At 43.6% G+C, this 288,358-nt stretch overlaps 2 protein-coding genes, 1 long non-coding RNA gene and 1 pseudogene across 5 annotated transcripts in view; all 4 read right to left on the bottom strand.

Moving 5' to 3' along the window:
- Positions 1-75,471, bottom strand: part of eys (EGF-like photoreceptor maintenance factor) — a 193,233-nt gene extending 117,762 nt beyond the window's left edge. The window contains exons 1-3 of the mRNA XM_090181729.1: positions 74,501-75,471; positions 45,830-46,006; positions 26,681-26,831 (exon numbers count right to left, since the gene is read on the bottom strand). Of these exons, the coding sequence (XP_090037855.1) occupies positions 26,681-26,831; positions 45,830-46,006; positions 74,501-74,642 (470 nt within the window). The 5' untranslated portion in view covers positions 74,643-75,471. The remainder of the gene's footprint in view (positions 1-26,680; positions 26,832-45,829; positions 46,007-74,500) is intronic.
- Positions 75,472-81,509: 6,038 nt separating this feature from the next.
- LOC149985680 (protein eyes shut homolog) lies at positions 81,510-116,488 on the bottom strand. Its single transcript, XM_090184781.1, has 5 exons — positions 116,473-116,488; positions 102,656-102,846; positions 96,020-96,111; positions 83,888-84,038; positions 81,510-81,732 (listed from the first exon to the last, which is right to left on the bottom strand). The coding sequence occupies exons 1-5, from the start codon at positions 116,486-116,488 to the stop codon at positions 81,616-81,618; spliced, it is 567 nt and encodes a 188-aa protein (XP_090040907.1). The 3' UTR covers positions 81,510-81,615.
- Positions 116,489-140,460: 23,972 nt separating this feature from the next.
- LOC110532959 (protein eyes shut homolog) lies at positions 140,461-261,672 on the bottom strand (annotated as a pseudogene). The gene is made up of 15 exons (XR_016483354.1): positions 261,666-261,672; positions 261,250-261,447; positions 248,060-248,181; positions 240,359-240,538; positions 239,688-240,044; positions 224,326-224,585; positions 177,927-178,023; positions 176,540-176,647; positions 172,450-172,595; positions 153,612-153,783; positions 153,058-153,136; positions 151,877-152,076; positions 147,248-147,372; positions 141,494-141,618; positions 140,461-140,763 (listed from the first exon to the last, which is right to left on the bottom strand). The product of XR_016483354.1 is annotated as a protein eyes shut homolog (transcript).
- Positions 261,673-270,607: 8,935 nt separating this feature from the next.
- Positions 270,608-279,807, bottom strand: LOC118966727 (uncharacterized). 2 transcript variants are annotated; one of them, XR_016482387.1, is made up of 4 exons: positions 279,685-279,807; positions 276,611-276,724; positions 271,604-271,717; positions 270,608-270,721 (listed from the first exon to the last, which is right to left on the bottom strand). It is a non-coding gene; the product is annotated as an uncharacterized LOC118966727 (long non-coding RNA). The 2 variants fall into 2 exon arrangements; XR_016482386.1 differs by lacking the exon at positions 270,608-270,721 and having other exon boundaries at positions 270,937-271,717.
- Positions 279,808-288,358: the final 8,551 nt, after the last annotated feature.

Raw genomic sequence — 288,358 nt, 5'->3', positions numbered from 1 at the left:
TGTCAACATGGACATCATCATAAATATTCAACTGTCAACATGGACATCATCATAAATATTCAAACTGTCAACATGGAGATCATTATAAATATTCAAACTGTCAACATGGACATCATCATAAATATTCAACTGTCAACATGGACATCATCATAAATATTCAACTGTCAACATGGACATCATCATAAATATTCAAACTGTCAACATGGACATCATCATAAATACTAAAACTGTCAACATGGAGATCATCAAAAATATTAAACTGTCAACGTGGACATCATCATAAATATTAAACTGTCAACATGGACATCATCATAAATATTAAACTGTCAACATGGACATCATCATAAATATTCAACTGTCGACACGGACATCATCATAAATACTAAAACTGTCAACATGGACATCATCATAAATATTAAAACTGTCAACATGGAGATCATTATAAACATTCAAACTGTCAACATGGACATCATCATAAATATTAAACTGTCAACACGGACATCATCATAAATATTCAACTGTCAACATGGACATCATCATAAATATTAAACTGTCACCACGGACATCATCATAAATATTAAACTGTCAACACGGACATCATCATAAATATTCAACTGTCAACACGGACATCATCATAAATATTAAACTGTCAACATGGACATCATCATAAATATTAAACTGTCAACATGGACATCATCATAAATATTCAACTGTCAACATGGACATCATCATAAATATTCAAACTGTCAACATGGACATCATCATAAATATTAAACTGTCAACATGGACATCATCATAAATATTAAACTGTCAACATGGACATCATCATAAATATTCAACTGTCAACATGGACATCATCATAAATATTCAAACTGTCAACATGGACATCATCATAAATATTAAACTGTCAACATGGACATCATCATAAATATTAAACTGTCAACATGGACATCATCATAAATATTCAACTGTCAACATGGACATCATCATAAATATTCAAACTGTGGGGGAAAAAAGTATCCATGAAAAAAATAAAAAAAATAAAAAACGAAATTATCTGCAGAAAAAAACACAAAAAACACTTGAGTATTATTTTCTCTCCCACTTTACTTTGAATAAAACACCCACAAAGCACCACCAGCAGCAGCTGTAGCAGGGAGCATACATTTAAATAATCCTATCGAGCAGGGAGAAGACAGTTGATGTGTAATAAAGGACTGAAAGGGATGCTGTGGAAAGCAATGTCCCACGCTTGTTGACCTTTACTCTCTTACGATGTGTCTCAAATGACTCCCTATTCTCTTTATAGTGCCTTCTTTTTGACCAGGGCCTATATAGGGAATAGGGTGCCATTTAGGATGCATCCTTAGATAATGTAAATGACTCACTCTGAGCTATAACCAAATGGCACCCTATTCCATATGTAGTGCACTACTTTTGATCAGAGCCCCATTATGAGCCCTGGTCAAAAGTAGTGAATGACACAGGGAATATGGTGCCATTTGGGACGTAGCATTTTGTCTGGTAGTGAATGGGAATGACTCATTCTAACCTAAACCACTGTGGAAACATCTGGCAGTGCAGAGTAGAAGAGAGTAGCGTAGAGTAGAGTCTAATGTCAACACGGATGAAACATTCTAAAATTAAAAAAATATATATGAAAAATAAAACACTAATATACACTAAACAAGTATGTGGACACACCTTCAAATTAGTGGATTCGGCTATTTCAGCCACACCCGTTGCTGACAGGTTTATAAAACCAAGCACACAGCCATGCAATCTCCATAGACAAACATTGGCAGTGGAATGGTATTCCTGAAGAGCTCAGTGACTTTCAACGTGGAACTGTCATAGGATGCCACCTTTCCAACAAGTCAGTTCATAAAATGTCCTGCTAGAACTGCCCTGGTCAACTTGCTTCCATTCAGCCACAAGAGCATTAGTGAGGTCGGGCACTGATGTTGGACAATTAGGCCTGGCTCACAGTTGGAGTTACAATTCATCCCAAAGGTGTTTGATGGGGTTGAGGTCAGGGCTCTGTGCAGGCCAGTCAAGTTCTTCCACACCAATCTCAACAAACCATTTTTGTGAAGTGGAAACGTCTAGAAGCAACAACGGCTCAGTCGCAATGTGGTAGGCCACACAGAACAGGGCCACCGAGTGCTGAATCGTTTGGATAAATTGTCTGTCCTTGGTTCCAACATTCACTACCGAGTTCCAAACTTCCTCTGGAAGTAATGCCAGTACAAGAACTGTTCGTCGGGAGCTTCATGAAATGGGTTTCCATGGCCGAGCAGCCGCACACAAACCTAAGATCACCATGAGCAATGCCAAGCGTCAGCTGGAGTGGTGTAATGCTTGCCGCCATTGGACTCTGGAGCAGTGGAATCCTATTCTCTGGAGTGATGAATCACACTTCACCATCTGGCAGTCTGAAGGAAGAATCTGGATTTGGCAGATGCCAGGTGAACACTACCTGCCCAAATGGATAAAGTCTAGTAGAGGAGGAATATTGGTGTGGGGCTGTTATTCTTAACACTACAGCATACAATGATATTCTAGACGATTCTGTGCTTCCAACTTTGTGGCAACAGTTTGGGAAGGCCCTTTCCTGTTTCAGCATGACAATGCCCCCGTGCACAAAGCAAGATCCACACAAAAACACCTTTGGGATGAATTGGAACACCGACTGTGAGCCAGGCCTAATCGTCCAACATCAGTGCCCGACCTCACTAATGCTCTTGTTCCAACATCTAGTGGAAAGCCTTGCCAGAAGATTGAAGGCTGTTTTCGCAGCAAAGGGGGGGACCAGTTCCATATTTATGCCCATGATTTTGGAATGAGATGTTTGACGAAGAGGTGTCCACATACTTATGGTCATGTAGTGTATCTTGATTAGATAAGTATTCAACCCCATGAGTCAATACATATTAGAATCGCCTTTGGCAGTGATTACAGCTGTGAGTCTTTCTGGGTAAGTCTCTAAGAGCGTTCCACAGCCAATAAACTCTGTAACTGTTCTAAAGTCACCATCGGCCTCATGGTGAAATCCCTGAGTGGTTTCCATCCTCTCTGGCAACTGAGTTAGGAAGGACGCCTGTATCTGTGTAGTGACTGGGTGTATTGATACACCACCCAACATGTAATTAATAACTGCACTATGCTAAAGGATATTCAATGTCTGCTTTTTATTTTTTTTACCCATCTACCAATAGGTGCCCTTCTTTGTGAGGCACTGGAAAACCTCCCTGATAATAGATAATTGTATGTGTGGGGTACAGAGATGAGGAAGTAATTCAAAAATCTTGTTAAACACTATTATTGCACACATAGAGTCCATGCAACTTATGTGACTTGTTTAGGCTTGCCATAAAACAGGTGTTGAATTATTTAGACTCAAGACTTCTCAGCTTTTCATTTTGTAAATATTTTGAAAAACACAATTCCACTGTGACATTATGGGGTATTGTGTGTAGGCCAGTGACACAAAATGAAGGCTGTGACAACGAAATGTGGAAAATGTCAAGGGGTGTGAATACTTTCTGAAGGCCCTGTAGCTGTGTGTGTTTGTGCAATACACAAACACTCCAGGCCTTTAACAGACCAGGACAGGACAGGACAGGACAGACAGACAGACACACTGACATTCAGCTAATTACAACATGAAAGTGAATAATACAGCAACAGTATATTCTGTTTCGTTTACAGTTTACATCTAAATACAATTTAGCTGTCATCTTGTATTGTATCATTCATATTTATCCATCCTTCATTTAACCAGAGAAGTCCCACTGATGTTTACATTTTTTTCCCCAATTGAGCCCTGGCCATGAGCTGCATCCATATAGTTACAATGAGACACACAACACAGCATACTGTATAACACCCAGGTACAAACAGTGCAAAGGCAATACGAGATGCTTAGAGAAGCACCGCTGCAAATATTGCAAATATTTAGTGGAGCCAACATGGAGCCAACATGGCCCCCCAGTGGCATTTATCTTTATGTCTTCATCTATACCAACATGGAGCCAACATGGCCCCCCAGTGGCATTTATCTTTATGTCTTCATCTATACCAACATGGAGCCAACATGGCCCCCCAGTGGCATTTATCTTTATGTCTTCATCTATACCAACATGGAGCCAACATGGCCCCCCAGTGGCATTTATCTTTATGTCTTCATCTATACCAACATGGAGCCAACATGGCCCCCCAGTGGCATTTATCTTTATGTCTTCATCTATACCAACATGGAGCCAACATGGCCCCCCAGTGGCATTTATCTTTATGTCTTCATCTATACCAACATGGAGCCAACATGGCCCCCCAGTGGCATTTATCTTTATGTCTTCATCTATACCAACATGGAGCCAACATGGCCCCCCAGTGGCATTTATCTTTATGTCTTCATCTATACCAACATGGAGCCAACATGGCCCCCCAGTGGCATTTATCTTTATGTCTTCATCTATACCAACATGGATCCAACATGGCCCCCCAGTGGCATTTATCTTTATGTCTTCATCTATACCACATATGTCAGAGTCAAGGCCCGCGGGCCACATCCGGCCCGCAAGAAGGTTTTTTACGGCCCCTGGGATGATCTTGATTTATTATTAGAACCGGCCCGCAGCAAGCCGGCAGCCCGCAGATCTTTTACACGCACCAATACTACATTTCCCACAATGCAAAGGTGACGCACCGAGCAGTAGGCTGCTTCATTTCAATATTTATTGGCACAGCAGTCGTCAGCATCACAGTAAAATTAACTTTCAGATACCCATCAAAAATGGCAAAACGGAAGGTGGATACTGAGAACCGGGGGTTTCAAACAAGGTGGGAGTCGGAGTATATGTTCACGAAGGTAGCTGGAAAACCTGTGTGTCTTCTGTGTGGAGAAAGTGTGGCGGTACTGAAAGAGTATAATCTGAGACGACATTATGAAACGAAACACGCGGACAAAAACAAGAATATGGACATGGAACAAAGGCTACAAAAGGCAGAGGAATTAAAACGAGGCCTCAAATCTCGACAGGCTCTGTTCAAAAAAGCCAAATCACAAGGCCAGGCTGCTGTCAAGGCCAGTTTTATTTTGGCAGAAGAGATCGCTAAATCAGCCCGGCCATTTACGGAGGGGGATTTCATCAAAAACTGCATGATTAAAGTTTGTGACGAAGTTTGCCCAGAAAAAAGGCAACTCTTTTTAAATGTGAGTCTGAGCAGAAACACCATTGCCGAGAGAGTAGACCAGTTGTCCATCAATCTAAAAGAGCAGCTTGTGAAAAAGGGAAAAGATTTTATTGCATATTCCTTGGCTGTGGATGAGAGCACCGACATTTCTGACATTGCCCAGTTGTCAATTTTCATCCGCGGAGTGGACTCCAACCTAAGCGTGACAGAGGAGTTTTTGGCTTTACGTCCTATGCATGGCACAACTACGGGGCATGATTTGTATGAAGAGGTGTCAAGATGTGTAAATGAGATGGAGCTGCCTTGGGAAAAACTCGTGGGTTTGACAACCGACGGAGCACCTGCGATGTGTGGACACAGGAGCGGACTGGTGGCGAAGATACGGGAAAAGATGCAAGAGGAAAACGCGACAGGTGAGCTGACAGCTTATCATTGTATCATACACCAGGAAGCGTTGTGCGGTAAAGCCTTGAAAATGGAGCATGTAATGAGCATCATCACGCGCACAGTTAACTTTATCAGAGCCAAAGGTTTGAATCACCGCCAGTTCAAGGCATTTCTGACGGAGTTAGAAACGGAGCATGGTGATTTGCCTTATCACACAGAGGTGCGATGGCTAAGCCAGGGAAAGGTGCTTCAAAGATGTTTCGAGCTTCGTGAGGAGATTTGTCTGTTCTTGGACAGCAAAGGGAAAGACACAACACAACTCCGAGACGAAATGTTTCTGTGTGAAATGGCTTTTCTGTGTGACATTACGAGTCATCTGAATGCAATAAACTTGCAGCTGCAGGGTCGGGATCGTGTCATCTCTGATATGTACAGTACAGTGAAGGCATTTAAAACCAAACTGACTCTGTGGGAGACGCAGATGCGGAAAGAAAATTTGAGCCACTTTCCCAGCTGCCAGACCATGAAAGAGAAGCTCTCTACCAGTGCGTTCCCGAGCACACAGTTGGCTGATAAAATAGGTATGCTTGCCGCTGACTTTCGACGCCGATTTGCTGACTTTGAAGCACAAAAAAGCAGGTTGGAACTGCTCGGTAACCCATTTGCTGTTGACGTGGAAAGCTCACCACCAAACCTCCAAATGGAGTTGATTGACCTCCAATGCAATGATGCACTGAGGGCAAAATATGCGGCAGTGGGTGCTGCGGAGTTCGCCCGTTTCCTCCCCGGCACAATGCCCCAGCTGCGCATCCAGGCTGCTCAAACGTTGTCTATGTTTGGCAGCACATACCTGTGTGAACAACTGTTTTCTTTGATGAACCTGAACAAAACATCACACAGAAGTCGACTTACTGCTGAACACCTCCACTCAATTCTGAGGATTTCTTCAGCTCAGAGCCTTACCCCGAACATTGATGAACTTGTGGAAAAGATGGGACACCACCAAGTATCACCCTCAACCTCAAACAAGTGAACATTACTGTGCAATCACATATTTAGAGTTTTTACTCAGTTCAAGTTTAAAAGTTAAAATTTAATATTTGTTTTCACTGCATGTTACTTCTCCTTAAACAAAGTGTTGTTTTTGATTAATAGATTTTTGCACTTTATTTTTTTGTATTTCAATCCAATTATATTTTAAAAATATTTCAGTTGAGTGGATGATAGAAAATTGCTATTATTGTTTTTTCTTTGAAGTAAATTTAGCCCACTTTTGCTAAAATAGAAAATATAGTCTACTGATGGTGCCTTGAATACCGGTTTCTTTCATTTAATGTTCATGTTATGGGGATATTTATATAAAGGAAATTTGTCTTTTGTGTCTGTTGAAAATTAAAGATTACTGACAGAGCCATAAGAAAATATTGCTTTATTTATCTGATCATATTGTAATATATTTGTTAGGTTTTCAGTAGGTTCAATTAGGTTCACTAGACTATATGCGTCATTTAAAAATTTTTCAATGAACATTCGAACAGTCCGGCCCTCGTCTTGTAGCTGATTTTTTTATTTGGCCCTCCGTCCATTTGACTTTGACACCCCTGATCTATACCAACATGGAGCCAACATGGCCCCCCAGTGGCATTTATCTTTATGTCTTCATCTATACCAACATGGAGCCAACATGGCCCCCCAGTGGCATTTATCTTTATGTCTTCATCTATACCAACATGGAGCCAACATGGCCCCCCAGTGGCATCTATCTTTATGTCTTCATCTATACCAACATGGAGCCAACATGGCCCCCCAGTGGCATTTATCTTTATGTCTTCATCTATACCAACATGGAGCCAACATGGCCCTCCTGTGGCATCTATCTTTATGTCTTCATCTATACCAACTTTGAGCCAACATGGCCCCCCAGTAGCATCTATCTTTATGTCTTCATCTATGGGTGTGTTTGTAAATTCACTCTGACTATCTCCACTGATTTCAGAGCACTCTCGTCTGTGTGTCAAAGCGCAGAATCACTGGCGAATTTATGAACGCTCAACACCCGTTGAATATGACCGGTGCCAGTAAACGTTGGCAAAAAATAGTAATTAAATTGTTCCCACCAGCACAGTCACAGTCACCAACGCTCTGGATAACATAAAAACTGCCTAACCAGCTCTGCTAGGGCAGGTAAAATTGTCAGAGTGAGCTGGTCTCTCATTTGTGTCTGGAAGTAGCTAGCAAGCTAGCCAACGTTAGCCAGTTAGCTTGGGTGCTTGACTGCTGTTGTGTGGTCAGAACGCTCAGATCAACCCTACTCCTTGGCCAGAGCATCCAGTGTGCGCTCTGAATGCTACGAGAGCGATTTTTACAAACTAAAAATCTGGCAACGCTCTTAATTTACGAACGCCCCGAGCACACTCTGCGCGCACTCTGGCACTCCAGATTGAATTTACGAACAAACCCTATATCAACATGGAGCCAACATGGCCCCCAGTAGCTTCTATCTTTACGTCTTCATCTATATCAACATGGAGCCAACATGGCCCCCAGAAGCTTCTGTCTTTATGTCTTCATCTATATCAAGCTACCCCCAGTAGCTTCAAATTTGATTTGTCACATACACATGGTTAGCAGATGTTAATGCGAGTGTAGCAAAATGCTTGTGCTTCTAGTTCCGACAATGCAGTAATATCTAACAAGTAATATATCCTAACAATTTCACAACAACTACCAAGTATAAAGGAATGAATAAGAATATGTACATAAAAATATATGAATGAGTGATGGCCGAACAGCATAGGCAAGATGCAGTAGATGGTATAGAGTACAGTATATTCATATGAGATGAGTAATGTAGGGTATGTAAACATGATATAAAGTGGCATTGTTTAAAGTTGCTAGTGATACATTTATTACATACATTTTTCCATTATTAAAGTGGTTAGAGTTGAGTCAGTATGTTGGCAGCAGCCACTCAATGTTAGTGATGGCTGTTTAACAGTCTGATGACCTTGAGATAGAAGCTGTTTGTCTGTCTCTCGGTCCCAGCTTTGATGCACCTGTACTGACCTCACCTTCTGGATGATAGCGGGGTGAACAGGCAGTGGCTCGGGTGGTTGTTGTCCTTGATGATCTTTTCGGCCTTCCTGTGACATCGGGTGGTGTAGGTGTCCTGGAGGGCAGGTAGTTTGCCCCTCGGTGATGCGTTGTGCAGACCTCACTACCCTCTGGAGAGCCTTGCGGTTTTGGGGCCGGAGCAGTTGCCGTATCAGGCGGTGATACAGCCTGACAGGATGTTCTCGATTGTGCATCTGTAAAAGTTTGTGAGGGTTTTTGGTGACAAGCCAAAATTCTTCAGCCTCCTGAGGTTGAAGAGGCGCTGCTGCGCCTTCTTCATCACGCTGTCTGTGTGGGTGGACCAATTCAGTTGGTCCGTGGTGTGTACACTGAGGATCTTAAAACTTCCCACCTTCTCCACTACTGTCCCGTTGATGTGGATAGGGGGGTGCTACCTCTGCTGTTTCCTGAAGTCCACAATCATCTCCTTTGTTTTGTTGACATTGAGTGTGAGGTTATTTTCCTGACCCCACACTCCGAGGGCCCTCACCTCCTCCCTGTAGGCCGTCTTGTCATTGTTGGTAATCAAGCCTATCACTGTAGTGTCATCTGTAAACTTGATGATTGAGTTGGAGGCGTGCATGGCCACGCAGTCATGGGTGAACAGGGAGTACAGGAGAGGGCTGAGAACGCACCCTTGTGGGGCCCGTGTGTTGAGGATCAGCGGGGTGGAGATGTTGTAACCTACACTCACCACCAGGGGGCGGCACGTCAGGAAGTTCAGGACCCAGTTGCACAGGGCGGGGTCGAGACCCAGGGTCTCGAGCTTAATAACGAGTTTGGAGGGTACTATGGTGTTAAATGCTGAGCTGTAGTCGATGAACAGCATTCTTACATAGGTATTCCTCTTGTCCAGATGGGTTAGGGCAGTGTGCAGTGTGATTGCGATTGCTTTGTCTGTGGACCTATTGGGGCGGTAAGCAAATTGGAGTGGGTCTAAGGTGTCAGGTAGGGTGGAGGTGATATGGTCCTTGACTAGTCTCTCAAAGCCCTTCATGATGACGGAAGTGAGTGCTACGGGGCGGTGGTCATTAAGCTCTATTTGTCTTCATCCATGTCAAAATGGAGCCAACATGGCCCCCAGTATCTTCTATATTTATGTCTTCATCCATATCAAAATGGAGTCAACATGGCCCCCAGTATCTTCTATATTTATGTCTTCATCCATATCAAAATGGAGCCAACATGGCCCCCAGTATCTTCTATATTTATGTCTTCATCCATATCAAAATGGAGCCAACATGGCCCCCAGTATCTTCTATATTTATGTCTTCATCCATATCCAAATGGAGCCAACATGGCCCCCAGTATCTTCTATATTTATGTCTTCATCCATATCCAAATGGAGTCAACATGGCCCCCAGTATCTTCTATATTTATGTCTTCATCCATATCAAAATGGAGTCAACATGGCCCCCAGTATCTTCTATATTTATGTCTTCATCCATATCCAAATGGAGTCAACATGGCCCCCAGTATCTTCTATATTTATGTCTTCATCCATATCCAAATGGAGTCAACATGGCCCCCAGTATCTTCTATATTTATGTCTTCATCCATGTCAAAATGGAGTCAACATGGCCCCCAGTATCTTCTATATTTATGTCTTCATCCATATCAAAATGGAGTCAACATGGCCCCCAGTATCTTCTATATTTATGTCTTCATCCATATCAAAATGGAGCCAACATGGCCCCCAGTATCTTCTATATTTATGTCTTCATCCATATCCAAATGGAGTCAACATGGCCCCCAGTATCTTCTATATTTATGTCTTCATCCATATCCAAATGGAGTCAACATGGCCCCCAGTATCTTCTATATTTATGTCTTCATCCATGTCAAAATGGAGTCAACATGGCCCCCAGTATCTTCTATATTTATGTCTTCATCCATATCCAAATGGAGTCAACATGGCCCCCAGTATCTTCTATATTTATGTCTTCATCCATATCCAAATGGAGCCAACATGGCCCCCAGTATCTTTGTCTTCAGCTATTTCAACAGCAGCGGAGTACCTCTCCTTCTACCCCTTTACAAGATTCAATGAAGATAATTAACTAGCTAGCTTCCTCTCCTCTCCTCTCCCCTCCTGTCAGTCAGAATGTGCAGTCTCTAGTGTCCCAAATGGCACCCTATTCCCTATATAGTACACTACTTTTGACCAGCAGGGATCTTTTGTTTCTTGGCGAATGGAAATGACTCAGTCAGAGCTATAACCTATGGGCCCTGGTCAAAAGCAGTCCACTTTATAGGGAGTAGACAGGGTGTCATTTGGGATGCAGCCTGTAAATCTGTCTCTGACCCCTATAACATTGACATGTTCCTTTGCCTTTTAATCTCTCTATCCTGTCTGGTTGAAGGGATAAATAAACCCTGCATTGTAGTGGAAACATATCAATAATTCTGCCAGTTGATTTCATAGGGAGAGTGGAGACGTCACCTCCCTGTGTCTATTGAGCAGTGTGTGTGTGTGTGTGTGTGTGTGTGCATATGTGTTTGGTGTGTGTGTGTATGTGTTTGGTGTGTGTGTGTGTGTTTGGTGTGTGTGTTTGGTGTGTGTTTTTATGGGCATCACAGTGTGTTGGAACTCAAGGTCAGACAGGAGAGACAGGAGACACTTTAGTGGAATCCTAATGCAGTGGGAAAGGTTCTACAGGTCTTCATCTTAAAGAGAAGAATCTGGAATCTTTCTGATAAGAAATCAACTCCAACAAATCAGCTCATTTGGCAACAGATTTTCATGTGAATATTCTAAAATCTGCATTATAAAATATGTGTATTTTCCCACCAGTTGTGTTTGATGCGTAGTGCACACAAAATGTACTTTCTCGCTTAGGTTTTCATGTAACGAATAAAAAAATATAATATTCAATGTGTTTCCATCGTATTTTCAACTCCGCAGAATGTTTTGTAACAAAAACTACTGCATTGAATAGCAAATGTGTCTAATCTGGTCTTGGCACCTGTGCTCTCGCCAACAGCTCACAGATACAGTGTGAGTAGGCTGTGTGAGTAGGCTGTGTGGGTAGGCTGTGTGAGTAGGCTGTGTGGGTAGGCTGTGTGAGTAGGCTGTGTGGGTAGGCTGTGTGAGTAGGCTGTGTGGGTAGGCGGTGTGGGTAGGCTGTGTGAGTAGGCTGTGTGGGTAGGCGGTGTGGGTAGGCGGTGTGGGTAGGCTGTGTGAGTAGGCTGTGTGGGTAGGCTGTGTGGGTAGGCTGTGTGGGTAGGCTGTGTGGGTAGGCTGTATGAGTAGGCTGTGTGGGTAGGCTGTGTGGGTAGGCTGTGTGAGTAGGCTGTGTGAGTAGGCTGTGTGATTAGGCTGTGTGAGTAGGCTGTATGAGTAGGCTGTGTGGGTAGGCTGTGTGGATAGGCTGTGTGGGTAGGCTGTGTGAGTAGGCTGTGTGAGTAGGCTGTGTGAGTAGGCTAGTCTACATGATGAGATTATTATGGATGTGTGTCTTTCTATGTGTGTGTGTGTGTGTGTGTGTGTGTGTGTGTGTGTGTGTGTGTGTGTGTGTTTCTCATTATAGCCCACCTCTCAGTTGGCCAATAGAGTATGACCGAAGACCCCATATTTTTCCATTGACCAATGACTGTTTTACCAAGTGTTTCATCCATATTTTATTCTGCTTGCTTTTCAAAAGTAAATGTTGAAATTGTATCTGAATTACCCACACACTTCATTCAGACCTTGGATCAAAAGTAAACATGTATTTACTTCCTACAATACACACTCTACAACATAACACTTACCGAACGCTTAATAAAGGAGTAAAAAAAGACTTCCTACATCTTTTCACCACTAGGACTCCTGGCCTAATGTAAGTAGAGTAGATTAGAGTAGAATAGAGCAGAGTAGAATAGAGCAGAGCAGAATAGAGCAGAGTAGAATAGAGCAGAGTATATTAGAGCAGAGTAGAATAGAGCAGAGTAGATTAGAGCAGAGTAGAATAGAGCAGAGTAGAATAGAGCAGAGTATATTAGAGCAGAGTAGAATAGAGCAGAGTAGATTAGAGCAGAGTATATTAGAGCAGAGTAGATTAGAGCAGAGTAGAATAGAGCAGAGTAGAATAGAGCAGAGTAGAATAGAGCAGAGTAGATTAGAGCAGAGTAGAATAGAGCAGAGTAGAATAGAGCAGAATAGAGCAGAGCAGAATAGAGCAGAGTAGATTAGAGCAGAGTAGAATAGAGCAGAGTAGAATAGAGCAGAGCAGAGCAGAATAGAGCAGAGTAGAATACAGCATAGTAGAATAGAGCAGAGCAGAATAGAGCAGAGCAGAATAGAGCAGAGCAGAATACAGCATAGTAGAATAGAGCAGAGTAGAATACAGCATAGTAGAATAGAGCAGAGTAGAATAGAGCAGAGCAGAATAGAGCAGAGTAGAATACAGCATAGTAGAATAGAGCAGAGTAGAATAGAGCAGAGCAGAATAGAGCAGAGTAGAATACAGCATAGTAGAATAGAGCAGAGCAGAATAGAGCAGAGTAGAATACAGCATAGTAGAATAGAGCAGAGTAGAATAGAGCAGAGCAGAATAGAGCAGAGCAGAATAGAGCAGAGTAGATTAGAGCAGAGTAGAGCAGAGTAGAGCAGCGCAGACTAGAGCAGATTAGAGCAGAGTAAAGCAGATTAGAGTAGAGTAGAGGAGAGCAGCCACTGAAACATATCATGACCCAGCGGCCGCTCATCTCAACCCCCACAGAGAAAACAGGAAATGGCCGAGAGTCCAAATGGAATCCGTAAATGACACGAAGGAAAGAGCCCAGCTCTTTAGAACTCTGAGGGTTCTAAAAACACAGAGAGAAGAGTCCAGCATTCCATTCCACATGAACTGTTACTGTTCCGTCTGCCAGCCAGGAGAAACAGCGCTCTATGAAACAGCCGTTTGGTCCAACTTGGGCAATTCCACAGTAACAGAGCGACACTGAGACTCAGAATTTTCACTTTAAAATGTATGTCAAACAAAAACCAATGATTGCAAAGTTAAATCTAATCAAAGTATATTTTTCACATTCACCTTACAGTGAAATGCTTACTTACAAGTCCTTAACCAGTTTTTAAGTAAAAAAAATTGGTATTAGGTAAACAATGGATAAGTAAAGAAATAAAAGAAAGAGTAGAAAATAACGGTAGCAAGGCTATATAGAGGATGTACCGGTACAGAGTCAATGTGCGGGTGCACCGGTTAGTTGGGCTATTTGAGGTAATATGTACATGTAGGATTAGTTAAAGTGACTATGCATAGATGATAAACAGAGAGTAGCAGCAGAGTAAAATGATGGTGTTGGAGTCATGCCTGGCCATGCAGTCGTGGGTGAACAGGGAGTACAGGAGGGGGCTGAGCACACACATCTGAGGGGCTCCAGTGTTGAGGATCAGCGTGGCAGATGTGTTGTTACCTGCCCTTACCACCTGGGGGCGACCCGTCAGGAAGTCCAGGATCCAGTTGCAGAGGGAGGTGTTTAGTCCTAGAGTCCTTAGCTTAGTGATGAGCTTTGTGGGCACTATGGTGTTGAACGTTGAGCTGTAGTCAATGAACAGCATTCTCACGTAGGTGTTCCTTTTATCCAGTTGAGAAAGGGCTGTGTGAAGCGCAATAGAGATTGCATCATCACCGTTATGCACAAGGACTACTTTTAACAATTTCCACTGAAAGTTTTACAAAAACACATTTATTTGAAGAGCAGTGCAGATACAAAGTTTGGTAACAGAATGATGGAAAAAACAGCACAAACCGTCATACCGTGGAATAGACATCCAACACCTACTGATGAGTCAGAGTTTAGACATCCAACACCTACTGATGAGTCAGAGTTTAGACATCCAACACCTACTGGTGAGAGTCAGAGTTTAGACATCCAACACCTACTGATGAGAGTCAGTCTAGACATCCAACACCTACTGATGAGAGTCAGAGTCGAGACATCCAACACCTACTGATGAGAGTCAGAGTCTAGACATCCAACACCTAACGATGAGTCAGAGTTTAGACATCCAACACCTACTGATGAGAGTCAGAGTCTAGACATCCAACACCTACTGATGAGTCAGAGTTTAGACATCCAACACCTACTGATGAGTCAGAGTCTAGACATCCAACACCTACTGATGAGTCAGAGTTTAGACATCCAACACCTACTGATGAGTCAGAGTTTAGACATCCAACACCTACTGATAAGAGTCAGAGTCTAGACATCCAACACCCACTGATGAGTCAGAGTCTAGACATCCAACACCTAACGATGAGAGTCAGTCTAGACATCCAACACCTAACGATGAGTCAGAGTTTAGTTCTCCAACATCTAACAATGAGTCAGAACTCAAACGATGAGAGTCAGTCTAGAACTCAAACACATCATGATGAGTCAGAGTTTAGAACTCAAACACATGATGATGAGTCAGAGTTTGGATAATACTAATGAGACATCAGAGTTGAAAGAAAATGGTGATCTGGGTTGCGTCCCAAACAACACACTATTTCCTATATTTCCTATGGGCCAGAAGTAGTGCACTGCATAGGGTGGCATTTGGGACACAGCCCTGGTGGTTTCTATCTCGCTGTGTTCCTGTGGAACAGCTTTAAAGAGAAGTGATGTTCACAGGTCTCTGTCTCTCTCCTTTAATCTACCATTGCACATCGCAAAATTATACTTTAGAATCTCAAACGTATTTTCTATCAGATGACCTCTAGTCTATATTATTAACCATTAGACATCGTTTTTGATATCCTCCATGTTTCACACCACTACAAGCACTGTTTAACATACAAATATAATCCACTGTGTCTTAACTATCAAGAGACGTCAGCTAAAGTATATTCTTGATTAAATATTCACAATGCTCCATGTTCCCTCGATTTGTGTGTGATCAGCAAGGTTGAGGAGTGGAATCAGATGAGACAGATGACTTGTCACTACTGAGCTGGGCCCCAATTTATCAAGCATCTCAGAGTAGGAGTGCTGATCTAGGATCAGGTCCTCCCTGTCCATAATAATCACTATGATTCATTATGATCTAAAATACAAAACTGATTCTAAATCAGCACTACAGTACTACATTCAGATACATTAGCTCCTCTGTAGATGGCAGTGTCATGTTGAAGACAGTTGAGTTCATATACTGTACATTAGCTCCTCTGTAGATGGCAGTGTCATGTTGAAGACAGTTGATTTCATATACTGTACATTAGCTCCTCTGTAGCTGGCATCCTCATGTTGAAGACAGTTGATTTCATATACTGTACATTAGCTCCTCTGTAGATGGCAGCCTCATGTTGAAGACAGTTGATTTCATATACTGTACATTAGCTCCTCTGTAGATGGCAGCCTCATGTTGTAGACAGTTGATTTCATATACTGTACATTAGCTCCTCTGTAGATGGCAGTGTCATGTTGAAGACAGTTGATTTCATATACTGTACATTAGGTCCTCTGTAGATGGCAGCCTCATGTTGAAGACAGTTGAGTTCATATAGTGTACATTAGCTCCTCTGTAGATGGCAGTGTCATGTTGAAGACAGTTGATTTCATATACTGTACATTAGGTCCTCTGTAGATGGCAGCCTCATGTTGAAGACAGTTGAGTTCATATAGTGTACATTAGCTCCTCTGTAGATGGCAGTGTCATGTTGAAGACAGTTGATTTCATATACTGTACATTAGGTCCTCTGTAGATGGCAGCCTCATGTTGAAGACAGTTGAGTTCATATAGTGTACATTAGCTCCTCTGTAGATGGCAGACTCATGTTGAAGACAGTTGATTTCATATACTGTACAGTAGCTCCTCTGTAGCTGGCAGCCTCATGTTGAAGACAGTTGATTTCATATACTGTACATTAGCTCCTCTGTAGCTGGCATCCTCATGTTGAAGACAGTTGATTTCATATACTGTACAGTAGCTCCTCTGTAGCTGGCAGCCTCATGTTTAAGTAAAACACCGTATGGCAGCACTACTGTATGAAATGTGCAGTAAAGCGATGCCATAGTCTAAATATGTAACCAACATGGCACTATGTCACAATGATTCTCAGTTAATCATCTTCAATGTCAAATATCCAGGTTATTAAGGAAGTAATCATTAACATTGCAACTGTACAAAATTAATGTGTGGGGGTCTGGTCTTCAATAATGTACATGGGCATTGCCGTGGTAAAGGGAAAGGGGGATACCTAGTTAGTTGTACAACTGAATGTATTCAACTTCGGCGCCCAGGGATCGGTAGGTTAACTGTCTTGTTCAGGGGCAGAATGAGAGATGTTTCCCTTTTTACCTCATCTCGGGGATTTGATCGAGCAACCTTTCGGTTATTGGCCCAACGCTCTAACCACTAGAAGTAGGGGTGCTGAGGGTACTGCAGAACCCCCTGAAAAATCTGAATAAAAAAATATACTAATACAAAAGATATATACAGTTGAAGTCGGAGGTTTACATACTTAGGTTGGAGTCATTAGAACTCGTTTCTCAACCACTCCACACATTTCTTGTTAACAAACTATAGTTTTGGCAAGTTGGTTAGGACATCTACTTTGTGTATGACACCAAGTCATTTTTACAACAATTGTTTACAGACAGATTATTTCACTGTATCCCAATTCCACTGGGTCAGAAGTGTACAAAAAATAAGTTGACTGTGCCTTTAAACAGCTTGGAAAATTCCAGAAAATGATGTCATGGCTTTACAAGCTTCTGATAGGCTAATTGACATCATTTGAGCCAATTGGAGGTGTACATGTGGATGTATTTCAAGGCCGACCTTCAAACTCAGTGCCTGAGTAAAAGCTGAAATAAATAATTCTCTCTACTATTACTCTGACATTTCACATTCTTCAAATAAAGTGGCCACTAAAATAACAATGTACATCATGCGATTTTTCTGATATAATTAAATTCTTACTTTCAGTCCACGAGAATCCAATTTTATATTTTCAATAGTAAACTGACAGTGCATCACAAATGGTACCCTGTTCCTTAGAAATTACCATATGATGTACTTTCATAATTTATATAATTTATATGTTTTATTTAAATTTGAGTGAGAGAGATGGGAGTGAGAGAGAAATAGAGAGTACATTTTATGAGTGTAATACTTACTGTTTATTTCACTTTTGTTTATTGTCTATTTCACTTGTTATGGCAATATAAACATATGTTTCCCATGCCAATAAAGCCCTTCAATTCAAATGTAGGCAACGTGAATAGGAAGAGTAGGTCAACTCAGACAAAAGACTGAACAGATGTCCGTTTGATATCCCTCCCTCCCTCCCTCCCTCCCTCCCTCCCTCCCTCCCTCCCTCCCTCCCTCCCTCCCCTCCTCCCCTCCCCTCCCCTCCCTCCCTCCCTCAGCATGCCAGTCAGAAGAGTCAAGGCTTTCAAATGCACAGATTTCCCAGCACTTAGGTGTGTTTTATAGGCATAGGGGACAATGGCATATCAAGCATGTTTGATCATATATTTGGAGTGTGCACCTTCAACAATGTTCAAATGGTGTTCCATGAAAGCCGTTTGAGGTCAGCCACTTAGTGCAATGTTCAACAGTGTCATCTTTTTAAAAAACACACTTGAATCAATTGCCATGAGCAAAACATTAACAGCAAAGCTTAAAAACAATATTTTTCATAACTAAAGCACTGATAAGTCATTTTAAAGAGCCAAATCACTTTGGCTCTACACCTCCTCCTCTACCCATTTATGTCCAGGTAATAATATTATTGTCCAACAAAGCAGAAGTATTATTATTATAAAAAAAGTAATTTGATCCGAGATCGGCAAGGTCACCCCAGGGGAAAAAAATGAAATTGTTCAATGTAAAAATGAAGAAAAAAAAAAAGCTACACAACAGGCAATTGTGGCGATGAATCACACAGATACAGAGCTTTTATGTACAAAGCAGTCTTGGATGCACATGCAATATGCCACTGTAGACTAGGCAGACCACATGCAATATGCCACTGTAGACTAGGCAGACCACATGCAATATGCCACTGTAGACTAGGCAGACCACATGCAATATGCCACTGTAGACTAGGCAGACCACATGCAATATGCCACTGTAGACTAGGCAGACCACATGCAATATGCCACTGTAGACTAGGCAGACCACATGCAATATGCCACTGTAGACTAGGCAGACCACATGCAATATGCCACTGTAGACTAGGCAGACCACATGCAATATGCTAGCTCAAAGTGACTGCTACTGTAGACTAGGTAGACCACATGCAATATGCTAGCTCAAAGTGACTGCCGCTGTAGACTAGGCAGACCACATGCAATATGCTAGCTCAGAGTGACTGCCACTGTAGACTAGGCAGACCACATGCAATATGCTAGCTCAAAGTGACTGCCACTGTAGACTAGGCAGACCACATGCAATATGCTAGCTCAAAGTGACTGCCACTGTAGACTAGGCAGACCACATGCAATATGCCACTGTAGACTAGGCAGACCACATGCAATATGCCACTGTAGACTAGGCAGACCACATGCAATATGCTAGCTCAAAGTGACTGCCACTGTAGACTAGGCAGACCACATGCAATATGCTAGCTCAAAGTGACTGCCACTGTAGACTAGGCAGACCACATGCAATATGCTAGCTCAAAGTGACTGCCGCTGTAGACTAGGCAGACCACATGCAATATGCTAGCTCAAAGTGACTGCCACTGTAGACTAGGCAGACCACATGCAATATGCTAGCTCAAAGTGACTGCCACTGTAGACTAGGCAGACCACATGCAATATGCTAGCTCAAAGTGACTGCCACTGTAGACTAGGCAGACCACATGCAATATGCTAGCTCAGAGTGACTGCTACTGTAGACTAGGCAGACCACATGCAATATGCTAGCTCAGAGTGACTGCTACTGTAGACTAGGCAGACCACATGCAATATGCTAGCTCAAAGTGACTGCCACTGTAGACTAGGCAGACCACATGCAATATGCTAGCTCAGAGTGACTGCTACTGTAGACTAGGCAGACCACATGCAATATGCTAGCTCAGAGTGACTGCTACTGTAGACTAGGCAGACCACATGCAATATGCTAGCTCAATGTGACTGCCACTGTAGACTAGGCAGACCACATGCAATATGCTAGCTCAGAGTGACTGCTACTGTAGACTAGGCAGACCACATGCAATATGCTAGCTCAGAGTGACTGCCACTGTAGACTAGGCAGACCACATGCAATATGCTAGCTCAATGTGACTGCCACTGTAGACTAGGCAGACCACATGTTTTTTTAACCCTCCTTGTTATTTTGTTGTAAAATGGTGCAAAAACTCTTTTGAAGTAATTTATGAAAGGCTTGAGAGAGAGATGGCGAGAGAGATAGGTAGAGAGAGAGGAAGATAGAAGGAGAGGAGGGGAAGAGAAAACAGTGCTGACTCAAACTTGAATAAAATAAAATGACAATATGTTTCACTCCCGTGGTGCTTTCACTGCTGTAGATTCCCAGATGATCTGAGATCAGTGATCATGACTGATGTTATTGTTGCTGGTATCATTACATCTTTTCACGACTGAAATTTCTCAACACAACCATGCTGACTCATATTCTGCTACTGATCAGCTACTGTACACTAACACACACACACACACACACACACACACACACACACACACACACACACACACACACACACACACACACACACACACCGTTTTGAAGCCATGTTTTTGGTCTTGTCTTTTCTTTGTAATTACGGTACATAAATGAAAAATGACATGAAGGAGAAAAATATAACAAATCAAAGCTAAGTGAAGATATGATGCTATCCCCAACATGCCAGTTTGCCCCTTCATCATCTCTAAGGGAACACCTCAGGTTATCATCTCTCTAAAGGAACACCTCAGGTTGTATCATCTCTCTAAGGGAACACCTCAGGTTTTATCATCTCTCTAAGGGAACACCTCAGGTTGTATCATCTCTCTAAGGGAACATCTCAGGTTATCATCTCTCTAAGGGAACACCTCAGGTTTTATCATCTCTCTAAGGGAACATCTCAGGTTTTATCATCTCTCTAAGGGAACACCTCAGGTTTTATCATCTCTCTAAAGGAACACCTCAGGTTTTATAATCTCTCTAAGGGAACACCTCAGGTTATCATCTCTAAGAGAACATCTCAGGTTTTATCATCTCTCTAAGGGAACACCTCAGGTTGTATCATCTCTCTAAGGGAACACCTCAGGTTTTATCATCTCTCTAAGGGAACACCTCAGGTTTTATCATCTCTCTAAGGGAACATCTCAGGTTTTATCATCTCTCTAAGGGAACACCTAAGGTTTTATCATCTCTCTAAGGGAACATCTCAGGTTTTATCATCTCTCTAAGGGAACACCTAAGGTTTTATCATCTCTCTAAGGGAACACCTCAGGTTTTATCATCTCTCTAAGGGAACATCTCAGGTTTTATCATCTCTCTAAGGGAACATCTCAGGTTTTATCATCTCTCTAAGGGAACATCTCAGGTTTTATCATCTCTCTAAGGGAACATCTCAGGTTTTATCATCTCTCTAAGGGAACATCTCAGGTTTTATCATCTCTCTAAGGGAACATCTCAGGTTTTATCATCTCTCTAAGGGAACATCTCAGGTTTTATCATCATCTCTAAGGGAACACCTCAGGTTATCATCTCTCTAAGGGAACACCTCAGGTTATCATCTCTAAGGGAACACCTCAGGTTATCATCTCTAAGGGAACACCTCAGGTTATAATCTCTCTAAGAGAACACCTCAGGATGAATCATCTCTCTAAGAGAACACCTCAGGATGAATCATCATCTCTAAGGGAACACCTCAGGTTTTATCATCTCTCTAAAGGAACACCTCAGGTTTTATCATCTCTCTAAAGGAACACCTCAGGTTGTATCATCTCTCTAAGGGAACACCTCAGGTTTTATCATCTCTCTAAAGGAACACCTCAGGTTTTATCATCTCTCTAAGGGAACACCTCAGGTTTTATCATCTCTCTAAGAGAACACCTCAGGTTTTATCATCTCTCTAAGGGAACACCTCAGGTTTTATCATCTCTCTAAAGGAACACCTCAGGTTTTATCATCTCTCTAAAGGAACACCTCAGGTTTTATCATCTCTCTAAGAGAACACCTCAGGTTTTATCATCTCTCTAAGGGAACATCTCAGGTTTTATCATCATCTCTAAGGGAACACCTCAGGTTATCATCTCTCTAAGGGAACACCTCAGGTTATCATCTCTAAGGGAACACCTCAGGTTATCATCTCTAAGGGAACACCTCAGGTTATAATCTCTCTAAGAGAACACCTCAGGATGAATCATCTCTCTAAGAGAACACCTCAGGATGAATCATCATCTCTAAGGGAACACCTCAGGTTTTATCATCTCTCTAAAGGAACACCTCAGGTTTTATCATCTCTCTAAAGGAACACCTCAGGTTGTATCATCTCTCTAAGGGAACACCTCAGGTTTTATCATCTCTCTAAAGGAACACCTCAGGTTTTATCATCTCTCTAAGGGAACACCTCAGGTTTTATCATCTCTCTAAGAGAACACCTCAGGTTTTATCATCTCTCTAAGGGAACACCTCAGGTTTTATCATCTCTCTAAAGGAACACCTCAGGTTTTATCATCTCTCTAAAGGAACACCTCAGGTTTTATCATCTCTCTAAGAGAACACCTCAGGTTTTATCATCTCTCTAAGGGAACACCTCAGGTTTTATCATCTCTCTAAAGGAACACCTCAGGTTTTATCATCTCTCTAAGGGAACACCTCAGGTTTTATCATCTCTCTAAAGGAACACCTCAGGTTGTATCATCTCTCTAAGGGAACACCTAAGGTTTTATCATCTCTCTAAGGGAACACCTCAGGTTTTATCATCTCTCTAAGGGAACATCTCAGGTTGTATCATCTCTCTAAGGGAACACCTAAGGTTTTATCATCTCTCTAAGGGAACACCTCAGGATGAATCATCTCTCTATGGGAACACCTCAGGTTTTATCATCTCTCTAAGGGAACACCTCAGGTTGTATCATCTCTCTAAGGGAACATCTCAGGTTATCATCTCTCTAAGGGAACACCTCAGGTTTTATCATCTCTCTAAGGGAACATCTCAGGTTTTATCATCTCTCTAAGGGAACACCTCAGGTTTTATCATCTCTCTAAAGGAACACCTCAGGTTTTATAATCTCTCTAAGGGAACACCTCAGGTTATCATCTCTAAGAGAACATCTCAGGTTTTATCATCTCTCTAAGGGAACACCTCAGGTTGTATCATCTCTCTAAGGGAACACCTCAGGTTTTATCATCTCTCTAAGGGAACACCTCAGGTTTTATCATCTCTCTAAGGGAACATCTCAGGTTTTATCATCTCTCTAAGGGAACACCTAAGGTTTTATCATCTCTCTAAGGGAACATCTCAGGTTTTATCATCTCTCTAAGGGAACACCTAAGGTTTTATCATCTCTCTAAGGGAACACCTCAGGTTTTATCATCTCTCTAAGGGAACATCTCAGGTTTTATCATCTCTCTAAGGGAACATCTCAGGTTTTATCATCTCTCTAAGGGAACATCTCAGGTTTTATCATCTCTCTAAGGGAACATCTCAGGTTTTATCATCTCTCTAAGGGAACATCTCAGGTTTTATCATCTCTCTAAGGGAACATCTCAGGTTTTATCATCATCTCTAAGGGAACACCTCAGGTTATCATCTCTCTAAGGGAACACCTCAGGTTATCATCTCTAAGGGAACACCTCAGGTTATCATCTCTAAGGGAACACCTCAGGTTATAATCTCTCTAAGAGAACACCTCAGGATGAATCATCTCTCTAAGAGAACACCTCAGGATGAATCATCATCTCTAAGGGAACACCTCAGGTTTTATCATCTCTCTAAAGGAACACCTCAGGTTTTATCATCTCTCTAAAGGAACACCTCAGGTTGTATCATCTCTCTAAGGGAACACCTCAGGTTTTATCATCTCTCTAAAGGAACACCTCAGGTTTTATCATCTCTCTAAGGGAACACCTCAGGTTTTATCATCTCTCTAAGAGAACACCTCAGGTTTTATCATCTCTCTAAGGGAACACCTCAGGTTTTATCATCTCTCTAAAGGAACACCTCAGGTTTTATCATCTCTCTAAAGGAACACCTCAGGTTTTATCATCTCTCTAAGAGAACACCTCAGGTTTTATCATCTCTCTAAGGGAACACCTCAGGTTTTATCATCTCTCTAAAGGAACACCTCAGGTTTTATCATCTCTCTAAGGGAACACCTCAGGTTTTATCATCTCTCTAAAGGAACACCTCAGGTTGTATCATCTCTCTAAGGGAACACCTAAGGTTTTATCATCTCTCTAAGGGAACACCTCAGGTTTTATCATCTCTCTAAGGGAACATCTCAGGTTGTATCATCTCTCTAAGGGAACACCTAAGGTTTTATCATCTCTCTAAGGGAACACCTCAGGATGAATCATCTCTCTATGGGAACACCTCAGGTTTTATCATCTCTCTAAGGGAACACCTCAGGTTTTATCATCTCTCTAAAGGAACACCTCAGGTTTTATCATCTCTCTAAGGGAACACCTCAGGTTTTATCATCTCTCTAAAGGAACACCTCAGGTTTTATCATCTCTCTAAGGGAACACCTCAGGTTTTATCATCTCTCTAAGAGAACACCTCAGGTTTTATCATCTCTCTAAGGGAACACCTCAGGTTTTATCATCTCTCTAAAGGAACACCTCAGGTTTTATCATCTCTCTAAGGGAACACCTCAGGTTTTATCATCTCTCTAAAGGAACACCTCAGGTTGTATCATCTCTCTAAGGGAACACCTCAGGTTGTATCATCTCTCTAAGGGAACATCTCAGGTTTTATCATCTCTCTAAGGGAACACCTCAGGTTTTATAATCTCTCTCTAAGGGAACACCTCAGGTTTTATCATCTCTCTCTAAGGGAACACCTCAGGTTTTATCATCTCTCTAAGGGAACACCTCAGGTTTTATAATCTCTCTAAGAGAACACCTCAGGATGAATCATCTCTCTAAGAGAACACCTCAGGATGAATCATCTCTCTATGGGAACACCTCAGTTTTTATCATCTCTCTAAGGGAACACCTCAGGTTTTATCATCTCTCTAAGGGAACACCTCAGGTTTTATCATCTCTCTAAGGGAACACCTCAGGTTTTATCATCTCTCTAAGGGAACACCTCAGGTTTTATCATCTCTCTAAAGGAACACCTCAGGTTTTATCATCTCTCTAAGGGAACACCTCAGGTTTTATCATCTCTCTAAAGGAACACCTCAGGTTTTATCATCTCTCTAAAGGAACACCTCAGGTTTTATCATCTCTCTAAGGGAACACCTCAGGTTTTATCATCTCTCTAAAGGAACATCTCAGGTTTTATCATCTCTCTAAGGGAACACCTCAGGTTTTATCATCTCTCTAAGGGAACACCTCAGGTTTTATCATCTCTCTAATGGAATGATATAAGTGCTGGTCTAGGATCAGGTTCCTCCTGTCCATGTAATCTTATTCATTGTGATCTAAAAGGCTAAACTGGTCCTAGATCAGCAGTCTTACTATGAGAAGCTTAGTGAATACGGACTCTCCGATCCCCTTTCCATTGGAGTGATTTCACGGTTGAACATAGGGTATATCATGAAATGATCTCAAGATAATGGTGAATTGGCAGGCAGTGGGGAATAGGATGAGGGGTAACACTCTACTTGACACCCAGCGTCATAACACGTTATGACACAGTCATAACCATGTCGTAATATGTCATAACAGCTGACATAATGTGTCATTACTTGTCATAATATGGTCCTAACACTGTCATGACCCATATAGTTACATCTGTTGTGACATATTGTGTTATTTTAAAGGCTGGCTATGACACCTACATAAGAGTGTCAAAATCCAAATTTCTTCAAATAATTTTTTTCCCCAGCAAAAAAAGGTTTCCTTTCGTTTTGAAAGTTTGTAATGAATTCTTTACAGTCATGTTAATTTTTCATTACATTTTAAATAACTTGCAGAAAATACACTTTATGACACTGTCACGTTCAAAATGTCATGTCAAAATGTCATGTAACATAAACATGCTATTGACAAGTAGGCTATGGAATGTTTTGCCTTGTGTGGTTGGTTTTGTGGCTTTTGACATGCCTATGTAGGTGTCACAATCAGAGATAAAATAACACAATATATGTCACAACAGCTGTAAATACATGGGTCACGACAGTGTTATGACCATGTTACGTCAGCTTTTATGACATATTATGACATCGTTAGGATGAGGTAAGATACAGTGGGGAATAGGATGAGGTAAGATACAGTGGGGAATAGGATGAGGTAAGTTACAGTGGGGAATAGGATGAGGTAAGTTACAGTGGGGAATAGGATGAGGTAAGATACAGTGGGGAATAGGATGAGGTAAGATACAGTGGGGAATAGGATGAGGTACAATACAGTGGGGAATAGGATGAGGTACGATACAGTGGGGAATAGGATGAGGTAAGATACAGTGGGGAATAGGATGAGGTAAGATACAGTGGGGAATAGGATGAGGTAAGATACAGTGGGGAATAGGATGAGGTAAGATACAGTGGGGAATAGGATGAGGTACGATACAGTGGGGAATAGGATGAGGTAAGATACAGTGGGGAATAGGATGAGGTAAGATACAGTGGGGAATAGTTAGAGATTGTGACTCTAGCTGCACCAAGGTCATCGGTTCAATTCCCGCAGGGATCATCACATACTGTACGAAAAATGTATGACTTACTGTCCTGTAAGTAGCTTTGGTAAAATAGTCTGCTAAGTGGCATAGGTATATGAAGTAAAAGAGTCCGGTCAGTGAAAGGCCTGCTAACTGGACCACACATGGCCTCTCTGGTCATGGGTTCTAAAACCGCCCTGCGACCTTCCATTCTTCCCACATTTGTCTTCCTTCTTCAACTGACCTCTGTATTTATCCAAAAAAGAAATAAAATAAGCACTTCTTACCGTATTCTGATGGATGTCTGCCTGTTAGTGTTGATGGTTTGGCCTGCGTCTGCATTCAACACCTGGACACCACTACATCCCAGTTTTACCACAGGGATCCCATCCTGGAGCAACACGTGGAGAAACCGATCACCTAAATTCTCTTCCCGAGCTGAAAAGAGCAGAGATAATACGATCAGTTCAAAATAATTTCAAAAGTGGCCTATTTTGGTTTGGATTTAGTGGCCTATATTTGGGTAGTCTATTCAGGCTATTCTTTAACAATTCTGATCTTCTCAAAGAAATCTCCGACTTCAACTACCAATTTGACGGAGATACAATATGTGAATAGGAATCGTTTGGAATTTAATTTAAAACCAATTTCCATCCTTTCAGCACCCACAATGCATTTCTATTAACAGAAAACTTATGTTGGATTGAATGAAAATAACAAAACAATTTTCCAGTAAGTTAAAATCGGAATTTCTTTCACAGCAGTACCTGACATGCAAGCTATTGAAAAGAGATGCATTATTTGTATCTTAAAAGAATGAGTCAATATTTCTGAATATTGTACTAATATCCAGACACACTCTCTTTTGGGTCTTTTTATCACCAGAGACCAACTGGGCTTCAAACCAACCTCAAGGGACCAACTGGGCTTCAAACCAACCTCAAGGGACCAACTGGGCTTCAAACCAACCTCAACGGACCAACTGGGCTTCAAACCAATCTCAAGGGACCAACTGGCTTAATCTGACTCTGGGAAACCAACCCAGAGGGACCAACTGGGCTTCATCTGCCTTTGGGAAACCAACCAGAGGGAAGGGTTCCCCAGTTGGTGGCTCGTGGGCTATTTTTTTTCAGCCCCTCAAAATTGTTAGGGACATACAAGACTGTAAAAACAAGAGCAAATCAGCTCCAAGTTATTTTAATTTTGGAAACCTGTTACAAAGTATTCCGGGTTGGATGGCGCTGTGTTAAGAAGCAGTGCGGCTTGGTTGGGTTGTGTATTGGAGGACGCATGACTTTCAACCTTCGTTGTTTTGTAGGTAGTATTTAATGAAGCTGCCAGTTGAGGACTTGTGAGGCGTCTGTTTCTCAAACTAGACACTATAATGCACTTGTCCTCTTGCTCAGTTGTGCACCGAAGCCTCCCACTCCTCTTTCTATTCTGGTTAGCGACAGTTTGTGCTGTTCTGCAAAGGGAGTAGTCAACAGCAATGTACGAGATTTCAGTTTATTGGCAATTTCTCGCATGGAATAGCCTTCATTTCTCAGAACAAGAATAGACTGACGAGTTTCAGAAGAAAGTTATTTTCAGCTGCGCTAACATAATTGCAAAAGGGTTTCTAATGATCAATTAGTCTTTTAAAATGATAAACTTGGATTAGCTAACACAACGTGCCATTGGAACACAGGAGTGATGGTTGCTGATAAATGTAGATATTCCACAAAAAATCTGCCGTTTCCAGCTACAATGGTAATTTACAACATTAACAATGTCTACACTATATTTCTGATCAATTTGATGTTATTTTAAATGGACCAAAAATTTGTTTTTCTTTCAAAAACAAGGACATTTCTAAATGACCCCAAACTTTTGAACGGTAGTGTATATCACCTTACCCAATCGAGATGCTAAAAACATCTTTGGAGCGCCAAACAAAGATGTCATGTAGAAATACACAAGACATGTAGTTTTAAGCTGTGTGGCTGTGCCCTCCCAAGCATGTGGCTGATTAGCCATCACTGTGTGACAGTACACACGGTGTCTTAACTAATGGCTGTCTATGTACTCTCCCCATTAGAATGACCCATGAATACATTGAATAAATTGGTATACGCATGAGAGGTCTTCGGGAGCATAATAGCTCACTTAATTGCCTATTATTTTCAATACTATCGTACTGAAACACCAAGTACGATAACGTATAAGTCTGCATATGCACCATATATAAATGAGGTATACTCCACAGTATGTGCAGATCAGATAAAGGATCAAATGATCTAGGGTTCATTAATGTATATGAATAAAAGATAATGAAAAGTACTCTGATGAGGAAAACCATGAGGACATGTTGAAAGGGAGGCTGAGACATGATGTCTATGAGGTCAGGGAGCTATGTGCATGCCTAAGCCTGCATTTAGACAGGTAGCAGCACAATTCAGATATTTTTCCCACACTAATTTGTCTTTTGACTCATCAGATCAGATCTTTTCACACCAGATCCTTTTCAGAGCTGATCTGATTGGTCAAAAGATCAACTAGTGAAAAAAATAGCTGCCTGTCTAAACACAGACAAGTAGTCTGGCCCGTGTATGTCGTTAAGATCAATTACGTCTGACAGATACAAGTCCACACATGATACAGAGGGGGGAATCTACTGTCAGCATGTTGAACACAACAGCCGCTATGACTGACTGATCAGACGTTACGAACCATGGTCATCTGGAAACTTGTGACTGAGTGGATAATGCATGTTTCAACTGGAGGATGTTTCAGCTGGAGGATGTTTCAGCTGGGGGATGTTTCAACTGGAGCATGTTTCAGCTGGACGATGTTTCAGCTGGATGATGTTTCAACTGGAGGATGTTTCAGCTGGAGGATGTTTCAACTGTAGCATGTTTCAACTGTAGCATGTTTCAACTGGATGATGTTTCAACTGTAGAATGTTTCAACTGGATGATGTTTCAACCGTAGCATGGTTCAACTTGTGACAGACAACTTGTGACCACAGTGAAACTAACAACAGGAAAGATGTCTCGCCCCCACCCAAGGAGGGGAGAAACCGTTGGACTTGCAGTAGATTGTGTAACATGTTGTAGCATATGATAAGCAATATATGTGTTGGAATAAAATTGAAAAGCAGCATTGTCATTGTCTGAGAGGAGGGACATTTTTGACGAAATGAAAGGTATATAAACCACTGTACATGACATGATTGGCAGAGCTCGAGAATAAATGTTTCTGACTATTGTAGACTGGCCTCTGTCTATTTCATTTCAACCAGAACCTTACAATCTCTGGGTTACAGACCGAGAATATTTAATTGAAGTTCAGTTCATGAACCTTGAGAACAGAATTCTCTTAACAATGTTTTAACTGGAGGCTGTTTCAACTGGAAGCTGTTTCAACTGGAAGCGGTTTCAACTGGAAGCTGTTTCAACTGGAGGATGTTTCAACTGGAGGATGTTTCAACTGGAAGCTATTTCAACTGGAAGCTATTTCAACTGGAAGCTGTTTCAACTGGAGGATGTTTCAACTGGAGGATGTTTCAACTGGAGGATGTTTCGACTGGAAGCTGTTTTGACTGGAAGCTGTTTTGACTGGAAGCTGTTTTGACTGGAAGCTGTTTCAACTGGAAGCTGTTTTGACTGGAAGCTGTTTAAACTGGAAGCTGTTTCAACTGGAAGCTGTTTTGACTTGAGTGGTGCAAGTGGTTGTGCTTTTCTTGTAAGGGATGTTAATTGGGTGGCAGTTTATTTACATGAATGAGCATATCTTCATTTAATCTGAGAAAAAAAGTAAGTTATGTCGATGTTATGATTCTGCTATGACGTATGTTCAGTTCACGTAAAGTGCTGCCAAACTTGGGAGGATTGCAAGGGAACTTCAAGGGAACTTCAAGGGAACTTCAAGGGAACTTCAAGGGAAGTGCAGGGGAACTTCAAGGGAACTTCAAGGGAAGTGCAGGGGAACTTCAAGGGAACTTCAAGGGAAATTCAAGGGAACTTCAAGGGAACTTCAAGGGAAGTGCAGGGGAACTTCAAGGGAACTTCAAGGGAACTTCAAGGGAAGTTAAATGATCTGAATCATTCTATCAAACGTTACAATAGGGAGAATAAGACACTTCATTTATTCATTTTCCTTTCAGTCCACAGAAATGTGTCTTCTGCTTTGATTCCAACCCACCCGAAATAAGCACAAACACTCACAGACTTGAGTGGTTGGAGCAGGAGGGTTATATTCAGCCCTGGACTAAAAATATATGATATATTTCAGTAGAGATTCCAGTTAAAGCTTCTTAGTTCAGGCCTCGTCTTAATCTGTGTCCAGGAAATCAACCACCGGCCTAGAGTATATTCTTGTGTGTAAAACATTTACACCAATTGAATTCTGTGGCCCCACTAAGAATACGCTTCACATCTTCTATAACAGCATAAGTAACAGCTGTCTCATTTAGCCTAGTGCCAGAATGAAACTGTATCCTGGCCAGTTCAATGATAGAGCCCCTCTCTCAGTACTGAAACCAAATTAATGCCAGTACTTTAGAGGAGCATTGTGTTCATTTGTTCTGCTGTGGGTTCCCTTTCTATTAAACAACAAAAGAGAGAGAGAGAGAGGGGGAGAACGCACCATCACACAGACTAAAACTGGCTCAGCTATTTAAAACTCCCTTCCTTTCTAATTCCAGAGACAACTGTCTTCTATTGTGCTGTGATATATGTGGGGAAGAATTACGCTGCTTGACGCTCCTATGATAGATGTTTATGTTGGGTCTTCAGCCTTTCTATAGTATAGATGTTTATGTTGACCCCTTCAGCCTTTCTATAGTATAGATGTTTATGTTGACCCCTTCAGTCTTTCTATAGTATAGATGTTTATGTTGGGCCTTCAGCCTTTCTATAGTATAGATGTTTATGTTGACCCCTTCAGCCTTTCTGTAGTATAGATGTTTATGTTGGGCCTTCAGCCTTTCTGTAGTATAGATGTTTATGTTGGGCCTTCAGCCTTTCTAAAGTATAGATGTTTATGTTGACCCCTTCAGCCTTTCTGTAGTATAGATGTTTATGTTGACCCCTTCAGCCTTTCTGTAGTATAGATGTTTATGTTGACCCCTTCAGCCTTTCTGTAGTATAGATGTTTATGTTGGGCCTTCAGCCTTTCTATAGTATAGATGTTTATGTTGACCCCTTCAGCCTTTCTGTAGTATAGATGTTTATGTTGACCCCTTCAGTCTTTCTATAGTATAGATGTTTATGTTGGGCCTTCAGCCTTTCTATAGTATAGATGTTTATGTTGACCCCTTCAGCCTTTCTATAGGATAGATGTTTATGTTGACCCCTTCAGTCTTTCTATAGGATAGATGTTTATGTTCACTATTCGAGTCTTACATTTTCCCTTCTGTAGTTTTTATTTTCTTCTATTGGCGAGGACATGACAAATGACTGTTCTACTGTCCCCATGGCCCTGTTACTCTGTGCTAGGCGGAACAGAGCGTTTGTCCTTTAGTCAACACTTGCCTGTCACCTGTTCGCTGTCTCTCTCTCCCTCCCTTCTATAACTCCCCCCCCCCTTCTCTCTATCCCCCTCCCCTCTCTCTTTCTCCTGCTGGCTGACAAGTTAAGCCCAAAGGGAGTCTCACTCGGCGCTTCAGGGAGGGAGGGAGGCACGTGGAGGAGAGGAGAGGAGAGGGGGATGAGTGAAAGGATAGAAGCGGGTTTGGGCTAAGAAATATTATCTGCATCTTGATGTAGCATGCTGCTACGTCTTCCTGGTTCTTCTCCTCTGATTAACGGTTTGATCTCAGGAGTTTTCTCTTTCAGTTCCTGTCCTCTAATGTATGTGAGAAGGGCTGCCTCCTCTCTCTCTGTGGGCTGCAGAAACCCAGACAGATGAAAGGGGATGCTGTGTTCTTCCCTGTGCTTCATGAACATTCAGTCTTTTTAACCCCCGGTTTGCACCCTGCACTGCATTCTGGTTATTGCATTTTCGATTGCTGCAAGAGCATATTTGATAATGACCAGATCAGAGTGAACGTACGCACAGACATGAACTCTGTGTATTGACATTGTGATAAATATATTAGGACACAAATCTGTGTTTAATTCCTCTAAACAGCGGAGTCCATCGGCACTTCCTTATCTTTGTTCAATCTCTATCGCAGTCCTCACTGCCCTTTCCCACCTGGATAACAGGAACACCTATGTGAGAATGCTGTTCATAGACTACAGCTCAGCGTTCAACACCTTAGTGCCCTCCAAGCTCATCACTAAACTCAGGACCCTGGGACTGAACACCTCCCTATGCAACTGGATTCTGGACTTCCTGACGGGCCGACTCCAGGTGGTGAGGGTAGGCAACAACCCCTCCACACACTGGAGGCTGAAAAGATTTGGCATAGGCCCTAGGATCTACAAAAAGTTCTACAGCTGCCCCATTAAGAGCATATTGACTGGCTCCATCACCGCTTGGTATGGCAACTGATTGGCAAGGCAATACAGGGCGTAGTGCGTTTTATTTTAATTTTTTATTTCACCTTTATTTAACCAGGTAGGCTAGTTGAGAACACCTTTATTTAACCAGGTAGGCTAGTTGAGAACACCTTTATTTAACCAGGTAGGCTAGTTGAGAACACCTTTATTTAACCAGGTAGGCTAGTTGAGAACAAGTTCTCATTTACAACTGCGACCTGGCCAAGATAAAGCATAGCAGTGTGAACAGACAACACAGAGTTACACATGGAGTAAACAATTAACAAGTCAATAATACAGTAGAAAAAAGGAGAGTCTATATACATTGTGTGCAAAAGGCATGAGGAGGTAGGCGAATAATTACAATTATGCAGATTAACACTGGAGTGATAAATGATCAGATGGTTATGTACAGGTAGAGATATTGGTGTGCAAAAGAGCAGAAAATAAAATAAATAAAAACAGTATGGGGATGAGGTAGGTAAAAATGGGTGGGCTATTTACCGATAGACTATGTACAGCTGCAGCGATCGGTTAGCTGCTCAGATAGCAGATGTTTGAAGTTGGTGAGGGAGATAAAAGTCTCCAACTTCAGCGATTTTTGCAATTCGTTCCAGTCACAGGCAGCAGAGAACTGGAACGAAAGGCGGCCGCGGCCAAATGAGGTGTTGGCTTTAGGGATGATCAGTGAGATACACTTTCTATAGGATAGATGTTTATGTTGGGCCTTCAGCCTTTCTATAGGAGAGATGTTTATGTTGACCCCTTCAGCCTTTCTATAGGATAGATGTTTATGTTGACCCCTTCAGCCTTTCTATAGGATAGATGTTTATGTTGACCCCTACAGCCTTTCTATAGGATAGATGTTTATGTTGACCCCTTCAGCCTTTCTATAGTATAGATGTTTATGTTGACCCCTTCAGCCTTTCTATAGTATAGATGTTTATGTTGACCCCTTCAGCCTTTCTGTACATCACTGAGGCCGAGCTCCCTGCCATCCAGGACCTCTGTACCAGACGGTGTCAGAGGAAGGCCCTAAAAATAGTTAAAGACTCCAGCCACCCTAGTTCTTTCTGCTACCTCACAGCCAGCGGTACCGGAGCACCAAGTCTAGAACCAACAGGACCATGAACAGCTTCTACCTCCAAACCATAATACTGCTAAATAGTTAGTTAAATAGTTACCTACTGGAGTGAGCCATGTTGCACAAACTTTTTTTTATTTAAACATTTTTTTACCCCCTTTTTTCACCCCAATTTCGTAGTATCCAATTGTTTTTAGTAGTTACTATCTTATCTCATCGCTACAACTCCCGTACAGGCTCAGGAGAGACAAAGGTCTTGAGTCATGAGTCCTCAACGCAAACAAGCCGCACTGCTTCTTAACACAGCATGCATCCAACCCGGAATCCAGCCGCACCAATGTGTCGGAGGAAACACCGTGCCCCTAGCAACCTGGTCAGCGTGCACTGCGCCCGGCCTGCCACAGGAGTCGCTAGTGCGTGATGAGACAAGGATATCCCTACCTGCCAAACCCTCCCTAACCCGGGCGACGCTAGGCCAATTGTGCGTCGCCCCATGGACATCCCAGTCGCGGCCGGCTGCAACAGAGCCTGGGCTCGAACCCAGAGTCTCTGGTGGCACAGCTAGCACTGCGATGCAGTGCCTTAAACCACTGCACCACCCAGGAGGCCCAGCACAAACTTGTTTTTGCCTCATCAGACACGCTGCTGCTACTGTTGACCATCTGTCACTTTATTCCTAGTTATATGTACATATCTACCTCAATGACCTTGTACCCCTGCACATCCACTCAGTACTGGTATATAACCAAGTTATCATTACTCAGTACTGGTACCCCTTGTATATAACCAAGTTATCATGACTCAGTACTGGTACCCCTTGTATATAACCAAGTTATCATGACTCAGTACTGGTACCCCTTGTATATAGCCAATTTATCATGACTCAGTACTGGTACCCCTTGCAGACAGTATAGACACGTTATCATGACTCAGTACTAGTACCCCTTGCAGACAGTATAGACATGTTATCATGACTCAGTACTGGTACCCCTTGCAGACAGTATAGACACGTTATCATTACTAATTCTTTATCTATTATTACTTCTATTATTACGTGTTTTACTTTTCTGTTATTTCTCTATTGTCTTTATCTCTGTATTGCTGGGAAGGGCCTGGAAGTATTTTACTGTTGGTCTACACCTGTTGTTTACAAAGCATGTGACAAATAACTTGTAATTAAATGTGTTCATTAACTTGTTCCTTCTTCTTGGTATAGACTTAACAGTGAACACAACCTGTTTAATGTACATTCCTCATTATTAAAATTGTGGTGGGTTGTGTGTATCTGTGTCTCTCTCTCTGTGTGTGTGTGTGTGTGTGTGTGTAAAGAGAAGAGAAAGGAGACGATGACAGGGAAAACCTGATGTTGTCAGAGTGAGCATGTTGTCATCCTGTTCTAATCTATAGAGGGAATTTATGAGGCGTTTGATGGGAAGCAACACAAGATAAACGCTGTCAGATAGCCGGTGGCAGGTGAACCATACATAAGCAGATAATGTGACAGGGAAGGGTGTGTGTGTGTGTGTGTGTGTGTGTGGGTGTGTGTATGTGTGTGTGTGACAAGGTTAGAAGTAAAAAGGCTTTGCTAACTTGACATCAAGAGCAATCCCATCAACTTTTCACCTCTGATAACTTCCTGTCCTTGTGGCATCCCTCCAATATGTGTATGAAGATGAACATATATATATAATTTATCCCAAAATATTTATATCATTTATCCTCCAACATATATAATTTATCCTCCAAAATATTTATATAATTTATCCTCCAATACATATATAATTTATCCTCCAATATATATAATTTATCCACCAATATTTATAGAATTTATCCTCAAAAGGGTGATTTTGTCTTGCTCAGTGAGTTAGAAATGATCAATGGTATTAGTGATTAAAGTTCCTCATTCATGGAACAAATTTAACAACAAAATGCATTATTTAGTCTGGTTGTTTTCTCTTACGTATTTTTCCTAAAATATAACTTAGAAAAGAGAATGAACCTGCAGTAAAAATACAAGAAATGTAATGTATTTCAGGTTTATAAATCTACTAAAGGGAGATTGTTATTCTCAATACCTAAAGGATGTGTAGGATTTATAAACCCTGTCTCCTTAGTGCTATTCTACACAATGTGTACAATTGGGAAGGAAAAAGCCAATCTAACAACAAATAATGAGGTTGGAAAACACATCACTACTGAGCACAGAATGGTTTAGGTTTATTTTGTGTGTGAATTGTAGAGGCAGGAGACTCTGAGACGATATCGCACAGCTCCTACAGGGACAAAGGAACCATTAATGAAAGTCAGGCCTCGATATCCTGCAGTGTTTCTCTCCCAACTCCAACTCTACTGCTGGAACCATTAGTGAGAGTCAGGCCTCGATATCCTGCAGTGTTTCTCTCCCAACTCCAACTGTACTGTTGGAACCATTAATGAAAGTCAGGCCTCGATATCCTGCAGTGTTTCTCTCCCAACTCCAACTCTACTGTTGGAACCATTAATGAAAGTCAGGCCTCGATATCCTGCAGTGTTTCTCTCCCAACTCCAACTCTACTGTTGGAACCATTAATGAAAGTCAGGCCTCGATATCCTGCAGTGTTTCTCTCACAACTCCAACTCCACTGTTGGAACCATTAATGAAAGTCAGGCCTCGATATCCTGCAGTGTTTCTCTCACAACTCCAACTCCACTGTTGGAACCATTAATGAAAGTCAGGCCTCGATATCCTGCAGTGTTTCTCTCACAACTCCAACTCCACTGTTGGAACTTTTCAAAGGACTGTTTGTTGATAAACTCCCAGCTTACATTGTGAACCATGCAGTGATGACGGTATATTACAAACCACCCAGTTGGTAAAGTGGCTGATCACATGATGTATTGTGGATATATATATAGTTAATGGATATATATTATCACTGACTATAGTCATTTAAGACTCACCTAAAACACTGTCAGAACAGCATTGGTTAAGATATAAAGTGAGAAATCCGTCTTTTGAAAAATCTGTCATTTTGTCCCTCGCTAAACAAAGTGCGTCCAAATGGCATCCCCACTTCCTTTCTAGTGCACTACTTTGCTTTGTTTTACCAGGGCCCATACTGCATGTCTCTGGTTAAACGTAATGCCCTATAGGGAATAGGGTGCCATTTGGGACACAGTCAATGCATGAAGATATATGGGATGGGGATAATTAAAACAATCTACCCATCCAATAACAGCAGCAGCAATTTAATTAGACCTTTATTTAACTAGGCAAGTCAGTTAAGAACAAATTCTTATTTTCAATGACGGCCTAGGAACAGTGGGTTAACTGTTCCTAGGAGGAATATGATGTATTCTCATTGCTGCTGAGTTAAGACACTTCTTTGTACTTTAACAAATGACTGAAATATTCCTAAAAGTTTTGAAAGGTACAATATCTTGTTTCTTAAGACTTAACAACTCATAAGGATAAAAGAGTTAAAAATAAATACAAATGGACGTATCATTAAAAGGTCCTGGGAAACCATGGCGACCAACAGGATATACCAAGTATGACTTTATATCAGGGACGGACGTGGTTAGTGAATGGCATATCTCTAACGTGTTAACCTTAACAAGAGGACATTTTTAAACACAACCTCATTGGTTTCCATGGAAAAGACGGAATAGATTTGTGACCAACTGAAAGCTGACTCACAGCAACAGGTGTCTTTTTCTGTGTCACAAATGGCACCCTATTCCCTACATAGTGCACTATGGGGCCCGGTCAAGAGTGGTGGACTATATAGGGAATAGGGTGTTATATTTGGGACTCATCCAATCTCTCTGAGAAGTCATGACTGGAATGGATGCGTTGTGCAGCTTCAAAGGGATTCATCTGCAGCTGAGAATAGCTGTTCCATTAACTCCAGTGTGGCTCAGCTGGTAAGAGCGTGAAGCTTGAAACGCCAGGGTGCTGGCGGTCATAAAGGCTACACTCAAATGTATGCACTCACTGTACTGTGAGACACTTTGTATAAAAGCATCTGATAAAATTTACAGCAAGTATACAAAACATTAAGAACATCTGCTCTTTCCATGACAGACTGACCATATGAAATCGGAAGTTTACATACACTTAGGCTAGAGTCATTAAAACTAATTTTTCAACCACTCCAAAATTATTTTTAACAAACTATAGTTTTGGCAAGTCGGTTAGGACATCTACTTCGTGTTTGACACAAGTAATTTTCCAACAATTGTTTACAGACAGATTATTTCACTGTATCCCTATTCCAGTGGGTCAGAAGTATATATACACTAAGTTGCCTGTGCCTTTAAACAGCTTGGAAAATTCCAGAAAATGATGTCATGGCTTTAGAAGCTTCTGATAGGCTAATTGACACAATTTGAGTCAATTGGAGGTGTACCTGTGGATGTTTTTCAAGGCCTACCTTCAAACTCGGTGCCTCTTTGCTTGACATCATGGGAAAATCAGCCAAGACCTCAGAAAAAGATTTGTAAACCTCCACAAGTCTGGTTCATCCTTGGGAGCAATTTGCAAACACCTGAAGGTACCACCTTCATCTGTACAAACAATAGTACGCAAGTATAAACACCATGGGACCACGCAGCCGTCATACCTCTCAGGAAGGAGGCGCTTTCTGTCTCCTAGAGATGAACGTACTTTGGTGCGAAAAGTGCAAATCAATCCCAGAACAACAGCAAAGGACCCTGTGAAGATGCTGGAGTAAACAGGTACAAAAGTATCTATATCCCCAGTAAAACGAGTCCTATATCGACATAACCTGAAAGGCCGCTCAGCAAGGAAGTAGCAACTGTTCCAAAACCTTCATAAAAAAGCCAGACTACGGTTTGCAACTGCACATGGGGACAAAGATCTGTCACGTTCATCATAATGAGGAGACCAAGGCGCAGCGTGGTTGGAATTACATTCTCCCTTTTATTTAACGAAGGACACTTAAACAAAACGTGCCGCTATAAACAACTAGTGCTGACATGCAACTACACACAGACAACAACCCACAAAACCAAAATGGCAACCTAAATAGGATCCCCAATCAGAGACAACGATAAACATCTGTCTCTGATTGGGAACCAATTCAGGCCACCATAGACCTACATATACCTAGACAAACCAAAACCCCATAGATATACGAAAAAAAACCCTAGACAAGTCAAAAACACACATACCACCCTCGTCACACCCTGACCTAACCAAAATAATAAAGAAAACAAAGATAACTAAGGTCATGACAAAGATGACAAGATCATACTTTTTGGAGAAATGTTCTCTGGTCTGATGAAACAAAAATAGAACTGTTTGGCCATAATGACCATCATTATGTTTGGAGGAAAAAGGGGTGGTGCACTTCACAAAATAGATTGCTTCATGAGGGAGGAAAATGATGTGGATATATTGAAGCGATATCTCAAGACATCAGTCAGGAGGTTAAAGCTTGGTCACAAATGGGTCTTCCAAATGAACAATGACCCCAAGCATACTTCCAAAGTTGTGACAAAATGGCTTATATTGTAGTGGCCATCACAAAGCGAGCAAGGAAGCCTACAAACCTGACTCAGTTACACCAGCTCTGTCAGGAGGAATGGGCCACAATTCACCCAACTTATTGTGGGATGCTTGTTGGAGGCTACCCGAAACGTTTGACCCAAGTTAAACAATTTAAAGGCAATGCTACCAAATACCAATTGAGTGTATGTAAACTTCTGACCCACTGGGAATGTGATGACAGAAATAAAAGCTGAAATAAATAATTCGCTCTACTATTATTCTGACATTTCACATTCTTAGAATAAAGTGGTGATCCTAAAACAGGGAATTTTTACTAGGATTAAATGTCAGGAATTGTGAAAAACTGAGTTTAAATGTATTTGGCTAAGGTGTATGCAAACTTCCGACTTCAACTGTATGATCACTTGTTAAATCCACTTCAATCAGTGTAGATGAAGGGGAGGAGACAGGATAAAGTAACACACTGCTTGGAGTAACCCTGGACTGTAAACTGTCATGGTCAAAACAGTTTGATACAACAGTATCTAGGATGGAGAGAAGTCTGTCCATAATAAAGCGCTGCTCTGCCTTCTTAACAACACTATCAACAAGGCAGGTCCTACAGGCCCTAGTTTCTACCTTCTTAACAACACTATCAACAGGCAGGTCCTACAGGCCCTAGTTTCTACCTTCTTAACAACACTATCAACAAGGCAGGTCCTACAGGCCCTAGTTTCTACCTTCTTAACAACACTATCAACAAGGCAGGTCCTACAGGCCCTAGTTTCTACCTTCTTAACAACACTATCAACAAGGCAGGTCCTACAGGCCCTAGTTTCTACCTTCTTAACAACACTATCAACAAGGCAGGTCCTACAGGCCCTAGTTTCTACCTTCTTAACAACACTATCAACAAGGCAGGTCCTACAGGCCCTAGTTTCTACCTTCTTAACAACACTATCAACAAGGCAGGTCCTACAGGCCCTAGTTTCTACCTTCTTAACAACACTATCAACAAGGCAGGTCCTACAGGCCCTAGTTTCTGCCTTCTTAACAACACTATCAACAAGGCAGGTCCTACAGGCCCTAGTTTCTGCCTTCTTAACAACACTATCAACAAGGCAGGTCCTACAGGCCCTAGTTTCTACCTTCTTAACAACACTATCAACAAGGCAGGTCCTACAGGCTCTAGTTTCTACCTTCTTAACAGCACTATCAACAAGGCAGGTCCTACAGGCCCTAGTTTCTACCTTCTTAACAGCACTATCAACAAGGCAGGTCCTACAGGCCCTAGTTTCTACCTTCTTAACAACACTATCAACAAGGCAGGCCCTGCAGGCCCTAGTTTCTACCTTCTTAACAACACTATCAACAAGGCAGGCCCTGCAGGCCCTAGTTTCTACCTTCTTAACAACACTATCAACAAGGCAGGCCCTGCAGGCCCTAGATTTGTCACACCTTGACTACTGTTCAGTCGTGTGCTCAGGTGCCCCAAAAAAGGACTTTGCAATTGTCTCAGAACAGGGCAGCAGAGAGATTGACTTCATCACTACTTGTATTTATGAGAGGTGTTGAATGCACACAGCTGTCTGTTTGAACTACTGGCACACAGCTCAGACACCCATACATACCCCACAAGATATGCCATAAGAGGTCTCTTCACAGTCCCCAAGTGCAGAACAGACTATGGGAGGCGTTCAGTACTACATAGAGCCATGACTACATCAAGTAACTGATGCAAGCAGTAAAATTAGATTTAAAAAACAGATAAAAACAGATAAAAACCACCATACGGAACAGCGTGGACTGTGAAGCAACACAAACATTGGCACAGACATACGCATACACAATAATGCACTATACACACACACATGGATTTAGTACTGTAGATATGTAGTAGTGGTGGAGTAGGGGCCTGAGGACACACAGTGTGTTGTGAAATCTGTGAATGTATTGTAATGTTTTTAAAATGGTATAACCTGCTATAATTTTGGTGGACCCCAGGAAGAGTATCTGCTGCATGGGGATCCATAATAAACCCCAGGAAGAGTATCTGCTGCATGGGGATCCATAATAAACCCCAGGAAGAGTATCTGCTGCTTGGGGATCCATAATAAACCCCAGGAAGAGTATCTGCTGCTTGGGGATCCATAATAAACCCCAGGAAGAGTATCTGCTGCTTGGGGATCCATAATAAACCCCAGGAAGAGTATCTGCTGCATGGGGATCCATAATAAACCCCAGGAAGAGTATCTGCTGCTTGGGGATCCATAATAAACCCCAGGAAGAGTATCTGCTGCTTGGGGATCCATAATAAACCCCAGGAAGAGTATCTGCTGCATGGGGATCCATAATAAACCACAGGAAGAGTATCTGCTGCTTGGGGATCCATAATAAACCCCAGGAAGAGTATCTGCTGCATGGGGATCCATAATAAACCCCAGGAAGAGTATCTGCTGCTTGGGGATCCATAATAAACCCCAGGAAGAGTATCTGCTGCATGGGGATCCATAATAAACCCCAGGAAGAGTATCTGCTGCTTGGGGATCCATAATAAACCCCAGGAAGAGTATCTGCTGCATGGGGATCCATAATAAACCCCAGGAAGAGTATCTGCTGCATGGGGATCCATAATAAACCACAGGAAGAGTAGCTGCTGCATGGGGATCCATAATAAACCCCAGGAAGAGTATCTGCTGCATGGGGATCCATAATAAACCCCAGGAAGAGTATCTGCTGCTTGGGGATCCATAATAAATTAAAATACAAAGAATGATTTTTAAGCCTTGAGACAATTGAGAAACGGATTGTATATGTGTGCCATTCAGACGGTGAATGGGCAAGACAACAGATTTAAGTGCCTTTGAAAGGGGTATGGTAGTAGGTGCCAAGCACAACGGTTTGTGTCAAGAAATGCAACGCAGCTATGTTTTTCATGCTCAATAGTTTCTTGTATGTATCAAGAACAAAGGACATCCATTCAACTTAACACAACTGTGGGAAGCATTGGAGTCAACATGGGCCAGCATCCCTGTGGAATGATTTCGACACCTTGTAGGGTCCATGCCCTGACGAATTGAGGGCAAAAGGGGGGGGTGCAACTCAATATTAGGAAGGTGTTCCTAATGTTTGATATGCTCAGGACTACAACTCAGTATATATTAAAAAGTTGCTACAACTTCACTGAGGGGTAACTCTACTTTACATCTTTCCAACCAATACAATTCCTGAATACAATCACTATAATAATATAACAAACGCCATTTAGCATTTTTATCCAAAGCGACCAGGAGTTCCATGCTTTTCTTAACTCTTGTTCTGAGCACCTGAGATTCACGATGCAATCTGACACACGTCAAATCAGCTTCCTTGATCTTTTGATATTTGCGAGGACTATGACCTATGCACAGATCTTTACAGGAAACCAACTGATCGCAATAGTTTGTTGAGGGCTGATAGCTGTCACACGCCTCCCTTGAAACACTGTTAGAATCAATGCTGTTGAATCAAAACACAATCACACATTGACTTTGATCTGAAACCATTCCTGTGATTATTGTGTTTTTGTAAATAATATTGTGTTTAATTATGATGAAATTGTCTCTATGATCGTCTGATATCCATTCATGCTTTTTTTTATATGTATTATGGATAGTTCTAAATTGACCAATGATATCATGCCACAGTCAGTCATGTTTACAAACACCTGCACAAGTCCAATGAAATCCTGAAGACAGCTTGCTGTTGAAACGTTGGTGAATAATACATGATTGCGTCAGAGCTCTTGGAGTCGGCAGCTTCTCCTTGTCTTCTGAAGTTTCCATAGCGACTCACAGTAAAGTGAGTGCATACATCTTTGTGAACATGGTATATAGTGCATCGTGCATGAATACATCTTTGTGAACATGGTATATAGTGCATCGTGCATGAATACATCTTTGTGAACATGGTATATAGTGCATCGTGCATGAATACATCTTTGTGAACATGGTATATAGTGCATCGTGCATGAATACATCTTTGTGAACATGGTATATAGTGCATCGTGCATGAATACATCTTTGTGAACATGGTATATAGTGCATCGTGCATGAATACATTTTTGTGAACATGGTATATAGTGCATCGTGCATGAATACATTTTTGTGAACATGGTATATAGTGCATCGTGCATGAATACATCTTTGTGAACATGGTATATAGTGCATCGTGCATGAATACATCTTTGTGAACATGGTATATAGTGCATCGTGCATGAATAAATCTTTGTGAACATGGTATATAGTGCATTGTGCATGAATACATCTTTGTGAACATGGTATATAGTGCATCGTGCATGAATACATTTTTGTGAACATGGTATATAGTGCATCGTGCATGAATACATCTTTGTGAACATAGTGCATCGTGCATGAATACATTTTTGTGAACATGGTATATAGTGCATCGTGCATGAATACATCTTTGTGAACATAGTGCATCGTGCATGAATACATTTTTGTGAACATGGTATATAGTGCATCGTGCATGAATACATTCTACAAAGGGGTGGTCACGGGAATCAAACCCACTATGCTGCATCTACGGTCCACCTAAAAATACTTTGTCCACATACAACAATCACGTTTAAACACATTTTTGCTTTGATGAATTGGTAACGCTTCATTTGACCTGATTAAATATAGGATGTTCATTCCAAACAAAGTGTTTTCCAGAAAAATAAATACATTGAAAGCTACATCTCAGAGTAATAATGGGTGTTAACTGTTTACTGTAAACAGAATGACCTTAGTTTGATACTTAGAAAGAGCTAAGACTTTACTTGACAGCCAGCATCATAACTTGTCATAACAGCTGACATAACATGTCATAACAGCTGACATAACATGTCATAACAGCTGACATAACATGTTATAACAGCTGACATAACATGTCATAACAGCTGACATAACATGTCATAACAGCTGACATAACATGTCATAACAGCTGACATAACATGTCATAACAGCTGACATAACTGGTAGTAACGCTGTCATGACACATATTTTTAGATCTGTTATGACATGTATTGAGTTATTGTATGGCTGGTTATGACACCTACATAAGAGTGTTAAAACCCACAAAGAAAAACATTCCATTACACCATAGCCTACAGGATGTTTATATTATATATTTAATTGCCCATATTACATTTCAATTGTACTGTAATTACGTACAGATTGATGTCGGCCATGCACCTACCCCAGTTCTCTGTTTCTGGTGACTGGGATGAATGCAGGAGCACATTTCAGGAGCAGGACAAGCCACCCTCTTTTAGACTGATGACTGACATAAGGGCATGTATGTGACAGGCCTATCTGGATTATATGATTATGATGGTCATAATGCTTCTTGACAGTGTCAAAGTGTATTTTCTTCATGTTATTTAAAATATGTTGGAAAAAAAATGTCTGTAAAAAATTATTTACAGCATCAACAAAGGACTTAAGAAACTTTCGAACGAAAGAGAACTTCTTGGCAGGGAAAAATACGTGTGGGTTTTGACACTCTTATATAGGTGTCATTAACCAGCCATAAAATAACGCAATATGTCACAACAGATGTAAGTATATGGGTCATGACAGTGTTATGACCATATTATGACAGGTTATGTCAGCTGTTATGACATATTATGACATGGTTAGGACCGTGTCATAACATGTTATGATGCTGGGTGTCAAGTAAAGTGCTACCAAGAAGGATCATTCTGGTCTTTCCTCCAGTACTTTGCTGCAAACGATTCATCTTTTATTTATATTCCTTGTGTCATTCTAATTCTTCTCATTGCCTCATTGTTTAATAATTAATATAGTTTAACCGTATTCTCACAACAATGTTATCTGATAATGGAACTCATGAACATAGCTTATTTAACATTATGAATGTTCATAACAGATTTGCAGCTTCATTTAGAGAAAACGATAAGACAAATGAACCATTCAAAATCATATACACTGAGAGACTAAAGGCTTCATCACCTTCCTACTTTATTGCACCTTAATCTCCTCTAGTAGCTCCAGAAAACATCTCCTCTAGTAGCTCCAGAAAACATCTCCTCTAGTGCCTCCAGAAAACATCTCCTCTAGTAGCTCCAGAAAACATCTCCTCTAGTAGCTCCAGAAAACATCTCCTCTAGTAGCTCCAGAAAACATCTCCTCTAGTAGCTCCAGAAATCATCTCCTCTAGTAGCTCCAGAAAACATCGATCCGAAGCTCTTGTCACTATTGTACTGCATTGGTGCATTGTGTTTCTGGGATTTGCTCATATCATGTTGTTCTCAGTTCTCCTTTGTAAAAGGACGTAATCTCCTGATTAAACAAAGGAAACAAAAGTGGAATGCCATGCTTGTACTTACTGTAGAGGATGGTGCCCTGTGTAGCTCTGGTTTTGACAGTCAGATACAGGGTAACAGTGGTGTCTTTGGCAGGGTGAGAGGGATCTGCGCTGGCACCAGGAGACTGCAGCAGAGAGCCAAGGGGAGGCAGCTCCAAGTACGATGTGCCGTTGAACGAGGGAATGAATATTGTGGTATCTGAAAAGAAAAACATTCATTATAAAATGATTCTTAAACATCCCCGTGACATCACATACAGCAGGACTAAAACTAACAGGTCAATATTAAACATCCCCATGACATCACATACAGCAGGACTAAAACTAATAGGTCAATATTCTAAATTAAACATCCCCATGACATCACACACAGCAGGACTAAAACTAACAGGTCAATATTCTATATTAAACATCCCCGTGACATCACATACAGCAGGACTAAAACTAACAGGTCAATATTCTAAATTAAACATCCCCATGACATCACACACAGCAGGACTAAAACTAATAGGTCAATATTCTATATTAAACATCCCCGTGACATCACATACAGCAGGACTAAAACTAACAGGTCAATATTCTATATTAAACATCCCCATGACATCACATACAGCAGGACTAAAACTAATAGGTCAATATTCTATATTAAACATCCCCATGACATCACATACAGCAGGTGTAACGATCGTCGTATGAAGGAGTGGACCAAAAGTGCTCATGATACATTTAATACTCAAAACACTCAAACAAAATAACAAAGAGGGAAAAACGAAATAGTCCTGTCAGGTAACAATAAACAGAAACAGGCTCCGGACTGTTGACCGTCGTTGGAGGTTCCGGTCAGTGGCCCGTCATTGGAGGTTCCGGACAGTGGCCCGTCGTTGGAGGTTCCGTACAGTGGCCCGTCGTTGGAGGTTCCGGACAGTGGCCCGTCGTTGGAGGTTCCGGACAGTGGCCCGTCGTTGGAGGTTCCGGACAGTGGCCCGTCGTTGGAGGTTCCGGACAGTGGCCCGTCGTTGGAGGTTCCGTACAGTGGCCCGTCATTGGAGGTTCCGGACAGTGGCCCGTCGTTGGAGGTTCCGGACAGTGGCCCGTCGTTGGAGGTACCGGACAGTGGCCCGTCATTGGAGGTTCCGGACAGTGGCCCGTCGTTGGAGGTTCCGGACAGTGGCCCGTCGTTGGAGGTTCCGGACAGTGGCCCGTCGTTGGAGGTTCCGGACAGTGGCCCATCGTTGGAGGTTCCGGTCAGTGGCCCATCGCTGGAGGTTCCGGACTGTTGACCGTCGTTGGAGGTTCCGGTCAGTGGCCCATCGTTGGAGGTTCCGGACTGTGAAACGTCGCCGGAAGCTCTGGACTGGGAATTGTCGCCGGAAGCTCTGGCCTGTGGAGGCGCACTGGAGGCCTGATGCGCGGGACCGGTACAGGTAGCACCGGGCTGAAGACACGCACCACAGGGCGAGTGCGGGGAGGAGGCACAGGACTGTGGAGGCGCACTGGAGGCCTGATGCGTGGGACCGGTACAGGTAGCACCGGGCTGAAGACACGCACCTCAGGGCGAGTGTGGGGATGAGGCACAGGACGTACTGGACTGTGGAGGCGCACTAGAGGTCTGGAGCGTAGAGCTGGCACAACCCGTCCTGGCTGGATGTTTATTTTCTCCCTGCAAATGCAGGGCGCTGGCACAGGACGCACTGGGCTGTGCAGACGCACCGGAGACACAGTGCGCAGAGCTGGCGCAGGATATCCTGCTCCAAGGAGGTGTACCATCCGTCTTGGCTGGATGCCCATTCTAGCCCGGCCAATGCAGGGAACCAGGCTATGAATGCGCACTGGAGACACTCCCCACGGTAAGCACAACGAGTTGGCTCAGGTCTGAACCCTGACTCTGCCACTCTCCTCATGTACCCCCCCCCCCCCCCCCCCCCCCCCCCAAAAAAAATCCTCTTTCACTGCCTCCGCCTGTTTCCATGGCAGGGTCTTGTCCCCTGCCATTACCTCCTCCCAGGTCCAGGATGTCCTCCACTCTCTTTTCTCCCGGGCCCAGGATCCCTGCTCCTCTTGAACATGCTGCTTGGTCCTTTTTAGGTGGGTAGTTCTGTAACGATAATCGTATGAAGGAGTGGACCAAAACTGAGCGTGGTAAGTGTTCATTATAAATGTAATACTCAAAACACTCGAACAAAATAACAAAGAGTGAAAACCGAAACAGTCCTGTCAGGTGCAGACAATAAACAGAAAACAACTACCCACAAAACCCAAACGAAAAATAACAACTTATATATGATCCCGAATCAGAGACAACGATAGACAGCTGCCTCTGATTGGGAACCACACCAACATAGAAATAAAGAAACTAGAATGCCCACCCTATTCACACCCTGGCCTAACCAAAATAGACAATAGAGAATCTATGGCCAGGGCGTGACAGCAGGACTAAAACTAATAGGTCAATATTCTATATTAAAACATTCTGTTGTGTGTATTTACTGTCATGTGTCCATCGTTTTTTACTATATGCTGCTAAATGAATTGCCCTTGTGGGATAATAAAGCCTGTACTCTACTCTAGATATGTGGGATAATAAAGCCTGTACTCTACTCTAGATATGTGGGATAATAAAGACTCTACTCTAGATATGTGGGATAATAAAGACTCTACTCTAGATATGTGGGATAATAAAGACTCTACTCTAGATATGTGGGATAATAAAGACTCTACTCTACTCTAGATATGTGGGATAATAAAGACTCTACTCTACTCTAGATATGTGGGATAATAAAGACTCTACTCTACTCTAGATATGTGGGATAATAAAGACTCTACTCTAGATATGTGGGATAATAAAGACTCTATTCTACTCTAGATATGTGGGATAATAAAGACTCTACTCTAGATATGTGGGATAATAAAGACTCTACTCTAGATATGTGGTATAATAAAGACTCTACTCTACTATAGATATGTGGGATAATAAAGACTCTACTCTACTCTAGGTATGTGGGATAATAAAGACTACTCTACTCTAGATATGTGGGATAATAAAGACTCTACTCTACTCTAGATATGTGGGATAATAAAGACTCTACTCTACTATAGATATGTGGGATAATAAAGACTCTACTCTACTATAGATATGTGGGATAATAAAGACTCTACTCTACTATAGATATGTGGGATAATAAAGACTCTACTCTACTCTAGATATGTGGGATAATAAAGACTCTACTCTACTCTAGATATGTGGGATAATAAAGACTCTACTCTAGATATGTGGGATAATAAAGACTACTCTAGATATGTGGGATAAAAAAATACAACTCTACTCTAGATATGTGGGATAATAAAGACTACTCTAGATATGAGGGATAATAAAGACTCTACTCTAGATATGAGGGATAATGAAAATTCCACTCTACTCTAGATTTGTAGGATAATAAAGACTCTAATCTAGACATGCCACTCACCCATTAGATAACACTATCATCAAGCTGAGCTCAGAAGACCATTGTATCTATAGCTTTAACTGTTTTCATTCACACATATTTACAACCTAGTTTTATGACATTTCTGTCTCTTACCCTAAACATGCTGTGTGACATAACGAATATGTCAGATCAGGTAACATACTGTATAACTAACTACACTGGGAGACAACTAGCTAGCTTAGCTTAAATTTGTGGCTCTCAGTTTAGCAACATACCTCATAGTTGTGAGCACCAGGAGCGTCCGTATAGCTTCTCCCAACTACATTGGTTAAATGACACTATTTTGCCATATTCTAATAAGAGCATGTTGTATTTAGTTCATAGTGAGTGATGAGTCCAGAGACGAGACGAGGACAATTACCATCTGGTTAGCACTCTATTTCTCTGACCATTAAGCTTTTCTTCAGCTCATTTAATCAGCTCATCAGATAACATGGAAAGTTATCAATCATACAAGTATAATAAAGCAGTTTGGAAATACTCCTAGTATATTACAGTGAACATACTCCTAGTATAGTACAGTGAACATACTCCTAGTATAGTACAGTGAACATACTCCTAGTATAGTACAGTGAACATACTCCTAGTATATTACAGTGAACATACTCCTAGTATAGTACAGTGAACATACTCCTAGTATAGTACAGTGAACATACTCCTAGTATATTACAGTGAACACACTCCTAGTATAGTACAGTGAACATACTCCTAGTATAGTACAGTGAACATACTCCTAGTATAGTACAGTGAACATACTCCTAGTATATTACAGTGAACATACTCCTAGTATAGTACAGTGAACATACTCCTAGTATAGTACAGTGAACATACTCCTAGTATATTACAGTGAACACACTCCTAGTATAGTACAGTGAACATACTCCTAGTATAGTACAGTGAACATACTCCTAGTATATTACAGTGAACATACTCCTAGTATAGTACAGTGAACATACTCCTAGTATAGTACAGTGAACATACTCCTAGTATAGTACAGTGAACATACTCCTAGTATATTACAGTGAACATACTCCTAGTATAGTACAGTGAACATACTCCTAGTATAGTACAGTGAACATACTCCTAGTATATTACAGTGAACATACTCCTAGTATAGTACAGTGAACATACTCCTAGTATATTACAGTGAACATACTCCTAGTATAGTACAGTGAACATACTCCTAGTATAGTACAGTGAACATACTCCTAGTATAGTACAGTGAACATACTCCTAGTATATTACAGTGAACATACTCCTAGTATAGTACAGTGAACATACTCCTAGTATAGTACAGTGAACATACTCCTAGTATATTACAGTGAACATACTCCTAGTATATTACAGTGAACATACTCCTAGTATAGTACAGTGAACATACTCCTAGTATAGTACAGTGAACATACTCCTAGTATAGTACAGTGAACATACTCCTAGTATATTACAGTGAACACACTCCTAGTATAGTACAGTGAACATACTCCTAGTATATTACAGTGAACATACTCCTAGTATAGTACAGTGAACATACTCCTAGTATATTACAGTGAACACACTCCTAGTATAGTACAGTGAACATACTCCTAGTATATTACAGTGAACACACTCCTAGTATAGTACAGTGAACATACTCCTAGTATATTACAGTGAACATACTCCTAGTATAGTACAGTGAACATACTCCTAGTATATTACAGTGAACACACTCCTAGTATAGTACAGTGAACATACTCCTAGTATAGTACAGTGAACATACTCCTAGTATAGTACAGTGAACATACTCCTAGTATAGTACAGTGAACATACTCCTAGTATATTACAGTGAACATACTCCTAGTATAGTACAGTGAACATACTCCTAGTATATTACAGTGAACACACTCCTAGTATAGTACAGTGAACATACTCCCAGTATATTACAGTGAACATACTCCTAGTATAGTACAGTGAACATACTCCTAGTATATTACAGTGAACATACTCCTAGTATATTACAGTGAACATACTCCTAGTATAGTACAGTGAACATGCTCCTAGTATATTACAGTGAACATACTCCTAGTATAGTACAGTGAACATACTCCTAGTATATTACAGTGAACATACTCCTAGTATAGTACAGTGAACATACTCCTAGTATAGTACAGTGAACATACTCCTAGTATAGTACAGTGAACATACTCCTAGTATATTACAGTGAACATACTCCTAGTATATTACAGTGAACATACTCCTAGTATATTACAGTGAACATACTCCTAGTATATTACAGTGAACATACTTCTGTTTTTTTATTATGAACACATTCCTCTGACTTTTTTCCATCACCACAAAAATATAACTGCAATAATCTATAATCTAAGCAATTGGAAATACTACTGGCTAAAAGAAATAAAGATAAAATGTTCAGAAAAAGCTATCCTTCCCTCTCCCTGTCCCCTCTTCCCACCCTGACAGTTAGGCTATGAGCAGGCAGAAGGGCCCAGTCAGGTCTGCCTGGCCGCTGTGTTATCTCCCCAGAGGATGACAGAGGGTGATGACTTTAACAGGGTCTGGATGGAGGGGTCTGGACGAGAGGGTGATGACTTTAACAGGGTCTGGATGGAGGGGGCTGGATGAGAGGGTGATGACTTTAACAGGGGCAGGATTGAGGGGGGGCAGAGTAGAGGGGGATGACTAACAGGGATGGAGGGGGCTGTATTCCTGTCAATGCTAATGATTTGGACTGTTCAGTCTTCCTGTCAATGCTAATGATTTGGACTGTTCAGTCTTCCTGTCAATGCTAATGACTTGGACTGTTCAGTCCCATACCCCACCATTCCCCATTATTAAGCATTTATTTTGTAATAATGTAACCATACCATCAACATAATGTTCCTATAACATTGCCATAACATCCCCATAACATTGCCATAACATCCCCATACTATCCAGAAATGCACCTTTGCTTGTTTGCGTTTGTTTTTAAAGCGGTGGGATTAGGGACAATATTAGGGACAATCTGAGTTTGTTAGTAGTAATCAAGCCCTTTTTGTTAATTTCAACAATGGGCCAATATCCTCCAAATGCAAAACAAACCTATGAAGAGATAGGACTTGGGGAAATGAGGCGTGTTGAGGGTCATGATGGATCCAGAAACTAGTGTGAATAATTAGCTGCTTCGCTGCTCATGACTTCTTTTCTAGCCCCCATCCTCATTTTACTCTGCTACTCATTTTGGCGATCACTTAGCTTTCAATTTAAGGCTTACAGACCTGACAGACTCTTTTGTCAGGGTCTACGACCCACTGTGTCTTGCCTGATAAAGATCATTTATCAGAGATTAATGGTTTGCACACACAGCTGACCTGGCTCTGACTGAATAGTACCTGTGTGACCAGGCTGCTTGAGAAAGAAGGGTCTGGCCTAGTCACCAGGATGAAGCATATGATAGGCCAGGTTCCAATGTCCATACTTGCTTAATAACTAGTGAAGCGATGTATTGGTCATGCTATGTAAATGGTATGCCAGTGTGCCCCAACAAGGCTTGTAAATGGAAAGTATTATTACTGTAGTTGTTAGCCTACACATGAACATAATAAACAAGTCATTAGATGATACTGTACAGTATGTCATTATAACTAGCAGGGAGCAGAGAGAGAGAGAGAGTTGACTGGTCAAGTTATCAATCATGTGACAGGCAGGTGGGCAGGCAGACAGGTAGGGGGCAGGCAGTCAGACAGGGGACAGTGGGCTGGGGGGAGACGGGGCAGACAGGGGACAGTGGGCTGGAGGGATACGGGGCAGACAGGCAGACAGGGGACAGTGGGCTGGGGGGAGACGGGGCAGACAAGCAGGGGTTAGGCAGGCAGACAGTGGACAGACAAGCAGGGTGTTAGGCAGGCAGACGGGACAGTGGGCTGGGGGGAGACGGGGCAGACAGGCAGGGGTTAGGCAGGCAGACAGCGGACAGATAAGCAGGGGGTTAGGCAGGCAGACAGGGGACAGTGGGCTGGGGGGAGACGGGGCAGACAGGCAGGGGTTAGGCAGGCAGAGACGGGACAGTGGGCTGGGGGGAGACGGGGCAGACAGGCAGGGGTTAGGCAGGCAGAGACGGGACAGTGGGCTGGGGGGAGACGGGGCAGACAGGCAGGGGTTAGGCAGGCAGAGACGGGACAGTGGGCTGGGGGAGACGGGGCAGACAGGCAGGGGTTAGGCAGGCAGACAGCGGACAGACAAGCAGGGGGTTAGGCAGGCAGACAGGGGACAGTGGGCTGGGGGGACAGGTGTCTGTGACTTAATCTAATATGTGAGAGGATGCAGCAGTGTTGTTGTCACCCCGTAAAGTTGCTGTGGTACAGACATATTACTGTGGTACAATAATATACTAAGTTGCTGTGGTACAGACATATGACTGTGGTACAATAATATACTAAGTTGCTGTGGTACAGGCATATTACTGTGGTACAATAAGTTGCTGTGGTACAGACATATTACTGTGGTACAATAATATACTAAGTTGCTGTGGTACAGGCATATTACTGTGGTACAATAAGTTGCTGTGGTACAGACATATTACTGTGGTACAATAATATACTAAGTTGCTGTGGTACAGGCATATTACTGTGGTACAATAATATACTAAGTTGCTGTGGTACAGGCATATTACTGTGGTACAATAAGTTGCTGTGGTACAGACATACTACTGTTGTACAATAATCTACTTCAAACTTCAGGCTGTCAGTGTGTGTGAGTGTGAGTGTGTCAAACAGTGTCTGTGTGTGTGTGTGTGTGTGTGTGTGTGTGTGTGTGTGTGTGTGTGTGTGTGTGTGTGTGTGTGTGTGTGTGTGTGTGTGTGTGTGTGTGTGTGTGCGTGTGTGCGTGTGTGTGTACATGTGTGAGCGCGAGTGTATGAGGGACGAAGGGGGACTGACTAGCGAAACCCATCACTAGCAGAGTGCTCAGTGCGTCACATGAGATTGCACCGTGGTTAATACGCTGGGACTGGGATGCCTTTCAACTCTATACCAATCTGTTTAACTCAGCATAAAATTGTGCAGCATGCCAGCGCTGGGATGCGTCCCAAATGGCAACCCATTACCTACATAGTGCACTACTTTGGACTGAAGCCCTATGGGATAGCCCATAGGCTCTGGTCAAAAGTAGTGCACTATATAGGGAATGGGGCGCTGGTGTTTAGGGGAGGGCGGCGTTACGAGTGTGATGAACCACGGTATAGGCTATAGAGCGTCATTAATGGACGTCTGGGAAAACAAACTCCAGGAGAACAAGTGAATGGATCTCATAGTTGTTTAGTTGATTATTATTCTTTCATTACAAATTGTTTCAGAACAGCCTTAATTCATTGGGGTATGGACTGCAAGGTGTCAAAATCTTTCCACAGGGATGCTGGTCCATGTTGACTCCAGTGCTTCCCGCTCATAGCGTTCACCTGGATTCACCTGGTCAGGCTGCATACTAACATTAAACACTCAAAGAAATTCCTTAAAGGTTCTGGGTGATAATTTGGTATTTCTTTCCCATGGGACAGATGGGGCTGTAATGTAGGCTATAAATGAGCTAGCCCATTGCAGCCCTGGAGATAATATAGGAGACTCTGTTGCTTTGCTGAGGCAGATAGAGAGACTAACAACATCTGAGAACGCACAGCGAAGGTGTCAAAAGAGGGTGGAAGGGTACACAAACAGACCTAGTACAGGGTTTTTAGTTGAGACAGAGAGGGACTACAGGTTGTGTCACTACTTTGAACAGTGTTTAGCGACACATTCAATGTGATTTCAGGTGTCAACGTAGAAGGCTTATCCACTGCATGAATAGTTCATTCCTGGCTGGTTTGGAGAAAAGGTCACAGTGTCATCACATCACTTAATGATTCCCCACCAGTCTTATGCAATGTAGGCTATTCCCTTGCTGTTTATCCCAGTATTTTGCGCTGAGAGGATGTAAAGTTTAGCACCACTATAAGCTATATTTTTAGAGATCAGTTTAAATTAAAGTGAAATGAAGGAAGTGTAAAAGGAACATGTTGCTAGGCAGTTATCTAACACAGTGACAACAGTGAACTGAAATGACTGTATCCAGTAGTGCCACTGTTTAAACTGCCACATCTAAATTCTGACTAAAACATTTAAACAAAGTTGGGATCCTTAATGTTAAGAAAAATCCCTAAATGAGAAACATTGTTTTTCCCCCCACAAAATTTTAATCACAGTGCAGTTATCATAAAACATATTATTTTCCTTGTTATAGCCTAACTCAGGGATGGCAACTGGTGGCCCGCGGGAAGCCCCCCCTTTTGAAAGCCCTCGGCTCAGTCACTAATAGTCAGTCAATTAGCCCAGGTTCAGATAACATTCTTTAGATTGCTAAGTTAGCGGCCAGCTATCTAAACTTGTTGTTATCATGGTATCATGAATTACGGGCCGGGGGTCCCCTATTGATTTTGTTTGTTAGTCTCACTCAGATGTCATATTAAAAACTGCAAACATTTCTCTACACCCTGTAAAACAGCAAAACATTTTGATGGGGGGGGGTGTGGATTTGGGTATGCAGCCTCGCGAGCAGATTGTTTGTGGCCCCTACCCCCATCAAAGTTGCTAACTAGATGGTAGGCTATAAAGGCCCGGGCGGTCACCACAAGACTTATAAAATAGTAAAACTGCTAAGCCTCTCACATTAAATGACCGTCTTTCCAGGAGTTTGTTGTCTTGCCAACGTCGTGGTGCGCAGAAGAAACAATGTGGCACAGACAAGATTCTTCACTTGGTCTTGAGGATTCTCCATACCACGCTGTCTCACTAAAACAATGATGTGATGATGCGATTAGATTTAACGTAGCTACGACAAGCTGTGGCTCAAACCAGCCTCAAAAATGTTTTCAGTCCGACATTCATTCTTGCTTGAAGTATCTAGCCAATACATTTTGAGTTGAATAACATTGTGTGTAAAGAGCTTGTCAGAGCTGTAACAATTTAACACTTTGGCAAGTACAAAAGCATCCTAGTAGTAGTCATCGATACTACTCGAGATCTCATTGGCTATTGCTGATCACCGTTCTGAAATCTTGTAGTTGCACATCTCACACTACAAGATCATTGCAGATTTTGTGCTGATGAAATCATAATTGTTTGAAAATATTGGGCCGTCTGGGCCTGCTTAAGGACGGGATAGGTAGCACACAGATCAGTTGACATTAAACGTCGGTGAGTAGCCAATGACTTGGGGATTTTGTCTCTGATCTCAACATCTCATAGTGTACACCCGACTTTAGGCTACTTTGGGGAACTTGCGAGGCATGCAAGAAAAGAAATTGCGTCCCTCTCGCTGGCCTGCCTGCCCCCTCTTCTCTCTCCCTCTCGCTGGCCTGCCTGCCCCCTCTTCTCTCTCCCTCTCGCTGGCCTGCCTGCCCCCTCTTCTCTCTCCCTTGTTCTGGCCTGCCTGCCTGCCCCCTCTTCTCTCTCCCTTGAGCTGGCCTGCCTGCACCTCTTCTCTCTCCCTTGAGCTGGCCTGCCTGCACCTCTTCTCTCTCCCTCTTGCTGGCCTGCCTGCCCCCTCTTCTCTCTCCCTTGTGCTGGCCTGCCTGCCTGCACCTCTTCTCTCTCCCTTGTGCTGGCCTGCCCGCCTGCACCTCTTCTCTCTCCCTTGTGCTGGCCTGCCTGCCTGCCCCCTCTTCTCTCTCCCTCTTGCTGGCCTGCCTGCCCCCTCTTCTCTCTCCCTTGTGCCGGCCTGCCTGCCTGCCCCCTCTTCTCTCTTCCTTGTGCTGGCCTGCCTGCCTGCCCCGTCTTCTCTCTCCCTTGTGCTGGCCTGCCTGCCTGCCCCCTCTTCACTCTTCCTTGTGCTGGCATGCCTGCCCCCTCTTCTCTCTTCCTTGTGCTGGCTTGCTTGCCTGCCCCGTCTTCTCTCTTCCTTGTGCTGGCCTGCCTGCCCACTCTTCTCTCTCCCTTGTGCTGGCCTGCCTGCCTGCCCCCTCTTCTCTCTTCCTTGTGCTGGCCTGCCTGCCTGCCCCGTCTTCTCTCTCCCTTGTGCTGGCCTGCCTGCCTGCCCCCTCTTCTCTCTTCCTTGTGCTTGCCTGCCTGCCCCCTCTTCTCTCTTCCTTGTGCTGGCCTGCCTGCCCCCTCTTCTCTCTCCCTTGTGCTTGCCTGCCTGCCCCCTCTTCTCTCTTCCTTGTGCTTGCCTGCCTGCACCTCTTCTCTCTCCCTTGTGCTGGCCTGCCCGCCTGCACCTCTTCTCTCTCCCTTGTGCTGGCCTGCCTGCCTGCCCCCTCTTCTCTCTCCCTCTTGCTGGCCTGCCTGCCCCCTCTTCTCTCTCCCTTGTGCCGGCCTGCCTGCCTGCCCCCTCTTCTCTCTTCCTTGTGCTGGCCTGCCTGCCTGCCCCGTCTTCTCTCTCCCTTGTGCTGGCCTGCCTGCCTGCCCCCTCTTCACTCTTCCTTGTGCTGGCATGCCTGCCCCCTCTTCTCTCTTCCTTGTGCTGGCTTGCTTGCCTGCCCCGTCTTCTCTCTTCCTTGTGCTGGCCTGCCTGCCCCCTCTTCTCTCTCCCTTGTGCTGGCCTGCCTGCCTGCCCCCTCTTCTCTCTTCCTTGTGCTGGCCTGCCTGCCTGCCCCGTCTTCTCTCTCCCTTGTGCTGGCCTGCCTGCCTGCCCCCTCTTCTCTCTTCCTTGTGCTTGCCTGCCTGCCCCCTCTTCTCTCTTCCTTGTGCTGGCCTGCCTGCCCCCTCTTCTCTCTCCCTTGTGCTTGCCTGCCTGCCCCCTCTTCTCTCTTCCTTGTGCTTGCCTGCCTGCACCTCTTCTCTCTCCCTGTGCTGGCCTGCCTGCCTGCCCCTCTTCTCTCTCCCTTGTGCTGGCCTGCCTGCCTGCACCTCTTCTGTCTCCCTCGTGCTGGCCTGCCTGCCTGCCCCCTCTTCTCTCTCCCTCGTGCTGGCCTGCCTGCCTGCACCTCTTCTCTCTTCCTTGTGCTTGCCTGCCTGCCCCCTCTTCTCTCTTCCTTGTGCTGGCCTGCCTGCCCCCTCTTCTCTCTCCCTTGTGCTTGCCTGCCTGCCCCCTCTTATCTCTTCCTTGTGCTTGCCTGCCTGCCTGCCCCCTCTTATCTCTCCCTCGTGCTGGCCTGCCTGCCTGCACCTCTTCTGTCTCCCTCGTGCTGGCCTGCCTGCCTGCCCCCTCTTCTCTCTCCCTCGTGCTGGCCTGCCTGCCTGCACCTCTTCTCTCTCCCTCGTGCTGGCATGCCTGCCCCCTCTTCTCTCTCCCTCGTGCTGGCCTGCCTGCCTGCACCTCTTCTCTCTTCCTTGTGCTTGCCTGCCTGCCCCCTCTTCTCTCTTCCTTGTGCTGGCCTGCCTGCCCCCTCTTCTCTCTCCCTTGTGCTTGCCTGCCTGCCCCCTCTTCTCTCTTCCTTGTGCTTGCCTGCCTGCCTGCCCCCTCTTATCTCTCCCCCGTGCTGGCCTGCCTGCCTGCACCTCTTCTGTCTCCCTCGTGCTGGCCTGCCTGCCTGCCCCCTCTTCTCTCTCCCTCGTGCTGGCCTGCCTGCCTGCACCTCTTCTCTCTCCCTCGTGCTGGCATGCCTGCCCCCTCTTCTCTCTCCCTCGTGCTGGCCTGCCTGCCTGCACCTCTTCTCTCTCCCTCGTGCTGGCATGCCTGCCCCCTCTTCTCTCTTCCTCGTGCTGTCTAGCCTGCTCATGCTCTTCGACAAAGATTTGTATATAATGAAAAGATGCACCAGTGGTGGAAAAAGTAGCCAATTGTCATACTTGCTTAAAGGTAAAGATATCTTAATAGAACATGACTAAAGTAAAAGTGAAAGTCACCCAGTAAAATACTACTTGAGTAAAAGTCTAAAACTATTAGTTTTTTAAATATACTTTGTAATTGCTGAAATATATTTAAGTATCAAAAGTAAAAGTATAAATCATTTCAAACAATTAAGCAAACCAGACACCATTTTCATTTTATTTTAAATGTATTTACGGATAGCCAGGGGCACACTCCAACACTCAGACATCATTCACAGACAAAGCATTTGTGTTTAGTGAGTCCACCAGATCAGAGGCAGTAGGGATGACCACGGCTGTTCTCTTGATAAGTGCATGAATTTGACATGTCCTGCTAAGCATAAAAAATGTAACGAGTACTTTTGGGTGACATGGAAAATATATGGAGTAAAAAAGTACATTATTTTCTTTAGGAATGTAGTGAAGTAAAAGTAAAAAAAATGGAAATAGTAAAGTACAGATACCCCCCAAAACGACTTAAATAGTACCTTCAAGTAGTTTTACTTCAGTACTATACACCCCTGGTCTTCGCCCTAACAATGGGAGTCGTTGTCCCAGAGGTGGGAAGGCAGACAAGCTTAGGTCTTAAAGGCTGATTTTGGACATCATTTGACGAGAGTAAAACCTCTAACTATGCCTTTTACTCCCTGTCTACACTAATGAAGCGAGTGTGTGTTCAGTCTTCGGTCGGTTGCTTGTAGAATGTCCTAGCCTATTCATTGATGATAGGCCCTGCTTTACCCGAAGTCGCGAGACATTGCAAGCCAAGAAATTTCAAGATACAGAATTGCATTGTGAGATACCGTTTTTGATTGCCGATAGATAGGATGTCTGGTGGATGACCTATACTGATAGATAGGCCTAGTGCACGGTTCTGATTGTTTGCCTGGTGGCTGACCTGCCTATACTGATAGATAGGCCTAGTGCACAGTTCTGACTGTCTGTCTGGTGTCTGACCTGCCTATACTGATAGATAGGCCCAGTGCATGGTTCTGACTGTCTGTCTGGTGTCTGACCTGCCTATACTGATAGATAGGCCTAGTGCATGGTTCTGACTGTCTGTCTGGTGTCTGACCTGCCTATACTGATAGATAGGCCCAGTGCATGGTTCTGACTGTCTGTCTGGTGTCTGACCTGCCTATACTGATAGATAGGCCTAGTGCATGGTTCTGACTGTCTGCCTGGTGGCTGACCTGCCTATACTGATAGATAGGCCTAGTGCACAGTTCTGACTGTCTGTCTGGTGTCTGACCTGCCTATACTGATAGATAGGCCCAGTGCATGGTTCTGACTGTCTGTCTGGTAGCTGACCTGCCTATACTGATATATAGGCCTAGTGCATGGTTCTGACTGTCTGTCTGGTAGCTGACCTGCCTATACTGATAGATAGGCCTAGTGCACGGTTCTGACTGTCTGCTCCTACAACTGACTCATATGACTGGTTTGAACAGCCACATCCCACATAACTACTGTCACCTTGTGTGTGTGTGTGTGTGTGTGTGTGTGTGTGTGTGTGTGTGTGTGTGTGTGTGTGTGTGTGTGTGTGTGTGTGTGTGTGTGTGTGTGTGTTATGAGTGAGTCTGATGAGTGTGAGATAGAAGTCACCCAGTCAATTACTGTCGCCCGTATTCATAAAGTGTTTCAGAGAAGGAGTGCTGATCTAGGATCAGGTCCCCCCTGTCCATGTAATCTTACTTATTATTATCTAAAAGGCAGAACTGATCCTAGATCAGCACTCCTACTCAGAGATGCTTTATGAATATGGGCCCTGCACTCTAGCAGATAACCTGCACCTCAAATCTCCCAGATAACCTGCACCTCATATGTCTCCCTGATAACACAGAAACCTAATCAGTTTGTCACCTGAAGACAGTTATTGATCTCTGCAAAATGAACATTCTGACCTTTCTGTCACTCTTTTTTATTATTTATACCTTTAATCTAACATCCATTACTCTACTATATAACATCCATTACCATCTAACATCCATTACCATCTAACATCCTTTACTATATAACATCCTTTACCATCTAACATCCTTTACTATATAACATCCTTTACTATATAACATCCTTTACCATCTAACATCCATTACCATCTAACATCCATTACCATCTAACATCCTTTACTATATAACATCCTTTACTATATAACATCCTTTACCATCTAACATCCATTACCATCTAACATCCATTACCATCTAACATCCTTTACCATCTAACATCCTTTACTATATAACATGCATTACCATCTAACATCCATTACCATCTAACATCCTTTACTATATAACATCCATTACCATCTAACATCCATTACCATCTAACATCCTTTACTTTATAACATCCTTTACTATATAACATCCTTTACCATCTAACATCCTTTACCATCTAACATCCTTTACTATATAACATCCATTACCATCTAACATCCATTACCATCTAACATCCTTTACTATATAACATCCATTACCATCTAACATCCATTACCATCTAACATCCTTTACTTTATAACATCCTTTACTATATAACATCCTTTACCATCTAACATCCATTACCATCTAACATCCTTTACTATATAACATCCTTTACTATATAACATCCTTTACCATCTAACATCCATTACCATCTAACATCCATTACCATCTAACATCCATTACCATCTAACATCCTTTACCATCTAACATCCTTTACTATATAACATCCATTACCATCTAACATCCATTACCATCTAACATCCTTTACTATATAACATCCTTTACTATATAACATCCTTTACCATCTAACATCCATTACCATCTAACATCCTTTACTATATAACATCCTTTACTATATAACATCATTTACCATCTAACATCCATTACCATCTAACATCCATTACCATCTAACATCCATTACCATCTAACATCCTTTACTATATAACATCCTTTACTATATAACATCCTTTACCATCTAACATCCATTACCATCTAACATCCATTACCATCTAACATCCATTCCTTTACCATCTAACATCCATTACATCTAACAGCCTTTACCATATAACATCCATTACCATCTAACATCCATGCCTTTACCATCTAACATCCATTACCATCTAACATCCATTACCATCTAACATCCATTACCATCTAACATCCATTCCTTTACCATCTAACATCCATTACATCTAACATCCTTTACCATATAACATCCATTACCATCTAACATCCTTTGCCATCTAACATCCATTACCATCTAACATCCTTTACCATCTAACATCCATTCCTTTACCATCTAACATCCATTACCATCTAACATCCATTCCATTACCATCTAACATCCTTTACCATCTAACATCCTTTACCATCTAACATCCATTACCATCTAACATCCATTCCTTTACCATCTAACATCCATTACCATCTAACATCCATTCTATTACCATCTAACATCCTTTACCATCTAACATCCATTCCTTTACCATCTAACATCCATTCCATTACCATCTAACATACATTACATCTAACATCCTTTACCATCTAACATCCATTACCATCTAACATCCTTTACTATATAACATCCATTACCATCTAACATCCATTACCATCTAACATCCTTTACCATCTAACATCCTTTACCATCTAACATCCCTTACCATCTAACATCCATTACCATCTAACATCCTTTACCATCTAACATCCCTTACCATCTAACATCCATTACCATCTAACATCCTTTACCATCTAACATCCTTTACCATCTAACATCCTTTACTATATAACATCCATTACCATCTAACATCCATTACCATCTAACATCCTTTACCATCTAACATTCATTACCATCTAACATCCATTACCATCTAACATCCTTTACCATCTAACATTCATTACCATCTAACATCCATTACCATCTAACATCCTTTACCATCTAACATCCTTTACTATGTAACATCCATTACCATCTAACATCCTTTACTATATAACATCCATTACCATCTAACATCCATTACCATCTAACATCCATTAATAATTTTTTTACATCCATTCTATAAAGTTGCAAAAAGAACATGACAACTTCACTCGGCTTCACTCATGTATAAAATTCATGTTTTCAATTTTAATACAAAAATAGGAACAAAAATAAAAAAATTATGAAATCTCTGTTTTTGAAAAGATGTGGTTAGATATTTAGAATAATTTATATTCATAAAATGATAAACTGGTGTGGTCTTGAGAGAACAATAATTAATTCCAAATACTCTTGCTCAAAGTGCAATGATACTCAGTTTTATTTGGTACCAAAGGAATGAGAAAAATATCTAGGATGATTAATGAATTCAACTCAGTGCATGACTGTGTCTGAAATGGCACCCTATTCCCTATATAGTGCGCTATTTCTGACCAGAGCCCTATGCGCCCTGGTCAAAAGTAGTGCACTGTATAGAGTGCATAGGGTGCTATTTCAGACACAGGCCATATGCGCCAAAATGTCTGATCTCGCATCGATAGAGGTACATTAACTTATGACTCAGCAAATTAGCTCAGCAGCTGAACATTGACTTATTGACACCAGTAGGACAACGTGTTCAACCAGCTGATGTAGAAGATAGGAATACAATGAAAAGGCTGTTAGCACAATACAGGATAACATCAGGATGAACATCAGGAATATCACAGCCCTTAATCTGGATACAACGGTCTTGCAGTAAAGCATATATTTTATTTGTCCTTTATTTAACCAGAAAAGACACATTGAGATGAACATCTCTTTTTCAAGTGATCCCTGGCCATCTAACACACAGAGACACATTGAGATTAACATCTCTTTTTCAAGTGATCCCTGGCCATCTAACACACAGAGACACATTGAGATTAACATCTCTTTTTCAAGTGATCCCTGGCCATCTAACAACACACAGAGACACATTGAGATTAACATCTCTTTTTCAAGTGATCCCTGGCCATCTAACACACAGAGACACATTGAGATTAACATCTCTTTTTCAAGTGATCCCTGGCCATCTAACAACACACAGAGACACATTGAGATTAACATCTCTTTTTCAAGTGATCCCTGGCCATCTAACAACACACAGAGACACATTGAGATGAACATCTCTTTTTCAAGTGATCCCTGGCCATCTAACACACAGAGACACATTGAGATGAACATCCCTTTTTCAAGTGATCCCTGGCCATCTAACACACAGAGACACATTGAGATTAACATCCCTTTTTCAAGTGATCCCTGGCCATCTAACACACAGAGACACATTGAGATTAACATCCCTTTTTCAAGTGATCCCTGGCCATCTAACAACACATTGTGGCAACACTTTGCCAACAGGTATAACACGTTATTACATTTACAATATCTTATGATACAGATTATAACATTATATTAGACATATTTAATTATGTATCTCTAATGTAGCACATGTTTAACTGATTCAAAATGTATTTAGTCGAGATCCGTATTTAGTCGTGATCAGTATTTAGTTGTGATCAGTATTTAGTCGTGATCAGTATTTAGTCGTGATCAGTATTTAGTCGTGATCAGTATTTCGTCGTGATCAGTATATAGTTGTGATCAGTATTTAGTCGTAATCAGTATTTAGTCGTGATCAGTATTTAGTCGTGATCAGTATTTAGTCGTGATCAGTATTTAGTTGTGATCAGTATTTAGTCGTGATCAGTATTTAGTTGTGATCAGTATTTAGTCGTGATCAGTATTTAGTCGTGATCAGTATTTAGTCGTGATCAGTATTTAGTCGTGATCAGTATTTAGTCGTGATCAGTATTTAGTTGTGATCAGTATTTAGTTGTGATCAGTATTTAGTTGTGATCAGTATTTAGTCGTGATCAGTATTTAGTTGTGATCAGTATTTAGTTGTGATCCGTATTTAGTCCACAGGAACAGTGGGAGCCCCAGTCAACCCCAGCATGTGTTTTATACCTACTAACCACAGGGTCAGTGGGAGCCCCAGTCAACCCCAGCATGTGTTTTATACCTACTAACCACAGGGTCAGTGGGAGCCCCAGTCAACCCCAGCATGTGTTTTATACCTACTAACCACAGGGTCAGTGGGAGCCCCAGTCAACCCCAGCATGTGTTTAATACCTACTAACCACAGGGTCAGTGGGAGCCCCAGTCAACCCCAGCATGTGTTTTATACCTACTAACCACAGGGTCAGTGGGAGCCCCAGTCAACCCCAGCATGTGTTTTATACCTACTAACCACAGGGTCAGTGGGAACCCCAGTCAACCCCAGCATGTGTTTTATACCTACTAACCACAGGGTCAGTGGGAGCCCCAGTCAACCCCAGCATGTGCTTTATACCTACTAACCACAGGGTCAGTGGGAGCCCCAGTCAACCCCAGCATGTGTTTTATACCTACTAACCACAGGGTCAGTGGGAGCCCCAGTCAACCCCAGCATGTGTTTAATACCTACTAACCACAGGGTCAGTGGGAACCCCAGTCAACCCCAGCATGTGCTTTAAACCTACTAACCACAGGGTCAGTGGGAGCCCCAGTCAACCCCAGCATGTGTTTTATACCTACTAACCACAGGGTCAGTGGGAGCCCCAGTCAACCCCAGCATGTGCTTTATACCTACTAACCACAGGGTCAGTGGGAGCCCCAGTCAACCCCAGCATGTGTTTTATACCTACTAACCACAGGGTCAGTGGGAGCCCCAGTCAACCCCAGCATGTGTTTAATACCTACTAACCACAGGGTCAGTGGGAGCCCCAGTCAACCCCAGCATGTGTTTAATACCTACTAACCACAGGGTCAGTGGGAGCCCCAGTCAACCCCAGCATGTGTTTAATACCTACTAACCACAGGGTCAGTGGGAGCCCCAGTCAACCCCAGCATGTGTTTAATACCTACTAACCACAGGGTCAGTGGGAGCCCCAGTCAACCCCAGCATGTGTTGTATACCTACTAACCACAGGGTCAGTGGGAGCCCCAGTCAACCCCAGCATGTGTTTAATACCTACTAACCACAGGGTCAGTGGGAGCCCCAGTCAACCCCAGCATGTGTTTTATACCTACTAACCACAGGGTCAGTGGGAGCCCCAGTCAACCCCAGCATGTGTTTTATACCTACTAACCACAGGGTCAGTGGGAGCCCCAGTCAACCCCAGCATGTGTTTAATACCTACTAACCACAGGGTCAGTGGGAGCCCCAGTCAACCCCAGCATGTGTTTTATACCTACTAACCACAGGGTCAGTGGGAACCCCAGTCAACCCCAGCATGTGTTTAATACCTACTAACCACAGGGTCAGTGGGAGCCCCAGTCAACCCCAGCATGTGTTTTATACCTACTAACCACAGGGTCAGTGGGAGCCCCAGTCAACCCCAGCATGTGTTTAATACCTACTAACCACAGGGTCAGTGGGAGCCCCAGTCAACCCCAGCATGTGTTTTATACCTACTAACCACAGGGTCAGTGGGAGCCCCAGTCAACCCCAGCATGTGTTTAATACCTACTAACCACAGGGTCAGTGGGAGTCCCAGTCAACCCCAGCATGTGTTTAATACCTACTAACCACAGGGTCAGTGGGAGCCCCAGTCAACCCCAGCATGTGTTTAATACCTACTAACCACAGGGTCAGTGGGAGCCCCAGTCAACCCCAGCATGTGTGTGAGGCTGTGAGCCTCAGAAGCCATAGAAATATAATTATTACTAGAATGGATAAGGGTAATTCCACGGTAACAAATCGGATATGCAAAGTTTGGTAATAGAATGAGGGCACCAACAACACAAACCGTCATTCTGTTACCAAACTTTTCATCTGCACTGTTCTTCAAGTAGATTTTCAGAGGAAATTGTTAAAAGTGGGTCTTGTGCATAGAGTTGTATGGTTTGTTTAACAGTGCAATCATTTGTTTTTGTTTGAAAGACATTTGAAAGTGAAAAATCGGAGTCTCGGCGTATCTCTATTACCTTGGGATTACCCATAAGCCCCCTCATGGGTATAGTCAATACGGCTGCCGGTCCACAAGTGACAGAAATGTTGACTTGAATGTGGCGTACCGTTCTAGTAATTACATTTCTATAGTACTAACCCTACTCAATACCTTAGCATGTGTACATGTTGACTTGAATGTGACGTACTGTTCTAGTAATTATATTTCTATAGTACTAACCATACTCAATACCCTAGCATGTGTACATGTTGACTTGAATGTGGCGTACCGTTCTAGTAATTACATTTCTATAGTACTAACCCTTCTCAGTACCCTAGCATGTGCACATGTTGACTTGAATGTGGCGTACCGTTCTAGTAATTACATTTCTATAGTACTAACCATACTCAGTACCCTAGCATGTGCACATGTTGACTTGAATGTGGCGTACTGTTCTAGTAATTACATTTCTATAGTACTAACCCTACTCAGTACCCTAGCATGTGTACATGTTGACTTGAATGTGGCGTACTGTTCTAGTAATTACATTTCTATAGTACTAACCCTACTCAGTACCCTAGCATGTGTATATGCCTCGGAAGCAGCATTCGGGTCAATTCCATTTCAATTCGAGTCAATACAGAAAGTAAACCAAATTCCAATTCCAATTTTTCCTCATGGAAAAGCATTAAAGAGAACTGGAATGTGAGGGAACTTTTTGAATTGACTGAAATGTAAATGGTATTGACCCAACCCTGCTCATAGGACAGTGGCTCTAGTCAGTAGCCAGTATGTGTAGTAAGACAGTAGACAGCTCTAGTCAGTAGCCAGTATGTGTAGTAAGACAGTAGACAGCTCTAGTCAGTAGCCAGTATGTGTAGTAAGACAGTAGACAGCTCTAGTCAGTAGCCAGTATGTGTAGTAAGACAGTAGACAGCTCTAGTCAGTAGCCAGTATGTGTAGTAAGACAGTAGACAGCTCTAGTCAGTAGCCAGTATGTGTAGTAAGACAGTAGACAGCTCTAGTCAGTAACCAGTATGTGTAGTAAGACAGTAGACAGCTCTAGTCAGTAGCCAGTATGTGTAGTAAGACAGTAGACAGCTCTAGTCAGTAGCCAGTATGTGTAGTAAGACAGTAGACAGCTCTAGTCAGTAGCCAGTATGTGTAGTAAGACAGTAGACAGCTCTAGTCAGTAACCAGTATGTGTAGTAAGACAGTAGACAGCTCTAGTCAGTAACCAGTATGTGTAGTAAGACAGTAGACAGCTCTAGTCAGTAGCCAGTATGTGTAGTAAGACAGTAGACAGCTCTAGTCAGTAACCAGTATGTGTAGTAAGACAGTAGACAGCTCTAGTCAGTAGCCAGTATGTGTAGTAAGACAGTAGACAGCTCTAGTCAGTAGCCAGTATGTGTAGTAAGACAGTAGACAGCTCTAGTCAGTAGCCAGTATGTGTAGTAAGACAGTAGACAGCTCTAGTCAGTAGCCAGTATGTGTAGTAAGACAGTAGACAGCTCTAGTCAGTAGCCAGTATGTGTAGTAAGACAGTAGACAGCTCTAGTCAGTAGCCAGTATGTGTAGTAAGACAGTAGACAGCTCTAGTCAGTAACCAGTATGTGTAGTAAGACAGTAGACAGCTCTAGTCAGTAGCCAGTATGTGTAGTAAGACAGTAGACAGCTCTAGTCAGTAGCCAGTATGTGTAGTAAGACAGTAGACAGCTCTAGTCAGTAGCCAGTATGTGTAGTAAGACAGTAGACAGCTCTAGTCAGTAACCAGTATGTGTAGTAAGACAGTAGACAGCTCTAGTCAGTAACCAGTATGTGTAGTAAGACAGTAGACAGCTCTAGTCAGTAGCCAGTATGTGTAGTAAGACAGTAGACAGCTCTAGTCAGTAGCCAGTATGTGTAGTAAGACAGTAGACAGCTCTAGTCAGTAACCAGTATGTGTAGTAAGACAGTAGACAGCTCTAGTCAGTAACCAGTATGTGTAGTAAGACAGTAGACAGCTCTAGTCAGTAACCAGTATGTGTAGTAAGACAGTAGACAGCTCTAGTCAGTAGCCATTATGTGTAGTAAGACAGTAGACAGCTCTAGTCAGTATGTGTAGTAAGACAGTAGACAGCTCTAGTCAGTAGCCAGTATGTGTAGTAAGACAGTAGACAGCTCTAGTCAGTAGCCAGTATGTGTAGTAAGACAGTAGACAGCTCTAGTCAGTAGCCAGTATGTGTAGTAAGACAGTAGACAGCTCTAGTCAGTATGTGTAGTAAGACAGTAGACAGCTCTAGTCAGTATGTGTAGTAAGACAGTAGACAGCTCTAGTCAGTAGCCAGTATGTGTAGTAAGACAGTAGACAGCTCTAGTCAGTATGTGTAGTAAGACAGTAGACAGCTCTAGTCAGTAGCCAGTATGTGTAGTAAGACAGTAGACAGCTCTAGTCAGTATGTGTAGTAAGACAGTAGACAGCTCTAGTCAGTATGTGTAGTAAGACAGTAGACAGCTATAGTCAGTATGTGTAGTAAGACAGTAGACAGCTCTAGTCAGTATGTGTAGTAAGACAGTAGACAGCTCTAGTCAGTATGTGTAGTAAGACAGTAGACAGCTCTAGTCAGTAGTCAGTATGTGTAGTAAGACAGTAGACAGCTCTAGTCAGTATGTGTAGTAAGACAGTAGACAGCTATAGTCAGTATGTGTAGTAAGACAGTAGACAGCTCTAGTCAGTATGTGTAGTAAGACAGTAGACAGCTCTAGTCAGTAGTCAGTATGTGTAGTAAGACAGTAGACAGCTCTAGTCAGTAGTCAGTATGTGTAGTAAGACAGTAGACAGCTCTAGTCAGTTACCAGTATGTGTAGTGAGACAGTAGACAGCTCTAGTCAGTATATGTAGTAAGACAGTAGACAGCTCTAGTCAGTATGTGTAGTAAGACAGTAGACAGCTCTAGTCAGTAGCCAGTATGTGTAGTAAGACAGTAGACAGCTCTAGTCAGTAGCCAGTATGTGTAGTAAGACAGTAGACAGCTCTAGTCAGTAGCCAGTATGTGTAGTAAGACAGTAGACAGCTCTAGTCAGTAGCCAGTATGTGTAGTAAGACAGTAGACAGCTCTAGTCAGTAGCCAGTATGTGTAGTAAGACAGTAGACAGCTCTAGTCAGTATGTGTAGTAAGACAGTAGACAGCTCTAGTCAGTAGCCAGTATGTGTAGTAAGACAGTAGACAGCTCTAGTCAGTATGTGTAGTAAGACAGTAGACAGCTCTAGTCAGTAGTCAGTATGTGTAGTAAGACAGTAGACAGCTCTAGTCAGTAGCCAGTATGTGTAGTAAGACAGTAGACAGCTCTAGTCAGTTACCAGTATGTGTAGTAAGACAGTAGACAGCTCTAGTCAGTAGCCAGTATGTGTAGTAAGACAGTAGACAGCTCTAGTCAGTAGCCAGTATGTGTAGTAAGACAGTAGACAGCTCTAGTCAGTAGCCAGTATGTGTAGTAAGACAGTAGACATCTCTAGTCAGTTACCAGTATGTGTAGTAAGACAGTAGACAGCTCTAGTCAGTAGCCAGTATGTGTAGTAAGACAGTAGACAGCTCTAGTCAGTAGCCAGTATGTGTAGTAAGACAGTAGACAGCTCTAGTCAGTAACCAGTATGTGTAGTAAGACAGTAGACAGCTCTAGTCAGTAGTCAGTATGTGTAGTAAGACAGTAGACAGCTCTAGTCAGTAACCAGTATGTGTAGTAAGACAGTAGACAGCTCTAGTCAGTAGCCAGTATGTGTAGTAAGACAGTAGACAGCTCTAGTCAGTAACCAGTATGTGTCGTAAGACAGTAGACAGCTCTAGTCAGTAGCCAGTATGTGTAGTAAGACAGTAGACAGCTCTAGTCAGTAGCCAGTATGTGTAGTAAGACAGTAGACAGCTCTAGTCAGTATGTGTAGTAAGACAGTAGACAGCTCTAGTCAGTAGCCAGTATGTGTAGTAAGACAGTAGACCGCTCTAGTCAGTTACCAGTATGTGTAGTAAGACAGTAGACAGCTCTAGTCAGTAGCCAGTATGTGTAGTAAGACAGTAGACAGCTCTAGTCAGTAACCAGTATGTGTAGTAAGACAGTAGACAGCTCTAGTCAGTAGCCAGTATGTGTAGTAAGACAGTAGACAGCTCTAGTCAGTAGCCAGTATGTGTAGTAAGACAGTAGACAGCTCTAGTCAGTAGCCAGTATGTGTAGTAAGACAGTAGACAGCTCTAGTCAGTAACCAGTATGTGTAGTAAGACAGTAGACAGCTCTAGCCAGTAGCCAGTATGTGTAGTAAGACAGTAGACAGCTCTAGTCAGTAGCCAGTATGTGTAGTAAGACAGTAGACAGCTCTAGTCAGTAGCCAGTATGTGTGCTAGCCAGGGAAGACCAGAGAGACCTGTTCACTCTTACAAAAAAGGCTTCCAAAAGGGTTCTGTGGCTGTAGCCCATAAGCTAACACTTTTTGGTTCCCGATAGTACTCTTTTGGGTTCCATGTAAAACCCTCTGTGGAAAGGGCTCTACATGGAACCCAAAGGGTTCAACCTGGAACCAAAATGGGTTCGTCAAAGGGTTCTCCTATGGGAACAACCGAATAACCATTTTTGGTTCTAGATAGCACCTACAGCCAGGGAGATGTCAGGTATCATTAGAATTCTGATTTCTCTCTCTCTAGCTGAGAGGGGGAAACTCTGCCCTTCCCCTCCACCCTCTCTCATATCTCCAGGGTATCAATTTCTCTATTGCTGTCAAATGATAAAGGTTTGCAGTAGCAAGGTGGTAGTGGTGGTGTGTTGAGGGGTCAGACACAGAATCCAAAGAGTTCAGAGTAGCAGGGTGGTAGTAGGTGGGAGGTGGGGATGGAGGGGGTCAGACACAGAATCCAAAGAGTTCAGAGTAGCAGGGTGGTAGTAGGTGGGAGGTGGGGATGGAGGGGGTCAGACACAGAATCCAAAGAGTGCAGATTGGCAGGGTGGTAGTAGGTGGGAGTTGGGGATGGAGGGGGTTAGACACAGAATCCAAAGAGTTCAGAGTAGCAGGGTGGTAGTAGGTGGGAGGTGGGGATGGAGGGGGTCAGACACAGAATCCAAAGAGTTCAGAGTGGCAGGGTGGTAGTAGGTGGGAGGTGGGGATGGAGGGGGTCAGACACAGAATCCAAAGAGTTCAGAGTGGCAGGGTGGTAGTAGGTGGGAGGTGAGGGGGTCAGACATAGAATCCAAAGAGTTCAGAGTGGCAGGGTGGTAGTAGGTGGGAGGTGAGGGGGTCAGACATAGAATCCAAAGAGTTCAGAGTGGCAGGGTGGTAGTAGGTGGGGATGGAGGGGGTTAGACACAGAATCCAAAGAGTTCAGAGTAGCAGGGTGGTAGTAGGGTGGTGTGGGGGGGTGGAGGAATTCGATAGAATCCAAAGAGTTCAGAGTAGCAGGGTGGTAGAAGGGTGGTGTGGGGGGATGGAGGAATTCGATAGAATCCAAAGAGTTCAGAGTAGCAGGGTGGTAGTAGGTGGGGGTGGAGGGGTCAGACAGAGAATCCAAAGAGTTCAGAGTGGCAATAGGGTGGTGTGGGGTGATGGAGGGGGTTAGACACAGAATCTGGCATCTGCGATGTGAGTAGCAAGGTCATCCTGTTATTTGCAGCGAGGGTTAAAGGTGATCATGGGCGAGCTTTGGGATGATCAACGCCAAGCTGCTCGTATGGATCCTTTCATTAGACGCACTATGAATAATTGACATCCTTTATAATACCAAACCTGTCTGTCTGTCTGTGTTTGTCTCTCTCTCTCTGTTTCTCTCACTCACTCAACTGGTGTTGTGGGGCTACGTCCCAAATTGAACCCTATTCCATATGAAGTGTACTACTCTTGACCAGGGCCCACAATGTAGGGAATAGGGTTCCATTTGGGACAGTCATGGTGTCAGTCACTCAGCGTGGATTACTATTTTTAATCCTAATTCCCAATTTGTATTAAATCTTTATTCCTCTGAGGCCTTTGGTTGAAAAGAGGAAGTGATCCCAAGAGGGGCTGTAGGCTACAGAGGGAACTACTGAGACAGTGTGGAGGTCTGGGAGAGTTACAGTATATCCTCTTCACATGAATGAGCTGAGCCTAACCGAGCCAGGCTGTACTGTGCTGGTTTGGTTACGGATCCACCACCTTAGTTGTTGGAAACGTGCAGGAATGGACAATGTGAAAGGAAGATATTAGAGTAAACACAGAAGGCCTACGGTTTGAGTGGCATGATAGTGTGAAAAGGGTATTAGAAGCCTACCTTTCTCACAGAGGAACCCAGATAAATGTCCATACTAGTACAGTAGCATACCACATAGAAAGCATGCCCAATACAAAGGGCTCGGAATTATCACGTTTCATTGGTAGCACTGGTTCTCCTATCTTCAAAAAGTTAGGAGCAACACGTCATTTTTAATTTGTAGGACTGGTTCTCCTATCTTAAAAATGTAGGAGCACCACATAATTTTTAATTGATTGAGACATAGTCTACATTGGGCCTATGTGAATCCTAATTCATTTTTAAGCACATCTCATGAAGAAAAAAAAATATTTTCCTTTCAGGAAGAAAATATCACTTGTTCTTTCTTTCTGTCCCACCAAACGTTTGCATTTACTGGTACCATTTAAGCTACCAGGTTGTTAGGGCGACATGGGCAAACAAATCTAATTGTGATTTGACTTGCGATATAGATCAAAACACTGGGGTAAACAGTTTGAATCCTCTTAATATAATGAACATTGTAATTCTATGGTTGGTGTTATTTGGCATGAAAACACATGAAAAAGCCAGGTAGGAGTTATGACAGGGTAGGAACCAAAGTGTTTGTCAGTGTTTCCCAGGGGACCCTAATCACATTTTAATAGAGATGTTATATTTTGACAAATATTTTAAATAATAGGCTACCTGATTCAGAACATGCCATAGCACAAACAATATGCTGATCACTACTGGTACCAGCCTGTATTAGATCTAACGTTTGCTTTGCCCCAGCTAGAGCATTTATTTAGCTAGTTTGCGATTAGCTTTATGCTAGGCACACGCTAGCTACCGTAACTAACGAATTAGCATTTTGCACAGAGCAAGATACACAAAATAATAGTATAACATAGAAAACATCTGGATTCACATGTAGAAGTAATGTGGAAAGCAGCATCATTCTTGTTTTGGTAGAGTGGATAAATTGACAGCATGCTGAGAGAATAAACAGCATGGAGGAGCTGTGTACTGCCTGCTTGAGTGACAGGAGGCGGGGCTTGGTGTGTGTGGTCAGAGAACAGGAAGCAAGCAGCCGCAGAGGGAGAGAGAGGACTCTGTGGCACTCGGAGGCCGCGGTAAAGCGAAGCTTAATCATTACAACAATTATTATCTGGGTGATTTGAATTCTAGGCGCACTGGTGTTCCCAAATTAAAATTCCAGGTCGCACAGAAAATTATTTATTTAGGAGCATATGCCACCAAAGTGGTTGCACTTTTAGTGCCAATACACTGCTTTATTCTATGTGTATACTACCTAGTGTAAATAGTATGTAACAGAATCATAGACCTACCTTTCTCACAGAAACGTCCAGTGAAGTGTAGGGGGCAGTCGCAGTAGAAGGACAAAGCTCCACTGGGCCTCTGCAGCTCATGGCAGGTCCCACCGTTAAGACAGAGGGCAGCATGGCAGACTGGTGGTGGTGGTGGCTGCATGGGAGCTGTTGGTGGCTGGGTAGGGGCTGGTGGTGGGGAATGGGTAGGAGCTGGTTGCCAGGGACGAGTAAGAGCTGGCAGTGGTGGCCGAGGGCGGGTAGTGGCTGTTTGCCAGGGCCGGGTAGGAATTGGCAGTAGTGGCCGGGTAGGCGCTGGTTGCCAGGGACGGGTGGGAGCTGGTTGCCAGGGACGGGTAGGCTCTGGACTTGGTTGCCAAGGACTGGTAGGAACTGGACTTGGTTGCCAGGGACGGGTAGGAACTGGACTTGGTTGCCTGGGACTGGTAGGAACGGGACTTGGTTGCCTGGGACGGGTAGGAACTGGTCTTGGTTGCCTGGGACTGGTAGGAACTGGTCTTGGTTGCCTGGGACTGGTAGGAACTGGACTTGGTTGCCTGGGACGGGTAGGAACTGGACTTGGTTGCCTGGGACGGGTAGGAACTGGACTTGGTTGCCAGGGACTGGTAGGAACTTGTTTTGGTTGCCAGGGACGGGGAGGAACTGGACTTGGTTGCCTGGGACGGGTAGGAACTGGTCTTGGTTGCCAGGGACTGGTAGGAACTGGTCTTGGTTGCCAGGGACTGAAGGGAGCCAGTTGCCAGGGACTGGAGGGAGCCGGTTGCCAGGGACTGGAGGGAGCCGGTTGCCAGGGACTGGTAGGAGCCAGTTGCCAGGGGCGGGTAGGAACTGGTGGTGGTCGGGAGGATGGTGGCTGGGTCCATACAGATGTGTTGACTCCTGCTGAACCTTGACCTCTCAGAGTGGTGGATATGGTGGTCCAATCATATGGACTTCCAGTAAAGGCATCTGGGGTACCTGGTGGGGCCCATCGGGACCTGGAATAGTATTCATAGAATACAATAACTCACCAAAAGAAAGGAAGACTTTACATGAAGTATACATTATAAAGGACTGTAACTCTATAAGTAGGTTAGAAACGGTTCATTATTTGTTTCTAGTTTATATATCTACAATAAACAGTTGAAATGGTGTGCTTGTCACAGCCTCTTGCCAAGGAATACTGAGCTTAAGGCTGCACTGGCAGTATTAACAGTACTACTCAAAAGCTGTACATATCTTCATGTAAAACGTTACCAGAAAATCAATTGGCATTGACCAGTAGAGTGAAAAACAGTTTTGTAAGGGCTCACACGGTAGCACTCTGTTGAATCCAAATATAGATTTAACACAGCAAATACATAATGCAGTGATATCAATAAAAACAACCACGACCACTGTCCTGAAAATAGGCTTTGTGATAAACAACTCCTAACTGTCTGTATACAGGCCCTCCATGATACACGTGTTAATCATGTGATGAAGGTCAGTGTTTTCTGCCTCCTAGTAACAGGCATCATAATACATTCATGGTTTAACTGCAGCGATCCCACAGGAACCACAATCAATTCATTACTTACACAATGGGCAGATATTTAGGAATCTCAACATATAGGATGAGTCACAAAAGGCAGCCTATTCCCTATATAGTGCACAATGGCATAACCCTATGAGCTCTGGTCAAAAGTAGGCTAGTGCACTAAATAGGGAACATAGTATCATTTGGGACAAGCCCTAATTTAATCCACACACAGGGATCAGCAAGGGTTTTTTACACAGTGTGTTGATTTTAGATTCCCATTAGGTAAGGCAAAGGCAAAGGGGGATACCTACTCAGTTGTTCAACTGAATGCATTCAACTGAAATGTGTCTTCGCATTTAACCCAACCCCTCTGAATCAGAGAGGTGCAGGAGTCATTTAACCCAACCCCTCTGAATCAGAGAGGTGCAGGAGTCATTTAACCCAACCCCTCTGAATCAGAGAGGTGCAGGAGTCATTTAACCCAATCCCTCTGAATCAGAGGTGAAGGAGTCATTTAACCCAACCCCTCTGAATCAGAGGTGAAGGAGTCATTTAACCCAACCCCTCTGAATCAGAGAGGTGCAGGAGTCATTTAACCCAATCCCTCTGAATCAGAGGTGAAGGAGTCATTTAACCCAACCCCTCTGAATCAGAGGTGAAGGAGTCATTTAACCCAACCCCTCTGAGTCAGAGGTGAAGGAGTCATTTAACGCAACCCCTCTGAGTCAGAGGTGAAGGAGTCATTTAACCCAACCCCTCTGAGTCAGAGGTGAAGGAGTCATTTAACCCAACCCCTCTGAGTCAGAGGTGAAGGAGTCATTTAACCCAACCCCTCTGAGTCAGAGGTGAAGGAGTCATTTAACCCAACCCCTCTGAGTCAGAGGTGAAGGAGTCATTTAACCCAACCCCTCTGAGTCAGAGGTGAAGGAGTCATTTAACCCAACCCCTCTGAGTCAGAGGTGAAGGAGTCATTTAACCCAATCCCTCTGAGTCAGAGGTGAAGGAGTCATTTAACCCAACCCCTCTGAATCAGAGGTGAAGGAGTCATTTAACCCAACCCCTCTGAGTCAGAGGTGAAGGAGTCATTTAACGCAACCCCTCTGAGTCAGAGGTGAAGGAGTCATTTAACCCAACCCCTCTGAGTCAGAGGTGAAGGAGTCATTTAACCCAACCCCTCTGAGTCAGAGGTGAAGGAGTCATTTAACCCAACCCCTCTGAGTCAGAGGTGAAGGAGTCATTTAACCCAACCCCTCTGAGTCAGAGGTGAAGGAGTCATTTAACCCAACCCCTCTGAGTCAGAGGTGAAGGAGTCATTTAACCCAACCCCTCTGAGTCAGAGGTGAAGGAGTCATTTAACCCAACCCCTCTGAGTCAGAGGTGAAGGAGTCATTTAACCCAATCCCTCTGAATCAGAGGTGAAGGAGTCATTTAACCCAACCCCTCTGAGTCAGAGGTGAAGGAGTCATTTAACCCAACCCCTCTGAGTCAGAGGTGAAGGAGTCATTTAACCCAACCCCTCTGAGTCAGAGGTGAAGGAGTCATTTAACCCAACCCCTCTGAGTCAGAGGTGAAGGAGTCATTTAACCCAACCCCTCTGAGTCAGAGGTGAAGGAGTCATTTAACCCAACCCCTCTGAGTCAGAGGTGAAGGAGTCATTTAACCCAACCCCTCTGAGTCAGAGGTGAAGGAGTCATTTAACCCAACCCCTCTGAGTCAGAGGTGAAGGAGTCATTTAACCCAACCCCTCTGAGTCAGAGGTGAAGGAGTCATTTAACCCAACCCCTCTGAGTCAGAGGTGAAGGAGTCATTTAACCCAACCCCTCTGAGTCAGAGGTGAAGGAGTCATTTAACCCAACCCCTCTGAGTCAGAGGTGAAGGAGTCATTTAACCCAACCCCTCTGAGTCAGAGGTGAAGGAGTCATTTAACCCAACCCCTCTGAGTCAGAGGTGAAGGAGTCATTTAACCCAATCCCTCTGAGTCAGAGGTGAAGGAGTCATTTAACCCAACCCCTCTGAGTCAGAGGTGAAGGAGTCATTTAACCCAACCCCTCTGAGTCAGAGGTGAAGGAGTCATTTAACCCAACCCCTCTGAGTCAGAGGTGAAGGAGTCATTTAACCCAACCCCTCTGAGTCAGAGGTGAAGGAGTCATTTAACCCAATCCCTCTGAGTCAGAGGTGAAGGAGTCATTTAACCCAACCCCTCTGAGTCAGAGGTGAAGGAGTCATTTAAAACAATCCCTCTGAATCAGAGGTGAAGGAGTCATTTAACCCAACCCCTCTGAGTCAGAGGTGAAGGAGTCATTTAACCCAATCCCTCTGAATCAGAGGTGAAGGAGTCATTTAACCCAACCCCTCTGAATCAGAGGTGAAGGAGTCATTTAACCCAACCCCTCTGAATCAGAGGTGAAGGAGTCATTTAACCCAACCCCTCTGAGTCAGAGGTGAAGGAGTCATTTAACGCAACCCCTCTGAGTCAGAGGTGAAGGAGTCATTTAACCCAACCCCTCTGAGTCAGAGGTGAAGGAGTCATTTAACCCAACCCCTCTGAGTCAGAGGTGAAGGAGTCATTTAACCCAACCCCTCTGAGTCAGAGGTGAAGGAGTCATTTAACCCAACCCCTCTGAGTCAGAGGTGAAGGAGTCATTTAACCCAACCCCTCTGAGTCAGAGGTGAAGGAGTCATTTAACCCAACCCCTCTGAGTCAGAGGTGAAGGAGTCATTTAACCCAATCCCTCTGAGTCAGAGGTGAAGGAGTCATTTGTGATTGGAACGAATTGCAAAAATCGCTGAAGTTGGAGACTTTTATCTCCCTCACCAACTTCAAACATCTGCTATCTGAGCAGCTAACCGATCGCTGCAGCTGTACATAGTCTATTGGTAAATAGCCCACCCATTTTCACCTACCTCATCCCCATACTGTTTTTATTTATTTATTTTTCTGCTATTTTGCACACCAATATCTCTACCTTTACATAACCATCTGATCATTTATCACTCCAGTGTTAATCTGCATAATTGTAATTATTTGCCTACCTTCTCATGCCTTTTGCACACAATGTATATATAGACTCCCCTTTTTTCTACTGTGTTATTGACTTGTTAATTGTTTACTCCATGTGTAACTCTGTGTTGTCTGTTCACACTGCTATGCCTTATCTTGGCCAGGTCGCAGTTGCAAATGAGAACTTGTTCTCAACTAGCCTTCCTGGTTAAATAAAGGTGAAATAAATAAAATAAATAAAATAAAATTTAACCCAACCCCTCTGAGTCAGAGGTGAAGGAGTCATTTAACCCAACCCATCTGAATCAGAGAGGTGCAGGAGTCATTTAACCCAACCCCTCTGAATCAGAGAGGTGCAGGAGTAATTTAACCCAACCCCTCTGAATCAGAGGTGAAGGAGTCATTTAACCCAACCCCTCTGAGTCAGAGGTGAAGGAGTCATTTAACCCAACCCCTCTGAGTCAGAGGTGAAGGAGTCATTTAACCCAACCCCTCTGAGTCAGAGGTGAAGGAGTCATTTAACCCAACCCCTCTGAGTCAGAGGTGAAGGAGTCATTTAACCCAACCCCTCTGAGTCAGAGGTGAAGGAGTCATTTAACCCAACCCCTCTGAGTCAGAGGTGAAGGAGTCATTTAACCCAACCCCTCTGAGTCAGAGGTGAAGGAGTCATTTAACCCAACCCCTCTGAGTCAGAGGTGAAGGAGTCATTTAACCCAACCCCTCTGAGTCAGAGGTGAAGGAGTCATTTAACCCAACCCCTCTGAGTCAGAGGTGAAGGAGTCATTTAACCCAATCCCTCTGAGTCAGAGGTGAAGGAGTCATTTAACCCAACCCCTCTGAGTCAGAGGTGAAGGAGTCATTTAACCCAACCCCTCTGAGTCAGAGGTGAAGGAGTCATTTAACCCAACCCCTCTGAGTCAGAGGTGAAGGAGTCATTTAACCCAACCCCTCTGAGTCAGAGGTGAAGGAGTCATTTAACCCAATCCCTCTGAGTCAGAGGTGAAGGAGTCATTTAACCCAACCCCTCTGAGTCAGAGGTGAAGGAGTCATTTAACCCAACCCCTCTGAATCAGATGCCCGAAGCATCACGGAAAATACATTACAGACAAAAGTCTTTACAACGTGTGTGTGTGTGTGTGTGTGTGTGTGTGTGTGCATCTATTAGTTCCACATACATGTCAGTACATACACACAACAAGTAGGTCACATGGGGGAGAGGCGTTGAAACAAGGTTTGGCTGTTCACTATATAAGATGGAAGGGAGTTCCATGCACTCTGTAATGGCTCTGTAGAATACTGTACGTTTTCTTGAATTTGTTCTGGACCTGGGGACTGTGAAAAGACCCCTGGTGGCATGTCTGGTGGGGTAAGTGTGTGTCAGAGCTGTGTGTAAGTTGACTATGCAAACAATTAGGAATTTACAACACATTAATGTTTCTTATTAACAAAAGAAGCAATGCAGTCAGTCTCTCCTCAACTCTTAGCCAAGACAGACTGGCATAGTATTTATATCAGCCCTCTGATTAAACTGAAGAGCAAGACGTGCTGCTCTGTTCTGGGCCAGCTGCAGCTTAACTAGGTCTTTCTTTGCAGCACTTGACCACATCACTGGATAATAATCAAGATAAGATCAAACTAGAGCCTGCAGGACTTGCTTTGTGGAGTGTGGTGTCAAAAAAGCAGAGCATCTCTTTGTGTGTGTGTGTGTGTCACAGTGAGTGCAGCAGCCCATCCAATCAACACGCTCCAATTAAGAACACTAAGAACAAGCCTTCAACCAATGGAACACCATTGTGCTACACCATCGTGTTCCAGTCCATGGCTGTGGTGTTCAGACAATGGTCACATCATATATTGACTGTGTAGGAGCTGTTTTGGCTTGTTTATGTGTTGTGTATGAGTTGTCTGTCAAGGGTTATTTTTACTTGTTTTGTGCACTAGAGGGCACTATATTTTGGGGTCATAGGTCACTGGTCACGTGTGTGTGTGTGTATATATAGGTAGCACAGGTGACCAGGAAGGGTTATCACAGGTGAGGAGAGCACATGCAGTTGTTACCGTATCACAGCTTATAGAATGCATCTCTCTGCACCTTTTATATAGGAATATGTGTTTTGGAGCAATTTATATTTTATATGCCAATAAATGAGAAATTCACCCCAAAAAGAGTTTAAAAAAGTTTAGAAAGCTGATGTTTGTGGACATGTTATGGACAGCTCTCTCCTGTGCCAGTGGAAGATCATAGGGAATCGCCACTACAGACTGTATCTACTGTTGGTGAACTATAACGTTAAACCATTTTATATGAGGCTGTGCCCCCACCCACACCTTGCATGTAAACATGCTTTGAGATTGATGTCTGTATGCGCTTGTGTGCCTGTGTGTGTGAGAGCATGTGAGTGTGCCAGTGTTTGAGTGTGTGTGTGAGAGCATGTGAGTGTGCCAGTGTGTGAGTGTGTATGTGCGTGATACTTGCATGCATGTGCACGTATCCCAAGAGAAAAAAAAACAGTTCTTTATTTCTTTCAAACAGGAACACTGGAGGACAAATGGGCCCCAAAAGAGGGAAACAAATATTATTAAGTCCAGTGACTCTTTGAAAATCTAATTATTTTACCTGCAGTCGTCTACGTTGCTGCCGGCAACGGCACTGGATGTGTAGAATCCCCGCAGCTTATTCATTTCAATTATTTCTACGCAGCCGGTGTAGTTGGAGAAGGGTTGGGCTCCCTTAGGAAGACAGAAACAATACTTTATTAGACTGTTGCTTTCAATAAGGTAGGCTACCAGGACACACATCACTGAAAAGTAATATACTGTAGAACTGACTGATGTTGTCAACATATTGGAAGGAACCTAATAACCAAGCCATCATGTTGTAGGAGTGTCACATTTTAGGCACAAGGATCCTTGTATAACGTATCGCTATAGTAGTACAAGACCATCTTTAGAACCTTGTCCATTGCATACGTTACATTATCCCTGACATACATTACATTATACCTGACATACATTACATTATACCTGACATACATTACATTATACCTGACATACATTACATTATACCTGACATACATTACATTATCCCTGACATATGTTACATTACCACATGACATTTGTTACATTATCCATGACATACGTAACATTACCCCTGACATACATTACATTATCCCTGACATACATTACATTATCCCTAACATACGTTATATTATCCCTGACATACAGTACATTATCCCTGACATACGTTACATTATCCCTGACATACAGTACATTATCCCTGACATACGTTACATTATCCATGGCATACGTTATATTATCCATGACATGCATTACATTATCCCTGACATACGTTATATTATCCCTGACATACATTACATTATCCCTAACATACGTTATATTATCCCTGACATACATTACATTATCCCTAACATACGTTATATTATCCCTGATATACATTACATTATCCCTAACATACGTTATATTATCCCTGACATACATTACATTATCCCTAACATACGTTATATTATCCCTGACATACATTACATTATCCCTAACATATGTTATATTATCCCTGACATACATTACATTATCCCTAACATACGTTATATTATCCCTGACATACATTACATTATCCCTGACATACATTACATTATCCCTGACATACGTTATATTATCCCTGACATACATTACATTATCCCTGACATACGTTATATTATCCCTGACATACATTATATTATCCCTTACATGCATTACATTATCCTTGACATGCATTACATGATCCTTGACATACATTACATTATTCCTGACTCGGCTAAATCAGTAACAGACACTCAGGGTTGTATGATGTCATACTGCAGCTATAGGGTGTGCCCCTCATTACCCCATACTCACTACATAGTGTACTACTTACTTTTGTCAAGGACCCATTGGGCTGTATTCAAAAGTGGTGCACTATATAGGGAATAGGGTGTTTTATACTATGCCTATGAAGAGTACTGGAGCAAATGGTATACAACAGGATTCTATGTAATACAATAGAAGTACCAGAAACTGTGTATTATGTTAAACACTTGGGTATTATGTATGTAGTAAACTGTGTACTATGTTAAACACTTGGGTATTATGTATGTAGTAAACTGTGTACTATGTTAAACACTTGGGTATTATGTATGTAGTAAACTGTGTACTATGTTAAACACTTGGGTATTATGTATGTAGTAAACTGTGTACTATGTTAAACACTTGGGTATTATGTATGTAGTAAACTGTGTACTATGTTAAACACTTGGGTATTATGTATGTAGTAAACTGTGTACTATGTTAAACACTTGGGTATTATGTACGTAGTAAACTGTGTACTATGTTTAACACTTGGGTATTATGTATGTAGTAAACTGTGTACTATGTTAAACACTTGGGTATTATGTACGTAGTAAACTGTGTACTATGTTTAACACTTGGGTATTATGTATGTAGTAAACTGTGTACTATGTTAAACACTTGGGTATTATGTATGTAGTAAACTGTGTACTATGTTAAACACTTGGGTATTATGTATGTAGTAAACTGTGTATTATGTTAAACACTTGGGTATTATGTATGTAGTAAACTGTGTACTATGTTTAACACTTGGGTATTATGTATGTAGTAAATTGCACTTCAATTACACCCCAAGGAGAGGAGGTTGTGTCAGCGACAAAAGAAAGAGCATGCACAATGCCTACCAAAATTATTAAAATAAACACATTTACTGTTACAAAGTGGGATAAAATGAGATTTTATTTGGATTTTATAGGGATTAAATTATATAGTATATATAACATCACATATTACTACCGATATGTATTGTCAATAGGTATAGACCTCAGAAACCACACTAACTCACCTGATATGGCAGGTATCGACGAGGCAAGCCCCCTATAAACAGATGGCTCGTTCTCTGTATGGTGAGTCCTGACCAGTAGTTGCTGGGCTGGCTTCTGACTCTCTCATACCCAGACACGACCACCTCCGCTTCGCATGGCGCCAGTTGTTGTCTGTAACAAATGTCCACAAGAAATATGTTCACAAGAAAAATGTTAACAATAAATATGTTCACAGGAAATATGTTCACAGGAAATATGTTCACAGGAAATACAGAGGTTCTCAATATACATTTCCAAATTAAAAAAACTAAACTAAATGTCATATTGGAATAGTTTCTGTATTATTAGAAAACCAACATTTTTAAAGGGTTGTAATATGTTTGCTTAATGAACGTAAATATTCAAAACTAATGATGGTGTTTTACATAAATATCACCAATGGACATTATAAGACTAAACTGCCTTATTGTAATAGGTTTCTATTAGGCTTGCCTGAGGAGTACACAATTACTTTAACAGCTTTCCTAATGCTTATTTCATGACTGTTTTGCCTTCTTAATATCTTCACACAGAAAACAGGTTGAACTGAGTGAGAAGGGCACTAATGAATAAGACCAGTGTTTCCAAGGATACCAGGTATACACTATATATACCAGGTATACACTATATATACCAGGTATACACTATATATACCAGGTATACACTATATATACCAGTTATACACTATATATACCAGGTATACACTATATATACCAGGTATACACTATATATACCAGGTATACACTATATATACCAGGTATACACTATATATACCAGGTATACACTATATATACCAGGTATACACTATATATACACCAGGTATACACTATATATACCAGGTATACACTATATATACAAAAGTATGTGGCAACCCCTTCAAATTTGTGGATTTGGCTATTTCAGCCACATCCATTGTTGACAGGTGTATACAATTGAGCACACAGCCATGCAATCTCCATTGACAAACATTTGGCAGTAGATTGGCCTCTGCCCTGCTAGAGCTGCCCCAGTCAACTGTAAGTGCTGTTGTTGTAAAGTGGAAATGTCTAGGAGCAAACAACGGCTCAGCTATGAATTGGTAGGACACACAAGCTCACAGAAAGGGACCACTGAAAAGCGTAGCCTGTCCTTGGTTACAACACTCACTACCGAGATCTAAACTGCCTCTGGAAGCTACGTCACAATAACCGTTCGTCAGGAGCTTCATGAAATGGGTTTTCATGGACCCAGCAGCCGCACACAAGCCTTGCATCACCATGCTCAATGCCAAGAGTCGGCTGGAGTGGTGTAAAGCTCGCCACCATTGGACTCTGGAGCAGTGGAAACACGTTCTCTGGAGTGATGATTCAGTCAGTCTGATGGAACGAATGCTACCTGCCCACGTGTATAGTGTTTTGGTGGAGGAGGAATAATGGTCTGGGGCTGTTTTCCATGGTTCGGGCTAGGCCCCTTAGTTCCAGTGAAGGCAAATCTTAAAGCTACAGCACACAATGACATTCTAGACTATTCTATGCTTCCAACTTTGTGGCAAAAGTTAGGGGAAAGCCCTTTCCAGTATCAGCATGAAAATGCCCCCGTGCACAAAGTGAGGTCCATACAGAAAAGGTTTGTCAAGATAGTTGTGGAAGAACTTGACTGGTCTGCACAGAGCCCTGACCGTAACCCCATCGAACACCATTGTGATTAATTGGAATGTCGATTGCGAGCCAGGCCTAATCGCCCAACATCAGTGCCCGACCTCACTAATGCTTGTGGCTGAATTTAAGCACGTCCCTGCAGCAATGTTCCAACATCTAGTGGAAAGCCTTCCCAGAAGAGTGGAGGCTGTTAGAGCAGCAAAGAGGGGACCAACTCCATATTAATGCCTATGATTTTGGAATGAGATGTTCGACGAGATGGTATCCACATACGTTTGGTCCTGTCGTGTATATTGTATACTGCATTGAGTTGAATCTAGGATATTACCCCTCTGGACTAACGTTGTAGCTACGTGACACATGCTGCAATACAGCAACTTTCATTTCAACTTCTGGCTTGTACAACCTAAATGATGTTGAAACTCCAGCACTTTGGTAATGTTGAACATCGTCCCACAACGTAATGGATATCTTATAAGTCATGTTTTGGGTGGAAAGAGCTTCATCAGGGTTGCAACAAGCACCAACATGGCCTGTTGACTTAAGAGTCACGACGTGAGATTGCAGTGGTTAGGTTGAAGCTGTGTTATAATTACCAGATGTTTTTATGTGGATGTGTTCCAAATGCCACCCTATTCCCTGTATAGGGCACTACTTTTGACCAGGGCATATAGGGAATAGGGTGTCATTTGGGACTCGATAGTTTAGTTCCTATAGTGTCTTTTCTCTTCCACTTGATTACAAATACGTCTCTGTTGATTGGATGCTCAACCGTGACAGAGTCACCAACAACATCCTCTCGTCTCCCTCCATCTTCAGCCAGCTATCCTCATTCATTTCAAAATGACACAGTTGGAGTGACATGTGAGAGGATATTGTAAGGCAAGCTTCGTCCGTCCACTCCGTCTGTCCGCCCCCCCCCTTCTCTCTCTCACTCTCACACTCACTCACTCACTCACTCCCCCTCTCTTTCCATCCATCCCCCCACCCAGCCCCCTCCCCCTCTTTCACGTTCTCTCTCTTCAACTACAGGTGGCCATGCCTGCTGAGAGCAGCAAGGCTGACAGCATGGCTTGGAGGCTCATCATAACATTAAAGCACAAACACACAGGAGCAGCACCATGATGTCTCAGACCTAGCTAATGTAATGTACTTGCACATCGAACACAAACTGAACCATATCATTATATCTATTCCCCATCAATGCTCCCAATCTAACACATTATACCATAAATTAGGCCATTATAAAATGTTTATATATTCCCTATGTATAACAGAAATAGTACTGGTGATCGTTTATTTGGCAACCACTGACAAGGAGTTACCCTCCTGAGACACTCTGGCACCTTCTACCCATATGTCATCTAACCACATCCTCTCTACCCATATGTCATCTAACCACATCCTCTCTACCCATATGTCATCTAACCACATCCTCAATACCCATATGTCATCTAACCACATCCTCTCTAACCATATGTCATCTAACCACATCCTCAATACCCATATGTCATCTAACCACATCCTCTCTACCCATATGTCATCTAACCACATCCTCTCTAACCATATGTCATCTAACCACATCCTCTCTAACCATATGTCATCTAACCACATCCTCAATACCCATATGTCATCTAACCACATCCTCTCTAACCATATGTCATCTAACCACATCCTCTCTAACCATATGTCATCTAACCACATCCTCTCTACCCATATGTCATCTAACCACATCCTCTCTAACCATATGTCATCTAACCACATCCTCTCTACCCATATGTCATCTAACCACATCCTCTCTACCCATATGTCATCTAACCACATCCTCTCTACCCATATGTCATCTAACCACATCCTCTCTACCCATATGTCATCTAACCACATCCTCTCTACCCATATGTCATCTAACCACATCCTCTCTACCCATATGTCATCTAACAACATCCTCTCTACCCATATGTCATCTAACCACATCCTCTCTACCCATATGTCATCTAACCACATCCTCTCTACCCATATGTCATCTAACCACATCGTCAATACCCATATGTCATCTAACCACATCCTCTCTAACCATATGTCATCCGACTACATTCTCTCTAGCCATATGTCATCTAACCACATCCTCTCTACCCATATGTCATCTAACCACATCGTCAATACCCATATGTCATCTAACCACATCCTCTCTAACCATATGTCACCCGACTACATTCTCTCTAGCCATATGTCATCTGACTACATTCTGTCTACTAATCAGTCATCCGACCACATCCAAACATCATTCTCACATGATTCAGCAGGCATTAAGGCATGAATTGCCTTGCTAGAGCATAAACAGTAGCAGGGCATGGCATTCACAATCTTATTTATATTATAGACATGTTAGTTGTGTTCCAATATCCACACTAATATACCACATAGAATTCATGTCAGTATATTGCCTCATACTAAGTAGTATGCTAGTGAACATGTTGAAGAGAAATGGATCTTAAGCACGTACAAAATCCTAACATATTGTACAAATGCACATAATCATTTGTAACGTATCATACGAATTGGGTATCACTGTACACAATAGTGCACAACTTTATGGGACCCGTATTGACTCGTGAGTGCATCTTACCCCCGTATATATCCTCGTTATTGTTATGTCATTTTCTTGTGTTACTTTTCTGTATTTTTTTGTATATATTTTTTTTAACTTTAGTTTATTTTGTAAATATTTTCGTAACTATTTCTTGAACTATATTGTTGGTTAAGGGATTGTAAGTAACCATTTCACGGTAAGGTCTACTACACCTGTTGTATTTGGCGCATGTGACAAATAAAATTAGATTTTGATTTGATTTGATAATGAAATATTGAACTAAAGTTAAGACGTAAGGATAGTGAATCAATGTGTTTTTAACATGGCACAGTTACTCAGGGATCATTTCATGTCTCAATCAAGGCTCAGAGTAATGAAACACTAGATGCTATCATGTCATGATATGTAAGGGTGTACTTCAGATACAGCAGGTATCATGTCATGTATGTAAGGGTGGACTTCAGATACAGCAGGTATCATGTCATGCAGACTGATATGTTAATGAAAAGTGTATCTGATCATTTTGACTCTGGTGGTATGGAGATATTCGATGTCTTTCAAATGCAGTACATAATCTACATGATTCTATATGTAGATTTATCTCTGTCCCAACAGTCCTTTACAATAAGCTATTTCAACTATTTAGGGTGCCATGAGAATAAACCAATCATAAACAGCAGCTCCATAAACAGCAGCAACCACAACCAAAGGCCGGCCGATGAGACAGGGAAGCAGAGTCACATTTAACCTCAAGGTATTTTTATTCCACTTTCCTCTGGGCACTTATACCCTTTTATTTTATTATACCCTTCCATTTCCCCTCTTCCTTCCCCACTTACCTCCCCACTTACCTCCCCTCATCCCTCCCCTCCCCACTTCCTTCCCCTCTTACCTCCCCACTTCCTTCCCCTCTTACCTCCCCACTTACCTCCCCTCTCCCCTCCCCACTTACCTCCTTTCCCCACTTACCTCCCCTCTTCCCTCGCCTCCCCACTTTCCTCCCCTCTCCCCTCCCCACTTACCTCCCCTGTTCCCTCCCCTCCCCACTTATCTCCCCTCTCCACTTCCCTCCCCACTTCCCTCCCCTCTCCACTTACCTCCCCTCCCCACTTACCTCCCCCCTCCCCTCCCCACCCTCTTCACTCCCCTCCTCCATTTCCTCTTCCCTCCCTCCCTTATTCCCTCCCCTCCCTCCCTCCTCCCCTCCTCCATCCCCTCTTCCATCCCCTCTTCCTTCCCCTCCCCTCTTCCCTCCTCTCCTCCCTCCCCTCTTCCTGCCCCTCTTCCCTCCCCTCTTCCTGCCCCTCTTCCCTCCCCTCTTCCTGCCCCTCTTCCCTCCCCTCTTCCTGCCCCTCTTCCCTCCCCTCTTCCTGCCCCTCTTCCCTCCCCTCTTCCTTCCCCTCTTCCCTCCCCTCTTCCCTCCCCTCTTCCTGCCCCTCTTCCCTCCCCTCTTCCTGCCCCTCTTCCCTCCCCTCTTCCTGCCCCTCTTCCCTCCCCTCTTCCCTCCCCTCTTCCTGCCCCTCTTCCTTCCCCTCTTCGCTCCCCTCTTCCCTCCCCACTTCCTTCCCCTCTTCCCTCCCCTTTTCCTTCTCCTCTCCCCTACCCTCTTCAGACACCTTGTGCGTATTGGAGTCGGACAGCCAGCCTGCTCTGGACTGGAGCCTGAGCCATCACTGAGCCATCCGTGAGGATCCACTGGGAGATTTCCAAAGCTAATTCAGCCCCTTTTCCAAACAACAGGGGAGAGGAGATAATTACCTGATTCTGGGATAACTATGTGCAGCTGGAGGGTACTCTGTCCACAGATGTGCTTCCCCTTCCTCCCTCTTTCATTACATCCCTCTATCCCTCCCTCCCTGGTGCCTACTGATACCCCCTCGTCGAGGGGAGGGATGGAAGGATGGAGAGAGGGAGGGAGGTCTAGGAAGCAATCAACCCTGATTTGTTAAACCTGTCATTTGCAGGCTGGCTGTGTGGTGTTTGGTGGCTGTGGCACAACTATCGGGGTGAGAGAGAAGAGAGAGAGACCCGGGGCTACCTAAGTCCTTCCTCCAGAGCCGGCGCGGAAAGAGAGAGATGGAGGATGTGGAGGAGGGAAGGAGGGAGGATGTGGAGGAGGGAGGGAGGTGGTTAATTTAGGATCGCTCTGCCAGAGAAAAAGGACTGCCTGGCCTCTAGCCAGAGGGCACCAGGCCCCTCAGACAGACAGAGTCCTTGAGAAGCATTACAAATGGCATCCTATTCCCAATTTAGTGCACTACTTTTGTCAAAAGTACTGGACTATGTAGGGAATAGAGTTCCATTTGGGACACCACCCTTCAGAAGCCATGCAGCCCCAGCCTCTGGGGATTTCTATTAAACATATTGAAATTCGTCTTGGACGGGAAGATCTATTAAAAGGTTCAAACGTTATAATGAAGCAGGCTGGTGGACAGGTGGGTGAAGCAGTGATGTTGGGGATGGATAGAGGGAAGGAGGGAGGGATGGAGGCCCATCCTTGTCCCAGTGGTGGCTCTATCTCTGGATCAGACAGAGATGGAGGCTGTGGTCATCAGCCCATCACTAAAGATTTGCTTTAGTCGAGGTGAAGCTTGGAGACCTGTTTTCTCCTCTCCCTCCCTGTGTCTCTACACTGGTTATGCCAGCTCTCCCTCTTCCCTCCCTCTTGCTCTACACTGGTTATGCCAGCTCTCCCTCATTTCCTCCCTCTTTCTCTACACTGGTTATGCCAGCTCTCCCTCTTTCTCTACACTGGTTATGCCAGCTCTCCCTCATTCCCTCCCTCTTTCTCTACACTGGTTATGCCAGTTTTCCCTCTCCCTCCCTCCCTCTGTGTCTATACTGGTTATGCCAGTTCTCCCTCTCCCTCCCTCCCTCTGTGTCTACACTGGTTATGCCAGCTCTCCCTCTCCCTCCCTCTGTCTCTAATCAGAAACTGTGGATTGATGGCAGCATTCACACAAAACTGAAACCGCGAACCACTGCATTTAATCATGGCAAGGCTCCTGGAAACATGACTGAATACAAACAGTGTAGTTATTCCTTTCTCAAGGCAATCAAACAAGCAAAGCGTCAGTATAGAGACAAAGTGGAGTCGCAATTCAACGGATTCAGACACGAGACATATGTGGCAGGGTCTACAGTCAATCACGGACTACAAAAAGAAAACCAGCCCCGTCGCGGACATGGACGTCTTGCTCCCAGACAAACTAAACAACTTCTCTGTGCGCTTTGAGGACAACACAGTGCCACTGACACGGCCCGCTACCATAGACTGTGGGCTTTCCTTCTCCATGGCCGACATGAGTAAAACATTTAAACGTGTTAACCCTCGCAAGGCTGCCGGCCCAGACGGCATCCCTAGCCGCGTCCTCAGAGCATGTGCAGACCAGCTGGCTGGTGTGTTTACGGACATATTCAATCAATCCCTATCCCAGTCTGTTGCCCCCACATGCTTCAAGATGGCCAGCATTGTTCCTGTTCACAAGAAATCTAAGGTAACTTAAATAAATGACTATTGCCCCGTTGCACTCACTTCTGTCATCATGAAGTGCTTTGAGAGACTAGTCAAGGATCAGATCACCTCCACCCTACCTGACACCCTAGACCCGCTCCAATTTGCTTACCGCCCCAATAGGTCCGCAGACGACGCAATCACACTGCACTAACCCATCTGGACAAGAGGAATACCTATGTAAGAATGTTGTTCATCGACTACAGCTCAGCATTTAACACCACAGTACCCTCCAAACTCGTCATTAAGCTCTAGACCCTGGGTCTCAACCCCACCCTGTGCAACTGGGTCCTGGACTTCCTGATGGGCCGCCCCCAGGTGGTGAAGGTAGGAAACAACATCTCCACCCCACTGATCCTCAACACTGGGGCCCCACAATAGTGCGTTCTCAGCCCTCTCCTGTACTCCCTGTTCACCAATGACTGCGTGGCCACGCACACTTCCAACTCAATAATCAAGTTTGCAGACGATACTACAGTGGTAGGCCTGATTACCAACAACAATGAGACAGCCAACAGGGAGGAGGTGAGGGCCCTCGGAGTGTGGCGTCAGGAAAATGACCTCACACTCAACGTCAACAAAACAAAGGAGATGATTGTGGACTTCAGGAAACAGCAGATGGAGCACCCCCCTATCCACGTCAACGGGACAGTAGTGGAGAAGGTGGAAAGTTTTAAGTTCCTCAGTGTACACATCACGGACAAACTGAAATGGTCCACCCACACAGACAGCGTGGTGAAGAAGGTGCAACAGCACCTCTTCAACCCCAGGAGGCTGAAGAAATTTGTCTTGTCACCTAAATTCCTCACAAACTTTTACAGATGCACAATCGAGAGCATCCTGTCGGGCTGTATCACCGCCTGGTATGGCAACTGAACTGCTCTCAACCGCAATGCTCTCCAGAGGGTGGTGTGGTCTGCACAACGCATCACCGGGGGCAAACTACCTGCCCTCCAGGACACCTACAGCACCCGTTGTTGCAGGAAGGCCAAAAAGATAATCAAGGACAACAACCACCCGAGCCACTGCCTGTTAACCTCGCTTTCATCCAGAAGGCGAGGTCAGTACAGGAGCATCAAAGTTGGGACCGAGAGACTGAAAAACAGCTTCTATCTCAAGGCCTGTTCAGACTGTTAAACAGCCACCACTAACATAAAGAGGCTGCTGCCAACATACTGACTCAAACCACTGGCCACTTTAATTAATAAATGGATTTAATAAAGGTATCACTAGTCACTTTAAATAATTCCACTTTAATAATGTTTACATATCCTACATTACTCATCTCATATGTATGCAGGTATGTATGTATGTATGTATGTATGTATGTATGTATGTATGTATGTGTGTATACAGTATTTTATACCATCTATTGTATCTTGTCTATGCCGCACGGCCATCTCAAATTCATATATTTTTATTTACATATTCTTATTCCATCCCCTTACATTGTGTGTGTATAACGTAATCATTGTGAATTTGTTAAATTCCTTGTTAGATATCACTGCATTGTCAGAACTAGAATCACAAACATTTCGCACCAGTCGCAATAACATCCGCTAACAATGTGTATGTGACCAATACAATTTGATTTGATTATGCCAGCTCTCCCTCTTCCCTCCTTCTCTCTATACCCTGATTATTCCAGCCCTCCCTCCCTCTGTCTCTACACTGGTTATGCCAGCTCTCTCTCTCTCTGTCTCTACACTGGTTATGCCAGCTCTCCCTCCCTCTGTCTCTACACTGGTTATGCCAGCTCTCCCTCTCTCTATCTCTACACTCGTTATGCCAGCTCTCCCTCTCCCCTCTCTCCCTCTCTACACTCGTTATGCCAGCTCTCTCTCTCTCTCTATCTCTATACTGGTTATGCCAGCTCTCCCTCTCTCTATCTCTAAACTGGTTATGCCAGCTCTCTCTCTCTCTGTCTCTACACTGGTTATGCCAGCTCTCTCTCTCTCTGTCTCTACACTGGTTATGCCAGCTCTCTCTCTCTCTATCTCTAAACTGGTTATGCCAGCTCTCTCTCTCTCTGTCTCTACACTGGTTATGCCAGCTCTCTCTCTCTCTGTCTCTACACTGGTTATGCCAGCTCTCCCTCTCTACACTCGTTATGCCAGCTCTCTCTCTCTCTCTATCTCTATACTGGTTATGCCAGCTCTCCCTCTCTCTGTCTCTACACTGGTTATACCAGCTCTCCCTCTCCCCTCTCTCTATCTCTACACTGGTTATGCCAGCTCTCCCTCTCTGTCTCTATACTGGTTATGCCAGCTCTCCCTCTCTCTATCTCTACACTGGTTATGCCAGCTCTCCCTCTCTGTCTCTACACTGGTTATGCCAGCTCTCCCTCTCTCTATCTCTATACTCGTTATGCCAGCTCTCCCTCCCTCTATCTCTACACTGGTTATGCCAGCTCTCCCTCTCTCTATCTCTACACTCGTTATGCCAGCTCTCTCTCTCTCTATCTCTAAACTGGTTATGCCAGCTCTCTCTCTCTCTGTCTCTACACTGGTTATGCCAGCTCTCCCTCTCTACACTCGTTATGCCAGCTCTCCCTCTCTCTATCTCTATACTGGTTATGCCAGCTCTCTCTCTCTCTCTGTCTCTATACTGGTTATGCCAGCTCTCCCTCTCTCTATCTCTACACTCGTTATGCCAGCTCTCTCTCTCTCTATCTCTATACTGGTTATGCCAGCTCTCTCTCTCTCTATCTCTATACTCGTTATGCCAGCTCTCTCTCTCTCTATCTCTATACTGGTTATGCCAGCTCTCTCTCTCTCTATCTCTATACTCGTTATGCCAGCTCTCTCTCTCTCTATCTCTATACTGGTTATGCCAGCTCTCTCTCTCTCTCTGTCTCTATACTGGTTATGCCAGCTCTCCCTCTCTCTATCTCTACACTCGTTATGCCAGCTCTCTCTCTCTCTATCTCTAAACTGGTTATGCCAGCTCTCTCTCTCTCTGTCTCTACACTCGTTATGCCAGCTCTCCCTCTCTACACTCGTTATGCCAGCTCTCCCTCTCTCTATCTCTACACTGGTTATGCCAGCTCTCCCTCCCTCTGTCTCTACACTGGTTATGCCAGCTCTCCCTCTCTCTGTCTCTACACTGGTTATGCCAGCTCTCCCTCTCTCTGTCTCTATACTGGTTATGCCAGCTCTCCCTCTCCCCTCTCTCTGTCTCTACACTGGTTATGCCAGCTCTCCCTCTCCCTCTATCTCTACACTGGTTATGCCAGCTCACCCTCTCTCTGTCTCTATACTGGTTATGCCAGCTCTCCCTCTCTCTGTCTCTATACTGGTTATGCCAGCTCTCCCTCTCTCTGTCTCTACACTGGCTGCTGCCAGGGCGTAATGATGGATTTGTGCTGCTGTTGCATTTTCAAGTGATGCTGGTTTTTATTCAATTGAAAAACAGACATGACAGACTAATACACTTAAAATGAGGAATTGGCATCAAGTCACAGCCAGCAGCCCTTAGCCTTAAATGAGAAACATTTTGAAGCTGCAGGGCCACTTTTATTACTTTAGAGCGCTGATCAGTTTATCATTTTGAAACTGCCTAACTCTTGTCATTCACTGGAGATATTGTATTTTGACACCCCAAAACAACTTAGGAACATATTGGGCATGTCAATCGGTACAAATTCATATCTCAAGCTAATTCTATGAGGCTTATGATGTTGTATTTACCATGTCATTACAGGTTTGTAAACCATTCTGATGATTCTTTAGGCCTACAGGTATAATGCTTCGTTACAACTTGTTTTAACCATGTACCAGCCTCTATGCAGTAGGCTTATGTTTTCATTAAAGGCCCAGTGCAGTCAAAAACTGAATTTGTCTGTGTTTTATATACATTTCCACACTATGAGGCTGGAATAATACTGTGGAATTGTGAAAATGATGATAATGCCCTTTTAGTGTATGAGTTGTTTGAAAAGACTGCCTGAAATTTCAGCCTGTTTTGTTTGGTGGGATGGAGTTTTGGCCTGCCTGGTGACATCACCAAACGTAAATTAGTTATTAGACCAACAAGAAAGAGAGTTCCAAACCTCTCTGCCTATAACAGCTGGTTTTCAGTGTCCCCTCCCCACTCAGACCACTCCCAGGCAGTCCTAGCAAAATTATTGCTTGAGAAATTGCTCTTTGCTAAGAATTTGAATTGAAAACAAATCACAGTAAGGTACTTAATTGTTACCAAGAAATGATTTGATATTTAGATTGAAACAGCTTCATTGGATCTTTAGGAGGTGGTTTCCCAGACATAGATTAAACCCTGTCCTGATTCTCCATTCAAAGCACTTTTTTGTCCAGGACTAGGATTATTCTGTATAGGGGAAAGCGGCCCAAAATCCCTAAGAAAGTAAACCCACCTGACGTAGACGATGTATGGATTGCCGTCGTCAACACGGATGAATGTATTGATCCTTCTGATCCCTTCCTCTCGGTTACAGGAGAAGACATACTGAAACACAGTACAGAGAATAAACAGTCTACATGGTGCATCAGAACAGGGTGATGATAATAGTCTGCTACATGGTACATCAGAACAGGGTGATGATAATAATCTGCTACATGGTACATCAGAACAGGGTGATGATAATAGTCTGCTACATGGTGCATCAGAACAGGGTGATGATAATAGTCTGCTACATGGTGCATCAAAACAGGGTGATGATAATAGTCTGCTACATCAGAACAGGGTGATGATAATAATCTGATACATGATGCATCAGAACAGGGTGATGATAATAGTCTGATACATACTACATCCGAACAGGGTGATGATAATAGTCTGCTACATCAGAACAGGGTGATGATAATAGTCTCCTACATGTGGCATCAGAACAAGGTGATGATGATAGTCGGATACATGGTGCATCAGAACAGGGTGGTGATAAAAGTCTGCTACATCAGAACAGGGTGATGATAATAGTCTGCTACATGGTACATCAGAACAGGGTGATGATAATAATCTGCTACATGGTACATCAGAACAGGGTGATGATAATAGTCTGCTACATGGTGCATCAGAACAGGGTGATGATAATAGTCTGCTACATCAGAACAGGGTGATGATAATAGTCTGATACATGGTGAATCAGAACAGGGTGATGATAATAGTCTGGTACATCAGAACAGGGCGATGATAATAGTCTGCTACATGGTGCATCAGAACAGGGTGATGATAATAGTCTGCTACATGGTGCATCAGAACAGGGTGATGATAATAGTCTGATACATCAGAACAGGATGATGATAATAGTCTGCTACATCAGAACAGGGTGATGATAATAGTCTGCTACATGTGGCACCAGAACAGGGTGATGATAATAGTCTGATACATCAGAACAGGGTGATGATAATAGTCTGCTACATCAGAACAGGGTGATGATAATAGTCTGCTACATGTGGCATCAGAACAGGGTGATGATAATAGTCTGCTACATGGTGCATCAAAACAGGGTGAGGATAATAGTCTGCTACATCAGAACAGGGTGATGATAATAATCTGATACATACTACATCCAAACAGGGTGATGATAATAGTATGCTACATGGTGAATCAGAACAGGGTGATGATAATAGTCTGCTACATAAGAACAGGGTGATGATAATAGTGTTATACATCAGAACAGGGTGATGATAATAGTCTGCTACATAAGAACAGGGTGATGATAATAATCTGCTACATGTGGCATCAGAACAGGGTGATGATAATAGTCTGCTACATGGTGCATCAAAACAGGGTGATGATAATAGTCTGCTACATCAGAACAGGGTGATGATAATAATCTGATACATGATATATCAGAACAGGGTGATGATAATAGTCTGATACATACTACATCCGAACAGGGTGATGATAATAGTCTGCTACATCAGAACAGGGTGATGATAATAGTCTGCTACATGTGGCATCAGAACAAGGTGATGATGATAGTCGGATACATGGTACATCAGAACAGGGTGATGATAATAATCTGCTACATGTGGCATCAGAACAGGGTGATGATAATAGTATGCTACATGGTGCATCAGAACAGGGTGATGATAATAGTCTGCTACATGGTGCATCAAAACAGGGTGATGATAATAGTCTGCTACATGGTACATCAGAACAGGGTGATGATAATAGTCTGCTACATGGTGCATCAGAACAGGGTGATGATAATAGTCTGCTACATAAGAACAGGGTGATGGTAATAATCTGCTACATGGTGCATCAGAACAGGGTGATGATAATAGTCTGCTACATGGTGCATCAAAACAGGGTGATGATAATAGTCTGCTACATCAGAACAGGGTGATGATAATAATCTGATACATGATGCATCAGAACAGGGTGATGATAATAGTCTGATACATACTACATCCGAACAGGGCGATGATAATAGTCTGCTACATCAGAACAGGGTGATGATAATAGTCTCCTACATGTGGCATCAGAACAGGGTGATGATGATAGTCGGATACATGGTGCATCAGAACAGGGTGGTGATAAAAGTCTGCTACATCAGAACAGGGTGATGATAATAGTCTGCTACATGGTACTTCAGAGGAGGGTGATGCAAATAGTCTGCTACATGGTACATAAGAACAGGGTGATGATAATAGTCTGCTACATGGTACATCAGAACAGGGTGATGATAATAATCTGCTACATGGTACATCAGAACAGGGTGATGATAATAGTCTGCTACATGGTGCATCAGAACAGGGTGATGATAATAGTCTGCTACATGGTGCATCAAAACAGGGTGATGATAATAGTCTGCTACATAAGAACAGGATGATGATAATAGTCTGCTACATCAGAACAGGGTGATGATAATAGTCTGCTACATGTGGCACCAGAACAGGGTGATGATAATAGTCTGATACATCAGAACAGGGTGATGATAATAGTCTGCTACATCAGAACAGGGTGATGATAATAGTCTGCTACATGTGGCATCAGAACAGGGTGATGATAATAGTCTGCTACATGGTGCATCAAAACAGGGTGAGGATAATAGTCTGCTACATCAGAACAGGGTGATGATAATAATCTGATACATACTACATCCAAACAGGGTGATGATAATAGTATGCTACATGGTGAATCAGAACAGGGTGATGATAATAGTCTGCTACATAAGAACAGGGTGATGATAATAGTGTTATACATCAGAACAGGGTGATGATAATAGTCTGCTACATAAGAACAGGGTGATGATAATAATCTGCTACATGTGGCATCAGAACAGGGTGATGATAATAGTCTGCTACATGGTGCATCAAAACAGGGTGATGATAATAGTCTGCTACATCAGAACAGGGTGATGATAATAATCTGATACATGATATATCAGAACAGGGTGATGATAATAGTCTGATACATACTACATCCGAACAGGGTGATGATAATAGTCTGCTACATCAGAACAGGGTGATGATAATAGTCTGCTACATGTGGCATCAGAACAAGGTGATGATGATAGTCGGATACATGGTACATCAGAACAGGGTGATGATAATAATCTGCTACATGTGGCATCAGAACAGGGTGATGATAATAGTATGCTACATGGTGCATCAGAACAGGGTGATGATAATAGTCTGCTACATGGTGCATCAAAACAGGGTGATGATAATAGTCTGCTACATGGTACATCAGAACAGGGTGATGATAATAGTCTGCTACATGGTGCATCAGAACAGGGTGATGATAATAGTCTGCTACATAAGAACAGGGTGATGATAATAATCTGCTACATGGTGCATCAGAACAGGGTGATGATAATAGTCTGCTACATGGTGCATCAAAACAGGGTGATGATAATAGTCTGCTACATCAGAACAGGGTGATGATAATAATCTGATACATGATGCATCAGAACAGGGTGATGATAATAGTCTGATACATACTACATCCGAACAGGGCGATGATAATAGTCTGCTACATCAGAACAGGGTGATGATAATAGTCTCCTACATGTGGCATCAGAACAGGGTGATGATGATAGTCGGATACATGGTGCATCAGAACAGGGTGGTGATAAAAGTCTGCTACATCAGAACAGGGTGATGATAATAGTCTGCTACATGGTACTTCAGAGGAGGGTGATGCAAATAGTCTGCTACATGGTACATAAGAACAGGGTGATGATAATAGTCTGCTACATGGTACATCAGAACAGGGTGATGATAATAATCTGCTACATGGTACATCAGAACAGGGTGATGATAATAGTCTGCTACATGGTGCATCAGAACAGGGTGATGATAATAGTCTGCTACATGGTGCATCAAAACAGGGTGATGATAATAGTCTGCTACATCAGAACAGGGTGATGATAATAATCTGATACATGATGCATCAGAACAGGGTGATGATAATAGTCTGATACATACTACATCCGAACAGGGTGATGATAATAGTCTGCTACATCAGAACAGGGTGATGATAATAGTCTGCTACATGGTACATCAGAACAGGGTGATGATAATAATCTGCTACATGGTACATCAGAACAGGGTGATGATAATAGTCTGATACATACTACATCCGAACAGGGTGATGATAATAGTCTGCGACATGGTGCATCAAAACAGGGTGATGATAATAGTCTGCTACATCAGAACAGGGTGATGATAATAATCTGATACATGATGCATCAGAACAGGGTGATGATAATAGTCTGATACATACTACATCCGAACAGGGTGGTGATAAAAGTCTGCTACATCAGAACAGGGTGATGATAATAATCTGCTACATGGTACATCAGAACAGGGTGATGATAATAATCTGCTACATGGTACATCAGAACAGGGTGATGATAATAGTCTGATACACCAGAACAGGGTGATGATAAGAATCTGCTACATGGTACATCAGAGGAGGGTGATGCAAATAGTCTGCTACATGGTACATAAGAACAGGGTGATGATAATAGTCTGCTACATGGTACATCAGAACAGGGTGATGATAATAATCTGCTTCATGGTGCATCAGAACAGGGTGATGATAATAGTCTGCTACATGGTGCATCAGAACAGGGTGATGATAATAGTCTGATACACCAGAACAGGGTGATGATAATAGTCTGCTACATGGTACATCAGAACAGGGTGATGATAATAGTCTGCTACATGGTGCATCAGAACAGGGTGATGATAAGAGTCTGATACATGGTACATCAGAACAGGGTGATGATAATAGTCTGCTACATGGTACATCAGAACAGGGTGATGATAATAGTCTGATACATGGTGCATCAGAACAGGGTCATGATAATAGTATGCTACATCAGAACAGGGTGATGATAAGAGTCTGATAAATGGTACATCAGAACAGGGTGATGATAATAGTCTGATAAATGGTACATCAGAACAGGGTGATGATAATAGTCTGCTACATGGTGCATCATAACAGGGTGATGATAATAGTATGCTATATCAGAACAGGGTGATGATAATAGTCTGCTACATGGTGCATCATAACAGGGTGATGATAATAGTATGCTATATCAGAACAGGGTGATGATAATAGTCTGATACATGGTACATCAGAACAGGGTGATGCTAATAGTCTGCTACATCAGAACAGGGTGATGATAATAGTCTGCTACATGATGCATCAGAACAGGGTGATGATAATAGTCTGATACACCAGAACAGGGTGATGATAAGAGTCTGCTACATGGTACATCAGAGGAGGGTGATGCAAATAGTCTGCTACATGGTACATAAGAACAGGGTGATGATAATAGTCTGCTACATGGTACATCAGAACAGGGTGATGATAATAATCTGCTACATGGTACATCAGAACAGGGTGATGATAATAGTCTGCTACATGGTGCATCAGAACAGGGTGATGATAATAGTCTGATACACCAGAACAGGGTGATGATAATAGTCTGCTACATGGTACATCAGAACAGGGTGATGATAATAGTATGCTACATGGTACATCAGAACAGGGTGATGATAATAGTCTGCTACATGGTGCATCAGAACAGGGTGATGATAAGAGTCTGATACATGGTACATCAGAACAGGGTGATGATAATAGTCTGCTACATGGTACATCAGAACAGGGTGATGATAATAGTCTGATACATGGTGCATCAGAACAGGGTCATGATAATAGTATGCTACATCAGAACAGGGTGATGATAAGAGTCTGATAAATGGTACATCAGAACAGGGTGATGATAATAGTCTGATAAATGGTACATCAGAACAGGGTGATGATAATAGTCTGCTACATGGTGCATCATAACAGGGTGATGATAATAGTATGCTATATCAGAACAGGGTGATGATAATAGTCTGCTACATGGTGCATCATAACAGGGTGATGATAATAGTATGCTACATCAGAACAGGGTGATGATAATAGTCTGATACATGGTACATCAGAACAGGGTGATGCTAATAGTCTGCTACATCAGAACAGGGTGATGATAATAGTCTGCTACATGATGCATCAGAACAGGGTGATGATAATAGTCTGCTACATGGTGCATCAGAACAGGGTGATGATAATAGTCTGCTACATGATGCATCAGAACAGGGTGATGATAACAGTCTGCTACATCAGAACAGGGTGATGATAATAGTCTGCTACATCAGAACAGGGTGATGATAATAGTCTGCTACATAGTGCATCAATTGTTTGGTAAAAAACATACCACAAAGCACTATAGTCCACAAAACATGCACAATTCTAGGCTGCATCAGCCGATATAGGCAGTAAAGTACTGTAAACAACAATGAAACAGAAAATAATCAAAGACTTCATAGAGACTAGAAACATAGAGGCTGTGTCCCAAACATAACCCTATGTAGTCTGTTGACCAGAGCCCATAGGGCCTCCCATAGCAGATAGAGAGAATAGGGTGCCATTTGGGACAAAACCTTTATCTTTCAAGTTATTGAGTCTCATGAGCCCTGGTCAAAAGAAGTGCACTATATAGGGAATAGGGTGCCATTTGGTACTCAGGAAAAAGCCTCACCTGTAGCATTCCCTCCTGGATGAAGAGTTTCATGAAAAAGAAGCCCCTGGTCACTGCTCCTTGGTCAACGTACAGGATGGTCCCCTGGGCCTCCTGGGTCTGAAACCTCACAGTGATGTTGTTGTTGGCACCAAGGTCTATGCCCTCAAACTCCAAGTAGGAATTACCAGAGTACTGGACGTAGCTGGAGTCTGGAGATGGGAAAAGGGGGTGGGAGAGAGACGGGGAGATGACGAGCAACTTAGAAAAGTGTAATATTTCACAAAACACCCTCACAGTACAGAGCACTGAGAAATTGGCTATTGTGTCGAATGTATAGAAGTGATGATTTTGTCTCCTATATATTGTCTGTATCTTATGGGGAGGCAAGTAGCCTAGTGGTTAGAGCGTTGGGCCAGTAACTGAAAGGTTGCTAGATCGAATCCCCGAGCTGACAAGGTAAAAATATGCAGTTCTGCCCCTGAACAAGGCAGGCTGGCATTGCAAATACGAATTTGTTCTTAACTGACTTCATGAGTTAATATAAATAAATACCTTGTTGGAACTGTTGAAGTTGAAAGTTTACATACACCTTAGCCAAATACATTTAAACTCACTTTTTCACAATTTCTGACATTTAATCCTAGTAAAAATTCCCTGTTTTAGGCCAGTTAGGATCACCACTTTATTTTAAGAGTGTGAAATGTCAGAATAATAGTAGAGCGAATGATTTATTTCAGCTTTTATTTCTTTCATCACATTCAGAAGTGGGTCAGAAGTTTACATACACTCAATTAGTATTTGGTAGCATTACATTTAAATTGTTTAACTTGGGTCAAACGTTTCGGGTAGCCTCCAACAAGCTTCCCACAATAAGTTGGGTGAATTTTGCCCATTCCTCCTGACAGAGCTGGTGTAACTGAGTCAGGTTTGTAGGCCTCCTTGCTCACACATGCTTTTTCAGTTCTGAAAAACAAATAGAACAAATGTTCTATAAGATTGAGGTCAGGGCTTTGTGATGGCCACTCCAATACCTTGACTTTGTTGTCCTTAAGCCATTTTGCCACAACTTTGGAAGCATGCTTGGGGTCATTGTCCATTTGGAAGACCCATTTGCAACCAAGCATTAACTTCCTGACTGATGTCTTGAGATGTTGCTTCAATATATGCACAACATTTTTCCTCACTCATCATGCCATCTATTTCGTAAAGTGCACCAGTCCCTCCTGCAGCAAAGCTACCCCACAACATGATGCTGCCACCCCTGTGCTTCACAGCTTGCAAGCCTTCCCATTTTTCCTCCAAACATCAGACCAGAGGACAGTTCTCCAAATAGTACAATATTTGTCCCCATGTGCAGTTGCAAACGATAGTCTGGCTTTTTCATGGCGGTTGTGGAGCAGTGGCTTCTTCCATGATGAGCGGCCTTTCAGGTTGTGTCGATATAGGACTCGTTTTACTGTGGATATAGATACTTTGTACCTGTTTCCTCCAGCATCTTCACAAGGTCCTTTGCTGTTGTTCTGGGATTGATTTGCACTTTTCGCACCAAAGTACGTTCATCTCTAGGAGACAGAACACGTCTCCTTCCTGAGCGGTATGACGGCTGCGTGGTATCATGGTGTTTATACTTGCGTACTATTGTTTGTACAGAGGAACGCAGTACCTTTAGGCGTTTGGAAATTGCTCCCAAGGATGAACAAGATTTGTGGAGGTCTACAATTCTTTTCTGAGGTCTTGGCTGATTTCTTTAGATTTTTCCATGATGTCAAGCAAAGAGGCATTGAGTTTGAAGGTAGGCCTTGAAATGCATACACAGGTACACCTCCAATTGACTCAAATGATGTCAATTAGCCTATCGGAAGCTTCTAAAGCCATGACATAATTTTCTGGAATTTTCCAAGCTGTTTAAAGGCACAGTCAATTTACTGAACTTCTGACCCACTGGAATTGTGATACAGTGAATTATAAGTGAAATAATCTGTCTGTAAACAATTGTTGGAAAAATTACTTGTGTCATGCACAAAGTAGATGTCCTAACCGACTTGCCAAAACTACATTTGTGGAGTGGTTGAAAAACGAGTTTTAATGACTCAAACCTAAGTGTATATGTAAACTTTTGACTTCTACTTATATGAAAACTGTCTGATTGGTATGCCACTATTCAGCTGCAATGCAACACGTCATCCCTACTGAGTTTGTCAGTCTAGGAAGCAGCGCCAGGGGTCTGGGGCAAAATGATAAAAAAAAAGAACCCTTCAACTGAGTGTGTGATAAGTTACAACGCCAGCCTTGAAATGTAATTACGCTCCATAGAGAGTTCTAGGATGCCTCCCAAATGACTCGGTCTTCTGTAGACAGTGCACTACATTTGATCAAAAGTAGTGCACTATATAGGGAATAGGGTACCATTTGGGACGGAGGCTTAGCGTTCTTCATAGAAAAATGAAATATGGATCTGAACAGAAATAATGTATCAAAGGCTTCTGATTGTGATTGCCCCTCCTACAGAGTGTCAGGGGAGGCAGGGAGCTGTGTTTCTTTGGTTTTCTTGAGAGTTCATCACTGGTATACCATGAATAACAAAATATATAGGCCCCCTACAAATCTCCTTTACATGAGTCGGTTGTGTGTTATCTTGTTGGTGCCAATACATAGACGGTATGGCACCTGTTACTGAATGCATATTTTTGGAGGCTCATTATTAAGTCTTTATCTCACTTGTAAACCCACTCAGACTCAATGCATAACACAGTAATGGTGATGGGAGTTTTAACTGTACAGTAGTTACGTCAACATTGGCTGCCACTGCCTACTGTGAAAACATCACATGGAATGGATTTCTTAGTCCCAGAATGCAGAGCAATTCATTAACATTTGTATTTATTGTCCAGGGTAAAGATCTTTTCCTCAAAGCTAAGACGTAAAATGTCTGCAGGAGTCACGGATCAATTCAAGCCCTCTCGCTGTTTAATGCTGTCAGACATCCCAGCCTACCCTCTTTCAAAGCCATGTCTCTCTCTAACCGAAGGTTCTTTATGAATATTAGGGCCTGTAATTGTCCAGCACTGAACACTGATTAAAAGGAAAGAGGAAAGATTCACAGCTGGAAACACAAGCCATAACAATTCTAGATCAACTAGGACTACGTCCCAAATGTCACCCTACTGCCTATATAGTGCACTACTTTTGACCAAGGCCCCATTGGAATATAGGGAATAGGGTGCCATTTGGGATGCACATTAGGAGTTCTGAAATGTGGCCCTACCCTGCCTATAATGAGGTAAAGACGAGGGTGGACCGTAGCCTTGGCGTGTCTTGTATTTGTCTCTAATTGGCAGGGTATATGGAAATATTAGCTTTATTCATCGCAGGTGACAAAGTGATCATCCTTTTTGTTATGCTTTTCTCAGTGGAGGTGTGGAGTGGAGATGGGCTTTTACTATCTAAACATGAGCACACTACAAGAAACCTTACGGTAATCAAACTGGGGTAGAAAATGATTCACAACAAGTGCAAACATGGACATGGTTATTGTCTAAATATTTACTAAAGCAGATAGATGCAAGCAAGAACACTCAACACAAAGCATATGTAGCTCTTCTAGTTCACTTAGGAGACTGACGATCAACAAGCCACACTGTACAGTACAGTACGAAGACAATGGCTAAGGACATGCAGATGGTAACTGAGAGAGATTGATTAGTCTGCATTCACCAGAGCGGAATTAAAGCCAGGGTGTAGTTACTGGTAAGAAAATGATGATGTGAAAAACAACTGTGCTGGAGCTCTCCGATGGGTAAACACTATAGGGCCACGGAGACTTGGTAGAAGCTGCTCGTAGAAAAATGTTTTCTGTTGACTGGCAGAAAAACTTAAAGCATGATGGGAATTCATTTTTCCATCAATGCACTCTTGAAGAATTATGATATGTTTGCAAACGTATTTATGAGGAAGGAATGTTGACAGATTTCATAAGAGGGAAAACATTTCTGCTGCAGGACCCCAAATACTGTAGTCTTTACAAACATATAAACTGATAATAAAATCACACATTAACAGCATAGACCCTTTTAGCTCTGTGAATGAAAAAATATATTGTCCTGCGATTGTTAAAAGCCCTCACACCTCTTCCATTTATGGGTTGTAAAGGGGTAAATAGGATTGCTTTGCTACAAGCCGTGAAGCATGTAAATGACATAATATACTGAAGGTAGAGAGGCGGAGGAAAGAGAAGAAGCCTGGCTGAAAGGAATTTAATCATACAACTTTATTACATGGCTCATTGTATACCATGATATTCTGCTTCATATCATCCGTGTCAGTAAGGCAATTATGGGACATTTCAGGAAGGCTTGTTCTAATGCCTGGAAGTTTATTGAGGGTAGTGACGCAGACCGTTTTAAGAGACTGACTCAGACTCCAGTAATTTGGGGCAGAGAGAGCATTAGAGAATCTCATCATACTTTATGTACTGTATTCCTCGTTTGCGACAAACGTTGCTATTTGTTGACAAAAAAATAGCCCCAACCCGTCTGAAAAACCCTGTTATAATCATAAGCGCTCCCTAATACACCTGTATTGTAGTTCTTCTTCTATTTCTTCTTTTCACTGTTAAAAGGCTACACCTCAGAAATAAGCCAGATCACTATTACATGGCTACACCTCAGAAATCAGCCAGATCACTGTTAAATGGCTACACCTCAGAAATCAGCCAGATCACTGTTAAATGGCTACACCTCAGAAATAAGCCAGATCACTGTTAAATGGCTACACTTCAGAAATAAGCCAGATCACTGTTAAATGGCTACACCTCAGAAATAAGCCAGATCACTGTTAAATGGCTACACCTCAGAAATCAGCCAGATCACTGTTAAATGGCTACACCTCAGAAATAAGCCAGATCACTGTTAAATGGCTACACCTCAGAAATAAGCCAGATCACTGTTAAATGGCTACACCTCAGAAATCAGCCAGATCACTGTTAAATGGCTACACCTCAGAAATAAGCCAGATCACTGTTAAATGGCTACACCTCAGAAATAAGCCAGATCACTGTTAAATGGCTACACCTCAGAAATCAGCCAGATCACTGTTAAATGGCTACACATCAGAAATCAGACAGATCGCTGTTAAATGGCGACACCTCAGAAATCAGCCAGCCAGATCACTGTTAAATGGCTACACATCAGAAATCAGACAGATCACTGTTAAATGGCTACACCTCAGACATCAGACAGATCACTGTTAAATGGCTACACCCCAGACATCAGACAGACAGATCACTGTTAAATGGCTACACCTCAGAACTCAGCCTCTTTTAGGTTGTTGTCGTGATTTATCGAGCTGCTAGAAGCGAGACCTCTATCAATATCAGTTAGACTTTGAGTCCCAATAGACCAGCCTGTTTGATCTGACGCAGGGTGGCCTCCAGGGTAGATGGGCTAACCTTAACACCCCCCCCCCCCCCCCCCCCTCCGTCTGACCCTCCTTCTCTCTGGACAGGAATAGGACCAATACCCTGAGGAGAAAGAAAAGACAGAGAATTATCAGGGAGAGAGAGATAATTATCAGGAAGAGAGAGATAATGATCAGGAAGAGAGAGATAATTATCAGGAAGCGAGAGAAAGGGAGAATTATCAGGGAGAGAGAGATAATTATCAGGAAGAGAGAGATAATGATCAGGAAGAGAGAGATAATTATCAGGAAGCGAGAGAAAGGGAGAATTTTCAGGGAGAGAGAGAGATAATTATCAGGAAGAGAAAGAGAATATTCAGGGAGAGAGAGAGAGAATTATCAGGAAGAGAAAGAGAATTATCAGGAAGCGAGAGAGAGATTTTTCAGGGAGAGAGAGAGAGATCATTTTCAGGGAGAGAGAGAGAGAGAGAATTAATCAGGGAGAGAGAGAGAAAAAGAGAGAATTATCAGGGAGAGAGAAAGAGAATTGACTGTGATCTGAGAATTAATGAGGATAAATGCAAGCTAACAACGGTGTGCTCTCTCCCTCTTGCTCTCCCTCTCCCCGCTCTCCCTCCCTCCCTATTCAGTCCCTGACAATAGGGTTTGCCAATGCTGATGATGGAAAATTACCCCTCAGAGACAAAGCCATTCATTAATTTTAAAGCCCTTGTTTGGTCTGATGTAGGCTTTGATGCAGTCTGAGGCTGGTGTGTGCGCGCACGTGTTTGTGTGTGTGTGTTCGTGAGTGGCTGCTAACTGCTGCCACGAGGCAGGGGTATGCCTCATTAACAGTTAGCTCCAGTGTCTCTCCCAGGTCTCTCCTTTTCCACTAGCTACCTTAAATTATCAGGTTTTACTGTAGTTACCATCCTGGCTATCATCCTCCAGTATAACTGGCCTTTAATGTAGTTACCATCCTGGCTATCATCCTCCAGTAGCTATCATCCTCCAGTAGCTATCATCCTCCAGTATAACTGGCCTTTAATGTAGTTACCATCCTGGCTATCATCATCCAGTAGCTATCATCCTCCAGTAGCTATCATCCTCCAGTATAACTGGCCTTTAATGTAGTTACCATCCTGGCTATCATCCTCCAGTAGCTATCATCCTCCAGTAGCTATCATCCTCCAGTATAACTAGCCTTTAATGTAGTTACCATCCTGGCTATCATCCTCCAGTAGCTATCATCCTCTAATAGCTATCATCCTCCAGTATAACTAGCCTTTAATGTAGTTACCATCCTGGCTATCATCCTCCGGTAGCTATCATCCTCCAGTATAACTAGCCTTTAATGTAGTTACCATCCTGGCTATCATCCTCCAGTAGCTATCATCCTCCAGTAGCTATCATCCTCCAGTATAACTAGCCTTTAATGTAGTTACCATCCTGGCTATCATCCTCCAGTAGCTATCATCCTCTAATAGCTATCATCCTCCAGTATAACTAGCCTTTAATGTAGTTACCATCCTGGCTATCATCCTCCGGTAGCTATCATCCTCCAGTATAACTAGCCTTTAATGTAGTTACCATCCTGGCTATCATCCTCCAGTAGCTATCATGCTCCAGTAGCTATCATGCTCCAGTAGCTATCATCCTCCAGTAGCTATCATCCTCCAGTAGCTATCATGCTCCAGTAGCTATCATCCTCCAGTAGCTATCATCCTCCAGTAGCTATCATCCTCCAGTAGCTATCATCCTCCAGTATAACTGGCCTTTAATGTAGTTACCATCCTGGCTACAACATTAACAATGTCTGCACTGTATTTCTGATCAATGTTATGTTATTTTTATTTATTTAACTAGGCAAGTCAGTTAAGAACAAATTCTTATTTTCAATGACGGCCTAGAAACAGTGGATTTAACTGCCAAAATAAAAAGCTTTTCTTTCAAAAACAAGGACATTTCTAAGTGACCCCAACCTTTTGAACGGTAGTATATATATATATATATATAGTGTATATATATATATATATAATGTATAGGGAATCAAAAGTAGATACAGTATGCTATGTTCGTTAAAGAGCCAATCTGTGATTGACACATCCGTTAGGCAGAGTGACCACTTTATAGATGTTTGAATCTCAGCTTGCCCCTTTAAGATTGTCAACATCATGTAGAAACATTCAAATAAATTATTTTTTTCCCATTCAAGTTGAGTACAGGATTGCACAAGCATTGTCTGTTTCCATCCATTTAGCTAATAAAACATGCCCCCCCCCCCCCACCCCACCCCCCCCAGGGGAAAGATTACAAGAGGCCAGGGAGAGGTTCATGACCTTATCTTATCTCAGTCCGATGACACCTTCAATCGGTCAGTTCATTATGCTGCCTGACAAATCAACCACAGAAGAAGACTCACGTCCTGCTATTATGTTATATCGGAGACATTAAGTCCATATCAATTACATCCCGCTGTCTATAGTTGGCTTCATTAATTGATTTTAAGTTCCCATTCTTCCTAAGTTTTTTTTAATGAAAATATTTGTCCTTTGTGTGTCTTACTTAACCCCTCTCAATGTAATTTACTACCTTGGTGTACAGTGTATTATCAACTATGTGAACGGCTGGCTCATGCCTACTTTACATTAGTGTTTGGAAGCAGCTAAATTAAAATGATTTGGTGCTTGACAGCACATGAAGGATTACTTGTTGTTTACTGTTCAAATGTATTATGAAGTTATGAGTAATGGTAAAAAAAACACCACAAAATTGCAGAATTTCTGTACTACTCCTTACATAAATATCACTGTGTCGTTAGCCACCTCTGTCAGACTGAGACAAACGATATGAATTTCACTGTGTCGTTAGCCACCTCTGTCAGACTGAGACAAACGATATGAATTTCACTGTGTCGTTAGCCACCTCTGTCAGACTGAGACAAACGATATGAATTTCACTGTGTCGTTAGCCACCTCTGTCAGACTGAGACAAACGATATGAATTTCACTGTGTCGTTAGCCACCTCTGTCAGACTGAGACAAACAATATGAATTTCACTGTGTCGTTAGCCACCTCTGTCAGACTGAGACAAACAATATGAATTTCACTGTGTCGTTAGCCACCTCTGTCAGACTGAGACAAACAATATGAATTTCACTGTGTCGTTAGCCCCCTCTGTCAGACTGGGACAAACAATATGAATTTCACTGTGTCGTTAGCCACCTCTGTCAGACTGAGACAAACAATATGAATTTCACTGTGTCGTTAGCCACCTCTGTCAGACTGAGACAAACGATATGAATTTCACTGTGTCGTTAGCCACCTCTGTCAGACTGAGACAAACGATATGAATTTCACTGTGTCGTTAGCCACCTCTGTCAGACTGGGACAAACGATATGAATTTCACTGTGTCGTTAGCCACCTCTGTCAGACTGAGACAAACGATATGATTTCACTGTGTCGTTAGCCACCTCTGTCAGACTGAGACAAACAATATGAATTTCACTGTGTCGTTAGCCACCTCTGTCAGACTGAGACAAACAATATGAATTTCACTGTGTCGTTAGCCACCTCTGTCAGACTGAGACAAACAATATGAATTTCACTGTGTCGTTAGCCACCTCTGTCAGACTGAGACAAACGATATGAATTTCACTGTGTCGTTAGCCCCCTCTGTCAGACTGGGACAAACAATATGAATTTCACTGTGTCGTTAGCCACCTCTGTCAGACTGAGACAAACAATATGAATTTCACTGTGTCGTTAGCCACCTCTGTCAGACTGAGACAAACGATATGAATTTCACTGTGTCGTTAGCCACCTCTGTCAGACTGAGACAAACAATATGAATTTCACTGTGTCGTTAGCCACCTCTGTCAGACTGAGACAAACGATATGAATTTCACTGTGTCGTTAGCCACCTCTGTCAGACTGAGACAAACGATATGAATTTCACTGTGTCGTTAGCCACCTCTGTCAGACTGAGACAAACAATATGAATTTCACTGTGTCGTTAGCCACCTCTGTCAGACTGAGACAAACAATATGAATTTCACTGTGTCGTTAGACACCTCTGTCAGACTGAGACAAACAATATGAATATCACTGTGTCGTTAGCCACCTCTGTCAGACTGAGACAAACAATATGAATTTCACTGTGTCGTTAGCCACCTCTGTCAGACTGAGACAAACGATATGAATTTCACTGTTGTTATTCACCTCTGTCAGACTGGGACAAACAATATGAATTTCACTGTGTCGTTAGCTACCGCTGTCAGACTGAGACAAACAATATGAATTTCACTGTGTCGTTGATTGATTGAAAGTGTTCTTGTATTTCTGATGTGATGTGCTACTGTGATGTAAATGTGGTATTTTTAATCCCCTGCACAAGACGAAGAAGTTGGTACCAAATGTGGAAGTAATATGGAAGTCCGTGTATGTCTGTTTAATACTCATGAGGCAATGAAAATGTTGCATGGACAGTTAGGTAAAGTTACACTCATTGGAAGCACAGGACATAGGCCTATCAAAATAAACCTTATTTGATACAGTCAGATGTACATTGAGAGGTAAAGTTACACTCATTGGAAGCACAGGACATAGGCCTATCGGAATATAAACCTTATTTGATACAGTCAGATGTATAGTGTTTGTTTTAATTGATAAAAACTACAATAAAAACCATTCAAAGACAAGTATTAGAATCATGTATTTGAGCCCGTGCTGTGCCAACTGAGTCTCATACAAATATGGATCAGTATTCTACCCTTATGGAAAAAACACTGGAATTTCATGTGATCTTATGTGAAGTTCATGTGATAATAGGTAACAACACGTAAAGCAACATGTGATAACATTAAACTACACATGTGAAAACATTAAACTACACATGTGATAACATTAAACTACACATGTGAAAACGTGTGAAGTGTTCCAAAAACACATGTTGTCCCAATAATTTAACAATTCAAATTTGATGTGAAATCATGTGGTTTTTCTGTTAAGGGTAGAGCCTTCTGTGGATATAAGAGTTTACTAGTCTATTCTTCATGGCCCTCTCTATATTGACTTTTATCTGGGAATAGCAAATATAGGTGGAAAACCGCTTCAAGGTGATCAGCTGAAGAGAATCTATATCTCCGTGATGGGCTGAGCTTTTTGTACGTGTGCTGGCTGACAACATTCTAGGGATTCTATGATCTTTCAACAAATGTCTCACATCAGGAGCACCTCTACATGAGCCTGTAAGCTACAATGAATTCCCTACAACTACACTACAGCCACTGCTGTACTGGTTATGAACTGAATGTCGGGAAAGTGGCATTGATAAGCCAAGGTCACTAGATGATGATTCATTAATACACATAGTCAATTACAGAGCATGGAGATCTTATTAGTAGGATTAAAACGACATCCCTCACTATCTAATGAGTGATTTTAAAGGGTGATCCAGTACAATCACAGGACAAAAGCTTATTTTACATCTTGACAACACGGTAGTTTAAAATGTGTATTTGATGTATAGTGTACATACACAACTATTCAGGATTTCAGCATGACCAGTCAATTGAACAAGAAACCAAATTAATTCAGGATGCACTTTGTAATTTCTTGAGGTGGAAAGACATTTTCATTGTTATTATATACAGTTGAAGTCGGAAGTTGACATACACTTAGGTTGGAGTCATTAAAACTAGTTTACATACACTTAGGTTGGAGTCATTAAAACTAGTTTACATACACTTAGGTTGGAGTCATTAAAACTAGTTTACATACACTTAGGTTGGAGTCATTAAAACTCGTTTACATACACTTAGGTTGGAGTCATTAAAACTAGTTTACATACACTTAGGTTGGAGTCATTAAAACTCGTTTACATACACTTAGGTTGGAGTCATTAAAACTTGTTTACATACACTTAGGTTGGAGTCATTAAAACTCGTTTACATACACTTAGGTTGGAGTCATTAAAACTCGTTTACATACACTTAGGTTGGAGTCATTAAAACTAGTTGACATACACTTAGGTTGGAGTCATTAAAACTTGTTTACATACACTTAGGTTGGAGTCATTAAAACTCGTTTACATACACTTAGGTTGGAGTCATTAAAACTAGTTTACATACACTTAGGTTGGAGTCATTAAAACTCGTTTACATACACTTAGGTTGGAGTCATTAAAACTCGTTTACATACACTTAGGTTGGAGTCATTAAAACTCGTTTACATACACTTAGGTTGGAGTCATTAAAACTCGTTTACATACACTTAGGTTGGAGTCATTAAAACTCGTTTACATACACTTAGGTTGGAGTCATTAAAACTCGTTTACATACACTTAGGTTGGAGTCATTAAAACTTGTTTACATACACTTAGGTTGGAGTCATTAAAACTCGTTTACATACACTTAGGTTGGAGTCATTAAAACTCGTTTACATACACTTAGGTTGGAGTCATTAAAACTCGTTTACATACACTTAGGTTGGAGTCATTAAAACTTGTTTACATACACTTAGGTTGGAGTCATTAAAACTCGTTTACATACACTTAGGTTGGAGTCATTAAAACTCGTTTACATACACTTAGGTTGGAGTCATTAAAACTCGTTTACATACACTTAGGTTGGAGTCATTAAAACTCGTTTACATACACTTAGGTTGGAGTCATTAAAACTCGTTTACATACACTTAGGTTGGAGTCATTAAAACTCGTTTACATACACTTAGGTTGGAGTCATTAAAACTCGTTTACATACACTTAGGTTGGAGTCATTAAAACTCGTTTACATACACTTAGGTTGGAGTCATTAAAACTTGTTTACATACACTTAGGTTGGAGTCATTAAAACTCGTTTTTCAACCACTCCACACATTTTTTGTTAACAAACTATAGTTTTGGCAAGACGGTTAGGACATCTACTTTGTGCATGACAAGTAATTTTTCCAACAATTGTTTACAGACAGATTATTTCACTTATCATTCAGCGTATCACAATTCCACTGGGTCAGAAGTTTACATACACTAAGTTGACTGTGCCTTTAAACAGCTTGGAAAATTCCAGAAAATGATCACATAGCTTTTGATAGGCTAATTGACATCATTTGAGTCAATTGGAGGTGTACCTGTGGACGTATTTCAAGGCCTACCTTCAAACTCAGTGCCCCCAAGCATACTTCCAAAGTTGTGGCAAAATGGCTTAAGGACAACAAAGTCAAGGTATTGGAGTGGCCATCACAAAGCCCTGACCTCAATCCTATAGAAAATGTGTGGGCAGAACTGAAAAAGCGTGTGTGAGCAAGGAGGCCTACCAACCTGACTCAGTTACACCAGCTCTGTCAGGAGGAATGGTCCAAAATGCACCCAACTTATTGTGGGAAGCTCGTGGAAGGCTACCTGAAACGTTTGACCCAAGTCAAACAATTTAAAGGCAATGCTACCAAATACTAATTGAGTGTATGTAAACTTCTGACCCACTGGGAATGTGATGAAAGAAATAAAAGCTTAAATAAATCAGTCTCTCTAGTATTATTCTGACATTTCACATTCTTAAAATAAAGTGGTGATCCTAAATGACCTAAGACAGGGAATTTTTACTAGGATTCAATGTCGGGAATTGTGAAAAACTGAGTTTAAATGTATTTGGCTAAGGTGTATGTAAACTTCCGACTTCAACTGTATTGACGCGTACATTAAAGCCATAAGGATAAACCACGAATCAACTGACCACCGGATTCAAGACTAAGGAGATGATTGTGGACTACAGGAAAAGGAGGACCGAGCACGACCCCATTCTCATCGACGGGGCTGTAGTGGAGCAGGTTGAGAGCTTCAAGTTCCTTGTTGTCCACCTCACCAACAAACTAACATGGTCCAAACACACCAAGACAGTCGTGTTGAGGGCACAAAACCTATTCCCCCTCAGGAGACTGAAAAGATTTGGCATGGGTCCTCAGATCCTCAAAAGGTTCTATAGCTGCAACATAGAGAGCATCCTGACAGGTTGCATCACTGCCTGGTATGACAACTGCTTGGCTTTCGACCGCAAGGCACTACAGAGGGTAGTGGGTAAGGCCCAGTACATCACTGGGGCTAAGCAGCTTGCCATCCAGGACCTCTACACCAGGCGGTGTCAGAGGAAGGCCCTAAAAATTGTCAAAGACCCCAGCCACCCCAGTCATAGACTGTTCTCTCTACTACCGCATGGCAAGCGGTTCCAGAGCGCCAAGTCTAGGATCAAAAGGCTTCTCAACAGCTTTTACCTCCAAGCCATAAGACTCCTGAACAGGTAACCAAATGGCTACCCGGACTATTTGCATTATGTCCTGCCACCCCCCAACTCCTCTTTTACGCTGCTGCTACTCTCTGTTTATCATCTATGCATAGTCACTTTAACTACACATTCATGTACATATTACCTCAATTAACCCGACTAACCTGTGGCCCCGCACATTGACTCTGTACCGGTACCACCTGTATAGAGCCTCGCTACTGTTAATTTCACTGTCATTTTACTGTTTTTTAAATGTCTTTACTTATCTATTGTTTACCTAATCCCTATTTTTTACTTACAAAATGCACTATTGGTTAGGGCTTGTAAGTAAGCATTTCACTGTAAGGTCTACACTGTTGGTTAGGGCCTGTAAGTAAGCATTTCACTGTAAGGTCTACACTGTTGGTTAGGGCTTGTAAGTAAGCATTTCACTGTAAGGTCTACACTGTTGGTTAGGGCTTGGAAGTAAGCATTTCACTGTAAGGTCTACACTGTTGGTTAGGGCTTGGAAGTAAGCATTTCACTGTAAGGTCTACACTGTTGGTTAGGGCCTGTAAGTAAGCATTTCACTGTAAGGTCTACACTGTTGGTTAGGGCTTGGAAGTAAGCATTTCACTGTAAGGTCTACACTGTTGGTTAGGGCCTGTAAGTAAGCATTTCACTGTAAGGTCTACACTGTTGGTTAGGGCTTGGAAGTAAGCATTTCACTGTAAGGTCTACACTGTTGGTTAGGGCCTGTAAGTAAGCATTTCACTGTAAGGTCTACACTGTTGGTTAGGGCTTGGAAGTAAGCATTTCACTGTAAGGTGTAACCTGTTGTACTTGGCGCACGTGACAAATAAACGTTGATTTGATTCCTATATATTAACACACAAAATAAGTTGTAAAATGCAGTTAGCATTACAAAAATTAACTAAAAAAATCTCAAAGCATTGCAAGACAAATCTCCAAACCACAGAGAAGCAATTAATAGTTCTATGTGAATATGTTTCTTTTCATCTAGAAATCTGCCCTTGGCGTGGCTGACAATATCCTAATGATCTGTGCTACACTGTCAACACACCTCAGTAGTCAGTTGTAATTTCAGGAGGAATCATTAAAACCCCAGTTTGGGTTCCTCTTGTTGTGAGGATTTGTAGTGTGTCTGTTTGAAACCAGTTATGTGGATGTTTATGACTAGAGTCTCTCTCTCTCTCTATATATATATATATATATATATATATACACTGAGTGTACAAAACATTAGGAACACCTTCCTGTTATTGTGTTTCACCCCCTTTTCCCCGCAGAACAGCCTCAATTCGCCGGGGCATGGATTCTATAAGGTGGCAAAAGCATTCCGCAAGGATGTTGGACCATGTTGACTCCAATGCTTCCCACAGTTGTGCCAAGTTGGCTGGATGTCCTTCTTGATACAAACAGGAAATTGTTGAATGTGAAAAACCCAGCTGTGTTGCAGTTCTTGACACACTCAAACCGGTGTGCCTGGCATCTACCACCATACCCCGCTCAAAGGCACTTAAATCTTTTGTCTTGCCCATTCACCCTCTGAATAGCACACATACACAATCCATGTCTGAAGGCTTAAAAATCTCTCTTTAACCTGTCTCCTCCCCTTCCTCTACAATTATTTAAAGTGGATTTAACAAGTGACATCAATAAGGGATCATAGCTTTCAGATCAAATCAAATCTTATTGGTCACATACACATGGCTAGTAGATGTTAATGCGAGTGTAGCGAAATGCTTGTGCTTCTAGTTCTGACCGTGCAGTAATTTCTAACAAGTAATCCAGCAATTTCACAACAACTACCTTATGCACACAAGTGGAAGGAATTAATAAGAATATGTACATAGAAATATATGGAAGAGCGATGGCCGAACGGCGTAGGCAATATGCAGTAGATGGTATAGAGTACAGTATATACATATGAGATGAGTAATGTAGGGTGTGTATACATTATATCGAGTGGAATTGTTTAAAGTGACTAGTGATACATTTATTACATCCAATTTATAATTATTAACGTGGCTAGAGATTTGAGTCAGTATGTTGGCAGCAGCCACTCAATGTTAGTGATGGCTGTTTAACAGTCTGATGGCCTTGAGATTGTTAGCTGTTTTTCAGTCTCTCGGTCCCAGCTTTGATGCACCTGTACTGACCTCGCCTTCTGGATGATAACGGGGTGAACAGGCAGTGGCTCGGGTGGTTGTTGTCCTTGATGATCTTTTTGGCCTTCCTGTGACACTGGGTGGTGTAGGTGTCCTGGAGGGCAGGTAGTTTGCCCCCGGCGATGCGTTGTGCAGACCTCACTACCCTCTGGAGAGCCTTGCGGTTGTGGGCGCTGTTGTGCCTTCTTCACCACACTGTCTGTGTGGGTGGACCATTTCAGTTTGTCTGTGATGTGTACGCCGATGAACTTAAAACTTTCCACCTTCTCCACTACGGTCCCGTCAATGTGGATAGGGGGAGTGCTCCCTCTGCTGTTTCCTGAAGTCCACAATCATCTCCTTTGTTTTGCTGACGTTGAGTGAGAGGTTATTTTCCTGACACCACACACCCAAGGGCCCTCACCTCCTCCCTGTAGGCCGTCTTGGTAATCAAGCCTACCACTGTAGTCTGCAAATTTGATGTTTAGCTCAGTTACCTTAGCTTTCTTGGGAATAGGAACAATGGTGGCCCTCTTGAAGCATGTGGGAACAGCAGACTGGGATAGGGATTGATTGAATATGTCCGTAAACACACCAGCCAGCTGGTCTGTGCATGCTCTGAGGACGCGGCTAGGGATGCTGTCTGGGCCGGCAGCCTTGCGAGGGTAAACACGTTTAAATGTTTTACTCATGTTGGCTGAGGTGAAGGAGAGCCCGCAGGTTTTGGTGGCGGGCCGTGTCAGTGGCACTGTATTGTCCTCAAAGCGAGCAAAGAAGTGGTTTAGCTTGTCTGGGAGCAAGACATCGATGTCTGCGACGGGGCTGGTTTTCTTTTTGTAGTCCGTGATTGACTGTAGACCCTGCCACATACCTCTCGTGCCTGAGCCATTGAATTGTGACTCTATTTTGTCTCTATACTGACGCTTAGCTTGTTTGATTGCCTTGCGGAGTGAATAGCTACACTGTTTGTATTCGGTCATGTTTCCAGTCGCTTTGCCATGATTAAAAGCAGTGGATCGCTGCGCCAGTTTTGTGCGGTTTCTGGTTGGGGAAGGTTTTAATAGTTGCAGTGGGAACAACATCACCGATGCACTTGCTAATAGACTCACTCACCGAATTAGCATATACATTAATGTTGTTGTCTGACGCTATCCGGAACATATCCCAGTCCACGTGATCAAAGCAATCTTGAAGCATGGAATCAGATCGGTCGCATCAGGTTTGAATACACCTGAGCATGGGTATTTCCTGTTTTAGTTTCTGCCTATAGACTGGGAGCAACAAAATGTAGTCGTGGTCTGATGTGCCGAAAGGAGGGCGAGGGAGGGCTTTGTATGTGTCGCGGAAGTTAGAGTAACAATGGTCCAGAATTTTGCCAGCCCGGGTCACGCATTCGATATGCTGATGAAATTTAGCGAGCCGTGTATTCAGATTAGCCTTGTTAAAATCCCCAGCTACAATAAATACAGCCTCAGGATAAGTGGTTTCCAGTTTACATAGAGTCCAATAAAGTTTTTTCAGGGCCGTCGAGGTATCTGCTTGGGGTGATATACACGACTGTGATTATAATGGAAGATAATTCTCTTGGTAGATAATGCAGTCAGCATTTGATTGTAAGGAATTCTAGGTCAGGTGAACAAAAGGACTTGAGTTCCTGTATGTTGTTATGATCACACCACGACTCGTTAATCATAAGACATACACCCGCGCCCTCCTTCTTACCAGAGATATGTTTGTTTCTGTCGGCGCGATGCGTGAAGAAACCAGGTGGCTGAACCGACTCTGATAACGTATCCCGAGTGAGCCATGTTTCCTGTTCAGTCTATGTTATGGAAAGAGCAGGTGTTCATAATGTTACTGTAATGAACACAATGGGAGACAGAGCTGGTTTCAAGCGCAGGGTGCAGCAGGTGTCCAAAAGGGCAACAGTAGGGGCAGGGAAAAAGCTAGCAACGTTGTCCGAGAGATCAGGCAATAGGTTGATAACAGAAAATCCGATAGGCTAAAGTACAAGCAGGGAATAGGCAAAATGCGTCGTCAGTGAGGCAGGCCAAAACTATCATACAAACCCTTTATAGACGGACAGCTATTCCGAGACAGCTCCATAACACCATGGCTGTACTAAATTCTACAGGGACTTCAGGTTCCGAAAAAAAAGAAGGTATGGGTACTGTAAAAATAACTGAACATTATGAAGTGGATATGAACATACACGTACTCAATTACATGCTAGCTTACACAGAGACTTATACATAAACACACACCTGATATCGCTCTCTTCTCACTCTCGTTTCTCTTCTCTTCTCTCCCTCTCTCTCTATTGTCTCTCTAATGCATAGCAACCCAGGTGTAAAATAGTAAATAACGGCTACTTCTCAGAGAGTTTTGAATTGTCAAGAGGAGTTAAACAAGGGTGTCTGCTGTCACCACATCTATTCGTTATGGTCATCGAAATGCTAGCTATTAAAATCAGATCCAATAACAACATGAGAGGATTAGACATCCAAGGCTTAAAAACAAAGGTGTCCATGTATACCGATGACTCAAGTTTTATATTAAGTCCATAAGCTAGATCCCTGCAATGTCTCATTGAAGCTCTAGATAACTTTTCTGTACTCTCTGGATTAAAACCTAATCTTGATAAGTGTACAATATTACGTATTGGATCTTTTAAAAAATACAACTTTTACATTACCCTGCAGTTTACCTATAAAATGGGCTGATGGTGAAGTTGACATACTCGGTATTCATATCACAAAATATATACAGTGCCTTGCGAAAGTATTCGGCCCCCTTGAACTTTGCGACCTTTTGCCACATTTCAGGCTTCAAACATAAAGATATAAAACTGTATTTTTTTTGTGAAGAATCAACAACAAGTGGGACACAATCATGAAGTGGAACAACATTTATTGGATATTTCAAACTTTTTTAACAAATCAAAAACTGAAAAATTGGGCGTGCAAAATTATTCAGCCCCTTTACTTTCAGTGCAGCAAACTCTCTCCAGAAGTTCAGTGAGGATCTCTGAATGATCCAATGTTGACCTAAATGACTAATGATGATAAATACAATCCACCTGTGTGTAATCAAGTCTCCGTATAAATGCACCTGCACTGTGATAGTCTCAGAGGTCCGTTAAAAGCGCAGAGAGCATCATGAAGAACAAGGAACACACCAGGCAGGTCCGAGATACTGTTGTGAAGTAGTTTAAAGCCGGATTTGGATACAAAAAGATTTCCCAAGCTTTAAACATCCCAAGGAGCACTGTGCAAGCGATAATATTGAAATGGAAGGAGTATCAGACCACTGCAAATCTACCAAGACCTGGCCGTCCCTCTAAACTTTCAGCTCATACAAGGAGAAGACTGATCAGAGATGCAGCCAAGAGGCCCATGATCACTCTGGATGAACTGCAGAGATCTACAGCTGAGGTGGGAGACTCTGTCCATAGGACAACAATCAGTCGTATATTGCACAAATCTGGCCTTTATGGAAGAGTGGCAAGAAGAAAGCCATTTCTTAAAGATATCCATAAAAAGTGTTGTTTAAAGTTTGCCACAAGTCACCTGGGAGACACACCAAACATGTGGAAGAAGGTGCTCTGGTCAGATGAAACCAAAATTGAACTTTTTGGCAACAATGCAAAACGTTATGTTTGGCGTAAAAGCAACACAGCTGAACACACCATCCCCACTGTCAAACATGGTGGTGGCAGCATCATGGTTTGGGCCTGCTTTTCTTCAGCAGGGACAGGGAAGATGGTTAAAATTGATGGGAAGATGGATGGAGCCAAATACAGGACCATTCTGGAAGAAAACCTGATGGAGTCTGCAAAAGACCTGAGACTGGGACGGAGATTTGTCTTCCAACAAGACAATGATCCAAAACATAAAGCAAAATCTACAATGGAATGGTTCAAAAATAAACATATCCAGGTGTTAGAATGGCCAAGTCAAAGTCCAGACCTGAATCCAATCGAGAATCTGTGGAAAGAACTGAAAACTGCTGTTCACAAATGCTCTCCATCCAACCTCACTGAGCTCGAGCTGTTTTGCAAGGAGGAATGGGAAAAAATGTCAGTCTCTCGATGTGCAAAACTGATAGAGACGTACCCCAAGCGACTTACAGCTGTAATCGCAGCAAAAGGTGGCGCTACAAATTATTAACTTAAGGGGGCTGAATAATTTTGCACGACCAATTTTTCAGTTTTTGATTTGTTAAAAAAGTTTGAAATATCCAATAAATGTTGTTCCACTTCATGATTGTGTCCCACTTGTTGTTGATTCTTCACAAAAAAATACACTTTTATATCTTTATGTTTGAAGCCTGAAATGTGTCAAAAGGTCGCAAAGTTCAAGGGGGCCAAATACTTTCGCAAGGCACTGTAAATAAGCTCTCCACAATGAATTTCAATAGAAAACTTAAAATAGACAAGATCCTACAATCATGGAGAGGTAAATACCTGTCTATTTATTAAAAAATTGCCCTGATTAACTCCTTAGTCATATCTCTGTTCACTCAGTTACTTATGGCTCTGTCTGATCCTGATGATTTGCTTTTCAAATCATTTGAGCAAAAAATATTCCGCTTTATCTGGGACGCTAAACCAGACAAAAATAAGACGTGCCTATCTATATAATTAATATGTATTGGGTGGGTTGAGATCATCAAATATAAAAGCACTAAACCTCTCTCTAAAAGCTTCACTCATTCAAAAGTTTTATTTGAACCCTAAATGGTTCTCAAGTAGATTACTAAGAAAAGCTCATCCATTGTTTAAAAATTGCCTTTTTGCCTTTGTGCAGATTGCCCTGTCTCATTTTCGATTAATTGAAAATTATACTTTTTTCCAAAGTATCTCTCTTTTTCAAACAAGCATTGCAGAACTAGCTACAATTTAAATTTCATCCCCCTGAAAAGGTACAACAAATATTATGGCTGAACTCAAATGTGCTGGTTGATAAAATACCTGTATTTATGGGAAAGGGTATTTTGTTCTTAAATTATATTGTAAATTGGAATGGTAGAGTTATGTCCTTCATGGAGTTATCAGAATTGTACGGGAAGGTCTGCTCAATCCAAGAGTACAACCAATTGATTACAGCATTACCACAAAAATGGAGGAGGCAGGTGGCAGCGGGAGAAGGTAGGGACCTGGTCTGTCTGCCCAATATAAAGGATCAAAACTGTCGGAGGAATAAAAATAGCATACATAGGAAAGTATACCCATTTCATTTGAGGACCAGGATGTTGACAACTGTGCCATACAGATTGCAAAATAGTTGGGAAGAGATTTTTGATGTACCGATTCCATGGTACAGGATGTATGAGTTGATATATACAGTGTGGCAAAAAAGTAATTAGTCAGCCACCAATTGTGCAAGTTCTCCCACTTAAAAAGATTAGAGAGGCCTGTAATTTGCATCATAGGTACACTTCAACTATGACAGACAAAATTAGAAAAAAAATCCAGAAGATCACATTGTAGGATTTTTTATTTATTTATTTGCAAATGATGGTGGAAAATAAGTATTTGGTCAATAACAAAAGTTTATCTCAATACTTTGTTATATACCCTTTGTTGGCAATGACAGAGGTCAAACGTTTTCTGTAAGTCTTCACAAGGTTTTCACACACTGTTGCTGGTATTTAGGTCCATTCCTCCATGCAGATCTTCTCTAGAGCAGTGATGTTTTGGGGCTGTTGCTGGGCAACACGGACTTTCAACTCCCTCCAAAGATTTTCTATGGGGTTGAGATCTGGAGACTGGCTAGGCCACTCCAGGACCTTGAAATGCTTCTTACGAAGCCACTCCTTCGTTGCCCGGGCGGTGTGTTTGGGATCATTGTCATGCTGCACAGCATAGTTGAAAGATATGTGTTGCGTAGAAACCCGAAGTGGGTGGCCAGCAGAGATAGATGGGATGAGCTGAGGGAAGCTGAGGGTTGGGATGTGGAATTGGAGACAAGTGAGAGTGGAGTTTCTGTGTGGGAGATAGAATGATGGTCAAAGATAAAAGTATAAAAAATAAAAAATAACATTATAAAAAGTCAGTTTGCATGACACTGAGGGGCATTGTTTTTACAACTAATGCCGGTTTGCCTGAGGCTGATGCTGTGCAGGTGTTTGTACACATGCATATACACACTCTCATTCAAATAAACACATACAAGAACACACACATATAAAGTAGGCATTGCTGTTAGGATTTCAGTTGTTCTTGATGTCCTTTGTTTTAAATGTATTCTTTTTTTTGCATGTTTTCTTCTGTCTTTTCCTTTTTTCTCTTTAGTTCATTCTCTTGGCTGTTGGTGCATTGGGGGGGGGGTTCTTGGGGGTGGGGAACGGAATTCATTTGATTATTTTTTTTTCTTCTTGGGGGGGGGGGGACTGTTGGATGACTGGTATGATGCAGTTGTTGAGCGGCTTCACTGCAAGTATATTGTATGTTTCAGATATTCAATAAATCACGTAGTTTTTAAATTTATCATACACAGGAGGATCAAATTACAGGGAAAATAGAGGTCCGAATAGAAGTGTGTCAAAAATAATAACAATACCTCGCAATGATGGGGTGCAAAGAAATAAACTAAATAGTGTGTGATAATGACATACAGGTGTGTGAACAGGTGATCAGAATTCAGGTGATTGGGATCTGGAGAGTGAGCTGCGTTCGGGGGATCTATGTGTTTGAGAATGTGAGCTGGAAAGTGGGCTGGAAAGTGAGCTGTCAGTGCAGGTTGTCAGGCCAGTTCAAGTGTTCAGCAGTCTGATGGCTTGTAGATAGAAAATGTCTCTGATCCTGTTGGTATCAGACCTCATGCTCCGATACTGTCTGCCTGGCGGTAAGGGAGAGAACAGTTTGTGGCTGGAGTGTGTTGGGTCCTTGATGATGCTGCAGGACTTCCTCACCAAGTAGATGTCCTAGATGGGTGGGAGCACGGTCCCAGTGATGTACTGGGCCATCTTCCCCACCCGCCGGAGGGCCACGGTCCCAGTGATGTACTGGGCCGTCTTCACCACCCGCCGGAGGGCCACGGTCCCAGTGAGGTACTAGGCCGTCTTCCCCACCCGCGGGAGGGCCACGGTCCCAGTGATGTACTGGGCCGTCTTCACCACCCGCCGGAGGGCCACGGTCCCAGTGATGTACTGGGCCGTCTTCACCACCCGCCGGAGGGCCACGGTCCCAGTGAGGTACTAGGCCGTCTTCCCCACCCGCTGGAGGGCTACGGTCCCAGTGATGTACTAGGCCGTCTTCCCCACCCGCCGGAGGGCCACGGTCCCAGTGATGTACTGGGCCGTCTTCAACACCCGCCGGAGGGCCAAGGTCCCAGTGATGTACTGGGCCGTCTTCCCCACCCGCCGAAGGGCCCCGGTCCCAGTGATGTACTGGGCCGTCTTCCCCACCCGCCGGAGGGCCACGGTCCCAGTGATGTACTGGGCCATCTTCACCACCCGCTGGATGGCCTTGCGGTTGTAGATGGAGCAATTCCCATACCAGGCCATGATGCAACCGGTCAGGACACTCTCAATGGTGCAGCGGCAGTATTTGGAGAGGACCTGGGGTGGCAAGCCAAATTTCTTCAGCCGCCTTGTCAAGAGTGCACATCAGCGTCTCTGCTAAGAGTGGTGGTGGTTTTGGTTCACGTCAGGACTAGGGAGTACAACAGTGGGCCGAGGAAACACCCCTGGGGTGGCCTCTGTGTTAAGAGTCAGTGTGGTGGAGGTGTTGTTGCCCATCCTCACAGCCTGTGGTCTGCCCATCAGGATCCAGTTGCAGAGGGTGGTGTCTAGACCCAGGGCTCTGAGCTTGGTGTCGAGCCTGGAGGGAACAGCAGTGTTGAATGCTGAACTGTAGTCTATGAGCAGCATTCTCACATAGGTGTTCCTGTTGTCCAGATGTGTTAGAGCAAATTGGATGGGTCCAGTGTGCCTGGCATGCTGGCCTTGATGTGGGCCATGACCAACCTCTCAAAGCACTTTATGATGACTGGGTTGAGTGCAATGGGCGATAGTCATTTGGGCATTTCACTTTATTTTTCTTGGGCACAGGGACGATGGTGGTCTCCTTGAAGCAGGGGGGGCCTACAGCCTGGGATAGGGACATGTTGAACATTTCCGAGAAGACGCCTGCCAGCACACACTCTGAGGACACAGCCAGGGATGCCATCTGGGCCTGCCGCTTTGTGAGTATTCACTCTTTTGAGAGTTTTCCTCACAACTCTCTCTCCCTCTCCTTCTCTTTCTCTCTCCTTCTCTCTCATTACCAGAGAATCATCTCTCTCTCTCTGTAAACCATATACATATGGTCTAATATGACATTACCAGAGAGTCATCTTTCTCTCTGTAAACCATGTACACACAGTCTAATATGACATTACCAGAGAATCATCTCTCTCTCTGTAAACCATGTACATGCAGTCTAATATGACATTACCAGAGAATCATCTCTCTCTGTAAACCATGTACACACAGTCTAATATGACATTACCAGAGAATCATCTCTCTCTCTCTGTAAACCATGTACATGCAGTCTAATATGACATTACCAGAGAATCATCTCTCTCTCTGTAAACCATATACATATGGTCTATCACGCCCTGGCCATAGAGACACTTTAATTCTCTATTTTGGTTAGACCAGGGTGAGACTAGGGTGGGCATTCTAGTTTCTTTATTTCTATGTTTTCTATTTCTTTGTGTTTGGCCGAGTGTGGTTCTCAATCAGAGGCAGCTGTCTATCGTTGTCTCTGATTGAGAATCATACTTAGGTAGCCTTTGTAACGGTTTTCTTGTGGTGAAGGAGAGTCGGACCAAAATGCAGCGTGGTATTCTTGATACATGTTTAATAAAGAATAAAAACGAACAATACAAAAACAACAAACGTAACGTGAAAACCTATACAGCCTATCTGGTGACAACAAACACAGAGACAGGAACAATCACCCACAAAACCCAACACCAAACAGGCTACCTAAATATGGTTCCCAATCAGAGACAATAACTAACACCTGCCTCTGATTGAGAACCATATCAGGCCAAACATAGAAATAGACAAACCAGACACACAACATAGAATGCCCACCCAGCTCACGTCCTGACCAACACTAAAACAAGGAAAACACACACGAACGATGGTCAGAACGTGACACCCTTTTTCCCACCTGGGTTTGTGGGTAGTTGTTTTCTGTATAGTTTTAGTTACCTTACAGAACTGTTAGTTTCTCACTTTGTTATTTTTGTTCTATTGTTCTTGTTCTAAATAAATATCATGAACACGTACCACGCTGCGCTTTGGTCCACTCCTTCTTCATCAGACGAGTGTTACACAGTCAAATATGACATTACCAGAGAGTCATCTTTCTCTCTGTAAACCATGTACATACAGTCTAATATGACATTACCAGAGAGTCATCTCTCTCTCTGTAAACCATGTACATACAGTCTAATATGACATTACCAGAGAGTCATCTCTCTCTCTGTAAACCATGTACATACAGTCTAATATGACATTACCAGAGAGTCATCTCTCTCTCTGTAAACCATGTACATACAGTCTAATATGACATTACCAGAGAGTCATCTTTCTCTCTGTAAACCATGTACATACAGTCTAATATGACATTACCAGAGAGTCATCTTTCTCTCTGTAAACCATGTACATACAGTCTAATATGACATTACCAGAGAGTCATCTTTCTCTCTGTAAACCATGTACATACAGTCTAATATGACATTACCAGAGAGTCATCTTTCTCTCTGTAAACCATGTACATACAGTCTAATATGACATTACCAGAGAGTCATCTTTCTCTCTGTAAACCATGTACATACAGTCTAATATGACATTACCAGAGAGTCATCTCTCTCTCTGTAAACCATGTACATACAGTCTAATATGACATTACCAGAGAATCATCTCTCTCTCTCTGTAAACCATGTACATACAGTCTAATATGACATTACCAGAGAATCATCTTTCTCTCTGTAAACCATGTACATACAGTCTAATATGACATTACCAGAGAGTCATCTCTCTCTCTGTAAACCATGTACATACAGTCTAATATGACATTACCAGAGAGTCATCTCTCTCTCTGTAAACCATGTACATACAGTCTAATATGACATTACCAGAGAGTCATCTTTCTCTCTGTAAACCATGTACATACAGTCTAATATGACATTACCAGAGAGTCATCTTTCTCTCTGTAAACCATGTACATACAGTCTAATATGACATTACCAGAGAGTCATCTTTCTCTCTGTAAACCATGTACATACAGTCTAATATGACATTACCAGAGAGTCATCTTTCTCTCTGTAAACCATGTACATACAGTCTAATATGACATTACCAGAGAATCATCTTTCTCTCTGTAAACCATGTACATACAGTCTAATATGACATTACCAGAGAGTCATCTTTCTCTCTGTAAACCATGTACATACAGTCTAATATGACATTACCAGAGAGTCATCTTTCTCTCTGTAAACCATGTACATACAGTCTAATATGACATTACCAGAGAGTCATCTCTCTCTCTGTAAACCATGTACATACAGTCTAATATGACATTACCAGAGAGTCATCTCTCTCTCTGTAAACCACGTACATACAGTCTAATATGACATTACCAGAGAGTCATCTCTCTCTCTCTGTAAACCATGTACACACAGTCTAATATGACATTACCAGAGAGTCATCTCTCTCTCTGTAAACCATGTACATACAGTCTAATATGACATTACCAGAGAGTCATCTTTCTCTCTGTAAACCATGTACATACAGTCTAATATGACATTACCAGAGAGTCATCTCTCTCTCTCTGTAAACCATGTACATACAGTCTAATATGACATTACCAGAGAGTCATCTTTCTCTCTGTAAACCATGTACACACAGTCTAATATGACATTACCAGAGAGTCATCTCTCTCTCTGTAAACCATGTACATACAGTCTAATATGACATTACCAGAGAGTCATCTCTCTCTCTGTAAACCATGTACATACAGTCTAATATGACATTACCAGAGAGTCATCTCTCTCTCTGTAAACCATGTACACACAGTCTAATATGACATTACCAGAGAGTCATCTCTCTCTCTGTAAACCATGTACATACAGTCTAATATGACATTACCAGAGAGTCATCTCTCTCTCTGTAAACCATGTACACACAGTCTAATATGACATTACCAGAGAATCATCTCTCTCTCTGTAAACCATGTACACACAGTCTAATATGACATTACCAGAGAGTCATCTCTCTCTCTCTGTAAACCATGTACATACAGTCTAATATGACATTACCAGAGAGTCATCTCTCTCTCTGTAAACCATGTACATACAGTCTAATATGACATTACCAGAGAGTCATCTCTCTCTCTGTAAACCATGTACATACAGTCTAATATGACATTACCAGAGAGTCATCTCTCTCTCTCTGTAAACCATGTACATACAGTCTAATATGACATTACCAGAGAATCATCTCTCTCTCTGTAAACCATGTACATACAGTCTAATATGACATTACCAGAGAATCATCTTTCTCTCTGTAAACCATGTACATACAGTCTAATATGACATTACCAGAGAGTCATCTTTCTCTCTGTAAACCATGTACACACAGTCTAATATGACATTACCAGAGAGTAATCTTTCTCTCTGTAAACCATGTACATACAGTCTAATATGACATTACCAGAGAATCATCTTTCTCTCTGTAAACCATGTACATACAGTCTAATATGACATTACCAGAGAATCATCTTTCTCTCTGTAAACCATGTACATACAGTCTAATATGACATTACCAGAGAATTAACAACATTAGAGAGTTATTGTTCCAAGCGTTCAAAGTAACTGATGTGCATCGGTCCCATTTGGCCAGATCTGTAGTAGAGCATTAGTTTGTGTGTTTGAGTGTGTGTGTGTGTGTTTGAGTGTGTGTTTGTGTTTGAGTGTGTGTGTGTTTGTGTTTGAGTGTGTGTGTGTTTGTGTTTGAGTGTGTGTTTGTGTTTGAGTGTGTGTGTGTTTGTGTTTGAGTGTGTGTTTGTGTTTGAGTGTGTGTGTGTTTGTGTTTGAGTGTGTGTGTGTGTGTGTGTGTTTGAGTGTGTTGTGTTTGAGTGTGTGTGTGTGTGTGTGTGTTTGAGTGTGTGTGTGTGTGTGTGTGTGTGTGTGTGTGTGTGTGTGTGTGTGTGTGTGTGTGTGTGTGTGTGTGTGTGTGTGTGTGTGTGTGTGTGTGTGTATCAAATCAAACTGTATTTGTCACATGCGCCGAATACAACAAGTTTAGACCTTACCGTGAAATGCTGAATACAACAAGTGTAGACCTTACCATGAAATGCTTTACTTACAAGCCCTTAACCAACAGTGCAGTTCAAGAAGAGTTAAGAAAATATTTAACAATTAAGAAATATGCATTTGTGTGTATGTGTGTGTGTGTGTGTGTGCATGCACGTGTGCATTTGTGTATGTGTGTGTGCTTGCAAATGTATGCATTTGTGTGTGTGTGCTTGCAAATGTATGCATTTGTGTGTGTGTTTGTGTGTGTTTGCACGTGTGTCTGTTTGCCAGTTACATAAACACAGAGAACATGAACCAACTGCTGGGATGACAAATAGAGACAGGGATATTTGTATGCAGCCAGGCCCCAACTCATGAATATTCATGAACTGCCGATGACACATACACGACTCCGTGTCTTGCCAGTAAGGTTACGCAACAGCCAACAGACTATATAAAATGGTCAAAAACATACCCAATTAGCAGAACTGTCAAAACAACACATTAAAACACAAACTCATTTAGTTAACCCTGAACAGGAACAACCTGATGGCATTTACAGAACAGTAAGCAACTAAGCTGTCGAGGTGAAAAAATAAAACAAGTATACCAAATTATATACTGTTTCCATGGGTTGTCCGATTGTCCTCACACAGGGAAACACACAACCCATAGATAACCAAGACGAAGGAACATTTTACATTCTAGTCATTTAGCAGACTCTCTTATCCAGAGCGACTGCATACTTTTTCCATACTTGTCCAACACAGGAATTGAACCCACATCCCTGGCGTTGCAAGCACCATGCTCTAACAACTGAGCTGCAACCAAGGAACCAAGGAAGTGTGTTCTATGAATCACCTGTCTCTCTTTGACTGAAGTCTGAAGGGTTTTATACAGCTGCTATTACATCAGTACCTCCAGGATTGTAAGATTCTGTAATCACAATTTTTTTTTTTTTTTTTACAAAAATCAACATTTCTCTTCATATTACGCAAGCCTTTGCAAAATTGACCAATCACCTTACGCGTACCACATAACACAGTCAAATCACTGCACTTGAAAAATAGGGATCCCAATTTTAACCAATTACCACACTTTTACCCCATAAAATGGTTCAATCAAGGCACACGCAACAAACGTTTTTCCCCGCCAGCGCATTGTCATGACAACTTGGACCAAAATCATGGACGTAGAAACAGAGCACAATAAACAGAGTAGGCTAGCTCTCCCTGTTACTGTAAATCGGTTCATAGAACACAGCTTACAGTATGTCATTTCATCCCTGTTACTGTAAACCAGTTCATAGAACATAGTTTACAGTATGTCATTTCATCCCTGTTACTGTAAACCAGTTCATAGAACACAGCTCACAGTATGTAATTTCATCCCTGTTACTGTAAACCAGTTCATAGAACACAGCTCACAGTATGTCAATTCATCCCTGTTACTGTAAATCAGTTCATAGAACACAGCTTACAGTATGTAATTTCATCCATGTTACTGTAAACCAGTTCATAGAACACAGCTTACAGTATGTCATTGTATCCCTGTCAAACGTGGCGGCCATTGATAACAGTTCTGGGCTGTGACGATCATTATTGAGGTGTATCTGCTGTAAGCTTTCCTTCTCCTCCAAGAGTGGTGTGCGGATTTTAAGGTGCCCATCATCTTCCACTATATTGAGTTCAACACTCTCTATCTCACATACTGTAGAGACCATAAAGAAAGCCATTGGCTGCATCCCAATGAAATTGTTGCCAGCAGAGCTGGCTAGGCTGTTTTCATGTTATCCAATCATCGGCCAGAGCGTCAGGTGTGCGCTCCGAGAGTGAAACGAGATGGGTGTGGCTAAAGCTTAAGAGGGTGTGAACGATGCTGAATGGGTGTAGACAAAGAAGAGCTCTTCACTAGATACCAAAACATTTAAAGGCCATTTTCTCAAAAGTGAGTTTACAAGTTGATCAACTTCAAAAGGAGAATGCCTTTCCCATTGTTCCTCAAATGTAATGTATGATATACCATTTTGTAGCTCTGAGTCTCTACTTTTATCCAATGTAAAAAACACAATTTCAAATGTTGCTACATTAAGACTGAATCCAGGTGGTGGGTGACATATTGTGCACTACTCCATATAATAACCGGGTTATTTACTATATTCAATATAATAACCAGGTTATTTACTATATTCCATATAATAACCGGGTTATTTACTATGTTCCATATAATAACCGGGTAATTTACTATATTCCATATAATAACTGGGTTATTTACTATATTCCATATAATAACTGGGTTATTTACTATGTTCCATAAAATAACCAGGTTATTTGCTATATTCCATACAACAACCGGGCTATTTACTATGTACCGTGTAATGACCGGGTTATTTACTATATTCCATATAATAACTGGGTTATTTACTATGTTCCATAAAATAACCAGGTTATTTGCTATATTCCATACAACAACCGGGGTATTTACTATGTACCATGTAATAACCAGGTTATTTACTATATTCCATATAATAACTGGGTTATTTACTATGTTCCATAAAATAACCAGGTTATTTGCTATATTCCATACAACAACCGGGCTATTTACTATGTACCATGTAATAACCGGGTTATTTACTATATTCCATATAATAACTGGGTTATTTACTATGTTCCATACAATAACCGGGTTATTTACTATGTTCCATATAATAACCGGGTTATTTACTATATTCCACATAATAACCGGGTTATTTACTATATACCATATAATAACCGGGTTATTTACTATATTCCATATAATAACCGGGTTATTTACTATATTCCATATATGGGGCGTTCCACGAAATTAGTTCCTTTTAAGAAGAAATTGTTTACAAATAGTGACAAAGTTCAGCATTTCCTGTGCATCCTTTGTCACTTCTAGGAAGATTTTAACCCACTTAACCCCAGCATTTCTCCAAGTTTCACCATCATTGTAAAGCCCTAATTATGTTGTTGTTTTGACAGTCATTTCTGAAGATGATTATTTATTTATTGTTATTAGTGATTCATTTTCAGGTCAGCCCTGTTACCTGAACTGAACTCTTGTTTTAATACAGTGAAAATATTCCTTTTTAAATATATTTTATAAAAGCAGGTGAGTTGATTCTACAGTTGTTTTTTTTCTGGTGTTTTGTGGTGGAAAACTGAGTAGATTGATCATAACATGTCAGCCATGTTACCCACAGATAGACAGGCCAGAAACGGGCTCCGGAGTGGAGCAGTGGTCTAAGACACTGTTTCTCAGTGCAAGAGACATCACTGCAGTACCTGGTTCTTGGCTGCATCGCATCCGGACCTTATTGGGAGTCTCATCGGGCGGCGCACAATTGGCCCTGCGTTGTCTGGGTTTGGCTGGGGTATACCATCATTATAAATAATACGGGTATATACGGGGTATACCATCATTGTAAATAATACATTGTTCTTAACTGACTTGCGTAGCTAAATAAAACATTTAAATGTTTGAACAATTTACTTTATTTTTTTGTGAAGCTTGAATTCAATTGCCTTTCTCTGTTACACACAACAAGCTTCCATTTCAAGGGGATTCATGGCTGATTTAATGTGAACTCGTCAACACTGTTATGGGCAACCATTCTGTACAGCATGAGAACAAGTGAATTAAGTTTCGACGTCAAGCTGACATCTTCCTCAAGTGGTTTTTATTAAGTTGAACTTGTGCTCTTTATGACAGAATTGTCAACAAGTTTTACTACTCAAAAGGCACCTAATTGGTCCATATAGTACACTTTGTAGAGGATAGGGTATGATTTGGGAGGCAGCCATAGAGTCCCTTTAGACAACTCTGTTTGCTATACAGGATCCTCATTGATCCTCATCCTACAACGCTACAGTACATCAGGTTTGTATACACTATTGTCCAGGGACAGAAAGTACAGTCGACCTTGACCAGGCAGGAGATTCAACTATTGTTAACTTTCCTTGCTTCCAATGTCTCATATATGGTGATAAGAGAATACATTATAATTATTTTCCTCAATGTTTCAAATCCAAATAAAACGGAGTATACACTATAGACTATATACAAAAGTATGTGGACACCCCTTCAAATTAGTGGATTCGGCTATTTCAGCCACACCCGTTGCTGACAGGTGTATAAAATCGTGCACACAGCCATGCAATCTCTATAAACAAACATTAGCAGTATAATGGCCTTACTGAAGAGCTGCGTGACCTTCAACGTGGCACCATCATTGGATGCCCCCTTTCCAACAAGTCCATTTGTCAAAATTTTGCCCTGCTATAGCTGCTCCAGTCAACTGTAAGTGCTGTTTTTGTGAAGTGGAAATGTCTAGGAGCAACAACGGCTCAGCCGCGAAGTGGTAGGCCACAAAAGCTCACAGAACGGGACCGCCAAGTGCTGAAGTGTGTGGCGGGTAAAAATGGTCTGTCCTTGGTTGCAACAAATCAAAATCAAATCAAATGTATTTATATAGCCCTTCGTACATCAGCTGATATCTCAAAGTGCTGTACAGAAACCCAGCCTAAAACCCCAAACAGCAAGCAATGCAGGTGTTGCAACACTCACTACCGTGTTCCAAACTCCCTCTGGAAGCATGTCAGCACAAGAACTGTTCGTCGGGAGCTTCATGAAATGGGTTTCCATGACCGAGCAGCCGCTCACAAGCCTAAGATCACCATGTGCAATGCCAAGCGTAGCCTGGAGTGGTGTAAAGCTCGCCACCATTGGACTGTGGAGCAGTGGAAAAGCGTTATCTGGAGTGATGATTCACGCTTCACCATCTGGCAGTCCGACGGAACGAATCTGGGTTTGGCGGATTGCAGGAGAATGCTACGTGCCAGAATGCATAGTACCAACTGTAAAGTTTGGCGGAGGAGGAATAATGGTCTGGGGCTGGTTTTCATGGTTCGGGCTAAGCCCCTTAGTTCCAGTGAAGGGAAATCTTAACGCGACAGCATACAATGACATTCTAGATGATTCTGTGCTTCCAACTTTGAGCCAACAGTTTGGGGAAGGCCCTTTTCTGTTTCAGCTTGACAATGCCCTCGTGCACAAAGCGAGGTCCATACAGAAATGGTTTGTCAAGATAGTTGTGGAAGAACTTGACTGGTCTGCACAGAGCCCTGACCGTAAGCCCATTGAACACCATTGAGATTAATTGGAACGCCGACTGCGAGCCAGGCCTAATCGCCCAACATCAGTGCCCAACCTCACTAATGCTCGTGGCTGAATGGAAGCAAGTCCCGGCAGTAATGTTCCAGCATCTAGTGGAAAGCCTTCCCAGAAGAGTGAAGGCTGTTATAGCAGCAAAGGGGGGACCAATTCCATATTAATGACCAGAATTTTGGAATGAGATGTTGGACGAGCAGGTGTCCACATAATATGGAGTTGGTCATGTAGCGTATGTGTGATATGAACATGTAACGAAAACACATTTATTTCCTCACTGTTTAAAATTCACATGCTTGCTTCCAATGTATGTCATGGAGGTATACGAGACAAATAAAAGTGTCAATTTTTCTTCCTCTGTTTGGTAAATGTTTGATAGAACTGAGTCGACCTATGTGGTTAACTAGTCAGTAGCTGAGTATTCTAAGGTTCCATTCGGAGGTGCCAAGGATTGCTGCAGACTGCAGAAGGACTCTGAGTCTATTTGCAGCAGCACCAAGGGCACTGGGGCTGTTTAGATAGTGACCTAGTTTAGATATATTCATGAGTTTCTCAAACCTCTAACACAACTTATTTATTTTGATTCTATCTCGGTGAGGAAGCGCATTACTGTCTAATATCATCATTCTTGTAATATGGAGTTGAGTTTGTTTGGCGTATTATTTTTTGTTGTCAGTATTACATTTTTAATGAATTGATTTGCAGATTATAGCTTATTTGTGCTTGCTTTCTTTTTGATTAAACCAGAGTGTGCTACATGTGCTGGTGTTAGCACATTATGACACTGGTGTTATGGTATTATGACACTGGAGTTATGGTATTATGACACTGGTGTTATGACCTTCTGAGACTGGTGTTATGGCCTTCTGAGACTGGTGTTACAACACTGGTGTTATGACATTATGCCACTGGTGTTATGGTATTATGACACTGGAGTTATGGTATTATGACACTGGTGTTATGACCTTCTGAGACTGGTGTTACAACACTGGTGTTATGACATTATGACACTGGTGTTACGACATTATGACACTGGTGTTAAGACATTATAAAACTGGTGTTATGACATTATGGCATTGGTGTTACGACATTATGACACTGGTGTTATGACCTTCTGAGACTGGTGTTACGACATTATAAAACTGGTGTTACGACATTTTGACACTGGTGTTATGACATTATGGCATTGGTGTTACGACATTATGACACTGGTGTTGTGACATTATGACACTGGTGTTATGACATTATGACACTGGTGTTATGACATTATGACATTGGTGTTACGACATTATGATACTGGTGGTATAACCTCATGACACTGGTGTTATGACATTATGACACTGGTGTTACGACATTATAAAAGTGGTGTTTTGACATTGGCGTAATAAAATAACCCATTTTGACCCAACTGGTATTCATATGACTGCGATCTTATGGTTGACCTACTGTTAATAAGACATGGAGAGGTCGTTTAGTGTTAGCAACACACTCTACCAGGATACACTTCCACACTCCATCCCCCAGGTGGCAGCACCAACCAAGTCAAGGGCTGGTTGGTGCCAGGAGGCCTTGATAAGCACGTCATCAGGTGACGGGTCAGTCAGTGTACCAGCTGGCAAGAGGTGAAGCTGCTGGTTTATTTGGTGACCATGAGGCCACGAGGTTGAGATGTGAATCTTTAGTTCAGGCATGCCTCTTGTTTCCTTTTGTGTACGTGTTTATTTTGGTAATCTTTAGAACAAATAAACAAATCTGCTTGGAATGGCCGATCAAGAGGTCATAACAGAGTTGACCCTGGACCAGGTTGCTGCCCCCTGGTTACATACATACCATAACAGAGTTGACCCTGGACCAGGTTGCTGTCCCCTGGTTACATACATACCATAACAGATTTGACCCTGGACCAGGGTAAGGTTGCTGTCCCCTGGATACATACATACCATAACAGAGTTGACCCTGGACCAGGTTGCTGTCCCCTGGATACATACATACCATAACAGAGTTGACCCTGGACCAGGGTATGGTTGCTGTCCCCTGGATACACACATACCATAACAGAGTTGACCCTGGACCCAGGTAAGGTTGCTGTCCCCTGGTTACATACATACCATAACAGAGTTGACCCTGGACCAGGTTGCTGTCCCCTGGATACATACATACCATAACAGAGTTGACCCTGGACCAGGGTAAGGTTGCTGTCCCCTGGTTACATACATACCATAACAGAGTTGACCCTGGACCAGGTTGCTGTCCCCTGGATACATACATACCATAACAGAGTTGACCCTGGACCAGGGTAAGGTTGCTGTCCCCTGGATACATACATACCATAACAGAGTTGACCCTGGACCAGGGTAAGGTTGCTGTCCCCTGGTTACATACATACCATAACAGAGTTGACCCTGGACCAGGTTGCTGTCCCCTGGTTACATACATACCATAACAGAGTTGACCCTGGACCAGGGTAAGGTTGCTGTCCCCTGGTTACACACATTTAACACCTGGTTGCATACGCTTACTTGTCACATTACTGCACACATCCAATCAGGTTACAGAACCATTATGAAGCCCTAGACTTAGCCGAGTACAGTGTTAACAATAGGCCATCTAGTTGCTTCCGTAACACTATCAACACAAAATATTACCTTTGCAGTACGCTGGTGACAGTGGTGTGGTGAGCATGGAAACATATGTCCTTATATCATATCCCTATAACAGCACATACGATCACATACAGGCTGTGCTGAACCAACTATAACAGAAGTTCAAAGATTGATCTATATACAGTGCCTTGCGAAAGTATTCGGCCCCCTTGAACTTTGCGACCTTTTGCCACATTTCAGGCTTCAAACATAAAGATATAAAACTGTATTTTTTTTGTGAAGAATCAACAACAAGTGGGACACAATCATGAAGTGGAACGACATTTATTGGATATTTCAAACTCTTTTAACAAATCAAAAACTGAAAAATTGGGCGTGCAAAATTATTCAGCCCCTTTACTTTCAGTGCAGCAAACTCTTTCCAGAAGTTCAGTGAGGATATCTGAATGATCCAATGTTGACCTAAATGACTAATGATGATAAATACAATCCACCTGTGTGTAATCAAGTCTCCGTATAAATGCACCTGCACTGTGATAGTCTCAGAGGTCCGTTAAAAGCGCAGAGAGCATCATGAAGAACAAGGAACACACCAGGCAGGTCCGAGATACTGTTGTGAAGAAGTTTAAAGCCTGATTTGGATACAAAAAGATTTCCCAAGCTTTAAACATCCCAAGGAGCACTGTGCAAGCGATAATATTGAAATGGAAGGAGTATCAGACCACTGCAAATCTACCAAGACCTGGCCGTCCCTCTAAACTTTCAGCTCATACAAGGAGAAGACTGATCAGAGATGCAGCCAAGAGGCCCATGATCACTCTGGATGAACTGCAGAGATCTACAGCTGAGGTGGGAGACTCTGTCCATAGGACAACAATCAGTCGTATATTGCACAAATGTGGCCTTTATGGAAGAGTGGCAAGAAGAAAGCCATTTCTTAAAGATATCCATAAAAAGCGTTGTTTAAAGTTTGCCACAAGCCACCTGGGAGACACACCAAACATGTGGAAGAAGGTGCTCTGGTCAGATGAAACCAAAATTGAACTTTTTGGCAACAATGCAAAACGTTATGTTTGGCGTAAAAGCAACACAGCTCATCACCCGGAACACACCATCCCCACTGTCAAACATGGTGGTGGCAGCATCATGGTTTGGGGTGCTTTTCTTCAGCAGGGACAGGGAAGATGGTTAAAATTGATGGGAAGATGGATGGAGCCAAATACAGGACCATTCTGGAAGAAAACCTGATGGAGTCTGCAAAAGACCTGAGACTGGGACGGAGATTTGTCTTCCAACAAGACAATGATCCAAAACATAAAGCAAAATCTACAATGGAATGGTTCAAAAATAAACATATCCAGGTGTTAGAATGGCCAAGTCAAAGTCCAGACCTGAATACAATCGAGAATCTGTGGAAAGAACTGAAAACTGCTGTTCACAAATGCTCTCCATCCAACCTCACTGAGCTCGAGCTGTTTTGCAAGGAGGAATGGGAAAAAAAATCAGTCTCTCGATGTGCAAAACTGATAGAGACATACCCCAAGCAACTTACAGCTGTAATCGCAGCAAAAGGTGACGCTACAAAGTATTCACTTAAGGGGGCTGAATAATTTTGCACGCCCAATTATTCAGTTTTTGATTTGTTAAAAAAGTTTGAAATATCCAATAAATGTCGTTCCACTTCATGATTGTGTCCCACTTGTTGTTGATTCTTCACAAAAAAATACAGTTTTATATCTTTATGTTTGAAGCCTGAAATGTGGCAAAAGGTCGCAAAGTTCAAGGGGGCCGAATACTTTCGCAAGGCACTGTACCTGTTGGTTTTTCAGCCTCCACTGGATTCACACTTCACGGCGACACTGGTGTTATGTCATTGGTGTTATAAAATAACCAGGTTATGGTTGTGTGATCTAACGGCTGATCTTACGGTTGACCTGACCACAAAGTACTGACCCAACTGTTATATGACTGTGGTCTTTACGATTGACCTCCATACCTGTTGGTTGTTCACTGTACGGTGACACTGGTGACATTGGTGACGTGGTGAGCAGGGATCCCCGAGGGGTTTGTGTCATAGAAGGCTCCCAGGGCACAGAGGACATGTCTCCCTCGACTGGCTGACAGCTGACCTCGTTGATACCATCAACACAGGAGGATCCTCCCGGACACGGCTGGAGCAGGCAGTCATCGTAATTGTGCTCACAGTTCCTCCCCTGTACATGTAAAACAGAGATAGACGTTAGACTATAGAAACAGAAATATAGATAAACATTAGTTGACCATAGAAATAGTAAAATATATAGACATTATACCATAGCTATATAATCTAATCTAACATAAATATTTGTTTATTTTATTAGCCATTAGCATAATTCCATCTATGATGTGAGGTCATGGACAAAAGTAGGGCACTACACAGGGAATAGGGTTCAATTTGAGACACACATGGGCTTGGTAAGGAAGACAGGATTCAGGCCACCTTAATAAGGGTGTAAATGATGTGTAGTAGCAGGAGAGATGATCACAAATGCCTGCGGATGACATCTACAGTGGTGGAGACTGAACTAAATAACCTCTCTCTGAACATGGCCCAAATGGCACCCTATTGTCAATTGACACCCTGCGTAGTGCACTTCTGTTGACTAGGGCTCATAGGGCTCGGGTCAAAGGTAGTGTACTGTATAGGGAATAGGGTGCCAGATGGAACTGCCTTATCCTGCCATGACTAGGATGGTAAATATAATACCATCACATTCTGGGAGAAGAAAGAAGATGAAGAACATATTGAAAGAAATGCTAACATTTCAGACGTGGAAAAGAGCAAAGGAAAGAAGGGCGAGAGAGAGATTCACACAGAGATAGAGAAAGAGGGGGAGGCAACAGGGATGAAGGAGGATAGAGGGAAGGATTAAATAAGGGAAGAGTGTGCTGGGTAAGCCTCACCACAAATCCAGGACGACAGAAACAGGTGTAGCCGTAGCCAGGCTCGTTCTGGATGCACATCCCTTGGTTGCAGGGCTGCGGAAGGCACTCATTAATGTCCAACTCACAGTGAAGGCCTGTCCAACCTGCCAAGGAACAAAGCCCACAGACTGAGCACCGCAGTGTGGAGGGAGGTGGGATGTGTGTGTGTACTTGCAGTGCGGTGAGCCCTAGCTTCACTCACATCCACCACCCTCTTAAGAGAATATCAATCAGATTCCTTCGATTTGCTGCTTGGCTTCTTTTTTTGGGGAGCACACACACACACATACACACACACACAACACACACAAAGGTTCATGGAGAGACATAGATTTTGATGAGGCTATAGGCTAGGTGTTTTGATGAGGCTATAGGCTAGGTGTTTTAATGAGGCTATAGGCTAGATGTTTTGATGAGGCTATAGGCTAGGTGTGTTGATGAGGCTATAGGCTAGGTGTTTTGATGAGGCTATAGGCTAGGTGTTTTAATGAGGCTATAGGCTAGGTGCTTTAATGAGGCTATAGGCTAGATGTTTTGATGAGGCTATAGGCTAGGTGTGTTGATGAGGCTAGGTGTGTTGATGAGGCTATAGGTGTGTTGATGAGGCTATAGGTGTTTTGTTGAGGCTATAGGCTAGGTGTTTTGATGAGGCTATAGGCTTGGTGTTTTGATGAGGCTATAGGCTAGGTGTATTATTGAGGCTTTAGGCTAGGTGCTTTAATGACGCTATAGGCAAGGTGTTTTGATGAGGCTATAGACTAGGTGGTTTGATGAGGCTATAGGCTAGGTGTTTTGATGAGGCTATAGGCTAGGTGTTTTAATGAGGCTATAGGCTAGATGTTTTGATGAGGCTATAGGCTAGGTGTTTTGATGAGGCTATAGGCTAGGTGTTTTAATGACGCTATAGGCTAGGTGTTTTAATGACGCTATAGGCTAGGTGTTTTGATGAGGCTATAGGCTAGGTGTTTTGATGAGGCTATAGACTAGGTGTTTTGATGAGGCTATAGGCTAGGTGTTTTGATGAGGCTATAGACTAGGTGTTTTGATGAGGCTATAGGTTAGGGGGTTTGATGAGGCTATAGGCTAGGTGTTTTGATGAGGCTATAGGCTAGGTGTTTTGATGAGGCTATAGGCTAGGTGTTTTGATGAGGCTATAGGCTAGGTGTTTTGATGAGGCTATAGGCTAGGTGTTTTGATGAGGTTATAGACTAGGTGTTTTGATGAGGCTATAGGCTAGGTGTTTAGAAGGACATCAGCTATTACAAAAGCAGCAAGTCTTTTTTTTTATCCAATAAGTAGATGCTGGTATTGTCTTGTAGGGCAATTGCATTTACGTGTTGTGTTTTACATATTAGTCTACTTAATCATTGCTGTTTGAACTGTCTGACTGCTCTGTACTTGTGACTGTCATTGTGGACTTGTGGATTAGTTTCAGGCCTATTTGTGTAACAGTCTTGCTAATTTGTGGGAGTGGTGTATTGTAGGGTACGTTTTCTTCACCTTTGCCAGGCAATCAGCAATCAGTGCTGGGAGGTGTGTCTTTCACCTCTGCTACGCAATTATTACTAGTACTTCTGTGTTTTTTCAGAGGCAGCTGTTGTAGGCTCGGCCCTAATTTATGTGCTCTCTGACACCTGGAGTTGGAAGACAGAGGACAATGCCAAATGACTAGTCAACCCTTCCCCCTTTGAGGGGCCAAAATATTCCTCCCTGTTACAGTATTCAGAGGACTGACTATCGAATGCTATAGAATAATACTATCATGACTGTCCTGACCAGGTTACAGGAGACCACAACCCTACAGATTATCTCTCAACCCCAACAGAGGAGGAGAGATCTAGGGGTCTGAAGATGTGTTTTTTTTTATGACCCCTCACGCCCCTGGTAAATCTCAGGCCACAGACACATTCCTTTGTCCTGTTACTGTGGAGAACCAGCCTCAGAACATTAAACATGAAATAAAGGGACTTTGGAACAATGCTTTCCGTCAGTCACAATGGTGGTCATGACGATAGATGGAATATGATAATGTATATAATTTTTGTTTTGTTATTAAAGGTTAATAGATTACGTTATTACGAAAACATTGTAATGTGAAGAGTTTTCCTAGTATATGTTTGATGTTTATACATTGTACGGAAAATATCCAAATCAAAGAGAATGTTTTGGGGAAGATGAAATGTTAAGTTAATTGTCTAAAATTGGATTTGAATAAAATCTAGACCATGCCTCATTAACTTGGTACGCCCAGAGAATTGCCCTAAAGGCAGTTACGCCCATTTCTGACCCAAGGGTATAAAACCTGTGAGTATATAATTTACAGGAAGACTACGTGACCCAAGCTGCAGCCAAGGTCTAGAAGGTCAGTTTGAAGACAAAGAAATATTTTTCTTCCCAAGCTACGGATGAGTAGCTGTGTCTAAGTGGGTGAATTCAAGTCGAACCACCTAGCCTCCATCTCCCATCGAATTGTGGTATCTAAAAGGTTTCATTCCTATGCTGTGAGCTCTGAGCTACAGAGCTGTCTGTCCTCAGAAGACCCCTTCCAGAGAAAGGGGTGAGGGAACAGACTCCTAAGCCAAAAGGACACCGACATGGGGAGCACTGTAAACCTGACCAACAAGTATCGTTAGTATCGTTTGATTGGTCAAAAGTGGTTGGTTTTGGGTTGAAAGGTTGCACCTTCATATGTTATAAATGGAATTAAATGCATTTGTTATTTCTGTCTCTTATCCTGTATCCAGTCCATGGAGGAAGGTTGCATGATCAATTCTCATTTCTTAGGCTTCTAGGCCTCTGATCTAATAAGCATCGCGTTGTTCATGCCTTATCCTGTACGTTAACCTTAGTGTCTATAGGCTTGGAATAATGCTTTATAATGCTTGTTAATGCTTGTAACTGAATTGTAATGCCTTGTATGTGAATCCATACATTGAACAATGTTAATTAAATATATACCTTTGATATCGAACATTCTCAGACCAATTCTTGCTCATCTACATCAACTCATTGCCTAATGCTGACGTGTATATTTATCTTTTGGAGTCAGATAAACATTTGAACAGGCTAATTGTTTAGACTTATTACAAATCACATGAGGTATTTATAATATCACATGCACTGTATATACACATACAGTTGAAGTCGGAAGTTGACATACACATAGGTTGGAGTCATTAAAACTCGTTTTTTCAACCACTCCACACATTTCATGTTTACAAACTATAGTTTTGGCAAGTCAGTTAGGACATCTACTTTGTCCATGACACATGTAATTTTTCCAACAATTGTTTACAGACAGATTATTTCACTTAAATTTCACTGTATTACAATTCAGTGGGTCAGAAGTTTACATACACTAAGTTATCTGTAGCTTTAAACAGCTTGGAAAATTCCAGAAAATGACATCATGGCTTTAGAAGCTTCTGATAGGCTGATTGACATCATTTGAGTCAATTGGAGGTGTACCTCTGGATGTATTTCAAGGTCTACCTTCAAACTCAGTGCCTCTTTGCTTGACATTATGAGAAAATCAAAAGAAATCAGCCAAGACCTCAGAAAAAAATGTAGACCTCCACAAGTCTGGTTCATCCTTGGGAGCAATTTCCAAACGCCTAAAGGTACTGCGTTCATCTGTACAAACAATAGTACGCAAGTATAACCACCATGATACCACGCAGCCGTCATACCACTCAGGAAGGAGACGCGTTCTGTCTCCTAGAGATGAACATACTTAGGTGCGAAAAGTGCAAATCAATCCCAGAACAACAGCAAAGGACCTTGTGAAGATGCTGGAGGAAACGGGTACAAAAGTATCTATATCCACAGGAAAACGAGTCCTATATCGACACAACCTGAAAGGCCGCTCAGCAAGGAAGAAGCCACTGCTCCAAAACCGCCATAAAAAAGCCAGACTACGGTTTGCAACTGCACATGGGGACAAAGATCGTATTTCTTTTGAGAAATGTCCTCTGGTCTGATGAAACAAAAATAGAACTGTTTGGCTCTAATGACCATCGTTATGTTTTGAGGAAAAAGGGGGAGGCTTGCAAGCCCGAAGAACACCATCCCAACCGTGAAGCACAGGGGTGGCAGCATCATGTTGTGGGGGTGCTTTACTGCAGGAGGGACTGGTGGACTTCACAAAATAGATGGCATCATGAGGAGGTAAAATGATGTGGATATATTGAAGCAACATCTCAAGACATCAGTCAGGAAGTTAAAGCTTGTTTGCAAATGGGTCTTCCAAATGGACAATGACCCCAAGCAAACTTCCAAAGTTGTGGAAAAACGGCTTAAGGACAACAAAGTCAAGGTATTGGAGTGGCCATCACAAAGCCCTGACCTCAATCCTATAGAAAATTTGTGGGCAGAACTGAAAAAGTGTGTACGAGCAAGAAGGCCTACAAACCTGACTCAGTTACACCAGCTCTGTCAGGAGGAATGGGCCAAAATTCACCCAACTTATTGTAGGAAGCTTGTGGAAGGCTAATGCTGCCAAATACTAATTGAATGTATGTAAACTTCTGACCCAATGGGAATGTGATGAAAGAAATAAAAGCTAAAATAAATAATTATCTCTTCTACTATTCTGACATTTCACATTCTTAAAATAAAGTGGTGATCCTAACTGACCTAAGACAGGGCATTTTTACTAAGATTAAATGTCAGAAATTGTGAAAAATGTAGTTTGAATATATTTGGCTATGGTGTATGTAAACTTCTGACTTCAACTGTATTACTGCCCACTACACTGTAAGCAGGGGTACTGTCAAGCGGCGGTGATCTGAGCCCTGGTGGACACCAGTAGTGAGAGCACATAGGGCAGACACAGATCTGTCTGCTAAATTACTAAAGTGTCAAATTAATGCTTTAGCTGTAAGCAAAATACAAGTATTGATCCACCCACACCTGAAGAGATGCTGTGCTAGCTTTTCACCATAAATAATTAAAGTGGTAAGAAAATGATTTATAATCTATTGCAACGTGTTTTGCAAGAGATCTAGGCCTGTTATCTGATTTTACTGTGAGATGAAAAATAGATTGATTTGCTTTGAATCATAAAAAAATGATTGATAATGTCAATCATCATTGTACAACATCAGTATTCTGCAACACATAGGCCTGCTAGAATAGCGATAAAGCCGATCTGAGTCCATGTCCAGTGACTTATTGTAACCAATCTACATTCCAGTAACTTACCTACTCTGCATTTAGAGCGTCAGCGTTAACCAGGTATATATTTCATATAACATTAATATATACACTGAGTGTACAAAACATTAGGAGCACCTTCCTACTATTGAGTTGCACCCCCGATCTTAGTTGTTGTCCAGTGACTTACCTGCCCTGAAGTGGCAGAGGTAGCCATGAACCAGGTCATAGAATGCATTATAAACTGGGTAGTTAGAGCTCTGAATGCTGATTGGCTGAATGCTGTGGTATATCAGAAAATCTGCCATGAGTATGAAGCAAACATACTTTGTTATATTGGTAACCAGTTTATAATAGCAACAAGGCACATGGGGGGTTTGTGGTACAGTACAGTATATGGCCAATATACTGTACCGCGGCTAAGGGCTGTATCCAGGCACTCCACGTTGCGTCGCACTTAAGAACAGCCCTTAGCCGTGGTGGAGTGGCCATATACCACACCTCCTTTGGCCTTATTGCTTCATTATAACCGCCTTGTCATGCATTATAACTGTTACCAATCTTAGTTAATGTACTCACCTGCCCTGCAGTGACAGAGGTATCCGTTAAGCAGGTCTCGGCAGATAGCCCCGTGGAGACATGGATCTGAACAGCATTCATTAACGTCCATCTCACAGAAGTCCCCTATGAAACCTGCTGGACAACTGGGAGAAGACAAGGATATTGCATAGATGTCATTTAACATATCATACATATCAAATCAAATCAAACTTTACTTGTCACATGCGCCGAATACAATGCTTACTTACAAGCCCTTAACCAGATCAATAAGAAGAAAATATTTACCAACTGGACTAAAATAAAAAGTAATAATAAAAAGTAACACAATAAAAATAACAATAATGAGGCAATATACAGGGGGCACTGGTACTGAGTCAGTGTGGAGGCTATATACAGGGGGTACCAGTACTGAGTCAGTGTGAAGGCTATATACAGGGGGCACCGGTACTGAGTCAGTGTGAAGGCTATATACAGGGGGCACTGGTACTGAGTCAGTGTGGAGGCTATATACAGGGGGCACCGGTACTGAGTCAGTGTGAAGGCTATATACAGGGGGTACCGGTACTGAGTCAGTGTGAAGGCTATATACAGGGGGTACCGGTACTGAGTCAGTGTGAAGGCTATATACAGAGGGTACCGGTACTGAGTCAGTGTGAAGGCTATATACAGAGGGTACCGGTACTGAGTCAGTGTGCGTGGGTACAGGTTAGTTGAGGTCATCTGTACATGTAGGGGTACAGGCTAGTGGGGGTAATCTGTACATGTAGGTGGGGGCGAAGTGACTATGCATAGATAACAAACAAACAGTGAGTAGCAGCAGTGTACAAAAGGGAGGGGGGGTCAATGTAAATTGTCCAGTGGCGATTTTATGAATTCTTCAACAGTCTTATGGCTTGGGGTTAGAAGCTGTTGAGGAGCCTTTTGGTCCTAGACTTGGCGCTCCGGTACCGCTTGCCGTGCGGTAGCAGAGAAAACAGTCTATAACTTGGGTGACCAGAGTCTCTGACAATTTTATGGGCTTTCCTCTGACACTGCCAATTATATAGGTCTTGGATGGCAGGAAGCTTATGGTCAGATGCTGAGCAGTTGCCATACCAGGCGGTGATGCAACCGGTCAGGATGCTCTCATATAACACATATAACATACAGGGCTATTGGATCAAGAAAGAGAATGATGGAGTGCTGCATCAGATGATGAGTTGGACCGCAGAATGAAGGAAAAGCAGATAACAAGTGCTCAGCATATGTGGGAACTCCTTTAAGACTGTTGGAAAAGCATTCCAGGTGAAGCTGGTTGAGAAAATGCCAAGAGTGTGCAAAGCAGGCATCGAGACATCCAGTTTCTGTTCGAGTGATCGTGGGCATGGGCAAAATGAGTGACCAAAGCGACTTTGAGCTTGGTATGATCGTCGATGCCAGGCATACCAGTTCCAGGCATACCAGTTCCAGGCATACCAATTCCAGGCATACCAGTGCCAGGCATACCAGTTCCAGGCATACCAGTTCCAGTATCTCAGAAACGGCCGGCCTCCTGGGCTTTTCATGCACGACAGTGTCTAGGGTTTACTGAGAATGGTGCGACAAACAAAAACCTTCCAGTCAGCGGCAGTCCTGTGGGCAAATAAAACAGCTTGTTGATGAGAGGTCAAAGGAGAATAGCAAGAATGGTGCAAGCTAATAGGCGGGCCACATGCAGGCAAATAAAGGCACAGTACAACAGTGGTGTGCAGAAAGACATCTCGGAATGCACAGCTCCTCAGTCTTTGTCACTGATGGGCTTTTGCAGCAGACGAACACACCGGCTTCCACTCCTATCAGCTAAAAACAAGAAGTATACAGAGCCAGATGCTGCATCATATTTTAAATCATTTGTAGAAAATACACTTTATTTCCCTGTCATGTAGCATTATGAACATCCTGTGTCACTTTATTTGGACTAAGAAAACAGACTTTATGACACTGTCATGTAGCATTATGAACATCCTGTGTCACTTTACTTGGACTAAGAAAACAGACTTTATGACACTGTCATGTAGCATTATGAACATCCTGTGTCACTTTACTTGGACTAAGAAAACAGACTTTATGACACTGTCATGTAGCATTATGAACATCCTGTGTCACTTTACTTGGACTAAGAAAACAGACTTTATGACACTGTCATGTAGCATTATGAACATCCTGTGTCACTTTACTTGGACTAAGAAAACAGACTTTATGACACTGTCAAGAAGCATTATGACCATCATAATCATATAATCCAGATAGGCCTGTCACGCCTGCCCTTATGTCAGTCATCAGTCTAAAAGAGGGTGTCTTGTCCCGCTCCTGAAATCTGCTCCTACATTCATCCCAGTCACCAGAAACAGAGAACTGGGGTAGGTGCATGGCCGACATCAATGTTTGCACAATTACAATGATACTTTAAATATGGTCCACTAAAAATAAAATATATAACGTAAACATCCTGTTGACACGTAGGCTATGGTGTAGTGGAATGTTTTGCTTTGTGGGTTTTAACACTCTTATGTAGGTGTCATAACCAGCCATAAAATAACTCAATTATATGTCATAACAGGTCTAAATATATGTGTCATGACAGTGTTATGACCATATTATAACAGGTTATGACACGTTGTGTCAGCTGTTATGGCACGTTATGACATAGTTATGACGCTGGGTGTCAAGTAAAGTGTTACCATATTAAGTATAGCAGTGGCACATAAGTAGCATAAAACCGGTCTAGACTACTCTGCAGTATTGACAGTGATAGCTTGGGGGGGAAAAGCACTTTTTACTACACACAACATAAAGTAACAATCTCTAGAATGCATTCTCACCATCCAAGTCCTATTCATGTCCATGGGTATTATAATAATGTGGCTGAAATGCATTCGCATAGGACTCCTCAAATCTCTGGAGACACCAGCAGATTGAGAACGGACGTCTTACTTCAAAGAGACACTACCTGCGTCCCAAATGGAACCCTATCACCTACCTGTAAACAGTGCACTACTTTCGACCAGAACTTTGGTCAAATAAAGGGCACTATAAAGGGAATAGGGTGCCGTTTGGAACAGAACCAACATCCAACCATTACCTAGCTAGGAAATGGAACTGCGATTTAAACTGTCTCCATGCTGCTTGTCCCCGAGGCTGGTCGAATTGCCATCAAATCCAGACATCACATTCAACCATCCAATCTGTTGCAATCCTGACACCACACATAATATTGGATGGATCTCTATATACCAAATGGACTGAACTGCATGCAGACTGTCGCTGGTTGCAACCTATAACATCCATGCTTGTATCCATTATCCTAATGAGAAAGAGTGTTATATTCCCTCACGTACAGTTTATGATTACAATACATTGTGTCATTTCGTGTTAAAGACACATTAGATTGACATGTGACTCGTCACCAAGGAAATGGAGACAACAGAACACGCCTTCTTTTCTAAATCACTTCAACATATGGCAGATACTGCATACCCATAAAAATGCAGCATTTGTAAAACCAAAAAGAAAACCCAGCATACGGAAAGTAAAGCATATGCACACAACTTCAGCATTCATTTCACAAAAAATAAACATTGAATTATAATTGAGTATACAGAGCCAGATGCTGCAGCATGACACCCAACTGTCCTCCAACTGTTGATAACAGACTAAACATTCCTGCAGCAGGCAGGCAGCCCTTCTCTGTCTGCGTCCCAAATGACTGTTCCCTTTTACAGTGGACTCATAGGGCTCTGGTCAGAAGATGTAGGGACTAGGGTACTGTTTGGGATGCGACCCTCTGTCTTTACACTAGACCACAGTGACTTACGGCCCTGAACCTGAGCATATGTGCTACAGCTAAGACAACGTAATTAACAGCAAGACGTCGAGGGGACCCACGCTGTGGCAAATCTACACCCTATTACTGCAGTGCAGTGTCTGGCTATATTCACAATGTGAAGGGAGGGAGGACGGCTCATTGTAATGGCTGGACTGGAATCAATGGAACGGTAACAAACACATGGAAACCATTGTGTTTGATGTGTTTAGTTTCATTCATTCCAGTCCAGTCATTACTATGAACAGTCCTCTGATTTAAAGTGAGACCAGACTCCACTGATTGAGCTAGACTTCATACATCACACAGGGGAGGGAGAGCGTGTTAATAGGAAATGACATGACACGGTTCTGTTGCTGTGGCAACCTGACATTAAACCAATCAGATGCATGTCAATCTGAGAGATGAGGGGGCAGCGTGACTTCAGTCTGATGGGAGGCGGTGGTTTAATTCAACTCATAATACAGAGACTGTGTCAAAACATGCAGATCATAACACTGGATAATGTTGTATTACTTCACTTACAGCCAACAGTTATCAGGCTTTGTAACTTGTTATACACATGTATATATATATACAGTATGTCTTTATTATCAATGATTAAAATGAGTCCTTGGAGCAAAAATCTGTGTATCCAAACAGGTAAATGTTTGAGGTGCTATAATACTGTAATATATTGGATTATTTGAAAAATACATATAAAAGAATCCAAGTTTCTACATGTAGATATTATATACAGATTTGTATATATTGATATGTATTGTATTATACATACACATGACTACATGATGAATAGATTCACTGACCTGCAGGTGAAATTGGAGCCTTGGCCATCGAGACAAGTCCCTCCATTTAAACACAGGGTGACATTGGTGGGGGTTTCGAGACAGACGTCTATGTCAATGTCACAGTTCTTTCCAGTGTATCCATCCAGGCAGAAACACGCATATTTATCAATCAAGTCCACACAGGAGCCACCATTCAGACACGGACTGGAAGAACACTCCTATAGATGGGGAAATAGCATCATGTAAAACACGAGACCTAGGGCCTGTATTTATAGTGTCTCAGAGTAGAAGTGCTGATATAGGACCAGTTTACTTGCGCCTTTTAAGATCATAATATTGATATTACATGATCCTAGATTAGCACTCCTACTCTGAACGAAAACACTAACTATAAATATCCACAACTGCATGGTGGTTCTAACACAGCTATAGAGATAAACAGAATATCGTAGAGAATGACTTGAATATGAATACATAGGCCTGTATGAAAACATGACTGTTAAAATGCGTAATTGACTATGTTGGATGATGAGTTAAAAGAGTATGTGCAGAATTGTAGATTAGAATGGGGTCTTTAAACCGAGACAATAAGAGCCTCTGATTGCGCATTCCAGAGCGGAACCTCAGAGAGACATTCCGGCTGCCTTAGCATTCTATTCTATCAGTGCAGTGCTCTCTCTGGAGACCTACTGAAGCTGGGCTGGGTATTAAAATCAATTAGGGATTAGGGTGAGGCGATTCCTTTTAATCAGGTATTTATACAATGCTTACATGATCATGTAGCTCAATTGACTTATGCTGTAGGAGAATCGATGTGGCTTGTGGATGGGGAAAGGAGATGAGACGGTACACTGGAGCAGCTCTGGTCTGATTAGAATAGAGACTAATCATCTGGATCTTCCTGGTTTGCATGTTTTGGAATGTTGTACAATAATGAGATGTGATGCACAGTCACTATTACAAAATATAAAAAGTCCATAGTGAAATGACACTATTTTATGTCACTATAGTGAAATATAAGTCATAGGTCACTGTTAATTACAAATAACTAATTTGTCAGTTTGGCTGAAATATAACTACAATGTTTAGCAAAATGACACTATTTTAACATATTCTAATGAGACCATGTTATGTAATGATGATGAGTCCCGTGCAGGATGGTCTTACCAGATACCCAACTATCACTCAGCTCAACTCACATCAATGTTCATTTCACATCTGGCACCAGTCCATCCCAATTCACACTGACAGTAATACACATCCACTCCATCAATGCACCTGGGAAGATAAGAGAGAAACATAACATAACAAAACAGGCCTATATAGCGTTGCCAAGTCCCAGGGCCCACTCTGGTCTAGGCCTCTAGTATATTAAAAAGACTAAACACTGAGAGAAGGCAAATATCTGAAATCACTATTTGCTTATCATGGGAATGTAAACTGAGGTAATTGAGGTCAAATGGACATATAGTAGGTACAAAGTGTGTACAGTACACAAGCCCTATTTCCCACTCTTATACATTACACATGATTACACACCATTACACACCATTACACACCATTTCACACCATTTCAGAACCATTTCTATCCTCCATTTCCGCAACCATTTTCTTTTTTTTCCCCTTAAAAAAACCAAACACTTTATTTGCAATTTTTCTAAACAACACACATCTCCTTCCCTGGACTGGCGTTTTATATTCAGCAGGAGAAGCACCAACAGTTTTACTGGTAATGAACGCTTCCGTTGTTTACCTCCCGTGAAGACAGGGGCCCGACATGCATTCATCAAAGTTGGTCTCGCAATGGAAACCCATGAAGCCTCCAGCACATAAGCATTGGTATCGATTGGGACCATCCACGCAGCTCCCGCCGTTTTGGCACGGGTTCGACACACACTCGTCTATGCTCAGTTCACACCACGTCCCTGGGAATAAATGACATATATTAACATAGAAAACACATTATATATATTATACCACACAGCACATAGAATATGAACATGTACCAACACAATACATGTTTACTGTGAGTTCTCGATCATGGAAAGAGGTGAAATTGCTGGTTAAATAATTGATTTGAGTTTAGATGCACCTCAATACATTGAATCAATACAGGGTGAACACTCTCTCGCTTCAATGACTGTACTTGTAGCAGAAACAGTCAAGGTTTTTCAATAATGGCAGTAAGACAGAGACGCAAGTGTAGGTGAAGAGAGATGACTGCTTCCATAAAGTTGTGTATGTTTGCATTGTGCAGTACGGCATACATTACATTATGTACGTTATGTTTGTTGCATTAGGTTGCAGCATATACAATGGACAGACTGTGCAATATCTAATCCTGTGTTACATATTGTTGTTCAGCTCACAGTAAAGGTGGCACCAGACACTGTATAACCACAGGTCTATAGGTGTCTTCACCCCTGCAATAATACATCTTCCTCAACACTGTTACCATCACCTGATTAGACAGTCAGAGGAACAGTCCTCACGACCTGTCTTCACTTGGGTGAATCTAATTGTGAAAACACATTATCACTGTCTAATACAGTTGCTGTCACGTGGAAATCCCATTAACAACTGCACACAGCCATTCAGTACCACACCTGGGATCAAATACTATTTGAAATATTATTATATACATTATCTGTGCAGGATTGTTATTTATTATTATGTGTTTAACTTTCTGTTATTTCTCTCCTGTCTTTCCTCTGTATTGCTGGGAAGGACCTGTATGTATTTTACTGTTAGTCCACCTGTTGTTAACAAAGCATGTGACAAATACGTTTTGTTTTGATTGAGCTTGCCTGGCGCAACGAAACTAATATCATAACCGCAAAACTGCAAACCCTGCCCATCTGGCACTCCCAAACCCCGCCCATCTGGCACTCCCAAACCCTGCCCATCTGGCACTCCCAAATCCCGCCCATCTGGCTCTCCCAAACCCCGCCCATCTGGCTCTCCCAAACCCCGCCCATCTGGCACGCCCAAACCCGCCCATCTGGCACTCCCAAACCCCGCCCATCTGGCACTCCCAAACCCCGCCCATCTGGCACTCCCAAACCTGCCCATCTGGCTCTCCCAAACCCCGCCCATCTGGCTCTCCCAAACCCCGCCCATCTGGCACTCCCAAACCCCGCCCATCTGGCTCTCCCAAACCCCGCCCATCTGGCTCTCCCAAACCCCGCTCATCTGGCACTCCCAAACCTGCCCATCTGGCTCTCCCAAACCCCGCCCATCTGGCACTCCCAAACCCCGCCCATCTGGCTCTCCCAAACCCCGCCCATCTGGCTCTCCCCAACCCCGCCCATCTGGCACTCCCAAACCTGCCCATCTGACTCTCCCAAACCCCACCCATCTGGCTCTCCCAAACCCCACCCATCTGGCTCTCCCAAACCCCGCCCATCTGGCACTCCCAAACCCCGCCCATCTGGCACTCCCGGAACACTATAAGTATTTTAAAGACTTCAAGTAGTATTTGAACCCAGGTATGTCCAGTATATAAGGAAAACTTATAGCCCTGCTTTACTCTAGCAAGAGATGCAGAATATAGATCACCATTCAACAATGTGCTGCTGATTAGGGAATCTATACTGTAGCATTGTGCTGATGTCATCTATATTATCACTCAGGCAGCATGCTACTAATGATGGGTGAATAAACGGTATGTTGACCCAAATAACAACAGTCTCTATAGATGGATTATCAAGGGGGTCCCTGGTCTGTAGTAAATAACAATGGTATCTAATAGATGGATTATCAAGTGTTTTAGATTATTTTCCTACTGAAAAGTGAATTCATCTCCCAGTGTTTGGTGGATAGCAGACTGAAACAGGTTTTACTCTAGGATTTTGCCTGTGCTTAGCTCCATTCCATTTATATTTTATCCTGAACAACTCCCCAGTCCTTAACGATTACAAGCATACCCATAACATGATGCAGCCACCAGTATGCTTGAACATATGGAGAGTGGTACTCAGTAATGGGTTGTATTGATTTGACCCAAACATAACTTCGTATTTAGGACAAAATGTAAATTGCTTTGTCATATTTCTTGCAGTATTACTTTAGTGCCTTGTTGCAAACAGGATGCATGTTTTGGAATATTTTTAATCTGTACAGGCTTCCTTCTTTCCACTCTGTCAATTAGGTTAGTACTGTGGAGTAATTACAATGTTGTTGATCCACCCACAGTTTTCTCCTGTCACAGCCATTAAATGCTGTAACTGTTTTCAAAAGTTACTATTGACTTCATGGTGAAATCCCTGAGGGGATTCCTTCCTGTCCTGCAACTGAGTTAGGAAGGACTGTATCTTTGTAGTGACTGGGTGTATTCATACAGCATCAAGTGTAATTAATAACTTCACCATGTTCAAAGGGATATTCAATCTCTGCTTTTATTTACACATCTACCAATAGGTACCCACCCTTCTTTGTGAGGCATTGGAAACCTCCCTGGTTTTTGTGGTTGAATCTGTGTTTGAAATTCACTGCTCGACTGAGGGACCTTACAGATAATTAATTGTAAGTGTGGGGTACAGAGATGAGGTAGTCACTCAAAACTCATTGTGAGTCCAAGCAACTTATTATGTGACTTGTTAAGCAAATATTTACTCCTGAAAACATATTGACTCAAGAGATTTCATTTTTAATTAAATTGTTAAAAAATAAAAATCAAACATAATTCCACTTTGACATTTCCGGGTATTATTATTTAGGCTAGTGACAAGAAATCTCAATAATCAATTTTAAGTTCAGGCTGTAACACTACAAAATGTGGAACAAGTCAGTCAAGGGGTGTGAATACTTTCTGAAGGCACTGTAGTATGATTGGGTGATATTACGATACTATAGCATCATATATTGACGATTATTGACAGGCATCGTCGACGGTGACGACATCATGATGTGACAAACAATGGTTTAGTCTATTTGAACTTGACTGGCGCCACAAAGTAAAGTCTCACAACGCACAGCAGGACAGCACACAACAGGACAGCACACAGCAGGACAGCACACAACATGACAGCACACAACACAGCAGAACAGCACACAACAGGACAGTACACAACACGGCAGGACAGCACACAGCAGGACAGTACACAACACAGCAGAACAGCACACAACAGGACAGTACACAACACAGCAGAACAGCACACAGCAGGACAGTACGCAACACAGCAGGACAGCACACAACAGGACAGCACACAGCAGGACAGTACACAACATGACAGCACACAACACAGCAGAACAGCACACAACAAGACAGTACACAACACGGCAGGACAGCAAACAGCAGGACAGCACACAGCAAGACTAAGTTCAGGCTGTAACACTACAAAATGTGGAACAAGTCAGTCAAGAGGTGTGCATACTTTCTGAAGGCACTGTAGTATGATTGGGTGATATTACGATACTATAGCATCATATATTGACGATTATTGACAGGCATCGTCGACGGTGACGACATCGTGATGTGACACGATTTGAACTTGACTGGCGCCACAAAGTAAAGTCTCACAACGCACAGCAGGACAGCATACAACAGGACAGCACACAGCAGGACAGCACACAACATGACAGCACACAACACAGCAGAACAGCACACAACAAGACAGTACACAACACGGCAGGACAGCACACAGCAGGACAGTACACAACACACAGCAGGACAGCACACAGCAGGACAGTACACAGCAGGACAGCACACAGCAGGACAGTACACAACACAGCAGGACAGCACACAACAGGACAGCACACAGCAGGACAGTACACAACACAGCAGGACAGCACACAACACAGCAGGACAGCACACAGCAGGACAGTACACAGCATTACAGTACACAGCATTAGAGTACACAGCAGGACAGTACACAGCAGGACAGTACACAGCACAGCAGGACAGTACACAGCAGGACAGTACACAGCACAGCAGGACAGTACAGAGCAGGACAGCACACAGCAGGACAGCACACAGCAGGACAGCACACAGCAGGACAGTACACAGCACAGCAGGACAGTACACAGCACAGCATGACAGTACAAAACAGGACAGTACACAGAAGGACAGTACACAGCAGGACAGTACACAGCACAGCAAGACAGAAGGACAGTACACAGCAGGACAGTACACAGCAGGACAGTACACAGCAGGACAGCACACAGCAGGACAGCACACAGCAGGACAGTACACAGCACAGCAGGACAGTACACAGCAGGACAGTACACAGCACAGCAGGACAGTACAGAGCAGGACAGCACACAGCAGGACAGCACACAGCAGGACAGCACACAGCAGGACAGCACACAGCAGGACAGTACACAGCACAGCATGACAGTACAAAACAGGACAGTACACAGAAGGACAGTACACAGCAGGACAGTACACAGCACAGCAAGACAGAAGGACAGTACACAGCAGGACAGTACACAGCAGGACAGTACACAGCAGGACAGCACACAGCAGGACAGCACACAGCAAGACTAAGTTCAGGCTGTAACACTACAAAATGTGGAACAAGTCAGTCAAGAGGTGTGCATACTTTCTGAAGGCACTGTAGTATGATTGGGTGATATTACGATACTATAGCATCATATATTGACGATTATTGACAGGCATCGTCGACGGTGACGACATCGTGATGTGACACGATTTGAACTTGACTGGCGCCACAAAGTAAAGTCTCACAACGCACAGCAGGACAGCATACAACAGGACAGCACACAGCAGGACAGCACACAACATGACAGCACACAACACAGCAGAACAGCACACAACACGGCAGGACAGCACACAGCAGGACAGTACACAACACAGCAGAACAGCACACAACAGGACAGTACACAACACAGCAGAACAGCACACAGCAGGACAGTACGCAACACAGCAGGACAGCACACAACAGGACAGCACACAGCAGGACAGTACACAGCAGGACAGCACACAGCAGGACAGTACACAGCAGGACAGTACACAGCAGGACAGCACACAGCAGGACAGCACACAGCAGGACAGTACACAGCAGGACAGCACACAGCAGGACAGTACACAACACAGCAGGACAGAACACAACAGGACAGCACACAGCAGGACAGCACACAGCAGGACAGAACACAGCACACAGCAGGACAGTACACAACACAGCAGGACAGCACACAGCAGGACAGTACACAACACAGCAGAACAGCACACAGCAGAGCGCAAGGCAGCACACAGCAGGACAGCACACAGCAGGACAGCACACAGCAGGACAGCACACAGCAGGACAGCACACAGCAGGACAGAACACAGCACACAGCAGGACAGTACACATCAGGACAGAACACATTAGGACAGAAAACCTCACAGAGCAGAACAGCACACAGCAGGACAGCACACAGCAGGACAGTATACAGCAGGACAGCACACAACAGGACAGAACACATCAGGACAGAACACATCAGGAAAGCACACAGCAGGACAGCACACAACAGGACGGTACACGACAGGACGGTACACCGCAGGACGGTACACAGCAGGACGGCACACAGCAGGACAGCACACAGCAGGACAGTACACAGCAGGACAGTACACAGCAGGATGGCACACAGCAGGACGGTACACAGCAAGACGGTACACAGCAGGACAGTACACAACACAGCAGGACAGCACACAACAGGACAGCACACAGCAGGACAGTACACAACAGGACAGTATACAGCAGGACAGCACACAACAGGACAGAACACATCAGGACAGAACACATCAGGAAAGCACACAGCAGGACAGCACACAACAGGACAGTACACAGCAGGACAGTACACAGCAGGACAGCACACAGCAGGACAGCACACAGCGGGACAGTACACAGCGGGAGAGAACACAGCAGGACAGTACACAGCAGGACAGCACACAGCAGGACAGCACACATCAGGACAGTACACAGCAGGACAGTACACAGCAGGACAGCACACAGCAGGACAGTACACAGCACAGCAACACAGCAGGACAGTACACAGCAGGACAGTACACAGCAGGACAGTACACAGCAGGACAGCACACAGATGGAGAGAACACAGCAGGACAGCACACAGCAGGACAGTACACAGCAGGACAGCAGGACAGTACACAGCACAGCAAAACAGCAGGACAGTACACAGCAGGACAGCAGGACAGTACACAGCACAGCAAAACAGCAGGACAGTAGGACAGTACACAGCACAGCAAAACAGCAGGACAGTACACAGCAGGACAGCAGGACAGTACACAGCACAGCAAAACAGCAGGACAGTACACAGCACAATTTGCAATTTTTAACAGTAAAAGTTTTTTTTTTTAATCGCTGGAGGATGGAGTATACATTATAAAAATATGAATAACAATGTTTTAGGCTGTAGCCTAATGCCCAATGTTTTAGGCTACAGCCTAATGCCCAATGTTTTAGGCTACAGCCTAATGCCCAATGTTTTAGGATGTAGCCTAATGCCCAATGTTTTAGGCTACAGCCTAATGCCCAATGTTTTAGGATGTAGCCTAATGCCCAATGTTTTAGGACGTAGCCTAATGCCCAATGTTTTAGGATGTAGCCTACTGCCCAATGTTTTAGGCTGTAGCCTAATGCCCAATGTGTTAGGCTGTAGCCTAAAACATTGTTATTTATATTTTTCTAACGTACACTCCATCCTCCAGCAATTTTTTAAACTTTTACTGTTAAAAATTGCAAGTATAAATACAGTAAAGTACACACACTAAAGGGTAAAAAAAAATATGTTTTGAGTAAAAAACTGCTAGCTTCAAGGAGTAGGTCTGATGGAAATCCGTGATGCCATCGCCCCCCCCCCCCCCCCCCCCCTGCTTGAAGAACAACTGAGGAGCAATAGTACTATGTCATGACATACCTGGACCACCTATTGAGATGTGTCTTTTGTTATGTAAATCAGCTGTTACATGAGGTAAAACATAGATTGGAGTGTCACTTTAACTATCATAACAGATGGTCAATAACCTATCCTTCTACTAGGTCTATCATAGCAGATGGTCAATAACCTATCCTTCTACTAGGTCTATCATAGCAGATGGTCAATAACCTATCCTTCTACTAGGTCTATCATAACAGATGGTCAATAACCTATCCTTCTACTAGGTCTATCATAACAGATGGTCAATAACCTATCCTTCTACTAGGTCTATCATAACAGATGGTCAATAACCTATCCTTCTACTAGGTCTATCATAACAGATGGTCAATAACCTATCCTTCTACTAGGTCTATCATAACAGATGGTCAATAACCTATCCTTCTACTAGGTCTATCATAGCAGATGGCCAATAACCTATCCTTCTACTAGGTCTATCATAACAGATGGTCAATAACCTATCCTTCTACTAGGTCTATCATAACAGATGGTCAATAACCTATCCTTCTACTAGGTCTATCATAAAAGCTTTAACACATGTTCAAGTTATGAGCAGCAGCTAATTTCCCAAATATTCTAGTTCACGAAGGTGTTGTCCTAAAGATGTTGGGGCTTCAAAAATAACCTGAATGAAAGTGTATATCCTAAGCCAGCGACTGAATCTAGTTACCTACCCCAGCCCTAAGCCTAGGCATAAGATATTCTCCATCACAGTTTCATAAGAGATAGAACAAACAATAGTACAAACAACAGTAGCTTACTACGTTAAGACAGCCTGTTCCTCATCATGATGTAGCCCTATAACCTAGCTCACTACGTTAAGAGAGCCTGTTCCTCATCATGATGTAGTCCTATAACCTAGCTCACTACGTTAAGACAGCCTGTTCCTCATCATGATGTAGTCCTATAACCTAGCTCACTACGTTAAGACAGCCTGTTCCTCATCATGATGTAGCCCTATAACCTAGCTCACTACGTTAAGACAGCCTGTTCCTCATCATGATGTAGTCCTATAACCTAGCTCACTACGTCAAGACAGCCTCTTCCTCATCATGATGAAGTTCTATAACCTAGCTCACTATAGTAAGACAGCCTGTGCCTGGTCAGACAGTCACTGCTGTTGACATGGCCCAACCCTACTAAATAGGGAATAGAGTGTCATCTGGCTCTGGTCAAATTTCAATTAGTCCACGCTTAAAGGGCCAATCCGCAGTTGAAACAATAACAAAACGTCTCCTTGCCCCAGTTTCGGTTAAAAGCTGAAGGATGGGGCTGGAGAAATGCTCCCTATTACCTCCTGTTATAAAACTGTTCTTATGAATAACCTTACAGCTCTGTCTTGCTGCCTAAATCTATTTTGTTTGTCTTTTGCAGATGGCCTACATAAATTAATGAATGTGAATAATGTAGATAATTAACATGTTTTAATTAAACAGTCTCAATATGCTCATTCAGAGCAGCCAGTGACAATTCCCTCCATATTGACCTGCTAGTTCAGTCTTAATGACTTCGATTGCGTCCCAAAATGGCACACTATTCCCTATATAGTGCACTTCTTAAAAAGTAGTGTACTATATAGGGAATAACATGACATTTTTGGACGAGTCCTTTATTTCTGCTTCAGCAAGCCTTCTATAAACACAACGAGACATTCCTGCTACTTTACTGACCACGCATTCAACTCGTGTTTTAAATCAAATTACAGCTGAAAATATGTTATTGTAAATTAAAAACAAGCTTTACAGTAAATGAGCTGATTCAGTAAATAAAAGTCAGAGGGTATTTGTAGGTTCACCCTTGTTTTGTTAGATGTAAATGACATGTTAATGACTGGGTGATTGTGTATAGAACAAATCCATGAACAACAATTTCCTCCTTAAATTCCATTTAAGAATCAATCCAAACATGGTGGTCTTGTAATTATAGTCAACCACACAATGAAAGCAATACATACACTGATTAAAAATATAAATGCAACATGCAACAATTTCAAAGATTTGACTGAGTCACAGTTCATATAAGGAAATCAGTCAATGTATTACAGTTAGGCTATTTCCATACTCAAATAAATTAAATAAATGTAGGCTCTAATCTAGGCATTTCACATGATTGGGAATACAGATATGCATATGCTGGTCACATATACTTTACCTTTAAAAAAATTAGGGGTGTGGATCAGAAAACCAGTCAGTATCTGGTGTGACCACCACTTGCCTCATTCACCATGACATATCTCTTTCACATAGAGTTGATCAGGCTGTTGGTTGTGGCCTGTGGAATGTTGTCCCACTCCTCTTTAATGACTGTGAAAAGTTGCAGGATATTGGTGGGAACTGGAACACCCTGTCGTACACGTAAATCCAGAGCATTCCAAACATGCTCAATGGGTGACATGTCTGGTGAGTATGGACGCCATGGAACAACTGGGACATGTTCAGTTCCAGGAATTGTGTACAGATCCTTGCAACATGGGGCCATATATTATTATTATGGGGCCATCATGCTGAAACATGAGGTGATGGCAGCGGATTAATGGCATGACAATGGGCATTAGGAGGTGAGCATTTGCCCACTCAAGTCAGTCACGACACCGAACTGCAGTCAGGTCAAGACCTTGGTGAGTATGACGAGCATGCAGATGAGCTTCCCTGAGACTTTTTTCTAACAGTTTGTGCAGAAATTCTTTGGTTGTGCAAACCCACAGTTTCATCAGCTTTCCAGGGGGCTGGTCTCAGATGATCCCGCAGGTGGGGAAGCCAGATGTGGAGGTCCTGGGCTGGCGTGGTTACACGTGGTCTGTGGTTGTGAGGCCGGTTGGACATACCGCCAAATTCTCTTAAATGACTTTTATAAGCCGCCTCGGCTTATGGTAGAGAAATCAACATTCAAATCTCTAGAAACATCTCTGGTGGACATTGCTGCAGTCAGCATGCCAATAGTACGCTCCCTCAAAACTTGAGTCATTTGTGGCATTGTGTCGTGTGCAAAACTGCACATTTTAGAGTGGCCCTTTATTGTCTCAAGCACAAGGGATGTGCAATGATCATGGTGTTTAATCAGCTTCTTGATATGCCACACCTATCAGGTGGATGGATTATCTTGGCAAAGAGTAAATACTCCCTAACAGGGATGTAAACAAATTTGTGCACAAAATTTGAGAGACATAAGCTTTTTGTGCGTATGGAATATTTCTGGAATCTTTTATTTCAACATGTGGAAAATGTCAGGGATCTTTTATTTCATCTCATGAAACATGGGACAAACACTTTACATGTTGCATTAATATTTTTGTTCAGTATACTGTTACAGGTTTTGGTTTTTCCATTTATGTTTTGTGGTTGGACTTTAGCACGTATACTTCGTTAGCACATAGGGCGCACCGATTGGCCCAGGTGCTATTTAAGAGTGTCTGGCCCAGTGCTCCAGTTGTCTTAATAGATGCAGATGGTTAACACCTTTTGTTGGCTCTCCCTAGTCTGTCTGATTTCCCTGATTTTGTTTCGCGCCACCTTTTTGGTTTGCTTCCCGTCTTTAAGTTTGGTGTGGGTTTTTCTTTTGTTTGCCTCTTCTTAGGCAAATGTAGTGGGCACTCATGGTGGCTGTCTTTTACGGTCCAGTTGTTGTTGCTAGTCAACTTTCAGTGGAGTTCCCCATTGAGTGTCTTTCAGAACCCCTCCTAAAACCCCACCTGTTTCCTTTTGGTTGTTGTCAGTGACTTTGTTAGTTATGCCTTCTGTTTGAGTGACATTATTTAGTTTTCTTGCTGGGGAATGTGACAATACGTTTAATTTCAGTTTTATCAGCAGGTCTAACAATAAGGACAGTTCTACTACACAATAGACCCGTCTGTAGTTATGTTATTTTACAATTTGAGGAAGTACCTTTTCTCCTGTAGGTATGTATTAATTTGAGAAAGTACTTTTTCTCCTGTAGGTATGTATTATTTGAGGAAGTACATTTTCTCCTGTAGGTATGTATTATTTGAGGAAGTACATTTTCTCCTGTAGGTATGTATTAACTTGAGGAAGTATATTTGTAGGTATGCATCATTTGAGGAAGTACATTTTCTCCTGTAGGTATGTATTATTTGAGGAAGTACATTTTCTCCTGTAGGTATGTATTATTTGAGGAAGTACATTTTCTCCTGTAGGTATGTATTATTTGAGGAAGTACATTTTCTCCTGTAGGTATGTATTATTTGAGGAAGTACATTTTCTCCTGTAGGTATGTATTATTTGAGGAAGTACCTTTTCTCCTGTAGGTATGTATTATTTGAGGAAGTACCTTTTCTCCTGTAGGTATGTATTATTTGAGGAAGTACATTTTCTCCTGTAGGTATGTATTAATTTGCACACTACTGTACATGTAATCCTCCATTCTCCTGTTCTCAGCAGGCATTCACAACCTATTTTCTTCTCTCTCTGAATAGAACAATTATGTGGATTTGAAAAGTTCCAGCTGCGAGAGGTAATTGAGGATAGAAGCTGGACGATTATTATTTAATGTCTCTCTTTTGTTTCTCTCAGATGGATTCTCCTGTATGAGCCTTTAAGAAGGTTAAGATTGGGATGAATCCTAACAGCTTTTAAATCCGTCTCCTGTATTGCTCTTCATTTTTCACAAAGCCAGGTGTCAAGATGTATTAATCATCTTCTCCCTAGACCCCTGTTAAGGAAGTACAGGTTGAGGCTCTTTATATAATATGATTACAAATGTATAGTTAATATACGTTGGGAACAATTCCATACATGTTGACATAATCAGGCTGTGTTTTATGGTAGTGTGCATGTGTGCATCATAGTTTTGATGTCTTCACTATTGTTCTACAATGTAGAAAATAGTACAAATAAAAACCCTGGATTGAGTAGGTGTGTCAACTTTTGACTGGTACTGTATATACTAAACAAAAATATAAACGCAACATGTAGGTCCCATGTTTCATGAGATGAAATGAAAGATCCCAGAAATGTTCCATACACTAAGTTGTTGACATTTGTCTACGGGAAATCCCTGTCAGTGAGATTTTTATTTTATTTGCCAAGACAATCAAGAAGCTGAGTAAACAGCATGATCATTGCATCTTGCGCTAAGGACAATAAAAGGCCACTCCTAAATGTGAAGTTTTGTCACAACACAGTGCCACAGATGCCTCAATTTTGAGGGAGTGCGCAATTGGCATGCTGTTGCCAGAGAATTTAATGTTAATTTCTCTACCACAAGCTGCCTCCAACTTCATTTTAGAGAATATGGTAGTATGTCCAACTGACCTCACAACCACAGACCACAAGTAATCACACCAGCCCAGGACCTCCACATCCGGCATCATCTGAGACCAGCCACCTGGCCAAACTGTGGTTGGCACAACCAAATAACAATTTCATCAGTGCTGGTGGTAAAATATTCCATGCAGGAATGTTTTGGGGATTGCATGGGGCCATAATTACCAACCAGACCTTGAATAGTGTTTTAAATCAGACTTCTGTATTAGTTTTATGTGACAGAAATTCACTTTTTACCTTTTGACAAAATAAAACAAATAGCATACCAAATCTAAGATCCCTTGTTGCATATTTCTCACACTGTAGATGATTCACCTAAATAAGATTCCAAATGTGTTTTAGTTTGAGCATGATATTGCTCATATGTGCAATTTCCTACTGATAACAAAATTCATTACATCAACACATTTCTGACGCTTGCATGTATTCTGAAAACTCCACCATTTATTCTCCCATAAATCTGTATTCAAATGAATGTAAAAGCCCCTCGCTATAACACCTGATGACTATATTTTCATGTCAACCATTGAAACGAGTTGGAATGAATGTTGACATCCCATTTGGAGAGGGGCTTTGCCTTCCCTGATGGATGAAGCGAAGCAATATGAGAATAAATTTGATAATAGCATCAAAGTGACACAATGAGTTACAGTATTTCATTGGCGGGAGCAGATGACACACTATAGCAGCTGCATAAAAACACATTTTCAATTTACAAATCATTATGTGCCTAGATCAAGCCCCCGAGCAGCCAATTCAACCACTAGACCGAAGCCATATTAACGTTTTGCCAAATCCTTCTCGTTTTCCTTCCACTCTTTCATCTCCTATTTTTCTTCCATTCTTTCCTCTTTTCTCTCTTTTTTTTACACACACACTTTTTTTGTTCCCTCTCTTCTCTTGAAAAAGTTATGTTACATGTCTTATTAGAGCAAATATTTCTTTGGAAGCTGAAGTCGGTTGGTTGAACCAATCCAAAATATATCCTCTGGCCCTGCTCCCTGGGGCAGACACTATCTGCTTCCTCAGACCAGCTTAGAGGGAAGGGGAGAAAGTAATGACTTGTACAATGGTTGCATCCAAAATGGCACCCTATTCCCTATATAGTGTGATACTTTGGACCAAGGCCCTGGTCAAAAGTAGTGCACCGTACAGGGAATACAGTGTTATTTGGGAAGCAGCCGAGGCTGAGCGCATAGGGGTCTAAGAATAAAAAAAGCATCTTCAGTTGGGAATTGGGCCATGCGTGTCAGGCTCTTCTGTTGCTCTCCAGAGTGGCAATACCTCCGAGAGTTCCCCCCTCCACCCTCCCCTGTTTCCACTGGAAAAGGATAAATTGATGATACAGTGAAGAAGACAGATGAAATTAATATTCCAACCAGCTGACAGGAAGCAGGATTAGATTGGTCCTCTAACAACAACAAAAAAAGCTCAATATAGGTGTCTTGTGTGTAAAACATGTCCTAAATGGATGGTAGCAGAGTAAAACAACAATAGTGTGGTGAAATTAAAGAGCCCTAATGAAATAACAGACCAACAGAATGTAGTGGTGAAACTAAAGAGCCTAATGAAATAACAGAATGTAGTGGTGAAACTAAAGAGCCCTAATGAAACAACAGAATGTAGTGGTGAAACTAAAGAGCCCTAATGAAACAACAGAATGCAGTGGTGAAACTAAAGAGCCTAATGAAACAACAGACCAACAGAATGTAGTGGTGAAACTAAAGAGCCTAATGAAACAACAGAATGTAGTGGTGAAACTAAAGAGCCCTAATGAAACAACAGAATGTAGTGGTGAAACTAAAGAGCCCTAATGAAACAACAGAATGTAGTGGTGAAACTAAAGAGCCCTAATGAAACAACAGAATGTAGTGGTGAAACTAAAGAGCCCTAATGAAACAACAGACCAACAGAATGTAGTGGTGAAACTAAAGAGCCCTAATGAAACAACAGACCAACAGAATGTAGTGGTGAAATTAAAGAGCCCTAATGAAATAACAGACCAACAGAATGTAGTGGTGAAATTAAAGAGCCTAATGAAATAACAGACCAACAGAATGTAGTGGTGAAATTAAAGAGCCTAATGAAATAACAGAATGTAGTGGTGAAACTAAAGAGCCTAATGAAACAACAGAATGTAGTGGTGAAACTAAAGAGCCCTAATGAAACAACAGAATGTAGTGGTGAAACTAAAGAGCCTAATGAAACAACAGACCAACAGAATGTAGTGGTGAAACTAAAGAGCCTAATGAAACAACAGAATGTAGTGGTGAAATTAAAGAGCCCTAATGAAATAACAGACCAACAGAATGTAGTGGTGAAATTAAAGAGTCTAATGAAATAACAGACCAACAGAATGTAGTGGTGAAATTAAAGAGTCTAATGAAACAACAGAATGTAGTGTTGAAACTAAAGAGCCTAATGAAATAACAGAATGTAGTGGTGAAATTAAAGAGCCCTAATGAAACAACAGAATGTAGTGGTGAAACTAAAGAGCCTAATGAAATAACAGAATGTAGTGGTGAAATTAAAGAGCCCTAATGAAACAACAGAATGTAGTGGTGAAACTAAAGAGCCCTAATGAAATAACAGACCAACAGAATGTAGTGGTGAAATTAAAGAGCCCTAATGAAACAACAGAATGTAGTGGTGAAACTAAAGAGCCTAATGAAACAACAGAATGTAGTGGTGAAATTAAAGAGCCCTAATGAAATAACAGACCAACAGAATGTAGTGCTGAAACTAAAGAGCCTAATGAAATAACAGACCAACAGAATGTAGTGGTGAAATTAAAGAGCCTAATGAAATAACAGAATGTAGTGGTGAAACTAAAGAGCCCTAATGAAACAACAGAATGTAGTGGTGAAACTAAAGAGCCTAATGAAATAACAGAATGTAGTGGTGAAATTAAAGAGCCCTAATGAAATAACAGACCAACAGAATGTAGTGGTGAAATTAAAGAGTCTAATGAAATAACAGACCAACAGAATGTAGTGGTGAAATTAAAGAGTCTAATGAAATAACAGACCAACAGAATGTAGTGGTGAAACTAAAGAGCCTAATGAAATAACAGAATGTAGTGGTGAAACTAAAGAGTCTAATGAAATAACAGAATGTAGTGGTGAAATTAAAGAGTCTAATGAAATAACAGCCCAACAGAATGTAGTGGTGAAATTAAAGAGTCTAATGAAATAACAGACCAACAGAATGTAGTGGTGAAACTAAAGAGCCTAATGAAATAACAGAATGTAGTGGTGAAACTAAAGAGCCCTAATGAAACAACAGACCAACATAATGTAGTGGTGAAATTAAAGAGCCCTAATGAAATAACAGAATGTAGTGGTGAAATTAAAGAGTCTAATGAAATAACAGACCAACAGAATGTAGTGGTGAAACTAAAGAGTCTAATGAAATAACAGAATGTAGTGGTGAAACTAAAGAGCCTAATGAAATAACAGAATGTAGTGGTGAAACTAAAGAGCCTAATGAAATAACAGAATGTAGTGGTGAAACTAAAGAGTCTAATGAAATAACAGAATGTAGTGGTGAAACTAAAGAGTCTAATGAAACAACAGAATGTAGTGGTGAAACTAAAGAGTCTAATGAAACAACAGAATGTAGTGGTGAAACTAAAGAGCCTAATGAAATAACAGAATGTAGTGGTGAAACTAAAGAGCCTAATGAAATAACAGACCAACAGAATGTAGTGGTGAAATTAAAGAGCCCTAATGAAATAACAGAATGTAGTGGTGAAATTAAAGAGTCTAATGAAATAACAGACCAACAGAATGTAGTGGTGAAACTAAAGAGTCTAATGAAATAACAGAATGTAGTGGTGAAACTAAAGAGCCTAATGAAATAACAGAATGTAGTGGTGAAACTAAAGAGTCTAATGAAATAACAGAATGTAGTGGTGAAACTAAAGAGTCTAATGAAATAACAGAATGTAGTGGTGAAACTAAAGAGCCTAATGAAATAACAGAATGTAGTGGTGAAACTAAAGAGTCTAATGAAATAACAGAATGTAGTGGTGAAACTAAAGAGTCTAATGAAACAACAGAATGTAGTGGTGAAACTAAAGAGTCTAATGAAACAACAGAATGTAGTGGTGAAACTAAAGAGCCTAATGAAATAACAGAATGTAGTGGTGAAACTAAAGAGCCTAATGAAATAACAGACCAACAGAATGTAGTGGTGAAATTAAAGAGCCCTAATGAAATAACAGCCCAACAGAATGTAGACACAGTTGAAGACAGATTACCTTTAGATTAAAACAAGTACTGTGGATGTATCTCCTGTTACCACTCTTGAAACATCATATCAAAGGGAACTGTGCTGTGTGTACAATACGATTAATTAAAATGATCACCCATTGTGTTGCAGACAGTTTCTCTTTAAGGTTTGTTTTAGCCAGTTCCAGCATCAGACAATCACGAAGCAGCCAGCTAGTCCAACCACAGTCCTGATATCATGAAGCAGCCATCTAGACCCACCACAGTCCTGATATAATGAAGCAGCCATCTAGACCCACCCTGGTCCTGATATAATGAAGCAGCCAGCTAGTCCCACCACAGTCCTGATATCATGAAGCAGCCAGCTAGTCCCACCACAGTCCTGATATCATGAAGCAGCCAGCTAGTCCCACCACAGTCCTGATATCATGAAGCAGCCAGCTAGTCCCACCACAGTCCTGATATCATGAAGCAGCCAGCTAGTTCCACCACAGTCCTGATATCATGAAGCAGCCAGCTAGACCCACTATGGTCCTGATATCATGAAGCAGCCAAGTAGACCCACCATGGTCCTGATATCATGAAGCAGCCAAGTAGACCCACCATGGTCCTGATATCATGAAGCAGCCATCTAGACCCACCATGGTCCTGATATCATGAAGCAGCCATCTAGACCCACCACAGTCCTGATATCATGAAGCAGCAAGTTAGACCTTCTATGGCCCTGATATCATGAAGCAGCCATCTAGACCCACCATGGTCCTGATATCATGAATCAGCCAGCTAGACCCACCATGGTCCTGATATCATAAAGCAGCCAGCTAGACCCAATACGGTCCTGATATCATGAAGCAGCCAGCTAGACCCAATACGGTCCTGATATCATGAAGCAGCCAGCTAGACCCACCATGGTCCTGATATCATGAAGCAGCCATCTAGACCCACCACAGTCCTGATAGCATGAAGTAGCCATCTAGACCCACAATCGTCCTGATATCATGAAGCATCCAGCTAGACCCACCATGGTCCTGATATAATGAAGCAGCCATCTAGACCCACCACAGTCCTGATATCATGAAGCAGCAAGTTAGACCTTCTATGGCCCTGATATCATGAAGCAGCCAGCTAGACCCACCATGGTCCTGATATCATGAAGCAGCCATCTAGACCCACCACTGTCCTGATATCATGAAGCAGCCATCTAGACCCACTATTGTCCTGATATCATGAAGCAGCCTTCTAGACCCACTATGGTCCTGATATCATGAAGCAAGCCATCTAGACCCACCATGGTCCTGATATCACGAAGCAGCCAGCTAGACCCACCATGGTCCTGATATCATGAAGCAGCCATCTAGACCCACCATGGTCTTGATATCATGAATCAGCCAGCTAGACCCCCCATGGTCCTGATATCATGAAGCAGGCATCTAGACCCACCATGGTCCTGATATCATGAAGCAGCCATCTAGACCCACTATGGTCCTGATATCATGAAGCAGCCATCTAGACCCCCCATGGTCCTGATATAATGAAGCAGCCATCTAGACCCACTATGGTCCTGATATCATGAAGCAGCCATCTAGACCCCCCATGGTCCTGATATAATGAAGCAGCCATCTAGACCCACTATGGTCCTGATATCATGAAGCAGCCATCTAGACCCCCCATGGTCCTGATATAATGAAGCAGCCATCTAGACCCACTATGGTCCTGATATAATGAAGCAACCATCTAGACCCCCCACGGTCCTGATATAATGAAGCAGCCAGCTAGACCCCCCATGGTCCTGATATCATGAAGCAGCCATCTAGACCCCCCATGGTCCTGATATAATGAAGCAGCCATCTAGACCCCCCATGGTCCTGATATAATGAAGCAGACATCTAGACCCCCCATGGTCCTGATATCATGAAGCAGCCATCTAGACCCCCCATGGTCCTGATATAATGAAGCAGCCATCTAGACACACCACGGTCCTGATATCATGAATCAGCCAGCTAGACCCACCATGGTCCTGATATAATGAAGCAGCCATCTAGACCCCCCACGGTCCTGATAAGCTGTAGCCCTCTCACATTGATCTCTTTGTCACCGAGGGGTAAAGGAGTCCTACGGTGGCCCTAACGGGGAAAGTAGCTTTTAGAATTTGGGTTAAAATGGGTTAAAATGAAATAACCTTTACCTGCGTTTCCAGGGCGACAGACACACTTGAAGCCTCCAGGTTTGTTGATACAGACGGCCTCGTGAAGGCAAGGTGAAACTTCACACTCATTAATATCCAGGTCACACAGGGTGCCAAAATATCCAGCTGGGCAATTACAGTGGAACCTAGACAGTAACAAGAACAACTATTAGTGATGGGATGACAATGATTATAGGAAGCTGAATAGTTCAGGCAGTATTAAAAAGAACAACAACATTTAGAGGTGGAAGGACAATATTATACTACTGTATTTAACTGTATTCACAGGAACACAACACCCATAGGATGACCAAACACAACACCCATAGGATGACCAATCACAACACCCATAGGATGACCAAACACAACACCCATAGGATGACCAAACACAACACCCATAGGATGACCAATCACAACACCCATAGGATGACCAAACACAACACCCATAGGATGACCAAACACAACACCCATAGGATGACCAAACACAACACCCATAGGGTGACCAAACACTTACCCAAAATGGCTAGAGAAGATTTTTTAATGTAGCACTCAAGTGAAGAGTGTGTATAATTGATATAAGTGATGTAGTATCCTAAGTCATTCTGTATGAAGTGCCCTCCTGTCCATTTGAAATGTTACGGTTGTTTTCATATTGGCATTATTGATAGTAGAGAACACTGCCAATTCCTTTGATGTTTTCTCCATCTACCCTCCTTTCTCCATCTACTTTATGCCTGTTTTCTCCATCTATCCTCCTATGACTTGATGCCTGTTTTCTCCATCTATCCTCCTATGACTTGATGCCTGTTTTCTTCATTTATCCTCCTATGACTTGATGCCTGTTTTCTCCATCTATCCTCCTATGACTTGATGCCTGTTTTCTCCATCTATCCTCCTATGACTTGATGCCTGTTTTCTCCATCTATCCTCCTATGATTTTATGCCTGTTTTCTCCATCTATCCTCCTATGACTTGATGCCGGTTTTCTCCATCTATCCTCCTATGACTTGATGCCTGTTTTCTCCATCTATCCTCCTATGACTTTAGGGCCTAACAGGGAACAAACAGTCTGTCATTAAATGACAGCAGCTTTACAGGAAGCCCTTACTTCTGCACTTAGAATACATTATAAACCTTCCATCATCAGCTCCTTAAACCAACCACCACAACAACAGTACAATGAGATGCTGGATCTCACTGCTACAGGGGACAACACTACAGCTCACTGCTCTACGGGACAACACTACAGCTCACTGCTATAGGGGACAACACTACAGCTCACTGCTAAAGGGGACATCACTAGAGCTCACTGCTATAGGGGACAACACTACAGCTCACTGCTATAGGGGACAACACTACAGCTCACTGCTAAAGGGGACATCACTAGAGCTCACTGCTATAGGGGACAACACTACAGCTCACTGCTACAGGGGACAACACTACAGCTCACTGCTATAGGGGACAACACTACAGCTCACTGCTATAGGGGACAACACTACAGCTCACTGCTATAGGGGACAACACTACAGCTCACTGCTATAGGGGACAACACTACAGCTCACTGCTATATGGGACAACACTACAGCTCACTGCTATAGGGGACAACACTACAGCTCACTGCTCTACGGGACAACACTACAGCTCACTGCTATAGGGGACAAGATTACAGATCACTGTTATAGGGGACAACACTACAGCTCACTGCTATAGGGGACAACACTACAGCTCACTGCTATAGGGGACAACACTACAGCTCACTGCTATAGGGGACAACACTACAGCTCACTGCTATAGGGGACAAGACTACAGATCACTGCTATAGGGGACAACACTACAGATCACTGCTATAGGGGACAACACTACAGATCACTGCTATAGGGGACAACACTACAGATCACTGCTATAGGGGACAACACTACAGATCACTGCTATAGGGGACAGCACTACAGCTCACTGCTATAGGGGACAACACTACAGCTCTATAAGGAACACCACTGCAGCTCACTGCTATAGGGGACAACACTACAGCTCACTGCTATAGGGGACACCACTACAGCTCACTGCTATAGGGGACACCACTACAGCTCACTGCTATAGGGGACAACACTACAGATCACTGCTATAGGGGACAACACTACAGATCACTGCTATAGGGTACAACACTACAAATCACTGCTATAGGGGACAGCACTACAGCTCACTGCTATAGGGGACAACACTACAGCTCTATAGAGAACACCACTGCAGCTCACTGCTACAGGGGACAACACTACAGCTCACTGCTATAGGGGACACCACTACAGCTCACTGCTATAGGAGACCACTAAAGATCACTGCTGTAGGGGACAACACTACAGCTCACTGCTATAGGGGACACCACTACAGCTCACTGCTATAGGGGACAGCACTACAGATCACTGCTATAGGGGACAACGCTACAGCTCACTGCTATAGGGGACAGCACTACAGATCACTGCTATAGGGGACAACGCTACAGCTCACTGCTATAGGGGACACCACTACAGCTCACTGCTGTAGGGGACAACACTACAGCTCACTGCTATAGGGGACACCACTACAGCTCACTGCTATAGGGGACAACACTCTTAATGTACCCTATACAGACAGATCTCCATGTACAGTAAATGGATGGTTTGAGCAGCAGAGTAAATAGAGGAACAGATTGTCTGGACTCTACTGACTATAAAGGGAGTGGGGGGCCATGTGGGATGCATCCAGGGTCTGCTTTCACCAGAGAGTCATTACAGGGGGGTGGACACACCTTAACTGAACTCCCAGAACTGCCAAGTCAGGGGATCGCTATGAGCAGTGCATGCTGGGTCGCCATGGGAGCAGGTATCATGACAGGAGACAAACTGGAGACAAACCATTTAGGACTTAAATTGGCCCTGGGACTTCTCTGCCCATCTGTCGGACTACAGCCTCCTACTACAAGCCCCAGGACTCCCATTAAAGACAGTGGAGGGAGAGAGAGAGGGTGAAGAGAGAGAGAGAGGGAGAGAGAGCAAGAGGGGGGTGAAGAGAAAGAGCGAGAGAGAGAGCAAGAGGGGGGGTGAAGAGAGAGAGAGAGAGGAAAGAGAGAGGTAGAGAGAGGGAGAACGAGAAGGAGAAAGGGAGAGGGGTGGAGAGAGAGAGCAAGAGGGGGGTGAAGAGAGAGAAAGAGAGAGAGAGAGAGAGAGAGAGAGAGAGAGAGAGAGAGAGAGAGAGAGAGGAGGAGGAGAGAGAGAGGGAGAAAGAAAAGGAGAAAGATAAAGGGTGGAGAGAGAAAGATAGAGAGAGAGAAGGTGAGAAGGGGGCTGAATAGAGAGAGAGAGAGAAAGAGAGAGAGAGAGAGAGAGAGAGAGAGAGAGAGAGAGAGAGAGAGAGAGAGAGAGAGAGAGAGAGAGAAAGAGGGAGAAAGTGAAGGAGAAAGATGAAGAGAGAAGAGTGGAGAGAGAGAACAAGAGAGAGAGAGAGAGAGCTACCTCGAGAAGAAGAAGACTACCCCGTGGAGGAAAGGAAACCCAATCTGGAGTCATGATGTGTTCCTGCTGAATGCACTCTGCTGTCTTTAGTATGGCAGCTTAACTATGTCAAGGATGAAGAAAGGCCTGTTATATAAGACTGCTGCTGCATCCCAAATGATGTATTACACAGTGCACTTCACCCTGTAATGGTCAAAAGTAGTGTACTATGTAGGGAATAGGGTGCCATTTGGGACGCAAGCCGGACCGCTTCGAAGAATAACCCCGCTAGGTTTAACATAGCTACCTCATGGGGCTCATTTTAAACTTGTTTTGTTCAAAAACAAATACTTCAGAGAGATAGGATGCGTTCCAAATGTAACCTTATTCCGTCTATAGTGCACTACTTTTGACCAGGGCCCATAGGGCTTATAGTGCACAATACAGGGGATATACAGGGGATAGGGTTCCATTTGGGATACAGGTAAACAAATGAGATAAAGACGGTGTTAGCTAGCTAGCTAAGGCTTCAATGATTCATTTAGTGATAGCTTAAATGACCAGGTAAGGTAACGGGGTAAGGTAAATATTAAAGTGAATATTGTCCTGGTACTGTAGGTACCAACCTGTTAACCTGGTCTTGGCAAATGCCTCCATTTTGGCAGGGTCTGGAGGCACACTCGTTGATGTCTTCCTCACAGTGTCGGCCAGAAAACCCAGGCTCACAGTCACAGCTGAAAACAAAGGCAATCATTAATATTGATCTCCTCTCTTGCATACAAAATAGAAAATCCATGTGTTTACTCGTAGTGGCACGTGTGAGGAAGGAAAAAAGGATGAAATAACAGATCAATGAAGAGGACTTTATCTGATATTAATTACACATCGGATCTCGATTGATCGGGACCTTTTAGTTTGTGACTGCTGAACTAAACGTTAAACTAAGCTGTAAAGAAGGATTCACATAAACAGTCCTGTTAAAAAGGGAGACGGTTCCTCATTGAACTGACCTCATTTCCACTCCAAAGGGCGTGTTAAGAAACAGTATTATTTTTGCATAGTGTTTATGGAAATATGGCATGAGCCTTTGTTCATTTAACAATTCATTTAACCATATCACAGGGTCTTGCTTAGCATAGTGTAACAGCATCACATTATTCACACACATCTGAACTGAGGCCATAATAACAATATATTGCTGTGGTAAATACATTATATGCGCTTATAATGTACAGAGCACATAATGTAGTATATATATTATATTATAAACTGGGTGGTTCGAGCCCTGAATGCTGATTGGTTGACAGCCATGGTATTTATCAGACCGTATTCCACGGTTATGACAAAACACTTATTTGTCCTGCTCTAATTACGTTGGTAAGCAGTTTAAAATAGCAATAAGGCACCTCAGGGGTTTGTGATATATGGCCAATATACCACGGCTAAGGGCCGTGTCCAGGCACTCCGCGTTGCGTCGTGCATAAAAGAACAGCCCTTAGCCGTGGTATATTGGCCATATACCACACCCCCCTCGGGCCTTATTGCTTAAAGGTACAGTGACCGTACTATCAATATATTTAAACTATGTTCAGAGGCGGTAAATATAATCGTGTTCATTCTACTTCCGGAGTCATCATAAGGGAACCACCATCTTAAGACTGTGGAGATCACTATCTACTTGTCTCAATTTCACCATATTCGATAATTGTCACCTTGGAATTAATTGTCACCTTGCAATTAGTGCTAAATGGGAGCAGGTATTGTGGGTAATTGATCAAATCATCAATCATCTGGTATGTGTTTATAATCCATAATTCATATAACCTGACAGCAATTTTCATCTTTGTTTGTTTGAGTGAGTATCTCTGGGTTGAAAAATGAATGGAAGTGTACCAAATGCCACCCTGTTGCCTATATAGCGCACTACATTCGGTCGGATCCTATAGGGTTCGGAAACAGAGGGCCATTTGGTATGCAGACTGTATATAAGGTGCCTCGCGGTTCCCCTTTTACCTGTAGCTGTTGACCCGGTCAAGACAGTGGCCATGGTTCTGGCATGGGCCTGAGATACACTCGTCGGTGTCAATTTCACAGCTCGTTCCCTGGAATCCTGAAAGATAGATGAGCTGGTCATGGATCAGTAAGCCTCACTACATCCTGAGAGGCCAGCTTGCGAGGCAGCGAACGTCAAGCTCCATGATAACAAAGGCCCTGGTGAATGGAAGGAGTGGAAGTAGAATGTCCATTTTAATGGAACTAGTAGCCCCTGTAGAATCTCTCATCTGCCAGCCCCTCAGCCCTCTCAGTTTCCCCTCTCAGAGGAGTGGACACGTCTAATAATACTGCAGCGGCACAGACAGATTGGAGGTCTGAGGGTTGGTGAGGGGATAGGGAGAGGGGTGATGGGGAGAATTACGGAGAGTCTGGGGTGGTGCAGAGAGCTAGGGCGAGTCAGGGGTGGTGGGGAGAGTTAGGGAGAGTCTCGGGTGGAGGGGAGAGATAGGGAGAGTCAGGGGTGGTGGGGAGAGTTGGGGAGAGTCAGGGGTGGTGGGGAGAGTTAGGTAGAGTTAGGGGTGGTGGGAAGAGTTAGGGAGAGTCAGGGGTGGTGGGAGAGTTAGGGGTGGTGGGGAGAGTTGGGGAGAGTTAGGAGTGGTGGGAAGAGTTAGGGAGAGTTAGGGGTGGTGGGGAGAGTTAGGGAGAGTCAGGGGTGGTGGGGAGAGTTAGGGGTGTTGGGGAGAGTTAGGGAGAGTCAGGGGTGGTGGGGAGAGTTAGGGGTTGTGGGGAGAGTTATGGATGGTGGGGAGAGTTAGGGGTAGTGGGGAGAGTTAGGGGTGGTGGGGAGAGTTATGGAGAGTCAGGGGTGGTGGGGAGAGTTAGGGGTTGTGGGGAGAGTTATGGATGGTCAGGGGTGGTGGGGAGAGTTAGGGGTGGTGGGGAGAGTTAGGGAGAGTCAGGGGTGGTGGGGAGAGTTATGGATGGTCAGGGGTGGTGGGGAGAGTTACGGAGAGTCGGGGTGGTGGGGAGAGTTAGGGAGAGTCAGGGGTGGTGGGGAGAGTTAGGGAGAGTCGGGGGTGGTGGGGAGAGTTAGGTAGAGTTGGGGATGGAGGGGAGAGTTAAGTGGAGTTGGGGGTGGTGGGGAGAGTTAGGGAGAGTCGGGGGTGGTGGGGAGAGTTAGGGAGAGTCGGGGGTGGTGGGGAGAGTTAGGTAGAGTTGGGGATGGAGGGGAGAGTTAAGTGGAGTTGGGGGTGGAGGGGAGAGTTAGGGAGAGTCGGGGGTGGTGGGGAGAGTTAGGTAGAGTTGGGGATGGAGGGGAGAGTTAAGTGGAGTTGGGGGTGGAGGGGAGAGTTAGGGAGAGTCAGGGGTGGAGGGGAGAGTCAGGGGTGGAGGGGAGAGTCAGGGGTGGTGGGGAGAGTTATGTAGAGTTAGGGGTGGTGGGAAGAGTTAGGTAGAGTTGGGGGTGGTGGGGAGAGTTAGGGAGAGTCGCTGGTGGAGGGGAGAGTTAGGGAGAGTCGGGGTGGAGGGAAGAGTTAGGGGGAGGATGGTGTTCATTAGGGGGTTCATTAGGGGGTGAGGGAGGGATAGGATGGTGTTCATTAGGGGGCTGAGTGAGGGATAGGATGATGTTCATTAGGGGGGTGAGGGAGGGATAGGATGGTGTTCATTATGAGAGTGAGGGAGGGATAGGATGGTGTTCATTAGGAGGATGAGGGATGAATAGGATGGTGTTAATTAGGAGGATGAGGGAGGGATAGGATGGTGTTCATTAGGGGGTGAGGGAGGGATAGGATGGTGTTCATTAGGAGGATGAGGGAGGGATAGGATGGTGTTCATTAGGAGGATGAGGGAGGGATAGGATGGTGTTCATTAGGGGTGAGGGAGGGATAGGAAGGTGTTCATTAGGGGGTGAGGGAGGGATAGGATGGTGTTTATTAAGGGGGGAAGGGAGGGATATGATGGTGTTCGTTAGGGGGCAAGGGAGGGATAGGATGGTGTTCATTAGGGGGCAAGGGGTGAGGGAGGGATAGGATGGTGTTCATTAGGGGGTGAGGGATGAGGGAGGGATAGGATGGTGTTCATTAAGGGGGTGAGGGAGGGATAGGATGGTGTTCATTAGGGGGTGAGGGGTGAGGGAGGGACAGGATGGGGTTCATTAGTGGGTGAGGGAGGGATAGGATGGTGTTCATTAAGGGGGTAAGGGGTGAGGGAGGGATAGGATGGTGTTCATTAGGGGGTTAGGGAGGGATAGGATGGTGTTCATTGGGGGGCAAGGGGTGAGGGAGGGATAGGATGGTGTTCATTAGGGGGTGAGGGAGGGATAGGATGGTGTTCATTAGGAGGGTGAGGGAGGGATAGGATGGTGTTCATTAAGGGGGTGAGGGAGGGATAGGATGGTTTTCATTAGGGGGGTAAGGGAGGGATAGGATGGTGTTCATTAGTGGGTGAGGGAGGGATAGGATGGTGTTCATTAAGGGGGTGAGGGAGGGATAGGATGGTTTTCATTAGGGGGGTAAGGGAGGGATAGGATGGATAAGCAGATCAGCATGGATGCTTTGTGGCACTTCTGAAGGCAAGCAGGAAGGCAGCCTGGGATAGAGGCTCTTCCTCTCTCTCTCCTCTTCCTGCCTGCCTGTCAGAGGTAATAATTTGGTATTTTAACTGCTGCTGTGTTGGTGCTGCTGCTTTGCTCCATACAGTAAACTATTTCCTCTGCTCGGCTCCTAAATAAAAATACTAGTCCTATAGGAAATAAGACATTTTGAAAGGAAGCAACCATGTACATTGAGTTATGCTAACAACATCACTACTTTGTGAATGTGAGGGTTTCATACATAAATGAACTGTAACTGAAATCAAAATGAATGAGAATTCTGATTGACACTATATGTTGGAATTTGTATAGAGAAACAGAGATCAAACGTCATACTTTGGTTAGCACCCCACCCCTTCTCTCTCTGTATCCTAGGCCTAATCCCAACTAAAAGAAAAACAACAATACAGTCTACATTGTACCTTGAGTTCAAACAAAGCTAATGAAAGACCAAATCCTTAAAACCAAATCCTTAAGTAGTAAATCTAAGTTCCTGAATGCCTGTATATTAAGTCCCTCTGAGATTAATGACCACAGCCATTGGGGCTAATTAGCTTGAGGTTATATCCTTTTATGTTGACCACATAAATCAGGATTATTTAATAAATAATAGGTAATAATAAAGTGCATGGTGGTTCTTCTTTTCTCTGGGCATTTATCTACCCAATTAAAACCCCTGTGTTGGCGTTATAGATAAATGAGGCTCTAGGACTACAGAATCTAGTTTACCTGGCTGGTAGACCAGCAGTACAGATGGTGTTGACCCAGTACGCACAGTCATTTGCTAGATATTAAAGTATTAATGGTGGTGTTTGGATCAGGCCGAAAAATCCAGACATTCACACCTGCGATAAATTCCATTATGGAACTAAATGGGAGTCTTGTAACCAGGTGCAAATGGCATTCTACAGTAGATCTCATTGGTTGCATGTTGTATTATTTTTTCCCCTGGTTTATATAATGAACTCAGAGGGGAGCAGTCTAAAGTGTTGTGTAGATCAAATGAATCAATTAATCTACATTCTCATTTCAAATGAGGACTATAGTATCTAATGTATACATCCTTTGTAGATCAGTAAGTGAAACCTCTGTGACGAACAGAAAAATTACCGGGAGAAATACAACCAGTCAAATTCAGGCCCTCAGAAACCTAGACTTCAGTCATATTTTGATTGAAACATCCATCAAATCCACTCGTGACTCTTCAGTACTATTACAATTAATCCTGAGGGTTTATTATATCCACGACCGCTCATCTCTACCGAGACTACGCCACAAGACATGAGCAGTGATCACATCGCTCCAGACGGGGATGATAGAATGAGTGTGTGTAGTGTGTATGTGTGTTCTCTCTACATGTGGATGATGGAATGAGTGTCTGAGCACTGAGAACGAACACTTTGTGCCTTGGGAATCCCACCTCTACCATCTCCCTGGGCTCTATGATAGAGCCACCAGTAACTAGTTGTGTCCCAAATGGCACCCTATTCCATATATATAGTGTACTAATATGGGCTCTGGTCAAAAGTAGTGCACAAAATAGGAAATAGGGTACCATTTGGGACAGATCCAATGCTTGGCTTGGTGGCAGTAGCAGCCAGTAGCAGCCAGTAGTAGCCAGGAGCAGCCAGGAGCAGCCAGTGCTTGGCTTGGTGGCAGTAGCAGCCAGTAGCAGCCAGTAGCAGCCAGTAGCAGCCAGGAGAAGCCAGGAGCAGCCAGGAGCAGCCAGTAGCAGTCAGGAGCAGCCAGGAGCAGCTAGGAGCAGCCAGTGATTGGCTTGGTGGCAGTAGCAGCCAGGAGCAGCCAGTGCTTGGCTTGGTGGCAGTAGTAGCCAGGAGCAGCCAGGTGCAGCCAGGGGCAGTCAGGAGCAGCCAAGAGCAGCTAGGAGCAGCCAGTGCTTGGCTTGGTGGCAGTAGTAGCCAGGAGCAGCCAGTGATTGGCTTGGTGGCAGTAGCAGCCAGTAGCAGCCAGTAGCAGCCAGGAGCAGCCAGTGCTTGGCTTGGTGGCAGTAGCAGCCAGATACATACATTGTGTTGACATTCCATATTGTACGTCGCGTACATCAGTAAGTGAAACCTTAGCCTTAGCCATTTGTTTGAGTGACAGCTCTGCCTGAGAAAGCTCTGTCGTCCCATAATTCCCTGGAAGAGATTGTGTGTTCTCTCCAGTTCCCATGGTTCTCCTTGCTACTGTCACATCCCAAGGTGCACAGAGCCTTGACAGCGATGACACAAAGGGTACAGTACCACACTGCTCATAACTAGCGTAACCTCCTATTTTACCCTACCGGAAACGTACATGTTAAAAAGGTCTTATGAGATACAATACTACACAATAACACATGTTATTGTAACACAATTTGCTTTCAAAAACAGCTGGAATGTCATATGTATTGGAAACAGGTTATAAAGTAATTGACATGCCATGTAACATGTTAGATTCTCAAACATAATGTGTTCATTTCTGGTAGGGTAGGCTTAAACATGATGAGAAAAACAATAGTGTATATTTATATGGTCTAATATGAAATGGTATGTGTGGAATGTTGTACATATTGTATTCTTAGCCAGTGTGTCACATAAACTCTTAAATGTACTATGTAATCGATGTACAACCTATTTACTATAAAAATAAGATATATCTGTTGACAGTATATGTGTAAAACACTACCCTAAGGCCAAGTCCCCTCAAATTCAAACATGGACGGTTGACTGCTTTTCCCCCTCTAACCAGGGACTGCTTTAGACCTGGGACACCAGGTGGGTGATTCCCCTCGAATCAGGGACTGATTTAGACCTGGGACACCAGGTGGGTGATTCCCCTCGAATCAGGGACTGATTTAGACCTGGGACACCAGGTGGGTGATTCCCCTCTAATCAGGGACTGATTTAGACCTGGGACACCAGGCCGGTGCATTTCATTATCAGTTAGAACAGAAAACCAGCAGGCTCTACCCCTGGCCGACACAATACACAAAACATCCGTCAAGAGCAATCTAACCAGGTAGACTAATCATTATGTATGGAGGGGCATCATCAATCTAACCAGGTAGACTAATCACCCTGGATGGAGGGACATCATCAATCTAACCAGGTAGACTAATCATTATGTATGGAGGGACATCATCAATCTAACCAGGTAGACTAATCACCCTGGATGGAGGGACATCATCAATCTAACCAGGTAGACTAATCACCCTGGATGGAGGGACATCATCAATCTAACCAGGTAGACTAATCATTATGTATGGAGGGACATCATCAATCTAACCAGGTAGACTAATCATTATGTATGGAGGGACATCATCAATCTAACCAGGTAGACTAATCATTATGTATAGACTAATCATTATGTATGGAGGGACATCATCAATCTAACCAGGTAGACTAATCATTATGTATGGAGGGACATCATCAATCTAACCAGGTAGACTAATCATTATGTATGGAGGGACATCATCAATCTAACCAGGTAGACTAATCATTATGTATGGAGGGACATCATCAATCTAACCAGGTAGACTAATCACCCTGGATGGAGGGACATCATCAATCTAACCAGGTAGACTAATCATTATGTATGGAGGGACATCAATCTAACCAGGTAGACTAATCATTATGTATGGAGGGACATCATCAATCTAACCAGGTAGACTAATCACCCTGGATGGAGGGACATCATCAATCTAACCAGGTAGACTAATCATTATGTATGGAGGGACTTCATCAATCTAACCAGGTAGACTAATCATTATGTATGGAGGGACATCATCAATCTAACCAGGTACACTAATCATTATGTATGGAGGGACATCATCAATCTAACCAGGTAGACTAATCATTATGTATGGAGGGACATCATCAAATCAGCTTAACTGCTGGTAATGCTCCAACACTGCCCATCACACACACACCTACAAACACACACTTGCACGCACAAACACAAACACAAACACACACACACACACACACACACACACACACACACACACACACACAATCAGCATGGATATAGTGGACCCTTGGAAAAAGGCGGAGAAATAACAGTTACTGGAAAAGAGACATCCAGGGATGAAACACAGGAAAAGAGACATAACACTACTGTATTATGGCTGTAGTATGAACAATACCTACATGATAACACTACTGCATTATGGCTGCAGTATGAACAAGACCTACATGATAACACTACTGCATTATGGCTGTAGTATGAACAAGACCTACATGATAACACTACTGCATTATGAACAAGACCTAAATGATAACATTACTGCATTATGGCTGTAGTGTGAACAAGACCTAAATGATAACATTACTGTATTATGGCTGTAGTATGAACAAGATCTACACTGCCTTCAGAAAGTATTCACACCCTTGCCTTTTTCCACATTTGGTTGTGTTACAAAGTGCAATTCATATGTCATTTTTGGTCATTTTTTTATGAACAATTGACACAAAATGTGAAAGTGTAAGAACATTTTTCTGTTTTTGTTTTCATGGAAAATAAAACACACACACAAATATCACACTGCCAAGACATGATAACATCTCACCCTTACAATAACAGGGGAGGTTAGCATACCCCCAAGACATGCTAACATCTCACCCTTACAATAACAGGGGAGGTTAGCATACCCCCAAGGCATGCTAACATCTCACCCTTATAATGACAGGGGAGGTTAGCATACCCCCAAGACATGCTAACATCTCACCCTTACAATAACAGGGGAGGTTAGCATACCCCCAAGACATGCTAACATCTTACCCTTACAATAACAGGGGAGGTTAGCATACCTCCAAGACATGCTAACATCTCACCATTACAATAACAGGGGAGGTTAGCATTTTTGGGAGGGTATGATGTTTGTGCATCTGTAACTTTCTCACTCATCATTATTCATAATTCATTCAGGACTATCTGTAATCATGGTCGCATCCACATTAATGTAGAATTGTTTAGAAACATACTCTTAAAAGTGACTCCAAAATGGAACAATACATTAGAGCATGAAACGACACAGGGGATGTTCAGTGTGCTGCGTGGCTATATTGACGAAAAACACATTCTATGGGATCGAATGGTGTGCCTTTGCACAAATGGTGCTCCATCGATGGCGGGATGGCAGGCAGGCCTCTGCACTCTAGCTGTGAATGTGTCTCCCTCTGCCATATGGAGGCATTGTATAATATACTCACTGAGCTAGAATGGATACACCGAGAGCAACAAAAGAGCTGAGCACAGACCTCTGAGATATACTGCAGCAGGTAACTTCCAATGTAAACTACATCAAACCACAACCGAGCGCACGTCTGTTCGCAAAACTATGCGGAGAGCATGACAGTGTTCTATTTCACACCAAGGCTCGGTGGTTATCGAGGGGGATTGTTGGAAAGATTTTTCACATTGAGAGAGGAACTTTTGTTATTCACAATGGATGTAAAAAAAAAAATGGACTTGGTTGACTTTCTGTGTAATGAAAAGAAAATGTGTCTCCTTGCCTATGTAACATTGGGAAACTGAACGAACTGAACGCAAGCATGCAGGGGAAATACAAAAACATTCTACAGAGGAGTGAACGAGTCAGTGGAGAGAGAATCTTTCAAAAGAGAACTGTGCCCCCTTCCCTCGGCTGTGCATGTTTCGAACAGAAAACAGCATCAGTAAGTGTCCCACACGAGTGATGACTGCTCACCTCCAATGCTCGGAAGAGCACTTTGGGACCTACTTCCCAATCCGTTTGACTGTGATCCTGGCTCAGTTGACAAGTCAGTAAGTGAAATCGAACAACTATCGCGCTGTCATGTGACCGAATGCATTCCCACGTAACTACAGAGGAGTTTTGGTTCCTCCCTCTGAGCATTAATGAAATCTCTGACTTCCGAATTCAGTGTGTTCAAGACAACTGGGAACTCGAAAAAAAACGAGCTCCGACTGGGAAAAATCATTTTGAACGGTCATCCAACTCGGAATCTCGATACTCTTTCTAGAGCTCAGAATTTCCAACCTGAAGATCACTGACATCATAATTTGACTTGGTATTTTTTCAGAGTTCCCAGTTATGTTGAAAGCCCTGTTGTAGTACATTCAGTAAAAGACGGTGTGAGTCACACAGGACTGGTGTATACAATAAATAGTACAGAGAATTCCATTACAGGCCTCTGGTTCTATGAATACAGACTTTCAAACAAAACCCTTTCAATACAAGAGGTAGAGAAGGATGCATTGAAGAAACTGAGTCAACGGCTTTGGCTGATGCTTCATAAGGCTCTCAGACTCATCTCAGCCGAGTGCAGCCAACTCTACACACTACGGGTGTGTCCCAAATGGCACCCTATTCTCTATATAGTTCACTATTCTTGACTAGGGCCCATAGGGTTCTGGTCAAAAGTAGTGCACTACGGAGGGGATCATGTGCCCTTTGGGACACATCCTATCTCTCAACTCAGGAGAGTGCAGCCAGGTCTACACTACATTTGCCTGAACAATTTAGGAGTCTGAAAAGCCAGATGATATTGTCAAGGCGAAGCCTTTCAACAGAGCTTTGATTTCAGCTGAACCAGGTGCATTGTGAAGACACACGTCTGATGGAATGGACAGCATGGGAAGATAAGTAAATGGAGAGATACATGGTCAGTTGGCAAAAAGGATCAAAGACAGAAAGCTTCAGACTTCTACTTCTGAGGTCACATGTACTTTAGTATGCTACTCAATCAGTTCCGGAGTGTGAAAAAGAGGGCTGAGAAAATAGAGAAAGTTCTTTTAGGGGTAAAGATTAGGGAGTCTGAGTCGAGAGAAGGACAGAAACAGAATAGCTCTCAGGGAAGATGGACGTTTTTAAACTGATATAAAGCCAATTTGTTGGACCCAAAACATTTATTACAGCATGAGTTGGGATACTGACTGAAACTTGGATTCTCCCCTTAAGACATTTTGATCTGAGTCACATATTGATATCAGTTACATCCCAAATCACACATTATTCCCTATGTAGTGCACTACTATGGGCCCTGGTCCATAGGCCACTATGTAGGGAATTGGGTGTCATTTGGGACGCACATTCCCATATCTGAAATCTAGCCTTAAGATGCAACACAGCTATTCTATGGTCCAGTTATTTTCCCAGGCACTCCATTCATCACACAAGATGGAGACAATTTGCTCTCTGACAGTGTAGAGCGAGGTAATGACATGGTGCGGGTGCTTGATGCACAGAGACAGAGACGGGTGGTCGATTGTTACGATCATGTCAGTGCATGAACTCAGGAGAATCAAGAATACTTAGTCTCTAATTCCTTTCTTGACAATAAGGAGATTGTGGTACTGTTGGATTTCAGTGCAGCCTTTTGATAGAAACAAACTAGTCACACCACAGTGTTTGTCATTAGAACCTGATGAAGACAGCTTGTCTGTCGAAGCGTTGGACATTAGGTTATACATTGTTTGCATCTAGAGCTCCTAGAGTGTACGGCTCTCCTTTAATTTAAAGTGTTCTACTCCACTAGCCAGCACCTCGCCTAAATAGGTGTGCGTTTCTTTCGCCTCTAGATGGCAATTAAGTCTGGCAGCCCAACTGATTGGCAAACGTACTGCAAATTAAGAAAACTGAATAAAAACAAACTACACTATGAAACAAAGATAAATTATATAAAGAATGATAGTAAAAAAGCTTTGGGGCACCTTTAATTACATTTTTGGGAATAGAAGCCAACTCGGCTCCTTCATTCTTTGAATCAGATGGCTCATTTATCACAAAGGCCAATGAATACTGCAAACTACCCTTAATGACTTTTTCATTGGCAAGATAAACAAACTTAGTGATGACATGCCAGCAACAAACGCTGACACTACACATCCAAATATATCGGACCAAATGATGAAAGACAAAAATTTTACTTTTGAATTCCGTAAAGTCAGGTTGTACACAGAGAGCTAATGTTAATAATATGCATGTCAATCTCTCCTGGATGAAAGTGGAGGAGATTGACTTCATCACTACTTTTATTTATGAGAGGTATTGACATGTTGAATGCACCGAGCTGTCTGTTTGAACTACTGGCAGACAGCTCGGACACCCAGACATACCCCACAAGACATGCCACAAGAGGTCTATTCACAGTTACCGAAGTCCAGAACAGGCTATGGGAGGCGCACAGTACTACATAGAGCCATGACTACATGGAACTCTATTCCACATCAAGTAACTCATGCCAGCAGTAAAATTACAATTAAAGTAACAGATGAAAAAAACACCTTATGGAACAGCGGGGACTGTGAAGCAACACAAACATTGGCACAGACACATACATACACATACACACGATAACATACTCACTACACATACACATGGATTTAGTACTGTAGATATGTGGTAGTGGTGGAGAAGGGGCCTGAGGGCACACAGTGTGTTGTGAAATCTGTGAATGTATTGTAATGTTTTTTTAAATTGTATAAACTGCCTTAATTTTACTGGACCCAGGAAGCTGCTGCTTTGGCAACAGCTAACGGGGATCCATAATAAATACCAATACAATACAACCCGATACGCATCAGCAACCACAGCCAGTGAAATCACTGCAACCCTAAACAAAGAGTTGCAGTCAGTTATAGAATGGGTGGCCAGTAATAAACTAATCCTGAACAGCTCTAAAACTAAGAGCATTGTATTTGGTACAAATCATTCTCTAAGTTCTAGATCTCAGCTGAATCTGGTAATGAATAGTGTGGCTATTGAACAAGCTGAGGAGACTAAATTAGATTATAAACTGTCATGGTCAAAACATATTGATTCAATGGTTGTAAAGATGGGAAGAGGTATGTGCATAATAGAGATACTCTCACTTTTTTGACACCACACTCCACAAAGCAAGTCCTGCAGGCTCTAGTTTGATCTTATCTTGATTATTATCCAGTGATGTGGTCAAGTGCTGCAAAGAAAGACCTAGTTAAGCTGCAGCTGGCCGAGAACAGAGCAGCACGTCTTGCTCTTCATTGTAATCCAAAGGGCTAATATGAATATAATGCATGTCTCTCTTGGCTAAGAGTTGAGGAGAGACTGACTGCATCAATTCTTGTTTTTATAAGAAACAATAATGTGTTGGAAATTCCAAATAGTTTGCATAATCAACTTATACACAGCAATGACACACACACTTACCCCATCAGACATCCCACCAGGGGTCTTTTCACAGTCCCCAGGTCCAGAACGAATTCAAGGAAACGTACAGTATTTTACCGTCATGAATGCATGGAACTCTTTCATCTTATATAGCACAAGTGAACAACAAACCTGGTTTGAAAACGGCACAACGCTTCTCCCCCATGTGACATACTTGTTGTGTGTACGTACTAACTAGGGCTGTTGCGGTTATGATATTTTATCAGACGGTTATTGTCATGAAAAAGACTGCCGGTTTCATAGTAACTGACCGTTCATTTACATGTAGCATCTCCAGACCTCCACACATACAATCCGGAGGAGGAAACACTGTACACCTGGTGACAGTGTCAGCGTCCACTGCGCCTGGCCCACCACAGGAGTCGCTAGTGCGCGATGGGACAAAGACAGCCCTGCTGGCCAAACCCTCCCCTAACCCGGACAACGCTGCGCCAATTGTGCGCCGCCCCATGGGTCTCCCGGTTGCGGCCGGGTGCGACAGAGCCTGGACTCAAACCCAGAATCTCTAGTGGCACAGCTAGCACTGTGATGTAGTGTCTTAGACCACTACGCCACTCGGGAGGCCGGGTGCTGACCTTATGGAACATCTACAATTTAAAAAGTCAAATAAATCCATTTAATATACACCATCACAATAAATCCATTATTTATTTTAGGCAAGTCTAAAGAAACATGATATGAAGAAAATGTTTTTCAGAAGAACAGAATATGAGTTGCTATTGTATGTTACCTGGCTATGTGCCATGACATTGGATATAGGCTTATTAATTTAGCAGAGAAGACATGCTTATAAGTGCCATTGTTTTATATTATATCATTTTATAGTAAGAATAATATTATAGAAAGGATATTTTTCCCTTTCTGGAGCGAGTGCTCATATGAAGTGGCTTTGTTGAGCATAAACGTGATCATTTATAACAAGTTCTCTATGTTAGTTTTAGTTATTTGGCAACTTTAGTTATGAATGATACGAACCTTAGATTGTCTTAGAAATCAAAACAAATATGGCCACATGATGTGACTATAGGCAATTGATGATTTGAGAAAGTCACAAAAAAACGTGTGCTCTATTCCTTGCCTCAGGCTACACATGCTGTTCTCTCATCAAGTGATCATATTTTCACCCATCAGACTATTCTCAATATAATCTGGTCTTTAATAATATGCTACATTTGTTTCAATTTACAAATAGTCCATTATCAAATGGGCAGGAACAGTGGCAAGGGGAAAAATACATGACATCCGTATGCACTGGAATAGCGAATGGAGGCCGCTTTCCCTCACTTTGTTTATTCAAATGATGCTAGGTAGGCTACTCCGGTTTTATAGTGGAGCATGTGCTTAATATGAGCAGCTGAGAAATACATATAGTAGCAGCTGGGATCCTCCTCTTTTAGTAGCAACCATCAAAACTCTGCTTTTACACTTATAAACCAAGAAATGTCTGGGTTTATAACAACACTTATTTCACCCCACGCATCAACCACTGTTTGAGGAGCATGCAGGCTCTCGCTATACCATGGGCTCTCCAACCCTGTTCCTGCTGCAACCCAGTGCTCTGTATACCATGGGCTCTCCAACCCTGTTCCTGCTTCTACCCAGTGCTCTGTATACCATGGGCTCTCCAACCCTGTTCCTGCTGCTACCCAGTGCTCTGTATACAATGGGCTCTCCAACCCTGTTCCTGCAGCTACCCAGTGCTCTGTATACCATGGGCTCTCCAACCCTGTTCCTGCTGCTACCCAGAGCTCTGTATACCATGGGCTCTCCAACCCTGTTCCTGCAGCTACCCAGTGCTCTGTATACCATGGGCTCTCCAACCCTGTTCCTGCTGCTACCCAGTGCTCTGTATACCATGGGCTTTCTAACCCTGTTACTGCAGCTACCCAGTGCTCTGTATACCATGGGCTTTCTAACCCTGTTACTGCAGCTACCCAGTGCTCTGTATACCATGGGCTCTCCAACCCTGTTCCTGCTGCTACCCAGTGCTCTGTATACCATGGGCTCTCCAACCCTGTTCCTGCAGCTACCCAGTGCTCTGTATACCATGGGCTCTCCAACCGTGTTCCTGCTGCTACCCAGTGCTCTGTATACCATGGGCTCTCCAACCCTGTTCCTAATGCTACTCAGTGCTCTGTACCCTCAGTACTCAGTCCTCCTGTCTCAGCCTCCAGTATTTATGCTGCAGTAGTTTATGTGTCGGGGGGCTAGGGTCAGATTGTTATATCTGGAGTACTTCTCCTGTCCTATTCGGTGTCCTGTGTGAATCTAAGTGTGCGTTCTCTAATTCTCTCCTTCTCTCTTTCTTTCTCTCTCTCGGAGGACCTGAGCCCTAGGACCATGCCCCAGGACTACCTGACATGATGACTCCTTGCTGTCCCCAGTCCACCTGGCCGTGCTGCTGCTCCAGTTTCAACTGTTCTGCCTTATTATTATTCGACCATGCTGGTCATTTATGAACATTTGAACATCTTGGCAATGTTCTGTTATAATCTCCACCTGGCACAGCCAGAAGAGGACTGGCCATCCCACATATGCTCTCTCTAATTCTCTCTTTCTTTCTCTCTCTCAGAGGACCTGAGCCCTAGGACCATGCCCCAGGAATACCTGACATGATGACTCCTTGCTGTCCCCAGTCCACCTGACTGTGCTGCTGCTCCAGTTTCAACTGTTCTGCCTTATTATTATTCGACCATGCTGGTCATTTATGAACATTTGAACATCTTGGCCATGTTCTGTCATAATCTCCACCCGGCACAGCCAGAGGAGGACTGGCCACCCCACATAGCCTGGTTCCTCTCTAGGTTTCTTCCTAGCTTTTGGCCTTTGTAGGGAGTTTTTCCTAGCCACCGTGCTTCTACACCTGCATTGCTTGCTGTTTGGGGTTTTAGGCTGGGTTTCTGTACAGCACTTTGAGATATCAGCTGATGTACGAAGGGCTATATAAATACATTTGATTTGATTTGATTTTGATTTATACCATGGGCTCTCCAACCCTGTTCCTGCAGCTACCCAGTGCTCTGTATACCATGGGTTCTCCAACCCTGTTCCTGCAGCTACCCCGTGCTCTGTATACCATGGGCTCTCCAACCCTGTTCCTACTGCTACCCAGTGCTCTGTATACCATGGGCTTTCTAACCCTGTTACTGCAGCTACCCAGTGCTCTGTATACCATGGGCTCTCCAACCCTGTTCCTGCTGCTACCCAGTGCTCTGTATACCATGGGCTCTCCAACCCTGTTCCTGCAGCTACCCAGTGCTCTGTATACCATGGGCTCTCCAACCGTGTTCCTGCTGCTACCCAGTGCTCTGTATACCATGGGCTCTCCAACCGTGTTCCTGCTGCTACCCAGTGCTCTGTATACCATGGGCTCTCCAACCCTGTTCCTGCAGCTACCCAGTACTCTGTATACCATGGGCTTTCCAACCGTGTTCCTGCAGCTACCCAGTGCTCTGTATACCATGGGCTTTCCAACCCTGTTCCTGCAGCTACCCAGTGCTCTGTATACAATGGGCTCTCCAACCCTGTTCCTGCAGCTACCCAGTGCTCTGTATACCATGGGCTCTCCAACCCTGTTCCTGCAGCTACCCAGTACTCTGTATACCATGGGCTTTCCAACCCTGTTCCTGCTGCTACCCAGTGCTTAATTAGGCAAACCAAGTGGAATCTGTTCGGGAACATCGATAGTAACATGTTTTCACAACAAAACATATTTCATTAAACTGTTGACAGCCCCTCTCTCTTCGCAACCGAGAAAGGAATGAGGGAGAAAGAAGGAGATGGAAATGCATGGTGGTGAGATATTCTGTAGCTAAAGTTAATGTGTCAGCCTATTAATTATGAACATGTAAAAAATGCCCTATTACTAGGCTATTTAAAAATAAAATACAAATTCACTATACATGTAGGCCAACTGTAAGCCACCCTGCACAATCAATGAACCAACAGCATCGCCAAGGCCTATTCGTTCTCTCCCAGACTCGTAGATAGACATTTTGAAGCGTAGCATAAGGTAACCAGTTCATCTAGTATGCATAATCATAGAATCCACATTTAATGGCAATTACTAAAATGTGTTTAATTTTGCAGTACAGGCTAGACCAATTATGTACCAAAGATATCTTAAATCAGTTTTTAAAAGTTTTTCTGCCATGTGTAATATGCGGTAGGCTATTAGGCTATGTATTGTATAATGGCACAATCATTATTTTAAGTCAGTTTTTTAGGTCTATGGTATGAATAAGCTCTAACAGTGTGGGTGTTTTAAATGAATCATCACCTTAGAAAGAGATGTCCATTTAGTTGTGTTAGACTTTGAAACAAGAACCATGTTTTCCACTCAGTTTCAACCTGTTGTTGAACTTTTTTCTTCAAATTGACTGATCACAGTGAGGTGAGTTTTAAAAGCACACCACTGTTTTGATGATCAGTGTTCGATGTGATTTTAGCTTGCATTTGCATTGATATCAGAGTGGTTAGAGGAACAATAGAGCCCTGAGTACCCGGCCATTAGGACCTGATGGAGGGACAATAGAGCCCTGAGTACCCGGCCATTAGGACCTGATGGAGGGACAATAGAGCCCTGAGTACCCGGCCATTAGGACCTGATGGAGGGACAATAGAGCCCTGAGTACCCGGCCATTAGGACCTGATGGAGGGACAGTAGAGCCCTGAGTACCCGGCCATTAGGACCTGATGGTAACAATAGAGTGCTGGGTACCAGGCCATTAGGACCTGATGGTAACAATAGAGGGCTGAGTACCCGGCCATTAGGACCTGATGGAGGGACAATAGAGCCCTGAGTACCCGGCCATTAGGACCTGATGGTAACAATAGAGTGCTGGGTACCAGGCCATTAGGACCTGATGGTAACAATAGAGGGCTGGGTACCAGGTCATTAGGATCTGATGGTAACAATAGAGGGCTGGGTACCAGGCCATTAGGCCTGATGGTAACAATAGAGGGCTGGGTACCAGGCCATTAGGATCTGATGGTAACAATAGAGGGCTGGGTACCAGGCCATTAGGATCTGATGGTAACAATAGAGGGCTGGGCACCAGGCCATTAGGACCTGATGGTAACAATAGAGGGCTGGGTACCAGGCCATTAGGACCTGACGGTAACAATAGAGGGCTGGGTACCAGGCCATTAGGATCTGATGGTAACAATAGAGGGCTGGGTACCAGGTCATTAGGACCTGATGGTAACAATAGAGGGCTGGGTACCAGGCCATTAGGCCTGATGGTAACAATAGAGTGCTGGGTACCAGGCCATTAGGCCTGATGGTAACAATAGAGGGCTGGGTACCAGGCCATTAGGATCTGATGGTAACAATAGAGGGCTGGGTACCAGGTCATTAGGATCTGATGGTAACAATAGAGGGATGGGTACCAGGCCATTAGGCCTGATGGTAACAATAGAGGGCTGGGTACCAGGTCATTAGGATCTGATGGTAACAATAGAGGGCTGGGTACCAGGCCATTAGGACCTGACGATCGTCAGCAGTTGGGTCCTACTAACACATATCCAGAGAGCATAAAAGGAGATTACCGTCAAGTGGAATTTCACTGCGGTCATGACACGTGACTTCCACTGTGGCAGTAATACAGTCACAGCAACAGCCCTAGCATGTGTACAGTGGCAAGAAAAAGTATGTGAGCCCTTTGGAATTATCTGGATTTCTGCATAAATTAGTTATCACATTTGATCTGATCTTCCTCTAAATCACAACACTAGACAAACACAGCATGCTTAAACTAATAACACAGAAATTATTGTATTTTTCTTGTCTATATTGAATACATCATTTAAACATTGGTTGGAAAAAGTATGTGACCTCTCCAAAAGCTAATTGGAGTCAGGAGTCAGCTAACCTGGAGCACAATCATTGAGACAAGATTGGAGATGTTGGTTAGAGATGCCCTGCCCTATAAAAAAACACTCACAAAATGTGAGTTTTCTATTCACAAGAATCATTGCCTGATGTGAACCATGCCTTGAAAAAAAGCGATCTCAGAAGACCCAGGATTAAGAATTGTTGACTTGCATAAAGCTGGAAAGGGTTACAAAAGTATCTCTAAAAGCCTTGATGTTAATCAGTCCACGGTAAGACAAATTGTCTATACATGGAGAAAGTTCAGCACTGTTGCTATTCCCTAGGAGTGGTCGTCCTGCAAAGATGACTGCAAGAGCACAGTGCAGAATGCTCAGTGATGTTAAAGACTTACAGAAATCTCTGGAACATACTAACATCTCTGTTGACGAGTCTACAATACATAAAACACTAAACAAGAATGATGGTCATGGGAGGACACCATGGAAGAAGCCACTGCTGTCAAAAAGAAAACATTGCAAGTTCTCAAAAGCGCTACTGGCAAAATATTATGTGGACAGATGAAACTACAGTTGAGGTGTTTGGAAGGAACACACCACACTATGTGTGGAGAAAAAAAGGCACAGCACAACAACATCAAAACCTCATCCCAACTGTAAAGTCTGGTGGAGGGAGCATCATGGTTTGGAGCTGCTTTGCCGCCTCAGGGCCTGGACAGCTTGTTATCATCGACGGAAAAATGAATTCCCAAGTTTATCAAGACATTTTGCAGGAGAATGTAAGGCTATCTGTCCAACAAATGAAGCTCAACAGAAGTTGGGTGATGCACCAGGACAACGACCCAAAACACAGAAGTAAATCAACAACAGAATGGCATCAACAGAAGAAAATACGTCTTCTGGAATAGCCCACAGTCATATTCTGGACCTAGTTTTTTCCCGTGGAATAAATGTTGTGGATCTTAATGTTTGTCCTCATAATCCTGGACTACCGGACCACAATTTTATTACGTTTAAAATCGCAACAAATAATCTGCTCAGACCCCAATCAAGGATCATCAAAAGTCGTGTTATAAATTTTCGGACAACCCAAAGATTCCTAGATGCCCTTCCAGACTCCCTCCGCCTACCCGAGGATGTCTGGCGCCGACAGAGATGGCCACCTCGCCGACAGAGATGGCCGCCTCGCTTCGCGTTCCTAGGAAACTATGCAGTTTTTTGTTTTTTTACGTGTTATTTCTTACATTAGTACCCCAGGTCATCTTAGGTTTCATTACATACAGTCGAGAAGAACTACTGAATATAAGATCAGCGTCAACTCACCATCAGTACGACCAAGAATATGTTTTTCGCGACGCGGATCCTGTGTTCTGCCTTACAAACAGGACAACGGAGTGGATCCTATGCAGCGACCCAAAAAACGACTCCGAAAGAGAGGGAAACGAGGCGGTCTTCTGGTCAGACTCCGGAGACGGGCACACCGTGCACCACTCCCTAGCATTCTTCTTGCCAATGTCCAGTCTCTTGACAACAAGGTTGATGAAATCCGAGCAAGGGTAGCATTCCAGAGGGACATCAGAGACTGTAACGTCCTTTGCTTCACTGAAACATGGCTCACTGGAGAGACTCTATCCGAAGCGGTGCAGCCAACGGGTTTCTCCACGCATCGCGCAGACAGAAACAAACATCTTTCTGGTAAGAAGAGGGGCGGGGGCGTATGCCTCATGGCCAACGTGACATGGTGTGATGAAAGAAACATACAGGAACTCAAATCCTTCTGTTCACCTGATTTAGAATTCCTCACAATCAAATGTAGACCGCATTATCTACCAAGAGAATTCTCTTCGATTATAATCACAGCCGTATATATCCCCCCCCAAGCAGACACATCGTTGGCTCTGAACAAACTTTATTTAACTCTCTGCAAACTGGAAACGATTTATCCGGAGGCTGCATTCATTGTAGCTGGGGATTTTAACAAGGCTAATCTGAAAACAAGACTCCCTAAATTTTATCAGCCTATCGATTGCGCAACCAGGGGTGGAAAGACCTTGGATCATTGTTACTCTAACTTCCGCGACGCATATAAGGCCCTGCCCCGCCCCCCTTTCGGAAAAGCTGACCACGACTCCATTTTGTTGATCCCTGCCTACAGACAGAAACTAAAACAAGAGGCTCCCACGCTGAGGTCTGTCCAACGCTGGTCCGACCAAGCTGACTCCACACTCCAAGACTGCTTCCATCACGTGGACTGGGAGATGTTTCATATTGCGTCAGATAACAACATTGACGAATACGCTGATTCGGTGTGCGAGTTCATTAGAACGTGCGTTCAAGATGTTGTTCCCATAGCAACAATTAAAACATTCCCTAACCAGAAACCGTGGATTGATGGCAGCATTCGTGTGAAACTGAAAGCGCGAACCACTGCTTTTAATCAGGGTAAGGTGTCTGGTAACATGACCGAATACAAACAGTGCAGCTATTCCCTCCGCAAGGCTATCAAACAAGCTAAGCGCCAGTACAGAGACAAAGTAGAATCTCAATTCAACGGCTCAGACACAAGAGGCATGTGGCAGGGTCTACAGTCAATCACGGACTACAGGAAGAAATCCAGCCCAGTCACGGACCAGGATGTCTTGCTCCCAGGCAGACGAAATAACTTTTTTGCCCGCTTTGAGGACAATACAGTGCCACTGACACGGCCTGCAACGAAAACATGCGGTCTCTCCTTCACTGCAGCCGAGGTGAGTAAGACATTTAAACGTGTTAACCCTCGCAAGGCTGCAGGCCCAGACGGCATCCCCAGCCGCGCCCTCAGAGCATGCGCAGACCAGCTGGCCGGTATGTTTACGGACATATTCAATCAATCCCTATACCAGTCTGCTGTTCCCACATGCTTCAAGAGGGCCACCATTGTTCCTGTTCCCAAGAAAGCTAAGGTAACTGAGCTAAACGACTACCGCCCCGTAGCACTCACATCCGTCATCATGAAGTGCTTTGAGAGACTAGTCAAGGACCATATCACCTCCACCCTACCTGACACCCTAGACCCACTCCAATTTGCTTACCGCCCAAATAGGTCCACAGACGATGCAATCTCAACCACACTGCACACTGCCCTAACCCATCTGGACAAGAGGAATACCTATGTGAGAATGCTGTTCATCGACTACAGCTCGGCATTCAACACCATAGTACCCTCCAAGCTCGTCATCAAGCTCGAGACCCTGGGTCTCGACCCCGCCCTGTGCAACTGGGTACTGGACTTCCTGACGGGCCGCCCCCAGGTGGTGAGGGTAGGCAACAACATCTCCTCCCCGCTGATCCTCAACACTGGGGCCCCACAAGGGTGCGTTCTGAGCCCTCTCCTGTACTCCCTGTTCACCCACGACTGCGTGGCCACGCACGCCTCCAACTCAATCATCAAGTTTGCGGACGACACAACAGTGGTAGGCTTGATTACCAACAACGACGAGACGGCCTACAGGGAGGAGGTGAGGGCCCTCGGAGTGTGGTGTCAGGAAAATAACCTCACACTCAACGTCAACAAAACTAAGGAGATGATTGTGGACTTCAGGAAACAGCAGAGGGAACACCCCCCTATCCACATCGATGGAACAGTAGTGGAGAGGGTAGCAAGTTTTAAGTTCCTCGGCATACACATCACAGACAAACTGAATTGGTCCACTCACACAGACAGCATCGTGAAGAAGGCGCAGCAGCGCCTCTTCAACCTCAGGAGGCTGAAGAAATTCGGCTTGTCACCAAAAGCACTCACAAACTTCTACAGATGCACAATCGAGAGCATCCTGGCGGGCTGTATCACCGCCTGGTATGGCAACTGCACCGCCCTCAACCGTAAGGCTCTCCAGAGGGTAGTGAGGTCTGCACAACGCATCACCGGGGGCAAACTACCTGCCCTCCAGGACACCTACACCACCCAATGTCACAGGAAGGCCATAAAGATCAACAAGGACATCAACCACCCGAGCCACTGCCTGTTCACCCCGCTATCATCCAGAAGGCGAGGTCAGTACAGGTGCATCAAAGCTGGGACCGAGAGACTGAAAAACAGCTTCTATCTCAAGGCCATCAGACTGTTAAACAGCCACCACTAACACTGAGTGGCTGCTGCCAACACACTGACACTGACTCAACTCCAGCCACTTTAATAATGGGAATTGATGGGAAATGATGTAAATATATCACTAGCCACTTTAAACAATGCTACCTTATATAATGTTACTTACCCTACATTATTCATCTCATATGCATACGTATATACTGTACTCTATATCATCGACTGTATCCTTATGTAATACATGTATCACTAGCCACTTTAAACTATGCCACTTTGTTTACATACTCATCTCATTTGTACATACTGTACTCGATACCATCTACTGTATCTTGCCTATGCTGCTCTGTACCATCACTCATTCATATATCCTTATGTACATATTCTTTATCCCCTTACACTGTGTACAAGACAGTAGTTTTGGAATTGTTAGTTAGATTACTTGTTATTACTGCATTGTCGGAACTAGAAGCACAAGCATTTCGCTACACTCGCATTAACATCTGCTAACCATGTGTATGTGACAAATAAAATTTGATTTGATTTGATTTGATTTGTCAGAGTACAAAAATCAGTTAACCACCTAACTGAGGAACTCAATTTAACCTTGTGCCTTGTAACCCTAGATGCAGTCGCACCCCTCAAAAGAAAAACATTTGTCATGAGAAACTAGCTCCCTGGTATACAGAAAATACCCGAGAATTGGAAAGGAAATGGCGCCACACCAACCTGGAAGTCTTCCGACTAGCTTGGAAAAAGAGTACCGTGCAGCATGGAAGAGCCCTCACTGCTGCTCAATCATCCTATTGTTCCAACTTAATTGAGGAAAACAAGAACAATCCTAAATGTATTTTTGATACTGTCACAAAGCTAACTAAAAAGCAGCATTCCCCAAGAGAGGATGGCTTTCACTTCAGCAGCGATAAATTCATGAACTTCTTTGAGGAAAAGCAAATGATGGACTCCTCTTTAAATCTGCGTATTCCTACAAAGCTCAGATGTCCTGAGTCTGCACAACTCTGCCAGGACCTAGGGTTAAGGGAGACACTCAAGTTTTTTAGTACTATATCTCTTGACACTCACTGGACCCATATGTTCACTTGGCTATGCATGCCTCTCTCTAATATCAAAATGCCCCGTCCATTACTGTCCTGGTTAGTGATTACTGTCTTATTTCACTGTAGAGCCTCTAGCCCTGCTCAATATGCCTTAACCAACCATGTTGTTACACCTCCTACATATGCGATGACATCACATGGTTTAAACGTCTCTAGAGACTATATCTCTCTCATCATTACTCAATGTCTAGGTTTACCTCCAATGTACTCACATCCTACCTTACCCTTGTCTCTACACTATGCCTTGAATCTATGCTATCGTGCCCAGAAACCTGCTCCTTTTACTCTCTGTTCCGAACGTGCTAGACGGCCAGTTCGTATAGCATTTAGCCGTACCCTTATCCTACGTCTCCTCTGTTCCTCTGGTGATGTAGAGGATAATCCAGGTCATGCAGTGTCTATCTCCACTCCCACTCCTCAGGTGCTCTCATTTGTTGACTTCTGTAACCATAAAAGCCTTGGTTTCATGCATGTTAACATTAGAAGCCTACTCCCTAAGTTTGTTTTACCCACTGCTTTAGCACACTCTGCCAACTCGGGTGTCTTAGTCGTGTCAGAATCCTCGCTTATGAAAACCACCAAAAACCTTGAACTCTCCATCGCTAACTATAACATTTTCCACAAAGATAGAACTGCCAAAGGGGGAGGTGTTGCAATCTACTGCAAAGATAGCCTGCAGAGTTCTGTATTACTATCCAAGTCTGTACCCAAACAATTCGAGCTTCTACTTCTAAAAATTCACCTTTCCAGAAACAAGTCTATCTTCTGAGCTCGTGCTATTAGATGACCTAAACTGGAACATGCTTAACACCCCGGCCATCCTACAATCCAAGCTTGATGCACTCAATCTCACACAAATTATCAATGAACCTACCAGGTACAACTCCAAATCCATAAACATGGGCACCCTCATAGATGTCATCCTAACTAACTCGCCCTCCAAATACACCTTTGCTGTTTTCAGACAAGATCTCACCGATCACTGCCTCATTGCCTGCATCGATAATGGGTCTGCGACCAAACGACCACCCCTCATCACTGTCAAACGCTCCCTAAAACGATTTTGCGAGCAGGCCTTTCTAATTGATCTGGCCGGGTATCCTGGAATGACATTGACCTCATCCCGCCAGTAGATGATGCCTGGCTATTCTTTAAAAGTGCCTTCCTCACCATCTTAATTAAGCATGCCCCATTCAAAAAATGTAGAACTAGGAATAGATATAGTCTTTGGTTCACTCCAGACCTGTCTGCCCTTGACCAGCACAAAAACATCCTGTGGCATTCTGCATTAGCATTGAATAGCCCCCGTGATATACAACTTTTCAGGGAAGTTAGGAACAAATATACACAGGCAGTAAGGAAAGCTAAGGCTAGCTTTTTCAAACAGAAATTTGCATCCTGTAGTACTAACTCAAAAAAGTTCTGGGACACTGTAAAGTCCATGGAGAATAAGAGCACCTCCTCCCAGCTGCCCACTGCTCTGAGGCTAGGAAACACTGTCACCACCGATAAATCCACTATAATTGCGAATTTCAACAAACATTTCTCTACGGCTGGCCATGCTTTCCACCTGGGTACCCCTACCTCGGTCAACTGCCCGACACCCTCCACAGCAACCCACCAAAGCCCCCACCATTTCTCCTTTACCCAAATCCAGATAGCTGATGTTCTGAAAGAGCTGAAAAATCTTGAACCCTACAAATCAGCCGGGGTAGACAATCTGGACCCTCTCTTTCTAAAAGTATCTGCTGAAAGTGTTGCAACCCCTATTACTAGCCTGTTCAACCTCTCTTTCGTATCGTCTGAGATTCCCAAAGATTGTAAAGCTGCCGCGGCCCTCTTCAAAGGGGGTGACACTCTAGACCCAAACTGCTACAGACCTATATCTATCCTACCCTGTCTTTCTAAGGTCTTCGAAAGCCAAGTTAATAACAAACAGATTACCGACGATTTAGAATCCCACAGTACCTTCTCCGCTATGCAATCTGGTTTCAGAGCTAGTTAGAACTGGTCATGGGTGCACCTCAGCCACGCCTGATTACCAACTACTTCTCTGATAGAGTTCAGTGTGTCAAATCAGAGGGCCTGTTGTCTGGCTGTCTCTATGGGGGTGCCACAGGGTTCAATCCGGTTCAATCCTCGGGGCAACTCTCTTCTCTGTATACATCAATGATGTTGCTCTTGCTTCTGGTGATTATCTGGTACACCTTTCTGACACCATTCTGTATACATCTGGCCCCTCTTTGGACACTGTGTTAACCTCCAGACGAGGTACAATGCCATACAACTCTCCTTCCGTGGCCTCCAACTGCTCTTAAACACAGGGAAACTAAATGCATGCTATTCAACCGATCACTGCCCGCACCTGCTCGCCCGTCCAGCATCACTACTCTGGACGGCTCTGACTTAGAATACGTGGACAACTACAAATACCTAGGTGTCTGGTTAGACTGTATACTCTCCTTCTAGACTCACATTAAGCATCTCCAATCCAAAATTAAATCTAGAATTGGCTTCCTAAATCGCAACAAAGCATCCTTCACTCATGCTGCCAAACATACCCTCGTAAAACTGACCATTCTACCGATCCTCGACTTCGGTGATGTCATCTATAAAATAGCCTCCAACACTCTACTCAACAAACCTGATGCAGTCTATCACCGTGCCATCCGTTTTGTCAAAGCCCCATACACTACCCACCATTACGACCTGTACGCTCTAGTTGGTTGGCCCTCGCTTCATACTCATCGCCAAACCCACTGGCTACAGGTTATCTACAAGTCTCTGCTAGGTAAAGCCCCGCCTTATCTCAGCTCACTGGTCACCATAGCAGCACCCACTCGTAGCACGTGTTCCAGCAAGTATATCTCACTGGCCACCCCCAAAGCCAATTCCTCCTTTGGTCGCCTTTCCTTCCAGTTCTCTGCTGCCAATGACTGGAAATAACTGCAAAAAACTCTGAAGCTAGAGACTATTATCTCCCTCACTAGCTTTAAGCACCAGCTGTCAGTGCAGCTCAGAGATCACTGCACCTGTACATAGCCCATCTGTAAACAGCCCATCTATCTACCTACCTCATCTCCATACAGTGTTTATTTATTTATCTTGCTCCTTTGCACCCCAGTAACTCTACCTGCACATTCATCTTCTGCACATCTACCATTCCAGTGTTTAATTGCTATATTGTAATTACTTCGCCACTATGGCCTATTTATTGCCTTAACGCCCTTTCCTTATCTCATTTGCACTCACTGTATATAGACTTTTTGTTTTCTTTTTTTCTACTGTATTATTGACTATGTTGTGTTTATTCCATGGATAACTCTGTGTTGTTGTATGTGTCAAATTGCTACGCTTTATCTTGGCCAGGTCGCAGTTGCAAATGAGAATTTGTTCTTAACTAGCCTACCTGGTTAAATAAAGGTTAAATATTATTTTTTTTAAACATAGATGAAAATAATCATGGCCTCTAAACCTTCAAGCTGCATACTGGACCCTATTCCAACTAAACTACTGAAAGAACTGCTTCCAGTGCTTGGCCATCCTATGTTGAACATAATAAACGTCTCTCTATCCACCAGATGTGTACCAAACTCACTAAATTGGCAGTAATAAAGGCTCTCTTGAAAAAGACAACCCTTGACCCAGAAAATATAAAAAACTATCGGCCGAAATCGAATCTCCCATTAATCTCAATAAAATAAAAAAAAAGCTGTTGCTCAGCAACTCACTGCCTTCCTGAAGACAAACAATGTATACGAAATGCTTTAGTCTGGTTTTAGACCACATCATAGCACTGAGACTGCACTTGTGAAGGTGGTAAATGACCTTTAAATGGCGTCAGACCTAGGCTCTGCAACTGTCCTCGTGCTCCTAGACCTTTTAGTGCTGCTTTTGATACCATCGATCACCACATGCTTTTGGAGAGATTGGCAACCCAAATTGGTCTACACGAACAAGTTCTGGCCTGGTTTAGATCTTATCTGTCGGAAAGATATCAGTTTGTCCTCTGACAAATCAACTGTACATTTCGGTGTTCCTCAAGGTTATGTTTTAGGACCACTATTGTTTTCACTATACATTTGACCTCTTGGTGATGTCATTCAGAAACATAATGTTAACTTTCACTGCTATGCAGATGACACACAGCTGTACATTTCGATGCAACATGGTGAAGCCCCAAAATTGCCCTCCCTGGAAGCCTGTGTTTCAGACATAAGGAAGTGGATGGCTGCAAATGTTCTACTTTTAAACTCGGACAAAACAGATGCTTGTTTTAGGTCCCAAGAAACAAAGAGATCTTCTGTTGAATCTGACAATTAAGCTTCATGGTTGTACAGTCGTCTCAAATAAAACTGTGAAGGATCTCGGCGTTACTCTGGACCCTCTCTTTTGACGAACATATCAAGACTGTTTCAAGGACAGCTTTTTTTCCATCTACGTAACATTGCAAAAATCAGAAACTTTCTGTCCAAAAATGATGCAGAAAAATGTATCCATGTTTTTGTCACTTCTAGGTTAGACTACTGCAATGCTCTACTTTCCGGGCTACCCGGATAAAGCGAAAGGTGAACGGAAAGGTCATGAAGCAACTAACCACTCTTTACTGTCTCTGCCTGGCCTGTTCCACTCTCTCCACTGGGATTCTCTGCCTCTAACCCTATTACAGAGGCTGAGTCACTGGCTTACTGGCGCTCTTCCATTCCGTCCCTATGAGGGGTGCGTCACTTGAGTGGTTTGAGTCACTGATGTGATCTTCTTGTCCGGGTTGGCGTCCCCCCTTGGGGTGTGCCGATCTTTGTGGGCTATACTCGGCCTTGTCTCAGGATGGTAAGTTGGTGGTTGAAGATATCTCTCTAGTGGTGTGGAGGCTGTGCTTTGGCAAAGTGGGTGGGGTCATATCCTGCCAGTTTGGCCCTGTCTGGGGGTATCATCGGATGGGGCCACAGTGTCTCCCGACCCCTCCTGTCTCAGCCTCCAGTATTTATGCTGCTGTAGTTTATGTATCGGGGGGGCTAGGGTCAGTCTGTTATATCTGGAGTATTTTGCCTGTCTTATCCGGTGTCCTGTGTGAATTTAATTATCTTTCTCCTCTCTCTCTCTCTCTCTCTCTCTCTCTCTCTCTCTCTCTCTCTCTCTCTCTCTCTCTCTCTCTCTCTCTCTCTCTCTCTCTCTCTCTCTCTCTCTCTCTCTCTCTCTCTCTCTCTCTCTCTCTCTCTCTCTCTCTCTCTCTCTCTCTCTCTCTCTCTCTCTCTCTCTCTCTCTCTCTCTCTCTCTCTCTCTCTCTCTCTCTCTCTCTCTCTCTGAGGAGGAGGAGGAGGAGGAGGAGGTGAGCCCTAGGACCATGCCTCAGGACTACCTGGCCTGATGACTACTTGCTGTCCCCAGTCCACCTGGCCGTGCTGCTGCTCCAGTTTCAACTGTTCTGCCTGCGGCTATGGAACCCTGAACTGTTCACCGGACGTGCCACCTGTCCCAGACCTGCTGTTTTCAACTCTATAGAGACAGCAGGAGAGGTAGAGGTACTCTGAATGATCGGCTATGAAAAGCCAACTGACATTTACTCCTGAGGTGCTGACCTGTTGCACCCTTGACAACTACTGTGATTATTATTATTTGACCCTGCTGGTCATCTATGAACATGTGAACATCTTGGCCATGTTCTGGTATAATCTCTATGAGGACTGGCCACCCCTCATAGCCTGGTTCCTCTCTAGGTTTCTTCCTAGGTTCTGGCCTTTTTTTCCTAGCCACTGTGCTTCTACACCTGCATTGCTTGCTGTTTGGGGTTTTAGGCTGGGTTTCTGTACAGCACTTTGTGACGTCAGCTGATGTAAGAAGGGCTTTATAAATACATTTGATTGGTTGATTGACCCAGTCAGAGTCCTTTCCTCAACCCGATTGAGATGCTGAGGCATGACTTCAAGAGTGTGGTTCACACCAGACATCCCAAGAATATTGCTGAACTGAAACAGTTTTGTAAAGAAGAATGGTGCAGGTCAGAAAACGTTTGGTTGAGGTTATTGCTGCCAACGGAGGGTCAAACAGTTATTAAATCCAAGGGTTCACAAACTTTTAACACCCTGCACTGTGAATGTTTACAAGGCGTGTTAAATAAAGACATGAACATGTATAATTGTTTGTGTGTTATTAGTTTAAGCAGACTGTGTTTGTCTATTGTTGTGACTTGGATGAAGATCAGATCACATTGTATGACCAATTTATGCAGAAGTCCAGGGAATTCCAAAGGGTTCACATACTTTTTCTTTCCACTGTAACTGACAGACACACACACACACACACACACACACACACACACACACACACACACACACACACACACACACACACACACACACACACACACACACACACACACACACACACACACACACACACACACACACACACACACACACACACACACACACACACACTATAGGTCTGGGATACCTGAGGGATATTCCTACCCAGCTCCATGTTGATGACAGGTCTGGGATACCTGAGGGATATTCCTACCCAGTTCCTAGTTGATGACTGGTCTGGGATACCTGAGGGATATTCCTACCCAGCTCCATGTTGATGACAGGTCTGGGATACCTGAGGGATATTCCTACCCAGTTCCTAGTTGATGACTGGTCTGGGATACCTGAGGGATATTCCTACCCAGTTCCTAGTTGATGACTGGTCAGGGATACCTGAGGGATATTCCTACCCAGTTCCTAGTTGATGACTGGTCTGGGATACCTGAGGGATATTCCTACCCAGTTCCTAGTTGATGACTGGTCTGGGATACCTGAGGGATATTCCTACCCAGTTCCTAGTTGATGACAGGTCTGGGATACCTGAGGGATATTCCTACCCAGTTCCTAGTTGATGACAGGTCTGGGATACCTGAGGGATATTCCTACCCAGTTCCTAGTTGATGACAGGTCTGGGATACCTGAGGGATATTCCTACACAGTTCCTAGTTGATGACTGGTCTGGGATACCTGAGGGATATTCCTACCCAGTTCCTAGTTGATGACTGGTCTGGGATACCTGAGGGATATTCCTACCCAGTTCCTAGTTGATGACTGGTCTGGGATACCTGAGGGATATTCCTACCCAGTTCCTAGTTGATGACTGGTCAGGGATACCTGAGGGATATTCCTACCCAGTTCCTAGTTGATGACTGGTCTGGGATACCTGAGGGATATTCCTACCCAGTTCCTAGTTGATGACTGGTCTGGGATACCTGAGGGATATTCCTACCCAGCTCCATGTTGATGACAGGTCTGGGATACCTGAGGGATATTCCTACCCAGTTCCTAGTTGATGGCTGGTCTGGGATACCTGAGGGATATTCCTACCCAGTTCCTAGTTGATGACTGGTCTGGGATACCTGAGGGATATTCCTACCCAGCTCCATGTTGATGACAGGTCAGGGATACCTGAGGGATATTCCTACCCAGTTCCTAGTTGATGACTGGTCTGGGATACCTGAGGGATATTCCTACCCAGTTCCTAGTTGATGACAGGTCTGGGATACCTGAGGGATATTCCTACCCAGTTCCTAGTTGATGACTGGTCTGGGATACCTGAGGGATATTCCTACCCAGTTCCTAGTTGATGACTGGTCTGGGATACCTGAGGGATATTCCTACCCAGTTCCTAGTTGATGACTGGTCTGGGATACCTGAGGGATGTTCCTACCCAGTTCCTAGTTGATGACAGGTCTGGGATACCTGAGGGATATTCCTACCCAGTTCCTAGTTGATGACAGGTCTGGGATACCTGAGGGATATTCCTACCCAGTTCCTAGTTGATGACAGGTCTGGGATACCTGAGGGATGTTCCTACCCAGTTCCTAGTTGATGACAGGTCTGGGATACCTGAGGGATATTCCTACCCAGTTCCTAGTTGATGACAGGTCTGGGATACCTGAGGGATATTCCTACCCAGTTCCTAGTTGATGACAGGTCTGGGATACCTGAGGGATATTCCTACCCAGCTCCATGTTGCAGAGTGAAAATGCATAGCGCTGCGGAGCGACCAACGGACGACAACGCTCCTGAATTATTTCACTCTACCTTGCCAGATAATCTGATTCTTTTAGTTTGGTTCGCCTCTCTCTCTGGCTGCAATACAAGTCCATCAATATAATGGTTCTCTCCTCAAACAGCTCCTTGTGGCACTGAGAGGAGCTAACAGAGACATCAGAGACCTGCTGGTGAAACAAACAGGTGGAAAATGGCCCCTCATTCCCTTTATAGTGCACTCCTTTTGACCAGAGCCTTACAGGTTTTTCCACTGCTACGTCTGTAAGCATTTCTACTGGTTTGGAACTATCTTAGCAATGCCTTGAATATCTTTCTTCTTATAGACACCTGTTTCAATTCCCAGGAGAGACCCTTGAAGAAGAAAGCCCTTCCCGCTACCATGGTTACACGGAGAACAAACAGATACTCAAGGGCTCCATGAGTGGCCATGGTCATCACCATGTGCCTACCAGGTCCAGAGGTGACACCATGGCTCTGGGGGGCTGAAGGGGCTCTATTTGTCTCCAGTCAACCTGCTCTGCTGAACCTACACTCTTAGACAAAGGGCTGTTCTGGCTCCTCCCTGTTCAGTAACCCTTCATGGTTCAAGGTAGAATCCTTTCGCCCACTCCTAAAAATATAAAAAATATCCACAAAGCTTTTGAAGATAGCTTTTTCTCTAAGAGGAGAAGAGAGAAAAGGAGAGGAGGGAAGGGGAGAGGTTCTGAAGAATGATTTTTTCCCAGAGTGCCATCTGTTTTACTATGCTACTCTAATGCCACTTCACCCGTCCCTTAGCTTCTCTTCTCCTCTTCCACCTCCTCCTCCTTCTTCTCCTCCTCCTCTTCTTCCTTCTCTGTTGAGGAAACTATGGCAACACCAATATCTTAACCCCCGGCTGTTAAAATGAAGCACAGGTCTTTTAAGTGAGAACATGTTATTCCATTCCTGTCTTCTTACTCTGCTTTTAAAATACTTCTATCTTATACAAACCCTTGTTCCTGTAATGCAGTGTGAGGTGTGTGTGTGTGTGTTTTTTTATGCATGTGTGTGAGTTTTTGTGAGTGTGTGTGGAGGTGCTTGTACCAGATAGCAATCGTACATGGTGTGATTAATATTACATAAACACTTTACCCAAGACTTCTTTCTGCCTGTGATGCCATCTCTGATGACACACACACACACACACACACACACACACACACACACACACACACACACACACACACACACACACACACCTACACACACACATCTAAACACACACACACCTAAACACACACCTAAACACACACACACACACACACACACACACACACACACACACACAGTCATATCATCCTATCTGTGTGATACTGTACGTGGTGCCATCTTCAGTCATATCATCCTATCTGTGTGATACTGTACGTGGTGCCATCTTCAGTCATATCATCCTATCTCTGTGATACTGTACGTGGTGCCATCTTCAGTCATATCATCCTATCTGTGTGATACTGTACGTGGTGCCATCTCCAGTCATATCATCCTATCTGTGTGATACTGTACGTGGTGCCATCTTCAGTCATATCATCCTATCTGTGTGATACTGTACGTGGTGCCATCTTCAGTCATATCATCCTATCTCTGTGATACTGTACGTGGTGCCATCTACAGTCATATCATCCTATCTGTGTGATACTGTACGTGGTGCCATCTCCAGTCATATCATCCTATCTGTGTGATACTGTACGTGGTGCCATCTCCGGTCATATCATCCTATCTGTGTGATACTGTATGTGGTGCCATCTCCAGTCATATCATCCTATCTGTGTGATACTGTACGTGGTGCCATCTCCAGTCATATCATCCTATCTGTGTGACACTGTACGTGGTGACATCTTCAGTCATATCATCCTATCTGTGTGATACTGTACGTGGTGCCATCTCCAGTCATATCATCCTATCTGTGTGATACTGTATGTGGTGCCATCTCCAGTCATATCATCCTATCTGTGTGATACTGTATGTGGTGCCATCTTCAGTCATATCATCCTATCTCTGTGATACTGTACGTGGTGCCATCTACAGTCATATCATCCTATCTGTGTGATACTGTACGTGGTGCCATCTCCAGTCATATCATCCTATCTGTGTGATACTGTACGTGGTGCCATCTCCGGTCATATCATCCTATCTGTGTGATACTGTATGTGGTGCCATCTCCAGTCATATCATCCTATCTGTGTGATACTGTACGTGGTGCCATCTCCAGTCATATCATCCTATCTGTGTGACACTGTACGTGGTGACATCTTCAGTCATATCATCCTATCTGTGTGATACTGTACGTGGTGCCATCTCCAGTCATATCATCCTATCTGTGTGATACTGTATGTGGTGCCATCTCCAGTCATATCATCCTATCTGTGTGATACTGTACGTGGTGCCATCTCCAGTCATATCATCCTATCTGTGTGATACTGTATGTGGTGCCATCTCCAGTCATATCATCCTATCTGTGTGATACTGTACGTGGTGCCATCTCCAGTCATATCATCCTATCTGTGTGATACTGTACGTGGTGCCATCTCCAGTCATATCATCCTATCTGTGTGATACTGTACGTGGTGCCATCTCCAGTCATATCATCCTATCTATGTGATACTGTACGTGGTGCCATCTCCAGTCATATCATCCTATCTGTGTGATACTGTACGTGGTGACATCTTCAGTCATATCATCCTATCTATGTGATACTGTACGTGGTGCCATCTCCAGTCATATCATCCTATCTGTGTGATACTGTACGTGGTGCCATCTCCAGTCATATCATCCTATCTATGTGATACTGTACGTGGTGCCATCTCTAGTCATATCATCCTATCTGTGTGATACTGTACGTGGTGCCATCTCCAGTCATATCATCCTATCTATGTGATACTGTACGTGGTGCCATCTCCAGTCATATCATCCTATCTCTGTGATACTGTACGTGGTGCCATCTCCAGTCATATCATCCTATCTGTGTGATACTGTACGTGGTGCCATCTCCAGTCATATCATCCTATCTATGTGATACTGTACGTGGTGCCATCTCCAGTCATATCATCCTATCTATGTGATACTGTACGTGGTGCCATCTCCAGTCATATCATCATATCTGTGTGATACTGTACGTGGTGCCATCTCCAGTCATATCATCCTATCTGTGTGATACTGTACGTGGTGCCATCTCCAGTCATATCATCCTATCTGTGTGATACTGTACGTGGTGCCATCTCTAGTCATATCATCCTATCTGTGTGATACTGTACGTGGTGCCATCTCCAGTCATATCATCCTATCTCTGTGATACTGTACATGGTGCCATCTCCAGTCATATCATCCTATCTGTGTGATACTGTACGTGGTGCCATCTCCAGTCATATCATCCTATCTATGTGATACTGTACGTGGTGCCATCTCCAGTCATATCATCCTATCTATGTGATACTGTACGTGGTGCCATCTCTAGTCATATCATCCTATCTGTGTGATACTGTACGTGGTGCCATCTCCAGTCATATCATCCTATCTGTGTGATACTGTACGTGGTGCCATCTCCAGTCATATCATCCTATCTGTGTGATACTGTACGTGGTGCCATCTCTAGTCATATCATCCTATCTGTGTGATACTGTACGTGGTGTCATCTCCAGTCATATCATCCTATCTGTGTGATACTGTACGTGGTGCCATCTCTAGTCATATCATCCTATCTGTGTGATACTGTACGTGGTGCCATCTCCAGTCATATCATCCTATCTGTGTGATACTGTACGTGGTGTCATCTCCAGTCATATCATCCTATCTGTGTGATACTGTACGTGGTGCCATCTCTAGTCATATCATCCTATCTGTGTGATACTGTACGTGGTGCCATCTCCAGTCATATCATCCTATCTGTGTGATACTGTACGTGGTGCCATCTCTAGTCATATCATCCTATCTGTGTGATACTGTACGTGGTGCCATCTCCAGTCATATCATCCTACCTCTCTGTGATACTATACGTGGTGCCATCTCCAGTCATATCATCCTATCTCTGTGTGATACTGTACGTGGTGCCATCTCTAGTCATATCATCCTATCTGTGTGATACTGTACGTGGTGCCATCTCTAGTCATATCATCCTATCTGTGTGATACTGTACGTGGTGCCATCTCCAGTCATATCATCCTATCTCTGTGTGATACTGTACGTGGTGCCATCTCTAGTCATATCATCCTATCTGTGTGATACTGTACGTGGTGCCATCTCCAGTCATATCATCCTACCTCTCTGTGATACTATACGTGGTGCCATCTCCAGTCATATCATCCTATCTCTGTGTGATACTGTACGTGGTGCCATCTCCAGTCATATCATCCCATCTCTGTGTGATACTGTACGTGGTGCCATCTCCAGTCATATCATCCCATCTCTGTGTGATACTGTACGTGGTGCCATCTCCAGTCATATCATCCTATCTGTGTGATACTGTACGTGGTGCCATCTCCAGTCATATCATCCCATCTCTGTGTGATACTGTACGTGGTGCCATCTCCAGTCATATCATCCCATCTCTGTGTGATACTGTACGTGGTGCCATCTCCAGTCATATCATCCTATCTGTGTGATACTGTACGTGGTGCCATCTCCAGTCATATCATCCTACCTCTCTGTGATACTATACGTGGTGCCATCTCCAGTCATATCATCCTATCTGTGTGATAATGTACGTGGTGCCATCTCCAGTCATATCATCCTATCTCTGTGATACTGTACGTGGTGCCATCTCCAGTCATATCATCCTACCTCTGTGATACTGTACGTGGTGCCATCTCCAGTCATATCATCCTATCTGTGTGATACTGTATGTGGTGCCATCTCCAGTCATATCATCCTATCTGTGTGATACTGTACGTGGTGCCATCTTCAGTCATATCATCCTATCTGTGTGATACTGTACGTGGTGCCATCTTCAGTCATATCATCCTATCTCTGTGATACTGTACGTGGTGCCATCTACAGTCATATCATCCTATCTGTGTGATACTGTACGTGGTGCCATCTCCAGTCATATCATCCTATCTGTGTGATACTGTACGTGGTGCCATCTCCGGTCATATCATCCTATCTGTGTGATACTGTATGTGGTGCCATCTCCAGTCATATCATCCTATCTGTGTGATACTGTACGTGGTGCCATCTCCAGTCATATCATCCTATCTGTGTGACACTGTACGTGGTGACATCTTCAGTCATATCATCCTATCTGTGTGATACTGTACGTGGTGCCATCTCCAGTCATATCATCCTATCTGTGTGATACTGTATGTGGTGCCATCTCCAGTCATATCATCCTATCTGTGTGATACTGTACGTGGTGCCATCTCCAGTCATATCATCCTATCTGTGTGATACTGTATGTGGTGCCATCTCCAGTCATATCATCCTATCTGTGTGATACTGTACGTGGTGCCATCTCCAGTCATATCATCCTATCTGTGTGATACTGTACGTGGTGCCATCTCCAGTCATATCATCCTATCTGTGTGATACTGTACGTGGTGACATCTTCAGTCATATCATCCTATCTATGTGATACTGTACGTGGTGCCATCTCCAGTCATATCATCCTATCTGTGTGATACTGTACGTGGTGCCATCTCCAGTCATATCATCCTATCTATGTGATACTGTACGTGGTGCCATCTCTAGTCATATCATCCTATCTGTGTGATACTGTACGTGGTGCCATCTCCAGTCATATCATCCTATCTATGTGATACTGTACGTGGTGCCATCTCCAGTCATATCATCCTATCTCTGTGATACTGTACGTGGTGCCATCTCCAGTCATATCATCCTATCTGTGTGATACTGTACGTGGTGCCATCTCCAGTCATATCATCCTATCTATGTGATACTGTACGTGGTGCCATCTCCAGTCATATCATCCTATCTATGTGATACTGTACGTGGTGCCATCTCCAGTCATATCATCATATCTGTGTGATACTGTACGTGGTGCCATCTCCAGTCATATCATCCTATCTGTGTGATACTGTACGTGGTGCCATCTCCAGTCATATCATCCTATCTGTGTGATACTGTACGTGGTGCCATCTCTAGTCATATCATCCTATCTGTGTGATACTGTACGTGGTGCCATCTCCAGTCATATCATCCTATCTCTGTGATACTGTACATGGTGCCATCTCCAGTCATATCATCCTATCTGTGTGATACTGTACGTGGTGCCATCTCCAGTCATATCATCCTATCTATGTGATACTGTACGTGGTGCCATCTCCAGTCATATCATCCTATCTATGTGATACTGTACGTGGTGCCATCTCTAGTCATATCATCCTATCTGTGTGATACTGTACGTGGTGCCATCTCCAGTCATATCATCCTATCTGTGTGATACTGTACGTGGTGCCATCTCCAGTCATATCATCCTATCTGTGTGATACTGTATGTGGTGCCATCTCTAGTCATATCATCCTATCTGTGTGATACTGTACGGGGTGTCATCTCCAGTCATATCATCCTATCTGTGTGATACTGTACGTGGTGCCATCTCTAGTCATATCATCCTATCTGTGTGATACTGTACGTGGTGCCATCTCCAGTCATATCATCCTATCTGTGTGATACTGTACGTGGTGTCATCTCCAGTCATATCATCCTATCTGTGTGATACTGTACGTGGTGCCATCTCTAGTCATATCATCCTATCTGTGTGATACTGTACGTGGTGCCATCTCCAGTCATATCATCCTATCTGTGTGATACTGTACGTGGTGCCATCTCTAGTCATATCATCCTATCTGTGTGATACTGTACGTGGTGCCATCTCCAGTCATATCATCCTACCTCTCTGTGATACTATACGTGGTGCCATCTCCAGTCTTATCATCCTATCTCTGTGTGATACTGTACGTGGTGCCATCTCTAGTCATATCATCCTATCTGTGTGATACTGTACGTGGTGCCATCTCTAGTCATATCATCCTATCTGTGTGATACTGTACGTGGTGCCATCTCCAGTCATATCATCCTATCTCTGTGTGATACTGTACGTGGTGCCATCTCTAGTCATATCATCCTATCTGTGTGATACTGTACGTGGTGCCATCTCCAGTCATATCATCCTACCTCTCTGTGATACTATACGTGGTGCCATCTCCAGTCATATCATCCTATCTCTGTGTGATACTGTACGTGGTGCCATCTCCAGTCATATCATCCCATCTCTGTGTGATACTGTACGTGGTGCCATCTCCAGTCATATCATCCCATCTCTGTGTGATACTGTACGTGGTGCCATCTCCAGTCCTATCATCCTATCTGTGTGATACTGTACGTGGTGCCATCTCCAGTCATATCATCCCATCTCTGTGTGATACTGTACGTGGTGCCATCTCCAGTCATATCATCCCATCTCTGTGTGATACTGTACGTGGTGCCATCTCCAGTCATATCATCCTATCTCTGTGTGATACTGTACGTGGTGCCATCTCCAGTCATATCATCCTACCTCTCTGTGATACTATACGTGGTGCCATCTCCAGTCATATCATCCTATCTGTGTGATAATGTACGTGGTGCCATCTCCAGTCATATCATCCTATCTCTGTGATACTGTACGTGGTGCCATCTCCAGTCATATCATCCTATCTCTGTGATACTGTACGTGGTGCCATCTCCAGTCATATCATCCTATCTGTGTGATACTGTATGTGGTGCCATCTCCAGTCATATCATCCTATCTGTGTGATACTGTACGTGGTGCCATCTCTAGTCATATCATCCTCTCTGTGTGATACTGTACGTGGTGCCATCTCCAGTCATATCATCCTATCTGTGTGATACTGTACGTGGTGCCATCTTCAGTCATATCATCCTATCTCTGTGATACTGTACGTGGTGCCATCTCCAGTCATATCATCCTCTCTGTGTGATACTGTACGTGGTGCCATCTCCAGTCATATCATCCTATCTGTGTGATACTGTACGTGGTGCCATCTTCAGTCATATCATCCTATCTCTGTGATACTGTACGTGGTGCCATCTCCAGTCATATCATCCTATCTGTGTGATACTGTACGTGGTGCCATCTCCAGTCATATCATCCCATCTCTGTGTGATACTGTACGTGGTGCCATCTTCAGTCATATCATCCTATCTGTGTGATAATGTACGTGGTGCCATCTCTAGTCATATCATCCTATCTCTGATGTGGGCCCTTCAGGTTCACTCTTTGTGCCACGCACCTCGGCCGACGTACAACCACCAATTAAAAATGTATAACGTTCGTACAACTAATTAACCTAGAACATGGCAAGGAGTGGTGTTGACTTTACAAACAGTGAATGTTAATCATGACTAATGTGCAGTGTGTGTGTATGTGTGTGTAGGGGGGACCTAGACTCGTAGACTCTTTCCTCTGCTTCCTCTAGAGCGTTTTGTCTGACTCTGGCTGTATCCAATAACATGTGAGACCAGGACCCACATTCGCAAAGCATTAGTAGAAGTGCAGTTTGACATTTTACATCATAATGAATATGACTGCGTAGACCAGCGGTACCTGATCCTAGATCAGCACTAATACTCTGAAATGCCTTGTGAACACAGACCCTGGACAGGTCAACGACAACAAAAATCACACAAACATAATTACTAGTAGCCAGCGACTCAGAAGAAGAATCCATCTTGTGGGAATGACTGACCACTAAAAAGGGTCATTCCCACAACCAAAAGGAACAAATTCATGACTGTGATTCCACTGCTATAGAGATCTATAATGACTTGCAGTCCATTCAAAGCAAACGCCAAGAGAAGGCATGTATACAGTGTCATCCCCTATACTGTACTGTTGTTGCTGTATATTCAATCAACCATTAGCCCTTAGATCACCCTTTGGTTGGCTTTGAGAGCCGACCTTGAGGATATGGAGAAACTAGAAAAAAGTTAAAGGGCAAATCTATGACACACAAACACACACCTGATAAAGTGTGTGTGTGTATGTGTGTGTGTCTGTGTGTGTGTCTGTGTGCGTGTCTGTGTGAGTGTCTGTGTGCGTGTCTGTGTGCGTGTCTGTGTGTGTGTCTGTGTGTGTGTCTGTGTGCGTGTCTGTGTGTGTGTCTGTGTGCGTGTCTGTGTGTGTGTATGTGTGCGTGTCTGTGTGCGTGTCTGTGTGCGCCAGCCCTAACATTAATCCTACTTACTTAAAAATGTACTTAGTCATACTTACTAAACTTACTTAAACATGAACTTAGTCACACTTAACTTAAACATGAACTTACTCATACTTACTTAAACTTACTCATACTTACTCATACTTACTTAAACATAAACCTACTCATACTTACTTAAACATGAACTTACTCATACTTACTTAAACATGAACTTACTCATACTTACTTAAACATGAACTTACTCATACTTACTTAAACATGAACTTACTCATACTTACTTAAACATGAACTTACTCATACTTACTTAAAAATAAACTTACTTATACTTACTTAAACATGAACTTACTCATACTTACTCATACTTACTTAAACATGAACTTACTCAGACTTACTTAAACATAGACTTACTCATACTTACTTAAACTTACTCATACTTACTTAACTTACTTAAACATGAACTTGGGCTCCCGAGTGGCGCAGCCGTCTAAGGTGTTGCCTCTCAGTGTTAGAGGTGTCACTACACACCCTGGCTCGATTCCAGGCTGTATCACAACCGGCTGTGATTGGGAGTCCTATAGGAGTCCCACAATTGGGAATAATTAAACTTGGTTAAAGCTTCTCTAGGGTCTGTGGGTTAATTACTCTGAAAAATAAGAATCTAAAAAAGGTTAAATAAAATAAAAATTAAAAACAGAGTCTCTTTGCTGTATTCGTTGAGTTTCTATCTAGTCATGGTTTAAAAAGTTTTGCTTTGTGTTCAAGGTTTCTTTTACAATCTATGGCTCAAGGACACTGTGCAGACACAGTGATCTGAGCTATCTGATTGGACAACGGTAGGTCTACAGTAAAGGTGCACTTTATATGATCTCTGAGCTGGCCGGGTAGGCGGAGTTCTACCTTCAGATATATGAAATGGTTCAAAATGCCTTCCCGGGGCTGCTGAATCAAGTGCACCTATACTCATATACTATACCCTATACTTCGTGGGCTATACTCATATACTATACCCTATACTTCGTGGGCTATACTCATATACTATACCCTATACTTCGTGGGCTATACTCAGCCTTGTCTCAGGGTAGTAAGTTGGTGGTTTGAAGTGGGGTGGGGTTATATCCTGCCTGGTTGGCACTGTCCAGGGGTATCGTCGGACTGGGCAACAGTGTCTCCTGACCCCTCCTGTTTCAGCCTCCAGTATTTATGCTGCAATAGTTTATGTGTCGGGGGGGGCTAGGGTCGGTCTGTTATATCTGGAGCATTTCTCCTGTCTTATCTGGTGTCCTGTGTGAATTTAAATATGCTCCCTCTAATTCTCTCTCTCCCTCCCCTCAAGGAGGACCTGAGCCCTGGGACCTTGCCTCAGGACTACCTGGCCTGATGACTCCTTGCTGTCCCCAGTCCACCTGGTCGTGCTGCTGCTCCAGTTTCAACTGTTCTGCCTGCGGCTATGGAACCCTGACCTGTTCACTGGATGTGCTACCTTGTCCCGGACCTTCTACTTTCGTCTCTCTCTCCCTCTCGCACTTACTGTCTCTAACTCTGAATGCTTGGCTATGAAGATCCAACTGACATTTACTCCTGAGGTGCTGACCTGTTGCACCCTCTACAACCACTGTGATTATTATTTGACCCTGCTCCTCATCTATGAACATTTGAACATCTTGGCCATGTTCTGTTATAATCTCCACCCGGCGCAGCCAGAAGAGGACTGGCCACCCCACATAGCCTGGTTCCTCTCTACCCAGTACAGCCAGAAGAGGACTGGCCACCCCACATAGCCTGGTTCCTCTCTACCCAGTACAGCCAGAAGAGGACTGGCCACCCCACATAGCCTGGTTCCTCTCTACCCAGTACAGCCAGAAGAGGACTGGCCACCCCTCATAGCCTGGTTCCTCTCTACCCAGTACAGCCAGAAGAGGACTGGCCACCCCTCATAGCCTGGTTCCTCTCTACCCAGAACAGCCAGAAGGGGACTGGCCACCCCTCATAGCCTGGTTCCTCTCTAGGTTTCTTCCTAGGTTCCTGCCTTTCTAAGGAGTTTTTCCTAGTCACCATGCTTCTACATCTGCATTGCTTGCTGTTTGGGGATTTAGACTGGGTTTCTGTACAGCACTTTGTGACATCGGCTGATGTAAAAAGGGCTTTAAAAATATATTTGATTGATTGACCTTCTGCCAACAGCACAAAACAAATAAGAAAAATAGGAACACAAGGCTTAACTACTTGTTTTTTTTTACAGAAATGTTTGGTGATTTAGAGCATCCTGATTGGCTGTATCATTGCTTGGTATGGCAACTGCTTAGCATCCGACGGCAAGGCGCTACAGAGGGTAGTGAGTATAGCCCAGTCCATCACTGGGGCTGAGCTCCCTGCTATCCAGGACCTCTATACCAGGCAGTGTCAGAGGAAGGCCATAAAAATTGTCAAAGACTACAGCCACCCAAGTCATAGATTGTTCTCACTGCTACCTCACAGCAAGCGCTACCAATGCACCAAGTCTGGAACCAACAGGACCCTGAACAGCTTCTACCTCCAAGCTATAAGACTGATAAATAGTTACATAGTTAATCAGATAGCTACATTGACCCTCTGCATTAACCCTTTTTGCTTCATCAGACATGCTGCTGCTACTGTTGACCATCTGTCACTTTATTCCTAGTTATATGTACATGTCTACTTCAATGACCTTGTACCCCTGGACATCAACTCAGTACTGGTACCCGTTGTATATAACCAAGTTATCATGACTCAGTACTGGTACTCCTTGTATATAACCAAGTTATTATTACTCAGTACTGGTACCCCTTGTAGACAGAATAGACATGTTGTAATGACTCAGTACTGGTACCCCTTGTATATAACCAAGTTATTTTTACTCAGTACTGGTACCCCTTGTATATAACCAAGTTATCATGACTCAGTACTGGTACCCCTTGCAGACAGTATAGACATGTTATCATGACTCAGTACTGGTACCCCTTGCAGACAGTATAGACATGTTATCATGACTCAGTACTGGTACCCCTTGCAGACAGAATAGACATGTTATCATTACTCAGTACTGGTACCCCTTGTATATAACCAAGTTATCATGACTCAGTACTGGTACCCCTTGTACATAACCAAGTTATCATTACTCAGTACTGGTACCCCTTGTATATAACCAAGTTATCATTACTCAGTACTGGTACCCCTTGTATATAACCAAGTTATCATGACTCAGTACTGGTACCCCTTGTACATAACCAAGTTATCATTACTCAGTACTGGTACCCCTTGTACATAACCAAGTTATCATTACTCAGTACTGGTACCCCTTGTAGACAGTAATTCCCTTGTAATTCTTTATCTATTTTTACTTTTATTATTACGTGTTTTACTTTCTGTTATTTCTCTCCTGTCTTTATCTCTGTATTGCTGGGAAGGGCCTGTAAGTAAGTATTTCCCTGTTAGTCTACACCTGTTGTTTTAGGAAGTATGTAACAAATAAATTGTTTTATTTGATTAGATTTATCTAACACGTATCAAACTTGCCTCATAAGCAGTTTGTTGCAGCACAGCTTGGAACAAGTGCAAATCAAATCTACAGGGGTGAATTGCAATTGGCCAGTGATTTGATAAGATCTGTTGTTCTTCATCATACATGCCACAGTGAATGAAAAACAGCCTCTGGTAGGGTGTTGCAGTCCCCCCCCCCCCCCCCCCCCCCCCCGCACCCCACCCACCCACACACACACAGAAACACACACAGGAGGGAGAGTCTACTAGTCTAGTTAGAACCCAGAACTCTACAGGTCATTCCGTTCAGTTCTTTAGTTCTCAGAGCCATTGATCATTCTAACCTCAAGCTGAGGACAATAAGGAACAAACGCCACTACAGAGCTGTTGCAATCCTCCATGTGGGCTAAGCAACCCTACAGGCACATAGACACACAAACACAAACACAAACACACACACACACACACACACACACACACACACACACACACACACACACACACACACACACACACACACACACACACACACACACACACACAACCACCACCACACCCCTGCAGGCCAAAACACTGAGGTGTATGAACCAAATACTGTTCTCATGCAATGCAACTACTGTAGCCTACCTAGGTTACATTCGTATGCCTTTTATAACAGTGCAGGTAATTATTCAGAAGCTAGTAGAAAACAGAGAAACACAAAGCCAGTCCATCTTGGATCACCTATTATACAACAGGTCCCATTCTCAGAATCTGACTAAATGGATGGAATGTCAACATGTTCAGCTGACTGAAACAAAAACATATTTTGTTTCGTACATTTATAAATAATGAATTGTACATTCAAGTCCCATCTCATGACCTGAGAGACCTGTACCAAGGTTGTCCGTGTATGTACTGAGTGTACAAAACATTATGAACACCTTCCTAATATTGAGTTTCACCCCCTTTTGCCCTCAGAACAGCCTCAATTTGTCAGGGCATGGACTCTACAAGGTGTCGAAAGCGTTCCACAGGGATGCTGGACCATATTGACTCCACTCCTTTGGGTGGTGACCATTCTTGATACACACGGGAAACTGTTGAGTGTGAAAAACCCAGCAGTGTTGCAGTTTTTGACATTCAAACCGGTGCGCCTGGTACCACCTACCAGACCCCGTTCAAAGGCACTTAAATATTTTGTCTTGTCCATTCACCCTCTGAATAGCACACATACACAATCCATGTCTCAATTGTCTCAAGGCTTCAAAATCATTATTTAACCTGTCTCCTGCACTTCATCTACACGGATTGAAGTGGATTTGACATCAATAAGGGATCATAGCTTTCACCTGGTCAGTCTACTGTATGTCATGGAAAGAGCAGTTGTTCCTAATGTTTTGTACACTCAGTGTATGGGTGCTGTGCTTGTGACAACTCACTGTTTTTATTTCATAAAATTTAATTGGACATTATGGCATCACCAGACAACCTGAAAGCAGGACACGCCAAGGTACTAACCATCTGTAGTGTTATAATAGCTTACTGAGTCAGCATGTGTAGGAGATTGCTCCATCATATATTTTCTGGGTACTTCTAAACATTTAATTGGGCATTATGAACCATTACACCACCTGAAAGCAGGTTACATGAAGGCACTCTGTGTCTAATATTGTGTTGTGCAGCTCACCCTTTTACATTTTCTTCTCATTTCAAAAACATTTAATTGGGCATTTTGGCAGCTCTACACAACCTAAAGGCCATTATTTTATCCAACATTGTTTTAGCTCACTGGAATACACCAAATATACTACTGGTATTGTTGTCTACTGTATTAGCTCACTGGTCTACACTACAGAAACTAATAGCTCACTGGATTATTCCACATGAACAAATAGCTCACTGGACTACACCACAAGAACAAATAGTATCTCAAATGACTACACCACAGAAACTAATAGTATCTCAAATGACTACACCACAGGAACAAATAGTATCTCAAAGGACTACACCACAGGAACTAATAGCTCACTGGATTATTCCACATGAACTAATAGCTCACTGGACTACACCACAAGAACAAATAGTATCTCAAAGGACTACACAACAGGAACTAATAGCTCACTGGACTAGACCACATGAACAAATAGCTCACTGGACTACACCACAGGAACTAATAGCTCACTGGACTAGACCACAGGAACTAACAGCTCACTGGACTACACCACAATAACAAATAGTATCTCAAAGGACTACACCACAGGAACTTATAGCTCACTGGACTACACCACAAGAACAAATAGTATCTCAAAGGACTACACCACAGGAACTAATAGCTCACTGGACTACACCACAGGAACTAATAGCTCACTGGACTACACCACAGGAACTAATAGCTCACTGGACTACACCATAGGAACTAATAGCTCACTGGACTACACCACAGGAACTAATAGCTCACTGGACTACACCACAGGAACAAATAGTATCTCAAAGGACTACACCACAGGAACTAATAGCTCACTGGACTACACCACAGGAACTAATAGCTCACTGGACTACACCACAGGAACAAATAGCTCACTGGACTAGATCAAAGGAACTAAGAGTAACTCACTGCACTACACCACAGGAACAAATAGCTTACTGCACTACACCACAGGAACTAATAGTAGGTCACTGGACTACACCACAGGATCTAATAGTAGGTCACTGGACTACACCACAGGAACTAATAGTAGGTCACTGGACTACACCACAGGAACTAATAGTAGGTCACTGGACTACACCACAGGAACTAATAGTAGTTCATTGGTCTACACCACAGAAACGAATAGTAGATCACTGGACTACACCACAGAAACGAATAGTAGCTCACTGAAATACACCACAGGAACTAATAGTAGCTCACCGGGTCGGCATCTGCAGGCTGCTGTTCCATCAGAACGAGTCAGGCAGGTGGCATTGTGCAGGCAGGGATCGTGGGCAGGGTCACAGGGGTCAAAGGGCATGTTGCATAAGGGCCCACTGAAGAAGGGGGGGCAGGTGCAGCTGAACTCCCCAGGTAGGGGTGACTCCTGACACTGAGCTCCGTTCAGACAGGGCCCAGAGTCACACTCATCCACATCCTCAGAGCAGTCCACACCTACCCAGCCCTGCGGGCATAGACACCTGGGGGAACAGGAGGCGTTGGGGTTGGTATTGATGTTCTCTATACAAAGGTTGGAGATTGTTTCTTTAAAAATAAATGATATGCCTATGTGTTTATGATGTAACTAGCAACATAGCGGTAAGGGGGACCAGATAGGAAAGGGGAGCTCTGGTTGATCTTGATATTCACATATAATACAAAGGTTGGAGATGGTTTCTACAAAATAAATGATGTGTGTTAATGATTTAACTAACAACATGTTATTTCCCTCCATGCTCTCTCTCACGTGGTGTCCAGTGTGAACTTAAGTTCTCTCTCTCTCCTCCCCCTCCTCCTCCTCTCTCTCCATCCTCACATTCTCTCTCTCTCTCCTCCCCCTCCTCCCCTCTCCATCCTCACATTCTCTCTCTCTCCTCCCCCTCCTCCTCTCTGCCACTCTCCCTCCAACCTCACATTATCTCTCTCTCCTCCCCCTCCTCCTCTCTGCCACTCTCCCTCCATCCTCACATTCTCTCTCTCCTCCCCCTCCTCCTCTCTCTCCATCCTCACATTCTCTCTCTCTCTCTCCTCCCCCTCCTCCTCTCTGCCACTCCCCCTCCAACCTCACATTATCTCTCTCTCCCACTCTCCCTCCATCCTTACATTCTCTCTCTCTCTCCTCCCATCCTCCCCTCCTCCTCTCTCTCCCTCCATCCTCACATTTTCTCTCTCCTCCCCCTCCTCCTCTCTCCCACTCTCCCTCCATCCTCACATTCTCTCTCTCCTCCTCCTCTCTCCCACTCTCCCTCCATCCTCACATTCTCTATCTCCTCCCCCTATCTCCCTCCATCCTCAAATTCTCTGTCTCTCCATCCTTCTCCTCCTGCATCTCTATCTCCCCCCTCCTCTCTCTCCATCCTCTCTCTGTCTCTCCATCCTCCCCCTCATCTCTCTCTCCTCTCCCTCCATCCTCACATTCTCTCTCTCTCTCTCCTCCCCCTCATCTCTCTCGCTCTCTCCTCCCCCTCATCTCTCTCTCCTCTCCCTCCATCCTCACATTCTCTCTCTCTCTCTCTCTCGCTCTCTCTCTCCTCCCCCTCTCTCTCTCTCTCGCTCTCTCCTCCCCCTATCTCTCTCAGTCTCTCCATCCTCCCCCTCCATCTCTCTCTCTCCCCCAGTGTGAAGACACATTAGGTTGAGCAAATACAGCCGTTTTCCCTCCTGATGACTCACAGATCCCCAGAAACCCTTCATGCTGCGAGCCATTGATTGATTCATTAGTTTGACCTGCCATCTGCAGTTCATTATTGCTGATGCTGTTAGCTAGGTGGAAAATATAATCACTATCTGAGCATTTTCCTCCTTTTCTCTCACACACTCATATTTTTCATACTTTCTTGGATAGAGAGAGTGAGAGGAAAGATGGGCAGTGAGCTAGACATCCCCAGGCTATCTGAGCAAGGCTTCCTTGCATTTATTGTGTGTCTGTATAGACTGATGCAATGGCAATGACAATGTCTGACTAACACTATAGGGTGGACCCACACTGTACAGTCTGATTAACACTATAGGGTGGACCCACACTGTACTGTCTGATTAACACTATAGGGTGGACCCACACTGTACTGTCTGATTAACACTATAGGGTGGACCCACACTGTACTCTCTGATTATCACTATAGGGTGGACCCACACTGTACTGTCTGATTAACAGTATAGGGTGGACCCACACTGTACAGTCTGATTAACACTATAGGGTGGACCCACACTGTACAGTCTGATTAACACTATAGGGTGGACCCACACTGTACTGTCTGATTATCACTATAGGGTGGACCCAGACTGTACAGTCTGATATGTTATTTTCAGTTTGGGGATCTTTAACCAGGCCAGAATCAGACACAACCCTACTGTGGTACCTACCTGTAGCTTTGTCCAATATGTCTGAATCAGACACAACCCTACTGTGGTACCTACCTGTAGCTTTGTCCTATGTCTGAATCAGACACAACCCTACTGTGGTACCTACCTATAGCTTTGTCCTATGTCTGAATCAGACACAACCCTACTGTGGTACCTACCTGTAGCTTTGTCCTATGTCTGAATCAGACACAACCCTACTGTGGTACCTACCTGTAGCTTTGTCCTATGTCTGAATCAGACACAACCCTACTGTGGTACCTACCTGTAGCTTTGTCCTATGTCTGAATCAGACACAACCCTACTGTGGTACCTACTGGTAGCTGTTGAGGAGGTCAGTACAGGTGGCGTTGTTTAAGCACGGCTGTGATGAACACTCGTCTATTTCCTGTTGGCAGAACTCGCCCTCCCATCCGGGGACACAGAGGCACTCGTAAGTCTGGAATACAGGAAGTAAAATAATATATTATAAGTCTGGAATAGAGGAAGTGTAATGATACATCGTAAGTCTGGAATACAGGAAGTGTAATGAAGCATCGTAAGTATGGAATACAGGAAGTGAAATGACGCATCGTAAGTATGGAATAGAGGAAGTGAAATGACGCATCGTAAGTATGGAATACAGGAAGTGTAATGACGCATCGTAAGTATGGAATACAGGAAGTGAAATTATACATCGTAGGTCTGGAATACAGGAAGTGAAATTATACATCGTAGGTCTCTAATACAGGAAGTGAAATGATACATCGTAGGTCTGGAATACAGAAAGTGAAGTGGTACATCGTAGGTCTCTAATACAGGAAGTGAAGTGGTACATCGTAGGTCTCTAATACAGGAAGTGAAATGGTACAGTGATGATGTCACTAAATAATAGAGGAGGGATCCAGTGTGAGTTCCACTGATGATTTTCATTCTTCTCCTCTTATTAGGGACTGATACATATGTGATCATATTAGTCCAGTGCTAGCCTCACTGGCTTCCTGTTAAGGCTGGGGCTGATTTCAAGGTTTTACTGCTCAACTACAAAGCATTACATGGCTTGCTCCTACCTATCTTTCCGGTTTGGTCCTGCTGTACACACCTACACATATGCTACGGTCACAAGACGCAGGCCTCCTTATTTTCCCTAGAATTTCAAAGCAAACAGCTGGAGGCAGGGCTTTCTCCTATAGAGCTCCATATTAATGGAATGGTCTGCCTATCCATGTGAGAGACGCAGACTCGGTCTCGACCTTTAAGTCTTTACTGAAGACTTTACTGAATACTACACTGATTGAGTGTAGTCTGGCCCAGGAGTGGGAAGGTGAACGGCAAGGCACTGGAGTGAAGAACCGCCCATGCTGCCTCTGCCTGGCCGGCTCCCCTCTCTCCACTGGGATTCTCTGCCTCTGATCCTATTATGTCACTAGGAGGGGTGCGTCATGTCATGCCAGGCTTTAGTGGGTTGAGTCACTGACGTGATCTTCCTGTCCGGTTTTGCGGCCCTCTCGGGCTCATGCGGTGGAGGAGATCTTCGTGGGCTATACTCAGCCTTGTCTCAGGGTAGTAAGTTGGTGGTCTGTTGATATCCCTCTAGTGGTGTGGGGGCTGTGCTTTGGCAGAGTGGGTGCATTAGTCTATGTGCCGGAGGTCTAGGATCCTTCTGTCCACTCTGGTGTAATTCTCCTGTCTTATCTGGTGTAATTGTCCTGTCTTATCTGGTGTAATTCTCCTGTCTTATCTGGTGTAATTATCCTGTCTTATCTGGTGTAATTCTCCTGTCTTATCTGATGTAATTCTCCCGTCTTAACTGTGTGAACTTAAGTATGCTCTCTTCAATTCTCCCACCCCCATCTCTCTCTCTCCCCCATCTGTCTCTCTATCCCTCCCTCCCTCCCTCCCGGAGGACCTGAGCCCTAGGACCATACCTCAGGACTACCTGGTCTGAAGACTCCTGGCTGTCCCCAGTCCACCAGGTTACTGCTGATCCAGCTTCAACTGTTCTGCCTGCAGCTACGGAACCCTGACCTGTTCACCGGACGTGCTACTTTGTCCCGGACCTGCAGTTGTCACCTCTCTCTTTCCCTCCCTTTTCTTCCACACCTGCTGTTTCAACCTCTGAATGCTCGGCTATGAAAAGCCAATTGACATTTACTTTACTCCTGAGGTGCTGACCTGTTGCACCCTCTACAACCACTGTGATTATTATTTCACCCTGCTGGTCATCTATGAATATTTGAACATCATGAAGAACGATCTGGAATTAATGGCCATATACTCTTATAATCTCTACCCAGTACAGCCAGAAGAGGACTGGTCAACCCTCAGAGCCTGGTTCCTCAGTATCCAGTACAGCCAGGAGAGGACTTGCAACCCCTCAGAGCCTTGTTCCTCTCTACCCAGGACAGCCAGAAGAGGACTGGTCACCCCTCAAAGCCTGGTTCCTCTCTACCCAGTACAGCCAGAAGAGGACTGGCCACCCCTCAGAGATTGGTTCCTCTCTACCCAGTACAGCCAGAAGAGGACTGGTCACCCCTCAGAGCCTGGTTCCTCTCTACCCAGTACAGCCAGAAGAGGACTGGTCACCCCTCAGAGCCTGTTTCCTCTCTACCCAGTACAGCCAGGAGAGGACTGGTCACCCCTCAGAGCCTGGTTCCTCTCTACCCAGTACAGCCAGAAGAGGACTGGTCACCCCTCAGAGCCTGGTTCCTCTCTACCCAGTACAGCCAGAAGAGGACTGGCCACCCCTCAGAGATTGGTTCCTCTCTACCCAGTACAGCCAGAAGAGGACTGGTTACCCCTCAGAGCCTGGTTCCTCTCTACCCATACAGCCAGAAGAGGACTGGCCACCCCTCAGAGCCTGGTTCCTCTCTACCCAGTACAGCCAGGAGAGGACTGGCCACCCCTCAGAGCCTGGTTCCTCTCTACCCAGTACAGCCAGAAGAGGACTGGCCACCCCTCAGAGCCTGGTTCCTCTCTACCCAGTACAGCCAGAAGAGGACTGGTCACCCCTCAGAGCCTGGTTCCTCTCTACCCAGTACAGCCAGGAGAGGACTGGCCACCCCTCGGAGCCTGGTTCCTCTCTACCCAGTACAGCCAGAAGAGGACTGGCCACCCCTCAGAGCCTGGTTCCTCTCTACCCAGTACAGCCAGAAGAGGACTGGCCACCCCTCAGAGCCTGGTTCCTCTCTACCCAGTACAGCCAGAAGAGGACTGGCCACCCCTCAGAGCCTGGTTCCTCTCTACCCAGTACAGCCAGAAGAGGACTGGCCACCCCTCATAGCCTGGTTCCTCTCTACCCAGTACAGCCAGAAGAGGACTGGCCACCCCTCATAGCCTGGTTCCTCTCTACCCAGTACAGCCAGAAGAGGACTGGCCACCCCTCATAGCCTGGTTCCTCTCTACCCAGTACAGCCAGAAGAGGACTGGCCACCCCTCAGAGCCTGGTTCCTCTCTACCCTGTACAGCCAGAAGAGGACTGGTCACCCATCAGAGCCTGGTTCCTCTCTACCCAGTACAGCCAGAAGAGGACTGGTCACCCCTCAGAGCCTGTTTCCTCTCTATCCAGTACAGCCAGGAGAGGACTGGTCACCCCTCAGAGCCTGGTTCCTCTCTACCCAGTACAGCCAGAAGAGGACTGGTCACCCCTCAGAGCCTGGTTCCTCTCTACCTAGTACAGCCAGAAGAGGACTGGCCACCCCTGAGAGATTGGTTCCTCTCTACCCAGTACAGCCAGAAGAGGACTGGCCACCCCTCAGAGCCTGGTTCCTCTCTACCCAGTACAGCCAGAAGAGGACTGGCCACCCCTCAGAGCCTGGTTCCTCTCTACCCAGTACAGCCAGAAGAGGACTGGCCACACCTCAGAGCCTGGTTCCTCTCTACCCAGTACAGCCAGAAGAGGACTGGCCACCCCTCAGAGCCTGGTTCCTCTCTACCCAGTACAGCCAGAAGAGGACTGGCCACCCCTCATAGCCTGGTTCCTCTCTACCCAGTACAGCCAGAAGAGGACTGGCCACCCTTCAGAGCCTGTTTCCTCTCTACCCAGTACAGCCAGAAGAGGACTGGCCACCCCTCATAGCCTGGTTCCTCTCTACCCAGTACAGCCAGAAGAGGACTGGCCACCCCTCAGAGCCTGGTTCCTCTCTACCCTGTACAGCCAGAAGAGGACTGGTCACCCCTCAGAGCCTGGTTCCTCTCTACCCAGTACAGCCAGAAGAGGACTGGCCAACCCTCATAGCCTGGTTCCTCTCTACCCAGTACAGCCAGAAGAGGACTGGCCACCCCTCAGAGCCTGGTTCCTCTCTACCCAGTACAGCCAGAAGAGGACTGGCCACCCCTCAGAGCATGGTTCCTCTCTACCCAGTACAGCCAGAAGAGGACTGGACACCCCTCAGAGCCTGGTTCCTCTCTACCCAGTACAGCCAGAAGAGGACTGGCCACCCCTCAGAGCCTGGTTCCTCTCTACCCAGTACAGCTAGAAGAGGACTGGCCACCCCTCAGAGCCTGGTTCCTCTCTACCCAGTACAGCCAGAAGAGGACTGGTCACCCCTCAAAGCCTGGTTCCTCTCTACCCAGTACAGCCAGAAGAGGACTGGTCACCCCTCAGAGCCTGGTTCCTCTCTACCCAGTACAGCCAGAAGAGGACTGGCCACCCCTCATAGCCTGGTTCCTCTCTACCCAGTACAGCCAGAAGAGGACTGGTCACCCCTCAAAGCCTGGTTCCTCTCTACCCAGTACAGCCAGAAGAGGACTGGTCACCCCTCAGAGCCTGGTTCCTCTCTACCCAGTACAGCCAGAAGAGGACTGGCCACCCCTCAGAGCCTGGTTCCTCTCTACCCAGTACAGCCAGAAGAGGACTGGTCACCCCTCAGAGCCTGTTTCCTCTCTACCCAGTACAGCCAGGAGAGGACTGGTCACCCCTCAGAGCCTGGTTCCTCTCTACCCAGTACAGCCAGAAGAGGACTGGTCACCCCTCAGAGCCTGGTTCCTCTCTACCCAGTACAGCCAGAAGAGGACTGGCCACCCCTCAGAGATTGGTTCCTCTCTACCCAGTACAGCCAGAAGAGGACTGGTCACCCCTCAGAGCCTGGTTCCTCTCTACCCAGTACAGCCAGAAGAGGACTGGCCACCCCTCAGAGCCTGGTTCCTCTCTACCCAGTACAGCCAGAAGAGGACTGGCCACCCCTCAGAGCCTGGTTCCTCTCTACCCAGTACAGCCAGAAGAGGACTGGCCACCCCTCATAGCCTGGTTCCTCTCTACCCAGTACAGCCAGAAGAGGACTGGCCACCCCTCAGAGCCTGGTTCCTCTCTACCCAGTACAGCCAGAAGAGGACTGGCCACCCCTCAGAGCCTGGTTCCTCTCTACCCAGTACAGCCAGAAGAGGACTGGCCACCCCTCATAGCCTGGTTCCTCTCTACCCAGTACAGCCAGAAGAGGACTGGCCACCCCTCAGAGCCTGGTTCCTCTCTACCCTGTACAGCCAGAAGAGGACTGGTCACCCATCAGAGCCTGGTTCCTCTCTACCCAGTACAGCCAGAAGAGGACTGGTCATCCCTCAGAGCCTGTTTCCTCTCTATCCAGTACAGCCAGGAGAGGACTGGTCACCCCTCAGAGCCTGGTTCCTCTCTACCCAGTACAGCCAGAAGAGGACTGGCCACCCCTGAGAGATTGGTTCCTCTCTACCCAGTACAGCCAGAAGAGGACTGGCCACCCCTCAGAGCCTGGTTCCTCTCTACCCAGTACAGCCAGGAGAGGACTGGCCACCCCTCGGAGCCTGGTTCCTCTCTACCCAGTACAGCCAGAAGAGGACTGGCCACCCCTCAGAGCCTGGTTCCTCTCTACCCAGTACAGCCAGAAGAGGACTGGCCACCCCTCAGAGCCTGGTTCCTCTCTACCCAGTACAGCCAGAAGAGGACTGGCCACCCCTCAGAGCCTGGTTCCTCTCTACCCAGTACAGCCAGAAGAGGACTGGCCACCCCTCAGAGCCTGGTTCCTCTCTACCCAGTACAGCCAGAAGAGGACTGGCCACCCTTCAGAGCCTGTTTCCTCTCTACCCAGTACAGCCAGAAGAGGACTGGCCACCCCTCATAGCCTGGTTCCTCTCTACCCAGTACAGCCAGAAGAGGACTGGCCACCCCTCAGAGCCTGGTTCCTCTCTACCCTGTACAGCCAGAAGAGGACTGGTCACCCCTCAGAGCCTGGTTCCTCTCTACCCAGTACAGCCAGAAGAGGACTGGCCAACCCTCATAGCCTGGTTCCTCTCTACCCAGTACAGCCAGAAGAGGACTGGCCACCCCTCAGACATTGGTTCCTCTCTACCCAGTACAGCCAGAAGAGGACTGGTCACCCCTCAGAGCCTGGTTCCTCCCTACCCATACAGCCAGAAGAGGACTGGCCACCCCTCAGAGCCTGGTTCCTCTCTACCCAGTACAGCCAGGAGAGGACTGGCCACCCCTCGGAGCCTGGTTCCTCTCTACCCAGTACAGCCAGAAGAGGACTGGCCACCCCTCAGAGCCTGGTTCCTCTCTACCCAGTAGAGCCAGAAGAGGACTGGCCACCCCTCAGAGCCTGGTTCCTCTCTACCCAGTACAGCCAGAAGAGGACTGGCTAACCCTCAGAGCCTGGTTCCTCTCGAGCCAGTACAGCAAGAAGAGGACTGGCCACCCCTCATAGCCTGGTTCCTCTCTTCCCAGTACAGCCAGAAGAGGACTGGCCACCCTTCAGAGCCTGTTTCCTCTCTACCCAGTACAGCCAGAAGAGGACTGGCCACCCCTCATAGCCTGGTTCCTCTCTACCCAGTACAGCCAGAAGAGGACTGGCCACCCTTCAGAGCCTGGTTCCTCTCTACCCAGTACAGCCAGAAGAGGACTGGCCACCCCTCATAGCCTGGTTCCTCTCTACCCAGTACAGCCAGAAGAGGACTGGCCACCCCTCAGAGCCTGGTTCCTCTCTACCCTGTACAGCCAGAAGAGGACTGGTCACCCCTCAGAGCCTGGTTCCTCTCTACCCAGTACAGCCAGAAGAGGACTGGCCAACCCTCATAGCCTGGTTCCTCTCTACCCAGTACAGCCAGAAGAGGACTGGCCACCCCTCAGAGCCTGGTTCCTCTCTACCCAGTACAGCCAGGAGAGGACTGGCCACCCCTCGGAGCCTGGTTCCTCTCTACCCAGTACAGCCAGAAGAGGACTGGCCACCCCTTAGAGCCTGGTTCCTCTCTACCCAGTACAGCCAGAAGAGGACTGGCCACCCCTCAGAGCCTGGTTCCTCTCTACCCAGTACAGCCAGAAGAGGACTGGCCACCCCTCAGAGCCTGGTTCCTCTCTACCCAGTACAGCCAGAAGAGGACTGGCCACCCCTCATAGCCTGGTTCCTCTCTACCCAGTACAGCCAGAAGAGGACTGGCCACCCCTCGGAGCCTGGTTCCTCTCTACCCAGTACAGCCAGAAGAGGACTGGTCACCCCTCAGAGCCTGGTTCCTCTCTACCCAGTACAGCCAGAAGAGGACTGGTCACCCCTCAGAGCCTGGTTCCTCTCTACCCGGTACAACCAGAAGAGGACTGGTCACCCCTCAGAGCCTGTTTCCTTCCTAGGTTCCTACCTTTCTAGGGAGTTTTTCCTAGCCACCTTGCTTCTACACCTGCATTGCTTGCAGCTTGGGGTTTTAGGCTGTGTTGCTGTATAGCACTTTGTGACATCTGCTGATGTAAAAAGGGCTTTACAAAATACATTTGATTTGATTTAGACCTGGGACATCAGGTGGGTGCAATTATTATCAGGTAGAAGAGAAAGCCATCAGAGCTCAGGACCTCCAGGCACAGATTGCATTACCTAATACAGTAATACAGTACACCTGTTGCCCTCCACCACTCCTATTCCTGGTTCAACAGGCCAACTATGTAAAGAGAACATAGTTGTAGTGTTTTCTACCTAAAAACCTGCCACAGCTACACATAATATTATCCCACCGCTGCCACCAAATGTTTCACTGAATGAGCTTATCGTCAATAGTTTTTTTCTCTCCCAATATTGTACCCAAGTTAAACCTCCCACATTTAGAGTAATATCATGATACTGCTGTTACCAAATGCAGCATTCAATTCTATTCATATGAATACTTAAGAATGTTATACTACAAAAAGACCTCTCCTGGGAAATATGTTTGAAGCTACAATCTAGTATTTGTTCTTAAGGAAAATAATTAGTCACACCACTTGTTTTGGGTTTTGGTAAACAGCTGAGGGCTGGGGAAATGCATACAGAACAAAATATCGTGCGTGTTTCATGAGTTGAAATAAAAGATCCCAGACATTTTCCATATGCACAAAAAAATGTTAGTGAGCATTTCTCCTTTGCCAAGATAATGAATCCACCTGACAGGTGTGGCATATCAATAAGCTGATTAAACAGCATGATCATTGCACAGGTGCATCTTTTGCTGGGGACAATAAACTAAAATATGCAGTTTTGGCACACAACACAATGCCACAGATGTCTCAAGTTTTGAGGGAGTGTTGAATTGGCATACTGACTGCAGGAATGTCCACCAGAGCTGTTGCCAGTTAATTGAATGTTAATTTCTCTATCATAAGCCGCCTCCAATGTCATTTTACATAATTTGGCAGTACATCCAACCAGCCTCATAAGCGCAGACCCTGAGTAACCACGCCAGCCCAGGACCTCCACATCATCTGAGACCAGTCACCCGGACAGCTGACAGAACTGTGGGTTTGCACAACCAAAGAATTTCTGCACAAACGGTCAGAAACCGTCTCAAGGAAGCTCATCTATATGCTCGTCGTCCTCACCAGGGTCTTGACCTGACAGAACTTCGGCATCATAACTGACCTCAGTGTGCAAATGCTCACCGTCGGTGGCCACTGGCACACTGGAAAAGTGTGCTCTTCATGGATGAATACCGGTTTCAACTGTACCGGGCAGATGGCAGATTGATGTCAATGTTGTGAACAGAGTGCCCCATGGTGGCAGAGGGGTTATGGTATGGGCAGGCATAAGCTACGGACAACTAACACAATTGCATTTTATCGATTACAATTTGAACGCACAGAGATACTGTGACGAGATCCTGAGGTCCATTGTTGTGCCATTCATCCACCACCATCACCTCATGTTTCAGCGTGATAATGCACGGCCCCATGTCACAAGGATTTGCACACAATTCCTGGAGGCTGAAAATGTCCCAGTTCTTCCATGGCCTGCATACTCACTAGACATGTCACCCATTGAGCATGTTTTCGTTGCGCTGGATCGAAGCGTGTACGACAGCTGTACGACAGTGTTCCAGTTCCCACCAATATCCAGCAACTTCACACAGCCATTAAAGAGGAGTGGGGCAACATTCCACAGGCCACAATCAACAGCCTGATCAACTCTATGTGAAGGAGATGTGTTACGCTGTATGAGGTAAATGGTGGTCACACCAGATACTGACTGGTTTTCTGATCCACGCCCCTACTTTTGTTTTAAGGTATCTGTGACCAACAGATGCATATATGTATTCCCAGTCATGTGAAATCCATAGATGATGAATATATTGTGATTTACTGATATCCTTATATGAACTGTAACTCAGTAAAATCTTTGAAATTGTTGAATGTTGCGTTTATCGCAGATTGTAGCTTTAATCTGTGGAATAGTCATGGTTGACTTGGAATTTCCACTACTGTATATTCCAAACACCACCCACCTCTTTTTAACATATTCAGGGCCTGCTTTTCAAGGTATAACTTTGTTAGCATCTGTTACTTATGTGTACACTGAGTGTATAAAACAGTAAGAACACCTTCTCTTTCCGTGACATAGACTGACCAGGTGAATCCAGATGAAAGATACAATCCTTTATTGATGTCACCTGTTAAATCCACTTCAATCAGTGTAGATGAAGGGGAGGAGACGGGTTAAAGAAGGATTTTTAAGCCCTGAGACAATTGAAACGGATTGTGTATGTGTACCATTCAGTAGGGTGAATGGGCAAGATAAAATATGTAAGTGTCTTTGAGTGGAGTATGATAGCAGGTGTTAAGCACACCGTTTTTAATGTGTCAAGAACTGCAACGCTGCTGGGTTTTTCACACTCAACAGTTTTCCCTGTGTATGAAGAACGGTCCACCACCCAAAGGACATCCAGCCAACTTGACACAACTGTGGGAAGAATTAGAGGCTGTTCTAAGAGAAAAATGGGTTGCAACTCGATATTAGGAAGGTGTTGCTAATGTTTTGCACAGACAGTGTATGAGTCAATTATACAGGGCATTGTGTGTTTCTTAAAATACTTATAGTAATGTAAACTATTTTTGAGGAGAGGGCTGATTCTTTTTAGACTTTCTATTCATATTTGCATTGTATTTGTATTTATTATGGATCTCATTAGTTACTGCCAAGCAGCAGCTACTCTTCCTGGAGTCTAGCTAAATTAAAGCAGTTACATACAATTAAGAAAACATTATATTGCATTTCATCACACTTTTCACAACACATTAAGTGGATGCCCTCTGGCCACTACCACATATCTACAAGACAAAAGACATGTGTACGTGGGTGTATAGTGCATATGTTATCATGTGTGTGTGTGTGTGTGTCTCTTCACACTCTTCACACTGTTCCAAAAGTGTATTTTTATAATTTTAAAAAATCTGATTCTACTGTTTGCATGAGCTACTTGATGTGGAATAGAGTTCCATGGAGTCAGGGCTCTATGCCAGGGTTCCCCAACTGACGGCCTGTGGGCCAAATCTGGCCTGCCAGCAATATTATCAAATTAATCATGAATATTTTTGTTCTTTCAAAAAAACATTAAAAAAAAAAATCTTGGACCTGAGATTCAAAAAGTCCAAAATGCCCAAGAAGGAAGTGACCCTACCTAAATAATGCAAAAGTTACATTTTAACTTGGATGCAGGAGACAGTCAACTAATAAAGCAGGCAGCGGACCATTTTTTTTAGATGCTGAAATGTAAAGCTGCAACCACAGCGCAATCAATAGGAGGTGAACAGCGCCTGGTGCTGAAAATATAGATAACTTCTTCTGCAAGTGGCACCAAGAAACAGATGGAGAAAAACTACACCAGTCGAGTAATTCATTTCAACAATAATCTTCATTTGAATTTGATTTTACAAACAACAAGAGGGCTTAATTGGGGTCTATTTCTTCTGAGCGAAGGCCCATATAAAATAACTTAACTGTTATTAAAAAGAAAACAAAATGGCCTAATAGAAGTGCTATTTGTATTCATTTATTAGGCCTACGTACAATTGCAACTGGCCAAAAAGGTGGAATCCTACTAAAAAGAATAATGTAAAGAAAAAAAAAGGTGTTTTCATTGTCTGAATGCCTGTATCCTTGTACCGGGAGTCTCGGGATAACCTGCTCCTGTAACAACTAAACAAACATTATACATGTACCACCTAATAGGATTTTGTTTTATTTTGTGTACGTGTGAGTTAAGTTTTGTTTTGTCCTCTAAATTGGCCGTCCCATTCAACAGTACAATGAATGTCATTGTTAGTGTTGCTGTCTTTTTTATTTGATTTTTTTATTGTAAAATAATAAACATATTATTTTTAAAAAAAAGTTACTTACTTAATGGGAAAAGTTTCCCCTCGTGCACGATCTTGTAGATGTCGGGTGAGAGGGATGTGATTTTGAGTCCTCGATTGACTAACGTGAAAGCAGGTTCCTGTCGTGAGTCTTCATTACGTTCATAGAGGAAAAGGAGGACTCGCAGATGTAAGTCAGTCCAAACATTGTTATCACATAAAAGGCACGTTTATTTATTGTCCTGTATTCCTCTGAGCATGCCAGCCACAACGCACACAAGGACTCAGCACTCCTGAGCGCATCCCTGATTTGGCTCAATGTTTGGAATTAAAATCAGCTCAGTTTGAATTGCGGCCTCATCCAGGAGGGTATCATTTTCTTAGCAAGGGAGGAGAATTCCCCACCTGGGCGGACTGTGAAAGGATCATGTAGACACGCAATTACAGTGAGGGGTTCTGTACGTTTGCCCACTGACAAAGAAATGATCAGTCTATAATTTTAATGGTAGGTTTATTTGAACAGTGAGAGACAGAATAACAACAAAAAAATCCAGAAAAACACGTCAAAAATGTTATAAATTGATTTGCATTTGAATGAGGTAAATAAGTATTTGACCCCCTCTCAATCAGAAAGATTTCTGGCTCCCAGGTGTCTTTTATACAGGTAACGAGCTGAGATTAGGAGCACACTCTTAAAGGCAGTGCTCCTAATCTCAGTTTGTTACCTGTATAAAAGACACCTGTCCACAGAAGCAATCAATCAATCAGATTCCAAACTCTCAACCATGGCCAAGACCAAAGAGCTCTCCAAGGATGTCAGTGACAAGATTGTAGACCTACACAAGGCTGGAATGGGCCACAAGACCATCGCCAAGCAGCTTGGTGAGAAGGTGACAACAGTTGGTGCGATTATTCGCAAATGGAAGAAACACAAAATAACTCTCAATCTCCCTCGGCCTGGGGCTCCATGCAAGATCTCACCTCGTGGAGTTGCAATGATCATGAGAACGGTGAGGAATCAGCCCAGAACTACAACTTCACCGCATCAAAGGGACGATGGACGGGGCCATGTACTGTCAAATCTTGGGTGAGAACCTCCTTCCCTCAGCCAGGCCATTGAAAATGGGTCGTGGATGGGTATTCCAGCATGACAATGACCCAAAACACATGGCCAAGGCAACAACGGAGTGGATCAAGAAGAAGCACATTAAGGTCCTGAAGTGGCCTAGCCAGTCTCCAGACCTTAATCCCATAGAAAATCTGTGGAGGGAGCTGAAGGTTCGAGTTGCCGAAGGTCAGCCTCGAAACCTTAATGACTTGGAGAAGATCTGCAAGAAGAAGATCTGCAAAGAGGAGTGGGACAAAATCCCTCCTGAGATGTATGCAAAACCTGGTGGCCAACTACAAGAAACATCTGACCTCTGTGATTACCAACAAGGGTTTTAGAATAACAGAATGACAACAAAAAACCGCATGTCAAAAATGTTATAAATTGATTTGCATTTTAATGAGGGAAATAAGTATTTGACCCCTCTGCAAAATATGACTTAGTACTTGGTGGCCTCTCACTGTTCAAATAAACATACCATTAAAATGATAGACTGATCATTTCTTTGTCAGTGGGCAAACATACAAAATCAGCAGGGGATCAAATACTTTTTTTCCCTCACTGTATATGTAGTTTACAAACCTGGTGGAGAAGTTGTCCCTCAGCTGCTTGTTGAAATCTCCCATCACCTCTGTGACAATGCTGCGGCCTGGTACCTCGTTTCTTCAGTGTACTGAAGTGCAGTAGCCTTCCAGGTGACAAGTATAAATCCAACAACTCAAGCTTCTTGGTAAAGGCCACAAGTTTTCCCTCTTCCTTGTAACTGCAGATTTAACCCGTTTAAGTGACAGAATGTCAGCCAAAAATGCTACATTAGAGAGGAATTCCTCAATTTCCAGAATACGAAGGTGGTCAGCTGCTGCCCTCATTTAGCTTTTTCTGACAAACTCCACAACCTGGTCATGCAGCTCACGGAATGGCTCTAGAGCTTTTCCTTTACTCAGCCAGTGCACGTTGTTGTGAAGCAGGAGACCATCGTGGATGGCCTCCTCTGATTCTGTCACCAGCTTGCGTTTCCTTTACTCAGCCAGCGCACGTTGTTGTGAAGCAGGAGATCATCGTGGATGGCCTCCTCTGATTCTGTCACCAGCTTGCTTTTCCTTTACTCAGCCAGCGCACGTTGTTGTGAAGCAGGAGACCATCGTGGATGGCCTCCTCTGATTCTGTCACCAGCTTGCTTTTCCTTTACTCAGCCAGCGCACGTTGTTGTGAAGCAGGAGACCATCGTGGATGGCCTCCTCTGATTCTGTCACCAGCTTGCTTTTCCTTTACTCAGCCAGCGCACGTTGTTGTGAAGCAGGAGATCATCGTGGATGGCCTCCTCTGATTCTGTGACAAGCTTGCGGAAAAGATGGTGTTGTGTTGCCTGACGTCCCCCTGACCAAGTTGATTATGTGCATTACTTTATCCATCACATCTTTTAGCTCAGCGCACTGTGATGGATGAGACAATGCAAGCCATTCATTTGTGGGGCGATTTCCTTCAACCTGCTGCCCAGGCCCCGTGTCTGCCCACCATAGCAGGAGCCCTGTCGGTGGCCACAAAGTTGACTTTTTCAAATGACAAGCTATGCTGCGTAAACAATTCTTCCAGCTTTGTGAATAGGATATCCCCGGTGGTGTGTCCTTCGAGGGGAATCAGTGCCAGTAGCTCTTCTTTAAAGTCATTTCCATGAAAATAACGGACATACACACAACTGTGCTACATCGGTGTTGTCAGTTCTCTCATCAATAGCCAGGAAAGAATGCCCAGCCTGACTGAGCAGCTCCAGAACAATCCTATGGACATCATCTGCCAGGGCACGGACAAGGCGTCTGGCTGATGACGCAGATCGGGACACCTGTTTGACAGACGCAATTATTCTATCCATAGACTTTCAGTAGCCAAATCCTCAAACTGTCACCATGCACTTTTTAAATACCTCCACATCTGTGAAGGGCAAGTTGTGTTTGGTTAGAACCCGGGACGCTTTTAGGGAAGAACGTGTGACCTTCTGTTGTTGGATCAGGCCACGAAGGAGGATTCTGCTGACGTGTTTGTAGCTTGTAGTTAATGCTTCAATATTTCTGTGTTGGGCCTCTGTCTGGGGCGGGAAGGCCACTTTGAAAGTACCATGCTTAGAGTTGAGTTGTTTTCTCTTCGTTAAAGTCTCCGGACTACTTGAGTTGTTTTCTCTTCTTTAAAGTATGTGGACTACTTGAGTTGCTTTCTCTTCGTTAAAGTGTGTGGACTACTTGAGTTGTTTTCTCTTCGTTAAAGTGTGTGGACTACTTGAGTTGCTTTCTCTTCGTTAAAGTGTGTGGACTACTTGTCCTCCAGTTGGTCATTAAAATCTTCATTATGATAATTAATCAGGGTGTAGGAGATGAATGGGTTGTTGTCTATTAGTTTCCTGGCCAGGAACAGGCAGGTTTAATTTAACACAATCCTCTTTGCATACAAAACGAAGGGGGTCAAACTGTCAAGGGGTATACAGAATTCTTCAATGCCAGCCAAAGTCCTGTGTATGTCTAAGGTCCGGTGTGTGTTCATGTGTGTGTGTATGTGTGTGTGTGTGTGTGCATGCGCTTGTGTGTTTGAGTGTGAGTGTGTGTGTGTGTGTGTGTGTGTGTGTGTGTGTGTGTTGTGCTTGCTGCTGTTTGAACACCTGCTAATCTGCATTTCATAAACTGGAGGGGAGCTGTTCAACTTTGTCTGATATAATTTGTACACTGCAGGCTTCTTTCTATTCATAAGAGGGGGTAGGACACTGCAGGCCCTATTCATAAGAGGAGGTAGGACACTGCAGGCCCTATTCATAAGAGGAGGTAGGACACTGCAGGCCCCAATTCATAAAAGGAGGTAGGACACTGCAGGGCCCTATTCATTAGAGGGGATTGGACACTGCAGGGCCCTATTCATAAGAGGGGGTAGGACACTGCAGGGCCCTATTCATTAGAGGGGATTGGACACTGCAGGGCCCTATTCATAAGAGGGGGTAGGACACTGCAGGGCCCTATTCATTAGAGGGGATTGGACACTGCAGGGCCCTATTCAGAAGAGGGGGTAGGACACTGCAGGGCCCTATTCATAAGAGGGGGTAGGACACTGCAGGGCCCTATTCATAAGAGGGGTTAGGACACTGCAGGGCCCTATTCATTAGAGGGGGGGGGGGGGGGTAGGACACTGCAGGCCCCAATTCATATAAGGAGGTAGGACACTGCAGGGCCCTATTATTTAGAGGAGGGTAGGACACTGCAGGGCCCTATTGATAAGAGGAGGGTAGGAGGAGAAAGAGAAAATCTAACAGTCATCTCATGATAAATGAGATGCCTCCAGGAGACACCAATTCCTCACCTCGGGCTATGGAGAATATAGAGTACAAAATAGCACCATACTCCCTTCATAAAGCACTACTTATATATGGCTCTACCATAGGGCTCTGGTCAAAAGTAGTTCCCTATGTTGGGAATAGGGTATAATTTGGGACAAAGACATAATCTAATTTTTCCTTTGAAATCACCTTCATGGAGATGCAATTATCCCTAATAAGATACTGATGCTCTGTGGGACACTTTGCTGCAGAGAGGGACCTCGAACAACTGCAATGGTAAACAAGGCTGAGGCAGAAATAGCACCCTATACCTTACGTAGTGCACTACGCCCTGGTCAAAAATAGTGCACTATGTAGGGAATAGGGTGCCATTTAGGATGTTATCAAGGTGTGAAGTGGGTTCCAGTACCTGGCTGTCTATCTGAATAATGAGAGGAAGAATGGGGAAGAGACAGGAAACACGACCGCTGACCCAGGAACACAATAACACTGTGACCAAGACTAGGAATATCTTATCTTTCACTAACTTCAAGTCAGTGGAACTGTCACCTTGTCCCTCACATTGACATGTTGTGATACTGTCCTGTCTTCTAGATGTACACTATTGCAAAACCAAGCTGTATTGTCTGTGTTTCAGCTGTTTTACCAGCAAGGTTATGAACCAAAACCTTGAAAAGACGTCCATACAAAAACATAAAACTGCATCAAAAATTGAAATAGCTGAGGAGCTTTGATAGGTGGATCAAGGATACAGTGACATGAAGTTCAGAGCAAAAACAATACAAATTATTTCTTCACCAGCAACAGACCCTAAATGATTCCTTCACCAGCAACAGACCCTAAATGATTCCTTCACCAGTATTGGAACCTAGATGATTCCTTCACCAGTAATGGATCCTAAATGATTCCTTCACCAGTAATGGATCCTAAAGGATTCCTTCACCAGTAATGGATCCTAATGGATTCCTTCACCAGTAATAGATCCTAGATGATTCCTTCACCAGTAATGGATCCTAGATGATTCCTTCACCAGTAATGGATCCTAGATGATTCCTTCACCAGTAATGGATCCTAGATGATTCCTTCACCAGTAATGGATCCTAGATGATTCCTTCACCAGTAATGGATCCTAGATGATTCCTTCACCAGTAATGGATCCTAAAGGATTCCTTCACCAGTAATGGATCCTAAAGGATTCCTTCATCAGTAATGGATCCTAAAGGATTCCTTCATCAGTAATGGATCCTAAAGGATTCCTTCATCAGTAATGGATCCTAAAGGATTCCTTCACCAGTAATGGATCCTAAAGGATTCCTTCACCAGTAATGGATCCTAAAGGATTCCTTCATCAGTAATGGATCCTAAAGGATTCCTTCACCAGTAATGGATCCTAAAGGATTCCTTCATCAGTAATGGATCCTAAAGGATTCCTTCATCAGTAATGGATCCTAAAGGATTCCTTCACCAGTAATGGATCCTAAAGGATTCCTTCATCAGTAATGGATCCTAAAGGATTCCTTCACCAGTATTGGATCCTAAAGGATTCCTTCATCAGTATTGGATCCTAAAGGATTCCTTCATCAGTAATGGATCCTAAAGGATTCCTTCACCAGTATTGGATCCTAAAGGATTCATTCAACAGTAATGGATCCTAAAGTATTCCTTCATCAGTAATGGATCCTAAAGGATTCCTTCATCAGTAATGGATCCTAAAGGATTCCTTCAACAGTAATGGATCCTAAATGATTCCTTCATCAGTAATGGATCCTAAAGGATTCCTTCACCAGTATTGGATCCTAAAGGATTCCTTCAACAGTAATGGATCCTAAAGGATTCCTTCAACAGTAATGGCCTCTGCCTCTGAATCCATCCAAACACCAATAAATCCAACAGCATCAATTCTTTCAAAATCAATTAACACAAAATGTACAGTAATCAGTTCTATGTGTGTGTCTGCGCGCATGTGTGTGTACATGCTTACGCGTGAAAATGTATGTGTGTGTCAGCCATGCTAATGTGATAAAAGATTAGATCATTACTGCAACAGCAACAAACAATGTTACCAAACAACATCTACAGAAGGGGCCCCATGGGGGCCTCGCTGCTTCTTCCACAGGTGTATCATTAACAATGTTCATTTCCATAAACGCTAACACAGTGACAAAACAGAAGAAGATGATTTGCATCACATCAAACAGGTAATAACTAACACAGCGGTCGCTTCCCAAATTTACATTTACATTTGAGTCATTTAGTAGACACTCCTATCCAGAGCAAATTAATGCTTCTGACCAGGGCCCATAGGGCCCTACATATGGAATAGGGTGCCCCATGGGCCCCGGTTAAATGTAGGGCATTATATAGGGAATAGGGTGCCCTATGGGCCCTGGTTAAATGTAGGGCATTATATAGGGAATAGGGTGCCCCATGGGCCCCGGTTAAATGTAGGGCATTATATAGGGAATAGGGTGCCCTATGGGCCCTGGTCAAAAGTAGTACACTATATAGGGACAATGATGTCATTTGGAACACACAGTTAATCAGTCAGCAATCCTCTTCATACAGGATGACAATAACCTCTTCAACCATGCAGGCAAGTGTCTGGTCTACTGTTTGATCATCATGGAGTGTTGTTAAACAGTCAAGTGTCTGGTCTACTGTTTGATCATCATGGAGTGTTGTTAAACAGTCAAGTGTCTGGTCTACTGTTTGATCATCATGGAGTGTTGTTAAACAGTCAAGTATCTGGTCTACTGTTTGATCATCATGGAGTTGTTAAACAGTCAAGTGTCTGGTCTATTGTTTGATCATCATGGTGTTGTTAAACAGGCAAGTGTCTGGTCTACTGTTTGATCATCATGGAGTGTTGTTAAACAGTCAAGTGTCTGGTCTACTGTTTGATCATCATGGAGTGTTGTTAAACAGTCAAGTGTCTGGTCTACTGTTTGATCATCATGGAGTGTTGTGAAACAGTCAAGTGTCTGGTCTACTGTTTGATCATCATGGAGTGTTGTTAAACAGTCAAGTGTCTGGTCTACTGTTTGATCATCATGGAGTGTTGTTAAACAGTCAAGTGTCTGGTCTACTGTTTGATCATCATGGAGTGTTGTTAAACAGTCAAGTGTCTGGTCTACTGTTTGATCATCATGGTGTGTTGTTAAACAGTCAAGTGTCTGGTCTACTGTTTGATCATCATGGAGTGTTGTTAAACAGTCAAGTGTCTGGTCTACTGTTTGATCATCATGGAGTGTTGTTAAACAGTCAAGTGTCTGGTCTACTGTTTGATCATCATGGAGTGTTGTTAAACATGCTGCACAGTTCATGTATCTTTGATGGCTTACCTTTTTACATCTAATCAAGACACGATGTCTCTTAATATTCTAATAGAAGCTAGGCAACATGGAGTATGTGCTGTACGGGACATATCCACTAGTAATGGATACATTTCAAGAATTAACAATGGAATTCACAGAGATACATGCTACAGGGATAACAGTACAGTACAAATGGCAGTCATCCTTGGCAGTGGAAATTGAAATGCTTAGCACATCAGACAAATCATCTCACTCTGACCATAGTGCTTACACTAAACATAAATACTTCAGATTCTTATGAGAGGATTTATAAAACATTCGCCAACTCCACTACTAAGTGGAAATCTTTCATTTAAAGCCGTTCTGCTCCACTACTGGTGAAATAAATGGATTCCTCCCTGGCCCCGTCTCCATTTTAACCAGCTAGAACAGAGTTTTGCATTATTCAACAGAAATAAATGGTATCCTATTTTCTACCCTACAGTTCTGAGTCTGGAGTGTATGAATCCTAACACCTTGTTTATTAATTTAGAGGAGGAGGGAGGGTTGTAAGTGTGTAAGTGTGTAAGTGTGTGTGTGTGTGTGCGTGCGTGCGTGCGTGCATGTGTGAGGGTGTGCGCGTGTGTGTGTGTGTGTGTGTGTGTGTGTGTGTGTGTGTGTGTGTGTGTGGTTGTCCCTCAAGTAGCTTGAGAAGCATGAGGGGAGAGAAGGAAGATGGGAGCAAAGACCGAGGGGAGCGAATGAGGAGGGGAGCCAGGAGAGAGAGAACAGAAAGAAAGGAGAACAAACAGGAGGAGAAAGGCTAGAGGAGAGAGAGAGAACAGAGAGAGAGAACAGAGAGAAAGGAGAACAAAAAGGAGAAAGGCTAGAGGAGAGAGAGAGAACAGAGAGAGAACAGAGAGAGAGAGAACAGAGAGAAAGGAGAACAAACAGGAGAAAGACTAGAGGAGAGAGAGAGAGAACAGAGAGAGAGAGAGAGAGAACAGAGAACAGAGAGAAAGGAGAACAAACAGGAGAAAGGCTAGAGGAGAGAGAGAGAGAACAGAGAGAGAGAGAGAAAAAGAGAGAGAGAGAACAGATAGAACAGAGAGAAACGAGAACAAACAGGAGGAGAAAGGCTAGAGGAGAGAGAGAGAACAGAGAGAGAGAACAGAGAGAAAGGAGAACAAACAGGAAGAGAAAGGCTAGAGGAGAGAGAGAACAGAAATAACGGAGAGAACAGAGAACAGAGAGAACAGAGAGCAGAGAGAAAGGAGAACAAACAGGAGAAAGGCTAGAAGAGAGAGAGAACAGAGAGAACGGAGAGAACAGAGAACAGAGAGAACAGAGAGCAGAGAGAAAGGAGAACAAACAGGAGAAAGGCTAGAAGAGAGAGAGAGAGAGAGATAATACAAAGTGAAAAGAAAGAGTGTGACGATAAATATCAGATGAACAAGGGAGAGAGGGAAAGGGCAAACGACAGGGCGTACAGTAGAGATGGTGAACAGAAATGGCCGAGAAGAGAGGAAAAGAAAAACAGAAACGTGTGGATGTAGCATAATGTTAGACTATGTAAATGTTGATGTGATGGCAGACACACAGAGAAACAGGATGTAGCATAATGTTAGACTATGTAAATGTTGATGTGATGGCAGACACACAGAGAAACAGGATGTAGCATAATGTTAGACTATGTAAATGTTGATGTGATGCAGACACACAGAGAAACAGGATGTGGCATAATGTTAGACTATGTAAATGTTGATGTGATGGCAGACACACAGAGAAACAGGATGTAGCATAATGTTAGACTATGTAAATGTTGATGTGAAGGCAGACACACAGAGAAACAGGATGTAGTATAATGTTAGACTATGTAAATGTTGATGTGATGACTGACACACACAGTAATAGATGTAGATTAGTTTTGTAACACTTGAGAACAAAGACATACAATAATATGAAATAAGCATACATAGAACCTTGAAAACTCCCTCACTGGCCACACCTAAGAGTCCATTCCAGTTATACAGGTTGTTCCCCAGGGCTCTGTGCTGGACCCCCTACTCTCCATTATCTACCCCCCTGCCCATTATTAAAACTGCTTCGTCACCTCATATCTGCATAAGCATGTAATATATGACTTAATCCACGTCAAGGACCACATTGGAAATAAGTGTTGTTTCACGCTTTAATGTGTCACCCTCTTGGATTGTAGATTTCTATTAGTGGTTGGCAACAATATTGATAATTCAATACCATATTGATATTGTTAGATATGGACATGAACGATGCATGTCGTGATATTGTTTTATCCTTCCTAGCCTTTTACCCAAAATCAAACTCACCAAGTGGAGGTCTCTGCAGGTTGAGTTGTTGCTGCACATGTTGCTGGCACAGTCGTCGATGTCTTGCTCACATCTCACACCAGCATAGCCAGGGTTGCACAGGCAGTAGAACCCATCTACCACTAAAAAGAGAGAAATATGTCAATTAGGTATAACTTACAATGTACTATGGATGGATTTGATAGTACATTTCTCTACCTATTCACCCTCTTTCTCTACCTATTCACCCTGTCTTTCTCAACCTCTCTCTACCTATTCACACTGTCTTTCTCTACCTCTCTACCTATTCACCCTGTCTTTCTCTACCTCTCTCTACCTATTCACCCTGTCTTTCTCTACCTTTCTCTACCTATTCACATTGTCTTTCTCTACCTCCCTCTACCTATTCACCCTGTCTTTCTCTACCTCTACCTATTCACCCTGTCTTTCTCTACCTCTACCTATTCACCCTGTCTTTCTCTACCTCTACCTATTCACCCTGTCTTTCTCTACCTCTCTCTACCTATTCACCCTGTCTTTCTCTACCTCTCTCTACCTATCCCCCCCTCTCTTTCTCGATGAAAGCCTGGTCATGTGCTTCCTCTCTCTCTTGATCTAGTGAAGCCAGCATAGTAAATGGACCTGAAAAGGGAAGTGTGAGAGAGAAAGAACTGTTACAAATGTGTCGATTTCAGTGCACCATGTCAGAAATTAAAATCTCCCAGGGCTAATAATCCAATTCCTATTTCTTATTTTCTCTTTATTAATCATTGATGATGTTAAAGAGAGATTCATCGCCATCTCCTTTTCTTACCAAGTCTGTCTCCCAAATGGCACCCATAGGGCTGTGGTCAGAAATAGTGCACTATGTAGAGAATAGAATGCCATTTGGGACAAAGACCACCACAACAGTAGTACACAGTCAGTGGCAGTGACAGGGGTAATTGCGACGGTTCTTCCAGGGGAGTGAATTTATTACAACCCGTAGCCATGGGTCCTTCATTATCCCAAAGATTTACCATGTAATCTATGCTGTCACTCTGTCTTTGGTGTGTGTAGCTGCTATTACTCTCATTAAATGATTTAGGTCATGGGTGGCAGTGGCATTACTCATCCCAGCTGATGGGGCTAGTTGGATGGGGCTGGGTACTGGGGCTGGGTAACTGGGGCTGGGTAAGTGGGGCTAGGTAACTGGGGCTAGGTATATGAGGCTGGGTGGCTGGGGCTGGGTAACTGGGGCTAGGTATATGAGGCTGGGTGGCTGGGGCTAAGTGGCTGGGGCAGGGTGACTGGGGCTGGGTATATGAGGCTGGGTGGCTGTGGCTGGGTAACTGGGGCTAGGTATATGAGACTGGGTGGCTGGGGCTAGGAATATGAGGCTGGGTGACTGGGGCTAAGTGGCTGGGGCTGGGTAACTGGGGCTAGGTATATGAGGCTGGGTAGATGGGGCTGGGTATATGAGGCTGGGTGGCTGGGGCTGGGTATATGAGGCTGGGTGGCTGGGGCTGGGTATATGAGGCTGGGTGGCTGGGGCTGGGTAACTAGGGCTGGGTGACTGGGGCTAAGTGGCTGGGGCTGGGTAACTGGGGCTAGGTATATGAGGCTGGGTAACTGGGGCTAGGTATATGAGGCTGGGTGGCTGGGGCTAGGAATGAGGCTGGGTGGCTGGGGCAGGGTGACTGGGGCTGGATAACTGGGGCTAGGTATATGAGGCTGGGTAACTGGGGCTAGGTATATGAGGCTGGGTAACTGGGGCTAGGTATATGAGGCTGGGTGGCTGGGGCTAGGAATGAGGCTGGGTGGCTGGGGCAGGGTGACTGGGGCTGGGTAACTGGGGCTAGGTATATGAGGCTGGGTGGCTGGGGCTAGGTAGCTGGGGCAGGGGGCCTGGGGCTAGGTTTATGGGGCTAGGTGACTGGGGCTGGATGGATGGGATTGTGAGGAGCTCTGCTCTCCCTGGTGACTCCATGTTTGGTTGGTGTAGCTGAGCTCCAGGTCTCTGATATCTCTGGTGACTCCATGTTTGGCTGGTGTAGCTGAGCTCCAGGTCTCTGCTATCTCTGGTGACTCCATGTTTGGTTGGTGTAGCTGAGCTCCAGGTCTCTGCTATCTCTGGTGACTCCATGTTTGGTTGGTGTAGCTGAGCTCCAGGTTTCTGATATCTCTGGTGACTCCATGTTTGATTGGTGTAGCTGAGCTCCAGGTCTCTGCTATCTCTGGTGACTCCATGTTTGGTTGGTGTAGCTGAGCTCCAGGTTTCTGATATCTCTGGTGACTCCATGTTTGGTTGGTGTAGCTGAGCTCCATGTCTCTGCTATCTCTGATGACTGCATGTTTGGTTGGTGTAGCTGAGCTCCAGGTCTCTGCTCTCCCTGGTGACTCCATGTTTGGTTGGTGTAGCTGAGCTCCAGGTCTCTGATATCTCTGGTGACTCCATGTTTGGTTGGTGTAGCTGAGCTCCAGGTCTCTGCTATCTCTGGTGACTCCATGTTTGGTTGGTGTAGCTGAGCTCCAGGTCTCTACTATCTCTGGTGACTCCATGTTTGGTTGGTGTAGCTGAGCTCCAGGTCTTGAAGGCCAGCCTGTGAGCCTGGAGGGACACGACCAGCCACTCGGTCCCTTCTGCTCTCAGGACCACTCAAGCCAACTGTCCCCAAATAAAGGCATCTGCATCCTTCCCAGCCGAAACAGTTTGGAAGAGTTTGTGCATATATTATCATTACATTTTCTGACGTTTTTTTTCCCGGCTGTTCAGGCAGACTACATTTTTTTTGGAGGCAAGCCGAAGTCGGTAACCGAAGTCTATGACCCTTCATCAGTGATTGGTCAACAGTAGGGATTCTTCAATTAAGTATTTGTTGTCATTCAACGAGAGACGACTCATTTTCATGTAAATTCTTTCATTGAGAAATTTGCACCAAACATCTTAGCTAGATGTAAAATTGCCTGACTAAGATCTCCTAGGCAAAAACATCAACATTAAATTAATGACAGAATTATTGAGTTATCTTCAACTATTTTAAAGAAGTGTATACTGGCTACGACGTCTCAAAATGGACAAACAGTACCATTGCTGCTTTTTTCTTGTTGTTCAAGTGAAGGTCTTTTAAGGGAGTACACGAGCGAGCACACTCGTTCAGTTGGCCTAGCCGACTTGAAGCATGCTGAAGCCGTACAGCCTCCAGGGGGGCTTAATGTTGTTTACATTAAGTACCCAGGAGAAAAGCCTGAATGCTTCCCAAATGACACCCTACTCCCTATTCCGTGCACTACTTTTGACCAGGGCCCACAGGGCTCTAGTCAAATGTCTGCATTATATAGGGAACAGGGACGTACCACTTATGACAGTCTTACTGTCATCTTTATTACAACTTTTGAATACTGTTTTTAATGCTATAATATCCTCCTGAGACCCAGCAATTAAGTTGTTTTTGGGCAGTAAGATCCGCCCCTTTTTTCCCCATTTTCGCCGAAAATGACATAACAAAATCTAACTGCCTGTAACTCAGGCCCTGAAGCAAGGATATGCATATTCTTGGTACCATTTGAAAGGAAACACTTTGAAGTTTGTGGAAATGTGCAAGGAATGATGTAGGAGAATAACACAATAGACCTGGTAAAAGATAATACAAAGAACAAAAAAAGAAATCTTTGAAATGCAAGAGAAAGGCCATAATGTATTATTCTAGCCCAGCTGCAATTTAGATTTTGGCCACTAGATTGCAGCATTGTATGTGCAAAGTTTTAGACGGATCTAATGAACAATTGCATTACTTTACAAAATGTTGTATCAAGACTGCCCAAATGTGCTTAATTTGTCTATTAATACCTTTTCATGTTCAAAACTGTGCACTCTCCTCAAACAACAGCATGGTATTCTTTCACTGTAATAGCTACTGTAAATTGGACAGTGCAGTGAGATTAACAAGAATTTAAGTTTTCTGCCAATATCAGATATGTCTATGTCCTGGGAAATGTTCTTGTTACTTACAACCTCATGCTAATCGCATTAGCCTACGTTAGCTCAACCGTCCCGTGGAAGGGACACTGATCTCAAAAAAGTTTTTAAGAGAATATTCTGGGCCCGGGGCTTCCCAAAAGTATCTTAAGGTTAAGTTCATCGTTAGAACCTTCGTAACGTTGCACTTGTAAACACTCGTAATCTAACGTCTACCTCATACCACTTGTAGAACAGCTAAGTGCGTCCTTAGATGTTTTTTTGTTGTCCTCCCGTTGTCAAGCCACCCTATATTGGCGGCACCATAGTGGTGCACTAAGGTGGTGATAAGCTCAGCCATTCTGGATGGAGGCTATAGTGCCTGGAAATACCATGACATTGCTAAAGGAGTCAAACAACTTTGCCAGCATTATCACGTCGTCGAGTTTACTTTAGACGGATGGCAATGTTGTAACTCTTTATCAGCTCTCATTGACGATGCATTGAGTAGAATGCTCAGTTGGGCACTAGTCCAAAACGAACGTTCAAAACTATTTTGTGACGAAACATGTGACCTATGAATAGACTATAGGCCTTCAATCATATTTAAATACATCTCATGTTCAATCAATGTAGTTCTATTTTACTCCTTGTAGAGGCTCCTGTCTGTAATTTGTCTCAACATATTTCTTGTTCAATCAATGGAGTTCTATTTTACTCCTTGTAGAGGCTCCTGTCTGTAATTTGTCTCAACATATTTCTTGTTCAATCAATGGAGTTCTATTTTACTCCTTGTAGAGGCTCCTGTCTGTAATTTGTCTCAACATATTTCTTGTTCAATCAATGGAGTTCTATTTTACTCCTTGTAGAGGCTCCTGTCTGTAATTTGTCTCAACATATTTCTTGATGTGTAGCATAACGATGTGCCAAATCTTGATTTAGCACATTATTATAGAGTAAGCATTACAATAAGCCACCTGACTATTTGCAGCCATAGGTGATATCTATCTAGGAGCTGATCCGTTGTCAGCATTGTAGAATAATTCTAATGTTAAGGTAAGATTTGAATGGAGAAAGCTGATCCGAGACCAGATTTGATTTTGATTTGATTTGATTTGATCCGAGACCAGTGTTTCCTTTCTTTTGATCCTATCAGTATCGACACATGCCTCAACGATGCACTTAGCGAACACTCGGAAGCCTAAGTTCCATCGCTATTGGGAAGCCGGGCCCTGGACTTTTCAATGATATCACGTGTGGGGGTATCGCCTTGATAATTTATTCTTTCTGGTTCTTTAAAATGGCTACCATCCCCGTTAGCACATTTTATGGTAAGTGTATATTTCTGTAATTAGCATTTTTTGTGAGTTTGATATTCAGATTATTTCTAAAAGGCCAATATCGCAGGAATAGTTTGATGAGTTTTCAGAGCAGTGTGATAATTTTTTCATATTAAATAAGAGCTTGTTTTTTTACCTTTATGTAGTGGACATCAGGATGTTTATAAATGTCCTCTGTAGTGGACATCAGGATGTTATTAAATGTCCTCTGTAGTGGACATCAGGATCTTATTAAATGTCCACTACAGAGGACATCAGGATGTTATTAGATGTCCTCTGTAGTGGACATCAGGATGTTATTAAATGTCCTCTGTAGTGGACATCAGGATGTTATTAGATGTCCTCTGTAGTGGACATCAGGATGTTATTAAATGTCCTCTGTAGTGGACATCAGGATGTTATTAAATGTCCTCTGTAGTGGACATAAGGATGTTATTAAATGTCCTCTGTAGTGGACATCAGGATGTTATTAAATGTCCTCTGTAGTGGACATCAGGATGTTATTAAATGTCCTCTGTAGTGGACATCAGGATCTTATTAAATGTCCACTACAGAGGACATCAGGATGTTATTAGATGTCCTCTGTAGTGGACATCAGGATGTTATTAAATGTCCTCTGTAGTGGACATCAGGATGTTATTAAATGTCCTCTGTAGTGGACATCAGGATCTTATTAAATGTCCACTACAGAGGACATCAGGATGTTATTAGATGTCCTCTGTAGTGGACATCAGGATGTTATTAAATGTCCTCTGTAGTGGACATCAGGATGTTATTAAATGTCCTCTGTAGTGGACATCAGGATGTTATTAAATGTCCTCTGTAGTGGACATCAGGATCTTATTAAATGTCCACTACAGAGGACATCAGGATGTTATTAGATGTCCTCTGTAGTGGACATCAGGATGTTATTAAATGTCCTCTGTAGTGGACATCAGGATGTTATTAAATGTCCTCTGTAGTGGACATCAGGATGTTATTAAATGTCCTCTGTAGTGGACATCAGGATGTTATTAAATATCCACTACAGAGGACATCAGGATGTTATTAGATGTCCTCTGTAGTGGACATCAGGATGTTATTAGATGTCCTCTGTAGTGGACATCAGGATGTTATTAAATGTCCTCTGTAGTGGACATCAGGATGTTATTAAATGTCCTCTGTAGTGGACATCAGGATGTTATTAAATGTCCTCTGTAGTGGACATCAGGATGTTATTAAATGTCCTCTGTAGTGGACATCAGGATGTTATTAAATGTCCTCTGTAGTGGACATCAGGATGTTATTAAATGTCCTCTGTAGTGGACATCAGGATGTTATTAAATGTCCTCTGTAGTGGACATCAGGATGTTATTAAATGTCCTCTGTAGTGGACATCAGGATGTTATTAAATGTCCTCTGTAGTGGACATCAGGATGTTATTAAATGTCCTATGTAGTGGACATCAGGATGTTTATAAATGTCCTCTGTAGTGGACATCAGGATGTTATTAAATGTCCTCTGTAGTGGACATCAGGATGTTATTAAATGTCCTCTGTAGTGGACATCAGGATGTTTATAATGTCCTATGTAGTGGACATCAGGATGTTATTAAATGTCCTCTGTAGTGGACATCAGGATGTTATTAAATGTCCTCTGTAGTGGACATCAGGATGTTATTAAATGTCCTCTGTAGTGGACATCAGGATGTTATTAAATGTCCTCTGTAGTGGACATCAGGATGTTATTAAATGTCCTCTGTAGTGGACATCAGGATGTTATTAAATGTCCTCTGTAGTGGACATCATGATCTTATTAAATGTCCACTACAGAGGACATCAGGATGTTATTAGATGTCCTCTGTAGTGGACATCAGGATGTTATTAAATGTCCTCTGTAGTGGACATCAGGATGTTATTAAATGTCCTCTGTAGTGGACATCAGGATGTTATTAAATGTCCTCTGTAGTGGACATCAGGATGTTATTAAATGTCCACTACAGAGGACATCAGGATGTTATTAGATGTCCTCTGTAGTGGACATCAGGATGTTATTAAATGTCCTCTGTAGTGGACATCAGGATGCTATTAAATGTCCTCTGTAGTGGACATCAGGATGTTATTAAATGTCCTCTGTAGTGGACATCAGGATGTTATTAAATGTCCTCTGTAGTGGACATCAGGATGTTATTAAATGTCCTCTGTAGTGGACATCAGGATGTTATTAAATGTCCTCTGTAGTGGACATCAGGATGTTATTAAATGTCCTCTGTAGTGGACATCAGGATGTTATTAAATGTCCTATGTAGTGGACATCAGGATGTTTATAAATGTCCTCTGTAGTGGACATCAGGATGTTATTAAATGTCCTCTGTAGTGGACATCAGGATGTTTATAATGTCCTATGTAGTGGACATCAGGATGTTTATAAATGTCCTCTGTAGTGGACATCAGGATGTTATTAAATGTCCTCTGTAGTGGACATCAGGATGTTTATAATGTCCTCTGTAGTGGACATCAGGATGTTATTAAATGTCCTCTGTAGTGGACATCAGGATGTTATTAAATGTCCTCTGTAGTGGACATCAGGATCTTATTAAATGTCCTCTGTAGTGGACATCAGGATGTTATTAAATGTCCTCTGTAGTGGACATCAGGATGTTATTAAATGTCCTCTGTAGTGGACATCAGGATCTTATTAAATGTCCACTACAGAGGACATCGGGATGTTATTAAATGTCCTCTGTAGTGGACATCAGGATGTTATTAAATGTCCTCTGTAGTGGACATCAGGATGTTATTAAATGTCCTCTGTAGTGGACATCAGGATGTTATTAAATGTGGGTTAACTGGCCTAGGAACAGTGGGTTAACTGGCCTAGGAACAGTGGGTTAACTGGTCTAGGAACAGTGGGTTAACTGGTCTAGGAACAGTGGGTTAACTGGTCTAGGAACAGTGGGTTAACTGGTCTAGGAACAGAGGGTTAACTGGTCTAGGAACAGTGGGTTAACTGGTCTAGGAACAGTGGGTTAACTGGTCTAGGAACAGTGGGTTAACTGGTCTAGGAACAGTGGGTTAACTGGTCTAGGAACAGAGGGTTAACTGGTCTAGGAACAGTGGGTTAACTGGTCTAGGAACAGTGCCTTGTTCAGGGGCAGAATGACAGACTTTGACCTTGTCAGTTCAGGGATTCGATCTAACAACCTTTCGGTTACTGGCCCAACGCTCTAACCACTAGGCTACCTGCTGGTTACTGGCCAACGCTCTAACCACTAGGCTACCTGCTGGTTACTGGCCCAACTCTCTAACCACTAGGCTACCTGCTGGTTACTGGCCCAACGCTCTAACCACTAGGCTACCTGCTGGTTACTGGCCCAACACTCTAACCACTAGGCTACCTGCTGGTTACTGGCCCAACGCTCTAACCACTAGGCTACCTGCTGGTTACTGACCCAACACTCTAACCACTAGGCTACCTGCTGGTTACTGGCCTAACGCTCTAACCACTAGGCTACCTGCTGGTTACTGGCCCAACACTCTAACCACTAGGCTACCTGCTGGTTACTGGCCCAACACTCTAACCACTAGGCTTTCTGCCAATGTGGTTGATACATTTGGAGAATAAACTTGACCTCCATATCTCGTTTTTGTGTGTTTCTTTATGTACTATACTGTGAAAGAGAGGATTTCAACAGTGTGTGGGCAGAGATCTCAACCGACAGAAAAGAATGCGAGGCCACGTCAACTAATGGAAAACGGATCACAGTTCATAAGGATCACAGTTCATAAAGCTTCTGTCACTCCCAATATTCTACATGTGTTCCCCGGTGTGTTTCAAGTCTCATGAGAGAGCTGCTAGTTACATGTGACATGACGGACATATTGTATCGACGTGTGTGGCAACGCAATAACCTCATATAATACACCTTTTGACCAACCATATGTTGACAATGTTATGAACAAAAGCCAAATATGCTGAAAGCCAAATATCTGTTTTTTCTTTAGAGAAATACCACAGCTTCCATCATGTATCACTTTGTTCATCTATGATCCTTAACCCACACTGGTCATTTGATGTAGGAGTTGCTTCATCATTTCTGTTGGAGATGGAATACGTAGAAGCCTGGATTAATCGCCAGCCAGCCAGAGAAGGAAAAACAACATTCTGCCTTGGGGATTTGACTGTGTGTGTGTGTGTGTGTGTGTGTGTGTGTGTGTGTGTTTGTGTGTGTGGTGAGATTTCTTTGATTGTATTAAGTCTGAAATGTATCATCCATTATTCAAATTAGGACTCAGCATTGATGAATAATTTATGGTCTCTCAGTGGTTAGGTTACAGAACTCAGATGGTCTCTCAGTGGTTAGGTTACAGAACTCAGATGGTCTCTCAGTGGTTAGGTTACAGAACTCAGATGGTCTCTCAGTGGTTAGGTTACAGAACTCAGATGGTCTCTCAGTGGTTAGGTTACAGAACTCAGATGGTCTCTCAGTGGTTAGGTTACAGAACTCAGATAGTCTCTCAGTGGTTCGTTTACAGAACTCAGATGGTCTCTCAGTGTTTAGGTTGCAGAACTCAGATGGTCTCTCAGTGGTTAGGTTACAGAACTCAGATGGTCTCTCAGTGGTTAGGTTACAGAACTCAGATGGTCTCTCAGTGGTTAGGTTACAGAACTTATCAGATGGTCTCTCAGTGGTTAGGTTACAGAACTCATCAGATGGTCTCTCAGTGGTTAGATTACAGAACTCATCAGATGGTCTCTCAGTGGTTAGGTTACAGAACTCATCAGATGGTCTCTCAGTGGTTAGGTTACAGAACTTATCAGATGGTCTCTCAGTGGTTAGGTTACAGAACTCATCAGATGGTCTCTCAGTGGTTAGGTTACAGAACTCATCAGATGGTCTCTCAGTGGTTAGGTTACAGAACTCATCAGATGGTCTCTCAGTGGTTAGGTTACAGAACTCATCAGATGGTCTCTCAGTGGTTAGGTTACAGAACTCATCAGATGGTCTCTCAGTGGTTAGGTTACAGAACTCATCAGATGGTCTCTCAGTGGTTAGGTTACAGAACTTATCAGATGGTCTCTCAGTGGTTAGGTTACAGAACTCATCAGATGGTCTCTCAGTGGTTAGGTTACAGAACTCATCAGATGGTCTCTCAGTGGTTAGGTTACAGAACTCATCAGATGGTCTCTCAGTGGTTAGGTTACAGAACTCATCAGATGGTCTCTCAGTGGTTAGGTTACAGAACTCATCAGATGGTCTCTCAGTGGTTAGGTTACAGAACTGATCAGATGGTCTCTCAGTGGTTAGGCTACATAACTCAGATGGTCTCTCAGTGGTTAGATTACAGAACTCATCAGATGGTCTCTCAGTGGTTAGGTTTGAGAACTCATCAGATGGTCTCTCAGTGGTTAGGTTACAGAACTCATCAGATGGTCTCTCAGTGGTTAGGTTACAGAACTCAGATGGTCTCTCAGTGAATAGGTTACAGAACTCAGATGGTCTCTCAGTGGTTAGGTTACAGAACTCAGATGGTCTCAGTGGTTAGGTTACAGAACTCAGATGGTCTCAGTGGTTAGGTTACAGAACTCATCAGATGGTCTCTCAGTGGTTAGGTTACAGAACTCAGATGGTCTCTCAGTGGTTAGGTTACAGAACTCAGATGGTCTCTCAGTGGTTAGGTTACAGAACTCAGATGGTCTCTCAGTGGTTAGGTTACAGAACTCAGATAGTCTCTCAGTGGTTAGGTTACAGAACTTATCAGATGGTCTCTCAGTGGTCAGGTTACAGAACTCATCAGATGGTCTCTCAGTGGTTAGGTTACAGAACTCATCAGATGGTCTCTCAGTGGTTAGGTTACAGAACTCATCAGATGGTCTCTCAGTGGTTAGGTTACAGAACTCATCAGATGGTCTCTCAGTGGTTAGGTTACAGAACTCATCAGATGGTCTCTCAGTGGTTAGGTTACAGAACTCATCAGATGGTCTCTCAGTGGTTAGGTTACAGAACTCATCAGATGGTCTCTCAGTGGTTAGGTTACAGAACTTATCAGATGGTCTCTCAGTGGTTAGGTTACAGAACTCATCAGATGGTCTCTCAGTGGTTAAGTTACAGAACTCATCAGATGGTCTCTCAGTGGTTAGGTTACAGCACTCATCAGATGGTCTCTCAGTGGTTAGGTTACAGAACTCATCAGATGGTCTCTCAGTGGTTAGGTTACAGAACTCATCAGATGGTCTCTCAGTGGTTAGGTTACAGAACTCAGATGGTCTCTCAGTGGTTAGGTTACAGAACTCATCAGATGGTCTCTCAGTGGTTAGGTTACAGAACTTATCAGATGGTCTCTCAGTGGTTAGGTTACAGAACTCATCAGATGGTCTCTCAGTGGTTAGGTTACAGAACTCATCAGATGGTCTCTCAGTGGTTAGGTTACAGAACTCATCAGATGGTCTCTCAGTGGTTAGGTTACAGAACTGATCAGATGGTCTCTCAGTGGTTAGGCTACAGAACTCAGATGGTCTCTCAGTGGTTAGATTACAGAACTCATCAGATGGTCTCTCAGTGGTTAGGTTAGAGAACTCATCTGATGGTCTCTTAGTGGTTAGGTTACAGAACTCATCAGATGGTCTCTCAGTGGTTAGGTTACAGAACTCATCAGATGGTCTCTCAGTGGTTAGGTTACAGAACTCAGATGGTCTCTCAGTGGTTAGATTACAGAACTCATCAGATGGTCTCTCAGTGGTTAGGTTAGAGAACTCATCTGATGGTCTCTCAGTGGTTAGGTTACAGAACTCATCAGATGGTCTCTCAGTGGTTAGGTTACAGAACTCATCAGATGGTCTCTCAGTGGTTAGGTTACAGAACTCAGATGGTCTCTCAGTGGTTAGGTTACAGAACTCATCAGATGGTCTCTCAGTGGTTAGGTTACAGAACTGAGATGGTCTCTCAGTGGTTAGGTTACAGAACTCAGACGGTCTCTCAGTGGTTAGGTTACAGAACTCAGATGGTCTCTCAGTGGTTAGGTTACATAACTCATCAGATGGTCTCTCAGTGGTTAGGTTACAGAACTCAGATGGTCTCTCAGTGGTTAGGTTACAGAACTCATCAGATGGTCTCTCAGTGGTTAGGTTACAGAACTTATCAGATGGTCTCTCAGTGGTTAGGTTACAGAACTCATCAGACGGTGACCCCTGCAGTGCCCTGGATACTTGCCCTGGTCAAAAGTAGTACACTACATAGGGAATAGGGTACATGTGCCATGGTCAAAAGTAGTGGACCCTACCCTACCCCACAGGGTGCCATTTGGGATGAAGTCATTACCATCAGATGGAATAACTCCAGTCTCATAACGCTCCTTATTAGTCACAGTGGTGGTGACCCACTGGAACAGTACCTGTCAGAAAGCAAGTGAGCTAAAACAACTGTGATGCACAAGGTATGAGTAGGGGTGGGGTGAGAGAGAGGGGGGAGGGGGGAGAGAGAGACAGAGAGGGAGGGAGAGAGAGAGATAAATAGAGAGAGAGAGAGAGAGAGAGCAATAGAGAGAGATAAATAGAGAGAGATAAATAGAGAGAGATAAATAGAGAGAGATAAATAGAGAGAGAGAGCGATCGATAGAGAGAGAGAGCGATCGATAGAGAGAGAGATAAATAGAGAGAGAGAGATAAATAGAGAGAGAGAGCGATCGATAGAGAGAGAGAGCGATCGATAGAGAGAGAGATAAATAGAGAGAGAGAGATAAATAGAGCGAGAGAGAGGGAGAGGGAGTTAAATAGAGAGAGAGGGAGAGACAGATAAATAGAGAGGGCGAGAGAGAGAGATAAACAGAGAGAGAGAGAGTGTGTGGGGGTGTTTTTAGATGTGTTAGCTGGGGCCTATCTCTGAGTGGTTATTAAACGTGTTTGTGACATGTGGGCTGTTGATTCTCGCTATAGGGCTGTAGTGGTGTGTGTCTCACCATCGTAGCAGAAGCCGTGAAGGCAGGGGTTGGAGCTGCACTCGTCCATGTTGATCTCACAGCGGGGGCCTGTGAAGCCACGTCGACAGCGACAGCGGAAACCCAGAGGGAAATGGACCTGATCAGGTTCCTCTACACACTCAGCACCGTTCTCACAGGGGTTGTTGGCCTCACAGGGGAGGAACTCACAGTTCCTACCTATAGTAGGAGGTAGTGGGAGCAGGGCCCAGCAACCAGCAGGGGTGGGGGGAGAGACACACAAAGTCAGACATAGAACTCACAGTTCCTACTTCTAGTATGGACGAGTGAGGAACAAACAGGACGAGTGAGAAACATTTTCAGATGGACATAATTTCTTCCGACATACTGTAGGAACAACAAATAGGCAGATGGAGAGAGAAGATCAGGCAGGTCACCTGTCATACAAGCCACTATTCGACCACTAGGGGCAAAACGACCACTAGGGGCAACAGTGAGCTCTGTTACCTTCAAATAGGCGTTTTGGTTTTGCTAGGGCGTTGTGGATGGGGATGGTTCCAAAGGTTGAATGTTCTAATCTAGTGATAGAAAGTTAGTTTTGATATTTAAGCCAATCCCAAACCTGAACCCGACCTTAACCATTCAGAGTTCATGTCTAATCTTAAGAATCCAGAGTTAATAAAAAAATATATAGATATATTTTGATGTTTGGAACAACTTCTAAATTTGACGTTTTTAGAAATATGGATGAACGTCTAATTCTGACGCGAGACTGTGATAGCTAGTTGGAGAAACAGTGTCAGACAGAGAAGGTAGAGCAGCGGCCAGCAACAAACAGGCAGACAGAGAGAAATAGTGTCAGACAGAGAAGGTAGAGCAGCGGCCAGCAACAAACAGGCAGACAGAGAGAAACAGTGTCAGACAGAGAAGGTAGAGCAGCGGCCAGCAACAAACAGGCAGACAGAGAGAAACAGTGTCAGACAGAGAAGGTAGAGCAGCGGCCAGCAACAAACAGGCAGACAGAGAGAAACAGTGTCAGACAGAGAAGGTAGAGCAGCGGCCAGCAACAAACAGGCAGACAGAGAGAAACAGTGTCAGACAGAGAAGGTAGAGCAGCGGCCAGCAACAAACAGGCAGACAGAGAGAAACAGTGTCAGACAGAGAAGGTAGAGCAGCTGCCAGCAACAAACAGGCAGACAGAGAGAAACAGTGTCAGACAGAGAAGGTAGAGCAGCGGCCAGCAACAAACAGGCAGACAGAGAGAAACAGTGTCAGACAGAGAAGGAAGAGCAGCGACCAGCAACAAACAGGCAGACAGAGAGAAACAGTGTCAGACAGACATAGAAGTTCATTGTTGTACACAATTGCTCCCTGGTGCATAAAATAAAGACATTCTCAAACGTATTTCAGCTCATCTGTGTAATAAAGTATATTTGATCTCAAATCTTTGAATGAAATGAACAATACATAACTGAACAGGGAGTGGGGAATGACTATGAAAAACTGTATGTCCCTGGTTGACACCACTGACAGTCTGCTTTATGATGGTGCCAATATACTGGATAATATGGGGAGCTAATACATTTACTGCTAATTAGTCAATCATTAACATTTCATTTGTACCAATGCTTAGTAACGTCTCAAACTCCCTCAGGTGTGACGACAGATCTCAAATGCTGAAGGTTTCTGATCTTTTGAATACTATATCTGAAATAAAAAACGTAAATAAAAATGGTATAATTACCTATATAATGCAAAAAAATGTACTTTTTTGGAGAATAATGGAAGTATTTCTTAGGAGAAAATATGTAAATGACCTAATAAACGTGTTTTTACTGAAAACTGTAAAAAAAAAAAAAGTGTTTTTATTGTGAAATCCAGTTTAGCACTAAGGATGCATCTCAAATAGCACCCTATTCCTTATGTAGTACACTACTGTTGCTTCCCTATGTAGTAGTACACTATATATGGAATAGGGTTCCATTTGGTATGAACATCTTGGAGTCACTTTCAAAACTCCTTGTTCACAACAATAAAACAGACTATATTGACACAATCATGCACCTCTTCAATCACGTGAATAGTAGCAACACTCTGCTCGGGACTGTTTTCTCAGAGGGAAAGTTTAGTTGTTATCATGTAATCAAGGAAAGTTACATTTTTATCGCGAGAGCAAATTATAGACATTTACAAGAAAACACACACATCACTTCTACAAAGCAGAATAACAAGCCAGAAAACTCCACTCAGGCCTAAAATAATAGCTAGCTGGAAGAACCAGCATGCCAGAAGCTCAGTATCAAAACACGTTTTGATGAAAGCGCACTCTTGGAAAACTATTTAAATAAGAAAACATATGAACAAGGCAAAGTGTTTTCAACAAAGACAGTTAAAAAAACATGACAGAGCCAAGCAATGAACAGTGTGAATAAATGAGAACACGAAAATGGCACCCTATTCCTTATTTAGTGCACTACTTTTGACCAGGGACTATAGGTAGTGCACTAAATAGGTAATATGGTGCCATTTGGGACACAGAGGAGGTTTTGGGGAAGAGCATCATTTTCATGCAAGCTTGACATATCAAAACAAGTAGTCCTACCTCTGATAATTTCTGCAAGATGATTTTTTTTTTTAAAGGCAGGGAAAAGTACATGATTACAAAACTGAAACAGCATGAGGTAAAATATTTAAAGATCTACCATGGCACTGAACTCAGTAGGTCTCAGTTTTCAAACTTGGTGAAAGCATAGAACATGTCATTAGAGGGTTGAAAAATGTGTTGAGCTATCCACAGAGATCCTATAAAATGTGTAATTCTATAGAGCCATCTACCATGACACTGAACTCCGTCTTCAACCCTGGTGAAAGCATAGAACATGTCACGACCGGTACTAGCTACAGTATAGAAAACATATTTTCAAAAGAAACACAGGCTATGTAACCAAGCAGAGGAGTGGGGTCACGGCCAGGGTCAGACATTATCAACGGGTTAACCCTTGTGGGAGTTGGCCCATATGGATAGGGCTAAATGCAATCGTTAGAGAAATATGAAACACATATGCATAAGCATGGTAGCAAATGAAAGGAAACCATTTGGAGATTATGGGAAAATGATTAGACCAAAGTTGAAGACACAACAGTTCACCTGAAACAAGACTGTATCCACACATCACACTGTTGATTTTATGTGCATTTTACATTTACTGTACTTTCCTCCGCATTTGTTGATAACGAAATCTGAAAGTGTCCAGAATAGAATTGGTTGTAATACTGTTGTAATGATGTCGTTATCAAACAGTTTTGCCCACCGGCTTGTGTTCATGCTTCTGATTCTACTGCAGGATCAGGACAGACTGAGAGGTCAGTGACCAGTGATTCATCATAGAACAGTATGCTGAGGAGGCAAAGCTGTGGGCTATCAGTGTTATGCAACCTTAGCCTGGACCCAGATCTCTTTGGGCTGTATAGCCAACTCCGATGGGAGTGTCGACCATAGCATTTGTAGGGCCCAGTTGTGTACAATGACCCCCTCGCCTATATACAACTCCCAATAACATAGCCAGTTTCAGGACCAGACAAGGCAGAGATTGTAGCTGCACACAAGCCCTTAACCAAAAATGCAGTTTTAAGAAAAAACATTTTTAAATAAGGAAGAGATAAGAATAACAAATAATTAAAGAGCAGCAGTAAATAACAATAGCGGGGCTTTATACAGGGGGGTACCAGTACAGAGTCTATGTGGAGGCTATATACAGGGGGTACCAGTACAGAGTCAATGTGGAGGCTATATACAGGGGGTACCAGTACAGAGTCAATGTGGAGGCTATTTACAGGGGGTACCGGTACAGAGTCAATGTGGAGGCTATATACAGGGGGTACCAGTACAGAGTCAATGTGGAGGCTATTTACAGGGGGTACCAGTACAGAGTCAATGTGGAGGCTATATACAGGGGGTACCAGTACAGAGTCAATGTGGAGGCTATATACAGGGGGTACCAGTACAGAGTCAATGTGGAGGCTATTTACAGGGGTACCGGTACAGAGTCAATGTGGAGGCTATATGCACAGGGGGGTACCAGTACAGAGTCAATGTGGAGGCTATTTACAGGGGGTACCAGTACAGAGTCAATGTGGAGGCTATATACAGGGGGTACCAGTACAGAGTCAATGTGGAGGCTATATACAGGGGGTACCAGTACAGAGTCAATGTGGAGGCTATTTACAGGGGTACCGGTACAGAGTCAATGTGGAGGCTATATGCACAGGGGGGTACCAGTACAGAGTCAATGTGGAGGCTATATACAGGGGGTACCAGTACAGAGTCAATGTGGAGGCTATATACAGGGGGGTACCGGTACAGAGTCAATGTGGAGGCTATATACAGGGGGGTACCGGTACAGAGTCAATGTGGAGGCTATATACATGGGGTACCGGTACAGAGTCAATGTGGAGGCTATATACAGGGGTTACCGGTACAGAGTCAATGTGGAGACTATATACAGGGGGTACCGGTACAGAGTCACTGTGGAGGCTATATACAGGGGGTACTGGTACAGAGTCAACTTGGAGGCTATATACAGGGGATACCGGTACAGAGTCAATGTGGAGGCTATATACAGGGGGTACCGGTACAGAGTCAACTTGGAGGCTATATACAGGGGGTACCGGTACAGAGTCAATGTGGAGGCTATATACAGGGGGTACCGGTACAGAGTCAATGTGGAGGCTATATACAGGGGGTACCGGTACAGAGTCAATGTGCGGGAGCACCGATGACGAGGTAATTGAGGTAATATGTGCTTGTACGTTGAGTTATTAAAGTGACTATGCATAGATAATAACAGAGAATAGCAGCAGCGTAGAAGGGGGGAGGGGCAATGCAAATATTCTGGGTAGCCATTTGAATAGCTGTTCAGGAGTCTTATGGCTTGGGGGTAGAAGCTGTTTAGAAATGTCTTGGACCTAGACTTGGAAGCCGTGCAACCGCAACACCAGGCAGCGATGCAACCTGTCAGGACGCACTCAGTGGTCACGTTGATCACGTTGAGGAAGATGTTTTTGTCCTTGAACCATACGGTCAGGTCTCTGACCTTCCTATAGGCTGTCTCATCGCTGTCGGTGATCAGGCTGTTGTGTCATCAGCAAACTTGATGGTGTTGGAGTCATGCCTGGCCGTGCAGTCATGAGTGAACAGGGAGTACAGGAGGAGACCGAGCATGCACCCCTGAGGGGCCCCTGTGTTGAGGATCAGCGTGGTGGATGTGTTGTTACCCTTACCACCTGGTGGCGGCCCGTCGAAGTCCAGGATCCAGTTGCAGAGGGAGGTGTTTAGTCCAAGGGTCTTTAGCTTTGAGGGCACTATGGTGTTGAACGCTGAGCCTGCATTCAACGATTTGTCTGCATTCTCACATAGGTGTTTTAAAAAATCTGTCTATATTTTTCTAACCTTTATTTAACTAGGCAAGTCAGTTAAGAACAAATTCTTATTTACAAAGACGGCCTACCGGGGAACAGTGGGGTTAACTGCCTTGTTCAGGAGCAGAACGACAGCTCGGGGATTCGATCCAGCAAACTGTCGGTTACTGGCCCAACGCTCTAACCACTAGGCTACCTGCCGTGTTCCTTTTGTCCAGGTGTGAAAGGGCAGTGTGGAGTGCCATCGAGATTGCATCATTGGTATGCAAATTGGAGTGGGTCTAGGGTTTCTGGGATAATGGCATTGATGTGAGCCATGACCAGCCTTCCAAAGCATTTCATGGCTACAGACGTGAGTGCTACGGGTCGGTAGTCATTTAGGCAGGTTACCTTAGTGTTCTTGGGCACAGGCACCAAATAAACGTTCCCACTCTGGTGCCGACACCCCACTGAGAGTTCCTGCTCCTTAATCACAGCCACCACACAAATGGTAATCAAAACTGGATTAGGCCAATTTGGATGTCTGTTTGATTTCCATAATAGTAGCAAACTACTCAAGTCAATGTTGCACGCATCAAGTTTTTAATGTCACATGCACAAGTACAAGGAAATGCCTTTCTTGCAAGCTTTTATCCCAACAATGCAGTTAATCGATATCAATGTAGTACGCATCAAGTAAGGTACAACAAAAACACAGGAAATAAGAAGAACATGAGAAAGTAGGTATGCTATATACATGGTCAATTCCAATACCACAGTTACAATTCTAACTAGACAAGTCAGTTAAGAACAAATTCTTATTTACAGTGACGGCCTACACCGGCACTGACGACACTGGGCCAATTGCGCGCCGCCCTATGTGCAGGGATACTGGAGGTAGATATGTACAGTACCAGTCAAAAGTTTGGACACACCTACGTTTTTTGTTTTGTTTGCTATTTCTACATTGTTGAAAAATAGTGAAGACATCAAAACTATGAAATAACACATATGGAATCATATAGTTACCAAAAAAGTGTTAAACAAATATAATTTAGAACAAATATATTTTAGATTTCAGATCCTTCGAAGTAGCCACCCCTTGCCTTGAAGACAGCTTTGCACACTTTCGGCATTCTCTCAACCAGCTTCATGAGGAATGCTTTTCCAATAGTCTTGAAGGAGTTCCCACATATGCTGAGCACTTGTTGGCTGCTTTTCCTTCACTCTGCGGTCCAACTCATCCCAAACCCTCTCAATTGGGTTGAGGTTGGGTGATTGTGGAGGCCAGGTCATCTGATGCAGCACTCCTGCATGCAGCACACAAAGAAACTGCAGTTGGAACCAAAAATCTCAAATTTGGACTCAGACCAAAGAACAGATTTCCACAGGTCTAATGTCCATTGCTCTTTGCTTATTTGAGCTGTTCTTGCCATAATTTGAGCTGTTATTACCAAATAGGGATATCTTCTGTATACCATCCCTACCTTGTCACAACACAACTGACTGGCTCAAATTCCTCAAATACATTTTTAACAAGGCACACCTGTTAATTGAAAGGCATTCTAGGTGACTACCTCATGAAGCTGGTTGAGAGAATGCCAAGCGTGTGCAAAGCTGTCATCAAGGGTGTTTAATTTGAAGAATCTAAAATCTAAAATATATTTTGATTTGTTTAACACTTTTTTGGTTGCTACATGATTCCATATATGTTATTTCATAGTCTTCACTATTATTCTACAATTTAGAAAATAGTCAAAATAAAGAAAAACCCTAGAATGAGTAGATGTGTCCAAACTTTTGACTTGGGGTAACGTGACTGGGCATCAGGATATATGATAAACAGAGTAGCAGCAGCATATATGATGATTGTATGTGAGTGTGCGTGTTATATGTGTGTGAGCAAATTAAATGAGTGTAGTGTCAGTGTGTGTGAGTGAGTGAGTGTGTAGCATGTTATCCACAGGAGACATGGCAATAAAATATTGCCTTTTGTCAAGATTGAAACAGTCTTTTTCCATACACACACAACTGTTGCTATGGCACCACCACCTACACTACATGGCCAGAGGTAAGTAGACAGCCCGTCAAATGAGTGGATTCAGCTATTTCAGCCACACGCGTTGCTGACAGGTGTATAGAATCGAGCACACAGCCATGCAATCTCTATAGACAAACATTGGCAGTAGAATGGCCTTTTCTGAAGAGCTGCTTGACTTTCAACGTGGCACCATTATAGGATGCGTCTTTTCAAACAAGTCAGTTCGTCAATTTCTGCCCTGCTAGAGCTGTCCCTGGCAACTGCAAGTGCTGTTATTGTGAAGTGGAAACGTCTATGAGCAACAACGGCTCAGCCACAAAGTGGAAACATTTAGGAGCAACAACGGCTCAGCCGTCAAGTGGAAACATCTAGGAGCAACAACGGCTCGGCCGTGAAGTGGAAACATCTAGTAGCAACAACGGCTCGGCCGTGAAGTGGAAACATCTAGGAGCAACAACGGCTCGGCCGTGAAGTGGAAACATCTAGGAGCAACAACGGCTCAGCCATGAAGTGGAAACATCTAGGAGCAACAACGGCTCAGCCGTGAAGTAGAAACATCTAGGAGCAACAACGGCTCAGCCATGAAGTGGAAACATCTAGGAGCAACAACGGCTCAGCCATGAAGTGGAAACATCTAGGAGCAACAACGGCTCAGCCGTGAAGTGGAAACATCTAGGAGCAACAACGGCTCGGTCGTGAAGTGGAAACATCTAGGAGCAACAACGGCTCAGCCATGAAGTGGAAACATCTAGGAGCAACAATGGCTCAGCCGTGAAGTAGAAACATCTAGGAGCAACAACGGCTCAGCCGTGAAGTGGAAACATCTAGGAGCAACAACGGCTCAGCCGTGAAGTGGAAACATCTAGGAGCAACAACGGCTCAGCCGTGAAGTGGACGTCCTGGATCTGAACCTTCAAAATGAGCTTCAGGAAGTCAACTGCTGTTGGGGTAAGTTTCTCAAAAACAAGTGAAATTCTAAAAAAAAATGTATCTGTAACCTTCTATAACATGTAATTTACATCAAAAAGAAATAGTGAAATTATCCTTTAAACATTGCTGTGGACATAGAACATCCAATGTTGTTGCTTTTCTATTAAAATGTGTGATTTTGAGACCAAACAAAACAGAATTTGGTGAAAACTTCAACAGATTTTATAGGGCACTAGTTGTCTAAGGCTATACAGCACTAAGACAGACAACATTAGTGGGGACCAAGGCTATACAGCACAACACATTAGTGGGGACCAAGGCTATACAGCACTAAGACACAGCACATTAGTGGGGACCAAGGCTATACAGAACTAAGACACAACACATTAGTGGGGACCAAGGCTATACAGCACTAAGACACAACACATTAGTGGGGACCAAGGCTATACAGAACTAAGACACAACACATTAGTGGGGACCAAGGCTATACAGCACTAAGACACAACACATTAGTGGGGACCAAGGCTATACAGCACTAAGACACAACACATTAGTAAAGACCAAGGCTATACAGCACTAAGACACAACACTTTAGTGGGGACCAAGGCAAATAGATATACCATCTGGAGGATTAGCAATGGGTTTCATCTTTGTCGAGCATCGCCACAACCAGAGAATGAAGCCTTACTAATGTTGCTGAAGACTGCAGCAGAATGAGTTCAGGCAGGTGAGAGAGGGACGCTCAGGGAGGTTAATTAACTTTGGTGATCGTCCCCATTCCCTCAGTGTGCATTACCTTTCAAATGGAGACACATGCACACAGTGACACGCATGCAGGAATACACACACACACACACACACACACACACACACACACACACACACACACACACACACACACACACACACACACACACACACACACACACACACACACACACACACACACACACACACACACACACACACACACACACACACACACCCACACACCCTCTCAGTGTTCATTACCTTTGAATGGAGCCACACACTGACAGTGGTAATTGCCAGGCTGGTCAATGCAAGTGGCTCCGTTCTTGCAGGGAGAAGAGGCACACTCGTCAATGTCGAACTCACACCCAGCGCCTTTGATACAAACAACAACATAAACAAATAAATAAGTCATGTTTTTAGGGGTCAGTGAGACTAGTAGCAGGCCTACGTCCCAAATGGCACCCTATTCCATATATAGTGCACTACTTTGACCAGAGGCATATGGGTCGAAAAGCAGTGCACTATGAAGGGATCAAGGTGCCATTTGGGATGCAAACCAGGACAGTTAATAATCTCTTCGGGTTGGACACAGGAAACAGGATCTAATGAGCCCATGGAGCAGTAACTAACTGTGTATCTTCTGTCTTCACTCCTCATCAGTTAGTCAGAGAACACAACAATGGGATCCATCCCAAATGGTATCCTATTCCTTATACGGCGCACTACCAGGGTCCAGCACTATGTAGGGAACAGGGTGCCGTTTGGGACGCTGTCGACGTGTGATGTGCTTTGTCCAGACTACAGGCATGTAAACATCCCTTTACTCACTCTTCTCCCCTGGGGTTGGCAGATCTATTTCATTAAGGTGTTTCACCCATAGGAATCTATTTCCATTGTTCCACCGCTGCCTAGCAACACTAGAGTTCAAAACATAGGTACACTGGCAACCACAGTCTAAGCAGCACGTTGTTGAAGAGGTACACTGGAAAACAATCAAACTCCACAGACATCTTCGTCTGTAGATGATACCGCCCACGGACACAAACTTCTGTGTGAAGGATTTTCTTGGTGAAAACTGGAAGCATCTACCAGTGAGGCTATGGTAGAGCATGAATATGGCTATGCAGATTAGAGTGAATAGAGCCTACTATAGTTTGCTAAGATAAAGCTACAGGATTCATATTCAGTAGGTTATATTGTCAATGCTTGTTTAGTTCAGTATGCATTACAATTCAGTAAGTTAGATACACTGACCAGTAAAGCCGGGTAGACAGACACATTCATAGCCATTGGCCAGGTCCAAACACGTGCTATTGTGTCTGCAAGGCCCTGACAGACACTCATCAATGTTGATTTCACAGTAGTCACCTGTAGGGAAAGACAAAATGAAAGAGGAAGGAACAGTTTCATGAAAACTCCCATTCCTACCAATTATAAACCAAGTGTTAAAAAGAATCCCCTTTTCAAGTGAAATCTTAAACTCCTCCGAGCTATCCACCTTCTGAACTAAAAATAAAAGAGAGAAACTCAGTTCAAGATGGGTTACTAAAATATGGATCCCTCGATTTGCATATATTCATCTAGTTAACTCAGACAATTTCCTAACAATTCAGATTGAAATGAACTGAGAAATAATAGAGAGACCTCTCGTCTGACATTAGATAAATTATCCCTTATGTTTTCAATATGACCTTACATGACCCAGCACGGTCCCAAATGGCACCCTATTCCCTTATAGTGCACTACTTTTGACCAGAGCAGTGATAAGCTAACCGGGGCTCTGGTCAAACGTAATGCACTATAAGGGAATAGGGTGCCATTTGGGACACAACCCAGTGTATTGAACATAATGAACATTGACATAGTTATAATGGTTGTACACCTCTCGTACAGGACAGCATCAATTTACATGCATATAGGAATATTAGCATAGCTAATTACACAGTGGATTGCTATAGGCTGTCAAGTTATGTTGCTTTAATTTACTTTGCTTGACTTCACTTCGTAAAACAGACCTCAACAAAGGTGTCGGAGGTGTTTCTGTTATTGAACTGCTACGTGATCACAACTGGTGTCAGAGGTGTTTCTGTTATTGAACTGCTACGTGATCACAACTGGTGTCAGAGGTGTTTCTGTTATTGAACTGCTACGTGATCACAACTGGGGTCAGTGGTGTTTCTGTTATTGAACTGCTATGTGATCACAACTGGTGCCAGTGGTGTTTCTGTTATTGAACTGCTACGTGATCACAACTGGTGCCAGTGGTGTTTCTGTTATTGAACTGCTACGTGATCACAACTGGTGTTGTGTTTCCACAATAAGTTGGGTGAATTTTGGCCCATCCCTCCTGACAGAGCTGGTGTAACTAAGTCAGGTGTGTAGGCCTCCTTGCACGGCACACGCAGCACATTTGTTCTGCCCACAAATCTTCGATAGGATTGAAGTCAGAGCTTTGTGATGGCCACTCCAATACCTTGACTTTGTTGTCCTGAAGATATTTTGCCACAACTTTGGAAGTATGCTTGGGGTCATTGTCCATTTGGAAGACCCATTTGTGACCAAGCTTTAACTTCCTGACTGATGTCTTGAGTTGCTTCAATATATCCACATAATATTCCTGCCTTATGATGCCATCTATTTTCTGAAGTGCACCAGCCCTCCAGCAGCAAAGCACACCCACAACATGATGCTGCCATCCCCATGCTTCACGTTTGGGATGGTGTTCTTCAGCTTGCAAGCCTCCCACTTGTTCCCCCAAACATAACGATGGTCATTATGGCCAAACAGTTCTATTTTTGTTTCATCAGACCAGAGGACATTTTTCTCCAAAAAGTACGAGCTTTGTCCCCATGTGCAGTTGCAAACCGTAGTATGGCTTTTTTATGGCGGTTTTAGAGCAGTGGCTTCTTCCTTGCTGAAAGGCCTTTCAGGTTATGTTGAGGGCTCGTTTTATTGTGGACATAGATACTTTTGTACCTGTTTCCTACAGCATCTTCACAAGGTCCTTTGCTGTTGTTCTGGGATTGATTTGGCCTTTTCGCAGCAAAGTACATTCATATCTAGGAGACAGAATGTGTCTCATTCCTTAGTGGTATGACGGATGCGTGGTCCCATGGTACTCACATACTTGTGTACTATTGTTTGTACAGATGAACGTGGTACCTTCAGGTGTTTGGAAATTGCTCCCAAGGATGAACCAGACTTGTGGAGGTCTACAATCTTTTCTGAGGTCTTGGCTGATTTCTTTTGATTTCCCCATGATGTCAAGCATAGAGGCACTGAGTTTGAAGGTAGGCCTTGAAATACATCCACAGGTACACCTCTAACTGACTCAAATTATGTCAATTAGCCTATCAGAAGCTTCTAAAACCATGACATTTTCTGGAATTTTCCAAGCTGTTTGAAAGGCACAGTCAACTTAGTGTATGTAAACTTCTGACTCTCTGGAATTGTGATACATTGAATTATAAGTGAAATAATCTGTCTGTAAACAATTGTTGGAAAAATTACTTGTGTCAAGCACAAAGTAGATGTCCTAACTGACTTGCCAAAACTATAGTTTGTTAACAAGAAATTTGTGGTTGAAAACCGAGTTTTAATGACTCCAACCTAAGTGTATGTAAACTTCCGACTTCAACTGTACATAGTGCATTACAGCAAATACAGCCTCCCAAACTTACAGGAGGGTACAGTGGTTCCTCCTTTAAAAGTTGCGAACTTGCCCCGCGGGACTTAGAGGTACCCAGCGACACAGCTTCATGGCTCCAGACACGGCTTCATGGCTCCAGACCCAGCTTCATGGCTCCAGACCCGGCTTCATGGCTCCAGACCCGGCTTCATGGCTCCAGACCCGGCTTCATGGCTCCAGACACGGCTTCATGGCTCCAGACCAGGCTTCATTGCTCCAGACCCGGCTTCATTGCTCCAGACCCGGCTTCATTGCTCCAGACCCGGCTTCATTGCTCCAGACACGGCTGCATGGCTCCAGACACGGCTTCATGGCTCCAGACCAGGCTTCATGGCTCCAGACCAGGCTTCATGGCTCCAGACCCGGCTTCATGGCTCCAGACCCGGCTTCATGGCTCCAGACCCGGCTTCATGGCTCCAGACCCGGCTTCATTGCTCCAGACACGGCTTCATTGCTCCAGACACGGCTTCATGGCTCCAGACACGGCTTCATGGCTCCAGACCCGGCTTCATGGCTCCAGACCCGGCTTCATGGCTCCAGACCCGGCTTCATGGCTCCAGACCCGGCTTCATGGCTCCAGACACGGCTTCATGGCTCCAGACCCGGCTTCATTGCTCCAGACCCGGCTTCATTGCTCCAGACCCGGCTTCATTGCTCCAGACCCGGCTTCATTGCTCCAGACACGGCTGCATGGCTCCAGACACGGCTTCATTGCTCCAGACACGGCTTCATGGCTCCAGACACGGCTTCATGGCTCCAGACCCGGCTTCATGGCTCCAGACCCGGCTTCATGGCTCCAGACCCGGCTTCATGGCTCCAGACCCGGCTTCATGGCTCCAGACACGGCTTCATGGCTCCAGACCAGGCTTCATTGCTCCAGACCCGGCTTCATTGCTCCAGACCCGGCTTCATTGCTCCAGACCCGGCTTCATTGCTCCAGACACGGCTGCATGGCTCCAGACACGGCTTCATGGCTCCAGACCAGGCTTCATGGCTCCAGACCAGGCTTCATGGCTCCAGACCCGGCTTCATGGCTCCAGACCCGGCTTCATGGCTCCAGACCCGGCTTCATGGCTCCAGACCCGGCTTCATTGCTCCAGACACGGCTTCATTGCTCCAGACACGGCTTCATGGCTCCAGACACGGCTTCATGGCTCCAGACCCGGCTTCATGGCTCCAGACCCGGCTTCATGGCTCCAGACACGGCTTCATTGCTCCAGACACGGCTTCATTGCTCCAGACACGGCTTCATGGCTCCAGACACGGCTTCATGGCTCCAGACACGGCTTCATGGCTCCAGACACGGCTTCATTGCTCCAGACACGGCTTCATGGCTCCAGACACGGCTTCATGGCTCCAGACACGGCTTCATGGCTCCAGACACGGCTTCATTGCTCCAGACACGGCTTCATTGCTCCAGACACGGCTTCATGGCTCCAGACACGGCTTCATGGCTCCAGACATGGCTTCATGGCTCCAGACACGGCTTCATGGCTCCAGACACGGCTTCATTGCTCCAGACCCGGCTTCATTGCTCCAGACACTACTTCATGGCTCCAGACACGGCTTCATGGTTCCAGACCCGGCTTCATTGCTCCAGACCCGGCTTCATTGCTCCAGACACGGCTTCATTGCACTCATTTTGCATTTGGGTCCCAAGGTTTTTATATGACCAATCATATCGAGTGGTTCCAATAATGATTTTTGACGCGCCCTGACCTTAGAGAGCCTTGTTTATTCTCTATTTGGTTAGGTCAGGGTGTGACTTGGGTGGGCAAATCTATGTTTCTATTTCTTTGTTGGCCTAGTATAGTTCCCTATCAGAGGCAGCTGTTTATCGTTGTCTCTGATTGGGGATCATACTTAGGCAGCCACCTTAGATTGTGGGATCTTGATTTTGTATAGTTGCTGTGTAGCCTGCAGAACTTTACGTTTGTTTTGGATTTTGTTGTTTTTCGGTGTTCATTTTTAATAAAGTAAGATGTTCGCCTACCACGCTGCACCTTGGTCTCCTCATTCTAACGAACGTAACAACGCGAGCCACCTTTGCCTTGTGTCGTTCTTCAAAAAAGATGGCTGACAAAACGTTACGGTGGAACCAGATGCAAGTTGTTATAACGTCATAACGAGTCAAGCAAAAAATGTACAATTGAGAGGAATATGTTAACGTAGAGACAAATGTTTGTGCATATTTTGTTGTCATAAAGTATCTCTCCAGGAACAGGGTTGGAGTTAAAACCTACAGGAGGGTATCTCTCCAGGAACAGGGTTGGAGAGCCCTGTTCTATATCTTACATCTTAGAAACATACTTTAAGGTAAGGCATTTAAAATGATTTAAGGGGTTTAAGTATTAATGATGACATTTTGGTCCAAGGTCTATTTGTGCTGCCTTGTCAACTCCTACAGTCAACGTCCTGTGATGTCACATATATGTTTGTCATGACAACAACCATAAGGGTTACAGTACAAATGTATGTGTGTGTGTGTGTGTGTGTGTGTGTGTGTGTGTGTGTGTGTGTGTGTGTGTGTGTGTGTGTGTGTGTGTGTGTGTGTGTGTGGTGTGTGTGTGTACCTGTGACTCCGATTGGGCATAAGCAGCTGAATGCGTTGAGCTCATCAGAGCAGGAAGCTCCGTTGTGGCAGGGCTGGCTCAGACACTCGTTTACCTCCACTTCACAGTTATTACCTGGAAAAACAGGAGAGGTTCACTGCATGAAGGTCCACACATGCATAGTCTTCATACAGACACACACTCTGCACACACACAGACACACACTGCACAAACACTGCACGCACACATACACAGAAGCATCTGCCAGATTTTGAAACATAAATAATAGGCCCCCTTTAATCAAATAACATTCCTTAATGATGTGAGGAAGAGAGGAAGAGGAATGGAGAGAGAAAGGGAGGAGAGGTAGGGGGAAATGGAAGGGGAGAGAGGACGGGAGGAGAGGTAGAGGGAAATGGAAGGGGGGAGAGGAGGGGGGGGGCTTCTGACTGTAGATAAATGGGTGTTATAGGACATGTGCCGTGTCAAAGAAGTGTGTTATGGAGCTGAATGATACTGAAAGAGGAACTGAATGCTACTGAGAGACTGAATGCTACTGCGAGACTGAATGCTACTGAGAGATGAGAAACTGAATGCTACTGAGAGATGAGAAACTGAATGATACTGAGAGACTGAATGCTACTGAGAGAAGAGGAACTGAATGCTACTGAGAGAAGAAACTGAATGCTACTGAGGAACTGAATGCTACTGAGAGACTGAATGCTACTGAGAGACTGAATGCTACTGAGAGACTGAATGCTACTGAGAGACTGAATGCTACTGAGAGACTGAATACTACTGAGAGACTGAATACTACTGAGAGAAGAGGAACTGAATGCTACTGAGAGACTGAATGCTACTGAGAGAAGAGGAACTGAATGCTACTGAGAGACTGAATGCTACTGAGAGACTGAATACCACTGAGAGAAGAGGAACTGAATGCTACTGAGAGAAGAGGAACGGAATGCTACTGGGAGACTGAATGCTACTGAGAGACTGAATACCACTGAGAGAAGAGGAACTGAATGCTACTGAGAGACTGAATACTACTGAGAGAAGAGGAACTGAATGCTACTGAGAGACTGAATGCTACTGAGAGAAGAGGAACTGAATGCTACTGAGAGAAGAGGAACGGAATGCTACTGGGAGACTGAATGCTACTGAGAGACTGAATGCTACTGAGAGAAGATGACCTGAATGCTACTGAGAGAAGAGGAACTGCATGCTACTGAGAGAAGAGGAATTGCATGCTACTGAGAGAAGAGGAACTGAATGCTACTGAGAGAAGAGGAACTGAATGCTACTGAGAGAAGAGGAACTGAATGCTACTGAGAGACTGAATGCTACTGAGAGAAGAGGAACTGAATGCTACTGAGAGACTGAATGCTACTGAGAGAAGAGGAACTGCATGCTACTGAGAGAAGAGAAACTGAATGCTACTAAGAGACTGAATGCTACTGAGAGACTGAATGCTACTGAGAGAAGAGGAACTGAATGCTACTGAGAGAAGAGGAACGGAATGCTACTGGGAGACTGAATGCTACTGAGAGACTGAATGCTACTGAGAGAAGATGACCTGAATGCTACTAGAGAAGAGGAACTGCATGCTACTGAGAGAAGAGGAATTGCATGCTACTGAGAGAAGAGGAACTGAATGCTACTGAGAGAAGAGGAACTGAATGCTACTGAGAGAAGAGGAACTGAATGCTACTGAGAGACGGAATGCTACTGAGAGAAGAGGAACTGAATGCTACTGAGAGACTGAATGCTACTGAGAGAAGAGGACCTGCATGCTATTGAGAGAAGAGGAACTGAATGGTACTAAGAGGAACTGAATGCTACTGAGAAAAGAGGAACTGCATGCTACTAAGAGGAACTGAATGCTACTGAGAGAAGAGGAACTGCATGCTACTGAGAGAAGAGGAACTGCATGCTACTGAGAGAAGAGGAACTGAATGCTACTGAGAGACTGCATACTACTGAGAGACTGCATGCTACTGAGAGAAGAGGAACTGAATGCTACTGAGAGACTGCATGCTACTGAGAGACTGCATGCTACTGAGAGACTGCATGCTACTGAGAGAAGAGGAACTGAATGCTACTGAGAGACTGAATGCTACTGAGAGACTGCATGCTACTGAGAGACTGCATGCTACTGAGAGACTGCATGCTACTGAGAGACTGCATGCTACTGAGAGACTGCATGCTACTGAGAGACTGCATGCTACTGAGAGAAGAGGACCTGAATGCTACTGAGAGAAGAGGAACTGCATGCTACTGAGAGACTGCATGCTACTGAGAGACTGCATGCTACTGAGAGACTGCATGCTACTGAGAGAAGAGGAACTGCATGCTACTGAGAGAAGAGGACCTGAATGCTACTGAGAGAAGAGGACCTGAATGCTACTGAGAGAAGAGGACCTGAATGCTACTGAGAGAAGAGGACCTGCATGCTACTGAGAGAAGAGGACCTGCATGCTACTGAGAGAAGAGGACCTGAATGCTACTGAGAGAAGAGGACCTGAATGCTACTGAGAGAAGAGGACCTGAATGCCACTGAGAGAAGAGGACCTGCATGCTACTGAGAGAAGAGGACCTGAATGCTACTGAGAGAAGAGGACCTGAATGCTACTGAGAGAAGAGGACCTGAATGCTACTGAGAGAAGAGGACCTGCATGCTACTGAGAGAAGAGGACCTGAATGCTACTGAGAGAAGTGGACCTGAATGCTACTGAGAGAAGAGGACCTGAATGCTACTGAGAGAAGAGGACCTGCATGCTACTGAGAGAAGAGGACCTGCATGCTACTGAGAGAAGAGGACCTGAATGCTACTGAGAGAAGAGGACCTGAATGCTACTGAGAGAAAAGGACCTGAATGCTACTGAGAGACTGAATGCTACTGAGAGACTGCATGCTACTGAGAGAAGTGTGTAATGGAACTGCCGTATGACAAGTGGAAGGTAAATAAGTGTTTAACAATACCAACCTACATAGGGAGGCTTGAGGTCTTTGACACCAAAAGACAAACAGTCGATAGAATTACGAGCAAAGGGGAAATTGCCCCGACATCCCCTGTTGACAACGTAGCTACTCACCAATGAATCCAGGTGCACAGAAACAATTGTAGCCGTTGACGGTGTCTTTGCAAATACTCAGAACACCGCACGGCTTCTCTTCACAGTCATCTATGTTCACGTCGCAGAATTGTCCCGTTAAACCTGAAGGAAGAAGAGACGAATGAGACCCTCTGAATTAAGGGCTAGAATTATGAGGGAATTATTTTGAGAATGTAATAATGTGTTTCTTTTTGTTAAAATCAGAGAATGTTATACTGGCAATTCAGAGTGACTTTAACCCAATTCCAAACACCTCTTTATCGAACTTTACTCATCTCTCTGGGATGCTATTGGCTCCTTAACCCACTAACACACCTTTCATTGGCTCCTATCAAATGGTTAACATATTAACACACCTTGTTATTGGCTCCCATCAACTGGTTAACAAAACCCACTAACACACCTGATTCAATTGGTCAACTACTAATTTTATCAATTCAATCAGGTGTTCTTGTTTCAGTAGGAAATAAGTGGGGCAGCAAGAGGTACTTGAGGAGAGGTTGAGGAAGCTGCATTCTTATTTCTCATTTTAGTATTCAGTCATCCTAAATGCAGGGACAAGACCCTGAAATAAATATAAACATTACCACAGGTGTCAGTAACAAGGAGCCAATATCTTACAGGGCAACGCACATGCCAAGCACGCACACACACCCCATTAAAATCACACGCCCTGTTTCTTTGTTCCTGGTGATTAGCTTACCGGGTAAACAATGGCACTTGAATCCTCTCGGTAGATCCACACACTTTGATCCGCGATGACACAGCCCATCGACGCAGTGACTTATGGGGATTTCGCACAGCCGCCCCATGTACCCGTGTTGGCAGACGCATCTGAAGCCGTTCGGCAGCTCTTCACAGAACAGGGTCCCCTCCGGGTCACAGGGATTCAACACACACTGGTTCACGGGTGCAGAGCAGTCATCGGCTCCCCATCCTGTATGCATTGGGGTTTGGATCAAAGAGCTGATTGATGTCTGTGTGTTGAATAGCAGCTGTGTTCTGTGTTCTATTCTTCTTCCCACACCCCTTCTGATACACAGGCTTGAATTGTCATTTCTCAAGATGCTCCTGTCATTGTAAGACGTTTTTATTTTATGATTTCTGCTTTACATATGTTATATTTTTCACAGTTAGATAGAGGCCCTTAGGCAGTGGAAATACTAGGAAATAGAGGCCCTTAGACAGTGGAAATACTAGGAAATAGAGGCCCTTAGACAGTGGAAATACTAGGAAATAGAGGCCCTTAGACAGTGGAAATACTAGGAAATAGAGGCCCTTAGACAGTGGAAATACTAGGAAATAGAGGCCCTTAGACAGTGGAAATACTAGGAAATAGAGGCCCTTAGACAGTGGAAATACTAGGAAATAGAGGCCCTTAGACAGTGGAAATACTAGGAAATAGAGGCCCTTACACAGTGGAAATACTAGGAAATAGAGGCCCTTACACAGTGGAAATACTAGGAAATAGAGGCCCTTAGGCAGTGGAAATACTAGGAAATAGAGGCCCTTAGACAGTGGAAATACTAGGAAATAGAGGCCCTTAGACAGTGGAAATACTAGGAAATAGAGGCCCTTAGACAGTGGAAATACTAGGAAATAGAGGCCCTTAGACAGTGGAAATACTAGGAAATAGAGGCCCTTAGACAGTGGAAATACTAGGAAATAGAGGCCCTTAGACAGTGGAAATACTAGGAAATAGAGGCCCTTAGACAGTGGAAATACTAGGAAATAGAGGCCCTTAGACAGTGGAAATACTAGGAAATAGAGGCCCTTAGACAGTGGAAATACTAGGAAATAGGATTTGTAAATATAGTCCAACCACCAACCTACATATAGGTTTTGAGGGGTGTTTGTGTTTTCCTACATTTATAATTAGACACTCATTCAAGTAATGCATGGCTTTGGTCGGCTACTCTCTATTATGATCCAGTGGATGTTATTTAAATTAGGTTTGGTTTGGTAATAACAGAGTGCACACAGAGTAATCAATAACAATAACATAGCCTCTTTGCCAGCATCCCAAATGACACCCTATTCCCTACACTACTTTTGACCAGAGCCATATGGGGCCATTTAGGACTAGGCCTTTTACTACTGATTTTACAAAAGGGATTATTGTAGAATAAACAACAAGAGCATCTGAAAACAACCGGAGGGTCTATAAATTGAATAAATTGCTTAACTATGATTGTGTACAAAGATGGAGGCATAATACTAATTTGACTTCAATGGATTTCAGATATAAGATCTTAATTTGATCACGCTGTTGCAGGATAACTTTCCTGCAATGCAGGAAATTTTAAACCAGGTGTTTTGTGGTTTAATGTAACTTTCAGCAGAGCCAGATAACGATATATCAACAGGATTAAAATCACCCAGATGCAGGTCTTTTTGTTACCTACTTTAGAGAAAATGGTTCTAAAGGGTTAGAGGGATAAGAGGTTGTAGATGGAACCTTGGAACGAAGGAGGTCCTTCTGAAGAAAGGGTTTTAAAAAGGAACCTGAAGGGTTTCTACAGGGGCAAGTCAACAGCATTTCTGGTTCTAGGTAGGACCTTATTTTCTCAGAGTAAACTGTAGTTGACAGTACAGTGCGGTATCTGATAAGGGGACAAACTTTACCTGGTGGACAAGTGCAGTGAACCACTCCGGCAAAGGTATAACAGGTGCCGCCATTTTTGCATTTTGTCCTATCTCCTGACGCACATTCAATAACAGGTGTAGAGCAGTTTTTACCTGGAAAAGTCAAACAAAAAGATGTTCAGAAGGACAAATACAACAAAACCACTGTGCACAACTAATATCCCATCAGTACTGTACAACAGAACCAATGTGCACAAACAATATCCCATCAACATTGTGACAGCGTTCATGGAGACTAAATGACTGCAGTACTGTGTATCTGCTGTCTACATTCTGCCGTTTACATCACAGAGAGGGGAGACTAAATGACTGCAGCACTGTGTATCTGCTGTCTACATTCTGCCGTTTACATCACAGAGAGGGGAGACTAAATGACTGCAGTACTGTGTATCTGCTGTCTATATTTTGCCATTTACATCACAGAGAGGGGAGACTAAATGACTGCAGCACTGTGTATCTGCTGTCTACATTCTGCCGTTTACATCACAGAGAGGGGAGACTAAATGACTGCAGCACTGTGTATCTGCTGTCTACATTCTGCCATTTACATCACAGAGAGGGGAGACTAAATGACTGCAGCACTGTGTATCTGCTGTCTACATTCTGCCGTTTACATCACAGAGAGGGGAGACTAAATGACTGCAGCACTGTGTATCTGCTGTCTACATTCTGCCGTTTACATCACAGAGAGGGGAGACTAAATGACTGCAGCACTGTGTATCTGCTGTCTACATTCTGCCATTTACATCACAGAGAGGGGAGACTAAATGACTGCAGTACTGTGTATCTGCTGTCTACATTCTGCCATTTACATCACAGAGAGGGGAGACTAAATGACTGCAGCACTGTGTATCTGCTGTCTACATTCTGCCGTTTACATCACAGAGAGGGGAGACTAAATGACTGCAGTACTGTGTATCTGCTGTCTATATTTTGCCATTTACATCACAGAGAGGGGAGACTAAATGACTGCAGCACTGTGTATCTGCTGTCTACATTCTGCCGTTTACATCACAGAGAGGGGAGACTAAATGACTGCAGCACTGTGTATCTGCTGTCTACATTCTGCCGTTTACATCACATAGAGGGGAGACTAAATGACTGCAGCACTGTGTATCTGCTGTCTACATTCTGCCATTTAAGGTTTGAATGTCAAATATGTAGTCGACTGTCTCCGTCTCAGGGAGAAGAGTGTACGGTATGTGTTCATTTGAAAATAAGCTGGATTCATTTATTATTATCACAACTTTATTGTTGCGTGAGATTTTAAACACACTTATTCCAAAACATCATCAACATGTCTCCTGCCCCACGAGAGGAAACAACGTGCTGGACCATGTGTACACAAACATCTGTGACATGTACAAAACCATCCCCCGCACCCACTTCTGCCAATTAGATCGCGTCTCTCTGTCCCTACTCCCCGCCTACAAGCAGCATCTCAAGAGGGAACCGCCAACTCCGAGAATAGTGAGGCGCTGGACAGAGGGGGCAGACCTAATGCTGCAGGACTGTTCTGTTAATACTGATTGAAATTTGTTCAAGGATTCATCCCCGCAGGACTCATCCATCAACATTGAGGAATATACATCATCAGTCAAAGGCTTCATTAGGAAATGTGTTTGATGATGTTGTACCCACAATAACAAACCGGACATGCCCCAACCAAAAACCCTGGATGAACGGTACGGAGAAATCCATATCGTGCTGAGAGCCCGTAATGCAGCATTCAATGTCAGCAGAACGAACCCAGACGACTCGGTAGCGCGCAATGAATACAAGGCAAGCAGGTACGAGCGCAGCTAATCTATTAGATGGAAAAAAAACACAACTCTGACTTGCGACGCAAGGACTACAAGGACTGCAAGGACTACAAGCTATCAAGGAGTGCAGGCGATCAAGGACTGCAGGCCTTCAAGGACTACAGGCGATCAAGGACTGCAGGCTATCAAGGACTACAGGCTATCAAGGACTACAGGCTATCAAGGACAGCAGGCTATCAAGGACTACAGGCTATCAAGGACTGCAGGCTATCAGGGACTGCAGGCTATCAAGGACTGCAGGCTATCAAGGACTACAGGCTATCAAGGACTGCAGGCTATCAAGGACTACAGGCTATCAAGGACTACAGGCTATCAAGGACTGCAGGCTATCAAGGTCTGCAGGCTATCAAGGTCTGCAGGCTATCAAGGTCTGCAGGCTATCAAGGACAGCAGGCTATCAAGGACTGCAGGCTATCAAGGACTGCAGGCTATCACGGACTGCAGGCTATCAAGGACTACAGGCGATCAAGGACTGCAGGCTATCAAGGACTACAGGCTATCAATGACTACAGGTTATCAAGGACAGCAGGCTATCAAGGACTACAGGCTATCAAGGACTGAAGGCTATCAAGGACTGTAGGCTATCAAGGATTGCAGGCTATCAAGGACTGCAGGCTATCAAGGACTACAGGCTATCAAGGACTGCAGGCTATCAAGGACTACAGGCTATCAAGGACTACAGGCTATCAAGGACTACAGGCTATCAAGGACTACAGGCTATCAAGGACTACAGACTATCAAGGACTGCAGCCTATCAAGGACGACAGGCTATCAAGGACTACAGGCTATCAAGGACTACAGGCTATCAAGGACTACAGGCTATCAAGGACTGCAGGCTATCAAGGACTGCAGGCTATCAAGGACTGCAGGCTATCAAGGACAGCAGGCTATCAAGGACTGCAGGCTATCAAGGACTACAGGCTATCAAGGACTGCAGGCTATCAAGGACTGCAGGCTATCAAGGACTGCAGGCTATCAAGGACTGCATGCTATCAAGGATTACAGGCTATCAAGGACTACAGGCTATCAAGGACTACAAAGGCAAATCCAGCTTTGTGATGCCCACTGAAGCCTCCCTTCCAAGCAGACAATACCGAGTCATCCAGGCATTTTCTCGCTGCTCCAGACGACCAGGTGCTTTTGTTCTCCAAGGCCGACGTAAGGAAAACTCTCAAAAGAGTGAATACTCACAAAGCCGCCTCAGAGTGCGTGCAGACCAGCTGGTGGACATCTTCAACCTGTCCCTGTCCCAGGCTGTACTCCCCACTTGCTACAAGGAGACCACCATCGTCCCAGTGCCCAGAAAAACAGCTTTGAGAGGTTGGTCATGGCCCACGTCAAGGCCATCATACCAGACACACTGAACAGATCCATGGAAGATGCCATTTCCATCGCTATTCAAACAGCTCTAACACATCTGGACAACAGGAACCCCTATGTGAGAATGCTGTTCATAGACTACAGTTCAGCATTCAACACTGCTGTTCCCTCCAGGCTCGACACCAAGCTCAGAGCCGCACACTGACTAAGCACAGGGCACCCCAGGGGTGTTTCCTCAGCCCTCTGTTGTATTCCCTGTTCACCCACGACTGTGTGGCTTTGCACGACACCAACTCCATTATCTGGTTTAATGTCGACGCCAGGGCTGCAGGCCTGATAAGCAACAACAACCAGTCACCCTATTGGGAGGAGGAGGTACGTGAACTGGCATTGTGGTGCCAGGACAAAAAACTATCTCAACGTAAGGAGAAAAAAAAGGAGATGATTGTGGACTTCAGTGAGCAAAGGAGGGAACACGTCCCGATCCACATCAAACAGGACTGCAGTAGAGAGAGTCGGCAGCTTTAAGTTCTTCTGCGTCCACATCACCGAGGACTTGACATGGAACAACAACACCACCACTCTTGTCAAGAGGGCGCATTAGTGCCTCTACTTTGTATGGCGACAAAATAAATCCGGCATGCCACCCCGGGTCCTCTCCAAATAATACCACGGCACCATCGAGAGCGTCCTGACCAGTTGCATCATGGCCTTGTAAGGAAATTGCTCCATCCACATCCGCAAGGCCCTTCAGCGGGTGGTGAAGACGACCCAGTACATCACTGGGGCCGTGTTCCCACCAATCCAAGACATCTACTTGAAACACCAGGGATTGAAATTGTTAGTAAAAAAATCCCATTATTACATTTTTACAATACAACTTGCACTGACTCTCCACACCTCAGCACACAACCTGCACCGACTCTCCACACCTCAGCACACAACCTGCACCGACTCTCCACGCCTCAGCACACAACCTGCACCGACTCTCCACACCTCAGCACACAACCTGCACCGATTCTCCACACCTCAGCACACAACCTGCACTGACTCTCCACACAACCTGCACTGACTCTCCACACCTCAGCACACAACCTGCACCGACTCTCCACACCTCAGCTCTCAACCTGCACCGACTCTGCACACCTCAGCACACAACCTGCACCGACTCTCCACACCTCAGCACACATGCACTCAATTGCTTCTACCAGACTGCTAAATACTGCAACATTTTACCACTTGCCCACCAAAACATGTAAATATTGGACTATAAATTGTGCCTCCCTGTATTATACTTATGCTAAAATGTTTTTTTTTTATTCTACTGAGCCATTTACATTACGTTCCTATTCCTAACTTATATTATTTCTTATTGTTGTTGCGTTGTCCAGAAGGAGCCTGCAAGTAGGCATTTCATTGGACGGTGTATCACCATGTGTATCCTGTACATACGTCTAATAATAAACTTGAATGTAAGGATAGAATGCAGAATAAACTAGATGTACTGTAAGTGTTGGGGTCTGGTATATGTCCGTCAGAGATCATCCGTACTCCACACAGGATTGTAAGAGTATTAACATCTTAGTTTGAGGCCTTTTACTCTCTAGTCTCCCCCTCGGGAGCAGGAATAAAGATGGCTCTAACAGACCTGGGTTCAAAAAGTATTTGAAATTTCTAAAATAATTGGCACTCCAGGCAGGCTAGAGAAGACACTCAGATGGGCGGGACTTACAGTTTAGGACTATTCTATTGGTCTGCTAAGTCAATCAAGAATAGACAACGTGTGTGAAATGATTTCAAATAGTATTTGAACCCAGGACTGATCTCTAATCCCCTTCTATGCACTTCCAGTACTCCAGTTAATATGCTCTTGAGTCAGTCAATTAGCAAACAGCTTACAGTGAGAACTCTGACAATCTTTAGGCCTCTACTCCTCAAATATTATCACCATTAGGTTGATGGGTTGATATATAGTGCTGTTTTTTAACCCACAGACATGACCAGAATACTGAAGACATTTGTGGTTATTACAGACCATATGCAGTGAGGGACGGTTTCCCGGACATAGATTATTTATGATTTAATAAGAATGATAACATTCATCTCTTACCAACAAACCCCACTGGGCAGATGCATCCATAGTCGGCAACCAGGTCAACACATGTGGAATTGTTGGCGCAGAATCCATAAACACATTCATCATAGTTGATTTCACAGTTCAGCCCCTGAAACCCTATATCAGGAGGAGATAAATTCTCACTATCACATACAGTAGGAGATAACATATCACTATCACATACAGTTAGAGATAACATCTCACTATCACATACAGTTAGAGATTACATCTCACTATCACATACAGTAGGAGATAACATCTCACTATCGCATACAGTAGGAGATAACATCTCACTATCACATACAGTTGGAGATAACATCTCACTATCACATACAGTTGGAGATAACATCTCACTATCGCATACAGTAGGAGATAATATCTCACTATCGCATACAGTAGGAGATAACATCTCACTATCACATACAGTTGGAGATAATATCTCACTATCACATACAGTAGGAGATTACATCTCACTATCACATACAGTTAGAGATTACATCTCACTATCACATACAGTAGGAGATAACATCTCACTATCACATACAGTTAGAGATTACATCTCACTATCGCATACAGTTGGAGATAACATCTCACTATCACATACAGTTAGAGATTACATCTCACTATCACATACAGTTGGAGATAACATCTCACTATCACATACAGTAGGAGATAATATCTCACTATCACATACAGTAGGAGATAACATCTCACTATCACATACAGTTGGAGATAACATCTCACTATC

The sequence above is a fragment of the Oncorhynchus mykiss genome, chromosome 1 (genome assembly GCF_057628025.1).
Source record: "Oncorhynchus mykiss isolate SJ-2025 chromosome 1, ASM5762802v1, whole genome shotgun sequence".
NCBI lineage: Eukaryota > Metazoa > Chordata > Actinopteri > Salmoniformes > Salmonidae > Oncorhynchus > Oncorhynchus mykiss.
This window is presented reverse-complemented; position numbering and strand designations above follow the sequence as displayed.

Bases quoted from the DNA above. Each gene is read 5' to 3' on its own strand.
- LOC149985680 (XM_090184781.1), bottom strand. The intron at 96,112-102,655 runs GTGAGGCTTTTT...ACTGTGTTTCAG, and splicing joins TCCAGGAGGGAATGCTACAG to TATGTCTTCTCCTGTAACCG. The intron at 81,733-83,887 runs GTGAGTTAGTGT...TGTCTTCCTAAG, and splicing joins GTCGATACCTGCCATATCAG to GGAGCCCAACCCTTCTCCAA.